The 232,871-nt window shown below is 40.8% G+C and overlaps 2 protein-coding genes and 1 long non-coding RNA gene across 18 annotated transcripts in view; 1 reads left to right on the top strand and 2 right to left on the bottom strand.

Annotated features, from left to right (window-relative positions):
• Positions 1-5,748: 5,748 nt before the first annotated feature.
• On the bottom strand, positions 5,749-110,324 carry HECTD1 (HECT domain E3 ubiquitin protein ligase 1). 7 transcript variants are annotated; one of them, XM_034768704.1, is made up of 42 exons: positions 110,107-110,324; positions 95,586-95,851; positions 71,169-71,403; positions 69,694-69,921; positions 66,817-67,098; positions 66,319-66,607; positions 65,114-65,190; positions 64,908-65,006; positions 64,072-64,186; positions 63,543-63,717; positions 61,260-61,398; positions 60,772-60,942; positions 59,376-59,598; positions 52,774-53,037; positions 52,591-52,667; positions 49,169-49,303; positions 48,846-48,992; positions 48,360-48,454; positions 46,681-46,786; positions 42,174-42,308; positions 41,942-42,081; positions 41,191-41,514; positions 40,004-40,170; positions 39,591-39,767; positions 34,594-35,430; positions 30,091-30,312; positions 27,704-27,837; positions 25,095-25,251; positions 24,034-24,256; positions 22,487-22,541; positions 22,054-22,236; positions 21,477-21,687; positions 21,315-21,400; positions 16,338-16,465; positions 12,848-13,049; positions 12,571-12,708; positions 11,168-11,775; positions 9,837-9,915; positions 9,638-9,731; positions 8,697-8,847; positions 7,315-7,459; positions 5,749-6,440 (listed from the first exon to the last, which is right to left on the bottom strand). In XM_034768704.1, exons 2-42 carry the CDS (start codon positions 95,723-95,725, stop codon positions 6,303-6,305), a joined length of 7,731 nt encoding a protein of 2,576 aa, XP_034624595.1. In that variant the 5' UTR covers positions 95,726-95,851; positions 110,107-110,324; the 3' UTR covers positions 5,749-6,302. The 7 variants fall into 7 exon arrangements, with proteins under 7 accessions (XP_034624595.1, XP_034624593.1, XP_034624596.1 ...); XM_034768702.1 differs by lacking the exon at positions 110,107-110,324 and adding an exon at positions 101,488-101,644; XM_034768705.1 differs by lacking the exon at positions 110,107-110,324 and adding an exon at positions 101,488-101,644 and having other exon boundaries at positions 66,319-66,589.
• A 132-nt stretch (positions 110,325-110,456) lies between these two features.
• Positions 110,457-123,551, top strand: LOC117876475. Of its 2 annotated transcripts, XR_004645497.1 has the most exons (4): positions 110,457-110,594; positions 110,829-110,941; positions 116,396-116,445; positions 122,881-123,551. It is a non-coding gene; the product is annotated as an uncharacterized LOC117876475 (long non-coding RNA). The 2 variants fall into 2 exon arrangements; XR_004645496.1 differs by lacking the exon at positions 110,457-110,594 and having other exon boundaries at positions 110,624-110,941.
• Positions 123,552-131,579: 8,028 nt separating this feature from the next.
• Positions 131,580-232,871, bottom strand: part of HEATR5A (HEAT repeat containing 5A) — a 130,996-nt gene continuing 29,704 nt past the window's right edge. For 6 of the 9 annotated variants that reach the window (XM_034768715.1, XM_034768712.1, XM_034768711.1 and 3 more), the window contains 28 exons: positions 230,771-231,021; positions 219,515-219,626; positions 218,437-218,589; positions 214,601-214,700; positions 213,105-213,214; positions 200,839-201,002; positions 200,565-200,740; positions 197,635-197,740; positions 191,987-192,177; positions 184,071-184,230; positions 182,507-182,696; positions 180,787-180,956; positions 177,369-177,395; positions 175,156-175,294; positions 173,089-173,268; positions 170,769-171,005; positions 169,728-169,909; positions 166,297-166,365; positions 165,348-165,527; positions 159,989-160,223; positions 159,265-159,513; positions 157,296-157,423; positions 153,222-153,369; positions 139,436-139,708; positions 137,013-137,237; positions 135,067-135,221; positions 133,489-133,702; positions 131,580-133,251 (listed from right to left, as the gene is read on the bottom strand). In XM_034768715.1, the coding sequence (XP_034624606.1) occupies positions 132,947-133,251; positions 133,489-133,702; positions 135,067-135,221; positions 137,013-137,237; positions 139,436-139,708; positions 153,222-153,369; positions 157,296-157,423; positions 159,265-159,513; positions 159,989-160,223; positions 165,348-165,527; positions 166,297-166,365; positions 169,728-169,909; positions 170,769-171,005; positions 173,089-173,268; positions 175,156-175,294; positions 177,369-177,395; positions 180,787-180,956; positions 182,507-182,696; positions 184,071-184,230; positions 191,987-192,177; positions 197,635-197,740; positions 200,565-200,740; positions 200,839-201,002; positions 213,105-213,214; positions 214,601-214,700; positions 218,437-218,589; positions 219,515-219,626; positions 230,771-231,021 (4,829 nt within the window). In that variant the 3' untranslated portion in view covers positions 131,580-132,946. The remainder of the gene's footprint in view (positions 133,252-133,488; positions 133,703-135,066; positions 135,222-137,012; positions 137,238-139,435; positions 139,709-153,221; positions 153,370-157,295; positions 157,424-159,264; positions 159,514-159,988; positions 160,224-165,347; positions 165,528-166,296; positions 166,366-169,727; positions 169,910-170,768; positions 171,006-173,088; positions 173,269-175,155; positions 175,295-177,368; positions 177,396-180,786; positions 180,957-182,506; positions 182,697-184,070; positions 184,231-191,986; positions 192,178-197,634; positions 197,741-200,564; positions 200,741-200,838; positions 201,003-213,104; positions 213,215-214,600; positions 214,701-218,436; positions 218,590-219,514; positions 219,627-230,770; positions 231,022-232,871) is intronic. The other 3 variants (XM_034768716.1, XM_034768717.1, XM_034768719.1) reach the window with 3 other exon arrangements.

Raw genomic sequence — 232,871 nt, 5'->3', positions numbered from 1 at the left:
GGGTGAAGTGATCATCCCAGAGAATCGTGTGTGTGTGTGTGTGGGGGGGGGTGGTTTACTTGTGTTTGTGCCGCATGTTAACCGGGAAACCGCAGCCCCCTCCTTTTACATTGAAACCCCATTTTAAATGGACAACCCAATTCATCCTTGATATGGGAAATGCGCTGCTGTTTGCAACCTTTCCCGCATGTTAAGAAGGTTAAAAAAGCCAAAACACTGTGGCCTACGATGGCTGCCTGCAAGCCGAAATATGCGACCTTGTAATGAAAGAGTGTACCCATTGTTCCCTAAAATGTGTCTTTTTTAACCACCTCTCCCTTCTCCTCCACCAGCTGCAAATGTTTCTCCTTCGCAGAGGCTCGTGAACATTAGAAAGAGAAAACGTAAGACGAGGGACGAGATGTTCACGGAGCTGCAGATGTCCTCCCATGCTGATAGAGCACAGCAGAATGCGTGGAGGCAGTCAATGTCGGAGATGAGAAAAGCCCAATATGAACGAGAGGAGAGGTGGCGGGCTGAATCGCGGGAAGAACAGAGCAAGTGGCGGGCTGAAGACGATAGGTGGCGTCAGCTTGCAGACAGACGGCAAGAGGCAATGCTCCGTCTGCTGGAGCATCAAAGTGATATGCTCGAGCGTATGGTTGAGTTGCAGGAAAGGCAGCAGGAGCAGAGACCGCCGCTACAGCCCCTGTGTAACCAACAGCCCTCCTCCCCAAGTTCCATAGCCTCCTCACCAAGACGCCCAAGAACACGGTGGGGGGGCCTCCGTCCACCCAGTCACTCCACCCCAGATGATCGCCAAAGCATCAGAAGGCTGGCCTTCAATAAGAGTTAAAGTTTTAAAATGCAGTGTGTCCTTTTCCATCCCTCCTCCCCCACCCATCCCAGGCTACCTTGGCAATTATCCCCCTACCTCTGTAAGGAACTAATAAAGAATGCATGAATGTGAAAAAACAATGACTTTATTGCCTCTGCAAGCGGGAGGGGAGGGGAGGGTGGGGTGGGGTGGTTGGTTTACAGGGAAGTAGAGTGAACCGGGTTGGGGGGGGGGTTGGAGGGTTCATCAAGGAGAAACAAACAGAAGTTTCACACAGTAGCCTGGCCAGTCACAAAACTCGTTTTCAAAGCTTCTCTGATACGCACCGCGCCCTGCTGTGCTCCTCTAACCGCCCTGGTGTCTGGCTGCGCGTAATCAGCGGCCAGGCGAGTTGCCTCAACCTCCCACCCCGCCATAAAGGTCTCCCCCTTACTCTCACAGATATTGTGGAGCGCACAGCAAGCAGCAATAACAATGGGGATATTCTTTTAGCTGAGGTCTGAACGAGTCAGTAAGCTGCGCCAGCGCGCTTTTAAACGTCCAAATGCACATTCCACCACCATTCGGCACTTGCTCAGCCTGTAGTTGAACAGGTCCTGACTCCTGTCCAGGCTGCCTGTGTACGGCTTCATGAGCCATGGCATTAAGGGGTAGGCTGGGTCCCCAAGGATCACGATAGGCATTTCAACATCCCCAATGGTCACTTTCTGGTCCGGGAAGAAAGTCCCTTCCTCCAGCTTTCGAAACAGAGCAGAGTTCCTGAAGACGCGAGCATCATGTACCTTTCCTGGCCATCCCACGTTGATGTTGGTGAAACGTCCCTTGTGATCCACCAGGGCTTGCAGCAGCATTGAAAAGTACCCCTTGCGGTTTACGTAGTCGGTGGCTTGGTGCTCCGGTGACAAGATAGGGATATGGGTTCCGTCTATGGCCCCGCCACAGTTTGGGAATCCCATTTCAGCAAAACCATCCACTATTGACTGCACGTTGCCCAGAGTCACTACCCTTGCTATCACCAGGTCTTTCATTGCCCTGGCAAATTGGATCACAGCAGCCCCCACAGTAGATTTGCCCACTCCAAATTGATTCCCGACTGACCGGTAGCTGTCTGGCGTTGCAAGCTTCCACAGGGCTATCGCCACTCGCTTCTCAACTGTGAGGGCTGCTCTCATCTTGGTATCCTGGCGTTTCAGGGCAGGGGAAAGCAAGTCACAAAGTTCCATAAAAGTAGCCTTACGCATGCGAAAGTTTCGCAGCCACTGGGAATCGTCCCATACCTGCAGCACGATGCGATCCCACCAGTCTGTGCTTGTTTCCCGGGCCCAGAATCGGCGTTCCACGGTATCAACCTGCCCCAGTGACACCATGATTTCCACATTGCTGGGGCCCGTACCTTGTGTGAGGGCTGTGTCCATGTCAATTTCCTCATCACTCTCGTCGCCGCGCTGCAATCGCCTCCTCGCCTGGTCCGGGTTTCGCCTTGGCATGTTCTGGCTCTGCATATACTCCAGGACAATGCGCGTGGTGTTCATAGTGCTCATAATTGCCGCGGTGATCTGAGCGGGCTCCATGATCCCAGTGCTAGCTATGGCGCCTGGTCAGAAAAAAGGCGCGAAAGTAGTATCTGATGGACCAGGAGAAGGAGGGCGGGAGGGAGGGAGGGAGGGCCGAGTGACGACATGGCGTACAGGTACAGGAACAGGGAGAAACACAAACAACTGTCACACAGAATGGTCCCCCCAAAGATTAAACTGGAAACCCTGGGCTTAGCAGGCCGTTGATTTCACGGAGGAAGGGGAAGCAAATGAACACAGAACAAATCTATTTTTTACATCTTAAGGTGGCAGTCGACACTGCAGCATGAGTGACAGCCATACCAGTATGACGATGACGGGTACCAATCATAATATGCCATCATCTGCCAAAAGGCAAGGGGCTGCTGCTGTGTAGCAATGCAGCCCCACGTCTGCCAGCCCCACGTCCGCCAGCACCCAGCATCGCCCTCGGCCTCTTCTGGGTGCTTAGCAGACAATATTGGGCAATTGGCAGAAAATAGTATATTATGACTGGTAACCGTCATCATCGAAACAGTAGCATGTCTGCCCAGGTGGCCATGATTGACAGCCATACCAGTACGACGACGATGGGTACCAGTCATAATATACCATCGCCTGCAAGGGGCTGGTGCAATGCAGCACTACGGCTGCCAGCCCCACGGCTATCACTCATGCTACACCGTCTACCGCCAAAAGGCAGTTAGCAGCTGCTGCTGTGTAGCAATGCAGTCCCACGTCTGCTGGCACCCAGAGGACATATGGTGACGGTGAGCTCAGCTGAGCTGAGCGGGCTCCATGCTTGCCGTGGTATGTTGTCTGCACAGGTAACCCAGGTAAAAAGGCGCGAATCTATTGTCTGCCGTTGCTGTGACGAGGGGGGAGGGGCCTGACGACATGTACCCAGAACCGCCCGCGACACTGTTTTGCATCATCCGGGCATTGGGATCTCAACCCAGAATTCAAAGAAAAGGCGCGAACCGCTTCTCGGCTCGAGCTGTGGCGCAAACGTAGTATCTGACGGCCTAGGGGAAGGAGGGAGGGGGGCCGAGTGACGACATGGCGTACAGGCACAGGGAATTAAAATAAAGAACGGTGGCTGTGCATCAGGGAGAGACACAAACAACTGTCACAGACTGGTCCCCCCCAAAGATTAAACTGAAAACCCTGGGTTTAGCAGGCCGTTGATTTGACGGAGGGAGGGGGAAGCAAATGAATACAGAGAAAATCTATTTTTTTACATCTTAAGACGACGGTGCAGCGTGACTGATAGCCCTCGGCATCTTTCTGGGTGCTTGGCAGCAAATACGGGGCGGTGTATGACGATGGTCTTCAGGCCTATTGCACGAGCTGCTGCTCAGGGAAGACTCTGCTAACGTGCGATGACCCGACTTGTAATAGGCCGGCTAACAGTCATAATACACCATTTACTGCCAAAAGGCAAGCCCCACGGCTGCCAGCACCCAGATCGCCGATGAAGGCTACCAGTCTACTGCACCGTCTACCGCCAAAAGGCAGTTAGCAGCTGCTGCTGTGTAGCAATGCAGTCCCACGTCTGCCGGCACCAAGAGGACATATGGTGACGGTGAGCTCAGCTGTGCTGAGCGGGCTCCATGTTGTCTGCACAGGTAACCCAGGTAACCCAGGTAAAAAGGCGCAAATCTATTGTCTGCCGTTACTGTGACGGGGGAGGGAGGGGCCTGACGACATGTACCCAGAACCGCCCGCGACACTGTTTTGCATCATCCGGGCATTGGGATCTCAACCCAGAATTCCAAGGGGCGGCGGAGACTGCGGGAACTGTGGGATAGCTGTGGGATAGCTACCCATAGTGCAATGCTCCGGAAGTCGACGCTAGCCTCGTACTGTGGACGCGGTCTGCCGACTAGAGCACCTAGAGCATTTTATTGTGTGGACATACACAATCGGCTGTATACAACCGATTTCAATAAAACCGGCTTCTATAAATTCGAAATAATTTCGTAGTGTAGACATACCCTTGGACTTGACTGCAGAACTGGAATTAATTTGCAAACTGGACACCATCAGATTAGGTCTGAATAAAGACTGGAAGTGGTTGGGTCATTACAAAACCTAAACCTAATTTCCCCAATACTAATTTCCCCCTACTGTTACTCACACCTTCTTGTGAACTGTCTGAAATGGGCCACTCTCATTACCACTTCAAAAGTTATTTTTCCTCCATTGGTATCCTGCTGTTAAATTAATGTCTCATTAGACTGACCTCACACTTGGTAATAAATTTGTTAGTCTCCTCGTTAATTTTGAGGAAGAAGCCCTCTAAACCAATGAGGAAACAGTAAAAACAAAAACAAAAAACCTCTTAAAAATCCTGTGATAGCTCTTCTCCAAAAGGGAGTCCTAGAGTCTGCATGTGTGCTGGTTGGAGGCCTAGAATTCTGAGGGGGGGTTCTTTTTGAAAGGCAATCCCAAGCCCAGGCTCAGAGCACAGATCTGGTCTGTTTGCAGTTGTCCTGGAGATGGGAAACATCCCATGCTGAAGACTGCTACATGGAGGGGACTGAGAAATATGCATTTTTGTTATAAGCTATTGATTGTTTCAAGACATTTCTGGTAAAAGTGTAGTAACATCTTATTTACTTCATCTTTATAAGCAGTCACTGACCACAACAAAAAAATTATAATGCATGGTTCAATCAAGACAGCCATTGCTCCCTCAAAAAAACTTTAATCAATTGCATGTTGTGGGGTGCAGTCATTCACTCTGATACAATATGCAACTTAGTATCGTTCATATCATGTCTGAAAAACAGCTGTAGTGCTGCACAGTGTCTTCGGTATCTGCCAAGCTAGTTCTCAGAAAGCTACACTGCAAAACTCTGAACGCCCTGGCTTAGCCAACAGACAAGCTAATGAACAGGTCACTTATTTGCTCTTATACCCCAATTTCTATTTTTCTTAAACTTAGAAAAATAAGCCAAATTTCTTCAAAAGTTAATGCTTTCAGAACACTTACATTTGACCAATTCAAAATAAAGATATCTAGTCTATGTACTCATATTTGAGGAGTATGAGAGAAATAGTCAGAGGAGACACTTTTGTACGCTGCAAACATTTTAATGATTATTGTTGAGCATACACATTGGAAATTTTTTTAAATTTCAAACTGCAACAAGTTAAATAAATGTTTATAATATACAAGGAAAGTACAACCAAAAGTAAAATTCGCTTTAAGTGTGCCTTGCACCAGGAACCAGTGTTTTGTTTTGTTTTTTAATAGCTTTATTGTTGAGCTGCACTAACACACTTAAGGATTTGATCTTTATAGCAGGGCATTTAAGAAAACAAAATATATTCCCAGTTGAAAGGAAAAAAAAATTGTGCATGATTATATGCAAAAAACAAACACCCCCTCCCCCCCCAAAAAAAGAAAAAGAAAAAACAACACTAGAATACTCCAATAGTGCAGGCACCATTAAAAAGAAAGAAAGAAAAAGCTTGTGATGCCCATTAACTCTAAGATTTAAGGAAGCAAGTTTTTGACCAGTTAGTTTAAAGCCAGCAAAACAGGGATCAGTGATGGCAACTGTAGTGTACAAGGTATTAAATGACAAACTTTACACAAATACACTTAGAAATTGATGTCGGTGAACACTGAAAATCTGCTCTTTGGAACAGTCAAAGAGAACCATCTTAATTTCCAGTCGTGCAAGCCCTTGAAGCATCACACAGTGTTCTGTGCCATTTACTTGCTGGCTGTGTAGTTACAGGGATTTGTTTTGTCATTAGCAGCTAACAAACTTTTTCCACATATTCCTAAAGCCTCACAGGTGGAAAAAAGGTAAGTCTCATCAGAGCACAGCGTGGAGATCATATTTTCTGCACACAAACACAAGAGGCTTCACTAATATCATAGACAGTTTCTCATGTCCCATGTTGCACAGAGCAATTCAATTGAGATGAAAGCCTTTTTCCATAGTAGCAGCTAGCAGGCGCTCCCTCATAATCTCCTCAGAGGAATACTCAGGCAATTTAAGGTAATGCACACAGGTATTCACAGATGGATAACTTGCATCTGTAGCATCAACCTGAGAATAGGGAAGGATGAATATTATTTATGTACTGCTATAGTTTATTGTATTATACATATATGATAAAAATACATAAGTCCTTTCTCCTCTGTTGAATTTACAATCTACTTCATGCTAGAGTTGGCTGGGAATTTTTTCACAGATTTCTGCTGTTTTTGGCAAATTCCAAATTGCCACAATTGAAACTTTTTGCAGAAACGTATCCATTTCAGTGTAACTCTCTTCGGAAAGGTTTCCCGGGTCCAGAAATGTGTAGTCAAACCCAGAGAGAGAGAGGAACCCACCCCAGAATACCAAATAGCCCAATGATTAGAGTACACATCTGGGATGTGGGAAATCCAGGTTCAAGTTTCTACTTTAAATCTGGCAAGATCAAGGACTTGAACCTGAGTGTCCCACATATCGGGTGATTTCCTCACCCACTGGGCTACTGGATGTTCTGGGATGGTGCGCACGCTCGGTCTCTCTCTCAATTCTGATGAAAAATTTCAAAAGGTTTCAGTTTTGCCCCAATGTAAAAAGGGAAAATATTTGAAATCTCTGAAAATTTTCACAAGACGGGAAAACTGCTTCCCACCCAGCTCTACTTCCTACATAAAACAGTGAGATGCCAAAGGATGGGTGTATCAATCAGAAAAAGGTTAGGAGAGATTGAAGTGTAATTAGTTTACATACACATTTCCTTAATTCCTTTTTATGAGAATATATACGAGAGTACAAAGTCAGAGAAGAGCTGGAGTGGAGTTTGGCATTGAAAGGCTAACAGAAAATAGTGAGTGTTGAAGTAAGGTTAACATTTATTTATGTGGCAGATGTAGTTTTTTGGTAAGCAAAAAGCTTAAAGTTGAGAGGTACCCTGAAGAGCCTATACCTTGCGCACAACAGTGAGCCGGGGGTGTAGATTAGCCAGTCCTCCTGGTGGGAGTGTTGAACAGCCAGTAGTGAACTGGAGAAATGCTTTTCTTTCATCCGAAGACATACCACACAAAACTCTCACAAATCGAAGGAATCCAGGACTAAAAAAAAAAAATTAAAAATATATGAACATCAACAACAAAATGTTTGTGATGAAGGAAAGAGAATTTTGTAACTTGAGACATTAAAATCAATGTCTTTACACAAACTTAAAGGGCAACTATTTGTTTAAAATATTCATACTGAATTAAGAAGATAGCATTTATACGAAAGAAAAAGATGAAAATTATATTTTTAAAAATTTCTTTGCCAGATGTTACATGGCAAAACCTACAGAGGGACATATCAATTCCCCATGTTACTACTGGAGATGGAATTAACAGATCTCCATTTATTCCTTGTGTGTGAATTGGTAGCTAGGTAGAGTTCCAAATCTGCTCTTAACAGAATCCACACATACTGGGCCTCGTCTCAGTTACACGAAGGGCCCTTTAAAATCATTTCACACCACCAGAGTGGTGCAAAGGGGCATTTGTGTAACTGAGAATTCAACCTTCAGTGTTCAAACATACCCACTTCCTGTGTTTTCACTTAATTGGTAACTCAAACAACTATTAAAACATAAGCCTCAGCCTAAAATTTCTCCCCCATGCTTTCACTACAGACACCACTGTTTTAAACCCTGGTTCCCTACAAATAAAGAGACACTCACACCTCCTTTATATCAATGATAGAGTTAATTAACTGCACTCTGACAATGCATTAGCAGTGCATCAGCCAGCATATGCTCATACTTGCAAACAGAATGGGTACACAGAAGACCCCTGCTACACAGCATCTTCAGTACTATAACACCAATACACCTAAGAAAAATTAATTTGTATTCTACTGCTCCAAAACCAACTGTGGGAGCTCACAAAACTGCACGGGTTCTTTCTAGCAGCCTTCCTTAATAGAAATAAAAATTTATTCCAGTATAATTCCCAAATGAACTACAATTTAAACATCATGTAAGTAAAAATAAAACCAAATTAATGTTATCTCTAAAAGTTTCTGTGACAAGAAGTTAACATTGGGGTTCTATTAACCTACTCTTTTGAACGTCAATCTCATTTTTCTGTTTTTTCACCACCACCACCTCAAACTCCTCATCCAGAATTAAGACTATCTATTGGAGAAATACAAAGGTTACATCCACTGCCATGTGTTTGTTCCACATGGTCTTCACGCTGATCAGCAGTCCCTCCAATTTAGAATCTTCATGTAAGGAATATATGGATGTTATCATTACACATATTTCTTAAGTGATGTTAAAACCAAGGTTAGACTAATAGGCACCTATCTCGTGTGTAGCCAAGTTTAGGTTCTGTGTAGTTGATGATATCCTCAGCTGCCCAAGACGGTGACTGATTTCCACAAAGAATCATCTGAACTTCCTCATGACTGAAGGAACTCAGCTTCTCCATTGGGAAGACTCGATTGAAACCATCTTAATTTATAAAGATACAAGTAAAAAAAATCTAGTCACAAGAATGCATCCAAAATAATTTCAGCTTTTAAACATTTTAATCATTAAACTAGAACTAATATTTTTAAACTATGGTTCTTTAGCTAAGTCAAATGAAGAAATAGGATTACTATACTTAAAGCAAATGTTAGTAATGGCAGCAGCTTTACTGGTCAACACTATAGTCAGCCTGTCTGCATCAACTGTTTACTATGCCTTAACTCTCATTTTTATTTTTTAAAAATGAGTGTTTGGGTTAAATGGAGCAAATCATCTATTCTTTTAAACTAGTTGGTGCTTGGTTTAGAATTGGGATGTGTGTGTATATAACTATTTGCTAGCAATAGCATGCACCACAATACTAAATGTCAGTGAGTTTAAAATGTGTCGGGGGGAGGGACAACTCAGTTGTTTGAGCATTGGCCTGCTAAACCCAGGGTTGTGAGTTCAATCCTTGAGGGGGGCCACTTAGGGATCTGAGGCAAAAATCAGTACTTGGTCCTGCTAGTGAAGGCAGAGGGCTGGACTCGATGACCCTTCGGGGTCCCTTCCAGCTCTATGAGATAGGTATATCTCCATAATTTATTTTCATTTTCTACACATATTAACGTTAGTGGTGGTGGTTAGGAACCAGAATTATTTTTCTACCATATGCAGTCTGTTTTTAAAACCATGGTTTTGCGTGACATTCTATACCACTGCATTAAATCAGAAGATCCTGAATGCCAACATGTCCAGCTAAATTGTGAACATAATCTGCTATGGTTGTTACCTCTAAATGCATCCATCTGTTTCTGTATGCCAGTCTGCATGCAGAAGTCAAACATTAGCTCCACATACTCCTCTGCATTATCAATAGTTACCATCTATAAAGAAAATATACACGATATAAAAAAGAGTCAATGTTGCATTAAACATGATTGCTGAGATGGCATACTGTTAAAATCCCATAAGGTGGTTTGTTTTCTAACCTCATCTTCACCATTTGGCTTGAGATCCACAGCTGTAAAACCATATACTCTGGATGATGGGCAGAACTGGAAATTCAGACTGCAAAATAAGGACAGGTTTTAATAGATCATTCAAATCAGTGACTGCTTTTGCAGAAAATATTAGAGTTGTTATCTAAAAAAGGATAGCATCTCATCTTACTACTATGAAAACAGCTTGTGGATCATTTTATATAAGAATGTGAACGCTGACACCATATTAGAAAGCAATGCAATAGACTACATAATAAAAAATAGATTTTTTTCCAATGGATTTGTGTATTTACACATATAGTCCACTTCTTCCACTCTGCTTTGACAAGTGTCTAAAGTTTCAAACAGTTAAACATAAAATATCTTTATAATTAAATTTTGAAACCTTTTTTAGTAGGTCATCTTTTAGTTTAAAATCATACAACCAGGAACAAACATTCTCAGTATTTCCAGGGATAATATCAGCGGTAGCATGAAGCCACTGAAGTTACTAGACATTTAGGCCTTGATCCTGCAACAGGCTCAGCATGGATGGACCCCTTTGTACTCATGCAACATCTCTGAAGTCAATGGGAATATGTGACAGTGCAGGGATCTGCATGTGTCACACCTGTGGCAGGACTGGAACCTTAATGGACTGATAATACAAATTCTACAGATCTCCAGACTCTTGTTTGTCACTGTTGTGGACTCTACTTTCACACACAGAGCTGCCATGCTAATTTGTAATCATAGAGAACCAGTGTAAACCCAGTGGAGTCTGGGTTCCAAAAGAAAAAAATAAATATAAACAGCATATACTGGGTTTAAAGTTTTTAAACAACAACAAAACAACAACGGTATTACCAGTTCATGCCATGTAAAGGATGTTTCTAAAATACATCACAAATATGCTTGAGATGAAACAGAATATTTACTGTTTTATTTTCTTAGTAAAGGGCTTCACAAACTGTATCTGAACAAAGTTATGATTTCATCCAATAATGAAATGCAGCCTACTCTGAGAGTCCACATGGCAAACAATGCATGGTGCCCAGCAATCATTTAATATGGGAATGAAAAAACATTTTCAACCTGCCACTATGCAAGAATTTTAAGGATACAGAATGTAATTAACCAACCTGGGTTTTGCCAGAAAACTTGTGATAGCACCACTACTTTTAAATAAATATATCACTGGAGTCTTCAGAAATTAAACTGAAATTTGTATTTTATGAATGTACATATGGATATTAGTAATTCCACTAAGCAGAATTGTATGAATAAATGTATAAATATAAATAAATTGTATGTATAAATATAAAAATGAAATCTCTTACCCTAAATCCTCTATGCTAAGCGAAGGCCCGGAACCTGATGGGTTCTTCAGCATTAATTCCTGTAGTTTTGTGTTCTTTTCATCTTCTGAAAGACCTTTGTTACTTAAAATTTGACGTCTTTTAACTGCAAGGTCTTTAATATCTTTTAAAAATCTGGCTCTATGTGGGTTTACTAATTCAAAGTCCTCCCATGTTAAAATTCCATTAAACCAAGCAGGGGGTTTAGGTTTCGGTGGATCAAGGATAAATTCGGACTTGGAGTCTTCTTCAAAACTTCCTACTGACAGTGAATCATGTCCCTCTTCTGTAGAAGCCTCCGACTGACTTTCAGTGCAGTGCAAGTCTCTATCACCCCGAGACTCATAGATCAATTTACTCATATTACTTTTAATGTCACCCATACACATGAGTTTAAAGAAAGGTTTAGAAATGGGTAAATCCACCAGTCTGTTATCCTGAATGCATTTAGCCAAGAAAATTCCAAGGAAATGAAAGAGTTTGGTTATTCTTTCAAGTTCATCACTATCTTGTGGGAATGGTGCTGTGAAAAGTCCACACGATCTCTGTACATAGTATCCAGGGGGTTTTAATCCACCTCCAATATCAACCTGGATTTAAGGAAAAAAGGGGGAAATGGTAGCTTTGTGCAAGATGAGTTTAAATATAGACACTGTGTTTATATTAGTCTATTATTTACCTTCTCAGAAGAAAAACATTTAATAAACATCCTTCAGTTTAACAAATGTGTAGAAGTGGTCTATTCAAATATAAAACACTTCCAAGTCCAATACAATTGTAGTTTTCATTTCAGTTCAAATGTAGATATAACACTCAATATTGTTGTTGTGGTATTTGTTAATATGCAGTAATCCAAATATATGTAGTAAAAGTAGAAGAGCAACCTGAATCCTACATTCACTCAGCTCAGATCATCAAACACACACACACACCCTACATTAAAAGATAAAGTATGTAAGTCAAACACTCAATAATTAGAAAATGCCAGAATGGAGGGGCTAGAGCTTCTCATCAACAAAGCTGAGAATTTCTTAACATGGACAAAACAAATGTATTTTCCCTTAATCTTGTTCTCTGAAACAGCAGAGCCATTTTAGCTGAAATCTTCCAAAAAAATTTCAAACCAAGGTAGATCCCAGGCATAGAAAATTTCAGCCTATATGGTTAAAGTTTGGCATAGTTATTAGCAACAAAAAAAACCCAAAACAGTACTGTCATCATGTGAAGTGTCAGGCAACCTTGATAATAAGTGGTACTATACCAGGCTTGCCTATAATACATGGATTCAAGACTTTCAACAGCTGGTGAGAGTACCAGTGAGCTACTTTTGTTACCATATAATATTTGTTTTCCTCTGAACAACCACAAGTAAAAATGATCCATACCTGACGTGATTCATCATCTGGAAAATCGTCATCACAAAGCCAAGTTCCCAGTTCTGTCCTCTGGAATTCTGCTGCCACCAGTGCATAGAACTCCAATGTAGGCCCCAGGCCTGTTCCTTCTTCTCCTAAAAATTCCACCTGAAATACACAATGAAAGTTAAGAATGAAAAGAAATATTAGAAAAAGAAAAGACTCAATGTTTGTCAGCTAATTATATCACTCAGCTGCCTTCCATAAAAGTGTTTTAAAACTACTCTGCTAGGGAGACATGTTTTACCTCTAGAACAGACTTTCGGTCCGCATGAATCTGCATGATATTTTCAGCCCATTCCATCAGGGATTCACCTCGTGGAACTTTCACTCTCTCGTGTTTGAGGCGTCCAACTCTGAATTCTCCTGGATCATCCCGTCGCACTGTACTTGTGGTCCTTGTCCGTTCAACAGTGGCCTCACGTCTGTTCTGTAGCCATACGATTGCTCTGGTAACAGAAAGAAATATAGATATTTCTTAAAATTGTGAGTTACTAACATATTTCTTTCATGGGAACCCTGATATAAGTGGATGTGCAAGACATGCTGTTAAGCCCTAAACGCTATGTTCTGTATTGATTTGTTACATTTCTAAATATTTTCAGAGGCACCTAGAATGTTTAGATACACACCTCTTGTTGTTTTATAAATTCAAATATGTAATAATTCATTTTGCATTAATATAATGCATCATCCTCAACTTCTGGTGTTAAATGAACAATATAGCAAAACACAACACTGATATACAATACCTGACCTGAGTGCATAACTCCTACTAACTGCAATGGGAGTGAATAAAAGGAAATAATGCTTTGCACTTACAGTAGTGCTTTATATCTGAAGTTCTCAAAAGGAGACACTTATTAAATTAAAACTCACATTATATCTGTGAAATAGGAATACATTATACTGGTCATAAAGATGAGTATTTTATGTTACATAACCCAATTCTGTAACAAATAGACAAGCCAGAAAATGCACAAGTAAGGTTGAAACACTGTCATTCACACATGTAGTTAAGAGAAGAAAAAGTAAAAACATAACAGTGTAAAGGATAGAAAGAAATCAAGTAATTTTAGCCATAATTTCCTTAAACTGTCAGAATTTCACAGGGAGGGTCTGTCTCCCTGTTGAGTTTTTTAAGCCCTTACCAATTAAACAAGAACACCTGCAATTATTACCACCACCACCTATCCAAAGGCATTGTTTTTAATTCTCTCATCCTCTCTGTCATCATCGTCAACAACAAACTACTCCCTAATCTACACACTTGGCTCCTTTTCAACTGTAGGCAAGTCACTTAATATATTTTTATATAAATCTATATATCCCACAGGGCTACTAAGAGGTTTAATTTGTTAAGTGCTTTGAGAGCCGCTGTAAGTTGAAAGATATACAAAGTATGAAAAATAAATTGCAGGAATATGCTCTGGAGGATGCCTTTTATATGTAAAGAACATAGCAAACCATTTATCTTGTATTATATGCATTATAAACACATGCACATAAATGCGGAGACAACAGCCATGTGATATGTTTCACATGCTGGTGCAGTTTAAGTTTCTCAAACCAGTGCAATTTATCACAAACCTACTTATCCATCTAACAAGGAGTTATTTCAATATATAGCTTTTCTATATAGCAGTGATACAGACCTCAGTGATTCATGAGCCAAATTAGTGATCAGCATTACCCAAAAGAGCTGTGAATTCATTGTTTCATTTACTATTTTTATATTTTATAGATAAATATAGGCATTATTCTCACAGCAAAATGACCAAATATTATTTTATCAACTACAATTGGTTAATAATATAGTAAAAACATCCTGACTGGTTAATAAGTAAATCACAGTATTTTAATATCATGTGCTGCACAGAGCCGCAGGAGAGACATTAAAAAGCCACTTGCGGCTCGCAAGCCTCAGTTTGAGTATCACTGCTATATACCACTCTATAAAAATACCAAGATTTTAAACTCTGAGATTTCATGGCAACGCGGAGCTAGAAAAAAAGGAACTTTTTTCATTAGGCAGAGAAAATGTCAAGTCTCATTGTTCCACACTACTTCTCTGAAGGATTAATGTCAGCATGTTACAGAACAAAAATATTTTGTTAATATATATACAGAAACTGATATAAGGGACCAAAGTCTCGTTTTCCTCTTTCTTGTGCTCAGTACAGGAAATGCTAGGGGAAGAAGAGGGTAATATGCTGGCATGGTATATGGGTATCAATTTTTATTGACGCAACTTTGGCAGAGTTATGCAGATCATCCCAAACTAACGTCAATAAAACCTTTATATCATGCTGCACCATCACGTAATTTGTAGGTGTCACACACGTAACAAAGTTTTAGGAGTATTAAAGTTCTAGAGTATTAAACATGAGTCTCTGCTACCATGGTTCAATGACACTTCCTTCTCCTTTTCATTACATAAAACTAAACTCACAAATGTGTCTTAATTGTCTATACCAGAGGTGGGTAAACTATGGCCCGGGGGCCACATCCGCCCACAGGACCCGCCTGCCCGGCCTCTGAGCTCCTGGCCCCTCCCCTGCTGTTCCCCCTCCCTCTCAGCCTCAGCTTACCATGCCGCCGGCGCAATGCTCTGGGCGGCAGGGCTGCGAGCTCTTGCCAGTCAGCGCTGCTGCAGATCCGTGGCCTGACCCGGTGCTCTGTGCTGCGCAGTGAGGTGGCTGGCTCCAGTTGGGCGGTGCGGCTGCCTGTCCTGGTGCTCTGGGCGGCATGGCTGTAGCGCCGCCAGCCACCCGTGTTCCAGGCAGCGCGGTAAGGGGGTGGGAGGGGTTGATAGAGGGCAGGGGAGTTTGGGGTGGTGGTCGGGGTGTGTGTGGATAGGAGTCAGGGCGGTCAGAAGGCAGTGAACAGGGAGGTTGAATGAGGACAGGGGTCCTGGGGGGGGAGGGGCAGTGGGGACTGACAGGAAGGGGGGAGGGTTTGATGGGGCAGCAGGGGTTCTGGGGGCAGTCAGGGAGAAGGGGTGGTTGGATGGGGCAGGGGTCCCGGGAGGGCAGTCAGGAATGAGAAATGGGGTTGGATGGGATGGCGGGGGGCAGTCAGGGGTGGGTTGGATGGGGCAGGAGTCCGGGGGGGAGGGGGGGGCCATCAGGGGGCGAGAAGGTAGGGGGCAGGAGCCAGGCCATGCCTGGCTGTTTGGGGAGGCACAGCCTCCCCTAACTGGCCCTGGCCCTCCATACAATTTTGGAAACCCGATGTGGCCCTCAGGCCAAAAAGTTTGCCCGCCCCTGGTCTATACTCTCTTACAACTATGCTTACCAATGAGGTCTGTGCTGAAATTAAAACATGTAATAAACTATTTGATCTGAGACCCAACAAAATCATTAGCTGTTATAGCATTACCTGCCAGCTACAGCACACATGCAAATTAAACTGACATGCTGAGGATCTACATGACGTTTCCTATGGAACATCAAACCACAGAAAGGCCATCCACCCCAGAACCCCTTGGCACAGTGCATACATAAATAGCTGTAAGTTATCAAAAAAAAAAAATCTTATTAAAAACATTCACAGATTTCCCCCTTTTCTTAGAAATTAAGTTTATTTTAAAAACTCCTTAAATAGGTAAAGAAAAACACTCCGATTTTTCATGCTAAGGGAAGTCAAAGAAAGGTTTTACAGTGAACTGTAAAACCTAAATAAACAAATGAAGACATCTCAGAATACATTCATTCTGATATGATCACATCTCTTACCTTGATGCTCCAAATGCTGTGCACGTGAAATACAGCTGTCTAGTTTCAAATGGTATTAAGAATGGACACTTGCTAGTTAACTGTTCACACCAATCTGGCAAAGCGCCACTTGCCAGTGCCAATGGTTCCTGTAATTTAACATAGAAATAACTGTTTAAAATACCGGTTCAGGTTACCAAACAACATGATCGACAGATGCATAGAGAACAAGGTTTACTCTGAACTGACTTTTTATGCCTACTGGGGTAAAAATAATTTTTTTAAATCAGTGAATGAAAAGGCTGATGAAGTTTCAAGGACTCTGTCTGAGTGGGATGTAAGGTGCCTGAGGGCAAGCCAGCCACTGAGAAACATAATGAACCACTGGGACAAGAGATGGGAGAGAAGTACCAAGGACCAACGTTTTTCCCCCCTGAGAATACAGTTTTTCCTGATCTGCTCAATAATACTGCAGAAATGATTAAGCAGAGGAAACATAATGTAAGCACCTGGATGTCCTACACAGGACCACGAAAAACTTGAAAGAAAAATCTGAAGACTTCAGGCAACTCATTTATAGAACCTGAGGCCATTATTTAGATATTGGGGGGGGGGGGGGGGGGGATTGAAGAAATTTTGATTGACCTTAAAGGACACACACAAAAAATGAGTGAAGGGACTGAAGAATTTTTAAGAATCAGGAATGTCAGAATTATTAGATATAAAATGTGGTTCCACTTTATAAAATAGCATATCTTCAAGTTTCATTTTTATTGTGCATCAACAACTTCATATCAAATTTGATCAGTTTACATATAAAGATGGATTTCCTAAGTGCTAGTCTTGCAAGCTCAGTCTGATCTAAATATCAAGTTCTTTCTAGCTCTCAATATCATCAGTAATCCAGATACTGAAGGCCAGATTCTTCCCTCAGTTACACCAATGCAATGCTATTGTCTTCAAAGGAGTATTATGCAATGTAGGTATACTATGCAATGGCACTCCATCAAAATGTTACACAAATATAAGCAAAGGAAGAATGTGGTCCTGGAACAGGAGTTAAGTTAATAATGCATAAACCTAAACAAAATTCTGCAGGGGGCTTGGTATCTATAGTCAGCTCCTTGTCAAACTCCAAGTTAGGCCTAAATTACTCCACTGATTGGATCTAGTGGAGCCACAACCTAGTTACTTCACTTCATTGTTCCATATCATTGGCCTCGACAACACCACCTCCATCATCACTCTTAGATAGCAAGGGTCTGTAGTGAACAATGTCAGTGGTCATACTGCATGGCTTTATACCAAGGTGTCTAAAAGCTCTAGAGGGCGATTATTAATCTAATGCAGGTAGGTTAATCATGGACAACCACATGGCTGTTGCCAGTGCATGGCCAGGCAATCTCATCTCCTGACCTCAAGTCCAATCTGCAGGGCTTGATATATAGAGACTTCATCTCTGAGGCAGGCTATATGACTAGAAAATGCTAACTGGTAGTAACCAATGAGGTCTTCAATCCTTTTAAGGCCAGTTTTCAATAATTCATCCCTATTATGGATATAATCAAACCATCTTATGCCCAGCAGTCGCCACTAGCAATGTAAAGTAAAAGCTGTTTTATCCGGCACTTCACCAACCGGAATGCTCTATAAACCGGCATTTCTGATCTTCATTGAAAGTCCAGTTTACAGTCCAGTTGGCACAGGGCCAGCAGGGGGTTGGAGCATGGGAGGGGGTGTGGAGTGTGAGCTCTGACAGAGTTTGGGTGCGGGAGGGGACTTGGGGCACAGGATGGAGTGCAGGGCGCCGGATCTGGGGCTGCTGACCTCGGGTGGCTTCCCGCAAGCGGCTACCTGTCCTCACTGCTCCTAGGTGGAGGCACAGCAGGCGGCCCTGTGTGCTGCCTCCACCCACAGACACTGCCTCCGCAGCTCCCATTGGCTGCTATTCTTGGCTAATGGGAGTTGAGGAGGCCGCACGCAGAGCCGCCTGCTGCACCTCCGCTTAGGAGCAGCTGGGACAGGTAGCTGCTTGCAGGAAGCCGCCCGAGGTGAGTGGCCCCAGATCCGGCACCCCGCACCTCCTCCCACACCCAAACTCCCTCCCAGAGCCCTGTATCCCCTCCCGCACCCCAACCCCACACCCAAACTCCCTCCCTCTTAGTTAACTGGCATTTTTCATTTACCGGCACCCCCCATTCCCCCAACATGCTGGATAAAACAGCTTTTACTATATATGAAATGTTTCCAGTCTCCTAATGCCTTGTTTAAGCAATGTCCATGTTTCAGATCCGTATAAGAAGATTAGATGCACACAGATTTGATAAATCCATACTTTGGTACATAATTTCAACTTCTTCTGGCTCCAGACCCTATGCAGGTCCTTCATGACAGAGGCTGCTAAACCAATTCTCCTTAGAATGTCTGTCTGGCTGTGCCCATTTAACAACAATTTACTGTCTACGCAGATGAAATCATCCACTACTTTCACAGTTTGTCCAGAGCACAGTTGTGTTGTATCACTTTTGTGATGACACTGGATTTTTGTTTTTGCCCAAAAAACCTTTAGACCAAGGGCAGCTTCCATATGCTGGAAGCTGGTCGTCTGCATCCGGGCCAAAGAAAACAACTGCATCTGCATAATCCAGGTCAGTAAAAGGAGTTGAACCGACAGTTCTACCAGTATTGGCGAAGATATGTTCAAGGAGCCAATCCACTGCACTGCAGAATAGGGCTGAGGCCAGGGCACATCCCTGTTTCAATCCAGATCTAGGGTAAAACTTGTCAAACCTATTCGTCCCCCATTGCACCTGTGCCCCTGAGTCATTATGCAGATCTTGAATTAACCTCAAGAAGATGTTGAGAATGCCTCATAAGCCCTTCCACAGGCAGCTCTATGGACAACTGAAGGCTGCCTTTAGATCTACATATGTTGCTGTCAAAGGATGATGGAATTTGTGATGGATCTCAGATAAAAGACAAAGAGCAAGTATAAATGGGGGTTGCCATACCAACCCTAACAAGACTAATCAATTAAGGTGGGCTATTATCAGCAGGAGAAAAAAAAAAACTTTGGTAGTAAGAAGAAGAACAGGAGTACTTGTGGCACCTTAGAGACTAACAACTTTATTAGAGCATAAGCTTTTCGTGCATATGCATCCGAAGAAGTGGGCTGTAGTCCACAAAAGCTTATGTTCTAATAAATTTGTTAGTCTCTAAGGTGCCACAAGTACTCCTGTTCTTCTTTTTGCGGATACGGACTAACACGGCTGCTACTCTGCAACTTTTGTAGTGATAATCAAGAAGGCCCATTTCAAGCAGTTGAGAAGGTGTGAATAACAATAGGGGAAAAATTAGCATAGGGAAACAGATTTTAGTTTGTGTAATCACATCAGCCACACCATTAGGGGCTCGTTCACCTGCACATCTACCAATGTGATATATGCCATCAAGTGCCAGCAATGCCCCTCTGCCATGTACATTGGCCAAACCAGACAGTCTCTACGCAAAAGAATAAATGGACACAAATCAGACGTCAAGAATTATAACATTAGAAAACCAGTTGAAGAACACTTCAACCTCTCTCTGGATACTCAATTACAGACCTAAGAGTCACAATTCTTCAACAAAAAAAACTTCAAAAACAGACTCCAATGAGAAACCGCAGAACTGGAATTAATTTGCAAACTGGACACCATTAAATTAGGCCTAAATAAAGACTGGGAGCAGATGGGTCATTACACAAACTAAAAACTATTTTCCCATGCTAATTTTCCCCCTGCTGTTACTCACACCTTCTTGTCAACTGTTTGAAATGGGCCATCCTGATTATCACTACAAAAGTTTTTTTTTCTCCTGCTGATAATAGCCCACCTTAATTGATTAGTCTTGTTAGAGTTGGTATGACAACCCCCATTTTTTCATGTTGATGTATATATCTTCCTACTGTATTTTCCACTGCATGCATCTGATGAAGTGGGTTTTAGCCCACGAAAGCTTATGCCCAAATAAATGGGTTAGTTTCTAAGTTGCCACAAGTATTCCTTGTTTTTTGTTTTTTTTTTTGATAAATTGACTGTGCCAGCCAGGAGATTTTTCCATTTTAGTAGGCTCAGCTGATTTATTTTTCATGGACTGGAGGGCACAATATTTGTGCAATCTTTATTATGATTAGATTCCTCTTTTTCCATCATATTTTATATCTGGATTGGTTAGACTGTATTGCTTAAAAAAAAAGGATAATGATTTTAAAAATAGGGAAATAAATTTACCTATTTGACAAATAAGGGCAAAAAGCAACAGAGGGTCCCTTTACCACTAACAGAAGTATTGGGAGCATAAGCTTTCGTGGGTAAGAACCTCACTTCTTCAGATGCAAGATACACTTGGTATCTGAAGAAGTGAGGTTCTTACCCACGAAAGCTTATGCTCCCAATACTTCTGTTAGTNACCAGATGAATTCACAAGCAAAAAAATCACTACAAAAATTCTGCAACAGATTGAGGTAAACATAATCTAAATGGTATAATTTTAAGACTGTTTATATTCTTGATTGCTTTGGTTGTATGAAATTTAATAGCTGATTTGGTCATTTAGACTTCTGGATTCTTTTGCCCTTATCAGAGGGGTAGCCATGTTAGTCTGAATCTGTAAAAAGCAACAGAGAGTCCTGTGGCACCTTTAAGACTAACAGAAGTATTGGGAGCATAAGCTTTCGTGGGTAAGAACCTCACTTCTTCAGATACCAAAAGTATCTTGCATCTGAAGAAGTGAGGTTCTTACCCACGAAAGCTTATGCTCCCAATACTTCTGTTAGTCTTAAAGGTGCCACAGGACTCTCTGTTGCTTTTTACAGATTCAGACTAACATGGCTACCCCTCTGATAAGGGCAAAAGAATCCAGAAGTCTAAATGACCAAATCAGCTATTAAATTTCATACAACCAAAGCAATCAAGAATATAAACAGTCTTAAAATTATACCATTTAGATTATGTTTACCTCAATCTGTTGCAGAATTTTTGTAGTGATTTTTTTGCTTGTGAATTCATCTGGTGGAAAATTAAACTGAAGCTGCTCATCTCCTTCTGAAAATATGAAAAGAACTTGTTTATTTTGTTTTTGTTAAAGTGCTGAATAAACCATGTTAGGCTATTTACAAACCTTCTTGAGAAGTTCGTGTTGAATAAGGGTCACTTGCAACTATATACAGAATACGGAGTAACTGTAAAACATCTTCCACACCACAGGAATTCTGCCCACTACCAGCTTTGGCCTGAGGTTGTTCTCTTGCCAAACTAAGAATGTCAGAGTTCTGAAGAGTGGAAATGGCTCCCTGGCTCAATCCAGACTTGGATCCATGCTCACAAAAATCCTGTAAAAAGGGTTATTAGAATGAAAATATAGAGACTAGTATTTTTACAACAGCGTATCAAAGTAAATTAACCACTTTACAAACAAGAATGTGTTTAGCCTTTTAGAGAATTAAAACTTTTAAAAGTACAAACAGTACTATGGTCCAGACTATGATCTGAGTGCTTTTTAATATTAATGCTCTTGACAAAGAGGCATATAAAAGAAATGGAGCCAGCAAAGACTAAACTTGATATTGGCACATGAACCATACAGCAATTTTGTAGTTACACCTCACACCCCTCCTCCTCAAGAATCTTCAAAGCTGCAAAACGAAGCACACAGCCATTCCCAACCAAAAAAAAAATGTTTGGATGCGGACATATACCTTGTATGCAGCTATGAGCTGAGAACAATTTCTGTTTTTCCTAATACTTTTATTAGTGCCGGTTAATTTCCAGTGGCGCAGGAAAGCTGAGTCTGCATTCTTCTGCAGGTAGGTTATCAAGTCATTCTTTGGTAATTCATCAGTGCCAAGGTACTGTTCCACATGCTCTATTGACCAGCAACCCTACAACAGGAACCACCAAATGTTGGTCTTTCCTGATTGTAAAGTCCTAAAGATTTCACATGCATTATACACAATTTCTTTAGGAACATGCATTTACAAAAATTTTCACTCATATCTTCTAAATATTCAAGAACTACGTTAGTGCTTTTTAAAAAAATGTTGCATTTCGCAAACTGCAATGATTTGTTTTGTTATTATTTAAACAGCCACACAATGTAGGGATTAGCAAAAGTACCAAAATTAGTCTTACCATTTTTCCACTCTCTTTCTCTTTATCAGAATCCTTCATTTCTCTGTACATGATTCTAAACATGAAAACATTAGTGTTAATGTTTTTAAATAGCTTTTCAGAAAAGCAGAAGATATTTAAATAATGCTATATTGATTCACTCAGAATCTTTAGTACAGCCTCTACATTCTGCAGTTATACTTTATCGTTTTGTTGGAAGTTGCGAAAGAGCAGTAGCAGCAGTTCTTCCAGGTAGCAAGCGTGAGATGTCCCAACTCAGCAGAATACTTCAACTCATGCTCAGAAACATGTGTTTAAGGCCATCCCTTTTTGGCAAAGCACTTAAGCCCCATTTTCTTAAATGGGGCCTGAGTGATCTTACAAATGCTGGTCTCTAGAATGGTGCTAACAGAATTTATCTAGAGGTAGGGAAAGGATATGGTTACATTAGGATGCCTTCAGTCATGTTTCAGAGTATGTCTACACTACAATCGAGAGGTGTGACAAACGTATGTAGACATATCTGAGCTACCTTTGATGTAGCTAGATCAAAGTGAGCTCAAGTAGCAATAGCAGTGAAGCCCTGGCAGCTGCTCACATCTGTACTAGAGTCCTGCGGGGGGATGGGGTTAGCATGTGCAACCTCTTGTGTTGCCACAGTTTCACTGCTATTGTTACTTGAGCTAGCTTTGATCTAGCTATATCAAAAGGTAGCTCAGATATGTCTACCTATTTTGCAATCACACTTCCTGAATTTAGTTTAGATGTACCCTGAAGCACATGACTGAAGGCTGCTAAAGTAGATCAGGCTAACTAGATCAAAGGTAGCGCAGGTATGTCTACACCTGCTACAAACATATTCCTAATTGCGGCACAGACATACCCTCAGGGAACAATACTGAAAATGGCTTCTTAGAGAAAAACCTGTTAGTTCCTTGGATGCAAGGTAAGGATGAGTGAACATACCCTACTACTGAAAAGATAACTGGGATAGGGACTCAGAAGAAAACCAAAATACATTAATAATGTATCATGTTTCACAGTTCATGGAATGGAAAACCTCCCCCCTGTAATGAACTAATTTCATTATTGAGATCAGAGATACAAAATCAGCCATGCCAAATTCTACAAAGCACTACAAAAACCACAATGAATCTGCAATAAAATAACTTACATAAAAAATTAGAATACAAGCAACCGAATGTAAGAAAGGTTTAGATCTTTTACGTAAAGTCTATATAGCAGGGTATGACCACAGAGTGAGTCACATCCCCAGTAGGCCACCGCAGCCCTGTTTTAATAAGGACACTGATTACTTCCCAGCACCTCCTTCAACACTGCATTTTTAGAAGAGCAGCAGGCAGAAGCAACCCTCTTCAGATCCATTCTACATTGCTGCAAAAATCCCTTGTCTCCCTCATGTTGTTAGTTGCATATGGTATCAGTTTCTTTGATTCTTGTGAGAAAAAAGCAGCCAAATCTTAACATACATTTTTATAGCAATTTCTTAGCCAGTCATCCTCAAATAAAACCATTGTAGATGTATTGATATATTTATAATCTCTTACGTGTATGTTGGCTCCCAAATACGTCTAAGTTTATCAGATTTCACATTGCCATTACAGGAAAGCTGCAGTAATTTCTGTACATAGTAAAAGATTGTAGATCGGAAATTTGTTAGGGGTAACTCTACTTCCCGAGTTGTACCAAGACCTGTAACTTTCAAGATAAGAGCTAAACGAGGTGATGGCATACACTCAACTTCTTCCAGGAGTTCTGAATGGGGTGTACCTGTATTTGTAAAATCATTTAAGAAACAATTAAAAAGAAATTCATGAAACATAAGTACTCTCCACACATACTACTTAACATTAATAATAATATGCCCTTATAAGAACATTTACTGATTTAATATTAAATGTCTATATCCGAAAGGAACTGCCAGGATAAAATTATATTAAAAACAGTATGATATATCTATGTTACCAACAGCTAAAGGAGTTCCTAAAATCTAGATTTACTTATTTGTTTATTTTTTGCATTTATCAGCATTGACAATGAAAGCAGAATAGTTTACTTTATTTCTTTCATTCACTTTCACTATCAGGTTCTCCCATTGTAGCAAAGGATTGCAAGGGACCTGACAACATCCTTCACTTTAAATTACCAGATGCACTTAAATTTCTCCTTCAAGCCTTAATATCGTCCCCTTATACTGGGTCCTTTCAATTTGTTTGTACTAAGGATGGCTATTTATTGTACACCTCTTGCAGGCTGAAGCCACAACTCTCTTCCAGTTATTGGGCACTACAGATAGAAAGGAAAAGACCTACAGTAACTTGCTTTTACAGTATGAACAAGAACTCTCAGGGCAAATTAGACACCAGCAGCTGGCCCATGCCAGCTGAAGGAGACTCACGGGGCTTGGACTGTGGGACTGTTTAATTGGAGAGTAGACTTCAGGCTCAGGCTGCAACCCAAGCTCTGGGATCCTGCGAGGTGGGCAGTTGCCAGAGCTCAGAAGTCTACACTGCAATTAAACAGCCCTGCAGCCCAAGCCAGCTGGAATGGGCTAGCCATGGGTGTCTAATCACAGTGTAGACGTAACCTCAGTGTTCTTCCAACATACCTGGTGGAGGGATTTCTAGATCAGTTGTCTGTTGGACGTTAGTACGGCCAGGTCTTGGGTCAAAAGCAGGAACCAAAGCAGAAAACTGACGTTTCAATACATAGTCATCATCCCATGTTCTTCTGCGTCCCCCTTTAGTTTCATACTCCTCTTCTTCCTGTTTAAGCAAGATTCCACACAGAAACCATTTGATCAACAGTTAAACAAAAAAGACTAGTTACAAAATAAGGCAGAGTTATATAAAAGGTAAAACTAAAAGTGAACTAGAAAGGAGGTACTGGGGTTCTAGTCCCAAGATCTTCAGCAAGATCAAAACCTCCATTTTTTTCAAGTAAAAAATGGGAGTTAACTATACTTACCCATTTTTGTAAAGTGCTTTGAGATCTACATTTTGGAAATACTACTATTAAATACACATTGGGAATACTATTCACAAATTGACTCTGTTTGTAGCTATGAATGCACTCCCTTCCACTCCTAACAATTTTATTCATCAATACAAGACAACAGGGAAAATAATTAAGGCTGAGAGTTTGTCACAGAGGTCACACAAGTCATGGATACCGTGACTTTCCAGGACCACCATGACTTCCACACCTGCAGTGGCCCCAGGGCCAGCCATACCCCAGTGGGTGGCCCCAGAACAGTAGCAGTGTCCTGGGGCCCAAGGAGCAGCTAAGATTAAGTCAAGGACATTTATAGTAAAACTCATGGGTCACGGGCAGTGAATTTTTGTTTATTGCCAATGATTTTTACTAAAAATACCCATGACTAAATTTTAGCCTTAAAAATAATTAACTGGAAAAAATTTAGTGATCTATATTTAGAAATAGTTTCAAAGTTTTCACTGAAAGCACAACCTTACCAGGATCTCTTATTCCCTAACAAAAATTAGGATTTTAAAATACTTCAATTTGCACGTTAAATTAGCCACAAAAAGTTGTACACAATTTCCCATGGAAATAACTGAAATGTTTAAGGAAACCTTGAAAGATAAAATAGTAAGGCCAAAGCTGTCAAACTTGGATTCCTAAAATTAGGTTTCTAAATCTATGTTTAGGCATCTGAGTGGCCAGATTTACAGAAGTGTGAGCATACATGAATCCCAATGAAGTCAAGGTGATTTGTAGGTGTTCAACACATCTGAGAAGATGTGATGAATTACTTCATAGGCAAACTAAGAGGAAATTCAGAACCATTACCACTGAAATGGTGCTGGTCAACCTTGCCAGACTACTGTACCCCTTTCAGGAGTCTGATTTGTCTTGGGTACCCCCAAGTTTCACCTCTCAAAAACTATTTGCTTACAAAATCAGACATAAAAATACACAAGTGTCACAGCACACTATTACTAAATAACTGCTTACTTTCTCATTTTTACCATATAATTATAAATCAATTGGAATATAAATATTGTAGTTACATTTCAGTGTATAATATAAACAAGTCATTGCTGCTATGAAATTTTAGTTTGTACTGACTTCGCTAGTACCTTGTTGTAAAACCAGGCAAATATCTAGATGTACCCCCGGAAGACTTCTGCATATACCCAGGGGTACGCGTATCTCTGGTTGAGAATCACTAGGGGAAGCAAGTAGAAGATTTGGCTAGAATAACACTGGTTCTTGTTATTGAAGTTGTGTTACCATCATCTGTGGATCAGGTTCTCAGTCAGGGAGTCTGATTAGACTCCCAACTGATAACAGGAGAGAAGGTAGCAGCTATGGCAGATTAGCTTTTTTCACTTCCACACAGCCAGAAGGTTGTACCCACTGCTTTTGATGTTGACAGTGAACTGTAAACTTTGGATGCAACTATCATCATTTTTCTTTGTCACCTGGAGATTACATTACTGCAATGCTCTCTACATGGGGCTGTGTCTTAAATCCACCCAGAAACTGCAGCAGGTACTCAGAATTTGGCAGACTATTTGTTACGTTGTGTGTCATTTCATGAGCACATTAAACTGATGGTCTGTGATCTGAACTGGCTGTTCACTGGTTTCTGGTCTGATTCTAAGATGCTGGTTTTGGCCTATAAAGGTCTGAAAAGGCGGTGACCTGCCAGTGTTAGAAATTTCCTTTTCTCCTTACGAGATACTGCCATGGAAGCACCTCAGCTATGGCTCCTTTGGTACAAAAAAAGAAGGGGCTGGTGGAAGGGCACTATCAGGGCCCTGAACCTTTTAACTTTCATCCCCTGATCACGGTCTGTAACAGTCCAAGCTTATTAGCATTCAGGGCACACTGCAAGCCCTATTTTTAATTGCTGGCCAACAGACTGAGGGTCAGATTGTGGCGGTAGTACAGTGGTTTAATTGGTGAGATTTATTAATTTGATATATTTATGTTAATGCTGGCATAGTGCTAGTAGCGAGTAACTGTCAACATCTATTTATGCTGAATTGTTTTAAGAATTTGTCAAGTTGAGTCAGAACATAGGACAGGTACTCTTGTGTATTTATTATAACTCTAAATAAGCTTTAAGGATAGAAAAGCCAGTTCTAGGTCTCCACATTGCCAACATATCTATGGGTTTTTTACATATCCTTTAATATGCATACTTTATTTAATTGGAAAGTATTTTTGTATGATAGGTATATACTATACCATAACTTCCTCATATTCCTGATCTTCTTGATTGTCATCTTCATTTTCATCATCTTCCTCATCTGGCTCAGGCAGATCCTCATCATCCTCTAACTCTGCTAATAGAGTACTTGCCCGGCAGCTATCAAGAAAATCTATATATAAAATAAAAGAGACACAAACCCGTTTTCAAAATAATTGAAACAATTTTGAAAACTAAAAGCAGGAGAAGAATGAAAACAGATCTCATTTAAACAAAATAATTATTAAGGAAGACAGGGCTAAAACCTAGTCCAAGATACTCTGGCAATGTGCGTGGAAAAGAAAAAATGGTAAAGCAGCTAAGATAGCACACTTGGCAAAGAAACAGGAGTCTGTTCAAAGGATACAGTAAAAATGTTTAGAAGTATATGTGTTTCTAACTACTTGTTAGAAGTAACACCTAAAAATCACAGAATGGATAACGATGGGGGGAAAAAAACCTCTCTCTCTCTTCAGTTTACATTATGTATTTCATAGCATTTTATATACAGTCACACAGTCAGTTTCCCCTTCTATGTGGATCTTTCATATTTGTGTAAATATGTGGACTGTAAAACTAGAAAGATGGATAGTGGTACTCGGGGGTGGTTACGACTAATTTCAAATTGATGGTGTCCTTTTTACTAACATTAAGTGTGTGTTCCAAACCATAATACATGACTAAGGCTACGATTTAATCATGGGTATTTTTAATAAAAAGTACAGACAGATCACAGGCAATAAACAAAAATCCACGGCCCGTGATCTGTCCATGACTTGTACTATAAATACCCGACTAAATCTTAGCTGGGGGGCCACTGCAGAAGTCCCGGAATCCGTGACTTCCGCGACCTCCGTGACAGACACGGAGCCTTACAAATGACATAATGTAACAGAATTCTGATAATATATTTGTTAACACCATTTTGAAAGGTAAAATGTATAATAATAAGAATTATTCAACAAAAGCCTTGGTATGGGCATACAGCTCACCCATACTCCCCTAGTGTCTACTAAAGAGGGTTTTTTACTGCATATATATTTTCTGATTCCTTCTTCATATTTCCACACCTCTGCTATGGAGGCTCTACCAGAGAACAACAAATACAATCTCTGCGTCATTCCCAAGACTCTGACAGGAATCCTAAGACAACTACCACATCAGTCTCTCCTGAATACGGTGTACTTTAAGCCCAGCCACTGAGCCAGAACAAAAGTTTTTGTCAACATGTAGATATTTGAGTGACACTGGTTCCATTTAGTATCACAGAAACAAAGAAATTAGAAATAGAAAAGGCATATTCAGACATCTTGACCAATCCTCTCCAAATGGGCCTAATCCGTTGAAGTGAATGGGCATTAGATGAGGGCCCAAGACAGAACTTTTCCCTACATTCTTTAAGTGCTTTGTTCATTTTAGTTTTAAGTGACTCATGTAATGGAGCTCTCAGGACTTCCCTTAGGAGGCTATTCCCCAGTTTAATAAACCTCTATGCTAAGTGTTTCCTGATAACCAGCCTAAATTTCCCTTTAACTCCTCTATGTATCACTCACCTTAGATTACCCTAAATTCCCCCTTTTCTATTTTAGTATTTACACCCTTTAACTGTTTATCCTATCCCATAGTTATCATTTAGCCAAGCCAATGTGTATTGTGCATTTAAGTTTTTGTGTCTTTCCTCATAAATAAGATCATTCCATCCTCTTAATCATTCCCCTCAATTTGTTGACATTCCTCTGGTATTGGGATTCCTGGAACCACACACACTACTCTTCCATAAAATAAAATGTGTTATCTGAGATAAAAGGCAATGGCCTGGATTTTTAAAAGGTATTTAGGCATTGTTGTGCATTGCATTGCAATATCTAATTGGTTTAGGAGCCTAAAACATCTCCAAAAGGGATTCAGACTCTTTTGAAAATGATATTTAGGCTCCCGAATCAGTTAGGAACTGCAATGCTGAGCAGCACAGTAACGCCTAAATACCTTTAAAAATCTGAAGCAATATATCTATACAACACACAAAGAAGAATGTTTAATTTTAAAATACGCCTATTTACTGAATGTTTTAGACATTAAACTCACTGGTCCAATTTAAAAAAAAAATCAAATATAATATTTAAATGCCTACATAAAAAAAAAATCAGTAAGAGTGCGTGAGAGAGATTTAGAGTATAAAAAACCAAAATGTACAGAAACACTGCCATTACATCAAAATTCCTTTGAATGAGTACAGCCTTACATAACTAATGACAGGTGAACAGCTCAACTCTCAAAGACTGTTCAGTAAATAAAATACTAAACAAAAAACGATTAAAAAGGTAAGGAAGAAAAGGAAAATCATTAATGGGAGTTCTGTTTATGTTCATTTAAAAATGAAACTTACCATATAAAGAATATTCTGCCTCCTGACCTGTATCGCTCTCACTAGATGTTGATGTTAGGCTAGTAGTTAGAGTGTTACTAAGTGACTGACCAACAGATAAAACTGTAGTTGCTGTAGCTACATTGCTGCTGCTAGTAACACTGGATGTAGACATGGTCACTGTTGATGTGGTACCAGTTGTAGTCAGATTAGGAAAACTTTGGGCACCCATAAGAGGAGAAGCTATAAAGATATGGTAAGATAAAATAAATGATTCGAAGAGCACAATTTACATGCATGAGTCCTGTGTTTGAAAAAAAAAAAAAAAAAAAAAAAGTGGTTTTTTTTTTTTGGCTTGAAAGTCACCATGGGTAACCTGTCTATGAGAAGAGAGGTCCTAAACACGGAGGTGTACAGCAACTGTTTGGGGATGTTAAATAGACCGCATGTCCAGTTTGGACAACCTGCATGTAAACTAAGCAAAATTTTATTAAATACATCCCACTGTATACAATTCCCTGGAAATCTGCAGTATCTTCTTTAAAACCCAGTTTAATCTGATTTGATCGCTTCTCTAACTGTCAATGCAATTTAATAGATATACAGAGAAAAAACTGATATAATTTTGTAGCTTCTGATTTTTGTGCATTTTATAAATCCTACAGAAACCCTAACCTGACATTCTCTCACATATGTAGTATTTTGTTTAATTCTATGTAGTGTGTTTATTCAGTAATATGGGCAATGCGCTTCAGTCACAAGTGCTATTAAAAATGTAACTTAATTTCCATACTTGTGTTAGAAATCTCAGCCATGACTATCTTAAAATCAATTTCTGAATTTAATACATCTTTACCTTTTTAAAAAACATTAAAGACTAAAAACAAGAAAAAAGTGAACTGTGACTGCATACTCATAAAATACACTACATGCGTTTTATTTTAAATGTATAATAATTAAGGTCCTACTTGAACCGCTGGATGATCTTCAAATAATTGTGTCTGAGTTGCAGCCAAGACATGGAAAATCGCAGAAAAATAATAATGGACCTTTATTAATAGCAGTAATTTGGAAAAGCCAGAGAAGACCTATTTGTTTATATCCTTCCAGCAATTTTTTTTAAAACACTCAAGTATTATGTTATGCCTGCTTTTTTTTTTTCTTTTTAAATAACGAGACATTATGCTGCAACAATAGTACATTCATTACAAAAAAAAAGGTGACCGGTACAATATAAACTTCAGAAGATTATATAAAAGTCTTAAATGCAACTGCTGTAGAAATCAAGTACATTCACTTTAGCCTTTTACATTTTACTGTTAGTGCAGTACTAAATGCATACTCAAAATCTATGCAAATTTGTGGACTGTGCAAGATAAGCTAATTAAAATAAAAATTGTAGTGGTAGCCCCATATTGCAGGATCCACAATCACGAAGGAAGTAGGACCTTAATGATAACTGACATATGTGCCGGTATGTTTACTGTAATTCAATGTGCAGAATTCTGGGTATTTACATGGTGACCATGATTATATGTGCAGCGCTGTACAGTATATCTGTAAGAAATCAAACACTTAAGCCTCAATCCTGCAAATATTTCTGCACATGCTTAACTTTAAGCATGTGAATTTTCCCGTTGACTTCAATGGGATTTCTCACATGCCTGAAGTAAACATTGTGCAGGTTCGCAGCCTATAATAAAAATAAAGCTTGTTGCATGCTCTGTGATTTTCAAATATTATTTCTATAAAACATGTGAAATATAAAGTTTGAAGTTTTAAAAATAAGCTTTAATTAAAAAAGCAATTTTGAAAATTGCTTCTAAAAGGGACACAAGCAATTTAATCACATTAGAAACAGTTTAGAAAAAAATTCAGTTTGTTTACTCCTTGCATTTCACAGAGCTGTGTATAATAAACGTTACTGCTTCTGTTTCATTCTGTAGTCAGTCATTTCACCTTTGCTGATGTGAGTCTTATACAACAGATTAAAAATTAAAACTAAGAAAATGCAAATAGGAAAATCACAAAAATTGGTAGGGCCCAGGCAGGTATAGTACCTGACACTAATTTCACAAACTAGATTTGAATTTTGAGGTTTCCTTTAAGTAGCTAACTTTGCCTCCTAAAGAGACCCCTCATTGTCCCATACCTCCAAAAATAAATAAATAAATAACCCACAAACTTCTGGGTTAAAGACAAGCATGAGAAATTTCAGGCCCAAAGATTTTTTTTTTATTTTTTTTCAAGAGCCTGAAAATGGGGATTATAATAGTGTGAATATCTTCTCATACATAACCATAGTAGCAACAGCAAGTTGCTACTAGAATAAGGAGGAGGTACAGTAGAAGTCAAAGTCAGCACATGCCAGCTGTTATTACACAGTTACCATATAAGCATAAAGAAATTGGTTAGCTCAGATACCACTGCATAGTAACTACTGGTAAATGCTGATATTTTTAAATTGCAACCGTTATAGCTAGATCCCCAGACCCAATCATCTGTAATTTCAGACAGATTGTTTCTGGACAAGCCTATATGCAGAATGTATCTGAATTCCAGGCCTTCCACTTAGCTATGTGTAACCACAGCGCGTCCCGAGCTTCAGAGTCTTCCCAGTTAAATATCCCAGACAAGCCCCCACTTGTAACACCGACAGACCCCGGTCGGCAGCGGATGGGATCGAACCTGGGACCTCTGGAGCTTAGTGCACAAGCCTGAGCTTAAAGCCATATGGCTCTTAACTAAGACTGTAGAACAGACTCATTAACCTCTCTATAAATGGTCTCGATGCCACTAGATGGGACAGAACACCACACCCAGGAGGTGTGTGGGTTACATATACATCACACTAAGTATGGTTCCCTTACTGAATTTAGTCCTTGGTGCCTCTTTAAGGCATCTAGTAGAGATGCAATTTGCTCCGTTTATAAAATTCAAAATAATTCCTAAAAGGAGAGAATTTTTTTTTTTTATTTAATTTTGAAATAAGCAATTGGCAAATTAAGGACTGGGTTTATTTGCACTTTGCATCACTACTGTTTCACAATATATGTCTTAACCTGCTGCCAAATTCTAGGAAGCTAATTAAGTGTGCTATTAAAACACATACTATTGTCTTCAATCAAAGCCTTTCCCCTCAACACAAATTAACTTCAGCATTACTGCTGGCATTACTGGCACTGTTCTCCTGCTCTATGAAACAAAAAGCCAGTAACCTCTTCCTTCCTCTACTCCTTCCTCTATTCCCCTTTATCTTTATGCCTGCCCCAAAGTGTTAAATTATTTTTCCTGATCTCACTTTATGAACATAAGAATGTATAGCAAAACAAACTGAAAAGTTTTCTATACATCATCATTCAAAGAAAAAAGATTAACACACATGCACACACACAAAAGGAGCAAGGAGCAATCCCTTTTACTGTGGCTGGTCATTCACCTATTTGGAGAAAAAAAAATACAAGGAAAAGGACACGAAAGGTATGGAAATTCTAATATGAAACTGAATTGTTGCTTTCTGGTTAGGATGACTTCATTTCTCTGAACTTGGTCAATTTGATAAAAGGCTGCTCATCAATGCCTTCCCCTAATTTGAATACTACAATTGGCCAAATTTACAAAACAAAACATCTACAAGTTCTATGATACACCAAGTGGGAGACAGGGCCATTCTAAAATTCAGAAGAATGACCTAACTCATAACAAATAGCAGGATTTTATATACTTCCCTTATTATACCTTAAATCCAGCAAAGGACTGTAGCACATACCTTGCCTTAAAACACATACAGTACCATTGAAAACAATGGAACTACACACATGCTTAAAGTTAGGCATATGCATAAGATTTGTTGGATCAAAGCCTTAATTATACACCAACTATACACATCATAATGAATTCAGTAAAGTGGATTGCAGTTGGCCTTAATATTAAGTGGGAAATTAAATTCATGGAAATTTTAAAATATCTTTCTACTATACACTATTTTTTCCTTTATTGTGTTCTTTAAGTTCAAGTCTACAGAATCAATTCACAATGTGCAGGAAAATCTCCTAGTAATACTGGTAATTACATATATACTTTTCCCCCTCAGGGCAGATCAGATCTCTGCATGTGTGTAAATTTATGTAATATGGAACAGCTTAAAGAGGCAGTCTCATAAATCAGCTGCTGTTAGTTTTCCAGCATTTCTAACTTTGTTGAAGTTTTCAAAAATGTGTTACAGGAATAAACTTCTTTTTCTGTTTGGAGAATGCTAAAGAGGGAGCAAGGGCAGTTGACAACAAAACAGTTACAAATTAGTGAAGAAACAGCAATACGCCATTTCCCAAATACAATGAACTCTTCATGAGTTATACAAGAACACAGGAAATGGGGGCTGATGTAGTTAAATTCCACATCAAGCTTTCAGAATGGACCACATTTAAAGTCTAAAAGGAAGCCAAGGGCAGACACAACCTTCCACATCCCTCTTACATGAAGCATTTGATCTCATTTTCTGACAAAAATATATATCTTACTTACTTGCAGTGCTCATGACATTCCTTCCCAAAGTATTAGTGTTGTTATCACTGCTACTTCGGCTTAAATTCATGTTGTTAGTGGCATTGGTACGTGCTATGTTTGCCACTCTTCGTACAAAAGACTCCAAGCTAGAAGTTTCACGTGAAGATAAATTAGGAACACTTGCACTGGAGCTCATTGGAGCACCAGCAGCCAACAAAGAACTCACTGAAAGTCTGTTACTTGCTGAAGAGCTAAGGGGTCGTTGGGAAGCTGCTTCTTTATTGGTCAATTCAGATACTGAACTAACATCAGGAGAGCTCACACTAACAATTCCCATGGATATGGCACTAGACTCCCCAGGAGTACGTATGGAATTGTCAGGACCTAACTTCCTTTCTGCATTTTCATTTCCCATGTCCGCTGTTAAGGTGCTGGTGCTTGCACTGGATGATGACCCTACTTCAGCTTGAGGCATGTTAGCAGCAGAAGACAGAACAACAATTGGCTCGTGGACGTCAGTGCCTGAAACTATATTCTGTTCCATTACACTCTCTGATCTCCGCTCCATTTTGGTCGAACCCAAGCTGATGTCGCTGCTACTGGCCACGCTACACACAGAACTGCTGCTTCCTTTTCTACTTGAGGAGCCTGCAGCAGCAGTCGTCTTGTCTGGACAGTTGTTTTTCACCAAGCTGCTCCATGACTGCGTTGTGCCTGAAACAGTGGATGAAACAGGTTTGGGTGATGCCGCTGAATCAGGGTCGTACCCTGGTGCAAGCTTGAGGTCAAACTTTCCTTCTGCGCCCATACGGTAAGAGTTAGAGCCACCAGCATCCCAGGTGACATCAATCCAGCCTGGAAAGGGACAGGAGTTTATGAGACCCAGCAGAAAGCAGACAGGAGCGTGTAAGACAGTAGCTCCACAATATGGGATCAGCTTTGTATCAGGGCTGTCTCTTTGAGTTACTAAAATTAGTAAATAGCCTTCAGTGCCAATTAAAAATGAAAAAAGTTTTGGAATTTAAATAATTTGATAGTTTTACTAAGTTAAGTTGGCATTCACATGCCTTGATTAATCGCTATTTTCAGGGTCTGAGAATCCAGCCAAAAAAAATTTGCTCCAGGCTGGAATTTGGCATACTAGATGCCTGTTAAACAGGCATTTCTCCTTTTTTAAAAAAAATAATCTTTAGTTTAATTAAAGATGGATATGCGTTTCATATAAGTGGGCTTGAAGTATTTGTAAGATAAAATGTTTACTATAACAAAGGATGCTAATAGTTTCCCGTAAATTTAGAAATAACATCCTTAATTTTTAAGGAATGAAAAGTCAGAAAAATCATAATTATATATTAAAATTTCTCATGTCTTCATTTATTTCTGCAAAACTGTATAATTATAACACTTTTATATATGTTGCTTAGTTGAAATTATGTGTGCCAGCATCTTTAAGTTATAGAATGCATATTTAAAAAATGAAATTGATTAAATGGGAACTTTTTTCATTCTTGTATTCCAATTCAAAATAAAAAGTTTTACTGAAACTCAGTTTTTCAGTTCAGTAATTAATGTGGGCCCAATCCTGCATTCCTTACTCACATGAATAGCCTCACTGACTTCCATTGGACTATATAGGTAAGGACTACTTGCTTGAGTAAGGGTGGCAGGTTTGGACTCTATAATTGCAAAAGAATAATAATTTAATAGAACGCTTAACTAGTTGATTACTTGAGATGAAAATAGCTCTAACAAGGGATGCAAGATTTCTATTCTTTTCTTAGAAGATGTTTCTAACACCACTGTGATAAAAGAGTAACGTAAGAAAGTTCAAAAGGTAAAGTTAACATCTAAACCCTTAATTCAGACTACTGTTATTACTGCTCACATCATGTATAAAGGGTAAAATGTTACTCTCATGTTTTAATTTCCTGCTTGTCTAAATGTTTATCACAATCTTAATGTTTCATAAAGGTTTTGTTTTTTTTTAATTTAAGCTTTACTAGACGTTGTTATAATGAAACTTGGTAGCACTGTTTCAACTGATCAGCACTTTCCATTAAACTCATAAAAATTTGGGATTTTTTTTTAGTTATTTTATATGACATCAGGAAGAAATGAGACCTAGAAACTGTCTGGCCCAGATGCACGTTTTATTTTCCTCAAATAAAAAAAAAAAAAACATATGAGCTATTTTTAAGTTAAACATTAAAATGTGCTTTTGGCATCATCAGATCCTTTTTTTGTGTGTGCAAAGTTCTACCCAAAAGGCATAATTTTTTAGAACAAAATACAACTTCAGAGGCAATTCTCAAAATAGGCCAACACACTCTTGCATTTTGAAGAAAAATAGTGTTTTTAAATGGTCACAATCTTCACATGTAAAAAATAGGTATCACCATTAGCAATGTTACAGTTTATGAAGTATTTTTGTTTTTACTATGCACTGATAAACATTTAAGAGATTTTATATGAACTGTTTCAAGCCATCTCAAACTGAAACTTGCCATGCGAAAGGTGAGACACAAAATTTGAATTTTTCCTTTTCTCCATTAAAAACTCAGGATTTCAAATGCTTTTCTTGCCAAACTCTACACACAAGATAGGGAGGTAAGTCCCTTATCATGGTAAACAAATATGAATTTCCTTATGAGGTTCAGGAGAGAATGTTTTGGAAAAGCACAACCAAATATACTTTTCCTAGTATAAAATATATATACTTTTATATGTATATAAAAAATAAGGTCACTTTCTATGCATTAGGAATCTTGCTCCTGCAGGTGCTGGGTACTCTTGCCCCAGTCCAACAAAGCACTTCAATATCTGTTTAAAATTCAGAAATGAGTAGTCCCACTAAAGTCACTGGGATGTTTCTTGCAATATTCCAACAATGCATAGGAAGATTATAGTACAGATAAAGAATTTGCTGGTATGTTTTATGTAATCTGACATAACCACATGAGAAGGCTGAGCAGTAGTTTCATTTATTTTAAATAATAAAATTTTAGCAAAAAGAGATAAACGATTGATTTACTAGGAGATTTGCATGATAAAAATACTATTCACCAATCATACTTAGAAAGGTATTGCTAATAAGAATATGGCAGTGGGTGCAGCTGCATCTGTTAAGAGTAGTGTACTGACCATGGAAAAGTTCCCTACACGCTACACTGAAGTTTAAAAAAAATCCAAACAATATTATGTCTTTAAATAATATTAAAGGGCTAACAACTGCATACAGAAAAAATACAGACCTAAGGAAGGAGTGATCCTATATTCAGGAGGCCTCGGAAATGGGGCTGATATTGCATACTTGAAGGGGAAAACAATAAGGATGCAGACAGTATAATCATCACTGTTCTGGAGCCTCTTTGATAGCACTCTATATCCTCCTGAGCTCTGACTTCCATGGCTTTTGTAGGCTTACATCAGCCCCTTAACATTAAGTTAATTGCTTTTATATTAAGCAAACTGTGACCTGATCCCAGTGAAGCTAGCAAGATAGGAAAGGTATAGAAAATAAAATAAATAAGTAAATAGGCCAAGAAAAATGTTGCAAATGCTAAGCTAGAAGAGATGCAGAAAGGTATCTTGAGATAATGCAGATATGAAGCATAGTTCATCATCTTGTACTAATCAACAATTTTACATGCTGTAAAAAGTTTATCATGTCACACAGATTCTGCAATAACAATTTGGTGTATTTAATTAAGCAAAATGCTAAAGATATATTCATTTCATATTCATCATTTCCAAACCAACTCAATTTCTACTGTACTTGTTATATGTACTGGAACAGACTATTTTCATGCTTTAAAAAGAAAAATGTAGAATTTCACAACTGAACTGCAACAGTGAAAAGACAATCATAACATTTAATCTACCTCCTCTAAAATATTAATCATCTGTGCCCTACAAACATCATAACATTTTCCCATAGACTCTCAGACTTTAAGGCCAAAAAGGACCATTGTGATCATTTAGTCTAACTTCCTGCACATTGCAGGCCTCAGAACCTCACCCACTCACCCTCCTGTAATAGATCTGTAACCTCTGGCTGAGTTACTGAAGTCCTCAAGTCACTGTTTAAAGACTTCATGTTACAGAGAATCCACCATTTACTCTAGCTTAAATCAGCAAGTGACCTGTGCCCCATGCTGCAAAGGAAAGCAAAAAGCCCCTAAGGGTCTGCCAATGAAACCCGGGAGAAAATTCCTTCCAAACCCTAATTATGGTCATCAGTTAGATCCTGGGTATGTTGGTGAGACCCACCAGCCAGATACTACAGTGAATTCTTTCCCTGAGTAACTCAGAAGCCTCCCCATCTAGTGTTCCATTTTCAGACACTGGAGAAATATTTGCTACTAGCAATCCCAGATGGGCCACATGACATTGTAGGCAATATCATACCGTCCCCTCCAACAAACTTTCAAGCTCATTCCTGAAACCAGTTAGGATTTTTGCCCCCACTGCTCCCTTCAGAAGGCTGTTGCAGAACTTTACTCCACTGATGGTTAAAAACCTTTGTCTAATTTCAAGCCTAAACTTGTTGACAGTCATTTATATCCATTTGTTGTGTCAACACCGGCCCTTAACTTAAATAACACCTCTCCCTCCATGGTGTTTATCCCACTGATGTATTAACAGAGAGCAATCTTATCTCCCCATAGCCTTCCTTTGATTAGATTAAATAAACCAAGCCCCTTAGGTTCTCCATTCCTCTGATCATCCTAGTAGCCCTTCTCTACATCTGTTCTAGCTGGAATTCACCTTTCTTAAAATGGGAGACCAGCATGGCACACAGTATCCAGATGAGATCTCACCAGTGCCTTGTATAATGGTAATAACACTTCCCTATCTCTACTGGAAAGAAAGACCTTGCCTGATGCATTCTAGGTTTGCATTAGCCTTTCGAAGTGTAGCAAAGAAAACAAAAATATTATTTCATAATCACAATGCAATAGAACATGAAACTATTAACCTAAAACCCTTTGTAAATTCAATAAGCACTTCCTCACCATTGTGTAATTCTCCTGTAACAGTGCCTTCGCCCTGTGGACTGCCATCCTGATCTCGCCACTTCCAGTCAATTCCTCTGATTACACGAGCACCAGGAACCATGTACTTCAAAACTTGAGAGCGAACTAGTCGCCTCTGCCTCCGCAGATTGGCTTCTGCCTCCTTAGCTGCTTTTCCTACACACCATAATTGAAATGTAGATTAAAGAAAAATCTAGACAAGATTGTAAAAGTATGTTTAAAAGGTAAAGCTAAATTGCATGCACACTTATTTTGAGCTTGTTTTTTTTTTTTTTTAAAGGTCCATGACAAAGTTCAATTTATCCCTTTCCCCATATTCACTTATCTTCATGCCATGCATTCACTATCACTTTGTGGGAAAGCACATTGGATAGATGTATTCTTTTCCTTACCTAATTGATCTTCACACACTCCATTCACAGTACCATAAAGTTCAAAACCAGACAGGGAGAGGTAGTGTGTTTGCCCACTGGCATTCTTTCCCATCTGTTTTATTCGTACATGTCTCCATCCTTGCTTCTCATCCTTTGGTGGATCTACAGGCCAGGTTGCTGTAGAACTTCATATTAATTGGGGGGAAAAGAAGAGACGGTTACTTTTACTAATGCTAATTTACTAATGCATGAAAACTGACAAGAACATGAAAAATATGAAAATAAGAAGCTTTACGGGTTACAAAATTTGGATGAGTGCTGGTGTGAATTCACAAGTGTTACCTGCTTTCTCCAAAAGAAAACCAAAGCCATCTTCTAAACCTGGAGTTCAATTTTTCCATCACGTGAACCACACATTAAGAGTCTCATAGAACACTTCTCCTCCCCACTCTTGACTGCACGGAGCACTTAAGCCTCCCAGTCACAATTACATAATATTCCTGTAGCTACCACAGCAATTGCTTACAGGAAAAAATAATATTAAGTACATTAGTAGCTTGTTTTAGCTGCATTTAATATAATGTAAGGCAAGTCAGAAACAAAGGGGAAGGTCAGCATCAAATGATCAGCCAACTTGCTACAAACCAGCAGCGAGTGCTCAGTGGATCATGGACCACAGTTTGGGGAAAACTACTCTAAACCATCTTATGTTGCTACAATGCATGTTAAGCTTATATGACATCAACTTATTCCGGAATAAAAGGAATGCTATGTTAGACTTCAAATGGAACAGTAAACAAAATTTGCTCTAACATATATCCACTGCCTATGCCAAACATTAGAAACAATTAGGCAACAATCTGATCTTACTACTATATTGAGATCAAACATTTGTTACATTCTACGTTTCATAGTGTAAAGTGATAATGGGCAGACACTTTTTAACAGTGCATCTCTTCATTATTCATATCCATTAACAAGATCAGTATAGATTTTCAATATTTATGAACATTTAAGTCCATAATGCATCAGTGAAAATTAAAAAGCAAAACTAAGTTTGTGAACTAGAAATGCTCTTAAAAAAACCAAAGAAGGGTTTAAAATTAGAGATGCAAAAGCCTACATCTAAAAGCTAGGAAATAGCAAAGCATGTTTTTAATTGACAGGTCAACTTTGTAAAGGCAGCTAGAATATTTTCAACATACCCTGGTTCATTGAGACTACAGTCATCAACATGGGTATACAAAGTAGTCCAGTTCTGTCCATCCTTGGATACCTGGAAAACCCAATTTCTGAGTGCAGATCTTCCATAACCACGAGCATGGCGTAGCGTGTAAGCCGATGGTATTACCCAAAGACCAAGATCTATGGCAAACCAAGCATTCTTATCATCATTAGTATGACAATTCAGAGCTGAACTCTCACGGCTTAAGATGTCTTCTAAACGTCCATAAGGCAGATTTCTTCCTTCTGAAGATGTAACCACTACTAATCCATAGGCTGCTGGATTTACCCACTCATATGCAGTTCTACATTGAAAAGAGAATTGTATTATTCATTTATCATTTACTCTAAAAGAACAGATCAGTAAAGTTTTACAGACTGCTAAGAATAATTTTTAATTAATATTAAATTATAAAATAGTCAGAACCCCAAAGATATTAAATAACTAAGAGACAATCCAAAACTTTCATATTACTATGCGGAGTTGAAAGAGAAAACTATTTGTCTTAGATTAAAGATAGAAATAGAAAATTCCCAAGACAACTTCAAAGATTCATAATGCTCTTTCAGTCTTCAGGTACAATACACACAAATTTAATTCTATCCAGGAGATATAGTTCTTTTTTAAATGATAGTATAGTCCATTTTACTACAATATTTTCTTCAGTTTTGCTCCTGGAGATTATGGCATATCACATTTGATTTAAATAAATTAACTCTGAAGAATCTTACTTCGCATTTGTCCCAATCCAGTAAATAATTCCATTTTCATCAAAGTCATGCTGGTGCCTGAATACAAATGTTTGGCCTTCACGTAGTTTTCGTACAAAAACAAATGAAGCCCTATCAAAGTCATACCACTGCTTTGCTACCTAAAGAATAAAAAAAAAAAAAAAAACTTAAATGATATCAAGAAAGAATGCCTCTACTCTTTGCAAATCCATCTGTGTGGGATGTTGCTCACCATTTTCAGGAGGTATTGTTCTAAGGATTCAACTGTTGCCAAAGGCTCCATTTTCAACATTCTGCCAGTTCGATCTATCAAAGAAGTCTCCCCAGAAGCACGTTCCAAACGAAACCTCAATCTTCTTGTTAATATCTAAACATAAGTGTACCAAAACATTAATCAAGGCCTCTTCTGATCGTACTTTTTGTCAGTTTTATGAAAGTTGACACATTTCACCATAATAAAAAGTTTTACTGATTCAAGCAAAATCATTTACAGTAATGTCTATTAATCAGGAATACAAAACTTGAAAATACTTTATAAATTGGATATGTTTTAAAGTAGTGTTTTTCATAACTTCCCCTAGCTACTTTTAGGTAATTTAAACAGTATTATTATTGCTACTGTTAATAATACTTTGCACTTCATAGTGCCTCCATGATCTCAATAACTACTTTCAAGTCTGAGTTAAGACTCAACACCTGTTTGGCAGAAATGGATAAACAGATGGGGAAATTGCAGCACCCAGATGTTATAATAGGAAGTCGGTAGCAAAAGGAGAAACAGAAGTCATGTCTCACTGGTCTCCCTGATCAGGGTTTAGCCACAAGACCATCTTTCCCCTCACACAGTTTTCCTCAATCCCACAGCTACAGAATATTACAAAAGAAGCCAAAGTTCACAACTTTCACATTCTACTGGTTCTTTAGTTGAAGACTGGATCAGTTTTTGGTAGATATATGTAGTGGACACTGGTTCCACCTGAAACAGTCAAGATATGTATAACTGATTCTATGTAGCTTAAGACATTGCAGTCTGCAAGCTCTCTCAGGCAAGTCATCATTGTACTTGAGAATTTTTTCCTCGTTTTTCTTCTCTGGTTACAAATGCTAAGTTTGTGACATTCTAAATATTCTCATAGAAAGAGATTGGATTCATAATCATAAGAGGATGACTTAACCACAAAATTAAGCTGAAGAGAACCCAGGTTTAGAAAATATTTTTAATAAACAAAAGATGGCAAGAATAGAAATGGCAATTGAGAAAAATTATTGGTAAAGCTGAAAAGCAGTACCACAGGATTAAATACCTACTTTTCAAAAGTTACTGCAAGACAGAGAGCCCCTTCTGTTCCTAAAAATTCTTGCATTCTTATATTAATACCAGGAATTAATTTGCCAGCATCGAATTTATGGAAAGTAGGATGGAGAGTCAGTACAAGAAACCAAACAATTGCCGTGCAGCATGCTGGCCTTAGAAAATTTATCCAAACGTTATACCTTACTAAGGAGCAATAAACTTTGAATTTTTCCCCCCTTTTTACAAATGCTTAAAATAAGCCAGACTTGAACAACGTCAGTTACTTTTAACTTATGGACAAGCAATGGCAACGCTTCTCCACATTGGTCTGATGAGATAATAAACTGGGCATATGAGAAATAAAACCATTTTAAAGTATCATATGTAAGAAAAAAGAACCCTGAAAAGCCACCTTTGCTGCCACTTGCCTCGCCAACTACCAATCCATCCTTTTCATCTCTAAACTGACAATGTGCTGTCTACAATTTCTCTCCCTTCTGTTCCATCCTAGACCCTTTCCAAGCTGGCTTTTGCCACTTGCACTCCACTGAAACCGCTCTCACCAAAGTCTCTAATGACCTCTTTCCTAGTTGAAGTTCAGCCTCATTCAACACAGTCCATCATACCCTTCTTGAAATCTTGTCCTCCTTTGGCTTTCATTTCTGTCCTCTCCAGGTTCTCCTCCTACTTCTCTAATAGCACCATCAAGCATGTTCTTGGAGGATTCTCCTCATCCCCCCTCCAACTTTTTGTAGGGGTTGCACTCTGAGCTTTTACTCCAAACCCGTCTCCTTCTGTCCAAACTAAAATCTCAGCCAGTCTCTCTGACATCTCACAGATGTCTAGCCATCAGCTCTAGCTCGACGTAGCTATAACAGAGCTCTTAATCTTCCCCTAAACTCTCCCTTCTACGTTGATCATTGTGGACAATAACTCTATTTTGCCTGTCACTCAGTCCCATCACCTGGGCATCATCTTCAATTCTGATCTCTCTCCAGGTCCTCACATCCAGGCTATATCTATATCTTAAAGTTGATTTCTGAATAATGTGTCTAAAATACAGTCTCTGCAAACCATCCACACAGCTAAAAGGCTCACTGAGGCTATAATCTCATCTCTCAATTACTGTAACATCCTTTTCTCTGCCCTTGACTCAGGCAATCTTGCCCTGCTTATATTCATTAAGAATGCTGCTGCAAGGATCATTTTCATCACCTATCACTTTAACCAAGTCAGCCTTCTCTTTGAATCTCTCCACTGGCTCCCGTTTCTCTATCACATCAAACTTAACCCACTTGTTCTCACTTTCAAGGCCCTTTACAGCCTATGCCTGGCCTATTCATCATCTCTTATTCAGCCAAATTTTAATTTTCTGTCTGCTACTGATTTTTGTACAAACAAAATTGACTGCATTACAGAAACTGCTGGAGAAATGCTAGAGGTTTTGAGGACAGCAGGGAAGTTTGGGCTTTTGGCACCCCCAAGAGGTTGTGAAATGTGGTTTTAATTTTGATTCTCATGCCCAGCTGAAACTTTTGGTACTGGAGAAGGGATGCATCTCTTCTTTCTACCCCTATTTTGAGAGGTTTTGGAAAGCAAGAGTTTAATTTGAGTTAATTTACATTTCTTGTTCCCACCACAGTAACCCTTCACAGTAGCTGTCTCCAATCAACCAATAATACCTGGCTTCATCACTCACTTGGTAAATTTTTAAACAAGCACCTTGGTGCTTTCTCCCATGCTGCCCTTCTTAAAAAGAGCTCCCTTTAAACATCTACAAAACTCCCCATTATCCTCTTTCATTATCCTCTATCCTCTTTGACGATGCCTACAATAAACTTGACAACAATTAGGCAACCGGTGTGTTGATACCACTGCCTACCATGCTGATCAACACTGTTTCCTCGTACTCCCCCATGTGTGTTCTTCTGTTGTTTCTTGTCTTACTCTTTGGGACAGGTACTATCTTATTGCTCTGTGTTTATGCAGCATCCAGCAACATTACAAATAATAACAGAAATATTACAAATGATCTTATTGTACATTATTGCACAGGTTGGTTGTTTCAGTGCAAGCAAAATATACTCATTCATAAGCCGAATTTTTTTAAGTAACAAAGGGAAGCACCAGAGAAGAAGGTCAGCTTATGCACAGGTATAGAGAGGGAGAGGGGGGACACAACCCCTCCCACCAACAGAGGGAGCAAGGAGAGGCAGCACAGCCAGCAGAGCCAGCAGGGAAGAGGCGGGGCCAGAGTCTCTCCGCTTCTGGCCATGTTGCTCTCCCCCCAGCCTCCGAAGCAGCTGCAGCTCCAGGGCTGGCAGGCTGCGGCCACGCCGCCCGGCCCAACCCCCCAGAGCAGGCTGCGGCCGCACCGCCCGGCCCACCGGAGCAGGCTGCGGCCGCGCCGCCCAGCCTGCCGGAGCAGCTCCGGCCAGGCCAGAGACATCTTCCCCTGGCCCTTCCCAGGTAAGGTGGGAAGGGATGGGATGGGATGGGGTGAGTGGGGAGGTCCCGGGCTAGGGGCGGGGTCCTTTGGGGGGGATGGTCACAGGGGTTACTTCCCTGACCACCAGCTTCTCCCCCGCAAAAAAATTTACCCAGCAGTTGCTGTCCCGGCCCGTCAGGGTAAGCAGCTAGCGCACCGGGACACTTTTTTACTTAGATTTACCTCTGTGCCTGCGGCACTCGAGGTAAACAAACCATCTCGGCCCGCCAACAGCTTATCCTGATGGCCCGGGAGCCAAAGTTTGCTGACCCTTGAATTATAGGGTCGGCTTATGAACGGATCATAAAAATTTTCCATTTTTACGTATCCACGATGGGGGAGGGGAGGTGTCAGCTTATAAACAAGCTGGCTTATGATCATGTACGGTAAGACAGCTCCAGCGCTGAAGATTTTACATTGTCAATAACTATGGTACAGATGACCAACAGCTGAAGTAGTAATCCTTTATTGCAGAGTCCCCCAGCACCAAGAACTTGTAATAATGAAAAAAATGACAGTAGATAAACTAGGATGTTTTCCTATGCTGTTCTTTTCTTAGGGCTTGTCTACAAACCAAAGTATGTACAGTACAACCGGCTAGAGTGGATGCAGTTATATCAAGGTAAAGTGGTCGTACCGGTACAGCTTATTCCCATACAGGATGGGGAATATCACTGGACACAAGGAACAGTTGACAAATCCCCTCTTTTTTCAGTCAGAATTTACCTGTACTCTCACTTCCTATAAGAAAAGTAAATGAAACTGCTGAAAAACCTGACCAGTACAGCAAATAGCAGAACATTAAAGAATGTGGTCAGATGTTTTTTAAGGTTAAAAAAAATTCTCTAATTCTTTACAACCTGACAGGAATACACCTCATGTAGATTGACTGAGATTTTTTTCCTAAAATTAATATGAAACTCAACATTATACATTACTATAGCAATACACTCTTACCTGCAAATTATATGTAGATCCTGGTGTATCATACAAGTAGAGAGGTAGACGTTCAATAGATTCTAACACTGCTATCAATTTCCGAATTAATGCAACTGCTGGACGACTGTGAAGGGAAGCAGTTAGACATTACAAAAATTACTTCACACTGAAAATTCAAGATAATGTTTTTGAATAAATCTCAGGGGATAGAAGTTTTGTTTTAAAGTTTGGAAGAAAGGTGAAATCAGACAGTTTAAGACGATAACTTTACAAATGTATGGCACTCCCATATTTACCAAAATGTTTAATTATTTCAATTAAAAATATCTTTAACAAACATTTAAAGATACAGATCCAATGGTCTTTCTTCCTTTCTTAGGTACCCTATCTTCTATAGCTGAAGGGACGTTTGGCGACCCTTTAACAGTGGAAGTTGCTTTCAGCCTACAACTCAACAGTCTTCCCATGTTTTCCAACTCCTTGTTTTTCTCTGGCCCCCCTACTTCCTCCTTCCTTTAGCTACTCAAAACTGTTAGGCCTTCTTAATTTCCTTAGGGTATATCTACACAGCAAAGAAAAACCCCTGGCTGGCTCATGCTAACTGACTTGGGCTTGCATGGCTGTTTCATTGCTGTGCAGATTTCAGAGCTCAGGCTGGAGCCCTGTAGAATGGGAGAATTCCAGAGCTCAGGCTCCAGCCCGAGCCCAGAAGTCTACACAGCAAGAAAACAGCCCAACAGTCTGAGCCCGAGTCAGCTAGCAAGGACCAGCCATGAGTTTTTCTTTGCTGTGTAGACATACCCTTAACTTGAGGCTTACTTCAGTACAAACTTCCTGATGACACACTGTACCAGGGGACTTAGATATTGATGCAGCACAAGCATCACAGAAAAAATGAAAAATGCAATTATTTTAAGTTATGGGTTTCTTACTTTTGCTGTGGAACCATATCAGAATCAAATATGAACTGATGGCTGCAGGCAAGGTACGTTATCAATTGAATCATGTCAGGTACTCTTTACGCATTTTGACAATTAATGTCCAACCAGACTAAGCACCAGGTGGAAGGGTACTAGGATAATGAAGTACTGGAACTAAAAAGGAAAGGCCATGGAAAAAAGGAGGAATACAGGAAACAGTGGGACAGGAGAATAGCGAAGCTCTGGGCTATAAAACAGATCTGATATGGGGAGAAACCAGATACCATCAAACTGTACCACAGAGCCACAAAAAATGACAAATCAAGAAAATAAATATGAGAAATTAAGAATGTACATATTTTCAAATAACTATGTATAAAAGGCACCACACATTAATGACAACATATTTATTTTGTGAATACCCTCTGGAAATTAATTTCTCTAATGGCTATTTAAGTAAAACAGCACTCCAACATGTTTATGTCAGTCTATAGTCACCAATTCCACAACTGTTAAACAGTCTACTATGCCACTGTACAATGAAAATGCCCACATATGACTGATTAACGTGAAGCTACTTTATGCCCTTATGAATTAGCATAAACAGAGCAAACTCGTCAGTCAATTAGTACTTTAATGGCAGATGCTGTCACTTAAGACTAGTTTTCCATTTCACCACTGGAAGACCAAAACTAAAATGAAAAACCCCAGGGCAAATGTAGGTCTTATTTTGTGTTACTGCTTCACAAAGGAATGAAAATTATTTTGTGTTTTTACCTTTCATCATCTTCATTTTCACTGAATGCTGTTTTGAACACATTTATTCTCTCTACTAGTTGGCTACAATCTTGTTTCACATCTAAATCCACATTCTAACAAAAAAAGAAAAAGAAAAATATTATTAAAATATGTAAAATAGTGCAAAGTAATAAATATATTGCTTCTTTACACTGAAAATGAACTTGTTCACATTTACTAACTGCTACCAGTACAAAAATAAAGAAAAAAAAATTAAGCAAATCTGAAAAACTTGATTTTATCTTTTGGTTACACACAAACTACTGCTTTTATGTTATTTTATATATAATAAAAATATATGTATTTTCTTCAGCTGGTTTAAGTCTGCATACCTCCATTTAAGTCAATGAGAAGCTACACTTATTTACACCTGGGGAGGATCTATCCCTTTATTTTAAAAATTGTTCCATTTTTAAAGTAAATTGTACTCTTTTCTCAACACCTCCAACTTTTCAGTAAACTTACATTATTTAAAACAGTAAGAAGTGCCTGCACTAAGCCACTACTGCACATTTCATATGGTGAGATAGTGTTTTCATCCTTCAACAGCACAATTAAGTTTTCTAAAGCAGTCTTCATTAAATCTCTCCAAGTATTTTCTCCCTCAATGCACTGGAGACAAAGAGAAGCATAAGATGAGACAAGTTAGTATAATTTAACTGAAGAATTATTCCAAGTACTACTACATATGCAGTTTTTGACAAAATATGTAAAAATTGTAAACATGAACATTTTATGTCTAAACTTATTGCAACTTTTCCTTGTTAGATATGAAAGCCTGTACTTACCTGTCTGTTTGTATGAAGTTCCCAAGAAGATTCTAACTGGGTTGCTATGTTCCTCAATGTTACAACTACTCCTCGAGGCATGCTTTCAACAGCTTTAAAATGATCATCATATAAATCTCTTGCCATAGTTCGTACCTGCCAAAAATTATTCTAAGGATCAGGATTAAAATATTCTTTTTATATTTTAGTATGCATACTTAGCCTCCTGAAGTGTATGGATCTCTCATAAGTAACAGCATATGAAACTGAGATAGGACCGTAATTTTGGTCTTGCCTAAACTTCCTTTCTAAAAATTGAAACTGGACTGCTACTGTTAGTCTCCAGTTTAAGTGGCTCTTCTCCATAACTGTTGCTCAGCAATTCATATCTAGCACAATCTTCCCCTCTCTATAGGGCATTTTCTCTTCCCAGTCAAAGCTTCCATACTCTCCAACACAAATGAGATTCCTAGTGATACTCTGGCATAACAATCAAGTAAAGCATACCACCACAACAGATGGCACTGCCAGAATGACAATCTTTGTAGAAAGTGAATTTATAATGCCAGGAGAGGAGCAGGAGCCCCTACTCTCCCCATAAGATACCTTGAAGGCAGGGGGGAGAACAGTGGCAGGCTAGACCAAAAAATCCCTTTTATACATGGCACCATAGGCTGTTCCACAGATGCTCCTCATAGGTGATGTTGCCACCACTGAGGTGCTACACTTCAGTCGGGAGACACTCCATGAGGAGATGAAGACAGAAAAAGGAGTGATGGATAGTGGAGCATACAGAATAGCTACAGAGCAGGTGGCAAGATTTTTCTGAGTTTGGCAAACAAATTATATGGTTCAACATGCACAATAGAATAGATTATCTTGATGTTTACAGAGGGTACAAATATAAAAACAACTGTAGTTTAATATTTTATTATCATCTTTATTCAGAACCAGAGGAGGAGGAGATAACAGGTTTGGGAGCAACTGTGACGACTGTACTATAAATTTTCTTTAGCAAAACACCAGAATATACACATGAGATTACTAGATCTTTCTTCAAGTTTCTAGTTTCTTCAAAATTCTAGCATCTGGGTTTTCTTTGCTAAAGATGTCCATGACAACAGTATTTAGATGAGTGGGAAGTAATATAAACTGATCACACAACCAGAAAACTAGAGTAAGGATAATCACACTGCCTTTGCAAACTGCATATTTATACATTGAAAACCTTAGTGCATGTTGCTAAATCTCAAGCACACGTGCCATGCTTATGAACAAGCTAAATTTGTAACTGCAGGCACCATACACAAAGGTTACAGAACCTATATGAATTGCTTATCTGTGCCTATGTCTAAACTCATATTCTAGACATGTTAATCTCTTCATAATGAAGGTTAAAACTAACTTTCTATTATAAACCCACTTTTTCCTAACACTCCATCCCACTTCACCAATACTAAACCAACTCCCCCAAAAAATTTCCTATCTGATCTTACATGAAGGAAGACGTTTTTCTAAAAAGCCTGAGGCCAATAGGAGAAGGCATTCATTAAGTGAATATTCAGGAAATTAGGTATTTTGCTTTTCTGAGTTTTTCTAATATTTTTTGCCTCATAATAATGACCTGTGTTCTGTGCAGCAATTACTTGGTACAGACTCTGGATTTCTGCAACACTTCCTCCCTTCCTACTCCAAGACCTCTTCCTTTCACTGCTATTCATCCAATCCGAACAATAGAATAGTATTTATGTTTATTTTTATATTAAATTAGGGTTACCATACGTCCGGATTTTCCCGGACATGTCCGGCTTTTTGGGCTTCAAATCCCCGTCCGGGGGGAAATCCCAAAAAGCCGGACATGTCTGGGAAAATCGGGACATGCGAGGCCGGCGGTGCTGGGCCGGGGCAGGGGCCAGGCCGGAGGTGCTGAGCCGGGGGCCGGGCCGGCGGTGCTCGGCCGGGGGCTGGCCCGGGGCCGGCACCCCAGGGCCCGAACCGACCCAGGCTAGAGATGCCGGGGGGGCCAGACTGGGCCTCGCCTCCTCCCCCCCCTTACCTGCTTCAGGCTTCCTGCAAATCAAATGTTCGCAGGAAGCAGGGGAGGGGGCGGAGACTTTGGGGAAGGGGTGGAGTTGGGGCGGGGGCGAGGCTGGGGGCGGGGCCCCGTGGAGTGTCCTCTTTTTGGACACTCAAAATATGGTAACCCTAATTAAATTCAATTTTACATTTCCTCCAGATTTAAATTTTCCATGTGATACATATTTTTGTATTTACAATGTGTAACTGCATTACAAAAATTGTTGTGGAAAAGCTGGAGGCTTTGAGGTTCAGAAGGAAGATTGGACTTTTGGGACCCAGAATGTGGTTTCAGTTTCGGTTTTCATGCCCAGCTGAAGTTTTTGGTACTTGGGAAGGGATGCATGCCTTATTTCTCCTCTCATTTTGAGGAGGGAAAGAAGTGACTTGCCATTTTGGAGCAGGAATTTTAATTGAGTTGATTTATATTTCTTGTTCTCACCACTGCCACCCTTCCCAGTAACTGTCCTAGGGCACCCCATCCCAATATCTGTCACTTCATCTAGCCCTGAGTTACCACCAAATTGAGGTGTAGGTAGACAGAAGACACTTTTCCTCAGGGCTATCGTTGCACGCTATCTATAGACACAGGCAGGTAACACTGCATCACCATAGATACCAAGCATATTTGGTTCATGTTCTGCAAGTTTCAGTCACAACCATATGAGTTAGAGACTTGTTTTAAGAAGGAGAAAGTTTAGTTTCTGGAGCACAATTAAGAATAAAATGTAAATATACAGCCATTTGCACAATCCCATAACTGTATAATATCTGTAAAACAAAGGGCCAAAAATTCAGGTTTGTTTAATTTGCTGACCCTTGCCTAAAACTGGCATTTTGGCAATTTTCAGAGAAGTCAGATGGGAAAAATTAGTTCTTCTCTGACTGAACTTGTTCCCAATCAAATCAATGACAATCCTTCCATTTATTTAAATGGGAGCAGGAACAGGCAGGTTTGAAAAGTAATTTTTGTAGGAAACAAGTACACAGGTCTTATAACTTTCTCCGTTTGTGTCACTTTGCATAGGTGTGAACAGGGAGAGGTGCCATCTTCGTCTACAGCAATTAATGAATGTACACAAAGCAGGGAGTAATATTTTAGAGGATGAGAAGATCAGGCTTGTCAGAAACAGTGGATGAGAGCCATAAAATTACTGTAGATTGAGAGAAAATTACATTTTTTTTAAACCAACATAGCTCAATTTCTCTCAAATCTTAAAAAAAATTGCTCATAGTTCAATAAATACTAATTTGGTTGTTAAAAACCTCAGTTATAGCAATGCATCTCTTCATAACCTAAGAAAAATTAAGACTATAGCAGCCCACAAATTTGATTAGAAGTACAAAAACCAAACACATTCACAAACCTTTTGCTTTGTTTTCTCTAACTTGGATTTCAGTTTTCTACCTCTTTTGCCAGTCCAGCCAGTCACAAACTCTGATCCTGCAAACCAATTTTAAAAATTCTTAAAATTTCACAATACTTAAAACGTAGACACATACACACTTCCCTGCCCATATCTGTTTATTACACATACCTACATACTTACCCAAAGAAGTTTCAGCAGTAAATGAATGTTTAGTTCCTCTATTGGACTCAAAAACAAAGCCTGGTAGATCTTCTTTTAATATTGTAGCTTGCTGACCATCTGAATTGTGGATAGCAATTTCTCCTTCCTTCAAACAGGTGAGTGACCAATTTCCCACAGTAAGTTTAGTGGGCCCAGGTGCTGATAAAATTGGCTGACTTGTGGTGGATGGCTTTACTTGGCTTCGAGCTCTTTGTAACTTCTCTAAGAATTCACTTCTACTTTCTATTAAAAAAAACACACACTATTTTCCAGTGCCTGACTTTAAACATCATATATTTCAAGCACAAGTTGTTGTTTTTTCAGGAAAAAAGTTTGACTTTAAGTATACTCCGTGCAATATAATGTTTGTTAGGAAGTGTAACACAGAGTGAAGTTAAACAAATCCATGTTAAACTTTAATTTAATCTTGTAAAAATCTAATAAGTAATTTACCTCATTACTGTTACTGTGAAGTTCTCTAGGAGCCCAAACAAGAGTAATAAGAGCCCAAATCAACCCTCCAACAGAATAACACACTAAAATGAAAACAGTATTTGCAACTTTGAAGTTCAAAAGGGGGTTGGGAAGGAGACTGCAGTAAGAAGCAACAGTTACTCAATATTAACACAAGGGGGCTGCTGCAGATTCAGGAGACCATGCCAAGGAGATGCCACTACTCCCAATCTGCTGACTACTTTTTAGGTCCTTTGCTCCACATAGAGGGGAACATCTTACTCTGTCAGTTTATTTATGTTATAATATTTTTCTCAACATAGGGAAACTAAACTTGTAACAACTATAGACAGGTTTTTCCATCTTCTAAATGATCATTTCATTTTGACCAATATTAATAGTTTAAACAATACAATGAAAGCAGTCTTATGGCATCATTCAAGGGACTGACAAAATCAATTATGTATATGAGATAATATTTTAATAGAGGAGGAACAGAACAGTATCCAGTATATCTGAGAAGAGTTTAGGGTAGTCTCAACCTAGGCTGCCTAACAATTATCTCATATAGCTGTCATTATATGTTGTTTTCTATGAACGTGTGAAGTTAAGCAATATTAAACCCCTGCGTGAATGCTCTCATTCAGAAGTAGAATGGCCTTAGTTCACAATTAAAGAATTGTCTACATGAACATTTAGTTTGTAGGCAACTTGGATATAAACATACTTCACACTAACCTGCTGCACACAAGTGTTCGTGTGGATCCTGCTGATACACACTAACTGTTCCTTTGTGTGCTTGGATCTACATACATGAGATAGATCAGGGGTCTCAAACACGCGGCCTGCGGGGTTATTTCGTGCGGCCCGCCAAGCTCCCCACACCCATGTGTCCCCCCCCCCATGCCTACCCCGCACCGCTCCCTGAAGCGGCTGGAACTATGTCCCTGCAGCCTGCAGCCCCGGGCAGGAGGGCGGCGGGGGGAGTAGAAGGCTCTGTGCTCTCACTTCTAGGCACTGCCCCCCGCAGCTCCCATTGGCCAGGAACGGGGAACCGTGGCCAATGGGAGCTTTGAGGGAGGTACCTGGAGGGGCAAGAGCAGCACATGGTGCCGTTCCCCCCGCCCCCCCCCCGGGAGTCTGGCTGCTTCCTGGAGTAGAGCAGACCAGAGCAGGGCCAGGGCAGGCGGGGAGCCTGCCCTGGGCACAGTGCATGGTGCTGCCACCCCGAAGCCCCTCTAGGTAAGTGGCGCCGGGCCGGAGCCCCCTGCCATATCCCACACCCTCCTGCACTCCAACTCCCTGCCCTGAGCCCCCTGCCACACCCTGCACCCCAACCCCCTGCTGTACCCCTCACTCCTCCTGCATCCTAATTCCCTGCCCTGAGCCCCCGCCATACCCTGCACACCTCCTGCACCTCAACTCCCTGCCCTGAGCCCCCATCACACCCTGCACCCCAACCCCCTATCTGGAGCCCCCACACGCTCCTGCACCTTAACTCCCTGCCCTGAGCCCCCTGCCACACCCTGGACCCCAACCCCCTGCTGCACTCCTCACCCCTCCTGAACCCCACACCCCAATTCCCTGCCCTGAGCCCCCTGCCGTACCCTGCACACCTCCTGCACCTCAACTCCCTGCCCTGAGCCCCCATCACACCCTGCACCCCCTGGGGGCAGGGAGCGGGCAGAGTTGGGGTGAGGACTTCAGGGAAGGTGTTGGAAAGGGGACAGGGAAGGGGTGGGGCCTCATGGAAGGGCCGGAGTGGGGGAAGGGCCGGGGACAACAAGGGGTGGGTGTCAGTGATGCGGCCCTCGGGCCAATGCACTAGTCCTCATGCGGCCCTCGTGGTCATTTGAGTTTGAGACCCCTGCTTTAGACCAAGTTTCCCATGCCTTCCTGTTTCCCTTTATGAAGAGAAAACTATACTGATATGGGAGCAAAGGGAGAGACGACATGTGAAGTAGATTTGTTTGGGGAGTTCTTTCTAGGTTGCTAGATGCTCTTGCCATCCTTCAGTGTGCTTTCTTCCTCCTGCAGCCCCTTATCTCAATGTGACTAGGGTCATATGGAGTTTAATAAACCTGTTTCTAGGTTATAATTTATATGGAAACCACTTTTAATAATTATTTTTGTTTAACCCATCTATAAAATAGTATAGTGAAATCCACCAATCCTTGCCAAAATGAAAAGATTAAAAGAAATTTTTAACTTCTTAGCTCAACTGGTAATGGTACTTATGAAAATGCCCTAGAAGATAATTAACTTTCTGAAATCCTTATAGCTCCCAGATTCCAGGTCTGATTTGTTTCAAATGTGTTAGGAAAAAAAGGAGGGATTAGCATAGCTACAGCATTGTAGCTGGGCTGCTGTAGTGCCTGTAGTGCAAATTTAGGGCTTCTCTATATGGGGACCCAGAAATATGATATTAAATCAGGGAAATTTCCTGGTTTAAGATCGTTTCAGTGAGATTGTATTTGTTTTGGTGAAGTCGGGGTGAGGGCAGATAAAAATCAGGCTTGTAATATAAGGTTAATTTCAACCTTATCTAGTCAAGCATGTAAAATAGGCCTAGTAATATTTGCAGTCAAATATTTTGGCCTGGTCTACACTTAAAATGTAGGTTGACATAGCTATTGTTCTCAAGGGTGTGAAAAATCCATACCCTCTGTGCACCATAGCTATACCAACCTAAGCCCCAGTGTGCTGCTCTAGCACCTGTGGTGTAGACATGGCTTTAGTTGCAGATGTAGGGCTTCTCTACATGGGGACCCTGAGGAACGTTAAGCTGAATTAACTAAAGATGTGAAGATAAAGCACATTAACCATTAAAAATTGCCATTTTACTGTTGTATAGTACAAAACAAATTTATATGCATAAAATGATTTAAGCATGCAGTCTTTAGAGGTGTAAAAATATTTTCTTTACTGCCTGGCATTATTGGAATCTTTTTTGTCATTTTACCTGCATTATTACAATTAAGTAAATTAAATTAATGAAACATTTCTAAATTTATCTAGTTAAAACCGTAATTAAACATTTACCATATATTGAAGTGAGGTTCTTACCCACGAAAGCTTATGTTCCCAATACTTCTGTTAGTCTCAAAGGTGCCACAGGACCCTCTGTTGCTATTTACCATATAGTACACCATATTGACAAGTGTTGTGATAATATGCACGTAGGTATATATAAGATTGCCCTGACTCGCTTTAAATTTCAAAATTCAAATTTAAATTATTGCTATTTTTGCACTGAAGTTTTATTTGTCTTCTAAAAATTCAAACCAGCTAATATTAAACAAATGTGAAGAGCAGTAAAGAAGGACTTTTCTAAGATGTCCACTGTATACTTATGCACTCTGTATAGAGTTTGTATCTTTGTGTTGTTCACACTACTCAATTCTATTGCTCAACAGCAATCCTTTGTAATTCAACATCTTTTCACCCACTCACAAAATAATATAATAATAAACATAATACATTACATAAGGTGCATCCTGGGGTTAATCAACATTGCATTAGAACTGCACATTGCGTATTGCAATTCTGGATAGAGAATAGAAACCAAGGATGCTATTCTCTTGAACACTTTGGAGAGTTATCTTACTAGATCAACCTCACAGAACCAAATTAGGGCTTTTCTACACAGGAACATCCAGGAAAGTTAAGCCAAATTAACTAAAGGTGTGAAGTTAAAGCATATTAAACCCCTGTATGAATGCTCTCATTCAGAAGTAAAGTGGCCTTGGTTCTCTTTTCCTTAGTCCAAGGACATATCTACATGAATGTTTAGTTTGTGGTAAGCTGGGGTGTAAATCTACCCTACCTACCGTGCCATGCACTAAATGTCCACGTGGATCCTGTTGGTGCACATTAGCATTTCCTTTGTGTGCTTTGTGGAATCTCCATCTCTGGAGATATTTAAGAGCAGGTTAGATAAATGTCTATCAGAGATGGTCTAGACAGTATTTGGTCCAGCCATGCGGGCAGGGGACTGGACTCGATGACCTCTTGAGGTCCCTTCCAGTCCTAGAATCTATGAACCTCAGGGGTCTCAAACTCAAATGACCATGAGGACCACATGAGGACTAGTGCATTGGCCCGAGGGCCGCATCACTGACACCCACCCTTTGCTGCCCCCGGCCCTGCCCCACTCCACCCCTTCCCTGAGGCCCCGCCCCTTCCCACCCCGCCCCTGCCCCCATTCCAACCCCTTCCCCGAAGTCCTCACCCCAACTCTACCCCCTCCCTGCCCCCAGGGGGTGCAGGAGGAGTGCAGAGTGTGATGGGGGCTCAGGGCAGGGAGTTGAGGTGCAGGAGGTGTGCAGGGTACGGCAGGGGGCTCAGGGCAGGGAATTGGGGTGTAACAGGGTGTGGGATGTGGCAGGGGGCTCCTGACAGGGGGTTGGAGTGCAGGAGGGGTGAAGGTTACGGCAGGGGGCTCAGGACAGGGAGTCGGGGTGTGGGGTGCAGGAGCGGGCTCAGGGCAGGGCGTTGGGGTGTGGGAGGAATGAGGGTGCAGGGTGTGACAGGGGGCTCAGGGCAGGGAATTGGGGTGCAGGAGGGTGTGGGATGTGGCAGGGGGCTCCGGACTGGGGGTTGGGGTGCGGGCTCTGGCCTGGCGCCGCTTACCTAGAGCGGCTCCAGGGTGGCAGCACCACGCACCATGGCCAGGGCAGGCTCCCTGCCTGCCTGCCTGCCCTGGCCCCGCTCCGCTCCAGGAAGCAGCCAGAGTCCTGGGGAGGGGGGGGGGGAATGGCACCATGTGCTGCTCTTGCTCCTCCAAGTACCTCTCCCAAAGCTCCCATTGGCCGCAGTTCCCCATTCCTGGCCAATGGGAACTGCAGGGGGCAGTGCCTGGAAGCGAAAGCACGGAGCCCTCTACTCCTCCCTCCCTCCCCCAGGGGCTGCAGGGACATAGTTCCAGCAGCTTCAGGGAGTGGTGCGGGGCTCGCGGCGCCACAGGGTAGGCAGAGGGATGGGGGGGAGGGCGCGCAGGTGTGGGGAACTTGGCGGGCCGCACGAAAGAACCCCGCAGGCCACATGCAGCCCGCAGGCCACGTGTTTGAGACCCCTGGTCTAAAAAGTTACATGATTATAGTGTCTGATTCCATTATCAAAACCATCTTTATTAGATGTCCTTCATCAACATGCCTGTCTCATAAAAGGTGCAGAGTGGACCATCTTTTGGAGAGGAGAAAGCAGAGCTAAATTTGCTTCAGTGATTGAGTTTTTCTATACTTTTATTTTTCAAATATAAACTTAACTTTGACATTCTAGACTAACATGAAGAAATGACAAAGTTTAAGGGTTTCTCCCTTTTAACAATAGATACTATCACAAGTTCAGATTTTTTTCTTGGAATTTCCATTAGCTTTCAACAGTGGAACTCCAACCTTCTCTTCTTTGAAGTTTCAAGCCACTAGGCTGATAAAGCCATTACACCCTGTTTCAATCCTGAACCACAACACCCCGTTACTAAATTTCACAAATTATTGAGTGGTGTAATACCACAATGCAGCTGATGATTTACAAATGTATGAACTGTTGCACTAGTGAAAAGATGAAACAAAGAGGATTGCCTCTGCTTCCCTGATAAAAGCAGCAATCAACACACTTAATTAATAGAAGTTGCACATTCTGTACAGAGTATAGAAAATATGTTGCAGAATACTTATAGCTCCAGGTCTGTCACCTAATCCCCTTAACAACAAGTTAAGAAACTGTGACATGTTAATGAGAAACTTTCCTTTGTCTTCCAACACAGGCAATTTCATTCTGCCAGCTAAAAGCAAACAGTAAATTAACATTTCAACCTGTTTTCCTGGGATGGCCACTACAAAGTGCCTTTAATTACTGGGATGATAAAATTAAGCTTGCATGAAACATCAAAACAAAATGAAGTTAATACACATTTACTGGCGAGATGTTTTCTGAACATAATCACCAAGGAAGTCAATTATAGTCACATGATATTTGACAGAAGCATCACAATTAACTGACCACCTTCTATCTGTTTTAATGCTTTACTATTTAGTACGCCAATTTCTATAAAACAGAATAGATCAAATTAAACAATATAAATAAACCTAGATTTCATTTATTGTGAAATTGAGAAGAAATTATACCTGAACTATCTGATCCTCCTTCAGGACTCCCACTTGAATACATTGTTGCCAGTTTTCCATCCAAAATAAATCTGAACCATCCATTGCTACCATTAGACAGTTCCAGGGCTGCTGCATCACTCCAGATATACAAGCAGTCCCTTCCCCTAATGATGGACCATTCTCTCCAGTGATATGGTTTACCCTGCTGCAGTTCTTTAGCATCCTCTTGCGGTTCATCCTCCTGTCAAGTTAGATAAAACAAAGTAATTCAGGAAAGAGGTAATTTAAATAAACTTGCTGTAAAAATACAAAAAGTGAGACATAGAAACTAAATATTCAAAAATATAACTGTAAGCCGTAAAATACTGATTTTAAAAGTTTTCTTTAAGGAATGTTTAATGAGATAATCTGAATAAGCAGCAGTTCTCTACATAAATTAGCCGTTATAAATGTTATTAAAAACCTACCTGTTGGAGCAGCCATCTTAGTACAACAATGGTAGTGTGTGGGGGCACTGACAAGGAGGAAACTTAACATAAGAGTCTACAAAACAGTTTCCATCCTGCTTTAACAAAATAATGTTTTATTGTCTACTATTTCAACACATGTAATTTTTTAACTTCTAGGTTTTTCTTGTAGTTAAACCTATTTAAGTGTTCCAGATCTGTCGTTCATTTCCTTCAGAGGTCTGTAAGTACAGATCTACTATTGTGCTTTTTCTACCCCCCCCCCCCCCCCAAAAAAAAAAAAAAGGGCAAAAGCTTTCAGTTTAGGCAATGTTGCATTTTTTGCAACTTGTTCTCCAGTGTTATAGCGTTACATCACCTAGAATAGGAGGAAAACCACCAAAGGTGACTTGATGAGTCAAAGTTAAAGTTGAATGGGTGATGGAAATTAGCTGGGATGGTAGCAAGTAGTCAATTACATGGTAGTTGGGAATTGATACATTAAGTACTGTACATTAAATACGCATTCCCAAATTTTCTGTAATTTAAGGGACTATTTTTCTTAGTTATGTTTATTTTAAGACCATTATTGCAAGGTTTAGAAATGTTATTTAGATATGACTATTTTTAAAGTACAGTTGAAAATAGATTCATAAATCCTACTTATCAGTTATATTTCAGTAATTTTTTTCAAAGCACTGTATGAATATCAGCTAATTAATCCCTACAACAATTCAAAGAGGTAAGTATTATCTCTATTTTACAGATGGGAACACTGAGAGAGAGCTTGATTTCCTGTTCAGATGCATATTACATTACCGAACAAAACAGTGGAGTCAATTTAATAGAACATATACATCAAGTACTATTGGATTTATGTATTTTTTCACATTTTCATGAAGTTGCAAAGATGTAGAGACAGAAGATGGCTTCGTGGAACAGACAAAGCTAGATAATGCTGTGCTTACTTTCTCAGGTTTGGACTCCTCTTCATTCTCATCATCAGAAGATGGTCCTGCCAAAGTTGACACTTTACTAATTACACCCAGTCTAGCAAGCTGGTCTAGAAAAAGGTCACCACCTTTATCTACCAAATCCCTTATGATTTGCAAGGCTAGCAAGTGGCCATCATCATCATCCTGCAAGAAATTGGCGTAGGAGGGAAAGAAGAAAGGAGAGAGGTGTTTACTGCAAGCCATTTCAAATTTTAAGAATTGTTAGTCCACCACTTAAGCTGTTCACATCATGACCTGTTGATTTATCAAAATTAAAAAACATCTGGTCAAAGACAAGATGATAAGCTATGGCCTAATATCAAGTAATCACAAAACACTGAACTTTATTTCACAGACAGATTCAATACATTGTAAAAGCAGTACAAAAAGTTAAAAGGGGGAAATTTTTTGTTTCTCAAATGCAATGTTATATCATAAATAATAAAAAAGAATAAGCTCACCTCTTGATCAAGGACAGTAGCAGTGATCTCAACCAATACTGTGGGCAGGTTGTGACCAGCATCAGAATCACAAACCTCTTTTAACAATGCTTCAGAACAAAAATGAATCATTTTTCTAATGAGGGCAAGACTTGCTTTCCTTTAAAAGTTAAAATAAAAAATTATCCCTTGCAAAGCTAAACAATCATACAACAAGTGATAAAAACGGTCTCAAAAAACGAGCTCCAAAGGTTTTTGTATTCTACTTATTATTATTACTATATTATATCTCAAAATTATATCTGATAACTAGGACTGAAATATTGGAATGTCAGCTCTAGTTTTAATTCTTTTAACCTATATGTAAACAGAATCAAGAAGTGCAGAAATCTGAAGTCCTCCTCTTCCTCCACACCTTATCTCCATGCAACCTTACTCAACCACTACCACTCTGAAGATGTCGAATGTCTCTCTCCAGTCCTGGCTAAACCACACTGGATTTGCTTCTCTGTCTCCTTCCTGGATATCCAAATCCCAACAACCTCAATACATCAAAAACTCAACTCCATTTACTATTAGAAAGACAAAGGCTTACGGCAAGAAGGGACCATTAGATCATCTAGCTAGTCTGATCTTCTGTATATAATAGGCCATTCAATTGCACCTGGTTACCCGTGTATGGAACCCAATAACTGAGTTTAACTAAAGCATAATGTGTGTTTGACTAACGTGTATCTTCCAGAAAGCCATCCAGGCTTGATTTGAAGTCATCAAAAGACAGAATCTGCCACATCCCTCAGTAATTTGTTCCAATGGTTAATCACTCTCAGTGTTAAATTGTCTTTTTATTTTAATTTAATTTGTCTGGCTCAACTTCCACTCACTGGTTCTTGTCATGCCTTTCTCCACTAGATTAGAGAGCCCTATAGTACCCGATCCTGGATGTCTACACTGCAATTTTATAGCCCTGCAGCCTGAGCCCTGTGAGTCCAAGTCAGTTGACAGTGTTTTATTGCAGTATAGACATACTGTAAGTCTCTCACTGTATGGCATTTTCTCCAGCCCTCTGATAATTTTTGTGTCTCTTGTCTGCATTCTCTTCAATTTTTTAACATCCCTTTTAAAAAGTGGAGACCACAATTGCACGCAGTATTCTACCTTATACAACACCAAGGATTACATTAGTCCTTTTTGCCAGAGAATTACACTTGAAGTTCAGACAGAGATGCTTGCCTACCATGACCCCTCCATCCTTAATCCCACTATCCTCTCCATTCCAAAGAGCTGCAACCTTGCCGTCCCCTTCAACTCCTCTCTTCCATTATGTTTATCAACAGCATAAATCCTGACACTTATTCTGGAATATGCCCTTTTCTCTTCATGCCCAAAGAGTAAACCTTTGTCCTGATTATTTCCTGCCTTGGCTATGATAACCTCTTCTCAGGCTTTCCAGATTCTCACTGCACTCTTTTCAATCTGTCCAAAATACTGCTCCTGAAATTTTCTCTGCAATTCCAACTACAGCCCTGTTCCTTCTTCAGTATCCTTCACTGGTTACCACTTTCTTTCTGCTTAAAATTAAGCTGTTTCTCCTGGCCTTCAAAGCTCTCTAAACTAGCTCTTCCCTAGCCCCTTTGCTCTTATATATTTTTATTTGCCCAATCCATCTGACTAGACATCACTTCTAGTCCTTCTCCCAGTCTACTATGATTTCTGTATTACTGTAGCAGCAAGGGACACTAACTGAGATCAGGAGCCTATTGTGCTAGGCATTGTGCAAACATAATACTCTGTGACTTCTCCCATGCAGCATCCCAAAGCCAGAGAATTCTCCCTTAGCCTGTCACATCTCACCCTGCTTTCTCCTCCAAGCCCCTTACTAAAATACACTTCTTCCAAGACACCTGTAAATCCTACCTCTCTCTACAGAGGGGGGGGGGAAATTATATTTAAAAGCCCCAAGCAAAAATCATGGAACATATATGCTAAATTTCTGTTCAATCACATTGCTTTTCATTACATTTCACATCAAACTATTGAGGTTACATGTGCTTTATCCTTAGAATAGTAAGGACCAGGATGAGTGCAGCAGCACTTTTCCCCGTCCCAAGTCTCCACATTTAAAATAATAATAAAAAAAAAAGATCATGTCACTTGCAAATATCAAATTTTCAGATGATTTAGCTAATTACTGAAGAAATAGTACCCTATTGACATTTTCTATTGAGTTAAATCACAAATGTTTGTATAACTAATACACATACTACAGATGTATGGATACCGATTGGTATGAATAATTGTTACCTTATGGAAGGTAGCATAGTTTGTTGAAATGTTTGTGCAAATACAGGCAATAGTCTTTTCAAGTATATAGGTGCCATTTCTGGATCTCCTTTGGGTTCATTACATTCTTCTTCATCTTTGTTTGCATCTTTCTTTTTCTTTTCATCTCCTTTGTTAACTGGACACATCCAGTCACCTGCAAAATGTAATTTTTTGGGGACAGACATTTACTGACCCAATCTTTTTCCAACAAATAAAACTGAAATATCAATCTCCAATCACGGCTGGGAACCTGACCACACATGCACATACTTCTAGAAAACAAAAGATTATTTTTGCAACACGGTATGTGGCAAATTAAGGGCCACATACTGAAAGCACTACTAAACTTCAATGGGAAAACTCACAGAAAGAGTTCTATATTAGATGCTTATGCCCAAACAGTTACTATTTTACTCCACTATGCCTCTACCAGGAGAAAATAAAGGGAACAAAAATGCAAGCAATACCACTGGAAGAGAAGAGTCAGGAAATAATAATTCACACTAACCTGGAGACTGAAGAATAGCCACCACTTCACTGTGCCCCCTTTCACGAGCTTTGTCTAAAGGAGTTTTTCCATCTTCATCTCTCAAATCAGGGTTTGCACCATGTCTCAGGAGAGTCTACAGGCAAACAAATTTTGAGAGAGAAAACTAGTAAAATTCCTTTTCTAAGTAACTAACCCTATTATCAACCTGCTCATTCCTGGGCTTCTCATGAACCTACCTACAATAGTAGAACATTGTGTGTATGTGATACTTACAGTTGTCTGTGAAACAAGTTCAAGTGGACTTACACTTGTTTCACTGACCTAGCAGCACCAGAAGCTAGCTTTCCAATACAGTAGAACCTCAGAGTTACGAACACCTCAGGAATGGAGGTTGTTCATAACTCTGAAACATTTATAACTCTGAACAAAACGTTATGGTTGTTCTTTCAAAAGTTTACAACTGAACATTGACTTAATACAGCTTTGAAACTTTACTATGCAGAAGAAAAACACTGCTTTCCTTTCGTTAATAGAAGTTTACGTTTAACACAGTACTGTACTTCTTTTTTTGGGGGGGAGAGAGGGGGTGTCTCTGTTGCTGCCTGATTGCGTACTTCTGGTTCCAAATGAGGTGTGTGGTTGACTGGTCAGTTTGTAACTCTGGTGCTCCTAACTCAGAGGTTCTACTGTACAAACAATGGAGATGGAACATGATGAATTTAACTATTTGAGAACACACTTATGTTAGACACTTTACATCACAAAACTTATCTTATTTTGTAGGAAACTTTAAAAAGTACATGCACAACAGATGATTTCTGCTTCAAAAACAGTACAGAAGTTTGAATTCACACCTTTGCCACTTGAGGCCTTCCAAAACATGCTGCATAATGTAACGACGATGACCTCTGACCTCTGTTAACATCAGCACCCCTCTCACAGAGAAATTCCACCTGTAAAATATAAAGAAACAGATGCTAGTTTCCTTATTTATACATCTCTTTGCACAGAGAATTAAATAATTTGTATTACTTAATTTCAGTTAATACATTTAACTTACCATTTCCTGAGTTCCAAAAGCTGATGCCCAGTTTAAAAGAGTTTGTCCTACATCATCCATAAAATTTACTTCAAAAGCTGAAAGTATTAGGTACAAGATAACTAATTAAAGTCACAGTAAAATACATTTGACACCATTAATTTCCGATAAATAAAGTAACAATGTACTATTCTTTGGTCTTTAAACAAACTTTAAACATTCTCAACAGATTTCTAAAAATATTCTGAAAGTCTTAGTTGTGAATCAAGGATAAAGAACAAGTGGCTAGATTCTCAGCATCACCACACTTTTAGGAGTCCAGAAAAGCACTAGGATTCACAAAGACTGAGTTCCACATCTACTCTCCCTATACAATGAATGGGGAGAAATAGGCACTTCACAAAAGCCAGCACAGCAGGTGGCTGCTCACCTCAGCAAGCCAATGGGAGGAGTCAAGCCCCAGAGTACATGCTAAGCTCCACCGCCTCAGAGACAAGAACCGAAGTCCGGGCTCCAGGAAGGTGCTTCCCTTTGCTTGGATTTCTCAGCTGCAAACCCCTTCTTGGTGCTAGGCGCCTATGCCATTTTTGCAAGAAGCTGCTCCTCCTTCCCCCCATTTTGTGTAAGCTCGTCTCTAGAGGCCCAATTTGGTAGGCAAGCTCTGACTATGCTTACTGGATCAGGACACGCCAGCGAGGTAGGTGGAAGAATGCACAAGTACTCCTCATTCTTTTTGCTGATACAGACTAACACAGCTACCAGTTTAAAAGAGTTAAAATCTTTTTAACTGATACTGAAATCTATCTTTACCCAGTTTGTGAATTATTCTGTGGCTTACACATCCAGACCCCTGGCACGGGGCTGCTGTGTGCATACTCAGAGGCAGCAACATAAGCGCTTAGGGAACTTTTACTGCAAATATTCAGGTATTGAACAAGTTTAGGCACCCACAGGATTCAGGGACAGCTTTGTGAATCCAAGTGGGGTCTGGTTCTGAGATTTAAGCACCCAAGGCAGCAGTTAGGCACTTAACTCCTTTTGTGAATCTAGCCCAAAGTAAGGATTGTTAACAGCAAGAACTAGCCTGTATTAAGCAATGTAAATTAACTCACATTGTTGATAAGAGCTTTAAGATATCAACTATTTACTCTGACATTATTTAATTCACTATAAAAGTTAGACTTTGAATGAATTAAACATGCAATCTTCAAAATATTTTTGCCTACCTCCTGTGTCAATAGCATCTATTAGTGCATCAGTATCTTTACTGCGGATGCAGTCTATTAGCTGCCGATGAGAACGTTCCCCAGAACTATCCAGTCTACGCAATCCTGGGATTCTGCCTGTAGATCCAGCATTAGACTTTGGCAGGGCCTTTCGCCCTTCAAACAGTAGCACCAAAAGAAGATCTACTAAACGCATGGTATCCAGTACACATCTTTCATCACCCTGTAATGCACTTTCTATAGAATCTGGAAGTTCAGATCTTAGGAGATCCTGGAAATAATTAAAAGTCTGAACAATAAAAAAATATATAGGACTTTAGAAAATACATGGTTTTATTTCCATATGAAATGTTTCTTTTTTCCTTTACAAAAAAAAAAAAAAAAAATTTTTTTTTTAATCATGAATAGAGGTTTTTAAAGTATATCAAGAAATAACGTTTACATTTTAAAGAAAAATATTGAAAAAGTGAAGAACTGTAGCATTTAAATGATTCTTACGTGTGTTACTACTGGAGAGCCTCTACAGAGGGTTGACAACAGACTCACAATAGTTGACACCTGATTACTCAATTTAGAGTCTGCAGCTGTAGATGGTGCTCCTGTGCTGCTCCGACCTGGTTTGCAAGCTGAAGATGGTCCTGATGCTAAACCACCAGCTGCTGCCATGCGTGATAACAACTCCTCAGTTAGTCCATGTTTGGCTAATGGGGCTGGATCAACTCCACGACGTGTAAATCTGTCAGCTAATGAAGCAAAACATCTAAGCGCTCCATCTGAAACCTGTGGAAAATGTATATAAGATGCTCAAGATTTGTCACTTAAGGAGAATAGAGGCTCACCGTATAAACATAAAGCAACAGTGCTTTAAAGCAGGGGTTCTCAAACTATGGGTTGGGACCCCGCCTTAATGGGGATGCCAGAGTTGGTGTTAGACTTGCTGGGAGCTGAAGCCCAGGCCCCACTGCCTGGGGACGAAGCCAAAGTCTATGGGCTTCAGCCCAGGGCAGCAGGGCTCAGGTTACATGCCCCCTACCCAGTGCTGAAGACCTTGGGTTTCGGCTTTGGCCACCCCTCCTGAGGCGGTGGGGCTTGGGCTTTGAGCCCCCCCAACCCGGGGTGGCAAGCTCAGGGTTCGATCCCCACTCTTGAGGTCGTGTAGTAATTTTTGTTGTCAGAAGGGGATCGCAGTGCAGTGAAGTTTGAGAACCTCTGCTTTAAAGAAAAGCATCAGCATTATAAGTACAATATTTTAGCTATCCTAAACTATAAAAATAATTTTAGAGTAGTTTTTAATAGTACCTATAACTGTTTTAACATCTCCATAACGGAGATATTGAAACAATGAAAGCTGTGATTTTATCTATACCTCCCACTAGAAAGTGCAGTTTGACAAAGTTACTGAAAAACAAAAACCACAGTTCATCCTTTACCTATATGAAAAAGAGAAAAATTTTGAAGTAGCTGTATGAGTACAGCACTAGTAAAAAAAAATTGGTAGTTTATCAAAGAAACTAAAGGTTTCTCCTTAAATTTTACCTTAAAAGTTGATAGTTTCCCACCTTTTACACATTTGAATACTGAAATGCAATTTGTTCCTTCTGAGGGACCATGGCTATCCTCAGCAGGTCACTGCTCTGGGAGTGACTACCTTTAGAACAGTACACATTAGTTCTGCATTGTGGCCATCCCCTTGGCTGGAATAGCCTATTTCACATATTAGGTTCAGGCTATGGGCATTATTTGTTGTTCTGAATATTTCCAGGAATATATCTAATCTAGATGAGTATCATCTCTCCCATAGACTATTCAGTCATTCATCTAGCCTTCTTACAGTGATCCAGACTGCTAGTGTGCTATGTGAATCACTGAAAGAGAACACAGTTTGGGGCTCAGAAACATGCAAAAAAAAGTGACAGACAGACTACAAGTGGGATTCTAGCACAACATGATCTGAGTCACTGTTGAAAGCATAAGGAGTATGGTAGTGAGATCAGTTTGTGCTCCCTGTCCGTGACTTGAAACTGAAACATGGATGATCAGACCTCATCATCAGCACAGAGCCGGTGATTTAAGAGAACAAATTTAGAATGAACTGTCTCCAAGGCCAAATTATTCTGGTCTTAACTCCTGGCTTGACATGTGTGGGAGAACAACTGTTCCCATGATGTAAGTGACCTGAACCAGAAGTGTATCAACAAGGATAAGGATATAAATTTCCCTAGAAAAGTCCTATGTAAAATATATATATATAAAAACATTACATAGGAAATTTATGAGATACACAGATATTTTTAGGATTCCTCAGGTCTCTTTCAATTCTCAAGCAATTCTCAAGGATATTGAGATTATGGATTCATAGTTGGGAATTAAACTATTATGTGTGCCATTAGGGTATGAGATGCTTCTGAAAGGTAATTCTTACAAAAGGATTAAAAAAAAAAAATAGCCATACAATTTAGACCACAGGTGCATGGGGTTCAGAGCTTCCCAGTCTTGATGTGCTTAAAATGCAACAGTTTGGGGATGATAGAGACTTGAACAAAGGAGGGCTCAAACTCTATAGAAGGTTGGCTGCTTTAAATGCTTAAGGATTTGTTAGGTGACCACCAAATCTGATGCAGAGCAAGGGGTCCTTTAATCTACTGTTAGAAAAGGATACGTTCCCATCTCCTAGAGTTAGCTTAAAAGGACTATTCAAACTTTCACATTAGCTGTTAATAAAACTCCAACTGCTGCTGTCCCCACCCCACACACACACTGCATTCAACAAGTTCATTTATTTCTCACTGGGCAGCACCAATTTAGATTATATAAACTGACGGAAGGAATATTTAATATAATTTTCCACTATTTATGATAGGTTTTTTTCCTTACAGGTTAGACAAGAAAACGTCACATACAATGTCACGACTGAGCTGAAAAAATTTCAGAGTAATTGTTATTTAAGAAAATTCTTTGAAGAGACTCAGGCAAGTTTTCTGAGATCTTGTAAGGGTTTGTTTCCATAAAAGCTTAGGGCTAGATATAGCCAGACAGCATGAAGCAATATTTTTGTTCTCTTGCTTGCAACTGAAAAAATTAGAACTATCACAATGATTCAGAGTCTCAAATTTTTCCTTCCTTATGGAAACTGTACAAAAAATTCCAACTGATGATTTGTTAAGCACAATTAAATTGCTGATTTGTAACAAATTCAACATACCAACAACAATAGCATATGTCTACATGTCATACATTCACTAACCTATGGTGGCAGCTGAAGTAGGATACTGCAAAATTTAATTAACATCTAACCTGTACTTTACTTTAATAGCAAACTAAAAATATATTCATGTAACTCTCGTGCTACATAAACAATCATTAAAAATTGCTTACCTGATGGTCTTCATGTTTTAATAAACTAGACAGGGATTCCACACAGATTTCTAATGAAGAATCCTGAGGTTCCATTTTGCCACAAAGTCTGGATACTACTGCCATAGCAGAATGTAAAGTATCTTTATGAACTAGGTGTCCACTATCACGAATAAATGTCAGCACACAGTTCAACCCACCGGCCTCAAACACAGCTCCTGATTCACGGGTACAGATTAGTTCTAACACCTGTAATACAATGAAACTGAATTGTAATGAAGTACATACTACTAGTTAGCCAATTGTTTGCTCCTCATCTCCTCAGCTGACGAGGGGGCAAACCAAAATAAATTCAGTTCCTCCATCAACAGCATCCAAAGTTTCCAGTAGTTCCAATGCTCCCTCTCTAAGCAAGGGAGTAAATACAGCAGAATTCATATGGGGCACTCCATGTGGACCAGCCAGGAGAAGAGTTGCCTCACATCAGGAAAAGACTCTAGACGAACTAAGGGGCAGCTGCAGGCCTAAGGAGACCTTGTTGAGAAACTGCTGAGAGTTAATAGATCTAGTGGGAAGGGGAGAGAACGTATGCTAGGGTATGAATGGTAACTAAGTGGATGGGGAGATGAACAAGTGACAACTTGGGGCAGTTCAAGAGTGAGTGAATGGTAAAGTGGTTTGAGAACAACCGGAGTGATCAATGTTTGCAGTATTGTAGCCGTGTTGGTCCAAGGATATTAGAGAGAAGGTGGGTGAGATGATCCCTTTTACTAGACCAACTTCTGTTGGTGAAAAAGACAAGCTTTTAAACTACACAGAGCTCTTCTTCAGGTCATGAAAGAGATAGTCCACTGTGGGGAAGGAGTGGGGCATTGAGCGAACATGTGAGTTTGCAACTCCAAGGAAAAGATGTGTATGGCTGGGGTGTGTAGGGACTTCATGTGCAGTTATAGGGGCAGTAGTTATATGATAAGAGTAGTTTAATATATTTGTTTGTGTTGGTCAAATTTCTTGACCATTTTGCAAGGCTGCTTTAAGATCATAGCTAGGGTAACCGGACAAGCAGCAGAAGTCCACACATAATTATACACAAAATATAAAACCAAGAGGTTTCAAATGGAAGCTTAATTTTCTTGTCTTATTCTGATCAGAGGCAACTCCCCTAACCCCTTTTTTTGTGGAGTTTTGAAAATGCTCTACAGTTCTATGAAATTTAAAAATCAACTTTCTATTTATATTTAAAAATATGCACATTAATGCCTCAAGTTTCTCCTGATTTCACATTTTATATTCTTTGATTTTTTTCTGAACAATAATTTCAGAAATGTTGGCATAACAAATTGACAGCAAAGACAATAAAAGTACAAGCAAGCAATTTTATCAGACTGAATAAAATAAGTTATTCCTGTTTTTAAATTCATATTACAAACAGATTTTAAAAAAATATTTAAATATTCTGCTTTCTATGAAAGCAGAAATCTATTAAGAACACTTACCTTTACACACTGCTCAGCCAAGTCTCTGCTGGTTCTGTTGTTAAGTTCAACAACAACTAAACGATTACAAAGTGCTTTGATAGCTCCATCTACTCCCACAATCCTACGGGTGCATTCTGCTGATACATCCAGGTAATAAGTTATGGCACGAGCTGTTACCTCTAACACATTGTCTGGCGCACTTTCATCAAGGAAAATCTTGCAGAGTGCTGGTAAGAAAGTACGAGGAGGGCACCTGTAGAAAGAGGTAATTACATATCAATTACTGTACAAATTCCTCTATGTTACAATATTTCATATAGTTTCAAGTTAACAGGTTCATATTATCACACACGGGTATATCTTCCATATAAGTTTGGCAACAAAACAAACTCGCTTGTCAACTAAGCTTATTGCAGTGGCATCTACTAATAATATACATGGAATACAATGGCTCCATCAGGAACTCTTCTATTACCTGAAAATCAAAAAGGAATCCTACAAAACGTGGGAACATGGACCAATTGCCAAAGAAAAGTACAAAAGAATAGCAGAAGCATGTAGGGACAAAAATCAGAAAGGCTAAGGCACAAAATGAGTTACACATCTAGCAAGGGACATAAAAGGCAATAAAAAGAGGTTCTATAAGTACATTAGGAGCAAGACGAGAAAGATGAAGGAAAAGGTAAGTTCTCTACTTAGTGGGGAAGGAGAGCTAGTAGAGGACATCAAGGCAGCTGAGGTGTTTAATCCCTATTTTCCTTCATCTTCACTAAAAAGGTAAATTGTGGCCAGACACTTAACATAATTCATACTAACAACAAAGGAGAAAGAACACAAACCACAACAGGGAAAGAACAGGTTAAAGAAAAATATTTAGGTAAGTTAGATCTATTAAAGTCAGCAGGGCCTGGTGAAATTCACCCTACAGGACATAAGGAACTAGCTAAAGCAATCTTGGAACCATTAACAATTATCTTTGACAATTCCTGGAGCACCGGTGAAGTCCCAGAGGACTGGAGAAAGGCAAACAAATGACCTATCTTTCAAAGAGGGAACAAAGAGAACCCAGGAAACCAAACACCAGCCAGCCTAACTTCAACACTTGGAAAGATACTGGAACAAATTATTAAACAATCAATTTGTAAACTCCTAGAAAATAAGAGGGTTATAAGTAATAGCGAACATGGAATTAACAAATCATGCCAAACCAATCTGATTTATTTTTTTTTGATAGGGTTACTGGCCTAGTGGATAGGGGGAAGACTGTAGACATGATATATCTTGATTTAGTAAGGCTTTTGACACAGTCATACAATCATAGAATATCAGGGTTGGAAGGGACCTCAGGAGGTCATCTAGTCCAACCCCCCTGCTCAAAGCAGGACCAATCCCCAACTAAATCAATTTTTTTTTTTTTTTTTTGCCCCGATCCCTAAATGGCCACCCTCAAGGATTGAACTCACAACCCTGGGTTTAGCAGGCCAATGCTCAAACCACTGAGCTATCCCTCCCCGACTTCCACATGATGTTCTCATAAGCAAACCAGGGAAATGTGGTCTAGATCAAATTACTATAAGGTGGGACCACAACCAACTGAGTAACTTTTTTCAGAGAGTCGTTATCAATGGTTTGCTGTCAAACTGAGAGGACGTACTTAGTGGAGTACCAAAGGCGGTCTGTATTGGGTCCAGTATTATTCAATATTTTCATTAATGACCTGGATAAGGGAGTGGAGGGTGGTTGGAAGGAGTTGCAAGCACTTTCATAAAATCAGAGAACTGGAAGGGACCTCGAGAGGTCATCTAGTCCTGTTCCCTGCACTTAAGGCAGGACTAAGTATTATCTAGACCATCCCTGATAGGTGTTTGTCCAACCTGCTCTTAAAAATCCCCAATGATGGAGATTCCACAACCTCCCCAGGCAATTTATTCCAGTGCTTAACCACTGACAGGAAGTTTTTCCTAATGTCCAACCTAAACCACCCTTGCTGCAATTTAAGCCCATTGTTTCTTGTCCTATTCTCAGAGGTTAAGAAGAATAATTTTTCCTCCCTCCTCCTTGTACCTTTTATGTACTTGAAAACTGCTATGACCCTTCTCACTCTTCTCTTCTCCAGACTAAACAAAACCAATTTTTTCAATCTTCCCTCATAGGTCATGTTTTCAAAACCTTTAGTCATTTTTGTTGCTCTTTTCTGGACTTTCTCCAATTTGTCCACATCTTTCCTGAAATGTGGCACCCAGAACTGGAGACAATACTCCAGTTGAGGCCTAATCAGCGCGGAGTAGAGCGGAAGAATTGCTTCTCATGTCTTGCTTACAATACTCCTACTAATATATCCCAGGATGATGTTTGCTTTTTTTGCAACAGTGTTACACTGTTGACTCATATTTAGCTTGTGATCCACTATGACCATCAGATCCCTTTCTACAGTACTCCTTCCTAGGTAGTTATTTCCCATTTGTATGTGTGCAACTGATTGTTCCTTCCTAAATGGAGTACTTTGCATTTGTCCTTATTGAATTTCATCCTATGTACTTCAGACCGTTTCTCCAGTTTGTCCAGCTCATTTTGAATTTTAATCCTATCCTCCAAAGCACTTGCAACCCCTACCAGCTTGGTATCATCCTCAAACTTTGTAAGCGTACTCTCTATGCCATTATCTAAATCACTGATGAAGATATTGAACAGAACTGGACCCAGAACCGATCCCTACGGGACCCCACTCATTATGTCCTTCCAGCATGACTGTGAACCACTGATAACTAATCTCTGGGAATGATTTTCCAACCAGTTATGCACCCACCTTATAGTAGCTCCATCTAGGTTGTATTTCCCTAGTTTGTTTATGAGAAGGTCATGCGAGATAGTATCAAAAGTCTTACTAAAGTCAAGATATACCACATCTACTGCTTTCCCCCATCTACAAGGCTTGTTACCCTGTCAAAGAAAGCTATCAGGTTGGTTTGACACGATTTGTTCTTGACAAATCCATGCTGACTGTTATTTATCACCTTATTATCTTCTAGGTGTTTGCAAATTGATTGATTAATTATTTGCTACATTATCTTTCCGGGTACAGAAGTTAAACTGACTGATCTGTAATACCCCGGGTTGTCCTGATTTCACTTTTTATAGATGGGCACTATATTTGCCCTTTTCCAGTCTTCTGGAATATCTCCCGTCTTCTATGACTTTTCAAAGATAATTGCTAGTGGCTCAGATATCTTCTCAGTCAGCTCCTGGAGTATTCTAGGATGCATTTCATCAGGCCCTGGTGATTTGAAGACATCTAACTTGTTTAAGTAATTTTGACCTGTTCTTTCCCGATTTTAGAATCTGGTCCTACCTCATTTTCACTTTGGAGGGCAGGATTAGAATTCAAAATGACCCTGACAAATCAGAGAAATGGTCTGACTCTGAAATCAACAAGAACGAAATTCAGCAAAAGACAAGTGCAAAGTACTACACTTATGAAGGAAAAATCAAATGTATAGCTACAAAATGGGGAATAACTGGCTAGGCAATAGTACCCCTCCAAAGGACCTGGGGGTTAGAGAGGATCACTAATGAGAGTCAACAACGTGATACAATTGCAAAAAAGGTGAATATCATTCTGGGATGTATTAATAGGAGTGTTATATTAAGACACAGGAAATAAATGACCCACTCTACTCAGCTGAAGTACTGTGCCCAGTTTTGGGCGCCACACTTTAGGAATGATGTGGATAAACTGGAGAGAGTTCAGAGGAGAGCAACAAAAATGACAAAACATTTAGAAAACCTGATCTATAAGGAAATATTAAAAAAACTGGGCATGTTTAGTCTTGAGAAAAGAAGACTGAGGGGGGGGATCTAATAACAGTCTTCAAATATATTAATGGCTGTCATAAAGAGGACTGTGATCAATTGTTCTCCATGGCCACTGAAGGTAGGACCAGAAGTAATGCTCTTAATCTGCAACAAAGGATATTTAGGTTAGATATTAGGAAAAACTTTCTAACTATAAGGGTAGTTAAGTACTGGAATAGGCTTCCAAGGGAGATTATGGAATCATCATCATTAGAGTTTTTTTAAGAACAGATTGGACAAGCACCTGTCAAGGATGTGATAGGTATCCTCATCACTGGCAACTTTTAAGAACAGGTGAGCCAAACACCTGTCTAGGACGATCTAGATATACCTGGTACTGACTGAGCACAGTGGGCTGGACTAGATGTCTGCTTAGAGGTCCCTTTCAGCCCTACATTTCTATGATTCTATAGCTACAGACAGTTTTTAGTTTACAAAATTAAAATAAATCAAAAGAGGTAATTGTGGCTAATGTTTTATCATTCCCTTTTTAAAGCAAAATGAAAAAGGTCAAAGTGTTATATTTTTGGTGCTCTTTTCCCCCCGCCACTCTAAATATTACGTGCCAAAATTCTGCAGTGGACTCTCATCCATTTTGATATCAGAAACCAGTGGAGCAGCAGGCAATAACAGAAGGTGGAAGGGCCAGGAAGAAGAGAAGAGCTGCTAGACCTATAAGAAGAGACAAGTTAATGGAGATAGCCAGAGTCTGGAGCACTACGAGTATACAGGATGAGCTCAGAAGATTGCAATTGAGAGAAAAAGACAAAAGGACTTGCAGCCAGAAAGAACAGAAGGGGGAAGCCTGGAGAATGGCACCAACAACCAGGAAGATGCAGGTCTACATGACTGGGGATTCCCCACTAAGAAGGGCAGACAGGCCTGTCACCAGAGCTGATCCAGAGAATAGAATGGTGTTCTGTCTGCTGGGAGCTAAAATATGAGACGTGGACCTGAGGCTGAAGAGGATCCTAATGGGAGTTGGAAAGAATCCACTGATTGTCCTTCACATGGGAACAAATGATACAGCTAGATTCTTACTGGAATGCATCAAGGGAGACTATGCCAGGCTTGGAAAGATGCTTAAAGAAATGAAGGCTCAGGTGATCTTCTGTGGGATTCTACCTGTCCCTAGAGGAGGGGAGCGAAGGCGAGACAAGATTATGATGATCAACAGATGCCTCAGGCAGTGGTGCCATAAGGAGGGCTTTGGAATGTTGGACCATTGGGAGGCATTCACAGACAAAAGACTGTGCTCATGGAATGGACTCCACCTGAGTAGGGCGGAAAATAGACACCTGGGATGGAGGTTAGCATAACCGATTAAAAAAGCTTTAAACTAAAAATCAGAGAAGATGGTTGGGAGACAGACACTCATGTAATCTCCATGCTCGATTCTAACGCTGAACAGGAGGAAAATCAAATAAGAGAGGATACATGGTGGAATAGTAGTCATGATTAGAGTATAAGTATTGAAGGGTATGTGCTCTTCAGGAAAGACAGAAATAAAGGTAAAGGTGGTGGTGAAGCACTGTATATTAATGATGAGGTAGACTGTAAAGAAATTAGAAGTGATGGAATGGCTAAAACAATCTCTTTGGGTAAAAATCTCTTTGGGGAAGAAAACTATCAGAGGCACCCTTGGGACAGTGCTTTGGGTCTGCTACAGGCCCCAATACTCAATTTGGAAATGGCTAGAGACCTCTAATATTTTTAATGAAATAAATACTAGGACTGTCAATTAATGACAGTAAACTCAAGCCATTAACTCAAAACCAATTAACTCGATTAAAAAATTAATTGTGATTAATCGTAGTTTTAATCACACTGTTAAATAATAATAGAATGCCAATTTAAATTTATTCTAAATATTTTTGGATGTTTTTCTATATTTTCAAATATACTGATTTCAATTACAACACAATAGAAAGTGTACAGTGCTCACTTTATATTTTTTTTTATTACAACCATTTGCACTATAAAAAAGATAAACAAAAGAAATAGTATTTTTCAGTTCCTCATACAATTTACGGTAGTGCAATCTCTATCACGAAAGTGCAACTTTCTAAACAATGTAAAACTTTAGAACCTACAAGTCCACTCAGCCCTACTTCTTGTTCAGCCAATCAGTAAGACAAAAAGTTTGTAAATCTCCTGTAAATGTAAACAATGTCACCTGAAAGTGAGAACATGTGTTCGCATGGCACTTTTGTAGCCAGCATGGCAAGGTATATATGTGACCAACATTCATATGCTTCATGCTTTGACCACCATTCCAGAGGACATGCTTCCATCCCAATGACGCTCATTAAAAAAATAATGCGTTAATTAAATTTGTGACTGAACTCCGTTGGTGAGAATTGTATGTCTCCTGGTCCATGGTTTTACCTGCATTCTGCCATAGATTTTATGGAGTCTCGGATGATGACCCAGCATAGCCTGTTCTATTTCAAAACACTTTCATTGCAGATTTAACAAAATGCAAAGAAAGTAGCAATATGAGATTTCTAAAGGTAACTACAGCACTCAACCCAAGGTTTAAGAATCTGAAGTGCCTTCCAAAATCTGAGGGGGACGAGATACAGAACATGCTGTCAGAAATCTTAAAAGAGCAACATTTCAATTCAGAAACTACAGAACCCAAACCATCAAGAAAGAAAATCAACCTTCTGTTGGTGGCATCTGACTAAGATGACGAAAATGAACATGCGTCAGTCCACACTGCTTTGGATCATTATCGAGCAGAACCCGTCATCAGCATGGACGCATGTCCTCTGGAATGGTGGTTGAAGCATGAAAGGGCATACGAATGTTTAGCATATCTGGCACGTAAATACCTTGGTGGCTTTATTTCATAAAAATATTAGAATCCTATTTTTGTGATTTTAATTTAATTTGAATTTCAATCCAAATAGAGCTTGACACAAATCACAAGTAAAAAATAATCTAGTAAATAAGAAATGCATCACATTCACCATATTCTAACAATAAAAAGATGTAAAAATTAAAAACTGAATAAAAAATAAGTAAGTTAAGCTATAGAACTGCTTAAATAAATAGGTATAGATAGAGTATCGTCCAGGTTAGCAAAAAGATACACTAACTTTAGTGTAATGGCTATTGGTAATGGTTAACCTTTCTTTTAGAAAATAAATAAAAAGTACAAATGCAAAACATGATTACAAACAATTTTTAAATCACTTTGATTTAAATCAATCTACCCTGTTTGAAAGTCCTCTAATGCCCTTTCCACAATTTCCTCCACCTGCCTCAATTTTTTAGTTCTCTCTGCTTTCTCTTCCTTGCCTGTGTTTAACACTCATTAGTTGTGTCTTTCAGTTTGGTGAAACAATACTGGCAATCAGATAGCTGGCAAGTGCACTAAGCTAAACAAACTGCTGAACAGCTGAAACACTCCAAACTATTAAAAAGAGAACAGTACAAACTGAAGGAAGAGAGATTAAAACATAATGCATTTAGTAAAACTCAAAGAGCTTCAGGAATCACTCCTCTCCCCACCCATGCAGCATAAAGCACCCACTGTAAATGAAGTGTATAGCCTAAATTGCAAAACTGCACAAAATATGTTTATACTTGTAGCATGAAACATACTGAACAATCTATGCATTCCCTGTTCTAGTACATTTCAATTTGTAAATTGATTATCCACTCATTGTACATGTTTGTTCTATTCTACAAATATCTAGTCCCACTTATTTTTGAGCATCAGCTTTCATTATATATTTTAATGCAGTACCCATAAGTAATTTTAGAAGTTAATTTTTCCATTATCTTTTAAAAAGAGAGATTATCAAAGTTTAGTCTACAATTTTTATATAAACATATACAGAATATATAAAGAGAGAATACACACTCACTATATTCTGTTAAGCGATAGGGCCCAAACTTTAATTGATCAAAATCAGACAGAGAAAGACAAGTCTTAAGAATATAAAAAAATATGTATGGAGACAAAAAAGCCCAATGAAATGTTTGGCTACTTGCACAGAGTCATGTCATGAAGCAGATAAGACATACATGCTACATGCAAAAGAACAACTCTGAAGAAAGCGTCTCTCTCTCACCAACAGAAGTTGGTCCAATAAAAGATATTACCTCACCCACCTTGTCACACACACATACTACATTCAGGTGTGATGCACCCCTGGACAAAGGTAGTACAAGACCAATTCATAGTAGTTAAAGTGATTCAAAAATCCCCCTAAAGTTCTAAATCACTAAGTTTGAGTTGATATAAGTAGATTAAAACATTTTCAATTAACTGTGAACTTTTAACTTGAAAGCTAACGAATACTTTTTCTTCAAACTTAGCATATTTTGTAGATAAGACACAGAGAGACTGCTAAGCTTCCATTAACTCTCTTAGAAGCATGCTATTTTTATTTGTAAATATTTTCTGTTTCTATTACATTTGCTTATCATCACTTAAATCTCTGATCGTAATAAACTTATTCTTGGTTTCACTATAAGTTCTTCCAGTGCAATATGTTAGAGCAGAGGTCGGCAATGTTTGGCATGCGGCTCGTCAGAGTAAGATACCCTGGCGAGCTGCGTGCCAAACGTTGCCGACCCCTGTGTTAGAGTGTGAATCCTCAGCTGAGCCAACGGGTTGCTGTGTATACTGTCTCTTTGGAGACAACTGATTTGGTAATTTCTGAGAGTGTCCAGTGACAGGGGCTGAATACTGGAGAGAAACACTATTCCAGGGTAGGCACCTCCTTCTTCTGACCCTTTCCCTACAACTAGCAACTCAGGGCTAGTTTAAACAAAAGCTTTGCCAGCAGAGTTTGTGACAGATATGACAAGGTTCTGCAATATCCTGGACAAACCTTACCGAATTAAGTTAAACCTTATTGAATTAAGTGTATGTACTTTAGGATTCCTTTGTATTAAGACTGCAAATGTTTATGTATTATTGTGGAATACTGTGTAACTTGAAGGAGGAGACATGGCTAATATAAACCCGGGGATGTTTTATGAGCATCAAAGGACTCTTTGAAACAGCATGCTAGACAAACAAACTTAAGTGCGATTCCTAGGGTACACTTGGAAGGAGGGGAATACAAATTCCCCTCCTTTAGATCCACCCTTTCAAAGCTGCGCCTTGCTGAGAAACCCTTTGCCTGGCTTATTACCTATTCAATCGCTTCAAATCCTAAACTGGATAAAGGAGAGACTCTCATTCATGAGTGTGCTTGTACTGAGCTAACAGTTTTTATGAACATGTGACTACAGAAAAACTCCTGGGTGGGGTTTGAAGGACTGTTCACCAACCAGTGTCCTTGACAGAGTTGAGGTAATCTCTGGTAAGCTTATTAGTATACTTGTAGGTTCTTTAATTATTTTAATAGGTTTTATCTTAATGCTTTTACCTTAAGAATAAATGTGCTTGCTTTGAAAGAACTGTGTGGTGACTTAACTGTGGCAATTACATTGTTTACCAGCTTAGAGGAGACAAGTAAAGAAGGCCTGTTTAGGCAGTCTGACTATCCGGGGGAATTCACAGTGTAGGCAGAGTGCTGTGCAGTCTGAAAATACCCTAGTCAAGACAGAGAGAGACACAAATCTCCACTCAAGAAAGGTGAATGGCTGAGAAGCCGGGAGCCTAGAGAGGATGTCCTTGCTGACCAAGGGGAAATACAGATGCAGCTGCCCTGAACTGTAACAAAGCTATACTGGCAAAGCCCCCTAGTGAAGATGAAGCTTTTACAGGCCAGAGGAGTTTCTCCTTTAAAGTGACCCAATAACTTCATTTCGGGCTTTCTGGTCTCAGTACTACCCATCCTTCCGGCTGTTTTATTACCACAACATGGTCCAAATAGTCCATAACAGAAGTCCCAAACAGTCCATTTCTCACCCCAGTCCAGTGCAGTCATTAAAACTCAAGACATCTCGTCCATCATTGCCCCACATACCGCACACGGTGCCTTTGACTACTCCCGGACTCTATCAATCCTCTCCTGTCATTGTACCAGGACAGCCACCCCAGCTCTTCCAAATGGAATGCAACCCAACTCCGACCAGTGGGAACTCGACAGCCTCTCTGCTAGGAGCATCTTTGCCAAGGGAGCCCTCACTCCTCTTGGACCCCTCAAAGTTCCTCTGGGTCCTGCTTTCTGGCACTGGAGACATCAGTGGATAACGCTCCTCCACTGTTCGCTTGCCGTCAGCCCGCTCCAGCCCTTGGCTTCAGCTTAGAGATAGCAGACAATTCCCTCTGCTACTGCTCCTCCTGCCTTCAAGCTCTCTCCAGTCCTGGCTCAGAGATGCCAGCCAGCAAACCCCTCTTGGTGATCTCCAGCCTTCTACCAGGAACCACATTCTGCTTCCTTTCAGGACTCCTCCAATTTCCTGGTCTCTGGTAGCTCTCATTTGCCCTTCCTGACTGAATCAGTGTGCTCTGACTCACTAGAACTCCACCTCACCAGGTCGTTCCCTGATCCTTTATACCCCCAAATGCTGCCCCGTTCTCTTATTGGCCAAATGGGAGTACCTGCTCTGGCACAGGGGAGCTGGACCTACTTCACATAATGGGAAAAGCAGAAAAGCAGTTTTCATTGACAAGTGGTAAAGGGAACAGGTTCCTAAGAGTTCTCAAAGCAGGGGCACACAACCCTGCTATTAAGAATCTAGAAAGGAGGCGGACTCTCAAACTAGGGAAAAACATGCACAAGACCCTTCAGGAACGTTAATACTGTGGGTTGGGAAAATACAGCATGACTCTGAATATCAGTGATTTGCAGATATTGTTGCGGATGGACTCTAACCAAGTTGATGGAAAGACTGCTCTAGCAAATAGTCCAGTGCTGATAATACTGATGCTCTCAGGAGAGAAAGTTGATACTAAAGGTGCCCAAATAGAAAACTTCTTCTATTTAGCTCCGCAAGTCAATATGGTTGAGGATTTTCATGATCTACAGTAGAATATTCTCAACCCCAGCTGAACAGCTTCTTTCAGTGGATATCATCCTGCCAGCATCCAGGCTATCAGATGTAAAAAACGCTGGGTTCACGTGTAGGATATGACTGATATTCTGGGAGAAAATGTCAGGCAGAATGGGTAAAGTAATCAGCAGCTATGTTGTTAAGCTCACCAGCACCCAACACTTTAACTGCCTGAGGCCTATGCTGGGGCCACCATGATCATTTGCCCTGCACCTTGTCTCAGTTTCCTCATGAACTTCAGAATCTTAGGGATCAGCACAAACACATACATCAATCTCACAGTCCAAGGAATGAAGAAAGCATCTGTCACAGAGCCTGGGCTTGTGCCTCCCTCACTCCCCATCTGCAGCACAAGGTTTGGCATTTCTTGTTCTGGTTGGTGGCAAACAGGTCCACTTTTGAGAATCCCCATTTGCAAAAGATGCTCTGTGTGAATGTCTTTAAGAGACCCCTCAAGGTTTTCAAAAAAGTCCCTAACAAGATGGTCTGCCAATGTATTCTGAAGACTGGAAAAGAATATACCACTCTCAAAGACACATGGCCTGACAGAGTGAGGATGATCTTGCACTCCCATCTGTTGAAACAGTGCTGTCTAAACTGACATTCTGAGGGTTCACAGTGGTATTGTTGGTCAACACTTGAATTGTTGATCGCCATAGAAGAGGCAGGAAAATCTTGCATGCCGAGTTCCAAAATGTTTATGTGCAAGCAGATTTCCTGAGAGACCACAGTAACTAAGTTTCCAGTTGATTCAAATGAGCCCCCATCCCTGAATGGAGGTCTGTGTTACCAACGTCTTCGTAGCTAGGAGCATGGAGAAGAAAAAACTCTGTTGCATACCTAAAGTTGTTCTGTCCACCAGTTCAATGAGGCAAGGATTTCTTGTGTTGCTGTGGCCATCATGTTCATTCAGTGCCTGCTGGGCAGGTACAATAATCTCAACCATCCTTGCATGAATGGAAGGTGAAGTCTAGCATGCTGTGTGACATCAGTGCACACAGCCACGTATCCATGAAGTCTGAGACATGTCCTCAGTAGTATTCTTGGATATGCATGAAGTTGATAGATGAGGTCTAATATAGTCTGAAATCTTTGCTGTGAAAGGTAGGCCTTCACTGATGTGGAGTCTAAAAGAGCTCTATGAATTATGCTCTGAGTGGAGTCAGTGTATATTTCTCTGATTACTTTGATACCTGGGGAAGAAGAGAGTTTCAGGATTGTTTGTACAAAGTTGATCACCTATTGTGGTGATCTTCCTTCAGTTACCCAGTTGTCTAGGTATGGATATACCTGGATTCCTCGTCTCCTTAGATGAGCTGCCACTACCAACAGACAACTGGTGAAAAGTCTTGGACCTGCAGAAAGGCCAAAAGGTAGGATTCTGTGCTGGCAGTGACATTTTCCTACCAGGAATCCATGTGCCAGTGGTATGAAGATATAAAAATAGTTGTTTTGTAGGCCAAGAGCTGCAAACCAGACCATGGGATCTAATGAAGGCATTATAGAAGCTAGGGTCACTATTTTGTATCTGAAACAGCAGCTGAAGGTGTTGAGAAGTAAAAATAGAGTATGGGTCTCCAAACCCCTTTCTTCTTTGGGATTAAGTAGTGGGAATAAAAACATCTGCCTCTGAACTCCAAGGACACCTCCTCCATTGCTCCTAATTGCAAAAGGGAATCTATCTCCTACTTTAACAGTCTCTCAGAAGAAGGGTCCCTGAAAAGGGACAAGGAAAAAACAGAGGGGATTGGAATTGAATGGAATGCCACTTGCTCATGATCCCCCGATAATCCCATACCAAGAATGCTGAAAATAAAACCGACCGTTGCCAAAGGACGGAGTAAAACAAAAGAGATCCTGTGGTAGTCCAAGTAGGCACCCTACATTGGCATCAAACTGGCTCACTATTTGAAGCCCCAAATTGTGAGGCTGTCAAGGAATCAACAGAGGGTTGACCCTGGTGAAATTTCTGCTTCTTCCACACTGGCATACAAGATCTTGTTGGTTGACCATAGTACTGTGTAAAGGCTGCTTCCTTTTAGGAGTTGCGACAGAACCCCAAGGAATCAAGGGTTACCCTATAATAAAGTCTGGGGGGCTTTGTCAGTCTCATTGGTGAAGAGGGATGGGAGATCTCAAATGGGAGATCCTTGATTGTTGCCTGGACCCCTCTAGAGATGCCAGATGACTGGAATCATCATTACCTCTGATGTGATAACTGGGCACACAAACGTACCTTAATTGTGAGCTCAACTGTAAAAAGTAATGTGAACATTCCTAAGGTGTCACAATAACCTACAACAAATGTTGTTGAGAAAAGGTATAAAAAAAGGAGCTAAAGACTGAATTAGTCTAAACAAAAGAGCCTACCAGTATGGGTCAAGAACCATGTTAAAATCATCCTTGGTAAAAAAAAAAAAAAAAAAAAAAAAAAACGAGGATGTGAAATTGGAAACTAATGAACCAAAACTGGCGTTTCGAACACTAAACCCAATTGATGGACAAAATAATGAGGGGATGGGTTATTACACTCGTCACTCCCCCTTTGGGTCATTAAAGAAAGAGATTTTGGGGGGAAAATAGAGAAGAACAGATGGAGGCTACTGGAGTGAACTTCATTACCACGGTTGCCCCTGAGAGGAAGCAGCCTGGGAGCTCAGAGGGGAGTCATGGATCACCAGGGTAAAGTCCTGTGCAGATACAAAAATGTGGGTCTGCATCCGCAAGGATCAACCCACGATCTGATCCGCTAGCCATCTTTTACCTGTGTCTGCATCTGCACATGCAGCAGCAAGCTGTCTCACAGGGGCTAGCACCAGGGGGTGGGAGGGAGAACGAGTGGGGGGGGGGGCAGAGTCTTGCAGAAAAGAGGCAGTGCATGGGCGGGGACTGGTGTGAGGGGCAGCACAGGGGCGGGATCTAGAGGAGAAGGGGCAGCGCAGAGGGAGGAAGGGGCAACGCATTACATGCTGCTCCTGGGGGCTTGTGAGCGACAGCACACGGCAGCAGCAGTGAGTATTGCATCATAGTGGGGCGCTGGGGCCCCGCCTACACCAATCCCTGTGGCCAGGGGTGGGCCCTGCTGCCCAAGACCCAGTAGGCCAGGCCCAGGACTAGAAGCATGGCCACTGCTGCCAGGCTGGGCCATGGTGGGGACACTGGCACTGCCCGAAGGGCCCGAGCTGCTGGACAGGACGTGGCATGGTGAGCGGGTGCTGGACAGCCCAGACTCCAGCCTGCTGCCCAGTCCCAGCTACTGGCTGCCGGCCCCGAGCGCATTGCGCCTCCCGGGCCACCCAAGCCCGATGCCATGGGCCAGGCACCGCTGGTGAGTAGAACTCTGTGTGGTTGGTAACTGCATCTGATCCTCTCTCTCTTCAACGCATAGCCAGACAGTTGCCATAGCGACTGTTCACAGTTTGGTCTGTTTCTGCACAACCACAAAGGCTTGACGACCTGAGAGTTCAACATCAGAGCAGACTTGGTGAACCCACGTAATAGGGGTTCTTCCTCTAGGCTGCCTCCACCCCTCGGTTGGTGGAGTTTTATCCTGGATGTTACAAGCCACCCAGAGAATGACGGTTGCTGGAACGTCTTGTGGCATCCTTACGACATTTCCAAAAAGTGTAAGGTGCCGCCTGAGAACAATGGCCCCAGTAATCTGTAGACCCGAGCAACCATAAACATCTGCATTACAGGTGAAGTCATTCCAGTTCATGCCCAATACACGACATTGACAGTTTGTGTGGAAAGCCTCCAGCTTTGTCCAGTCTGAGTGGCGTGGTGTCCATGTTTCACAGCCGTACAACAGTATGGGAAGGATACAGCTTGAATAAATCCTGAAGTTGGTTGTCATACTAAGATTATGTTGATTCCATATCCGCTGTAAACAACCCATGGCAGATGCTGCGATGCCAATTCGATGGAGAACTTCCATGTGAGATTTGGAGGAGCAGGTAAGTATAGAACCCAGATAGCAAAAGCTGAAAACTGATTTGACAGTTTTGTTGTTCAAAGAGATTGGAGTCGTGGGTGGACCTGGCCCTAGATTTTGCAGTTTTATCTTTGACCGTGAAACATGAAGACCAGTCTTAGCTGACTCCTCCTCCATATGCTGGAGTGAAACCTGTCGGGACTCTGTACAAAAAGATTCGATCCACTATTCTCAAAAATGGTCCGCAGATATGAAGCGGATATCTGTGGATTTACAGGGCTCTAAAAGGGTGCTGACAGAAATGGAGAGCCACAGGCTGAGGCTTCTCCAAATATCTTCTGAGTTTGAGGAGGTCTGCATCAACTTCTCAAGCAGGAAAAGTTTCAGCCTCCTCCCTTGCTCTCTCGGTGTGCTTAGAGAAAGACATATTCTGCGTGATTCTCAGACAGATCAGATACCATGAGAGTCCATCACTAATGGATATGACAGCATCACACGGAAAACAAGTCTTAAATCCTGCTAACTGCCTCTCCCATGATCCTAGTACCCCTGTATTAGGGTGGCGGGGAAGTTGTTTCTAGACTACTGACTAAGCTATGCTAATTTTTTTTCTATATAGACTAATGGGCAAAAGGAAACTTAACTACTCTATACTAATAGTAACAACACTAAAGAGCTAAGCTAGGGTCATGTGGAGGTGATCACAGGGGTTACTCTCCTGACTCTCAGCTTCTCCCCCCCAAAAATATTTCCCCACCAGTTGCTGTCCCGGCCCGTCAGGGTAGCAGCTGGCGTGCTGGGACACTTTGTTTACTTAGGTTTACCTCAGTGCCTGCGGATGCTCAAGGTAAACAAACCATCTCAGCCCGCCAGAGGCTTATCCTGATGGCCCGGGAGCCAAAGTTTGCTGACCCCTGAATTATAGGGTCGGCTTATGAATGGGTTATAAAAAGTTTCCATTTTTACTTATGCATCTTGGGGGGAGGAGGGTCGGCTTATAAAGTTCAGGTAAACACAGGTCAAACAATGATTTATACTTCAAAATGATTTTTTTAAAATGTCAAGAAAATGCTTATTAAAATTTAATCAAAATATTTCCTTCTGGATTTTAGTTTTTAATACCTGAAATTATTTATTATAACAACTTAATAAATTTAAGTACACCGGTCAGGCAATTCTTAAAAGTGTCTTGAGAGAGTCCTAAAAAAATAAAAAAAAAACCCCAAGGAGATAGCTTTAGGGTGTTGAGTAGACAACAGGTTAGTGCTGCAGTTATTACTACACCTCTACCCCAATATAACGCTACCCGATATAACACGAATTCTGATATAACGCAGTAAAGCAGTGCTCGGGGGGGGGGGGAGGCTGCACACTCTGGTGGATCAAAGCAAGTTCGATATAATGCAGTTTCACCTATAACGCAGTAAGATTTTTTGGCTCCCGAGGACAGCATTATATTGAGGTAGAGGCGTATTTACTGTACATCTCTCATTGTGGGTGTCCACACATGACTCACTGTTTCTATAGTGGGATCAGCACTTTTGCTGCAAACTGTCTTGTGATTCTTCTGTTATCACATCCCAAAGACTTTATTGGAGCACTGGTTTATGATTAATACATTATAAGAGTCTCTGAGATCAAATTTATTCTAAATCAATATTTGTCCTTAATGCCTACTTCAATCTGTAATTGGTATTAATAGGGAAATCTTGTCTCCCTATTTAGTAGGACAGTCTCTGTCCCCTATATTAGATAAATTGATTTTAAATCTGTCTATAATTACAATATCTATAATGTATTCTAATACTGCTATTATTTATGTCTGAGACTATCTCAGATGCCCTCATTAATAATATGAATTTATTAGAAAATAAAGATCATTGCCCACAAACTCCATATAATATCAATTCTCTCTGTGGGAAGTTAAAGCAACCTGAAAAACATTTTCTGAAAATTAAAAATGTTGGGTCACTAAAAAAAAAAAAAAATTATTTCCCCTCTGTTGATACTCACACCTTCTTGTCAACTGCTGGGAATGGGCCACATCCACATTGATTGAATTGGCCTTGTTAGCACTGACCCCTTCCACTTGGTAAGGCAACTCCCATCTTTTCATGGGCAGTACATTTATACCTGCTTCATGTATTTTCTACTCCATGCATCTGATGAAGTGGGTTATATCCCACAAAAGCTTAGGCCCAGATAAATTGGTTAGTCTCAAAGTTTGCCAGAAGGACTCCTCGTTGTTTTTCTATTATATATTATCATCCCTCTCAACAGCAAGCTCTTTTTAAATTTTCTTTTAGATGTGGTGTAATTGCAGAAGGGTATGTCAAAGAAGTGGGTTTTGCATTTTGCTCTGAAGACATTGTTGCTCAGGGAGTCATCCTGATCTCTGAGGAGCTAAGACCCCAGGAATGAAAATCCTGCACAGATGGCACCTTTAGAGAGTTTGAAATATAAATTCTTGGAAATAACATTTAACATGAACAGCTCATTAAGATGATAAAACTATCACTGAAATAAAGGATTGAGAGACTCTATACATTGTAAGAAGTGTGCACTGTCCAATATACCATTTATATTGCTGATAATCTCATTCTGTGGCAGTTTTCTTTGCTGTTTTGACATATAAGGACAATCAAATTAATTTTACCTAAATCTGTAATGACATCTGACTCTATGTATCCAGATACATACTACTTTTAAGTAAGAATGACGAAACAGCTTTCTTGTTTAGAGAGTCCAAAATACAGTCAGCCCTCTAATCATTATCTACATATTCTGCAAGGGTGTTCTATAATTCTGGCATTTTTTTAAATCAAACAACATTGCAAAGAAAACATATTATTATACATTTGTGGTAGTCCAAAGAAGGGGATAGGCGTTACAATACCTAACAAAACAACAAAGGAACAGCATCAGGCTAAATGTGGGTGTACCACCTTGTATCTCAACATAAATCAACAAAATTCAGTCTTTTAGGATATTCTGGACAATGAACAAACTGAAAAGTCAATTTATCAATCAACATAGTCAAATTTTGAGATTAAATGATTAATCTGTAACAGATTACTCTATTTCAGCGTTTTAAATTAATTGCATTGTCATGGAGCAGAAACTTTAAACCTGCCCTCACAAATCCTGTTCCACCCCAGGTAGGAGGATCCCACCCTGTAACTACCAGTTGGAATCATAACTGAATAAGAGCCTCAAATTCCACCTGTTCTCAGCACTCTGTCCAATTATCTGCCATATAGGAAACAACACATCCTGCAGCTATTCCAGCAGGTGCTCTCCCAGCACTCTAAAAAACCCACCTCCACAGGGGGCGTGGCTCCCAGCATCGGTGCACTGTCTACACTGGCGCTTTACAGTGCTGAAACTTGCTGCGCTCAGGGGTGTGTTTTTTCACACCCCTGAGTGAGAAAATTACAGAGCAGTAAATTGACAAGCCCTAAGACTAAAACTAAAGTGAACACAGTCACTCATTAGCATAGAAACAGTCTAGCACCACCTGATTAAATTCATGTTTGCAATGTTATTTTCACAACCATAACAGCCCAAACAAGTCACTTAACTTCTTTGTCCAATTCCCCATCTATAAAATGGGGATATTATTTCTAATCTTCTTCAGTGTTATGCACATTAATTAGCTTTGCATAGTGCTCTGGAAATTGTACTAATCTATGAATATTAGTGTTTAAAGCCAGAAGACATCATTTAATCATCAAATCTGACCTCCTGTACATCACAGACCATCAAATTTCACTCAGTTATTCCTGTATTGAGCCCAATCATTTGTGTTTAACCAAGCATGTCTTCCATAAAGACATCCAATTATTGATTTGAAGACATCAGGAAATGGAGACTCCACCATTTCCCTCAATAATTTGTTCCAGTGATTAATCATCCTCACTGTTAAACATTTGTGCCTAATTTCTACTTTGAATTTGTCGGTTTTATCTTCCAGTCATAGTTATGCCTTTTAATACCAGACATTTTCTCCCCACGAAGGTATATATGCACTGTAATCTGGTAGCCTCTCAATCTTCTTTTTGATACTGAATGGACTCTCTAAGCCTCTCACGGTAAGGCATTCTCTCCAACATGTAAGGCATTACATCATTCTGTGGCTCTTTTCTGCACAGTCTCCAATTTTTCAAAATCCCTTTTTTTTTTTTTTTTAATTTGGACACCATACCTGGATGCAGAATTCCAGTATCTATCTTACCAATGCCATATACAGAGGCTAAAATCACCTCCTTACTCCTACTCTCCTGTTCATACATCCCAACAATCACAGTAGCCTGTATACCACAGCATCATACTGCAAGTTCACGTTCAGTTGCTTGTCCACTATGAACCCTAAATCAGTGGTAGGCGGCCTGTGGGCCGCATGTGGCCCATCAGGGTAATCCGATTGTGGGCTGCGAGACATTTTGCTGATGTTGACCGAACACTGCCCTAAATGCTTTTCAAAATCATTGTTTTGCAAAGTACAGTCTTTCCATCCTTTAGGTATGGCCTGCATTTCTTGTTCCTAAGTATATAACTTTGCATTTGGTTGTAGTAAAATGTATTTTATTTGAATGGCTCTGTATGACTGCTCTGTCCTCATCATTATTCACCACTATACCAATCTCTGTGTTGTCCACAATTTAATTAGCAGTGTTCTCAAAGTGTTTTTTATAGTAAAGTTTGAGGGCTTTGCCAATTGACATATTTACCAATTCTCTGAGAGGTGGAGTACTTACACCAACAGGAGAAGCTCTCCTGTCAGTGTAGGTAGCATCTTCACTATGCACCTACAGTGGCACTGTACGTCTAGACAAGCCCTTAGTAGTTAAAGCACAGAAAAGGTTTGCTTAGTGACAGTTAAGGTCACAACACACATCCAACTCAAAACCTTAAAAGCAGGGAAATAAAAGTTCTGCATTTATTGCCATTCTCACGTTACCTACCACACTGCTGATAACCCAATCCAATAATCTGTAAGGATTTCACTTACAGCTACAACAGATATCAAAAAGCAATACCTATACCTACCCCTACTTAATCAAATTTGCACGCTAGCATAAAATCTTAATAGTGACCTGAGACTATCATGAAATGAGTATATTTGGCGGTCACATAATCTATATGTTCAGAAAGATATTTTACCTTAACACTGCTGAAGTTACTGTAAATGATGGTATAAAGCACCAAAAATTATACTAGTTCTTACATTACAAATCTGTTATGGTATGTAGTCTCATTGTGTGAATTAAAATGTTTTAAAAAGCAAATTTACAAAAAAAAAAACTGTCACAAGCAACTACAACAGCCCCTCTCATGAGTAAACAGGAGGCTCCCAGCTCAGAGCCCTACCTCTGGAGCTACAGGAGTAACTGCTAGCCTATGTTTAGCTCAGCCAACAGAGAAGGACTAGACATGTTTTCCTTGGTGGTTACACAATTTTTTGCTAGACAACAGCAGCACATTGGAAATCCCAGGTTATATCCCTGATTCTGGGACCTCGTCTTTCCTAGGGGGAAAAAGATTTGTTCTCATGTCATATGTTAGCTAACATATAATAACTAACATGAGGTAAAATCCTAGTTAAAACTACAAACTCTTGTTTTGACAGGTCAGGGTAAACCCGAGGCTCCCCCACAGTCTTTACTTCAACCTGTGTAACTTGTGTCAAGACTACAAACTGTCTTAACTGCACTCGGATCTTACTATATTACCATGTGTCAGCTAACATGAGGTAAGAACATTCTTTTCCCTCCAGTGAAGATGCATCCAGGGAAACAGTGTGTGGTTCTGTGGTTACAGATAGGATAACCAAAGAATATTTACGTTTGGAAGGATTAGATTTTTATCAATAAATTTTGATTATATGTACACACACAAACTGACAAAAAATACTTGTCATAATAATCTAAATTTACGGATACACAAAGTAAGAAAAATGCTACTTGAAAATTTATTAGAGTTTGGTTTAAGGATATTTACTTTGTATATTTTGACATGTGATGTTGACCGACCATAATTTCATGTAACTGTGAAAACTGAAATTGATAAAAAATAAAAAAAGCTTTACAATAAATATTGCTATTATATATTGAAATTATAAAAAAAAAAAAAAAAAAAAAAAAAAATCACATTTTCCCATGCCTTAACATAATAAATCTGAAAGACAATGTAGTTGATTAGAGCTGACTGGAGCTGCCATGTTAGAAATTTAGCTTCTATTCCTGCAGTGCCTTTCTGTAAACTCTCTTTAAAAAAAAAAAAAAAAAAACTCATTTGTAAAATGGAGTGGCAACCTATACCTAACTACCTTATAGGATTGGGATTTGAAGCCTTTGTCAATAATAAGGATGGTGCGATGCATGGAAATATAAACACAATCATAAGAGGTTACATTTCAACTCTTGGTCTTCTCTTTCCCAGCTCAGGGAATGTTCCCTTCGGCTACAGAGGTATTTGACTAGCTTTAACAATTATATTCCTCAAATTCAGCTGTCTGAAACTGAACTATGTTTCTACTCCATCAAGTTTTAGCAACTTGAGCTACTGGTGTTTTTGTTCCTGGTTGAAATTCTAGCCATTGTAGTTGCTGAGTGACTAACAATCAGTCTCTCTCTGAATCATTGTCACTAGAAGATGAATGAAATAGTGACTCATTAACATTAGTGTTACTAACCACTGAAGAAAATTTCATTATCTGTAAAATGCCAATATCTTGGGTTACACAGCCATTAAAACTTTAACTACTTGGCACCATAATTTGTCATTAGTTTTACACCCTGGAATCTGCTCCAATAAAGCTCAGATTCCACCTATATCATGATACTGAGCAAGCATTTTTGTATGCTTGTTCCCCATTTTTCTGACTTGGTCATAACTTTCTCTAAATTCAGAGACTGATTTCACTGTCGTGCTCAAAGGCGTGCTCAGCATCAGCAATTCACACTGTTAATCTCCCACTAATTTTAGTACACACGTTGTATCCCGAAAATATACAAGATTTGATCTCATTCAACTCTCAATTTAGTGAAGGAAGAATTTTTCAAAGCAATCCTTTCCAATCAAAGCCACTCTTTACTGGTTCCTGAAATAAACTATCACATTTCTTCACAGATCAAAGGTCGTAAAGCATAACATCTGCTTTGGCATCTCACAGATTTGCCATACCACAAACAACCATGCTTTTAAGTTTGCAGAGACATTTTTCTGGAGGTCAGAGAGCTGTCTACATTACAAATTGGGCCATGCCCTGAAACTATTTTCAAGATTAATTACTGAAAATTATGTTTTGTAACACACGTGCCACACAGTGATCCCCTATTTAGACAAGGCATCATTTCTTTTAAAATATTATTGAAAAGCAACTCAATAAGTATTTTCAAGAACTATTAGTTATGCTATCAACATGTGTGGACAGGCTGGCCAGCACTGACCTATAAATTGCAACCAATTTCAAGACACAATCCATTTTGTAAACAGAGGCTCATAAAGGAACAAAATCAACTTGAAATCTAGTCTATTAAAAAATACTAATAATTAAAGTAGTTTAATTGACACTTCAGTCTCTCTCCCTCTCCTGAAACTCAAGTATCTCAGTTTAGGAACGATAAATCATAACGGTTTAAAAAGAAAAAATCACACAACATTATAACAGCAGCACAATATTCATCAGATATGCTTTTACACAGAGGAACACAAAATATACAGGAACCAAAAGCTTTGTATTAGAAGTTGAATTATTTAATTAAAGAAAAAATCTGCTATAAATAAAATAAGTAACACCCCACAAGCTTTACGTTTCACAAGTTTATATTTCAGACCTATTTTTGAATAAATACAGAAATGAACATCTTTCTATAAAAGCTTGTGATTACATTTCAACTTTTGTTCAATGCAGTATGAATTTAAGTGGACAACCCAACTAAAACATACTCTAGAACAGTTATTTTTCAACTGTTTGCTCAAACCTATGTCAATGAAGCCAAGTTAAGAAGCCAGTAAATTAGTGTTTTTCAGCCTGAGGTGGCAGGACCCATGCCCAAGTAGGGATTGACAGTCAGAGGAAAGGAGCAGTAAATGCACATCTTGGTGACAAATATCCATGCTTAATTATATCTATAGATTGTAAACTCTTCAGGCCACAGACTCATTTTTAATCACTAAAGTATTCTGTAAAAACACAGTAATGAATAAATTTTTATATCAATTTCTGATTTTCAAGTCACCATGGACTATAGAGACTCCTTAAAAGCCATACAACCCTCCATGACTGCTCCTACTACAGGAGCTGTTCACACATATACGGCTGCAAAATCCAGAAGGTCCCTGCCATGCATACAAAAATGTTCCCTCGGCACTCAGTTCAGACACAACTGCATATACTTCTACCCAAGAGATCCACTAGGGCAAAGGTTCTCAACTTTTGTCTTTCTGACACACACACAAAAGTCCATGGCCCATCTGTGCCACAACAACTGGTTTTCTACTTATAAAAGCCAGGGCTGGCATTAGGGGGTAGCAAGCAGGGCAACTGCCTGGGACCCCACACCACAGGGGCTCCTGCAAAACTAAATTGCTCAGGCTTTGGCTTTAACCCCGGATGGCAGGGCTCAGGGCCCCAGACTTTAGTCCCATGCAGTGAGGCTTTGGCTGGCTGTCCTGAGCCTCAGGAAGTCTGACGCTGGCCCTACTTGGAGGACCCCCGAAACCTGCTTGCGGCCCCCCGACCCTTGGTTGAGAACCACTGCACTAGGGAACCCTCTAGCAACCCCAAGGTCTTCTTCTAGTGATTAGACTGAAAAGAGGAGGAAGAAAATGGGGGGGCTGTAGGGGGAGCAGAGGTGGAGGAGCAGAAAAGAAAATCAGAAATTGTACTAATATATGACAGAGAGACAAGGAAACCCGAGGAGCAATGACAGACAAGAGGATGGACTATCCACCAAAACACTGCAAAGAGGGCTCCAACAAAAAGGAGAATGGAAACCACTGCATTAGGTACTAAAAAGTTTTAAAGGATCAAATTCTGTTCATGCCTTTGTATCGAAATCCATCCTTTCTAGACCCACTATTTAGCAATTACAGAAACTAATATATTTGATGTACATTACTATGGATCATCAACGCTCAAATATTAAGTGCCAGCATTAGTTAAGTTAATGATTTTTTTTAGCTTGCAGAGTTGAAAATAAGAGCTACTGTATATCACATGAAGAAAACTTAAAAATCTCTGAGTGGGCATTTTAATATAAAACAGAATAGTTCAAATTTTAGTGTAAAAAGGCTATTTTCTATTATTTAAAAAAACAGATAATGTAATGCTCTCTAATAGGGGTAAACAAGAATATAGTTTTTCAACACCAAACAAGCTTTAAAAAACAAACAAAAAAACTGTGTGCAAATTAGTATTTCCTGTCCACTGCACAGTTGCCATACTTTTCATTCACTGCAAAATGAGCAGGTACTCAAAATACTCTGGAAGTGAGCGTGGGCACAGCAATAGACATTTTTTTCTGTAATAACATTTTCAAGACTGCAGAAGCTTCTAGTTCTGCATGTCAAACTTTATATATACCTACTTAGTAAGGAAAAGTTGTTAAATAACACTGCCACAGCCTGAAAATGGAGGACAGAAAGCCCCTGCAAATGAAGAACAGAAATGTACTTACGTTTCAAAACAACGATCCACATTGTCTGACATCAAAAGCAGCATGCATAACTGTTCCAAAGCTATTAGTTGCATATCCCTTTCATCCCCCTGCCCCATCTGTAGCCATTCAAGCAACGTGTCTGGGTCTACATCTGCCATGGTTTTAAAAAGCCGCCTTGGCTTGAATTAAAAAGTACCAAAAAATCCTTAAAGTGTTCAAGCCAGGATAGCCTGAGTACAGTGGAACTTTCCCTCCAGTCAGACTCGGATATTTGCAGTCTTCACCTAGAAAGAAGAAACAACTCATCAGGATCTGTCTTATTAACCTTTTCCATTTGTTCCTCCTGTAACATGTTTTCAGCCATCTATTGGATCTTTAATTTCTATATCATTTAAGATCTCACAACAGATTATGACAAGGTGTTTGGTTTTTTTAAACCTACCTGAATGTAATCTAATTAGGTTGCTCTACTTAACTTAAAACAAGAGCCTTCTTTCCCAGGCACAGACAAGCAAGCTTTAGATTCTACTATTATTTTTAGTAAAAACTCACAGCTAAAAGCTTGGAGGGGAACAATTTTTCAGACCTTAACTTACATTTTCTTATAAGCTTATTTTTCAGATACATATTTTCTGAAGAATAACTCAGCTGATGTCACCTTTCAAAAAACAGATACAACTTCCCCAATGCTAAAGCATCTCTTTGCTCAAATAATTTTTATAAGAAATTTCAAGAGATTTTACAGGTATGTACCCATTCAGACAGGCATTAAATGAAATTTACTGAGACAGATCTGCAACTTAAGACTCAGAAGGAAACCTTTATAGAGTTTTTATGAATATGAAGACTGCCAGGGATCAGAGCGCATGGAAAATATGAGGATAATGTACAAAAGCCTGAGGGAGAGAACATAAGAGATGAACATCAGGAAGAGACAGGTAGGTCTATGTAACTGGGGCCTCCATACAAAGAAGAATTGATAGGCCAGATACAGAGAACAGAAGTGTGTGCCGTCTGCCTGGACACAAAAACTGTCTGCCATTTGCATCCCAAATACCTGGGGAAAAACTTGTACAGAAAGGCTCCAGAACCAAATGAATGAATAATCACCTCAAGAAGATTATCAGGAGTAAACAGAAAGCCTATAGGGAACGGAAAAATGACTGATCAGCAAAGAAAGCTACATCTTGGAAGTTAGAAAATGTAGGAATAACACGAGAATTGCTAAAAGTCAAGATGAATTTGCTCCTGCCAAGGAAATTTAAAAAGTATATATATAAAGAAAATAAGGAAGGATGAGGTTGGGCCACTATGCAGTGTGGATGGGAAAAAGATTAATGATAATCTAGGAACGGCCCAAAAACTAAACGAATACTTTGCCTCAGTTTTCAATAAGGATGATAATTTGGAACATGAGCATGAAGGCAGAATGGCTGACTGAAATGGAAATCGCCACAAATGAGGTGGAAGAAAAACTTCAAGAACTTAATATGCTCAGATCAGGGAGACCCGATACCATGTATCCCAGAATACTGAAAGAACTAGCACATGAGATTACTAGTCCAGTATCAACAATTTTTAATAAAAATCTATTCTTTGTGGTACCGTACGACTGGAGAATAGCTAACATCTGACCTATATTTAAGAAAGGGGAAAAAAGCGATCAAGATAACTATATACCCATTAGTCTGACCTCAGGGAAGATGGGGATTAGTACTAGAATTGTAAAGTGGTTAAGAAACTGGTTAAAGGGGAGAAGGCAAAAGGTTCTGCTAAAAGGTGAACTATCAGACCAGAGGGAGGCTGCTAGTGGAGTTCCTCAAGTTCTTTGGACCAATGTTATGTAATATTTTTTATTAATAACCTTGGTACAAAAAGTATGTATGCGCTACTAAAATATGCTGATGATACAAAGTTGGGAGTGATACACAGGAGGACTGGAATATTATATGAAGATCTAGATGACCTTGAAGACTGGACTAACAGAAATGGGATGAAATTCAATAGTACAATGTGCAAGATCATGCACTTAGGGTCTAATAAAAATTTCTGCTATAAGATGGGGGGGGCCTCATCAGTTGGAAATGTCAAAGAAGAGAGACGGAACTACTGGTTGATCACAGGATAACTGTGAACCACCAATGTGATGCAACTACAAAAAAGGCAAATGTGATCATAGGACACATCAGGCAAGGCATTTCCAGTACAGATAGAGAAGTATTATTGCCACCGTACAATGATAAAACCACATTTGAAATACCTTGTACAATTTTGGTCAAACATGTTCAAGAAAGAGTAATTTAAACTGAAACAGGTGCAGAGAAGAGCTATTAGGAAGATGAAGGGAATGGAGGGCCTACTTTATAAGAGAAGGCTGGAAGAGTGTGGCTTGTGATGGATGATAGGAAATATGATTGCTCTGTATAAATACTTCAGAACGGTAAATACTAGAGAGTGGAGAGTTATTTATGCTAAAGGACAATGAAGAGACAAGAACAAAGGAGTATAAACTAGCTATGAAAAAATTCAGGCTGGCGATTAGGTTTCTAAACATCACAGGAGTGAGGCTTTGGAAGAGCCTCCCAAATAGGATTTCTGGGGGCAAACAACTTAATTGGTTTTAAGAGAGAGCCGGACAAATTTATGAGTGCAGTTGTGCAGCGGGTTTACTTGTGAGGGAGTGGGGGCCCAGGTCAGCAGTCCTGGGGTCCCTTCGTTTTATGCCTTGTGTTCCTGCAACCTCATGCTGCAGGAGTCAAGAAGGGATTCCCCACCTGACAGCATATTCTGCGCTTTTTTTTTTTTTTGGTTGTCTCCTTTCTCTGAAGCATCAGAGATGGCCACAACTGGAGATGGGACACTGGACAGAGTGGGCTGGTGCTAAGAGGTAGCACCAAACAATCTCTCAGGTGTTTAGCAGGTTGGTTATTGCTCACAAGCTCAGGGTCTAACTCATCGCCATATGTGGGGGTCGGAAAGGAACTTCCCCCCAGGTCTGACTGGCAGCAAACTTGTAGAGGTTTTGCCTTCCTTTGCAGTATGGGGTTTACATAATTTGCTGGGGATCATCTAGAAATCTCTCACTTAGTGGCAGGGACCTCAGGCACTGGTGCACCTGAGTCCCTCCTATTCTCTGCCTGTGGCATGTAATAGTCTAGTCCAGGGGTTCTCAAGCTTCATTGTACTGAGACCAACTTCTGACAACAAAAATTACTACACAACCCCAGAAGGGGGGACCGAAGCCTGAGCCCCACCATCCCAGGCAAAGGGGCCAAACTAGCCCTGGTGACCCCATTAAAATGGGGTTGCGACCCACTCTGGGGTCCCAACCCACAGTTTGAGAACCACTGGTCTAGTCATATTTTGGTCTTATTTCAGTTATTGGGTTTAGTGTGAGAGTGTTGGATGGTGTTGGTGGCCTCTGATATACTGCAGGTCAGACTAAATCAGTGACTCTCAACCTTTCCAAACTACTGTATCCGTTTCAGGAGGCCTATCTGTCTTGCATACCCCCAAGTTTCACCTCACTGATAAACTACTTGCTTACAAAATCAGACATAAATATACAAATGTCCACAGCACACTATTATTGAAAAATTGCTTACTTTCTCACGTTTACCATATTATTATAAAATAAATCAATTTGTATACAACTACACCTCTACCTCGATATAACGCTGTCCTCAGGAGCCAAAAAATCTTACCGCGTTATAGGTGAAACTGCGTTGAACTTGCTTTGATCCACCGGAGTGCGCAGCCCCGCCCCCCCCCCAGAGCACTGCTTTACCGCATTATATCGGGTCATGTTATATCGGGGCAGAGGTGTATTGTACTTACATTTCAGTGTATAGTATCTACAGCAGTATAAACAAATTGTCTGCAAGAAATTTTAGTTTGTACTGACTTCGCTAGTGCTTTTTATGTAGCCCGTTGTAAAAGGAGGCAAATATCTAGATGAGCTGATGTACCCCTTATGATCTCTGCATACCCCCCAGGGTACACGTACCCCTGGTTGAGAATCACTGGACTAGATGATCTAGTGATCCCTTCTGGGCTTAAGCTCTATTTGATTATAGATAATTAAAATTTCTAACATAATGGATAAGAAGTAGAATATGATTGTAAATGAAGAGAATGGGAAAAGAGAAAATAATATTTCTAAAGTATTTGCATTTCAAATGTTTTGGAGTTTTTTTCAAGTGAATTATTCAACCTTTACAAATGTACATTAAAAAATTCAGAGTTTCAGATGTACATATATGGTAAATGGCATTATTTGTTGGTCTAGTAAGACACAGCACATGAAAGCTCAGGATCAAGAAGGCCCTTTTATCAGTATCTTAAGAGATGTTTTTGACCTACAGTATATGCTTATGTACCACCTTGCACTAGATCAACAAGAAGTCACATCTACTTTATACACTTTGTCCTTGAAGATCAACACAACTATAAATATCATTTGCATACCTAAGCTGCAACAAAGGCTTTGAACCAACCTACCCATATGAAACTTGCCATAAAACCTAAAACATAGCTATTAAAATCCCTATTTTGCAAAAATGAAATTACATTATTAAACTTGGTGGCAAAGGTGAAATGCTGAAAAAGTGTACCCCTGTACATTCTCTAGAATCTGGGGGGTGGGGAGGGGAGCCACAAATAAGGGTTTAAACTTCCACAGGACAAGGTCTGATTTCTTGGTTTACTCATGATCAGTTAGTGGTTAAACGATAACCTCATCGAGGGCATGGAACAGGGAACTCACAAAAGGAATTCAAAAAGAACATACTGTCTCCCAGTACAGAGACAGATGTACACTGAATCAGCAATACTACTTCCTGCAGGCTTAAAACCCAAAGATGTAACAAAAGCTTGAGACAAAAACAGTCTTTGTAATTTAGGATTCTGATGAAAGAACAAATGTTAAATAATCAAAATGACTGCTCATTAAATTAGTTTTACTTCTATTACCTCAGTCTCTTTAGACTGGATACTTCTGTAATGAAAGTCATTAAAATATTATTAAAAGTAAAGAAAAAAAGATTAACAAAATATTTGTGATCCCCAGAAGGATCATATGTTTGGCATCCTCTTTTCCAGGACTAAATAAAGTAATGCCAGTCAGAACAAGTAGGGTCACGCTGCGGACACTATTGGTCCAAACTCCAAAACATTTAAAATGCAAAATAATTAACTCCAACTGGAAAAGGAAAGGGGAAAAAAGCAATAGAATCGGCAGACAACGAGGGAGCTGACCCCTAACCTGAAGATCCTGTAAAAAACAGTGTCACACTCGGCGTCATTGGGACGTGCCCAATAGAGGCACCTGCTGCTCCTTTGCCCCAGACAGCTTTAAACACCCCCAAATAAACAGACAAACATACAGCAGAGCGACACACACAGGCTCCCCCAGCCCAGACGCAGAACAGGGAAGGGGCCAGGCCACAGCTAAACTCATGTCCCAACCGCCTAGCGGTCTCTGGGGCCCGGAGCCTCACACACGTCCTCGGGGGAAGGGAAATCTCCAATCTGAAGCCAACCGGCCTCGCATCCCCCCACCACCACGACGCCGGCGGCGAGGGGCTCTTTGGGACCTGCCGCTCCCTCCTCCCCAGCCAGGAGACGGCCTGTCTGGGACTTGCCGCCCCTCGCACTCTCCGGGGGTCCCTGACGCACCGCATCGCCTCCCCGCAGGCTGCTGTCCCGGCCGCCCCGCGGTCCGACGCGGGGCGAAGCTCTTTGCTAGGTTGCCCGGGCCCTGGCGGCACCGACCCCGCCAGGCCAGACAGCGGCACTCGAGTTCCCAGGAAGCCGGAGGCCTCGCAGGGTGACCCGGCCTGGCGACTCAGGAAAGGCCCCTCGGAGCTCCGTCTCCTCGGGGCTGGCAGAGGAAGCGCCGCTCCCCCGCTCAGACACTTACCCCAGCGCCCCGGACGCTCCTCGCGGGAGCCGCCCCCTCCCTCCTTAGTCCCGCGGGAAGGCAGCGAGACGGTGGCGACCCGAGCCCGGGAGCAGGAGGCAGCGAGCGGCATCCATCGTGATCCGCCCGGCACGGGACTGAGGGGGAGGGGAAACCACCCGCGCCACAGACACAGGAGGAGGAGCCCGGGCCAGTCAGCCTCGGAGTCACGCTCAGCCCTGGAGCAGGGCAGGCCGCGCACGGAGGGGGCGCTGCGGCGAAGCTCGGAGGGGGCGGCTGTCCCGTCTGGTCCGCACCGCAGCAATACAGCCCCCTCCTCCTCTGCGGGCGGGCGGGCTCCCGCCGGCCACCAGATTCCTCTTCGCCCAGTCCCTGTTCCCCTAATCCCTGCCTCTCACACCTGCCTGCCCTCCCTCATCGCCCTCGTAAGAACAGCCGATGTGTCCTCTAGCCTGTCTACCAACAGTGGCTGGTGCCAGGTGCTTCAGAGGGAATGAACAAAACAGGGCAATTATCAAGTGATCCATCCCTATGGGCCACTCAAAACTTCTGGCAGTCAGAGGCTTAGAGACACCCAGAGTATGGGGTTGCATCTATGACCATCTTGGCTAATAGCCATTGTTGGCCCTATCCTCCGTGAACTTATATACATCTTTTTTTAACTCTTCCGTTCTCCCTTCGTGCTCTTACCAACCCTTCAAAATTCATGAGATTGACTTAAAAATCGTGAGATATTTTTAAAGGAATGTCATTTGGGCTTTCTTCATTCACCTGCTGGTTACAGAGCCTTTAGCTTACACTGGCTTCAGCTTTTCTCCACAGACCTGAGAGATAAAAACTTGTTTTTCTTTTAATGAAAGCTGAGATTCTCAGTCACCTGACTCCAAGAGCTGGGTCTTTAAAGAAAATACTTCTGCCCCAGTTACACTCTTCTATTGTATAATTTTAAACAGTACAGATACACTTCTTATTGGGACTCTCATTCTTCTCAGATATAGAGATGCTTATCTCACTACTGCAGGTGCAAAAAGATGAAAGTCCTATGTCCCTCCCTTTCTATGTCCTATCAGTAGACATCCCCATACAGAAGCAAGAGAGAGAAGAGTTGCACAGAGTTTAACTATATCCTCTCCATAACAGGCTTTTAGGTAGGGTTGTCACCTGTCCAGTTTTTCCCAGGATTATCCTTTTTTTGAGCTAGCTGTCCCAGGAAATCTGTAAGAGACCACAGTACACATTGCCAGCTGTCTAGTTTTATGGGTTCAGGATCATCCCAGATGGGGTTGTTGTTTTTTGTTTCATTGTTTCTTTTGTCACTCAGAAGTGGGAAGAGGAAGGAGGACTGTAAGCTCTTTGGGGGCAGTGACTGTCATTTATTATTAGGGCTGGTCAAAACATTTTGAGCAAAACATTTTCTGTAATTGAAAGCAAAATGTTCAAAGGAAAAGATTGATTTTGGCATTATTTTCCATTGGGAAAAATCAACACAAAAATGTTTAGGGGACAACCCAAATTAAAATGTTTCCTGTCAATTAGCTGACATGAAATATCATTTCAGGTTATGTTAATACTAATCTTGGCATCTACCTGACCTGCTACTGTCCCTCATGGGAGTTGTAGTTCCAGGTTCCTACTGCCCCCATTCTCCCTTATGGGCTATGGGTCTTGGTGAGACTACATCTCCCATGATGCACCATGGCAACTCACCCATAGAGAAAGACAAAACATTAAGACATGCTGAATTGAAAGGTTTTGTTTTAGTTTGGCACTCCAAACCAAAACATTCCATTTTGACATTAATCGCTGAATCAATGGTTCCAAACACCTCATTCCTCTATTCTCTGCTATGCTCTGGATCACATCATTTCAACTTTTTGTCCTGACTCAGGATGAAAACAAATATCAAAATATTGGAATTTTCCATGGGATGGAAAGTCCAGTTTTAAATTAGTTCTGCTTATTATATATTACCTGATGGTGGCCTTTAGGTATCACCGCAATATAAATGTTTACTATTAATAATATGTTGGCTAAACTAGTTTATGCTATTTATATTTTTTGAAAAATTGGAGAGTATTCAGAGAACAGGCACAAGAATTATTAAAGAACTGGAAAACGCTTCACACTGAAAAACAACTATTTAGCTTCTCAAAGCAAAGGTTGAGGGTGACTTGATCACAATCTGAAAGTACCTATATGGTGAACAGAAATCTGGCTAATAGAGGGCTCTTCAATCTAGCAGACAAAGGCATAACAAGATCCAATGGCTGGAAGTTGAAGCTAGACATATTCAAATTAAAAAGAAGGTGCAAAATTTTAAAAGTGAGGGTAATTAACCATTAGAACATCTTGCTTAGGGTTGTGGTAGATTTTCCATCACTGAAAATGTTTAAATCAAGACTGGATGTTTTTTTAAAAAATATGTCCTTGTTCAAACAGAAACTATCTAATTGAAGTCCAATGGCCTGTATTATGTAGAAGATCAGATTAGATGATCACAATGGTCTCCTCTGGTTTTTTAATCTAGGAATCTATACCCAGTTCATGCTAACTTCATTTAAACAGTATTTATCTAGCCAGCACGATCAGGGCATAACCATTTGAAAATGACAACAATGGTTTTTTTTAAGTACTCTAGCCTAGATATAAGGTAGATACCTAGTTAAGGTATCTTAACTCAATTTAATAAAATAATCATGTTTAGTGCTTCTATAGCTGTCATAAATGAAGTGGGGGAGGGTAGCTCCCTTTTATGGACACCCACCCAGCCAGCCAGTTAGCTATAAAATTCCTAAAGCTGTTCTTTACTGGCTTTACCTGTAAAGGGTTAACAAGCCCACAGGTAAAAGGAAAGGAGTGGGCACCTGACCAAGAGAGCCAATTGGAGGGCTAGAACTTTTAAAAATTGGGAAAAAAACTTCCCTTTGTGTGTGTGTTATTGTTCTCTGGGAAAGAGGGAAACAGGAAGCAGTTATGCTGTGAAAAGCTGAAGGCCAGAATGAAAATCATCAGGTCATATCTAGAACTACTTATTTAACAACCCAGATATGTAAGTAGATCAGAAATGTTTAGAAAGATGCAATTCGATTTACTTCTGTTCATTTCTTATTGTCTTGTGGACTCCTCTGTGCTAACCCCAAATGCTTTTGTTTTGCTTGTAACCTTTAAGCTGGACCTCAAGAAAGTTATTCTTGATATTTAAATTTTGTAAGTGGGTTTTTTAAATCTAGCAAAAGCCTAAGTTCCAGATGTATTTTCTTTCTTTTTGTTTTTAATAAAATTTACCTTTTTTAAGAACAGTATTGGATTTTTGGTTTCCTAAGAGGTTTGTGCCCATGTTGTTTAATTAGCTCGAGGCAACAGCTAATTTCCTTTGTTTTCTTTCTCACTCTTCCCCGGGGGAGGGGGAGTGTTGAAAGGGCTTGAGGGTACCCCACAAGAAGGAATTCCCAAGTGAGCCTTCCTGGCTCCCAAGGGGTTTTTTTTGCACTTGGGTGGTGGCAGCATCTACCCACCCAAGGTCAGAGGGAAACTGTGACCTTGGGAGATTAATACCAGTATTAATTTTTAGAATCCTTGCGGGCCCCTACCTTCTGCACTCAAAGTGCCAGAGTGGGGAATCAGCCTTGACAATAGCCCTTTTCTTTTTTTCAAAGTGCTGTGCAAACATTAACTAAATAACCTTCACAACATCAGTCTGAGGAATTATTCTTTATATAGGGTACAATAACATGCTAGGCAGAAAGACACAATGCTGCCCCAAAACCTTCACTCTAAGACAGATTTTACCATTAATCATGAATAGTTCCATTTAAGAGGTAGCAGAATCAGGCACTACATGGCTGATAAGCGGACAAAAATGGGAGAATGAAAAGAATGAAAAACAAGATTCTCCCTCCCCCCCATTTCCTTTTCCTTTTCATGAGAGTGTCTTTTTTTTGTTTTGTTTTAGTTCTTGCCCATTTTGTTTTGTTAGCCATTCTTGCCAAACTTTTGGTTTGTTAGCCATTGTATACTTGCCTTAAGTTTAACTCATGTGCATTTGACCTTTTTTTTATATTTAATCAGCTGGGGGGGGGCAGTCCTGCAAATCATTAAACCACGATCAGCATCATATCAGCTAACCTGATTCTTCACAGCTGTGTTCAAACACAGTAACATTTTGTAATGTAGACAAGCCCTTTGTGGCAGAAGTAACTTCACACTGTACAATCATTAATTCACTCACAAAGTATAAACTTTGCATTTTTTGGTTATGAAAATTGTCATAGGAGGGTAGTGTCCCTCTATAAACTCTTTAGTGCACACTGTAAATAGTTATTCAATTATCCCATTTAATTCTAAAAACAAAGGAAGCAAAATGCTATGCATTTAGAGTTAAAGACCAAACATCTCTATATTCATGTACAATCAACCTTCACAATAGTTTTCTTCTTTGTGGGATCGCATGGAGGTTTGGTAAGGAAATTAGTCACATAAGGCTCAATAATATAAATATTGTAAAACAAGACTATAGCAGGTTTGAGTATCACTGCTGCTTATATTAAAGACATTTCCTGTAATTAGAAGAATGGGTGTATACAGAGGGCAAAAAAGCAATGGGAGTCACACCATGTCACGCAATTAGAACCTGTCACATGCCGATGTCTCTGCATCATTCATTAAGAAACACCATCTGTAGAATGATTCCTGTTTATCCAGACTGTCTCGCTGAAAGCATCTTTGTAAGAGAAAAAGAAAAACAGCTTTCTATCTTTGTTTTTGGATAGCAAAGATCACTGAGACATCATATTGGTAGCCTACTGCCTTACCTTAATCTTTTCTGTCACTGGACCCAGTCCTATGCACATTCTTAACTTTATGAATTAGTGTATCCCATTGAGGTCAGCAGGACTACTCACACACTTAAATACATGTGTAAGTCTTTAGAGGATTGGGGCCATGGGCCCTGATCCTCAGAGATTATTAGATACCTAATTCCCACCAAAGTTAATGGAAGTTAGGCACCAAAATACCTGTGAAGATCTGGACCTTAGTCTTTAAAATTAAGGAACCTAAGTCTCCTTTCATTGGTACTGAATTGTTATGAGTGAGAGAAGAATGAGGCCCAAAGTGAGGAGAACTGCACCAGGAAAGCGACCTCATTCAGATCTAATGGTGCTAGAACAATTTCCTTTGACTTATATTTAAGCTTGAAAGGTTTAGACTTCATAAATGTGGATAGTTGTGAATTTCTCCTGAAAAATCAAAGAACAATGAAAAAAAAAGTCAAACATATGCTGTACTTGTTGACAACTAGTGCATTTTTTTGCTGACCGATATATCTGATAATCAATAAGAGCTGAAGGTTGTCAAATTATGATTTTGTCTCTGAATCTGTTATAAATCTCGATTTGTAAAACATGTTAGAATAAAAAATAGCATATTTTAAAATTTATTTATTTAAGCATATAAACACAAAATATGCTTTAAAAGGTTGGAAGTAAACTTCAGTGTTATATATCTGTGGGCTAGATCCACAAAAGGATTTAGACACCCAACTGCCACATGAGGCTCCCAAATCTAATATTTTGATCTTCAAAATCCTGTTCAGTTGCTGCCATACTCTGTTGACTTCTACAGACCATATATTCAGTGGTTCTCAAACTGTGGGTTGGGATCTCAAAGTGGGTTGCAACCCCATTTTAATGGGGTTGCCAGGTCTGACTTAGGTTTGCTGGGGCCCTGGGCCAAAGCCTGAGCCCCACCACCTGGGCTGAAGCTCTAGCCCCATCGTCCAGGGGAAAAGCCAAAGGACTTCAGCCCTGTGCAGTGGGGCTTAGGTTACAGGCCCCTTGCCTGGGGCTTCGGCTTTGGCTCCCACCCGGGGCAGTGGGCTTCGGGCAGGCTAAGGCTTCTGTCCCCTCTCCTGGGGTTGTGTAGTAATTTTTGTTGTCAGAAGGGGGTCACGGTGCAATGAAGTTTGAGAACCCCTGAAAGTTTCCACTCGTAAAGTCCCTGTGGCACCTACATTTCTGCTGGGCATGTGTAAAGCCACTAAGTCCTGACACCACCAAGCTGCTCATGGTCTGGTAGGATTCTCAAACAAGGGGTACCCTTACCTATTTTGTCCACAGAGCCCAAATCAGTAGATTCAAGGACTGGGACCTGGGTCTCTCAGGAAAGTGCACTAACCACTAGGCTATAGAGTAATTCTCTCTCTCTCTCTCTGGCCCAATGAATATTTAAGCATTTCATATAGGCCCAAATTAAAGAATGTTTGGGCCCTGTGCACTATGGAAATGGGCGAGGGCATCTTCCTTAAACTAGACAGAGTATACACAAGACAATCACCACCCTAGGCAAAACTTCAGTATGTTGGCCCTAGGGTGGTGATTGTCTTGTGTATCACATACTTTGTATCAGGCAAAAAGGGCATTTGAACCAGGGTCTCCTATACCCCAGTTGAGTGCTCTAACCATGGGGTTATTCGATACAGGGGCAGCAATGGCACCACCACAATTTTTCTCAAAAAGGGCTGACCTGTCTTAGGTATCGGACTCCTAGAGAGGGTTCATGGCTGTGAATCACAAGCAATGAACCCAGAGGTGCCTCCCTCTGGTCTGAAGTTAGGAGCCTAAGATCCTTTGATGGGCAGGGCTTAGACTCCACCACTCTCCTCTGCATTTCCTATTGTCTAGTTTAGGCAGCTCCTCTCTCAGGTTCCTGACTTGTGTGAGTCCCACTCTTAGGTGCCTAACTCTCCCCATGCTTTGTATAGGTGCCCAAATCTAGATGAGGATTCCACTGGACAGCAGGGCACCAAAAGTTTGACATTGCAATGATGAGCCTTAATCCACTTTGTGGATCTAGCCCTGTACTCCTAAAATGCTGAAAACAAAGCCATACACTCCTAATTCTGTTCATTATCTCATCTGATGTATCTCATGTTGATTTGCTTTTATTTATCTTTAATGTATTAAAGTACAGTGCCAAGACACTTAGTACTACTTCAGACATCAACCAAAGTTTTTCCTTCTCAAGGCTTTAATAACATAATATTTCAGAGAATATTCTATTTTTGTTTTGTTTCTCTGAACATGTGACTCTCATTCCCCAGAATGGAATTGGAAAAATAGGAGGTGGTACTTATGCATGTTTCACCCACTTGAACCCCCCATAGTCTATCCTTCTTTCAGTATATCCTGCATATCTTCATGATAAGATTGTCACCCTTTTTCATGTATGCCTTGGTCAGCAATGGACAATTTAAAAAGTCTCATTAGTCTTCAGAGTAAACACTCAATTGAAATGTGGCAGTTGACATCACTCTCAGCTATTGTTTCAAGCTGTCTCCAGCCATTACCAAAACATTAAATATGAATTCATCTTCAAAACTGACTGCTTTTTTAATATATGAAATGAGAGAAAATTGGCTAGAGGGCAGAACTAGTGCTAGGTAATTAGTAAAAATAGTTTATTTGCTTCAGCCATATTTGCATACTTATTTATTTTAAGTGAACTTTCATGTGCATACAATTCTGTTCATATGAATATTCATTCAGTAAATTTCAAGTCCTTTATTTCATCATTAAACTAAAGTAGTTTCAGGCAGAATTATAAAGTTTTGTTTATCCAGTCAGGGATCAGAAATAATATAATGTGACTGGGGTGACAAGTCACATAGATTGAATATCAAAATGCTTGTGGGAACCATCACAGTGAACTGTGTGTGAATGTTTGAATCCAGAGGCTGAAATTTGCTTGCAAAAAGTAGCCAAACAATTATGAAACTTGAGCAAGCTTGTAGAAGTCCCATCTTGTTCATGAACAGAAGATAAAGGGGGTACATTCACTGAATAAATGTTCATTGCAAATTGTTCACCCAGCTCTAGTTAGAAAAAGGACTGGGAACTAGACCTAAATTCTAATCCCAGCTCTGATACATACATCCTTTGTGACCTTGGGCAAGTGACTTAACCCCTGTGTGCCTCAGTTTCCTCATCTATGATTTAATAGTGGAATAGTAATAACCACCTCAGATTGCTGTTAGGAGGCTAAATATTTGTGAAACACCATGCATTGCTCAGACAGAAGGTACTCCATAAATGCTAAATATTATTCTATTTGAAAATAAACCATGTTTTGCTAGAACTGGGCAAAAACCATGGGAGGTCATAGAAACAAGTATTTTTCCTTATAGAACTGAAAGACAATTTAACAAATATATTTTTGCTTTTGTATTATCAGACCCATTTTCTATACAAAGTTTCAGCTTGATGACATTTTAAACTAAAGATAGAATTCCTTTATTGTAGGAAGTTACCTTGTCAAAAGAATATATATATATATATAGAGAGAGAGAGAGAGAGAGACAAGGATGACAAAATCTAGATAGAAATTATTAGCATTCTGTGACATGACATTAAGATACATTTAGTCATGAGCCCTTTTAGCAAAAACAAAAACAACCCTCCTGTTTATATTTTAAATTGACCTAGAAACATAAAAAATGTGTGTTTTCATTAGCCTCATTGCCCAGCTCTGTACACGTGGGAAGGTGATGTTTCTAAAAATATCAAGCTATTTGCATTAAATAGATCAGAGCAAGAAAAGGGGCTGTCAAGGTCAGGTACTTACTTGTTTTGCCAGCTGACAGAGTTTTGTTGTAAAAATACTGGTTACCTTATACTTCTTGCCTTTGAAGCATTTTTTTAACATATTTTCATCCTGAAAGAAATGTATTCTTTTTTCCATAAATAAAACCCTGTCTGGTGGAAGCTCTGTATTTAGATCCTTCCCACCCACTTCTCTGTTGCACAACAGTAGGGAACACAAACGCAATGTGAACCTCTGGGCTTTGCAGAAGTAAGTGTCAATGTTTGCAACCTTGGTTTCTGGCAATCACAGAGCAACTATACGTCAGATATAAAACATTGTGTGTTTACCATATGCTGTCTTGTGCAATATGTTGTAACAAGCACTGTGTGAAAGGTTGCATGTTACGTGGCTCAACTACTATGATTACTCATGTTGACATGATGGGTGTATGAGTGATATACTATAGCTGGTGTTATGAAAGTGCACGGCTGTTTTTGTTTTCTGAAGTAGGACTGTTCTTCCAGGAGGTAGCATTTCAGAGAAATCTGGCAGGGGAGGGTGTTGGGGTCAGCATGTAGAACATCATATGTGGTTATAATATTCCTGCAAAGTAGGGGCAGCTGGAGAGTAGGGTAGGGGGAGTGGAAAACATAATGGAGCATATAGACCTAAGAAAAATCTCGGGGGGGGAGAGGCAAACCAAGGTGTGGGGGGGAATGCCCCCCTTAACCCATAGCAAATGATGCCCCTGTGTTTCTCAGAAAACCATTTATACTGAGTGGAAGACTCCTATCCCCAGAGCTGCGTGGTGGAGGTATTGGAGAATGATGCAACTTCCAGAAAACTTCAAGTAGTCCCAGCTAAACTTTTCTTGGTAAGTGAGATGCATTTAGACAATTCTAAAATAAGTCAGCTCCTGGAAACTATACAATATTTTTTTCCAAGCTGGAAGCTTAATAAAGGCAATGCTATTTTACTTGGTATAGCTTCTTTTAAACAAAGTATCATAGAATCCTTTAAAAGACAGTTAACTAATATATATACACTCTTTAAAATGTTTATTATTATTATAGATTTTTTGTCAAGACTAAATACATTTCTGACTGACCTCCACCTTGGAACATGGCTAAAAATGAGTTTGTAATCTCAATTTACTTGGCCAGGCACCCACAATAAATTAAACAATCATTCATAGGATTTTATAGTAGTCAACAAAAAGGGGTGGGGGAAGGAATGGAGAATAGTAAAGAGAAGCATTGTACAGAGTTCTTTGCTAGATTATAAAGGATTATTTTTTTAACCTTTTTGATTCCGTTTACTGTGTTGGTAACATTAGTTTTAACCGAGTAGTTTCCCACAATAGCTAAAGTGTGGTTCCGTCCCAAAACATAAATTGCAGCAAATCATGTTTATACCATGTTTTCGAAACCTCCTACAGTCTGATGTTTTACAGGGCAGTATCTTGCTTCCTGAATACAATTAAAGCATGACTAAGTCCTGTCTGTGTTACAAGACCAAGTTGTGTTAGGAGACTGTTGTTGCGGCAACTTTGACACTGTAGACAGAACCTTTGTTTTCTTTGTTAAAAACCTTCTAGGGTTCTTTGTTTATGTTAAAACACATTTAACTCAAACTTTTGACAAACACTTTGGAGAGAAGTTCTTCCGTGAAAGTCTCTTGCTCTTTGACAATGGTGGCTGACTCTCCCAACAGACACAAGGCGTAGCTTGCATGGCCAGATGTGGGTGCCACCCAGGCCATGGCCCAACCACTTTTTCAGGGGTGTTGTGTTGCCAGAGCATCACTCTGACAACTGAAAGTTAGGATGGAGTGATGCTCTGGGACCTTAGCATTTCCACAGCCCCTCACCCAATGACTCCCTCTGAGGTTTGCACTCCTCCCCAAAGCCTCTGTTGCTTGGTTGCCCTGGGAGATGCTGTGGGTGGGAGGAGTCCATGGGGCATATATGGCGGGTAGCTAGGGCTAGTGGGAATTCAGACTTCCCAACTCTGAGCCACACTGTTGCCTGCACAAGGTCTAATTTCATTTACTTTGGGGGGAAGATACAAAAGTCTAAAATGGACATGGGAAAACTACCAATGTTTTTGAGGTCATGAAATGTATTAGAATGTTTATTAAAAACTTTTAATCATGAGAAAATGAAAATTGGTCAGAATGCAACAACATTCCTGTTTTTTTGGTTTAAGGAACCAACTTAATTAAATTATTTTAGGGCTGGTTTGGTGGCTAGTAGTAAGATAAAATGCCATGCAAAGATTCATTATTGAAATCCCTATTTTGTGGGGTTGGGTTTGGGGGATTTTTGTGGGGGGTTGATTGTGTTTGGCTCTCAAGCTACCAGAGGGAGGAACCATCTGAGAGATCACATAATACCTCAGAATTGAAAATAAGAGCGTCGTGTGTCTACTTTGGCAACCTCTATTGGTAAATTTTGTTGGGAAGCAGCATTCTGAAGGTCATGTCTTCGGCCTTCAACTAAAGGATGCTGCATGTGGTAGTCTCTGATGCAGGAAAGGGATGGTGATGCTGAGTGTTATGTCCGGTCATCCAAGAGAGTTCCTTTATGGGAGAAGATAAAGGTCTAAAAAGGGGGGAAAATCAGGCATGTCAGTGTCTGTCAGCCTCTCTCTTACTCTCCCCTTTAACCTTCCCCTCTTCCCTTATTGCCAAGTAACTCCCTTGGAATTTGATTCTTTGGAAAGTGTTGGATTGCACTGTGGAGGAGCAAACCAGCTAACTAATTTGTTGGAGCAGAGAGCTAACATAATCACTGAAGGTCCCACTGTAATACAAGAGTGGACAAGAGTTAAATTTATAAGAGGCTTTGCATTGATATCTTTTAAACTTATTAATTCAAATATTCCGGTACATATCCTGCCCAAGTTGATAGTGAAAACAGTCATTACCATCTGGAGGGTGTTTAAAGTTGGTAATTGGGGTTTTGTTTTTATTGGACAGATGTTCACAAAAATTGCATCACAATTGGCTAATGTATTGGTGGTATTCTCAGCAGACACACCTATGGGCAAAATGGCACTGTCATTGCCCCTGTCAGCTTCATGTACTGCTAACCTAGTGCCTTTATGAACATTATGCTCACTTAAGAAAATCTGTTAAATTATTCTTTAAAGTGCACTGGAATGGATGCTGCAAGAGCTGTGAGAAATGAATGGGAAGGACTGATTCACTGTCGTCTCTATAACTCCACCTACACTTCTCATTTTGATACATCCTTAGAGTTATTTTACAACCATGATCAGTAGTCATATTTTTATTATGCCATAACAAATACAGATAAAAGTCTATTTGTAGGTCTTTTACATTATTACGTTCAATGTCTACTATGTTAAAATAACAATATTAAGAAATTGATCCTGCCAAGAGCTCTGCTTGGGCAGTGGAGCTCTGCATAGGTTTAGGAGTCAGCCTGTACAAATCAGCTTGAGGATCAGGGTCTAAGGCATAAAATCAAGCACTCAAAAGTTAGGAAATGCCACAATTAAGGTTATGCATGCAACCTTACTTCTGTGCCCTTTCTGATACAGTCTTTACCCATTTGATCACATACTATTTTTTCCACAGGACCCCTGCCCCATTCAGTGCACAGAATGTACATATGTAATAATCAGGCAAGACCAAAATGTGTTCTAATATAGTTGGGGTAGGGTGACCAGACATCCTGTTTTTAAAGGGACAGTCCTGTATTTAAGCCCTCCTACAAGTATCCTGACTTTTTCTTAAAAATCGGCAAATTGTCCCATACTTTGTCTCCTCCCCATCCCATCAGTGCTGGTGGGTCCTGCTGCTGTCTGGATCCTTGCTCGCCAGACGCCCGCCCACCAGTGGTGAGTGGGATGGTCCAGTGGCCAATGATAGGGCTGGGTGTGCAAGGCTGGTGGTGGAGCGAAGATGCAGCACGCAGAGCTGACCACTCCCCCTGCTGGTTCATCAGAACAGCCCCCGCTGCATGCTGGTTCTCAGCCAGCAGCGCCCCAACCCCCGTTTCTGGCCAGCGCTGGCTGCACACTGCGAGCTGCAGCAGCCAGTGACAGCAGGCAGGTGCTAGGCAGTGGCCGGTTACGTGTCGCATCTACTGCCCACCCATCAGCCCTTTATGTGCTCCCCCTCTCCCTGTCCTCTCCCTACTTTGCCCCTTCATCCCCAGCCCATCTCTTCCATATACCCCCGGCGGGGCACGTCCTGCTCCCAGCACTGTGTGGAGAACCAGCCCCTGGTCGGAGTGCTCAGTTCACCTAGCAGCCTTGCCGGCAGGCTCCTTCCTTCCCCGTCTCTGGCTTGATCGGCGCCCTGGGAAAGCCCAAGAGCCTCCAGCTTGGGGCACTGGCCAGGAGGAGCCAAGCCCTGTGTGTGCTGAAGCTCCGCACAGTTCTAGCACAGGTAGCATCTCCACCCCTCAGCTAAGCTCTGGAGTGGCGGTGGGAGGAAGTGATTTCCAGCCTATTCGCACCCCAACTCTGCAGGCTCTACAGCAGCCCCCTAGGCAGGGGCTTAGCACCCTCTTCACCTGCCTCCCCTGCCCTGGGTCCTGCCCCCAGCAAGCACGAGGCTGCTCTGTCCCCTAGGCTGCTAAGCCACCTCTCTGGCTGGGTTTGCAGAAGTCAGGTTCCCTGGGCCCTGGTGCACAATGTATCCTTAGGGCTTAATCCCTTCCTACCCGTGCTGTAGCCAGGGTGAAGGGGGAAAAGACAGGAGGTGGGTGATGTCATGTCGGTGGCTAGCAGCAGCCTGGAGGAGGTGTTAGCTGCCTTTCGACACTGTGCAGGCAGGAAGGGACAGGAACTGCTTCCAGACACGGGAGGCGGGAGGAAAGAGATGAGCTCTACAAAGACACAGGCCAGATCATCCTTTCCCCTCCCACTCCTCTCCTGTGGCTGGAAGCAGCTCCTGTCCCTTCGCTCCCACACAGTGCCAAAAGGCTGCTGCTGTTAGGGTGACCAGGTGTCTGGTTTTGTACCAGAACACCCAGTCAAAAAGGGATCCTGGCAGCTTCAGTCAGCCTCATTGACCAGGCCATTGACTGTCTGGTTGGCAGCACCGCACAGTGGGAAAACAAAACAATGAATATTTAAAAAAATTTCAAAATCAATTAAAAACTAGAACATTTTGGAAAAAAGGAAATACAAATTTTCAGTTTTGAAGAAAGTTCATTTGCCATTAAAAACAGGCTTAGAATAAAAAAATTCAACTGGTTCTAATCTCAGTATGTTTCCCTCAACGTGGACTGGTTGTAAAAAGATCCATCTCAGTGGGGATGCAGTGGGAAAGGTGCAAAAGAGCAACCTATGTATGTATGTCAACAATAGATTTCAAATTGCAAGATATAGTACTGCAAGGAAATACATCAGAGGGTCCTGTGGCACTTTTAAGACTAACAGAAGTATTGGGAGCATAAGCTTTCGTGGGTAAGAACCTCACTTCTTCAGATGCAAGTGCCACAGGACCTTCTGTTGCTTTTTACAGATTCAGACTAATACGGCTACCCCTCTGATACAAGGAAATACATGTGTACTGTGTGTTTTAAAACCCTATATACAAATTCATTCATTCATAAGTGGTCACATTATAAAAATATTTATGCCCTGTCCACATTGGGGCCAGACTATTTGTCAAAGAGATTTAAAATGCTGTTTAAAAAGCACTTCAGTCTAATATAGTTTAAACATGTTTAAGATGGCTAGTGTGATTTATAACCCTGACTAAGACATAGTAGGGCATGTTTATTAACATATTTTTGACCATGCTGAACCATTTCAGCAAATATATTTTGACGCCCAAGGGTGAGTTTCAGACCCAAATGCCAATTGAGTGGCACAAAATGTGGGTGGCACTATTATGCTTGTAACACCCTACATTATGCTTTTTCTGGAAGTAACTGATTAGTGCCTACAAACTTGTGGTTTCGTGGATACATTGGGTGTGTCACACACTGCATAGCTGGCCCCTTGCAAATTTGACAATTTGAATTTCAGTTCTTCTAAGGTAAGGACCAATGCAAAACATCTTGAATATAATCAACAAATGAAAAAATGAGGTTGGCTTCAGAGAAGTTAAAAATAAAACCTACCTCCTAACCCCAAATTGCTGTGGCTAGGCTTTTAATCTGTGTCCAATTTTTATGGAGTCATTGGATAGTTATGATGATACAGTAGTATTATTTTGTTATTCAGACATTTCATACATGCTTTTATAGTGTAGTGTATATACAGTGCAAGCTTTACAGTACATTGTAGATTCAGTTAATCATCCATGTTGGTGAACATAATCTCATCTGAGTTTTTTTTTTCAGATGCACTTTTGTGAAAACATTGCTCAATATCGTGCTCGGAGTGTACACAGGTAACTTATTAACATGACTAAGAATTGTGTGTCTATGTCCACATTGCTGCTCCAATGAAGTAAAAGAGAACCTACCAATTTACACCAGCAGGGAATTTGTCCCAGTGCATACAACCCGCTGTTAAGATTTGGACCAAACTGAGTCTCAAAAAACATCACTTTGCAAAGTTTTAGAAATAAATTTTTCTTAATGGGTTTTAGCTTTTTAATGTCAAACCTAGATCCAAACTATTCTGAAGTTCATCAGTGCTTGGATCTGGCATTTTGTTTCTGGTCTATCTCCAGTAAATGTTTGTCTATTAGCGGTTGTGGCATATGTTCCCCTTTTATGCAGGAATACAGTTCCTTTCCAGAGACCTGAGTATAACATGTCTAGCTAGAATCCTCATTTGTTCACATTTGGAGCTGTGGGAAAACACAGAACTAACAGTGTGATTATATGTTTTTAATTTGCTTATTGGTGAAAAAAGCAATGTCCCCTTGTAGCAAAGTAATAGTGTTTGTTACAGATGCATTATAGCTATTTTGATGGAGAAGTTCTACATGTTAACCACATGTTCAAAAAGGACTATATTGCATTTGTGAATTCAGCAATGCTTGACATTTGGAATATTTGTAAAAACTTATTTTGTTGTGTTAGAATTATTCCTCAGAGAATTTCACCTTCAAGAAATGCTTTTGTATAGGACAGCTGCCTGATTCTGAAGGTCATGGCCCTGCATGTGTGAGAAAACCCTGAAGGCTGCTGCATCTTATGCCACTGGGCTATGGCCCCTAAAGGATCATACACCATGGAGAATTGTCAGAGAATTACTATTATGCATTATTTATATTATAGTAGCACCAAGAGACCCAACTAAGATCAGTGCTCCATTGCACTAGTCACTGTACAAAGCCATCATGAGAGACAGTCGTTGCCCCAGAAAGCTTACAATCTAAATAGACAAGCAAGGCAAAGGGTGGGAGAAGATAAACAAAGGCAACCAGAGGTGGGTTCCACTCCACCCTCAATAGTCCCTCTCTGTTAGTTCTCAGGTAGTAAATTACATCCAGAATCCAGCCCAATATTATATACATATATATAAAATGGGGGCTACTAATGCCACCTATTATTAACATTGCCCAACATTACCTATTATTATTACTTCCTGCTGCCTGCAAAGCTCCTGAGAAAGTAGTCATGAGAGGGCTTCTAGAGCTAAATTGTTCCCTCAGTTACACCAGTGTAATCTCATTGACCTGTGCAATTCCAGTAATTAAATCAGCAGGGTTTCAGTTTGTGTGTATCTGTTGGCCCGTATAGAGAATTAGAAGGTTTTAGACTTCCTCCCAAGGCACCAGAAAGATGAGACTTCTGTGTACAGGGTCAGCCACCTTATGTATACTTTAACAAGAACTATGCAGTAGGAGCGGGATATCCTGTTTTAAATAATAAAGACAATGAGAGACAAAGACTGTAGCTCTATCTGCTTTTCCTCTTGATTAACAGAGTAGGAAACAGGATCCTGAGACTTATACCCACTCCAGTGTCACAGAACAAGAGAATCTGAAAATGGCTGCACACATGTACCACTGTGCCACACTTACTATTTTGCATGCTCCTTACTCTTGATTAGAAATATATAATATGATGTCCACAGCACACTTATCTTAATAAAATTAGATATTGTAAGATGGTATACTTCTGTATATTGGGCATGTGACTGAATCCAATATACAGCAGTGTTGAACCCCAATGCTAATTTTTTTTCTTATTTCTGTACCAAATTTAAGCAGCTTTCTGTAGATAGCAGCAGCCAGCAAAGTGGTTCAATGTACTAATACTTCCTGCTTTAGTTTAGTGATGCTTTACTCTCTGTTGCAGTGAGCTTGAATCACAGATGGGGATTAAAAACAAAGATTTGTATTAAATGCACTCCTGTTGGCATGAGCTATCATTTATAATCACAAAAGATAGCAGATAGTTTAATGGGTTGAAAATTTCAGATAGGTGAAATATACATTATATATTGAATTAGTGCCTTTGAAGTGTGCAGCTGACTCAGAGAAGGGTCCTGAGTGTCACTGAATTCACGGAGAACAATTGATTACAGTCTTCTTTATAACAGCCCTTACCATATTTGAAGACTTATCAGGTCCACCCTCAGGCTTCTTTTCTCAAGACTAAACATGCCCTGTTTATTTAATCTTTCCTCATTGGTCATGTTTTCTAAACCTTTTATCATTTTTGTTGTTCTCTTCTGGACTGTCTGAAATTCATCCACATCTTTGCTAAAGTATGGTGCCCACAGATGGACAGTACTCTAGCTGAGGCCTCACCAGTGCCAAGTACAGTGGGACAATTACCTCCCATGATTTACATACGCCACTGTTGATAACACACCCAAGAATATTAGCCCTTTTCACAACTGCATCACATTGTTGACTCATATTCAATTTGTGATCCACTATAACCCTCTCCCAGATTCTTTTCTGCAGTACTAATGCCTAGCCAGTTACTCCCCATTTTGTAATTGTGCATTTGATTTTTCCTTCCTGAATGAAGTACTTTGCACTTGGTTTTTATTGAATTTTATCTTGTTGATTTCACTAGTCTCCAATTTGTTAAGGTCATTTTAAATTCTAATTTTGTTAGACAAAGTGCTTGCTATGCCTTCCAACTTAGTGTCATACACAGATTTTGTAAGCATACCCTCCACTCCATTATCCAATTATTAATTGACATATTGAATAGTATTGGACCCAAAACAGACCCTTGCTGGTCCCCACTAAATACGTCCTCTCAGTTTGACAGTGAACATTGATAAATATTCGTTTAATATAGTCTTTTAACCACTTGTACACCCACAATATAGTAATTTTGTCAAAACCACATTTCCATAGTTTGCTTATGAAAATATCACATGGGACTGTGTCAAAAGCCTTATTAAAATAAAGATATATGACGTATACTGCTTCCCCCACTATCCTCTAGGCCTCAGTTATGTTGTCAAAGACAAAATTAAGTTTGTTTGGCATGATTTGTTCTTGACAAATCCGTATTGACTGTTACTTAATTCTTTATTACCTGTAGGTGCTCACAAATTGATTGTTTAATAATTTGTTCTAGTATTTTTCCAGGTATCAAAGTTAGTTTGACTGGTCTATGATTCCCTGGGTCTTTGTTCCCCTATTTAGAGTACTATGTTTGCCTTTCTCCAGCCTCTGGGACCTCACCCATCTTCCATAAGTTCATCAAAGATAATCTCTAATGGTTCCATACTTCCTAGATTGCTTCAGCTAGTTCCTTAAATATCCTAGGATGAATTTAGTCAGGCCCTGCCAGCTTTAATACATCTAACTTATCTAAATATTCTTTAACCTCTTCTTTTCCTATTCTGTCTGGTCTTCCTTTCCCCTTGCTGTTAATATTAGGGCTTTTTTACACTGGCACTTTACAGCACTGCAACTTTCTCGTTCAGGGGTGTGAAAAAACACCCCCCTGAGCACAGGAAGTTTCAGTGCTGTAACGTGCCAGTGTAGACAGTGCACCAGCACTGGGAGCTATGCCCCTAATGGAGGTAGTTTTTTTAGAGTGCTGGGAGAACTCTCTCCCAACACTGTGTCGCGACTACACAAGGCACGTTCAAGTGCTGTCGCGGCAGTTGCGTATCTGGTCACTATTAATGTTTTTTAATGAAGACTGAAATAAAAGAGGCATTTAACACATTAACCTTCTTGATGTCATCAGTTGTTAGCTTTCCTTCCCTGCTCAGTGGAGAACCTATACTTTCCTTCATCTTTCTTCTGCTCCTAATGTATTTATGAAACCTCTTATTGCCTAGTATGTCCTTGCTAGGTGTAACTCATTTTGTGCCTTAGCCTTTCTGATTTTGTCCCTGCATATTTGTGCTACCCATCCTTAGCAATTTGTCCATGTTTCCACTTTTTGTAGGATTCCTTTTTGCTTTTCAGGTCATAAAGAGTTCCTGATGGAGCAATATTGGCTTCTCACTATTCTTCCTATCTTTCCTTCACATGAGGATAGTTTGCTGTTGTGCATTTAATATTGTTTCTTTAAGAAACTGCCAGCTCTCCTGAACTCCTTTTTCCCTTAGATTTTCTTCCCAGGGGACTTTACCTACCTGTTCCCTGAGTTTGTTAACATTTGCTTTTTTGAAGTCCATTGTCCTTATTCCGCTGCTCTCACTTCTTCCCTTCATTAGAATCATGAAAATGGTCATTTCATGATCACTTTCACCTAAACTCCCTTTTTTTTCCTGCCTGCCCTTCCTGAACTATACCCTCTATACCAATATTCCAGTCATTTATCCCAACAACTCTTAGTGATGCCAATTAAGTCATAATTTAGCTTTGATGCTAAGACTTCCAGTTCTTCCTGTTCATTCATCATACTCCTCACATTTGTGTATAGACAGCTAAGATGTTGAACAGATTCCCCCACTATTTTCCCTCTTGGTTCTTCTATGGCCCTATTATAAGTTTCCATTTCCCCTTCAACTTCTAGCCCTCTTTTACGGTCATCTTTTTTATACTTACCTGTGGGCTTTCATCACCTCCCCTTTTTGGACTTAGTTTGAAGCCCTCCTCACTGGGTTGGCAAGTATGTGTCTGAAGATGCTCCTCCCCTTGTTGGTCAGGTGGACCCCATCTCTTCCCAGCAGTTCTCCTGCCTGTAACTGCATCCCATGGTCAAGGAAGCCGAAGGCTTCCTGTTGACACCATCTGCACAGCCATGTATTCATCTCCGGGATCCATGCATCCCTGCCCGCGCTCTTATCATCCATCGGGAGGATAAACCCCACCTGCACATCCAACTCCTAAACTACATATAAAATATTTAAACTAAATTAATTTGTCAACAAATTCAAACAACCCATTTCCTGGTACATTAGCCTTGATTGTTTTGTATTGTTTACTTACTTGCTAATTTGGTGATCAACAATTGGTCTGCCCATCCTTACAATGATGAGACAAGTTAATGGCATTACTGTAGAGAGAGATAATGCAATATTATTGGCATATCACACCTTGAGTCTACCTCTGTTGACAGAAGATTCTAAGTGGTTAATATTTAAGTCGATCACATTGTGTCTAGTCTTTAAGGGAGGCTACAGAATGGTCATCACAACGAAGGAAATTCAAGAGGAGTGTGGTAAGTAGTTCCTGTGAATCAGAAGAGGAAAACATCACCAAAGGCATGAATAGATTGAGATCAAGTTAAAATTCTTTAAGTATTCCCATTTGCAGTGCCAGGCACCTAATTTGTTTTTCTAGGCTTCCTATGTGATAGAAGCAGAGAACCCTGGCTGAGTAGCTGCTCCAAGAATAGGAAGAGAAGCCAGATAGGTAGCTTAAAAGTAGTCGCTGCCCATTTTGCTCCCTAGCTTCAGCCCTCTTCAGCTAGGGAACACTTCTGTAGTGCAGATGTGAATGACAATTTTTCTATTCATACTACTCCTCTCTTCCTATGTCCGCTGGGTTAGTGATACATCCTCTCTCCTCCCCGGTGTCTTGGTGGAAAATCAAGATAGAAGGCAGGAAACCCTTTGGGCTCAGAGCCTCACTTTGTTTTTCATCATCTAAGTTAGGCTGGCTGGCACCAGAGAACATGGTGCATTTCTAAGCAACTCTTCAAATGAGGCTGCTGCAACCATTGCCTTAGGAACAGCAACATACTCCTAGATTGGCTGGCCTCAGAATAGGAGTGAATGGAAAATGTGACAGGAAACAAGCTCTCTTTCCCTCCTCCCCTAGACCATACTAATACAGTTGGATTCCCCGGGAAACTGAACATTTACTGTAAACTCACTACCACAGCAAGTCACACCCAGGTCTCCCCCATGGCAATACAGATGACTGCTAAGCTAAGCTAATAAGTCTGTTCCAAAATCCTCCATTTTGTGTTGCCAGAGTAGGTGAACACACATGCCACAGGATACCACTGTTCAATCAACAGGGTTTCAGATAGAATGATTTGAAAAATTTGGACAAAAGCAGAAAAATGTTATTTATAGTTTGGGCAATGTGACCATTTCAATCACAGCTGCTCACTTGCTAAAGCGATATGGTGAAATACAGTGAAACATGAGTGAGTTTTTCTGCACACAGTTGTACAGTATCTGACTCCAAACAGAAATTTTAGATAAACAATTCAAATACTGCCACCAAGGTTATCCCTTAAATCCTCATTTAGTCAAGTTTTATAGAAAATATGGATGTGTCAGTGACTATCTTGTTCTCCTGATGTTTTATCATATATTTCATGTGGGATGGAATGAGAGTTAAAGGCTGTATTGTATTTTCAAATTATATAGCATTCACATTTTTACTTGTAAACCAGGATAAGTGTTTCAGGATCCAGAATCTTTGGGGTATACTTCCAACAGTAATGCTTCAAATCCTCTTAGACAAATATCTATTGTTCTTTTTCAGAACTGAGAGGCTGAATGTAGAAAATGCACCGAATAGTCCTACAATCAAACACTTCCTCAGATGTCATAATAAATAGTAACAATACTCTGTACTGGTATCAGCTAAGACTCTCAGAAAGCAAAGTATCCCTATCCAAAGCACACTGTAATGTCAGTGATATGATTAACGAGCTCTGTGTAAGCTCCAAAGTTTTTCTCTGTCACCAACATAAGTTGGTCCAATAAAATATATTACCTTACCCACCTTGTCTCTCTCATATCCTGGTATCAACATGGTTACAACAACATTGCATATAAGAAGTGGAAGAGATTTAGTCTCAGTTTGAAAACAGATTTAAAAATCCTACTCATCTTTTATAGGTAGATACTGTGATTGAGGATATAATATGTAGTACCTTAAAATCAAGACGGATTGAATCATTTTTTACCTCACTAACGATAATAGATTCAGCTTCTTACCAACAAAATCCTTCAGACACAGATTCTCTTCATCCTCAAATTCCCCAACATATATAAATAGATATAATAGGCTTTTCTGTGTATTATCAGGACACATTGGCACATGTAAGTAATTTGCATGTTGTGATAGTGCTTTGCTGTGTCTGGTACTCATGTCAATCTGTTTTCTTCCGTCAGTGCTGGCATTAAGGGAATCTGTGTCCGAAGGATTTTGTTGGCAAGAAGCTGAATCTATTATCATTAGTGAGGTAAAAAAATGTTTCAATCCATCTTGATTTTAAACTGAGACTAAATCTCTTCCACTTCTTATATGCAGTGTTGTTGTAGCCATGTTGCTACCAGGATATGAGAGAACAGAGGGGCGTAAGACTAAATTCCACATTCTTGGTCCTGTGGGGTGCCACAACTTCCCTTGTGTGTATGAAACTTGAAAGTGTTCAACACTTCATGTGACTGGGGCTATGAGGCTTTATCACTGATTTCAATGGGAGCGAAGTTGTATGTGGGTTGCATCTGAAAAAGTGGGTTTTTTACCCACGAAAGCTTATGCCAAATAAATCTGTTTGTCTTTAAGGTGCCACCTGTTTTTGTGGATACCGACTAACACGGCCACCCCTCTGATACTTTAGAAGAAACATGAACCCTATTTTTAGATACCATTTTCCCATATGCTTTTATATGTAATAGGTTACACTGACTTCCTAGGATCTGGTGCAGAATATTGAAGTAGAAAATACTAACAAACTATACATCAAACAGAGGGAGAAAAATCTATATAACATTGTGCAAAGGGTCTAAGCCTAACATTGGCATCCTTACAGTCTTTGGGACTTGCAAACTAGAAGATAAATTAAATACAGTAGAACCTCAGAGTTAGGAACACCAGAGTTATGAACTGACCGGTCAACCACACATCTCATTTGGAACCAGAAATATGCAATCAGGCAGCAGAGAGACAGAGAGAGGAAAAAAAGCAAATACTGTACAGTACTGCGTTAAATGTAAACTACTAAAACTATAAAGGGAAAGTTTAAAAAAAAGATTTGACAAAGTAAGGAAATGGTTTCTGGGCTTGTTCCATTCAAATTAAGATGGTTAAAAGCAGCATTTTTCTTCTGCATAGTAAAGTTTCAAAGCTGTATTAAGTCAATGTTCAGTTATAAACTTTTGAAAGAACAACCATAGTGCTTTGTTCAGTTACAAACATTTCAGAGTTATGAACAACCTCCTTTCCCGAGGTGTTCGTAACTCTGAGGTTCTATTGGACATCAAATCTTTCTTTACTCGCTATTACGTAACTATATAGTTGAATTTTGAAGTTACATGCTTACGTTTTATCTGGTTTCTTGCATATTTATCATACATCATGGCAAATGCCTTTTCCACTTTTATAGATGTACCTGTAGCTATATCCCATTATTAAATAGCTTGGGTTGAACCTGTACGTAGGACTCACATGTGTTATAATTAAGGCTCAGATTTTGTCACAGATATTTTTGGTAACAAAAAAATCACAGACAGGTCACGTGCAATAAACAAAAATTCACAGAAGCCCGAGACCTGTCTGTAATTTTTTTACTAAAAATATCCCTGACAAAATGGGGAGGGAGGAGGGTCCAGCACACACAGCGAGGTTCTCCCTGCTTCCCACAGGGCTTGGAGTTCTGGGGTCCCTCTGTAGCCCACAGCGTCTGGGCGCTCCGGGGACCCCCACCGCCCAGCAGCTAGGGGAAAAAATGGTAGAAAATTCCAAGTTCGTCTGTGGAAGTCATGGATTCTGTGACATAATCAAAGCCTTTGTTATAATTAGTCTCCAGATAACTGAACTGCAATCCTGTGTTTTAGTAAATTTCTATGGCAATAGATTAGGAGAAGAACAGGAGTACTTGTGGCACCTTAGAGACTAACAAATTTATTAGAGCATAAGCTTTCGTGACTACAGCCCACTTCTTCGGATGCATAAGCTTTCGTGACTACAGCCCACTTCTTCGGATGCATCCGAAGAAGTGGGCTGTAGTCACGAAAGCTTATGCTCTAATAAATTTGTTAGTCTCTAAGGTGCCACAAGTACTCCTGTTCTTCTTTTAGCGGATACAGACTAACACTGCTGCTACTCTGAAATAGATTAGGAGGTTACTGAGGAGAGGGGAATAGATGCATTAAAAGTTAGCTTTTAAGCACAGGATTGTATAAAATACAGAGCAAGGGCAGTTTAAATTTGATTTTACTGTGTATATTTCTACCCAGAGACTTTCGAACTGGATTTCTCAGTGCATCCGGTTGTGCTATCAGATGAAGAAAGTTACACCTCCAGACGGCATCAGAACACACTCCACTAGATCTATGGCTGCCTCTGTAGCATTCTTACGCAAAGTTCCCCTGGCTGATATCTGTAAAGCAGCTACCTGGTCCTCTGAGCACACTTTTGTTAAACACTATGCCCTTACTCAAGGCCCTCTATCTGATATACGTTTGGGCAGGGCTGTACTATCAACGGCGTTCCTATCAGATCCGAAGCCCCTACCTCCTTAAGATACATGGCTTTTAAGTCACCTAGAGTGGAGCACCCACAGGGACATCTCTCTCGAAGAAGAGGAGGTTACTCACCCTGTGCAGTAACTGATGTTCTTCGAGATGAGTGTGCTCCACTATCCACCCTCCTTCCCTCTACTTCGGAGTTGGGGTAGCCTCTGTTGTAGAGAAGGAACTGAGGAGATTGGCCACGCATGCGCACTATTATCCTAGACTCACTGCGGGGGGCAGCCTCTGCGCATGTGTGGCCAGTACGAGTACTGCTACGAAAAATCTCCGAGTGAAGGCGCAGGGACACACCAACACCTAGAGTGGAGCACCCACAGGGACATCTCTCGAAGAAGAATGAGGAGTACTTGTGGCACCTTAGAGACTAACACATTTATTTGAGCATAAGCTTTCGTGGGCTAAAACCCACTTCATCAGATGCATGCAGTGGAAAATACAGTAGGAAGATATATATACACAGAAGACATGAAAAAATGGGTTCTGCCATACTAACTATAATGAGAGTAAATCACTTAAGGTGGGATATAATCAGCAGGAGAAAAAAAACTATTGTAGTGATAATCAGGATGGCCCATTTCCAACAGTTGACAAGAAGGTGTGAGTAACAGTAGGGGGAAAAATTAGCATGGGGAAATAGGTTTTACTTTGTATAATGACCCATCCACTCCCAGTCTTTATTCAAGCCTAATCTAATGGTGTCCAGTTTGCAAATTAATTCCAATTCTGCAGTTTCTCGTTGGTCTGTTTTTGAAGTTTTTTTTGTTGGAGTATTGCGGCTTTGAGGTCTATAATCGAGTGACCAGGGAGGTTGAAGTGTTCTCCGACTGGTTTTTAAATGTTATAATTCTTGATGTCTGATGTGTGTCCATTTATTCTTTTGCATAGAGACTGTCCGGTTTGGCCAATGTACATGGCAGAGGGGCATTGCTGGCACATGATGGCATATATCACATTGGTAGATGTGAACGAGCAGGTGAACGAGCCTCTGATAGTGTGGCTGATGTGATTAGGTCCTATGATGGTGTGGCTGATGTGATTAGGTCCTATGATGGTGTACCCTGAGTAGATATGTGGACAGAGTTGGCAACGGTGTTTGTTGCAAGGATAGGTTCCTGGGTTGGTGTTTTTGTTGTGCGGTGTGTGGTTGCTGGTGAGTATTTGCTTTAGGTTGGGGGGCTGTCTGTAAGCGAGGACTGGCCTGTCTCCCAAGATCTGAGAGAGTGAGGGATCGTCCTTCAGGATTGGTTGCAGATCCTTGATGATGCACTGGAGACGTTTTAGTTGGGGGCTGAAGGTGACGGCTAGTGGCATTCTGTTACTTTCTTTGTTGGGCCTATCCTGTTGTTGGTGACTTCTGGGTACTCTTCTGGCTCTGTCAATCTGTTTCTTCACTTCAGCAGGTGGGTATTGTAGTTGTAAGAATGCTTGATAGAGATCTTGTAGGTGTTTGTCTGAGGGGTTGGAGCAAATGCGGTTGTATCTTAGAGCTTGGCTGTGGACAGTGGATCGTGTGATGTGGTCTGGATGAAAGCTGGAGGCATGTAGGTAAGTATAGCGGTCAGTAGGTTTCCAGTATAGAGTGGTGTTTATGTGACCATCGCTTATTAGCAGTCCAGGAAGTGGATCTCTTGTGTGGACTGGTCCAGGCTGAGGTTGATGGTGGGATGGAAATTGTTGAAATCATGGTGGAATTCCTCAAGGGCTTCTTTTCCATGGGTCCAGATGATGAAGATGTCATCAATGTAGCACAAGTACAGTAGGGGCATTAGAACGCTTCCTCAGCTCTCGTCCCCTAAGTCAGCCATAAAAATGTTGGCATACTGTGGGGCCATACAGGTACCCATTGCAGTGCCGCTGACTTGAAGGTATACATTATCCCCAAATGTGAAATAGGTGTGGGTGAGGACAAACTCACAAAGTTCAGTCACCAGGTTTGCCATGACATTATCGGGGATACTGTTCCTGATGGCTTGTAGTCCATCTTTGTGTGGAACATTGGTGTAGAGGGCTTCTACATCCATAGTGGCCAGGATGGTATTTTCTGGAAGATCACCAATGGATTGCAGTTTCCTCAGGAAGTCAGTGGTGTCTCGAAGAGAGCTAGGAGTGCTGGTAGCGTAGGCCCTGAGGAGAGAGTCTACATAGCCAGACAATCCTGCTGTCAGGGTGCCAATGCCGGAGATGATGGGGCATCCTGGATAGATAGATAGCAGATAGAATACCCCTGGTCGGAGTTCTAGGGGTGTGTCTGTGCAGATTTGGAAGAGAAGCAGGAGTGGGTGGAGGAGGAGGAGAAGTCTGTCACTGACCGAGAGGAAGAAGACCAAGAAGAGACAGAGACAAGAGTGAGATGAGACTTGACCTAAAGAACATCTAAGAACTATTACCAGAAGTTGTCAGCAACCTTTGGAAGACTGATCAGCTGAAGCAGGGAGCAGCCACTTAAGATGATCTTAACTGTATGTTGTTGCAGTTTGGGTGCTTTTAGCTTGTGTGTAGGGATTTGTGTTTGCACCAAGAAAGGATGCTTTGTTTTGGAAAATATATTACTTGTCAATCACTTATTGGAGAGCTGTATCTGTATCCTCCAAGATATTCCTTAGCCCCCTTGCAGACACACACCTGATGAGAATAGATTGGTTATAACAGGTGGACTGTTTTGCAGGAAAACCCTTGGGGGATATTTGAATTCTGTTTTTGGGGTATCAAATGAAAGGATAATAAGGATAATATACATCTTGAGAACATTGAACACTTTGAATAAACATTGAACACTACTCGTTTTCTAGGGGTCTTCTGCATAATTTTTTCCAATTTTCTCATCTCACTAAGGTTCCATGTCCCAGCCACCAACTTTTCACCAGAGGAAAAGTTCAGACTGTTTGTTAGAACATTTTAAAACTGTTTAAGAAAGTGCATTGACTGGTTTAGGTTCAGCTGGATCTAAACCAGCAACTCACACTGCACATTTGTTGTATAAAAGTCTTTTATTAGAAAGCCCATAATGTGATCTGCTACAAGACTAAAGCTATATTTCAAGAAGCAGAAGGCATCATTGCCAAACAAGTTTTGCCTCGCATTCTAAATTAGAGTACACAGACTGGCTTAGTGAGCTTTCTACTACTGCAGTAAGTGGAAAAAAATGACTGTCTAAATAGAAACGTTTGGAAAAATATGAGAATGTCTGGTCACACATGAAACTATTGCATACTTTTGTAGTTTAGTATATATTATTCCCTGATACTCATAGGTTATATTCTCATTTATTTATCCATTTAGTCACTTTAATACGTTGTACCCTGCCTGACCTCTACAGGTTCAGGTTTGTTTTTACTTTTTGTTTAATAATGAATGTTGAATTGTTTTATGTTAATTCCATTTTATGCATGCATTTATATATGTTTTGTTTCATTATGTATTTCTATTTTATATATAAACAATTAAAATAAAGTTTAAAAAATATATTAGGAATGGAGTTTTAGATGGGACTGCAGACAGTTTAAGCCAGTTGTTCATGCATCTCTAAAAGGGATCACTGCCACACACACCCAGATTCTGCTGAATATCTGCCTGATCACTGGCGACTACTGTCATGTATTACACTGATAAGAACAGATATAACTTAGAGAATTTTTCACTTGACCAGAGCTCAAAGAGCCGGGAAGCGGCTATGACTACAAAATAGTTGACAAGATGACTCCGATTCTACAGTTCATTCAGTTCTCCCTATTCCCAGTGACCCACATCAGCACTCATGTGGCCCTGTTTGGGAAGAGATCCCCACAAAAATTCCAATAATTAGTGCACCCATCCAATAGGACTGCTACCCCTCCTCTACATGAAATCATCTTTTGTGAGGGATATTGCATCAGAGGAAATTTTTGTGAGGGATATTGCATCAGTCTAAATGAGTCTGAGCTTTACTGACCTTCACAGCTTAAAATATTTCTGGCATCTCAGTTTGTAGCCAAGTGCATGCTGAAGCATACCAAATTAGAGTCAGATTATTAATTACTCTAGACATGCAAATAGTGAAGACTATTAGGACGACTACAGAGTTCTTCATGCTTTGCTTAAATTTAATGACAACTTTCAAAAAATTGCAGGATACTCCTAAATGACTATGACAAATGACTTTAAACAAATAAAACTGCAGCGTGTCAATATTATGGCAAATTATTTTGCCTTTGGCATAGTATTTAAAATATCATATTCCAAACTCTCTCTTTCTATATCTATATACTTAGAATATTTATTCATGCATTTTAATTTAACATTGGATACATTTTTTTAATACAAAAAAGGTATATATTTTGATTTCCCTACATGAAAAGGTTGGCATCAGGGTGAAATGAATACGAGTACAAAAAACTTTTAGCAGGTTTGCTTGCTGCTAATGTAATATGTGAAACTGTTTTTAAGAAAATTATGTCAGTGATGTAAAATTTCATAACCTCATTACTATGAAAAACGTTAGTGTTAATGCACAGGCAGAATTTTTTTCTCCAAACAAGAAATTGGCCCAAGGTATTTAAGAGAGCACCCTCTCTACCCACCTCATTGTCCAAAACAATAATCTTCCTAGGCAACTACTTTCCTCAGGAAATATAAAACTGTCAACTTCAAAGATGAAATTTATGAGATCAGGAGATGGTCAGTACTGAAAAAGCTCTAAGTCTAGAGAAATCCCCTCCGACATTGGTAAGAATAACCGCAGATTTCACCATTTTCCAAGGAAAACAAAATTCTTCAAAAAAACAATACATGGAAAGATGGTAGAGATAAGAGAGGAGGACAAAAATCATCCCTTGTTCCCTCAGAGGAAGATGGGAGGGAACTAAACAATTGGTTGGTCTTTATATTATGATGATAATTTTGCTAGGAATTCATATACTACACCAGTAAGTGCAGTAAAAATTCTTAGACACGTGAAATAATCATGCTTGACTCTACATTTAGCTTTCTTTGCATTGTTCACCATTTTTCTTTACTGACAGAACAGGCTAGAGGGAAAAAGAACCATTACATGTCTCTCAAACCCCCAATAGGGGTAGCCAAATATATTCCTTATTTACCAGCATGTCTTGTCCCTAACTACAACTACTATCATGGCTGCCCTACAAACTACATTTCCCAAACTGCTCTGTTCTCCTCGTTCAAAAAAGAGAGACTGACTGACACGACCAAATGCCAGTCTGATAGATCATCACAGAGGGGATGGGGCGGAGAGTGTTCCAATCCACAGTGCTCATGAAACTCCTGTTGTAGGACCAGATTTTCAAAGGTATTTAGGAGCTTAAAGATGCAGAGAGGTTTCTAAGGAAGTTAGGCACCTAGATGCTTTTGAAAATCCCATTGGGTGCCAAAATATCTTTGACAGCCTGACCCCTAAAGTTTGGGTCAATCTGCATCCCCCAAGGTCACTTCCTCCCCAGGAACAGGTTGGTGCTGCTCTAGGAGTGTTTCGATCATAAGCTTGAGAAGGCTTGTTCACCCTATTATAGGGAGTTTTTATTAAACTCTCATTGGCCGTTGTTAATTCTGAGTTATTCTATTTGCATTTTTACATCTTATGGTAAATATGTCTATAGAGGTTCTGATAGGGACACTGTATGGATTGGGAATATTAATGAATTAAAATCCAGATTTTTAAAGTAACTCTAATGCAAGTCCTTCTATCAGGTAAAATGAAAAACAAACTTCACTGAAGAAAATTAGGTTTATTTATGTGAATTAGAAAAATGAATTGTTAGAATTTTGGTCAAATGGTTAATTCTGTACAATTTACAATAGTATTTATATACAAATCTTATAATAAAATACAGTACATCACGCTCTTCCTGAGTCACAGTGTGTTTCTCAGCTCCGTAGATGCTTTTCTTTCTTGACTAATTTTTAACAAGGAAATAGTATACTCATTTTGACAGTATTTCGTTTACTGAGCTAATACTGGCACAAAAGAAAAAAAGGCAATACATTAGAAAATACACTATAACCATTGCATTTTTAGTAGTCAAGATTTTTTTACTATATTAAAATATGTTCCTTGATAAAAATTACGGTATATTTTGTACTTTTTCTTTAAGTTTGTTGTATTTTGACACAAGACTTCAAACACTTCCACCCCTCCTTGAAAAGATATGTAGATTAGTGAGAGTCATGTACCTGATCATTTAAAAATCATGAAACAGATGCAGCCAGGTAGATGTCTGAATCAGAGCCACAGTGCATCAAAACTGCTGTCCTTTTCAGGATATGCAAGTTTCAACTGTCTGGCTAACGTAATATAAAGTTAAATCAAAAAGTATACCCTGAAAAGTGAGGCTTTATATCAAGCAATAAGGCACCAGTTGTGCAAACACTTACACATGTGCCTTAACTGTAAGCACATTAGTCCCACACTGCAAGTTCCTGCAGAACTGGGGCCTAAGTGAAAAGGCATTGTGAAACTGTGATATAACAGCAAGGGTTATATTGCTATATCTTAGACAGCTCAAGAGTTTATTAGCATTTAATTAAAGCAGTCAATATTACCTTAAATGTAGTTGGATATTAGAGCTCAACAATAATTTATCTTAAGGATTACAAGGACATTTAATATATGCAGTATGTTAAATTAGGACTTAGGAAAGACTATGAACAGCAAGTAAATTTATGCCCCAGTTAAATCAAAAATCAATAATCACAGTAACTTTTGTTTTAAAGAAGTATTGCCAAAATAATTCAGTTTATTTAATGAATAAGAATGGCTGGCTCCTGAATATATCTAAGTCTTATTTCTTGTCTGTATTGATATCAGAAATGCACAGTTCTCACAGATTTGTTATTTTATTAATGCAAATATATAGTTTATATTACTTTTGATAAGTTTTACTCCGAGTGCTCAGACAAATGTAAAAAGTCAATTATATTTATTAGAAAGCAAATCTCTAAGGAATGTTGTTTTTAAAAAATCATCTGGATTTCAAGTCAAAACTGAGCTAAAACTGAAACCAACTCTTCCTGACTACTGTAATTAGAAATGTAAAGGGACTTTTTTGCACTGTTATCAAAGTGCTTACGATACTTCAGAAAAAGTTGGTTTTTAACTGAATGCTTGAACTTTTCCCAGGATTCTTTGCATGTTTAGGTGTTGTCTTGACTTTAATGCTTTCCTGATTGCCTTTTACAGCTGATTCAAGCCTGGCTTTCATAGTTGGAGAGGAAGCCATTACTTTTTTAAAAACTGATGAATACTGTGGACCAATCTGCATCACGTTTTGCAAAGCAAACTCATGTAGATTTCTTGCTGAGTTTGTGGCTGACCCCAAAGAATTCTCATCCAAAAGAAAGGAAATAAGGAGGGGCAGGAGGCAGGCCACCAAATAAGCACCTATCAAAATTAAAAACAATACTTAGATATCAAATATTTTTTTTTAAGTTTTCAAATCCTAATGAGTACTACTAAGCTTACATAAAGAGAGTCAACATTTTTCTAAGACATACTGTTAAATAGTGTAACTAATTAAATTTTGTTCAAAATTATAATTATGGGGGAATACATTTTGTTTTAGTTGATTCCCCACAGCCACTTAAGATATTAAAAAGGCATTGGAATTGAGGGACTTACGATGCTCTTCCTCAGCAATGGCTATGAGAGCTGTTACCGCCTTTATTCCTTCCTGAATGACTTGCAGTTCAGCAGAATTTTCAGGCTTTGTTTTTTCTGTTTCCTGCAATTTCCCCACTATAGATGGTGCCAAAGAATGAATGTAAGGATATGAGACAGCTCTGTTGGGATATTGAAAGATGGAAAGCAGCAGCTGATAGCACTTAAGCTGTACCTAGAGGGGAAAAGTTACAGTTACAATACTGAATGTAAACAAAGTTACGCTTAAAACTACATGTCAGAATGCCTTGGCCCAATTTTAAAGATTAAGCTTTCATAAGAAAAAAAAAGTGTACAAAAGCTTGAAAATTCACATGGCAAGAGAAACTTTTCATCATTAGCTAACTGTAAAACATACTTTGAAAAGTTAAATGATGTCAGGAAAGTATCTCAGAATTATTTTAACAAATAACGAAGAAACCATAAAATACATCTTGCACTCATAACTAAAAATGTCTAAATAGAGTTTTAGGCTCACAAGCCCACTAGGTTTCCTAACCATGTTAAAATGAAATTTCTGGAGAAAGTTACACTTGACTAAAAGCAGGGGCTTAGAATACAAATGTCACCTCACTATTAAACTATGGATAAAATTTGCAAAAATGCTTAATGCCTTAGGAGTCAAAGTGTCTATGGGACTTTTGAAAGGCTGAGGCGCCTAAGTTACTTAGATGCTTTTGAAAATTTCGCCCTATGTCACTATTTTTTTTTTTTTTTGTAATTACACCTGGCTTTCTGAAATTCTTATTAGTGAAAGCCATCCTGCTAAAAATTGAGATTTCTAAAATTGGACATATAGCAATAGACTTAAAGTAAATATTTCCATCTTGTTCTAGCAGCTGAGTCATCAACTTTGATAATTAAAATTAAATAAAGCTGACTTTCTAATTGATAAATAAGTATAGGAGGAGGAGGAAAAAAAAACTGGTTTACGATGGACTCTTACACTGGTCAACATAAAGCCCACATTTGGGGAACTACTATTTAATTAACAAAAGCCCAAGGGAGTATCATCTTTAGAGCTGCACTTTCAGTGTGATAAAGGGTGAACTGCTGTGATAGTGGTATACTTCCCACCATGTAAGAAACAAGAAAAAAATCCTCCTAATGTGCTGTTTCTGTCAAGAGTACAGATAAAGAATCAAAACAGATGACCTGGCAGCGTATTGCCTTAAGATCTAAAATAAGTGCACAGAGAAAATTAAGGAAATGTCTGCAAAACTAGATAACTTTCTTACCCATTTAGCAAAGTATGGAGTTCTTATTTCCCAGATGGTGAAACAATAATATAGAAAATACTTAATTTGTATGCAGAATATTTTAATGAATAACAGTTAAAAGCAAGGGAAAGCACAGACCCACTAGCTCTGGCCAACTAGTTTAAAATTGTACTTTAAAATACAACGGATCTAAACTGGACAGAATAAAAAAAAATTCTTTCAAATCAACACCTTTAGTTCGGCCCAGTGAAACAGCTCAACAGAAAATGTGCTAGAATGCTTCTAATTGAAATACTCCTCTAGCTAGAAAAGTACTTACTACAGGGTCTTTTGAATCAAGTGCTATTTTAAACTTCTCAATACAATGCTTTTGAAGGCACTCTATGGTAGTAACTTCTGGACTTGTAGACAAAATAAATACTGTAATGGCAGTAAGCAGGCTGACTTCATCAAGTTCTTGTTGAGCTCCATCTACTAAAGATAAAACAGTCTCAAATTCACATTCTAAAAGTAATATTGCAAATCTAAAGTGATGTAAAGAGTGCTTATGAAGCATTTTTTTTGGCATGGCATTTTCTATATTATGTCTAAATGGAATTTTACAGTGGTGCAAGCACATTAATTTTGTGTTAAGAAAATATTTTTTCTTTTGTATTTATTGATACAACTGTTTTCAGAAGAATCTAAAACCAATGTCACGCATCTGACGAAGTGGGCATTCACCCACGAAAGCTTATGCTCCAAAACGTCTGTTAGTCTATAAGGTGCCACAGGACTCTTTGTCGTATTTTATTTATAGAGAACCAGTGGCCTCTGGGGACATTACAGAATATCTCACAAAAGGGAAACATGCCCCATGTATGTAAATATGAGAGAATATGATAATTAAATACAAGAAAGAGTGTGTTTGATGCATGACACACATCTTGCAATAAGTGTTCAGTGAGGTAAAGAATAAAGCTGCATGGTTTCAGCCATGTGAAATGTTTGTGGACTAAATACAGCAACACTCTAGAGTATTGGTTGCAGACACACATCAATCACCAAAATGATTTATGAAAATTATATTGTAATTTCAAAAATAAATTCAGGATTATGAAGTTTTATAATTAATATAATCATACATATACACACAATTGTATTTTTGCATAATTAAGTTAAACTCAAGGAACAAGATTTGCTGACTCTGGCACTGAGTTGCATTTGCCTGCACAAGCAAAGCCCCTTGCTTGTCAGAGGGGATTCGCCCAAAGGAAAGCAGGTAGGTCCACTGATGGTGAAAGTGTTGTTTTAATTCTGACCAGTGGCCCTGGTGCAGAGGATAAGCATGTAGCCTTCCACGCCACATTAGAGCTCGGTGGGGGAGCACCACTGCAGTGGATACACCCTTTGGCCACATTGTTCCAACACAGGCTGAGGCAGAGGATAGCAATGGGCTGAGGCTGGGTGTAAGCCACAGGAGGAACGATGCAATCTGCCTCCACACTACACCCCAAAAGAAGCACGGAGAGACTGTGGTGGCTACTCCAAACTATAGACTACAGCAGGGGTTGGGGAAGGGGATAGCTCAGTTGTTTGAGCATTGGCCTGCTAAACCCAGGGTTGAGATTTCAATCCTTGAAGGGGCTAATTAGGGATCTGGGGCAAAAATCTGTCTGGGGATTGGTCCTGCTTTGAGCAGGGGGTTGGACTAGATGACCTCCTAAGGTCCCTTCCAGCTCTGATATTCTATGATTCTATCCTTCAGCACCCAGCCCGTCAGGGTAAAGCTGCTGGTGGGCCAGGCCGGTTTGTTTATCAGGAGTGTCCGCAGGCACAGAGTCCCGCAGCTTTCACTGGCCACGGTTCGCCATTCACGGCCAATGAAAGCTGTGGGAAGCGGTGCGGGCCAAGGGACGTGCTAGCCACCACTTCCCATAGCTCCCATTGGCCAGGAACGGTGAACCGCAGCCAGTGAGCTGTGGGGCTCCGTGCCTTTGGACACTCCAGATAAACAAACCAGCCCGGCCCGCCAACGGCTTTACCCTGACGGGCCAGGTGCCAAAGGTTGCCGACCCCTGGACTACAGTAGCAGAAATGGGAGTGGGCTGTACTTAAGAACATCAATGTTGGACTATGTGGGTTAAGTAAGTTTCACCCTTAGACATAAAGTTATCTTAACAAAGGGTAGTTCAGGTCTTCCACCACTGTCTGAATCTTCTAGAGTTATTTGAATTTTATCTACGCCAAGCATCTTTTCATCATCCCCCTCTCACTTTTGGTTACCTGGATCCCAGCAGTCAAGAACTGTGACTAAAGCACTACGAAGAAGTTCAGTCCAAGCAGTTCGGCTCTTCTCTGCTCGAGCCATAGGAGAAGACAATATCCCCTTAAGAGCTTGTAAAGACGCAGCAACTGTCAAAGGTAGCTGGCCATCTGGCAATTTGACAGCAGTTTCTCTGAGGACTCCAATGATTAGGTACAGGATAGTAGGGAGTACGGAAACACTTCCTATGAGACAAAACAAATGCTTGGTATGTCACTGTAAAAAGTGAAAGACTTCCAGAATTTGTTATTTTATAAATCACTTTTCTTCAATTCCCTTTTTATACATAATGTCTAAACAGTTTTCATTTCTAAAAGTTGCCTACTGATTGTAAGTCTTGGTTCCAGAAAAAAGTATTTAAACAGCATGTGATTTTTAATGTCAAACAGAGGCAGACTGGCTACTTAAAGAGATGCTGGACTCTCTCCTTTTAAGTCAGAAAGTCATTAACTTCACTGGGACTACTCACATACCTAAAGTTTATCATGTAAAAGTCAGAATTAGTGGGGGTTCAGAGAAGGGCAATGATAATGATGTGGAAAAATGCATATGAAGAAAGAATGAAAAGATTTGGATTGTTTGCTGCAGAAATGAGACAAATAAGAAGGGACATAATAAAACACACAAAATAAAGATGGTAGTTCAGGAGCTTCTGTTGTGTCTGTTTCAGAACACTAGAACAGGGATGACATTCAATGAAATTAACAGGTGGCAAATTCAAAACTGATAAAAAGAAATACTTTCCCCACAATACATAATTAGACTGTGAAACTCTTTGCTGAAGGAAGTCAGTGAGCCAAGAATTTAGCAAGATTAAAAAAGAGATCAGACACTGAACATGCATAATAATATCTAGCGTTATAATAGTTATAGCTAGCAAAGATTTAGGAAAGCATCACACCTAATGTGTAGGGCAGGTTATCCCACATCTGCCTACGGTGTGGTTCTTACATCTCCCTCTGAAACATCTGGCGCTAGCCTCGGTTGGAAACAGAATACTGAACTAGACAGAACTTGAGTCTGACCCAAGTTGGCAGTGCCTATGTTCCAACATGCTTAAATGTTTAGACTGGGCTCTGCTAGTGCAGACACCTGAATCCCAATGAAGTCAATGGAGTAGAGTCCACACATACATTTTGTGCACTATTTTAGGTCCTAATTAAGCAATGCACACACTTAAAGTCAAAGTGCACACTTAACTTCAATGTGCTTAAGTCCATTGCTATTCAGCAAAACAGATTGAATGGAGATGGACTAAAGCATGTACTTAAATGCCTTACTGAACTGGTGCCTTGGGTTCTTGTTCTGTTTCCTTAAAAGAAAAAAAAAATCTCTGAAGCTTAACTGCAGGAACTTGGGAGGAACAGCTACTGAAGATCAGCACAACCAGTCCATTTATTATGATTATATTATACATAAGCACTACCATATAGGAGACCTGGGTTCAATTCCATGTCCTGATCTCTTGACTTAATCTGATCCTGCAAGCAAATTGCTTGTAAAACTCCCTGAACTGTTAAAGGCAAAGAATGCAGAAGGGAGCAAATTCAACCCAAGGAGCAAACTAATTTTCCTCACAAATAGTGCCTCTCAGAGCCAAACCATGCCATGTCCAAGCTCTTTTCTCGTCATTCTGAAAGATGACAATCACTGGATTGAATGTAACAAAAGGCCATCACCACCCAACATTAATCCTTATGATTGAACAGGAGAGCCAGTGACTGTTTCCAAAAGAAGATCATCATCCCTTTGGGCTGGCAGGATGGTGACCATGACACAAGGACTCAATAGAAGAGAGCAAGTAAGTGGGAAAAGGGGTTGGTAGCTGCAAAGGATAGGAATTGCTGGATTTATAGTTTGTACAGTATGATAGGTATGAATAGTATTTTACATAAATACAGTGACAGGACTCTGTTTCAAGGAAATTATGATCTAAATTAGACCTAACTCAGCAACATATGAAAAAAGCTGGGTTATGGGAGCATGAAAATAACAACAGTGAAAGGTAACAAGATAAGATAGATACATATTTTATGTAATTATATTATTTTAAAAAGAATCTAACAAGGTTTGGTGACTGTGAAAAATGAAGTCTGGGGTGATGGTCAGATGCTACGAGAGATAAACACTACCTTCCTATTTTGTGTTTCTGTAGTTTACAAGATGACTTTTGGACAAAGATGATATGGCACATTTCCCTTTGGAGCACATTTTTACAGCTGAATTATAAATTCCAACATTGAGGCTCTAGACCTTGCCCCAACATTTATCCAACAGAGAAAGTTATGTAGTAAGTACATGTTACTCTATGATGATCATCATCATCTTTTCATTTAATCTTCCCTTGTAACGAAATCACATATTGGTATCGACCACATCCTACCTTCAGGAGAGCAGACTGACGGAATGTCAGAGAGGATAACTAATGCTGCTGATACCAATCTACTTCCACTCTCTGACAACAACTGAGGTTTTCCAGCTTTAACTGCAGGGCTACCAGTTACTTTAGGATTAAGCTGGGGGAGCTGCCTCACTAGAATGCAAACACACAACTCCAGAGTCGCAAAGACTAATGACTTTCCAGGCACCAGTCCTCCTGTGTCTTTGCCTTCTCCAAACTCTGGCAAGGTCTCCTTTTCTGCAGCACCATCATCAACTATAACGAAAAGAAGAAATAAGAACATTAAGCATGTAGTGTTTTGTTGACAAAAGTTTACTTCTTGAAGCTTTGTCATATCGGCAGGGGATAATTTACAGTTCTAAATTCTAATGCAGCACAGTGTTAAAAGTTCTGATAGAGAACAACTGTAGTTTGAAATAAATTTATAAGGATGCACTCACCTCAACTGAATGTGGTGGGTCTTTGTCGGCAGGAGAAAGGGATGTTGCTCCATTAAGGGTCCTTTGGGTTACGAGGGAGGAGAAAGAGGGATGGACTTACCTAAGTAAAGCCAAGGGGGCAACAGGAAGAGGCCAGACCAGCTGGGGGCACTGACCACCATGTACACAGGGGAGAGGGGTATTTATTCCTCTATGCATTCCAGAAGGAACTCTCTCTTTCTCTCTTATCAGTCACTCCAGGAGCTAAATTGTCTGAAGATTTCTTCCTCACTGAGCATGCTCCAATCCGTCACAGCTCCCACATAGGAACAAACTGTGCATTCATCCCCCAGAGAATGACTGAACATGCTCCAGCCTAAGGCTACAGAAGCAAAGCTGGGCTTCCAATAGAATTGCTGGTCCTGGCTGCTGCGGGCTGTGGTGGGGCTGAGAACAGGGAGCTTCTCTCCTCTGTGCTTTCAATTATCCCCCTGCTGGCATTCAGGCAGCATAGAGATGTAAGCCACCTGACTCAAGTGCAGCGGGGACAAGAGCTGAATCAGAGGGAAGGAATGGAGTAGATTGGGACAAAGTGTCTAGTGAGAGTTGGACTGGAAGGGAGGGGAAGAAAAACAAACTATCATGAAGAGCTGGGGAAGGGGAAGGGGAAGTGGGAGAGACTGGGCATGGAGACTGGGCATGGAGACTGGGAGCCACTGCGGGAAGGGAGGCTGTGATTAGCTGGGCAAGGAGACAGGGTGTTAGAGAGGGATACATTTTTTTGTGTGTGTGAGGGGGGGAAAGGTGCAGGTTGGGAAATGAAAGAGATTTTACAAGGAACTGTGGGGAGACCAATGGGATTGGTTGGGCAAGGAGACTAGGACAAGGAGCCAGGAAGGGGGGAGGGGGGAATTGGGCCAAGAGCCGGGGAAGGATAGGGACTGAGATGGATGAGGAGCCCAAGGATGGAGACTGGGATTGGTAGCCAGTGGAGGAGACAGGATGGGAGGGAGAGAGATTAGATGAAGAGATAGGAGAGGGGAAATGAGACTGGCACTGGACCCCAGATGACAAGACTAGGACTTGCTGGGCAAGATGACTAGGAGAATGGGACTAGAACGAGGAGCCAAAGTAGGGAAGAAACAAGACTAGGACAGAGGCAAGTCTGTGAGGAGAAGGACCAACAGGTGGTAGGCTCTGAAACCATGAGAGAACCCTTCTCCAGAGTGTGGAATGAAACCCAAGATTCCTGAGTCCCTCTGCTGTCAGATATTGCAAATATCTGTGAAACCCACTGGTAAACTGCACCTCGTCCCCTTCTAGAGTAGTCCACAGAGAGGATGCCAACCAACTACTGCTAACAGTTACTCTGTTAACTCAAGTGGCAGAGATCTCCAAGGTGGATCTCAAGATTCAACCTTGCTGATGAACCAGCTGGAGAACAGTACAATGCCACGTGATGGAATTGCTGATTTTTCAGATGGCTTTTTTAAAAAAACCTAAGAAATTCTACACAAAAACCTCCTAAAATCATCAAAGTAGCAAAATCAAGCACCTCAGCAGGTCTTTTCATAACATCGAGTGGTCTATCCATCCAGATGTAAGAAACAATATCTTCCAATGGTGGGGAGTTACTTACATCGGCTGTTGGTTGCAATTCTTGTCAATTTCATGGCTCCCCATGCTGGAACTAGCTCCAGCAAGAGCAGGGGTCTCAAACTCAAATGACCAGGAGAGCCACATGAGGACTAGTGCATTGGCCTGAGGGCCGCATTTATTGACACCTCCCCCCTGCTGCCCTTGGCTCCGTCCCCAATCCACCCCTTCCATGAGGCCCCGCCCCTACCCCACCTCTTCCCACCCTTTCCCTGCCCCCATTCCAACCCCTTCCCCAAGGTTCCATTGCTCCAGATTTTGAGGAGGACCTTGTGACTCAGCGGTATGGGAGGGAACGCACAGAACAGGCAGTCCTTCCATGGAAGGAAAAACGCATCTGCCAACGAATTCGGGCTGTTGTTTAGGAAGGAGCAGAATTGTAGGCACTTCCTGTTGGCCCTTGTGGTGAACAGATCCATCTGGTGAACTCCCCACTGCTGGAAGATATTATTTATTACATCCTGGCAGACAGACCATTCATGGTTGTGAAAAGACCTGCTGAGGTGGTCTGCTAGTTCGTTCTGCAACCCGGAAGATAGGACGCTGCCAGTACAGAGTGTCCTATGCAGAACTCCCAGAGCTTGAGGGCTTCCTGACATAGGGGAGAGGAGCATGCTCCCCTCATCTGTTGATATAAAACATTACTGTTGTATTGTCTGTCAGGACTGATATGTACTTTCCCTCCAGGAGAGGCCGAAAGGTTTAACATGCCAGCCGGACTGCCCTGAGCTCCCTTAAATTGATGTGAAGCATCAGTTCCTCCTGAGACCAGAGGCCCTGAGTTCTGTACTTCCCAAAGTGTGCCCCTCACCCCATGGCCGAGGCGTTGGTGGTCAGACTAGGGATGGACGGGGTTTGGAAAATGCGACCCCTGTGCACACCAAGTCGAGCCACCAGTGAAGAGACTTGAGAACATCCGGTGGAAGGTAACCACCATGTCTAGACTGTGCCTGCTTGGTCGATACACCGATGCCAGCCAAGCTTGGAGAGGTCTGAGTCGGAGACTCGCATGTTGCACTACATACGTGCAAGATCCCATGTGACCTAGGAGTTTTAAGCAACTCCTTACTGTGGTTATAGGGAATTGTTTGAGGTCCTGTATGATGTTGTGAATGGCCTGGAAGTGGGACTGGGGCAGGAACGCTCTGACCTGTGCTGAGTCTAGCACTGCCCTTATGAACTCTATTCTCTGAGTAGGGGTGAGCGTTGACTTTTGAGTGTTTAGGAGGAGGCCCAATGCCTTGAAGGTGGATCTTATGAGGGAGACATGTTGTCATAACTATAAAGGGAAGGGTAACAGCTGTCCTGTGTACAGTACTATAAAATCCCTCCTGGCCAGAGACTCCAAAATCCTTTTCCCTGTTAAGAGAAGGGTTCAATGGGCAAACAAAGGTAAAGGGAATTTACAAGCTGAATTGTTTTTTTTTTTCTTTTTACATCCTAGGGAGTAGCTAGTTAGAAAGTCTCTGTTAACTCAGCAGCAGCCAGAGCTGAGAGCTTCCCAGTTTCAGTCAACTGCAGAGGGGGTGACCCAGCACAAGAAAACAGGAAAATGACTACAAAAGAAGAAAAAGCCAAAGAGGAGGCCCACAAGAGAGCTATGGAGCTGAAAGAAAAAGAAAGGAAGCATGAACTGGAAGTAGCAAAGGCTAAGCAGGATGCACCAGGCAATCCTAACAACCCCCCTCCAGGTACCACTTCCCATCCCAGAAAATTCCCCACCTACAAGGCAGGCGATGATACTGAGGCCTTCTTAGAAAATTTTGAAAGGGCCTGCCTTGGATACAGCATCGCTGCAGACCAGTACATGGTAGAGCTGAGGCCGCAGCTCAATGGACCCTTAGCAGAGGTGGCGGCTGAAATGCCTAAGGAACACATGAACAGTTATGAACTTTTTAAAAACAAGGCCAGACTCAGAATGGGGCTAACACCCGAGCATGCCCGTCGGCGGTTCAGAGCCCTAAAGTGGAAACCCGATGTGTCATTTACCCGTCATGCCTACCACATTGACAAAAATTGTGATGCCTGGGTGTCAGGAGCAAATGTTAAATCTCTGGAAAATCTGCTTTCCCTAGTAAAAATGGAGCAGTTTTTAGAGGGTGTTCCTGAGGAAATAGAAAGGTACATCCTAGATAGGAAGCCCAAAACTGTAACTGAGGCGGGGGAGATTGGAGCCAAATGGGTGGAGGTGGCAGAAAAGAAAAAAACTAGTAGCAGTTGGAGCGAATATCAGAAGGGGCAAGCCAAAACAAAACCTTACCACCAGGGACCACCCAAGGCCCTACCCACACCCCAAGGGAAACCCCAGACGCCTTCTCACCCCACCACACCAGTCTCCACCAACCAACATCGTCCCGGTGATACCTTAGCAGGGCGATGTTTTAAATGTAATGAACTGGGACATATAAAGGCTCACTGCCCCAAGAACCCCAACCGATTACAGTTCATTACACCCCAATCACACCAAAGATCCCCAAACCCAGATGCCTCTCTCATACCCTCGGAGCGAAGGGAAACCTTGAGAGTGGGCGGAAAGAAGGTTACCGCTTGGAGGGACACTGGGGCTCAAGTGTCAACTATCCACCAATCCCTAGTGGACCCCAAACTCATCAACCCGGAGGCTACAATGACAATTCAACCTTCATGTCACAGTCTGTAACCTTGCCTACAGCCACGTTGCATGTCCAGTACAAGGGCTGGTCAGGAATGTGGACTTTTGCAGTATATGACAATTATCCCATTCCCATGCTGCTGGGGGAAGATTTGGCCAACCATGTGAAGCTAGCCAAGAGGGTAGGAATAGTCACCCGCAGCCAGGCTAAGCAAGCTTTCACCCCCATCCCTGTTCCTGAGCCGTCCACCAGGGCCCCGTCTGTGTTCCCAGAGACCCAGCCAAAGCCAGTCCCAGAACTGGAACTGGCAACGCAACCAGCACCAGAACCATTGCCAGCACTGAGTCCAGCGCTTGCAAACCCGTCTACAACTCAATGCCAGAGGGCACCAGCAAGCCTGACTTGGCGGAAGCAGCAGATAACCCTACCCAAGAGGCTCAGCCAGAGCCTGAGATACCACATAATGCACCAGCGGACAGTGGATCGCAGTCAGTGGAAACAGCCCCAGCACCTGCATCGCTTCCAGAGGGACCAAGCCCCAGTCCACAGTCCAAGGAGGAACTGATGTCTCCAGCATCAAGGGAACAGTTCCAGGCCGAGCAGGAAGCAGATGACAGCCTTCAGAAAGCTTGGGCGGCGGCGCGGAGCACCCCACCGCCTCTCAGCTCTTCGAACCGATCCCGGTTTGTTGTAGAACAAGGACTTTTATACAAGGAGACTCTTTCTGGTGGGCACCAGGAAGATTGGCATCCTCAAAGACAGTTGGTAGTTCCCACTAAGTATCGGGTAAAGCTCTTGAGCTTAGCCCATGATCATCCCAGTGGCCATTCTGGGGTGAACAGAACCAAAGACCGGTTGGGGAAGTCCTTCCACTGGGAGAGAATGGGCAAGGACGTTGCTAAATATGTCCGGTCTTGTGAGGTGTGCCAACGAGTGGGAAAGCCCCAAGACCAGGTTAAAGCCCCTCTCCAGCCACTACCCATAATTGAGGTCCCATTTCAGCGCGTAGCTGTGGATATTCTGGGTCCTTTCCCAAAGAAGACACCCAGAGGAAAGCAGTACGTACTGACTTTCATGGATTTTGCTACCCGATGGCCGGAAGCAGTACCCTTAAGCAACACCATGGCTAAAAGTGTGTGCCAGGCATTAACAGACATTTTTGCCAGGGTAGGTTGGCCCTCCGACATCCTTACAGATTCGGGAACTGTGCATAACTGGCTGGATAACCGTACTCAGAGAGTTGTTATTAATGGTTCCCAATCCTGCTGGAAAGGCGTAACGAGTGGGGTACCGCAGGGGTCTGTTTTGGGACCGGCTCTGTTCAATATCTTCATCAACGACTTAGATATTGGCATAGAAAGTACGCTTATTAAGTTTGCGGATGATACCAAACTGGGAGGGATTGCAACTACTTTGGAGGACAGGGTCATAATTCAAAATGATCTGGACAAATTGGAGAAATGGTCTGAGTTAAACAGGATGAAGTTTAACAAAGACAAATGCGAAGTGCTCCACTTAGGAAGGAAAAATCAATTTCACACATACAGAATGGGAAAAGACTGTCTAGGAAGGAGTACGGCAGAAAGGGATCTAGGGGTTATAGTGGACCACAAGCTAAATATGAGTCAACAGTGTGATGCTGTTGCAAAAAAAGCAAACATGATTCTGGGATGTATTAACAGGTGTGTTGTGAGCAAGATACGAGAAGTCATTCTTCCGCTCTACTCTGCTCTGGTTAGGCCTCAGCTGGAGTATTGTGTCCAGTTCTGGGCGCCGCATTTTAAAAAAGATGTGGAGAAATTGGAAAGGGTCCAGAGAAGAGCAACAAGAATTATTAAAGGTCTTGGGAACATGAAGGAAGGCTGAAAGAATTGGGTTTGTTTAGTTTGGAAAAGAGAAGACTGAGAGGGGACATGATAGCAGTTTTCAGGTATCTAAAAGGGTGTCATGAGGAGGGAGAGAACTTGTTCACCTTAGCCTCTAAGGATAGAACCAGAAACAATGGGTTTAAACTGCAGCAAGGGAGGTCTAGGTTGGACATTAGGAAAAAGTTCCTAACTGTCAGGGTGGTTAAACACTGGAACAAATTGCCTAGGGAGGTTGTGGAATCTCCGTCTCTGGAGATATTTAAGAGTAGGTTAGATAAATGTCTATCAGGGATGGTCTAGACAGTATTTGGTCCTGCCATGCGGGCAGGGGACTGGACTCGATGACCTCTCGAGGTCCCTTCCAGTCCTATAATCTATGAATCTATGAAAACTAATTTCCTGGCAGGGACCATGGAAAACCTGTGGGAAGCTCATGGGGTGAATCACTTGGTTGCCACCCCTTACCACCATGAAACCAATGGCCTGGTGGAGAGGTTTAATGGAACTTTGGGGGCCATGATACGTAAATTTGTAAATGAACACTCCAATGATTGGGACCTAGTGCTGCAGCAGTTGCTTTCTGCCTACAGGGCTGTACCACATCCCAGTTTAGGGTTTTCACCATTTGAACTTGTGTATGGCCGCGAGGTTAAGGGTCCATTACAGTTGGTGAAGCAGCAATGGGAGGGGTTTACGCCTTCTCCAGGAACTAACATTCTAGACTTTGTAAGCAACCTACAAAGCACCCTCCGACACTCTTTAGCCCTTGCTAAAGAAAACCTAAAGAATGCTCAGGAAGAGCAAAAGGCCTGGTATGATAAACATTCCAGAGAACGGTCCTTCAAAGTAGGAGACCAAGTCATGGTCTTAAAGGCGCTCCAGGCCCATAAAATGGAAGCATCGTGGGAAGGACCATTCACGGTCCAGGAGCGCCTAGGAGCTGTTAACTATCTCATAGCCTCCCCCACCTCCAACATAAAGCCTAAGGTATACCATGTTAATTCTCTTAAGCCCTTTTATTCCAGAGAATTAAACGTTTGCCAGTTTACAGCCCAGGAAACAGATGACGCGGAGTGGCCTGAAGGTGTCTACTACGAAGGAAAAAAGGATGGTGGCGTGGAAGAGGTGAACCTCTCCACGACCCTTGGACGTCTGCAGCGACAGCAGATCAAGGAGCTGTGCACAAGCTTTGCACCAATTTTCTCAGCCACTCCAGGATGGACCGAACGGGCATACCACTCCATTGACACAGGTAATGCTCACCCTATTAGAACCCCACCCTACCGGGAGTCACCTCATGCCAAAACCGCTATACAAAGGGAGATCCAGGACATGCTACAGATGGGTATAATCCGCCCCTCTAAGAGTGAATGGGCATCTCCAGTGTTCCCAAACCAGATGGGGAAATACGCTTTTGCGTGGACTACCGTAAGCTAAATGCTGTAACTCGTCCTGACAACTATCCAATGCCACGCACAGATGAGCTATTGGAGAAATTGGGACATGCCCAATTCATCTCTACTTTGGACTTAACCAAGGGGTACTGGCAAGTACCACTGGATGAACCCGCTAAGGAAAGGTCAGCCTTCGTCACCCAGGCAGGGGTGTATGAATTCAACGTACTCCCTTTTGGGTTGCGAAATGCACCCGCCACCTTCCAAAGACTTGTAGATGGTCTCCTAGCAGGGCTGGGAGAATCTGCAGTTGCCTACCTCGATGATGTGGCCATTTTTTCTGATTCATGGGCAGAGCACCTGGAGCACCTGGAAAAAGTTTTCGAGCGCATCCAGCAGGCAGGACTAACTGTTAAGGCTAAAAAGTGTCAAATAGGCCAAAACAGAGTGACTTACCTGGGGCACCAGGTGGGTCAAGGAACTATAAATCCCCTACAGGCCAAAGTGGATGCTATCCAAAAGTGGCCGGTTCCAAAGTCTAAGAAACAGGTCCAATCCTTCTTAGGCTTGGCTGGATATTATAGGCGATTTGTACCCCACTACAGCCAAATCGCCGCCCCGCTGACAGACCTAACCAGAAAGAAACAGCCAAATACAGTTCAGTGGACTGATGAGTGTCAAAAGGCCTTTAACCAGCTTAAGGCAACACTCATGTCTGACCCTGTGCTAAGGGCCCCAGACTTTGACAAACCGTTCCTAGTAACCACAGATGCGTCCGAGCGAGGCATGGGAGCAGTTTTAATGCAGGAAGGACCGGATCAAGAATTCCATCCTGTCGTGTTTCTCAGTAAGAAACTGTCTGAGAGGGAAAGCCATTGGTCAATCAGCGAAAAGAAATGCTATGCCATTGTGTACACGCTAGAAAAGCTACGCCCATATGTTTAGGGACGGCGTTTCCAACTACAAACAGACCAGGCTGTGCTACAGTGGCTTCATACCGCCAAGGGAAATAACAAAAAACTTCTTCGGTGGAGTTTAGCTCTCCAAGATTTTGATTTTGAAATACAACACATTTCGGGAGCTTCTAACAAAGTGGCTGATGCACTCTCCTGGGAAAGTTTCCCAGTTAACTGGTTAACAATTGTTCGTGGAATGAAACATATTGTTAGTTTTTATATAATCAGTAGTATGTCTAAAGGTACAGGTGTCTTATTAACTCTGTTTTCTCCTAGAACTCCAGGAAGAAATCACAGCCAGTGTGGAACCGAACGTCCAACACTATCTGTGATTTGGGGGGCGTGTCATAACTATAAAGGGAAGGGTAACAGCTGTCCTGTGTACAGTACTATAAAATCCCTCCTGGCCAGAGACTCCAAAATCCTTTTCCCTGTAAAGGGTTAAGAAGCTCAGGTAACCTGGCTGGCATCTGACCTAACGGACCAATAAGGGGACAAGATACTTTCAAATCTTGGGGCGGGGGAGGCTTTTGTTTGTGTTCTTTGTTTGGGAGTGTGTTCGTTCTCGGGACTGAGAGGGACCAGACATCAATCCAGGTTCTCCACATCTTTCTAAACAAGTCTCTCCTATTTCAAACTTGTACGTAAATAGCCAGGCAAGGCGTGTTAGTTTTCCTTTGTTTTCTCAACTTGTAAATGTACCTTTTACTAGAGTGTTTATCTTTGTTTGCTGTACTTTGAACCTGAGACTAGAGGGGAGTCCTCTGAGCTCTTTAAGTTTGATTACCCTGTAAGGTTAATTTCCATACTGATTTTACAGAGATGATTTTTACCTTTTTCTTTAATTAAAAGCTTTCTTTTTAGAACCTGATTGATTTTTCCTTGTTTTAAGATCCAAGGGGTTTGGATCTTGATTCACCAGGAGTTGGTGGGAGGAAGGAGGGGGGATGGTTAATTTCTCCTTCTTTTAAAATCCAAGGGGTTTGGATCTGTATTCACCAGGGAATTGGTGAAGGTTTTTCAAGACTTCCCAGGGAGGGAAAAATTGAAATGGTGGCAGCGGAACCAGAGCTAAGCTGGTAGTTAAGCTTAGAAGTTTTCATGCAGGCCCCTACATTTGTACCCTAAAGTTCAAAGTAGGGATCCAGCCTTGACACATGTTGATCCACTTGTGTTCTAGACCGATCCTTGACTAGTCAGTCGTCTAGGAAATACCTGAAATTGCCTTTTCCACAGAAAAGTGGCCATGACCGACACACATTTGGTAAACACCCGAGGTGCCGATGATAAGGTATTACAGTATTACCGTTCGGCCTAAGAAATGCTTGTGGGGCGGAATTATGGAAATGTGAAGTATGTGTCCTTCAAATTGAGGACGGCATGTCAATCTCCTGGATCCAGGGACGGGATGATAGTGGCCAAAGAGACCATTCAAAACTTTAGTTTCTTCACGAACCTGTTGAAATTGCGCAGATTCAAGATGGGCCTGAGGCCCCCTTTTACTTTCGGTATTAGGAAATACCAGGAGTAAAACCCCTTTCCTTTAAACTCTGGCGGAACCTCCTCGACAGCCCCCACTGATAGGAGGGTTTGTACCTCCTAGACGAGAAGTTGCTTGTGTGAGGGGTCCCTGAAGAGGGATGGGTAAGGGGTGTTGCGGGGGGGATAAGGAAAATTGGAGAGAATATCCCATCTCTACCAAGTGCAGGACCCAATGGTCTGAGGTGATTTGGGACCACGCTCAGTAGAAATGGGATAGATATTCTGAAAACGGGAGAGAAGGATCCAGTTGAGAGGTTGGTATAATGCCCTGGGGTGCATCCTCAAAAGGTCTGCGTAGGGCCTGGTGGCTGCCCATATGACCCAGACTCCCTGTTATTCGGAGGTTGGGGTTGGTGATGACAGTTCTGGTTTCTGGGATGCCTATGGTTCTGATCCTGCCTAAACTGCCCGACATGTTCGTGTCGTGGGTTGAGGCCTAAATTGTCTACTCTGGGTGGCAGGGGTGTGCAGACTCAGTGATCTTAGAGTGGCTCGGGAGTCTTTCAGACTGTGGAGTCTCAAGTCCGTTTTCTCAGAAAATAATGTGGCCCCCCTCAAACAGTAGGTCCTGAATTTTCTGTTGGGACTCCCCAGGGAGACCTGAGGCCTGCAGCCATGAGCAATGGTGCATTGCAATGCCTGAAGACATCGTCTGCGTTGCAGAGTGGGCCAAGTCTAATGCCGCTTGCAGTGACATCCTGGAGACCGTGTTGCTCTCATCCACAAGAGCCGAGAATTCCGGCTTAGAATCTGGTGGGAAAAGGTCCAAGAATTTGGACACTGCATCCCATGACGAAGTTATAACGGCTAAGGAGCGCGTCCTGGTTTGCAATACGAAGCTGGAGCCCTCTGGTGGAATATATCTTCATCCCAAAGAGGTCTAGCTTCGTTGCGTCCTTAGCTTGGGAGGTAGGCCCTTGCTGCCCTTGCCTTTCCCTCGCATTAACAGCCGCTACCACCAATGAGTCTGTCAGGGGGTGGGTAAACAAGTATTCATTGACCGTGGAGGGCACAAAGTACTATCTCTCAACTTCGTCAGCGGTAGGAGCCAGAAAGGATGGTGTTTGCCACAGGATTCATGTGTTCTCCAGAAAAGTCTTTATCAGGGGAAGGGGCATCCTGGTGGGTCCTGCCAGGGATAAAATGTCCACCATTGGGTCTGACACCTTGGTGATCTCCTCCATCTGTACCCTGAGGTTCTGAGCAACCCGCCTCAGAAGTTCAAGGTGGGCTCTGCTGTCAGGAAGGGGAGGCTCTGAGGATGTTCCTGCCACTTCCTCATCTGGAGACGAAGAGGAGGAGCCCAGAACATGGGAGGGCCCCTCCTGCCCATCTGGCTCCTCAAAATGCTGAGGCTCCACCCCCAAGTTGTAGTCCATTTTGGTGCGGGCCCTGGTACCATCCGTGATACTGAGTGTAGCCACGGTGCCGAGTCTGTTGCCGGTGCTGGGTGCAGTACCAATTGTGGCGGTAGCGGTGGCTGATGCCCAGGAAAAATCCCTGGCCCTAGACACAGTCCTTCTCTCAGACGTGACTGAAAAGGAGCATACTGAAGTGGACTCCTGGGACTGGTGGTAAGCCCACGGGGTCCAAAAGGGCTACTGGGTCGGCATCTGAGCTGGTACCCCCCACTGTTGTGGCCACGGTACCGGGGAGAAAGTTTGGGTCATCCCCGCTGACAGGGAGAGCCAGCGGCTACAGTGTTGGCTTCTCTGGGACATGTATGAGTCAGTGCCCGCCACTGCTGGGAATCGGTGCCAGGGCGATGTAGATCATTGCCAAGTCATAGCTGTCTTGCCCTTGGCCTCTGAGTCGTTTGGGGCCTTGGACTGGTGCTGTGACACTGTGATCTGGGGAGTGTGGACCTGTCAATGTTATTAGATCCCACACTGCCTCATAAGTCTTGGGTGTGGAAGGGAGGTTCACATCCTCCACCTGGGTCTCCTCTGGTGGCACCAGACTCAACGGTCCCTCTCATGGGCCTGGAGTCGACGGTGCCAGCTGTTGAGCTGGAGGGGAGGTATGGTCTTGCACCAGTTTCCCTCCCTTGGGTTCATGTTCCCATGCTCGGGAAGTGGAGCGCCCTCTATCAGTCTTCCTGTGCTTCTTCTTCGGGACGGGAAACTGTGAGCAGTGCCAAGATTGATCCCATGCCGTGCTTGGCGCCGGGGAGTGCCGGTGCCGAGGGTCTCTGACCCCAGAGTCCTTTCTCAGCACCTCCTGGACCGAAGCCAGCACGCTGTGCACCGACACTGAGGAGCCCAGTGCCATACCCATGGGGCTTGACTCAGACTGAGGGCGGAGAGCTGCTTCCATTAGCAGCAACTTTAGTCTGTGATCCCTCTCCTTCTTCATGCAGGGGTGAAAGCTCTGACAGATCTTGCACCTGTCTGCTTCATGAGACTCCCCCAAGCACTTTAGACAAGCTGAGTGTGGGTCACTCTTGGGCACAGGCTTCTGGCAAACCACGCACGGCTTAAACCCCTGGGTCTCAGGCATGCCCTGGGCTCAGGAGAGGGATGTGGAAGCAGGGGAGGGAAACACCCCCCAGTGCCCCAAGTCCAGATGTCTAACTAACTAAAACAAATTTTTAAACTATCTTTAACTATTTACAGAAAATACACTAGAGGATCGCTCACTGAAGTCGAGAAGAAACGCCCCTTTCACTATCACGGACTGTAAGAAGGACATGGAGACGGTGGGTTGGCAGGGCCCTATATGCAGCGCCATGAAGGTGTGACTCCAGGGGGCTCCAGAGCCAACCCAGTGGGTGCTGCTAGGGGAAAAACCTTCCAGTGAACTGTGCACGTGGCATGCACACACCTAATTGAAATCGATATGAGCAAGCACTCGAAGAAAAAATGTTTTGGTACAAAATTCTGTGCATATGTACTAATTATATAGGAAATAAAATTTGGTTTCATTCCACATCTAAACAGAAGAAAAACCTGTAATTTAATTATAATGAATGTTAAAGGGTATATCTAATCCAGGAGAAAATGCTTAATTCAACGGCTGTACTCAATGCTGTTAGGAGCTGGATGAGTAACTTGATCACAGTTGCTTTATTTAAAAACTTATATTGCCACATGAGGAAAAAGCTGATGCTTCCTGTGTTGCAAATTCACAACTGGCCTATTGAGTCTTGCGTGGCCTGATTTTCTAAAGTACCGAATATCTTTAGCTCCCAATTGAAGTCAACGAGATTAGTGACTTCTTAGCACCTTTGACAAATAAAGCCACTAATCTACAGATTATAGATGGAATAAGTTTGGTCATGAAAAGTTTATACAGTATATTGTAGAACAGTATGTTACATACCTTCTGCACTTCTCCGTTTTTCTCTCACATGTTCTTGAGCTGCAAAAAGAATCTGTCGGACTACTTCAAGAGTAGCAAGCTGAATATCAGGCGATTCTCTGGTTAGTATCAGTCGATGCAGAACATTCAACAACTCCACACCAAGCTCCTGTAGCAAGAGAAATGTTCAAAGTCTTGATATTCACATTCATTTACTTATTACCCACAAGCATCAGAGGTTCAGTATTCTAACGTAAATTTATACAATGCTTTGAAAATGTAACATACTACATAAACTGAACATAAACAACAGCTTGGACTGCACAATACTCTATGGTGAACTTCTATTCACCTCAGAGTGAGACGGGAGATACAAAATGAAGCTTCAAAGTAGTAGTAAGCTATTACTGTATTTGCTTTCTAGCTCCAAGTTTTCCTTTCTATGTCTTTACATAATGTCTTCAAAATACCTATGTGGACTGTGTCTAGACTGCCCATTCCACAGAGTCATTGCTTAAGATGCGAGTACAAAGTCATCCGTGATAAACAGATTGAGGACGACTGTGTAAATATAAAACTGTAATAAGATGGTATACATTTTTGTCAGAGTCTTGTGAACTATATTCTCATTGCATTTATTTGCTCATTTCTAATTAGGAGCAGCTGAAAATCATTGCTTTTTTTTTCTTTTTATCTATCTAATGTTTTTGCCAAAGCACAGATGCTCCCCTACATATTAATTGTCTAACCTCAAGTACTTGATGTCTGAAATGTTACTGTTTCAATGCATAAAATTAAAACAGAAGGAATTAATGCAATTTTTTTTTAACTCCACAGAGTCATTTTATTGAAAGCCTCCCTCTACCTTCACCTAAACCGACAAGCTAAATTCTGTTCCTAATTACTTCTGTGCACATGCAACCCCACTGCCTTCACACAGAAGATCAGAAGTTGAAGCTAAAAAAACCAACCCACCAATCTACACTTGTAAATTTTGGAGCATATGGTGAGAAGGACCTTTCCCCCTCAATGTTCCCAAAAATCTTAAAGGAAGGAGAGGCCTCATTGCTTACACCAAACATACATTAGTTTCCAACCTGTCAAGCGCCAAACAGGATCAGAAAGAAAAAAAAAGTAGGAAAATTAAAACAATGATTCATGAAACTAAAGATTTAAGCAGTATTATTTAAGCTACAGAAGTTATTGAATGTTCTGTATGATACGAATTCCCAACAGTAAAAGGGGAAGACAAGGTTTTCATAAGGAGGAGGTAAATTGGGGGTCTAAAAAGCAGACCGTTTTCCTTGCTTTAAGAGGCAACTGAAATGTAGAATTCCAATTAAAACAGTATGAGGAGTTCAGTTGTGCCAGCAAAACTCTTGGTTCTGGTCACAAATGTACCAGCTTTTGTGCCTTCTTCAAACAAATACTTTTTGTCATGGTTTGTGCTAGGTAAACATTTTGCATGCATTCAATTCTTTGTTAAAAAAAATCACAAGTATTACTTCACACAAATGAAGGGAGACTGCTATATCTGCTTTGCTTCCTAAGGATATATTTTTCATTTAAACTGTGCTGTACATAAACAGAGATTACAATGAGGCCAGGCTGGGATACTCTGAGTAGTTTGTGCATTTGTCATATGGCAACTAAACATGATATGTCCCTTTAATTAAACAAGGTTGGGTTTTTTGGAGGAGTATTAGTCATAATCAGAAGTAATGTGATACATATTTACTTCCAAAAGGGTAAATCATATCTATTTACAGTACTTTGAAAGATACAGTACAGCACAGTTTGCTCTTGAAATGGAAGAGGCCTTATTTTATAATGTGGTTTTGGAAACAATGGCCCAGAACAGTCAGCACTTGCCCAGGTAACGTGTTCAGGCAGGCCTCTAAAGATGTCATTTTTAAAGTTTCATTCAGAACAACAAAATAATGACTGACTGGTTAATACGTACACAATGCCAGATGGATAAAAGAGCAACACTTTTTTGATGGGTGGGTAGAATTTGTACTTTAAAGGATACAATAAAAATTAATACTTACAGAAAATATTATCCCCCTAGATTGTAGATATCAGAACTAGGATGTCAAGTATCAGAGGGGTAGCCGTGTTAGTCTGAATCTGTAAAAAGCAACAGAGGGTCCCTGTGGCACCTTTAAGACTAACAGAAGTATTGGGAGCATAAGCTTTCGTGGGTAAGAACCTCACTTCTTGTCTTGCATCTGAAGAAGTGAGGTTCTTACCCACGAAAGCTTATTTCTGTTAGTCTTAAAGGTGCCACAGGACCCTCTGTTGCTTTTTACAGAACTAGGATGAAGTGTTAATTTTTGTAAAAAGAAAAACTAAATGTGGTCCTGTAATAACCCAACATTTTTCATATTTGTACTTTAAAAAAAAAAAAAAAAAAAGAGAGACTACACAGGGCATGTCTTCAATGCAAAATTAGCCGGGCTATAGCTTGGGCCAGGGGTCGGCAACAGGCGGCATGCGGGCTGATTTTGGGTGGCACGCTGCTGCCAGCCAGGATCCCGGCCTCTGGCCCCGCTCAGCCCACTGCCAGCCTGGATGGACGGAACCTGGGCCAGCAGCGGGCTGAGTGGGGCCAGCGGCCGGGACCCCAGACCGGCAGCGGGATGAGCCACTCAGCCTGCTGCAGGTCTGGGGTCCTGGCTGCTGGCCCCTTGCCAGCCGGCCCCTTGCCAGCCGGGGTCCCAACCGCTGGCCCCGTTCAGCCCACTGTTGGCCTGGATGGATGGAACCCGGACCGGTAGCAGGCTGAGTGGGGCTGGCGGCCGGGATCCTGGATGGCAGGGACTGGCAGACAGAGTCCGCTGCTGGTCTGCGGTTCCGTCTGCCGCCCACGCTGCCAGTCGGGCACGCGAAACCTTTTATTGGCACACAAAACCTTAAATTAATGAAGACTTGGCACACCACTTCTCAAAGGTTGCCGACCCCGGCTTAGGCATTGCCCCTAACCCCAGATCCATCTAGACAGAAAAACATCTAACCCAGGCTCGATGTTGGTTTAAACTCATTGTTAGCAGGCATGACTGAGGGTGAAGGTTTGGGCTCAGGGGTTTTGCTCACTGCCTACCTTGCAGTGAGAATACAGGCTAATCAAGTCTGGGTGCTGTTAATCCTCCAATCTCACAATTTTACCCTGGCTATACTTTCTCATCTAATTTCTCCCTTCTTCTGCACTGTTTAAAATATTTCTACTGCTTTTCCACACCATTTGAACAGAGATACCATCCAAGAAGTCCTCTCCCATGCTACCAGTTGGCCAGAAGCTGACACTAGCCTTCTGGTAAAGCGTCGGTATGATATCAGTAAGAACCACAAGAGCACTCCCATGAATTCATAGAGGGGCTCAGTTTAATATACCACTAAGACCCATGGAATATTTTGCTAGAAGTAGAATCCAGCAAATAGGTTAGTATAGCCCCATTGTGGACACATTCACATAGGTCTGGCATGAATAGGGCTGTGTAGTGGGGATGCCCACCCATGCTAGCCTAGGCCAGGCTAACTCTGTAGTGAAGACATATCCTCTGAAAGGATGGTTTATCTGATTAGTTTTCCCAGTTTCATTAACTTATACCCTGGGAGCTTCCTTCCTTCCAGAGACTGACATGCTGTTTCCTGACTGGAGTCAGAGAAATGACAACCTGCCATGCTACACATCTAAGTCATCTTTCAACAAACTATAACTAAGTTGCAGTCTAGCAATGATTTCTATAGTAGTCACATAGCTGGGTTTCTTTTTAATTAACTTTTAGTTTATTATTTCTTTCCAGTTCTATAAAATTTTCAATAAAACAACGTTTGGAATGCAAAATCTGAACTTTTAGGTGAGGTCAATGTACCAACACATTCAAAGAGAGCCAAAAAGTCTCAGGATCTACGAGAGAGAGAAATAACTAACTGCTACATTTTTTACCAGACAACAGAGTTTACAATCAGTGCCACAGAACAGTAAATGAAAAATCATTGTAGATTCAAGGACAGCTTAGAGATCTAAGTGATACCAGACACTGTCACAAAACCCTGGAATTTCAACTCATACTTTCTAAATTAGCATGTTACCTGATCACCACCTATTTTAGACCGAGGCCAAGGAACATCAAGAAATGCTTGCAGAGCATGTAGGCAAGCAGTAATGTTTTCCATTGCTGAATCTGATCGAGGTGAGCAGAGAAATTCCACACTTATTCCTGTAAATGGCAGGAGAAAAAACAAAAACAGGCTTTACTGAAAACCTATTTAAGATAATTTTGTAAATCAAGACAAGTACGCTGTCAATGTGCTGAAAAGCCATGGAAATAGCATATGCATCTTTTATATTCCTGTATGCCTAAGCAAATTAATCTTCAGTTGTAAACATTTTGGGCAGGGACTTGTAACAATTGGGCCTATAACTTCTTGCCTGCTTGGGAATTAACCATGAAAAGTAGGTCAAGTTATTTTTAACAAAGAATTTATAATAGGTGCAAGAAAACCAGACCAAACCCGCCCCTCCGCCCCGGGAGTAGTCCAAAAAAAAAGGCCCTCTGATATAACTCAAGGACCACATTGAGATCATACATGGTAAACAAGAAAATGTGGGTCCGGAAATTAACGAACCAAAATTAGTGTGTCAGAAACTAGGCCTAACTGATGGGCAAAATAAGAAAATCGGTTATCCCACCCATCACTCCCTTTTGGGTCATTAAAGAAAGACTTTGGGGGAAGTATGGAAGAAAAGACGGAGGCCACTGGAGTGAGCTTCATCAACATGACTGCCACCCCCACCATCTCCTGGGACAACAGGCCTTTTTAACATTGTTTAATGATGGACAGTGACTGTGTTATGGTAACATCTTTGGGACCCTATATTCCATCTAAATTAACATTATAGACCTTGTCTTCCTTTATGTATATACAGAATCTAAGGGTATGTCTACACTACCCGCTGGATCGGTGGGCAGCAATCGATCCAGCAGGGGTCGATTTATCACGTCTACCCCCGAGCGCTCTCCTGTCGACTCCTGTACTCCACTGCCACGAAAGGCGCAGGCAGAGTCGACAGGGGAGCAGCAGCAGTCGACTCACCGCAGTGAAGACACCGCGGTGAGTAGGTCTAAGTATGTTGACTTCAGCATAATGTAGCTGAAGTTGCATAACTTAGATCGATCCCCGCCCCGAGTGTAGACCAAGCCTAAGATAATGATGAACAGACAAACTTCTGGGCAATAGAACAGAAATAAATAATAATCAGCTTCAAAAATCACAGAGATAGAAGATGAAAATGTTGAGATCTGGGTCCACTAATTAGGAGGAAAATTCTTATAGGCACCCCACAGAATTTTTGCCTTAGTACGAAATTGAGAACCTGGAATGTAGTATGTGAACTCTTGACATACGGATTTACATGACAGGATGAGTTTACAGAGAAACTGTAATAATAGCTTAGAAACTTAAAGGCTATCTGAGACTTAGTATTTTTATTTCACAAAAAGGCTGAAGTTTTTAGTTAATCATGTATTTACCAAACCCACCTCACTAGCTAAATGTGGTAAAGAAGTCTATATGAACCCTGGGCCTGCTAACCGTAGACCTGAAGGAAATAACGAAACTTTTCTCTTGGGCCTCGGATGCCGAGTCTATGTTTTGCCAGGTTAAACAAAAACTTATTTAAAACTGTGGGCCATATTCCAGAGTAACTCCAATCAAGTCAGTAGCGTCACCTTGTAATTACACCATTGAATTACAAAATTGAATCTGTTCCTAAGCTCAAAGCAGAAGCACTGGTAGGTTTATGAGCATAGTAGTAAATTGGCATGTGTTCTGTTTACCTTGCATTGGATATTTTTTCCCAGCATAATCAGAAAGACAGGAAGCAATTCTGTCCCCAACACAGAAAGCAATTCTTGCCATAGGTACTTCCAACATATCAATTCTTCACCAACACAATTAAGAGCAGACAACCAAAGCATTACAGAGTGTCAACAGTATTATTTATACTAAAATGACTGTTTATAATTTAAAATCCAGACAGATTACACGATCAACCAACCCAAGATAAGATGAAATATGTCAGTATTCACATCCTCAGGAGATTTCACTGCAGCCCTGGAGGAGGAATCCTGACACATTGTAGTTGGGGTGACAGGTCTAGAGAGATTAGTTACTCCTTCATCTGGATCAACCACAAGGAAACCTGTGCTGGTGAGCCATAATGCTGTAGCGTAAAGAATTAGAGCCCAGGAGTTGTGATAGTGTGGTCTTGCATTTTCAATTGTCTCCGCAGTATAGAATGCACCACCTACAAAAAAAGAACAGTCAGAGTTTTAAATGATGTGACTATTTTCCATAGTAAATAATTTCTCTTACAGGTTTGGGATTCTTTTCTATTGTTATAATGGTATTTGTGTTTTATAACATTTCATTGTATTTCTTAATTGTTTAACAGCCAGAGCTGACCTGGTGGGTTGTGGTTAATAAATAAAATTATCAATAACAAAGCAAGTAGAATCAAGTACATTTCTTTAAGTCTTTTTTCTTCCTGTCATCTTAAAAATCCACTACTACTCCATCCCAGAGAAAACTCTATCCTAAACTTAGTCATTGATTTTGTAGTAAATAGCTGCAAAATTATAGTGTGCTGGTTCTGTATCAACTACATCTTCTTTTCTGAAAAAGTTATATACTGTGAGTAGGCACAATTCATCTGAGATGTTATTAAGCACACACACACAATTATATCGAACATGAATAAAAGTACACAGGTGCCTTCATACCTTCAACCGGAAGTTGAGAGGCATATTCTGAAGGCAAAGTTAAGAGAGCAAAATCCTGAAGTGCAGCAAGCCAGAGTTTGCTTAGGGTCCCAAGGTCTGCCTGGACTAGGTCCAGAAGTCCATCGGCTGACGAAGTAAAATCTCTGTAGCTTTCATCTGTAGAGTTTGTGATGGTCAAAGTTTGCTTGTGTGCATCACTTTGTTTTTTTTCTCTTTCAACTGCAACTATGTAAACCTGTTCAAAGATTGAGAGACAGAGCAACAGTTATAGATTTTAAAGCCAGAAGGGACTACTGTGATCACCTAGTCCAACCTCCTGCACGACACAGGCCATAGAGCTTCCTTGAATTAATTCCTGCTTCAAGTCTAATAGCCATGGTTGAACTAGGACATATCTTCCAGCAAAATACCCAGTCTTGATTTAAAGATTATCAGTGATGGAGAATCCACCACAATCCTTGGTAAGTGGTTCCAGCTGTTAGTGACTCTCACTATTAAAAATTTGCACTTTATTTCTATTCTGAATTCATCTAGCTTCAACTTCCAACCATTGGAGCTTGTTATTGATTGAAGAGCCCTCTAATATCAAATTTCTGTCCTCCTGTAGGCACTTCTACATTGTGATCAAGTTACCCCTCACCTTCTCTTTGAGAACCTAAATCAATTGAGTGCTTGAGTCTTTCACTGTAAGCAAAAGCCCTGTGTAAATCAAGATTTCACAGACTGCACAGAAATAATGAAATTAGCTCACTACTGTGATTTTTCCAAGGGGCGGGGGGAGCAGAGATGCCTGATTCCGCCTCCTTTCTGTTGAAAAAAAAATCATGGTTTGGGGCTAATTTGGCTGGTTGTGGGAGGTTAGCTTCCTGCCCAGCTGACTGGCAGGGAGGAAGATGACCATAATGTGTGGTAATTAGGAGCCTTGGCTGACCCACCCCTGCTGCCAGGCAGGCCAGGGGGAGGCATTGCAGCATCAGCTGTCAAAGAGCAGTGACCAGGATCTGGTGTACAAACAAGTGTGTGAGGCATCCATGCCCTGGCAGGGAGATTGAGGCATGAGGAGGATGGATCCTGGTCTCATCCCAATTCCCTCATGCTAGGACAGGCCTCCCTCCACCGACACCATTTCAGGGCAGGACGCTGCCCCCCCACACCCTCCACCCCACACACACTTGCTCATGTTCCAAGTGGTGATCCTGGGCTCAGCTTTCTGGACTCAGCTACTTGCCGACTGGTGCTGCAGTGTCTTCCCCCAGTCCTGTTGGTGAGGGGATGGGTCTGGGGTTCCTAATAGCTACGCGTTGCAAGTACTGCCCCACTCTCCCTACTGGCCAGACAAACGGGAAATAGCAGTGGTGGACTTAGTGTGGAGTGAGCTGGGCTAGACGGCACCACATGGTGAGACATCGACCCCTCCCGGCTCACCACCCTCCTCCAGGATGGCACCAGCCTGCTAATTCTCCATAAGCAGCTGCAGCCTTGGCAAGGAGGCAGAAGCTGGAATGGCCCGCTTCTGTCTCCCCACTGTTGGAAAAATTGCAGCAGTTGGAGAGGGAAGGGCGGGGAGAACAGAACTTAGAGTCAGTGCATGAAATTCAAAATTACTTTCCTGTGATGTTGCAGTGAACAAACATTGACACAGGACCTTAACTATAAGGCACGTCTTCCAACCCTTTAATCATTCTTGTGGCTCTTCCCTGTTCCCACTCCAATTTATCATCATCCATCTTGAATTATGGACACCAGAACCACACACAGTATTCCAGCAGCAGTCATACCAGTGACAAACACAGAGGTAATGTAACCTCTGTGCTCCTACTTGATTTACCCTTGTTAATACATTCATGCTTTTGGTTATATTTTTATAGTGGCCCATAATGTAATTAAATTTGACATCCTTGTAGTGGAGAAAATACCAAAGAAACCCACCACAGTATCATGTAACTTCAAAAAGGAGAAATACACAAAAATGAGGAAGCTAGTTAAATGAAAATTAAAAGGAACATGCACATGAGTGAAATGCCTGCAATCTGCTTGGAAACTATTTAAAACCACCATAATAGAGGCACAAACTATATGTGTACTCCAAATTAAAAAAAATAAAACACACACATTAAGAGGACCAAAAAAACCCACCACCATTGCTAAACAACAGAGTAAAAGAGATGGGTACAAACAAAAAGACATCCTTTAAAAATTGGAAGCCAAATCCTACTGAGGAAAATATGAAGAAGCATACGTCCTGGCAAGTCAAGTGTAAAAGTATAATTAGGCAGGCCAAAAAAGAATTTGAAGAGCAACTAGCAAAAGACACAAAAACTAAAAACAATTTTTTTTAAGTACATTAGAAAGCATGAAGCCTGCCAAATAATCAACAGGGCCACTGAACTATCAAGGTACTGAAGGAGACAAGTTTGTTGCAGAGAAGCTACATGGGAGACAAGGTTGTTGCAGAGGGAGTCAAGGGAGACAAGGTTGTTGCAGAGAAGCTACATGAATTCTTGGCATTGGTCTTCACTGCAGAGGATGTGAGGGAGATTCCCATACCTCTTTAGGAGAGAAATCTGAGGAACTGTCCCAGATTGAGGTATCAATAGAGGAAGTTTTGGGATAAATTAAACAGTAATAAGTCACCAGGACCAGATGGAATTCACCCATGAGTTCTGAAGGAACTCAAATATGAAACTGCAGAACTATTAACAGTGGCATGTAACCTATCACTTAAATCAGCCTCTGTACCAGATGACTGAAGGATTGCTAATGCAAAGCTGATTTTTAAAACAGGCTCCAGAGGTGATCCTGGAAAATACTAACTTCAGTACCAGGCAAACTGGTAAAAACTATAGTAAAGAAAGAAGAGAATTATAAGACACACAGATAAACGTGATATTTGGGAAGAGTTAATATGGCATTTGTAAAGGGAAATCATGCCTCACCAATCTATTAAAATTCTTGGAGGGTGTCAACAAACATGTGGACAAGGGTGATATAGTGGATATAATGTACTTGGACTTTGAGAAAGCCTTTGACAAGGCCCCTTACCAAAGGTTCTTAAGCAAACTAAGCCATCGTGGGATAAGAAGGAAGATCCTCTCATGGATCAGTAAAAGATCCATGGTTAAAAGACAGGAAACAACAGATAGCAATATACGGTCAGTTCGCACAGTGGAAATAGGTAAGTAGCACAGTCCCCCAGGGATCTGTGCTGGATCCTGTGCTTTTCAACAAATTCATAAATGATCTGGAAAAATTAGTCAACAGTGAGGTGGCAAAGTTTGCAGATGATACAAAACTACTCAAGATAGTTAAGTCCAAAGTGGGCTGCGAAGAATTACAAAGGGATCTCACAAAACTGAGTGACTGGGCAACAAAATGGCAGATGAAATTCAATGTTGATAAATGCAAAGTAATGCACATTGGAAAACATAATCCCAACTACACATACAAACTGATGGTCTAAATTAGCAGTTACCACTCAAGAATGATCTTGGAGTCATCGTGAAGAGTTCTCTGAAAACATCTGCTTAATGTGCAGCAGCAGTGAAAAAAAGCCAACATAATGCTAGAAACCATTAGGAAAGGAATAGACAATAAGACAGAAAATATCATAATGTCACTATATAAATCCATGGTACTCCCACACCTTGAATACTGCATGTAGTTCTGGTCACCCCATCTCAAAAAAAGAGATATTGGAATTGTAAAACATACAGAGAAGGACAAGAATGATTAGGGGCATGGAACAGCTTTCAAATGAAGAGAGATTAAAAAGAGTGGAACTTTTCATCTTGAAAAAGAGATGACTGAGGGGGACTATGATAGAGGTCTATAAAGTCATGAATGGTGTGGAGAAAGCGAATAGGAAGTGTTATATACCCCTTCACATTACACAAGAATCAGAGGTTACCCAATGAAATTAATAGGCAGTAGGTTTAAAACAAACCAAAAGAAGTACTCCTTCGCATAACACAGTTAACCTATGGAACTCATTGCCAATAGATGTTGTGAAGGCCAGAAGCATAACTGGGTTCAAAAAAGAATTAAATAAGTTCATGGGAGGATAAATCTATCAATGGTTATTAGTTAAGATGATCAGGGATGCAACCCATGCTCTGGGTGTCCCTAAACGTCTGACTGCTAGCAGCTGGGACTGGATGATAGTGGATGGATCACTCAGTAAATTGCTCTTTCCTGTTCACTCCCTTTGAAGCATCTGGCACTGGCCACTGTTGAAAGACAGGATGGACCATTGGTCTGACCCAGTATGGCCCTTCTTACCTCTAGTTTCAGCTTCTAACCACTGGATTTTATTAATCCTTTTTCCTGATAGATTTAAGAGCTGTGTATTATCAACTCTCTTCCCCATGTAGTTTCTTGTAGACCAGTATCAAGCCACCTCTTACTCTACTCTTGGATAAATTAAACAGACTGACCTGCTTGGGTCTCTCACTATAAGACATGTTTTCCAGACCTGTAGTCATTCATGTAGCTGTTTTTGAATCCTTTCCAGTTTACTGACATCTTTTTTCAAGTGTGGACACCAGAACTGGAGACTGCATTCCAGTAATGGTCTCAATAATCCCGTGTTCGGAGGTTATACCATCCCCTTGCTTCTACTCAACATTCCCCTGCTTCTACATCCAATTATTGTATTTATCCTCTGAGCTACAACGTTGTTCTGAGAGCCCATGTTCAACTGGTTATCCACTATTACCCCTAAATTATTTTCAGTATCACAGCACTGCAGGACATAGTCCCCCACCTTGTAAGAATGATCTATATTTCTTCATTCCCAGCTGTATGTCCTCGCTTTTGGCTGTATTAAAATGTATGTTGTTCAAATGAGCCCACCTTACCAACTCACTGAGATCACATGCATAAGTCCATACTGCCTAACTGAACTTGCAGGCAGTCACACAATGAGAAATGTGTATATTTTGCCTGAGACATGTTTGCCTACAGGGACGCCCTGTGACAAATTAAATGCCAATTAAATTTACAATTTCACAGGTGAATGATGTATATCCAACGTAGATAACTACAGTGGACAACCACAAGTATCCAAGCCATCTCAATATAAAATTGACATTGAATCACTATGGAATATTAAAAAGTTTACTACTTTATAAGGTTTAAAATGCACCTTTGTGACTACATTTAATTTTTATTTTAAAGCATGTTTTGCTATCACAAACTGAGTGTATAGATGTTCATGCATTTGATTGTGTGTAAATTCAGTAGAGAATAGCAAACTTATCATTGTAATTTGTATAAAATTATTTCATTATGCTTGAAAGGACAGCTCAATACTCTCATCACACAGTTACCAAGAGTCTTGTTATAAATCTAATTTACTAACCTCTGCCCAAGCTTTGAGCACAGCCAATATCTCCATAGTTGAGGCACTTTCATTGTACAACTGACTTTGTGCTTCTTTTCCAGCTTGTACTTTGGTCAAGGATGATATGAGCAACTGATGAACCCTTCGAAGGTCATTAAGGTCACTGACTACACCACTTGCTATCCAGGCACTGCAAACCTAGTGATGTACAATAGAAAGTGTGATCACATGAAAAAATGTAATTTAGATAGTCCAATTTTATCTGTAAAGTTACTAAACAAGCTTTTTTCCCCAGTCAGGTACAGTATTTTTAATTTGGGACTAACGATAATGGAATAACTGGAATTAATGTTGAATACACTCTGGTTACTGTATCCAACTCGGGGCAGTGGAAACCAGCCAGAGCATGCTGGCTAGTTTCCTCCACTTCTGCACCTCCCTCCTGTGACCTCAACATTTCCAACACACCCACAGTTCCTTCTCCCTCCTATTCCCTAATTTTGCCTGTGCATCAGCAGAGTTACCCCATCTTGCCCTCCCTGCTGAATGGATCCAAAGTAAGTGATAGTTTTGGAAAATAATTTGTTAGAATAATGGTAACTTTTTGACATTATTCTTCATAAACGACAATCTTCTTCAGCACAGGCTGATGAATAATATTTTGACACAGAGAATTCAAAAAAGAATTGCTCTTCTCAAAATGGCTGCCATCTTCCATTCTTTTCACAGGGAGTGAGGTTAAAGGCTCACTTGGCAAAAGGTGATACATAATTTGCTCAGAAGAACTTTTAAGACAATGCATAAAGTTATTGGACTCAAAACAGGGGTAACTGGAGGAAATCCTCTTGCTTGTGATGTACAGGATCAGACTAGTCTTCTGGCTTTAAAAATCTATGTATGTATCTTTTAGAGGAGATTATTTTTTAAGAGAGGGTCTCACTTGAAAGTTTTAGCTTTAAACACTTGCCTGACATGCTTTTGCTGTGACATCAGGCGGCGTTTCTGGAGCAAAGGCAGGTCGAAGTGCAGCTCCAACCTAAAGAGAAATCATTCAACACTTAACAAAATAATGGTCTGTTTCAATTTTTCTTATTCATTATACAGTTCCCTTCTATTTACACCATGATTTGATTGGGAAAATGATTAGAAGTTAGTTATGTTCCTGTTGGAGAACTGTATTGTTCTCTCTAGTAGCTAGCTGCCAGGTATTACTTGGAATCCCAAGATGTTGCTGTCTTACAGATACAGCCTGGTTCTGTGGCCAGATACCTCAGTGATGGGCATGAAGAGGCTTTGTTTGGAGGTGGGTAGAAAAAGGGAAGACTGAGGAGCAATCTGACAGAACAGTTATGCTTTTTCCATAAAAGAGATGGTTTCCTCTTTAAGACAGTGAGATTGAGGCTTGTTTCTCCTGTTTGCTAGGGTCTTAAAACCAGAACAAAGAAAACTTCTTCCTCCCTGAACTCTTGCCCTGATAAAAAGTTTCCCAAACCTAACAAAACATTACTCCAAACCTTGAGAGGCCTAAAGACACTTAATAAGAAGGGGAAGTTGGGTTTAAGGAAAAGAAAGCAGCACAATATTAATAATTACCACAAACAGATTTTAACTTGTGTACCTGTGTGAGTAAAAGAGACAGAACACAAACCCCACTCATTTCACAAAGAACAAGGTATGGAATGACACTGATCAAGGCACCTGGATTTCACCAATCCTTAGTGCTGAGGGCTACTTTCACTGAAGGCAACTGAAGAGAAATTTTCCCGGATGATTAAAGAGGTTCTTGTAAAGGAACTTAAGATACATTGCACTTAAGTTTGTGTACAAAAACTTAAAATTGAGATGCATTGCTCTTTGGGGCAGGGAATGTATATATGAACTTGTACAGAGCCTAGCACAATGGGGCGAGGCTCACTGAGGCCTCTGGGCACTACTATAAGAAAATTATTAAACAACAGATAAAACCTGATCTAAGCACTGGTCTCTATAGTTAGGAAATTCTTCTTCAAATTTCTCCCTTACACTGGATCCTTTGAAAGCTGGTATTTTGACGCTAAAGGTGCTCATCTTAACTCCCTCCCACCCCCCAAAGGAACTGAAACATTCATTAAATTGTGCAATTTTTTCAAAATTCCCTTTTTAAAAATCACTTATTTTATAGACCAAATTCCTATTGAAAAAGTATCCTGCTAGTTGCTTAAACCATTCATTCTATAGACCCAGATATTGAAATGCTTCTTGCAGCCTAAGATCAAATTTCACTATAAATTTTGCCACGCAGATCTCATGCTGAATGACTGATTGTGTCAAAGATTTTTTTTGAAGTCTTAAGTAATGCTGTGCAGGATACAAATGAGCATTCATTTGTTTCCAGGGTATCTGTAAAGTTTCTATCTTCAAATTTGTTGTGGACAGATAATCCAGATGGAGTTTCTGCTAGTTTAATTTTCTGTGGTAGCAGAAATATGGGGAGTATTTCAGACCGGAGCCTGTGTGTTTCACACCTACGCCCATCTTGGCTGGTGCAGTCCAATAGAGAGGAGCTGGATTTATAACAAGTGGAAATGGGTAACTCCTTCCTGAATGGGAGCAAGCTGCTGGCTTCCTTTAAGAAATTCTGTGTGGGCTTTCCTCAAGAAGCCATTGTTTGATGTTGAAAATCTTGCCAAATGGTTGTCCTATATCTTCTTTTCTTTCTGCTTAAATATTATTGAACAGGTTGTGGTGACACAACTCTAAGGGTATCTACCTGTTTCAGATCTCCTGGACGCCTATCATTTTATGAGGAGACCTGAGTATAGCAAAAAGCTAAAGCTGGTTACATCATTAGATGAAATCCTCAGCGTATTAAATGAAGACCAGGTGCCCATACCAATATTATCAGATCTATCAGTGATCATTGATACCATTGATCATAAAAGTATTGTTGATTTGTCTTACGTGGCAGGAACAGATAGCCAATTTCTTTTCTTGCTGGGTGTTGCTGGACATGTCAATGTGAGATTCTACGGGGTCTCTCACCACTCATCCAGAGGACTATCAGGGCAAGCTAAGAAGGAGAAATGGGCTACAAAGCCTTAAGTTTTCTGGTAACACAAAGTTGTGTGTGTTCATTTCTATCAGTCCAGATGATGTATTAAGTGCCCTATGTAATGTCTGCTAGAGACTTGAGTATGGAAGTTGGCCAAGGATCAACCCAGATAAAATTAAAGTGATGCTGGTGGATTGGGATACAAACTGAAAAATATGGCAAAAGTTATATCTGTGCCTTAAGATAGGATACATGTCTGTTATTTCTGATGCGGGTGTGCAGTGTAGCGTGAGAGTTTGATTAGATTAGTTGGCCAGAGAAATGACCGTGACAGTGTTTTTTATCAACGACAGGCAGAAGGTTTCAACTTTCTCTTTCATAAACGAACCTTGTTATTGCAGCCCACACTTTTGTCACCTCGAGAGTAGATGACTGCAAGGACCGCTATGTGAAACTAAATCATAAAATATTTTAGGAAACCAAAACTCAAGCAAGAATACAGCAACCTATTTATTAAGTGGAATATCTCATTATGACTAGATAACAAAGCACTAGTGTAAATGTAGAGTGTCTGTCTTATTGATTACCAAGTGGAGCTTAAAGGGGTTGGTTATAGCTTACATAGCCCTAAATGGCTTCCTATCTGCCTCCCCCTCCATGCAACACTAACTCAACAGAGGTCCTTTGGTTGGAGCTCCCTCAGTTTAAAGGAGAAGAGAGGCTTCTGGGAGGAGAGTGTCTTTGGAACTTACTCTCACACCCTCGGTCTGAAGTAGCCCGAATCTGTTGATCTTCAGGTCACTGTGAAGCCCGTCTATTTTCACAGGCTTTTGGAGAAATGAGGATTGTGAGGGTTAGCACTGATAGGGAGGGTTGAATATTTGTTTGCTTGTGTTATGGTTGGATAATAAGGATTTAAGGGACACTGCAAGACTTCTTATTTATGTAGATCAGAGCTATCCAGTGACTTTTCCTCACTGAGGACTATGTTCATTAAGTTTGAAGTTGTAAAAATATGGGAACCTGAATTACTTGAGCACAGTTTTTTGGTTTTTACCATTTCCTTAGATTTAAAATGCACCTCTCTCTTGTATTCTGGGCAGACCTATAAATGTTATTTTAAAAAATTACAACGTAACGTCTCCACTTTTTCATTTGCCACGTTCAAAAACAAAACAGATTTGCTTTCAAACCCAAAATCTTTGGTCTAAGCAAGCACAGAAAATTTCAACCCTAAAGTGAAAATAAATACAACAGTTTCAGTGACAAATTGAACCCTGATTACAGAACTAGCTACTGAAAATTTTCTCTTCATTATCAAGGTGTCCATTTTTTATATAAAATTTTTATAATCAACGGGTGCTTACATTGGCTTGATATTGCTCCAGAATTACATGACCAGGAAACTCTGGTTCTGGAACAGATGCAAACCTCCGAACAACAACTAACAATGTCTGAAGCCCTGAAAGACGGAGCTGGTCACTGTGATCTGTGGCAGCCATAAAAGCCATGCGGATCAAGTCAGCTAAATGCAATACCAAAAAGTCACCTGGGGACAAAAGAAAAAATCATTTAATAAAAACAACCTTGTTCTAAAGTCTAATTTATATTAAAGATGATGCAATTGTTTCTATTTTTACATAGTTGGGCCCCAAAGCATTCAAACATTTTCTACTTTACCATATGCTAAGGGAGCTTGCATTTCCTTTAAGGAGTTGTTTATACCCAGTAGCATATCACTTGTGAGTACTACCATATAGTGGATCTTAAACAGGAGCCTTTACTCCCCAGAGAATCTACAGTGAGGAGTTCCCTTGCCTTTCAAACGATCACCTTTTGTCTATTCCCCAATCATGCAATGGTATCAGCCAATATTTTTCCATTTTAAGGTAAAATTTTGAAGGAAATAAAAACCTCTATATTTGAAGCAAATTTCCATAGAAATTCTGAGGCATCAACATCTTCAGATCAGCATGGGGAAGCACAGAAAATTAATGGTGTGTTCATCGGTAATTATGCAGATTATGGAATAAACAGAGCAGTGACACTAGTTTTCTTGGATATTCCTAGATTACAAAATTGTGTTGCAGTACAGAGGCACCAGTTATCGCTTCTAGTTGCCAATGTTTTCTGTAGGAACAATGACACCCTATTTGCATGTCATGCTACAACAGCTGGGTAAGTGAGTGTCAACACTGCAATTATATGCTAATATTATGACTAATTTACCATTGCTCTGTACCTGAATGAATACAGGCTTCTAATCATTTTAATTAAAGGCTGCAATAGAGGTTATGAAGGAATCTATAATGAATTTCACTTAAGTCACCAAATGTTAAAACATAAATGTTAAGTATTCTTTGCATTCTATAAAATTCTCTCGGTATCTCAGTTAGTGTAACACATACCTCTTGAATCCCTTTGTTTCCTTTCCTGAGCCAGCGCTATGTCAAAATGTGCCCTGCCTGCATTTTCACAATGGCTGATAATTTTACAAACACACTCTGCAGCAAAAACTCTAGTGGACCATTTTGGATTAGTGAAAGGGTGGGATCTCTCATCACTTTCAAAGGTTAACACATCATCATCTTCTTTAGTTCCCTCCTCTTCTTGGGTAGTATCCACTGAAGCTACTGAGGTGAAATCTATATTTTTAAAAACACCGAAAAGGGAAGAAACACAACTGATTACTGAAGGAATTCAAACACATTACTGACCTGTAAGTGCTAGCCTTTAACAGCTTAATGGAAAACTGTAGAAAGTATGTGGTGGCTTTTAAGATTCCTGCAGCACCTAATCTCACTAGCCCTCGAAGATGACCAGGCTGCTCCTTCCATGGATTACTTATTTCAGTTAGTACCATAAGGTGGACAATAATTTTGTCTCAAGATATTCTGCAGTCATGGCTTGGTCATGTTACTAGACTCAAGGTAGATTACATGTTACTGAGCTTTAGGGTTAAAGTAGTCCTGATTATATTAGTACGTGTTGGTATCTGCACCAAAAGCTGTTTTATAGGACATGTCTCTATGAAGAAACTAAATATTCCTTATTACTATTACGATTATTCACTTGAAAAGTTACAGCTGACTTTGCAAGATGAACTTTTTAACAAGTTCATCTCTCTCCTCAGAGTCACCACTTCCCACTTCTGTTGGAGAACCTAGAGCTAGAATAAAAAGGCAAATGGACCAAAACTATCTTCTGTTTCTTACATAATCTTTTTGGGACGGCCGAGGTCAAACCCAAGTGTCATTGAGTTATGAATGAAACAAAACAAATCCCAGGAAAGAGTTCAGACACAACAGAAACTATCAGTGTCCCAAATTGCAAGTTGTTCTCTTCATGCACAACTACCCAGAATAAAATAAATCAAAATAAAAGTCAAAATAGTTTAAACCAAAACTGATTCTTTCGAGGGCATAACTTTTACCTGAACCCAATATTTCCCAAGAGCCTCTCTTTGTAGTTCCTCCTCCTCATTTGTTCTCCATTCTTAGAATTCAGTCCTTTCAGAATATTCAGAAGGGCAGCTAGTTCAACCTACTCTGAATGATTCATTTAGAAGCATAGCTCTGCATCATTTCCTCCATTAATAGCAGAGAGCCAATAGCTTAAGGGAATTTTCTTCTGGTTCCCCAAAAGGCCTCACATCCCCGATGTTTACTGCATTTTAATTTCTGCTATGAGAATAAATAAAATCTAGGACCAGAGGTAAACCCCAAATTTCTGAACATTAACTATTCCAAACCTCCATGTTGCCAAAAACTCATATCTTGTCCTATATCCAAAATTCAATACTGAAAACGAAAATCTATTATGAAACCTTGATTTCATAAATTTATTATCAGCCAAGACCTTTATAAAAACAAGGATTGACTTGCTATTGAATTATGGTTGAACATGATTTTTATTGAATGTTCTGAATACCAGAATGCCATTAAAGCATAACAGAAATGTAAAAAAAGATAGCAGATAATTTTTGTATGACTACATTTCAGCAGAACATTTCAAAGACTGCAGGTTTTCAAGATTTTAGTTGCTCTTATTTATTTACTGAGAACAGCCACTAATTAACAAGAAATTGACAACACAGCAGAATCAAGTCCGAAGCAAAAGGGCTTGTCAAGATTAATTTTATATCACACATTTCAGGAAGGAGTCTTGCTATTGACATATCATTTTCTCTGTCTATTTAGAACTAACCCAGACTCTACTAACTATATGGGTGTGGACAATAAATTTCATTATGTACAAGCACAGCTGCATAACATGCACATGACCAATACCACAAGATCCTCAGCATATGTTGCTTTATAGCAACTAAAGATTCATTGAAAAGGAATCCACACACTATACACTAGTATTAATGACTAGTCTGAACCATTATCTCAGATGTTACGATATGTTCCACTCCAAAGTTTGTGGAAATTTGAACTTTGTGGCTCATGCCTTTCATCAAGTAGGATATGACTAGTCATGGAAAGAGTTGCTGTTCACCAGGCCTTTTCAGAATGCAAAAGGCAGTCAGGAAAGATCAAGTAATTTCCCATTCTAGGGGAAAAAGTTCAAGAATCAAACAATTTAAAATAAATAGCAGTAATATACTTTTTCACAATCTGTACACTTCTAAGAGATGAGACTGATTATTTCTCTCCTGTAAAGCAGAGATCATATATGTAGGCCTTGTTTTTATTACATTCCCAGCTAGAATATGTTAGCACTTACCAGCTGAGGCAGCAAGAACATCTTTACAAAGCTTCAACCAGAACGAGAGCTTTTCCACTGCTACTGATGTAAGCATATGGCTTAGGGTCTCTTTGATATCTTGGCATAGTCTTTGATCCAATTCTTTGTCCAGCAAGCTCAGCAATGCTCCCTCCAGGCCAACTTCTCTGATGTTAATGTCTGTTAAGAACACAGTCTATCACCTGCGTGGTATGCATCACAAAGTTGCCATAACACATGAGTGCAGAAATTCAGTTACAGTACTTAATAATTACACAAGTCATATATTGCAAACAGAAAATATCTGGTCTTGAAACACTTAAAATGATTGCTTAAAGTTCTAATGCCATGCCATTTGGGTACAAAACCAACTTTAAGATCACCACATTATTCAATATTGCCCCAAATGAACTGCACCCCAGTAATTTTTCTAGCTTTTCCCAGGGTCTTGAAATGGCTGTCCAATGTGAATATGGCTTTGTGTTATATTAAGCTGATTTACTAGAATCAGTGGTGATGTTAATGTTTAGCTTGGTTAAAATCCCTATTCCCATGTTAATGTTTTACTTTCTGAAGAATTCTTCATTGTCTGCTAACCCTTGTTATTAGCTTTTGAATATGTAGCAGGTTATTAAGGTTTTTTTTTAAATGTAATTAGTCATTCAATAGTTTGCTTAGAATTTATTGTAATGATTACAAAAGTACAAGATTGAAAATGGCCTTAGACATCAATAACATTCAGTGAGAGAGTTATGGTGAGGATCTGTAGGCAGAAACTCATGCCACCAATACAGCCAGGATGGGGAGGAGCAAAGAGAAGTAGCAGTGATTTCAAGTTGAGGCATTTTTAATTAACTGTAAATTGAGTCCCCAACCAACAGGAAATGCTTCTTCTGACAGCATTCTATTCTACACTGGTTCTCATACTGTGCCCATCCCCTCTTTGATATCTGAACACCTAAAAAAAATGTTAACTTTGAAGTTGCTGACCTAAGACCCTGTTTCAACTTTGAATTTGTCTTGGTAGAGATCATAGGGTATCAAGTTCACAATTTATATTTTAACACTGCTAATGCTAACAGGTTTATATTGATTAGTAGAGTGAAATGTGCTGAACACAAGTAGGGGAATTTAAATAATAAGAGAATTAGGATTTGCTATCCTAAAAAGGCAACATTTATTTTAGTGTGAGGCCCAATGTGGCAGGCCTGATTTTTAGTCAAAATAGGTCCAGAGACTTAACCCAAGGTCAGATAATTGTGTCCTCTCATGCTGTGTGACAGACAAGCATAAAAAGATGAGTACACCGCATACAGTAGTTGCATAAATAAGCTTAAAATGGAGTGGAGGGAAAGAGGATTTTTGCAACTATGTAACTATAGAGATAATCACTTTATTTATTAAGAAATTAATTGATGTGAATAGCTTGTCAGTAGTTGAAAGCCTAAGTATTGTCACCCAGAACACCACACACAGACAAAAGGGAAGGCCTAAGTTTCTTATGGTAACAGAAAGGGGCAAATATGGCCAAGATCCTTGTGGGTTATATAATCCAAAGGCTTCCCCCCACCCTCCCCCAAAAAAACCCCAAACACTGGATACTTTCCTATACTCTGAGTACATCAGGTTTCTGAAACACTGTCAGTTGAATCAGGACCTGTTCTCTGATATGCTCCACTTACTGATTCTATCTTCGTTTTCCCATATCTTAGGAGTATGTAAGTTATTTAAATGAAAATTGAGATTTCGCTCTTTTGGATGGCTCCAGGAGTTGGGGCTTTAAGAAAAACACCAAGTATTATGATACTCATGACAAAATTGTGAGGCTTGGCAACATTGCTGTTAGCATTGTTTTATCACTAGGAGATGCCTAAAAAGCTTCAACAAATATAACCATATAAATATCATGTTTTAGTAGAAATAAATATTTTGAGTTAAAGGTTTTTAAAAATGCTACAAAACAAATAATCTGCCATCTCAGTTTAATTTAGAAGGGAGGATGCTTAACAAACCAAGTTCAGCATGAGTCCAGCACTGCATTCTCAAGGCTTAATGGACGTACATTACCTGGAGTGAAGTCTTCTCTGCAGTCTTTAACAAAGGCAACAGCATGTTCTGATACCTCAGCTGCTTCTCTTTGCACTAGCTGACGCAAACAAGCTAGTACTGCTCGTCTCAACAACAAGTAGCAGCTACAGAGATTCACCTGAAATATGCAAACAAAGAGAGTAAGATGGCTCACAACCTCTGTAGTAGCTATCCAATACGGCAGTAGTCCAGCGCTTTGATTGATTACTGTTATGAAATAGACTGTGAAGTCCATCACCAAATAACTGTCCTATTTTGCGTACCTTTGTAGATCTAAAATTAAAAGTTTACAATATTGTAAATTCTTTGGTAACCACAGTAATTTTAAAGTTCTCTCAGTGAAATTATCCAACAGAGCCAGTCATATCCATCTTTCACTGAAGTCAGTGAAAAAACTTCCACTGACTTCAATGGAAGTTGAATCATGATCTAACTGAATGCCTATTTTACTCTTATCCAGAGTACAAAATTACAGTGTGGTATGAAAACTCAGTCCAAATGAACTCCACTCATATCACCATCATAGAGAGCTAGGAGTGATGAAAGAAAATTACGATACAACTAGGGACGGGAAACCAAGCTCAAATAATTCCAAGGTCTGTGCATGAAAGTGAGATTGTAAGAGAGAGGGCAAAGAGAATAATAAATGGATGCTGAACAAGGTTTCTTTTGAAAATATAATCCAACTAAATTAGGTTGTCGTTGTTTGTTTTAGGGAAGGTCAGGGTTAGGTATGGGCATGTCGTGTGGAGACAAGTCAGCTCTCCTGAACCATTCTCCAGCAGGGCTGTTTAGAGCATCATTACTTCAACATCACAAGATCAGTTTCTGCTTTTTGTATTGAAAACCAATGCCAACCTAAACATTGTTCCTGGAGCAAGGAAACAACTTTAAAAAAAATCAAGTCTTGCACCTGAGGTTCTCCCCCCCAAATTTTAAGACTATCCTGAAAGTAATCCACAGATACACTACGCTTGTCAAGTGGCTGGGCAGGGTAACTAGACCAATGTTTATAGAATTTACTGTATAATCCACGTTTAGATTATAACGAGTAAACAACCAAAATGAGCATGTGTCTAAGTATATGGAAGGTAAAGAGGTTATCCTTTACAATTAAGTAACCTTCTACCCTTATGTGTCACCTAAAGGCAGTGGTTTTCAACCTTTTTTTCATTTGCGGACCCCTAAAAAATTTTGAATGGAGGTGCAGACCCCTTGGAAATCTTAGACATAGTCTGTGGAATTCCAAGGGTCTGCAGACCACAGGTTGAAAACCACTGTTCTGTTGTAACGACAACTTTTTGTGGACCGCTTAGACATAGTCTGCGGACCCACAGGGGTCCACGGGTTACAGATTGAAAACCACTGCTCTAAGGTAACTAAAAAAGGACAGAGCTGAGAGTCTGCTGCAGAGAGCCTTTGCTGAGGGGTCATGCTCCTCATTTGTCATTGATAAGCTAACAGTCACTCAAAATGAGATTAAAAATAAAAAAATTAAGGACACAAAGAATAAGTGATATGGAATCTCAGTTTCATTATATTTAAAACTAATTTGTCTCTCCTGCTTTCGTATGCTTATGCATACGAATCTGCAAAACTCATTATGAATTATACATTTAATAGATACAAAGATTTGCTCTTCATAACAATTCTTTTGTAAAAGAAATGAGTCAATTAGTATCTCTGCAAGATACTTTAACTGAAATTTTAAAGGGTACAATTGAATCTTTAATGCAACACTTATTCAAGCAGGCCACATCTCCTGGAAATCTGGCATGCTTAAAATTGCAGCTCACCAGATAATTTTTATAGGTAAGGACAGAGCACTCAAGTCAGGCTACTGGGAAATTCAAGAGACACATTCTTCATCTCTCTCATTCTCCCACATTTTAAGTAGGGAAAAAGGGAACACACACAATGCAAGCAACACAGAAAAATTAACTTAAACCATTTCTGCATTGGACATGTTAAAGTCAAACAGATGCAAAATTAAGTGCACAAAATGAAACACATGTGCCAGCTGCCAAAGGTTAGAAGGGATTTGGTTAGGGTGATACCAGATGAACATCATTTGACATGCTAAAGATATTTGACTTTACATTAATGGTTAAACAGAGAGAGAGACAGGAGGAAATAAAAAACGCCACTGCAAACTGCTGAAATTTTAGGATTAACAAGGCACAGGGACCTACCAACACAGAATTATCCAACAAGATCTCCTGCACAAAAACAAATGACAAACCAGTCATGACAAAATCAAAATACAGATACCACAATGATACTCACTACAGCAAGGAAACCATAAAATGTAAATTCAGAATATTAAATTCAGAGTCTTATCTCAAACATTCCACAAAAACCTCGTTTGTTTAGTTCAGATACCTCATCATATAATGTTGAACATCTTTAAAATGTACACCAACAGCCCATAAAACTCGTTGGTTAAAATAAATGTAAAAACAGCTCTTGAAAGTGGTCATTGAAACTATTATATATATTTGTATTTGAACAGGTTTTCTTTTGGGTCCTATAGCTGAAAACCTGAGCATCCACCCCGTGCAACCATCCTATGTATATGAGATATATAAAAAAGAACGTAGTGTGTATCCGTAAAGTTAGCTGTAAAATGAATATTAGTCATCACTAGATACAAAAGGTTATTTCCACAACCAAGTATTTACTTGACAGAACTTGACAGAGAATGTTAAGTACCATGCAGTTAGATGCAAAGCCCTGGGTAAGAAAATCCTCTTTCTAAAGGAAGAAAATTCTAAGATGCTGGTTTTTTTGTTTTGTATTGGGGTAGGAGTGGGGACTAGGGGAGAAGGGGGAAATGAAGATGAAGGTGGGATGCTGATGCTGATGATGTTTTTATATAACTTTTTGTATAAGAAGTCATTCTCTTTTAATTATTAACTATTTTAAGAACATTCTAAAATAAAGTTTGAACTCATAAGTTTTCAATATATTGGCAACAGCCTTGGAAAAATAGGAAAAAAACCCTTCAAATAACTATTGGTAATTACAATTGGTAATTAACATAACCACTCTCAGCAATAGTGTTTTCACTCTCTCCTCACTAGTGTGTCTCAACGGACATCAGTAATACAGTGTTTCTCTGACAAGAGCCTCTTTACCTTCCTCCCTGTCTGTTACAAATAACTCCTCAGCACAGAATGGTGGTATTAAAACTAAAATATAATACCACCTAGCTCTTACTTAGCATTTTTCATCTTTAGAGCTTAAAGTGCTTTACAGAAGGTCAGTATCGTCCTTCTTTTACAGATGGGGAAACTAAGGCACAGGGAGAGATACTTGCCCAAACTCACCCAGCAAGCCAGTGGCAGAACTAGGAATTGTACTTATGTCTCCCATGTCCCAAAACAGTGTCTATGCCTCCTATTAAGACAACAAGGCTAATTTTTCAGGCAGACCACATGCCCTACAAAGTTCTACTGAGTTCACTGAGGCTTCAGCACAGATGCAGGGTCCACCTGCATGGTGATCTCTGCAGGAATGTGGTCTAAATAAGAAAAGTATAAATCAAACCGCACTTATTCATAGTTATGACTGAGAGACCTATTGCCAATTACTAAACTGTATATATTAGTGTGGAGGGCTTTGATTCTGCAATGAGCTCCTCACAGACAGAAATCTACAACTGCATGGAGTCCCAGATTTCACTGGGACTCTGTGTGGGCACAAGAATCTACCCATGTAAACCTCCTTGTAGGGTTGGGGCCTAAATGAACATGAACACACACACACACACACACACACAAATATACTTTGCTTTTTAATTGACAAGTGTAGGTAAGTTTTAACTTATGAAGTATTCCATAATTTACTGTAACAATTTCACAAGAATACTGAAGTATTTTTCTGTAAAAACAATTAAGTCTTTGTAATACAAAACCTCACTACAAACACACTATTATTAAATCTTTGCTGAGAAATCTTTGCTGAGAGACCAATTTTTTGTGCAGTTTAGAGAGGTACTACTGTAAACAGCGGTGGACAAGACATTTATTCCATAAATTTGCAAATAGATGGAAATGCTAATGAGTTGACTGATCAAAGGATAGCAACTCCCCAGTCTGGAGTGCTTTCATAAAAGATGAGTGGAAATGCTTTTTACTTCAACAAACCTTAACTAGTGAAGGGAAGATCAAGGATAAAATACAGTGGAAGGGGGAGAAGAAAGAAGAATCCCTAAAGGATACAATTCTCCCAAAATAAACAAGCTCATGCTCAAACCCAATAGTAATGTGGGGCTCTCTCTGAATCTTGCAGATACATTTCTACGAAAACCTCAAACATATATGGAAGAAATGTGAACTCCATAAGAAATCAGAACGTATGTCTACTAATGATATGCAACAGCTGCTCAGACAAAAGAACACTTAAAAACTCTAAGACAGACAAGGTAGAGATGCAAGAAAAATCCAGAAAATTTACTCTTTTTTTGACTTCTGAGAAAAACTTTTACAGGGAAACCAGATAATTCATGTATACATAATGAGGGTAGATTAAATCTTTTTAAAACCTTCTCTTGCTACAGTATGTTCTTATGGAAGCAGGCATTTTATTGTGTGGGAAACAGCTTGAGATAGAAGAAGAATAGGCAAAGTAGAATAAATTGATTAGGAAGGTTGTGGAATCTCCATCATTGGGGATTTTTAAGAGCAGGTTAGACAAACACCCGTCAGGGATGGTCTATAATACTTAGTCCTGCTATGAGTGCAAGGAACTGGACTAGACGATCTCTTGAGGTCCCTTCCAGTCCTATGATTCTAGTACAGGATTAAAGAAAAAAATAGAACTAGGACACCCAATACTTGTGCAAGTAGAGTTTGCATTTGGTGCTGTGGACATGACCTTAGTGGAAAACGCGCACTGTTTTGCTTACGAAGAACTGACCAGCCATGTTAGCATTAGGTTGCTTTCTTGGATTTAACTAATTCTGGGGACATGGCAGCTACCATGGCAATTAAAAGGTAATATATAATATTTTACAAATGAGATGACAGACCTGAAAAGTGACATGTTCCCTATCACTCATGCCTGGAAACTGAAGTCAGAGGGGGCAGCTGTCTTGAGTACCAGAACCACAACAACTGCTCACTAGCAGTACAGAACTGACAGGGAAAGTAAACTAATCTAGATTTCTTTAAATTATAATTATATTACTTATACTGAATATTGAGAAGTAATCAGTTACTTCAACAAACCTTAACCTCGCATAAACGAGAAGAAATACTGGCCAGAATTAAGAGGTGGGCAAAACCCAAAACTCATACATTTTGACAACAAAAGTTTGGCTTGTGCAAGAATGGCAGCACGTATTCTCAGTAATGGGTATGCTCTTGGGAGAGATACAGAAGGAAGGAAAATGGATAAATAGAAAGGGGAGAAGAGAGAATGACCTATGAAAGACACAAAACCTCACCCTATTAAAAAATGACTGATTACTAAAACACAGTATTAAATTTATTTTAACAACTGATAACTGGCTGGTTTAAGGAAAATTTATTTAAATGTTTTATGTTTCAAGGCAAAGGTTGAAAAATTTAAAAACGGGGAAAAATACATTTTCATAGCTGTACTTACACATAGGCAGCTAACAAGGCTCGACAAGTTGACATGTCGTGGAGCAAACATATGAAGCTGCTGTAAGCAAGAGATGGCTTGAGCCTGAACAAGGCAGTCAGGGTTATCCTGCATCATCGCACAGCCCAGAAGGCAAGAAGTTCTTAAGGCTGAAACTGCAGTATTACTGCCTACAGTTAGAAAAATAGCGTTTTAATACTTCCGACATATTAATTTTCCTTTATTATTTAAAAAATAGGTACAAATATGAGTAATTATACAAAGCATTCACTCTTAATAAAATGATTCACAAAGGAGTTTCTGCAAGCGATTGAGTCAAATAGAATAATAATCACCATACTTAGCAGTTCTACTGCACCTTTAAACAGACAGTCACAGACAACTTAGTCCTGCCTCAGTGCAGGGGACTGGGCTAGAAGGAAAGGTTCCTTCCTACCTTTCTATGATTCTAACTTTACAAACAAGCAAGAAGGCCTCAAAATACCACTGAGAGGTAGGCAGGCATTATAACCAGTTAACAGAGGGGGGACAATAAGGCATAGGGAGGTCAAACAGTGAGTCACTGGTAAACTTAGAAGACCAGACAATTCTTTTCTCTGGCCTCTAGATCCCACTCCCCACTTTTTGGACTACTGGCACACTTATTCAAAAGGTGTGTTTTCTTTTTTAAGATAATATTTCGGGGATGGGGGGGGGAAAGGATTAAGTGATTAATAAAGCCTGGGATTGGCAGGCAGGTAAATGTATCAAGGTAGTACATGCACATCATATGAAGGGCTGGGTGAATTTATCATCAATGACAGAGTACACAAATAATAAATAAAAGGAATACACTTGCAGGTGAGTCAATGGGATGGAAGTGGACTTTGGCACTGAAACAGCTACAGATGCAGGAAACTAAGGCTCTGATCCTATAAGCTGTCATACACAAACCTGCATCCACACAAAGCCCCATGAAAATCAATGAGGTCTGTACACATGAAGCAGTTTGCAGGACCCGGGCCTCAACAGAAGAAATTGATGGTGCCTGATCTGACATTCCCTATTAACCCCCCAGGGGAAGGCCAGATATAATGTCTTCCCTGAAGTCTTTTAGTTGCTTTTCCTGTCAAGTCACTGTACGTGCCTTGTTTCCCCAGGCTCCATAGATCTCTGGTGTCGTTGCCCTTTCAAATAATGCTGGAGGTTTGTGTACATGCTATTAGTGTGGCTTTCATATTGCACGTTATCTGATGGGCATCAAAAAGCACTGGATTAACCCCCTTCTGTAGACAAGTCCTAGAATACCTGTTTTGAGCTCTGAACTCAATGGGTACTGTGAGTGCAGAGCTCCATTGAAAAAATCAGACCATTTTTATTTAAGTGCCTAAATCTGGATTTTGTTCTCAATTTTTCAGATAAAATTCTCTGTGTCTTGACACTAAGCATAAGAACTTTCAACCCAATGAGAAGCTTTTAGGACTATGTTCTGGCAAGGGTATTTAAAAAAAAAAAAAAAAAAAAAAAAAAGCTCACTGGAAGAGTAATTACTACCATGTCTTGGCCCCATAAAGGCATAGCCTATGAAAAACTACTTCACAGTTCATTTACAAGAAAAACTGTCTGAATGATTCCTGAAAGTTCCTAGAACACATTCACTGTTTGTCTGTAATGTTTCAACTTATGTTTAAGTGTTCTAATTACCAAATCAAACAAACATGACAATATTGTTTATGCATACCTTGCAACTCTGGCCCCAACGTAGTGATAAGTGCATTTAAACAGCGACCAAGGCTCTGGTGAACTTCAGCATAAGCAGGAGGCACAGTCAACAACAACATGACAACAAGAGATAGAGTAGGTTCCACATGCACATGATACAGAGGGCCAGCTGAATCTATTATCAGTGACAGAGAGTGCAGTGCCCAAGTCTGTAAAATGAAAGATGTAGGCACGTCACACCTATATGTAATAAAATAAACCTAAGAGCTGTTTTGTGAAGTCTGTGATTAAAATAAAAATTAATACATGGGTACAACTAGTGCTCTGAAGTGGGAAGGGAGTGGATGGATGAAGATGCTACAAACAATTTGTTCTTTGTAACAAAATATCTGGAAACTGTGGCTCTTCTTTGATAAATATTGTAAGGAAAATTCTACATTTTGGAGTGGCACAACTGGTTAACACTGTCATGATTATAACCCAAAAACCTCAATGACAACTGATTTCTTAGATGAAGTGTAATGTTAGTCCCCCACTAAGTACTCTAACTTGCAGATATAAATTTTTTTTCTTCATTGTTTCATGAGCGAGGATGATGGAATTACAGCAAGTATGAAGGCAGAACTGCTGAAGAGTATTTTAATTACATAAGGGCTTGTCTACACTTACCGGGGAACTGACGCATGGTGATCGATGCATCAGCGGTCGATTTAGCGGGTCTAGTGAAGACCCGCTAAATCAACCGCAGATCGATCTTCCGTTGACTCCTGTACTCCACCAGATCGAGAAGTGTAAGGGAAGTGGACGGGAGAGCATCTCCCACTGACATCGCATACTGCGGGGTCCACACTAAGTAGACCTAAGCTATGTCGATTTCAGCTACGCAATTCACGTAACTCCAATTGCGTAGCTTAGATCGACTTTTCCCTTTAGTGTAGACAAGGCCTTAATCTCAGTCACTTTGCCCTACATTCAAACCCATTACATGTTAATTTTGTAGTGATCCTCTATGTATGGAAGATAGTAGATAGAGGTGATAAATTTAAGCCTACTATTCAGTCTATTTAAAAGGGCATGTAGGGGGTTTTATCACCCCTTACTTAAACTTTAAGGAGTTTTGATGTATACCCCTTTTTATTTCAACGTGTGATTAAAATATCCTTCCCAGATATGGGAAGTGTTATCTCAGGAAGAACCATGTGACTTCATCTTCACAATGATTTGACTCATGCAAACAAGCTTTCTACTGACCAAGCTGGTCTTTGTAGCTAGTGCAGCACATTAGCTACAAGCTATTTACTACATCATCTTTATAAAAGAAAAGTGCTAGGAAACAGACAGATTTGCAGACACAAAAAATGATATACAGATGAAAAGAAAAAGCAGGCACTATCTAATTAAGTAAGATTCAGGTGAATGTACATCAAATTCAAAACAATAGTATGAATTCAGGAATTCTGCTGAAGGAATTGTTGTCTAATCTCCTCTTACATGTAAGAAGAACTTTTACTCCCAAAAAACAATTGGTTCTGTTTTAATATCTATAGAGAGGGCAAATATTTTGAATTATGTGACAAAAGTACCTGTACATCAGGAGAAGTACTGTCCTGAGATAAGGTATAAAGGATTCCAACACATGCATTCAGGTGCTGAGTAGAGCCTATTCCTCCTAAATATCTATACAGTGATCCCAGAGCCAAAGAATGTCCTGTTCTTGACACCACATCCCTAGCAGATTTCAGCCTGTTAATTTCAAGGAGAAAAAAAGTTGTTAGAAAATATGTCTACAATAGCTGATACTGCCAGGTAATCTTTATACATAGTAGATTTCAGTGCTTTGGTTGCAGAATGCAATCAGCAAAAGATTTTGTTAATCATTATGTTGCCTGAATATGTAAAGACACTTTAGTACTACTTATCTCCTACACCAGAGTCGCACCAAAATAACAAAGGGGCATTTCTCAATTTAAACAGAGGGTTGTGAAAAACTGGTACTAGCTAGGATATGCTGACAATCTTAATTCTGCCTGTTGAGCCTAGAAACAGTAACATACAAGACAGTTTTCTGTGGGAGAAAAACTCACTAAAGAAAAAAAAAAACTACAAAAGATTTATTAAATTTAGGACAAAACACACTATCTGATTTACTTCATAATCATGTTATTTCTTCAAACATGACAAAAGCAGAAACATTGTCCAAACTAAGAAGATTACAAATGTCTAAGCTTAAAAAAAAAAAAAAAAGAGTACAATAGCAAGACCTCATTCTACTCCCTAGACAGGATTACCACTCTTTTGTACGTGCAGTTAGGCCGTGACACCCTTTTACCAACTTAATGCTTTTCAACATTTAGCCTATTACAAAGTTTCAACCAAACCAATCCAATCCAATCTTCTTGACACACACTCAGCTGATATTGAACTGGCTGGGCAGGATTTTGATGCAACTGTGATGCAATCTCTTCTGTAAATACAGGACAGATCAAATTAATCTGGATCTTAAATTTTACATTCTAAAAGAGAAGGAACAAATTCAGGATTATGTTTCAGTCTCTTTTTCCTGCTCTGAATTCAGCTTGAAAACTAATGATACTCAGACCTCAGTTTTTCAGGAGCCAAATTAGTGATCAACATTACTCAAAAGAGCCACAGTAGTGCGATCTATGAACATAAGAATGGCCATACTGGGTCAAACCAAAGGTCCATCAAGCCCAGTATCCTGTCCTCGGACAGTGGCCAATGGCTGGTGCCCCAAAGGAATGAGCAGACAGGTTATCATGAAGTGATCCATGCCTTGTCACCCAATCCCAGCATCTGGTAAACAGAGGCTAGGAACACCATTCCTACCCATCCTGACAAATAGCCATTGATGGACCTATCTTCCATGAATCTATCTAGCTCCCTTTGGAACCCTGTTATAGTATTGGCCTTCACAACACCCTCTGGCAAGGAGTTCCATAGGTTGACAGTGTGTTGCGTGAAAAAATACCTTCTTGTGTTTGTTTTAAACCTGCTATCTATTAATTTCATTTGGTGGCCACTTGCTCTTGTATTATGAGAAGCAGTAAATAACACTTCCTTATTTACTTTCTCCACACCAGTCATGATTTTATAGACCTCTATCATATCCTCTCTTAGTCGCCTCTTTTCCAAGCTGAAATGTCCCAGTCTTATTAATCTCTCCTCATATGGAAGCCGTTCTATACCCTACAATAAAGCATCCTGATTGGTTAATTAAATTACAGTGTTTTAATATCATTGCCTGTTGGGTTCACTCCCTCTGGGGCACCTGGCATTGGCCACTGTCGGTAGACAGGATGCTGGGCTAGATGGACCTTTAGTCTGACCCAGTACGGCCATTCTTATGTTCTTAATATCATATGCTGAAAAGAGCCACAGTCTGAGTATCCATGCTGCAAACTCTGTACTTGGAATCAGTGATGTTAGCTAAGTTTCATAGCTTCTCTGAATCACTTTTTTCAATTATTGCCCTTATGTGGTTCCATTTGATTGTTGTTAATTATCTAGCCAGATTTCCAGTTTGAGACTGTGTCAATGGTATCATCAGACTGTAGTCTGCTGAGTCACTAAAAAGTTCCTTCAAGTGTTTTCCAGCCAACCAACTTCCCAAATGTGCTTTAACACTTTGTTAGGCATTACTTTTTAAACCAGAAAATTTTAAATAGTACGCTGAATGCCCGCCCATACATTAGAAGTTTAGGATGACTGCATCTGAAAAGTTATCTTCTACATATTTGTTGTTTGAACAAATGGAAGAGACTTAATTTGTCATATTTTTCTTTATACATTAGATGGCACCTTCAACAGCCGGCTACCACATTCTGTGGTTTTCTTTTTGGACAAAGAACCAATGTGCCTTGTGTGGGCGCTTGAAGCTATTATCAAGTCATTTTTCATATATGACTGACAAACCTCTATTTTTATTTCTTCAAATGCAGTATCTAGCAGTGCATGCAGAAGTTCAAAATCTTTCAGGAAATTATATGCAGGGTGAAATGCTTCCATTGTTCCTTTAAATTCTCATTTTGCGCTACACTGTAAGTGATACCAGTAGCACAAAACAGTATTAAAACAAGTGCAATTTTTTGGCATGATCACACCTTGATTTTTGCCATTTTTAGATGTACACAGATTGCTCCTGAATTACACTGTTGAAGAGCTGCTGGAAGGCCTGGAATAGGGACTAAAATAGTCATCACTGCTGCATTTTAACAATAAAAGTCGCATAAAATTGTTTCACTTGCCAAACTCAACGTTTTGCTCTTATTACTCTAATAAAATTTAATTTGATGTCCAAATAAACACAGAAACCTGTTTTCAGCATTTTGAAATGAGAAAAAATTCTTTCCATCTTGCTCCTCAACAAATTGGTTTACATGTTAGCGTAGAAGAATTATCTGCTTTCATAACTTCACTCCTTTCAATTGTTGTTTCCTTCTATTTGAGGCATATTGTCTCCAATAAATTCACACATTATTGGTAACTACTGGCTGTGACAGAATATAGCCATGTTCACACCCTACACACTGTTGTAATAATTTTGTACAAGGCATGTCTTGTGAGGTATCATTTAAAAACTCGTTATTTGCTCATCTATAATAGCATGGCAAAATGCAAGTAGCAGGATTATATGTGAAGTTATAAACATAAGCGGAAATCATGACTAAAAGTAGGTTTTCCAGATAAGACTAGGGAGAGGCTAAACCAGTTCCTCAGAAACAATGGTCAAATGGACTCCTCAGCCAGCTGTAAACAAGGCTGATGGACCATTGCCTGTAAGCGGCCATTCTTTGGCAGGAAAGGGGACAAGAGTATCTTAACAAAGAAACAGCATGGAGTTTCCTTCCCCCACATGCTACTACTTGTCGCCTTGCTCCAAGCTGGAAATGCTTCTCAAAGGGGGGACAGAATTATAAAAAGAAGAGGCAGACACCCCAAGAGACCCCTCTTTTTCTCCCTGCCCATCACATTCACATTCACTGCACCAGAAGAAAGCAGATGTTGGACTCTGGGGGAGGGGTTGTGACCTGAGAGTTTGGTTGGTAATCTGCAGAAACATGTGGTGAGAAAACTTTGCTTTAAATCTAACATCGTTTGTTAAGTTACGCACCAATAAATGTTTTATCTTTATTTTTCTTGTAACCACTTTTGACTTGTATGCCTCCTTACTTGTACTCGCTTAAAAATCTCTCTTTGTAGTTCATAAATCTGTTTTATTGTTTTCTCAAATCTGTTGTGTTCTAGCTGAAGTGTCTGGGGAACACCATTTGGGGTACCAAGTTGTGCGTGTATTATTCCCTTAAATGAATAATGGACTCAATATAGTTGTATTGACCAGAAGAGGGCTGGGCAGTACAAGACATATGTTTCTGAGAGAAAGACTGGGAGAGTAGTGGGGTCACCCTGCGGTAATCTTTAAGGCTGGAGAGAGCCAAGGTGTGGCTGGCTGCCTGCAGCACACACAGACATAGCTGTGAGTGACTTACAAGCTGGAGGCTGTTTGTGAGCATTCCAAGTAGGAGGCTACAGCAGCAAGGGATTGTAAAGGGTACCCCAGGTTACAGGGCAGGGATGACACAGCTACTCATTGGTATGGATTGTACCCTGGTATGTCACACCAGTTTTAGATTAGCTACTGTTAAAATGGGATACAATCAATACTGTGAAATTGCAGGGAACCACATTAAATGCACCTTCTAGAAGTTTCCAGAGTTTAACAAACTAAGACTCTTAATCAGTTCCAACCCATGCCCATCTTCAGCATCAATGACAGTTTGTTCCACCCCATTAGCCACATCTTTCTCTCCAACCACCAATGATGTCATCTATTGCCCTGGCCTTCTAGGTTTCTAGTCAGTTTTGGAGCTCTCTTACTATTTCCTAATACAGTGGTCACCAACCTGTCGATCACGATCAACTTGTCGATTCTGGGGACTCTCCCAGTCGATCATGATCTCTGGCTGCGGGCGTGCAGTGGGGCTGCCCGCTGCTGCTAAAGCAGGCTCCCTGCCTGCCATGGCCCCACATTGTTCCCAGAAGCAGCCCTGTAGGCTGGGGGAAGAGAAATGGACCGGGCTCTCCGAACGCTGCTACTGCCTGCAAGCACTGCCCCCACAGCTCCCATTGGCCAGGAACCGGAAGCTGTGGCCAATGGGAGCTGCGGGGGTAGTGCCTGCAGAGAGGGGCAGCACGCGGTGCCACATGCCCCCCCCCAGGGGCCACAGGGATGTGTTGGCGCCTTCCAGGAGCGGCATGGCCACATGTGCACTACCGATTGGCAGGGTGGGGAGTGGCCCTGTTCAGGAAAATTTTGGCAAACCAGTAATGTGCCTAAACCACTATTGTGTATTGCTAACAGTAGTCAAGTTAACAGGCCATACTGAACCATTCTTGCTTATTGCTAACAAAAATAGCTAAGTCACCAGGTCATAAATTGGTCATGCAGCGGCCTCAGTGTAACCAGACAGAAGGGGCGGGGATTTCGGGTACCACAGACAGAACAGCTTGACCTGCATCCTTTCTGCTAAAAGTGCTAAAATTGCTAATGCACGTATTGTAAATATCTCTGGTTAATTGGCAATCATAAGATGTCTGACCTTTTAACGCTGCTTGCTTAGCAAGTTTTCTTTAAGAAATATGTCATTGTATTACTAATGTATAAATAAGGGGGAAAAGTTTGAGGTAATTGGACTTCTAAGGAGGGGCTCTTCAGGGATGCTCCCTCTGGACGCATCTTCGGGTCCCCACAGGCAGACGGAAGCCTGGCCAGCTGAAGCCTGTCACGGTGCCACTGAAAAGCCACGCTCAGCTTCGGTAATTATCGAGGGTTGGGGATGTTTCACTAACCTGCTGCGGATGTCTGTAAGTGCTCAAGACTAAGTAAAGTTTAGCTTTAAGTAAAAGCACTCTTGTGTTGTCCTGTTTGTGCCAGCCATCTATCGGTCGGACGGCCGTGTCTCCCTTGATTTATTTCCTAATACCATCTCGCACAGAGTAAAAGTTACCAAAAGCTTTGCGTTAAAACAACCCCAGGTAACAGCCCGGCTTGTGATGGGGAGGAGGTGGTGCCAATGTGCCTGAGTGGGGCCGGGGCAAGCAGTGGGTCTGCCTTAGTCCCGTTGCACTGCCAACTGGGAGCGCCCAAGGTAAGTGCCCCCCAGTGGGAGCCTGCACCCCAGCCCTGAGCCCCCTCCCGGAGCCAGCACCCCATGCCCCCTCCTGCACCCCAAATCTGCTCCTGCACCCCAAATCCCTGCCCCAGCCCTGAGCCCCCTCCCAGAGCCAGCACCCCATACCCCCCCTGCACTCCAAGCCCCTGCTCCAGCCTGGAGTCCCCTTCTGCACACATACTCCCTCCCAGAGCCCACACCCTACACCCCCTCCTGCACCACAACACTGCTCCAGCCCAGAGCCCTGCACCCAAATCCCCTCCCAGAGCTTGCACCCTTCACTCCCTCATGCACCCCAACCCCCTGCCCCAGGCTCAGCCTTGAGCCTCCTCCAACACTGCAAGGCCCCTCGGCCCCAGCCCAGAGTCCACACCTCTCCCAAACCCTAACCCCCTGCCCCAGCAATGAATATGAGTGAGGGTGGGGGAGAGTGAGCGATTGGGGAGGAGGGAGGAAATGGATGAGCGGGCAGGGTCTTGGGGAAGGGGCAGGGTAGCTCCTGGGTTGCCTTTAAATTCAAAACGTGATCTTGGGCGTAGAAAGGTTAGAGACCACTGTCCTAATAGGTATAACAAGAACCTAGATAGTCTCATAATCAGTATGGTCTTATTTATTTGTGGTAGCATTCGTTATGTGCTAGGCACTCTCTAGACACATTAGGACAGTCCCTACACTTAGAGGATTCAAAATCAAGCATTTCCTTTTAACTTTACAATACTTAAAATTTCCAATTACAGATTGAAATCAGAGCCTAAATGTTTCCATTATCATAGCAAAAAAAAAAAAAAAACCACCAACACTTAAAAATGTTGATATGTCCAAGTAAATACTTTCAAGTAACATAGAAATTTAAAATGAAAAAGTCCGAGAAAAAAAAACCCTGGGTTTTTAAAATTATATATTCTTCTCTGCTATACCCAACCATGCCATACAACAAAACACATTATATAAATGAAGTATTTCAAGCCTCGTTGAAGTGCAGCTATCATGAAACAAGTTAAAAACAATTTGCCAGAAAGTTTCAGCTTCAACCCTGAATTTCCTTATTTTTGTCAGAAATATCTCACAAATATTAAAACCATTTCTGTATATAAATTACCTTCAAATCAGGCTGACTTTTTGTATTTTTTTAAAGACTTGCTAAATCTAATTTATACCATTTAATAAAAATATAATGTTGACAGAAAATGGTGTGTCTATTTTGTCCTTACAAATTTAACTTTTTACAAGTTTACCCTAGCGCAGATAACCTGTATAAAGTCCTCTGCAGCACCTAAGTGGAGCTGGTGGAGCTGTTGATAGAATGAACACCCATGTAGGCCTCCACACATCTTCCATGTTGTTTCCTTGCCACTACTGCATAAGCCAACACAGAAAGCTTTTTCCTTCATAGATCAGAGTACCAGTATAGCAGAAGCTGCACTGAGCTGAATGCTGTGGCCCTGGGTTTAAGGATGGATTTCACCTATCTAGTCTCCCTCAAATCCCAGTACTTGACCTGCATAACAACCAAGTGCTCATGGTTTATGTGAGTGAAGTGATTTTTACCCATGTGAATGTGGCATACACACACACAGTTACCATGCTATTACAGTGATATGTTATAATGCTATACAGTAGAACCTCAGAGTTACAAAAACCAGAGTTACAAACTGACCAGTCAACCACACACCTCATTTGGAAGTGAAAATAGGCAAATAAGCAGCAGCAGAGACCAAAAAAAAAAAAAAAAAAAAAGAGGCAAATATACAGTATAATACTATATTAAACGCAAACTACTAAAAAAAAATTTAATGAAGTCAGGAAACTGTTTTTGTGCTTATTTCATTTAAATTAAGATGGTTAAAAGCTGCATTTTTCCTTTGCATAGTGAAGTTTAAAGCTGTATTAAGTCAATGTTCAGTTGTAAACTTTTGAAAGAACAACCATAATGTTTTGTTTAGAGTTACAAACTCTATTCCCAAAGTGTTCGTAACTCTTGAGGTTCTACTGTGTTAAAAATGGTGAGGCAGCCAATTTTCAAGTATTTAGATTTAGATTGAACGTACTCAACTTCCATGGATGCCTGCATAATTTCTTTCTTTAACAGGTCTTTTTATAGTAACAGAAGCACAAACTGTGTGCATAAATTTGGCCATACTTTTCCCATACATTTAAAGGTATCCAAGATTCAACCACAGATAAGTTATTTTATAGGAATTAATTTCCTTTAAAATATTACGAATATTGAAGCCATGTTGAGTTTGCAAGTATTTGTATAAACTTGAGTAAATGACAGCTTAATATGAACATTTTTTAAAATGACTTACTTGTCAAAACTAACTTGGGCCAATCCAGCAGTGAAGGCACTGTCAGCAACCACTTGTGCCAGTCTGGCCAAAGATTCTGCAGCAGCACATCTTAAAAGTGGGTTATTGCTTTCCAAGGCACCCATTACTAGAGTCAGTGCAGGTCTTCTAACTTCTTCTGGACCTAAATTTCCCTTGCAGCTAGCCAAGTGCTAAAAATAAATTATTTAATAATTGAATTGGTAAGACTGCATAATAAAGATAATTTCCCCTTTTAAATATTATGATTCAGCAATAAAAACAAACATACATAAATATTTAATTTGGTTTTCTCAGTGAGCACACTCTATTTAATATCAGGCAACTATATTTGTACCCCTTCTTCTTTGCGACTAACAGGTATGGCCTCCAGAGAAGTACAGTATACACTGATAAGCAACGTAATATACTCAAGGCATAACACTTCCACCATTTCAAAAATAATCCTGATAAAAGAATTAATGAATGGGCTTTTCTCCTGCAGTAGTCTACAATAAGTAAATGCTTGTAGCAGAAAACCTGGGAAAGAATATTAGGATGAAAAACACTTAAGGAAAATAAAATAATATAGATTTTAAAAGTTCTAATGAGAGCACATGCATGTGATTGAGACTGATGGAGAGCATCTAATAAAAACACTAGAATTTATTCAATCAGTGTTCAATTAAAATAGGAATTGTCAAACTTCTTGTGGTCTGGGACCTGGCTATTTTAGAAGCCAGCTAAGTCTCTGCAACTCTCCTAACAGATTTGTATTCCAGTGATAATGCAGACAGATAGATCCAGGCATAGATTACCTGCTACTCTATTTAAAGTGTTCCATGGAACTATGTAATGTCTTTGCCAGGAGATCATACTAAGCCCAAACCTGATAACATTCAGCTTGAAAACCACAACATACCTTTAAAATAAAGAAATGATGTTCATTAAAAAAAAAAATCAGGCCTAGTCTACACTAGGAAATTAAGTCGCATAACTACGTCAAAACTAGGGGTTTGAAAAATCCCATGAGCGACATAGTTAAACTGACCTAACTCCTGGTCTAGGCAGTGCCAGGTCAATGTCAAAATTCTTCTGTCGACCTAGCTACCGACTCTTTTGGAGGTAGATCAGCTAGGCTGATGGGAGATATCCTCCCATCAGCATAGGTAGCATCTTCACTGCACCACTGCAGTACTTTTAAGTGTAGACAAGCCCTCATTATGAACAGACAACCTCCTCTGAAATTTAGCAAAGCCAGAAAATCATGTCCACACAGAATTTTAAGGACATCTCCAACTATTGCTGTAGCATCTGAGTTTTACCATCACACTGTTCAAATGTGACTGTGCCGATTCTGGCAAATACCAGTGGAACTGCACAGGTGTGAGAGCAATGCTGGGAGATGTCCCTAAAACCCTCAAGGTAGATGCAGCCAGAGAGGAAAGCATAATTTTCACCTTCTATAATTTTCCATAATTCTGTTTGCCACTTAACATAGTTCAGGTGCTTATCATCACAGTATCCAAGGGCAGACTAGATAACACTAATGCAGAAAATATAACAGGTGCCTTTATGACGACAACTGCTGATCTTACCTAATATCAGCACATCTAGAGACAGAAAACATTCCACAATGTATTTACAGATAGAAGGAAACCGGAAAGTTACACAAGAGCTAGGCATAAAGCATCGAACAGCCAAAAGGTCTGTTAGAAAAGCAAAGTGGCAATCAACTCCAGAGAGTTCTATCTAAAGTATGACAATGTTACAAAGAATTATCGATTCACTATTTTGTATTTTTTTATTTTGTATTTGTAATGGATAAACTGTTAATCTTGGTAGACCTGGGGTAATAGCACTCTTGGTTCCTCCCTAAATCTGGAGGAACACCATTACAGAAATACAACATACCCTTAAGAAACATATCAATTATTTGGTTCTGCTTAATTGCTTTTAAGAGCTAAGTTTGCTCAACTCTAAACATCAAGAGGGAAAGAGAGAACAACCCTTCTTGAAGCTCAGACAATAACAAACAAAGCCATCAAACAATAAGACATTAAAATATAGAATTCCAGGAAACTGGGTGTTGTGAAACAAATATATATATATATATATATATATAATTTTATACCAAACATAAAAGGCAGGCAATGAACTCAGTCCATAATATTTTGTTAAACTACTCTGAAACATCAAACAGAGGAAGGAAAAAGAGAATGATGAATTGACCAAAGGGAAACATTTTTATCAAAATATAATGCACTTTCAGGAAACATCAGTGAGATTTTAATGGGAAAAAGTAAAAATGACCCTTTGTACGTCCACATATTTGGAAACGTGTTTTGACAAGCAGTCATTTCCAAATGAACAATATGCTATACAGCTACAATGACCACTACTCATGCTGCAAGAGGAGAGACAGGTTTCAGTTAGCCTCTGAAATGTACATAAAAGTATACTCGCCCTATTTTTCTTCTCACTTTCACCAGTATAACTCCACTGAAGTTACTCCACTTTTACACCAAAATCAGGTACTGCGTTTCTAGACTTTTTGTTTGTTTGTTTTTTTAAGAGAGAGTTTTACCAGATATTTTACCATACTGGTGGTTTTTCTCTGAATGAGACAACCACTTGCACTGGCAATATTAGTTGACCGGGGCCTCCGACTCCTCTGTTCTGTGCTGGCATACTGCCTCCTGCTCCACCATTTCCATCATCCTTCCTCATGGAGCACCTTCCTTCCTTAGTGCTGCTATCTTCACTTTCTGACATCCAAGATTACCATGCCTATTTCCATAGTTTCCAGCTGTGAACAGGGTGTTCCTAGAGCACTGCTACTGAAGAATCTGTTTTAATGGATAGGAGCACTACAAGACTGGTTTTCATCATCTCCATTCTTTTCTCCACAGGGCACTCCAGATAGGACAGTGAGTGGAAATCGTCCCCCACTGGCAGCATGCCTCAGAGTTGCTCCAGGTGCCAAAGAAAGAGAGCAAGATCCCTGCATTCATACCAATAGAGCCCAAACTAGCACTTCATGCAGTTTGGTGAGTGTAAGGAAAGCCTATGGCTGGAGATGGGACAGTAGATGGGGAGAGTTCCAAGTTACTACAGAATTTTTTTCCTCACGGTGTCTGGCTGGGATTTGCTCATGGTCTAATTGGTTGCCATATTAGGAGTTGATAAGGAATTATTCCCCAAGTCACAGTGGCAAAATCAAACTGGGGTTTGTTTGGTTGGGGTTTTTTTTGCCTCTCTGCACTTGCTGGTTTGACCTAGACTAAATGGTGGATTCTTTGTAACTTTAAAGTTACACTTTAAACTTTGAGTCCTTAAATCAAGATTTGATGACTTCAGTAACTCAGCCAGAGGTTATGAGCCTATTAAGGAGTGGGCAGGTAGGCCTGCAATGTGCAGAAGGTCAGACTAGATGATCATGATGGTCCCTTCTGGCCTTAAAGTTTATGGGATAAAGGGGTCCCCCCCTGCATCGATTTTCCCTCTGGCATAGTAGAGCCCTACTAACTCCTTTTCAAAGTGAAGTATAAACCCTGCCACGCCCTTACTAACTGGGCATTAGAAGAGTTTGCAAAGGATTCCTCCCTCTTTCATTGCAGGAGGAAAAAATGGTCACTGAGACCTCCCCTTCACTGGCGGGGAAAATGCCATACACATTTTCAGAGAGAAAGGAGTGGGAGGATCAATATGCAGAACCCCAGTTCCACAAAAAAGATAATCTTCTGATGGGAGAGACAGAAAAAGAATGCTACAGACTCAGTAGTAAGGACGTAGGAGATAGAAAATAATGAGAGGAAAAAAACAAAGACGGAGAGATCGATGGCAGGGATGAAAGCTACAAGGAAAACATGGGAAAAGAACAAGATGCTGAAAGGACAACCTTAATGAGAAAATTCAGTGGGGCAAAAAGGCGAGAGGATATTTCTCCCCAAAGATAAAATCAGAGTCGTAGTCAGAAGGGTCCAATATGATCGTCTAGTCTGACCTCCTGCACAATGCAGGCCACAGAATCTCACCCATCCACTCCCGCAACAAACCCCTAACCTATGTCTGAGCCACTGAAGTCCTCAAATCATGGTTTAAATCAAGGTGCAGAGAATCCTCCAGCAAGTGACCCGTGCCCCACGCTGCAGAGAAAGGCGAAAAACGTCTGCCAATCTGCCCTGGAGGAAAATTCCTTCCCGACCCCAAATATGGCGATCAGCTAAACCCTGAGCATGTGGGCAAGACTCACCAGCCAGACACCCAGGAAAGAATTCTCTGTAGTAACTCAGATCCCACCCCATCTAACATCCCATCACAGGCCATTGGGCATATTTACCGCTAATAGTCAAAGATCAATTAATTGCCAAAATTAGGCTATCCTATCATACCATCCCCTCCATAAACTTATCAAGCTTAGTCTTGAAGCCAGATATGTCTTTTGCCCCCACTGCTCCCCTTGGAACACTGTTCCAGAACTTCACTCCTCTGATGGTTAGAAACCTTCATCTAATTTCAAGTCTAAACTTCGTGATGGCCAGTTTATATCCAGTTGTTCTTGTGTCTACACTGGTTCGGAGTTTAAATAATTCCCCTCCCTCCCTGGTATTTATCCCACTGATATATTTATAGAAAGCAATTATATCTCCACTCAGCCTTCTTTTGGTTAGGTTAAACAAGCCGAGCTCTTTGAGTCTCCTTTCATAAGACAGGTTTTCCATTCTTCGGCTCATCCTCATAGCCCTTAACTGTACCTGTTCCAGTTTGAATTCATCCTTCTTAAACATGGGAGACTAGAACTGTACACAGTATTCCAGATGAGGTCTCACCAGTGCCTTGTATAACAGTACTAACACCTCCTTATCTCTATGGAAATACCTCGCCTAATGCATCCCAAGACCGCATTAGCTTTTTTCAAGGCCATATCATATTGGCGGCTCATAGTCATCCTGTGATCAACCAATACTCCGAGGTCCTTCTCCTCTTCTGTTACTTCTAACCGATGAGTCCCTAAACGTATGGCTTTGCACTTTTCACTATTAAATTTCATCCTATTACTATTACTCCAGTTTACAAGGTCATCCAGATCTTCAAGAAAATTCAGAGTCAAGAAAATTAAAGGAGAGAAATCTCTAGACAGCAAGGAGAAAATAAATACACCTGGTCTAGACTAAGATTTTAGACAAACATTTTCTATGCTACTTGAAAGAAAGCCAAAGAAGGGAAGAATGAAAGTGAGAGATGGACAGAGACAAGGACATGTGAATAAAAAATGAAGGAAGGCAGAATAAACAAAACAGTCATATAGCTACTAGGCTACTTTATTTTACTTCCAGTGTAGTATTTTATTTCTCTGCTAGAGGAGGGGAGATAAGAAATAAGGAAAGGTCCAACCTTGATCCCCAGGGGTTTAGGAAGGTGGGAATCTTCAAGCAGATATTCAGTCTGAGAGGCTGTTAGGGATGTGGACTCCACCAATACTTTATTTTTAATATTTGAAGGCTGATTCTCAGATTGGTTGATAAATTAAAGCTGGTTACTGGAAAGGATTACAGAAATGTTCCCATGGTAGGGCAAGATATGCACTTAAACTGAATGACATCAAGTTTTAGCATTAAAACGAGTATTTAGAAAAAGAGCAGATTTACCTTCAGAAAACTAGAAAATGCTGATACAATATTTGCTTGTACTGTCTGCTGTCGTGCTCCTTTTGTTTGTTTTATGGAAGCCAACAGTTTTTCTAACACTTGGAGCCTTAAACCAAAACAAGAAAAAAAACATTGGTCAAGCCTTTTTTAAAAAAAAACATCAAACAAAATCTTCAGATTATGGAAGCATTTGAGTAGCAAATGCAACGCTCTAAAGCCTCAAGTGACTTCTCATATCCTACCATCACCATACAGTGGTGGCTTCTCATCAACTAATTTACATGCCAATTGTTTGAGGTCAGCAGAGAAGCATTTTAATTCACATTCCTGACATTTGTTTTGTAGATAAAAAGAATATTATCCACTCTATAAACTCTGTCTGGTATTGTACATACTTCAGGGCAAAGACTGCTATATTTGGGCAACACATGTTTAGCTTTTTACATACATAAAACAACAAAATGCTGAAGATGGGTTCAAGGAAGTGACAAAGCTCTAGAAGGGAGCTTTAGAGAACTACATCACCACCAAAACAAGTTAAGATAGAACTGTCTTTCTAAGCTCCTTTTCTTAAGTAATATTCTCCAGATTTTCTCTTATTCCTTTCCCATCCTACTCTTTTTTCTTATCATTTACTTTGCTAATCCTCCTGCATGCACACACAGAGATCCCTTTCTTGCCTCTGCTTGATATCTCTGCCTACAACAAGATTTTTTGTAGTCCATATCGGCACATGTACTTCCACTATCCTTATGTACTTTTTTTGTCCTTGCTTCTATAACAGGATATTTATTTATAGATCATCTTTCATTATCTCATTACCAATGAGTGGTTCCTATTAAAGAGGACTGTGTGTCTGGGAATGGTATAGTTTGGGATGCCTTATGGGCACAAAATTATAAGCACCACCAATGAGAAACAGATAAAGGAAAAAACAAGACAAAAATAGCAAGGGCAGAGAGAGAGAGAAAAGAAAGACCAGAGACGCAGAAAAAAGCGAAATATAGAAGAATAAAGTTAGTGAAGTGAGAACAAGGAGAGAGATGGTGGTAACTGCACAGGAATGTATTTTGCAAAGTAATGGTGCGAGGAAAGATATGTGAATGTAAGTAATTGGGGATGGTGTCGGCAGGAAAGAATAATGAGATATCAGATGGGTCATTGGAATGGAGGGAGATCGAGTGGCACTTTCTTTCTTTTTCTTTCGTTCAACACAAAATACTGTGTTAACTGGATGATTCTTGCTGAAGCCCAGAGAATCAGCCAATTCCTATCTTATACCATCTCATTTGAAAGACCATATCACACATTACCATCTTTTTTCTGATTTAATAATCCTGGATAAGATTTCCTTCAGATCCTTCAATGCTTCCTGCAGCATTCCCAATTTATGCTGGCCAAGACAGTGAGATTCAGGACCCCTAAAATGAGCTCTCTCCCTTACATAGAATTACAGAACATAATCACTAGCAATCATGCTCATTTCAGGATTAATTGTACAGTACTTTGAAAATGCAAAACAACATAAGTGATACCATTTATCCTGAATCAAATCTTATATATTCTAAGTAAATATTTTATTGTTATATTTTTGTATTTAAAAAAATGGAGAATGACCAACAGCACAAAAAAGTGTTGATGTTTTTCATCATTCAACAATCAATACTATCATAAAGCTAAATCAAAACAACTTTTTAAAAAACAGAACAAAGCTTTGTTGCTTCCGTTATGTTCTCTTGTGGTTGCAAATTACAGTTTTAGGATATGTATTCTTGTTTCTTTTAAGACTTTTCAAATTACTTTGTTTTCCTTATTACTTTTCTAATTCCGGTCTTAAAAATATTTTTAGCCTGTCATTGTCAAGTATAGAGGATTATATTTTACTGTGATTTTCCCACCCTTTTCCCCCTGATGTTCAAGAGTCCTTATAACAATTAGTATGCAATAAAATCCTCTCAAGACAAATTTTATATTTATCTGGAAAAAGAACTGTTACTGTACAACGTTCAGTATTAACAGACTACAACACCGCTACCTCAATATAACGCGACCCGATATAACACGAATTCAGATATAACGCGGTAAAGCAGTGCTCCGGGGGGAGGGGGGGCTGCGCACTCCGGTGGATCAAAGCAAGTTCAATATAACGCGGTTTCACCTATAACGCGGTAAGGTTTTTTTGGCTCCTGAGGACAGCGTTATATCGAGGCAGAGGTGGAAAGAAAACAGGGATTAAGAATTGTCCTCTTAAGACATTTTATAATACTTTCTCCGTCAATTAAACATGGATGGAAAACTTATTAACATTATATCTCATTCACGTGCTATGTAACAGTGACATTGAGAACCTTTCCCAGACCCGAAGAACTTGAAAACTTGTCTCTTTCACCAACATAAGCTGGTCCAATAAAAGATATTACATTGCCCATCTTGTCTATGCAATATAATGGTCCATTTTACTGGTTCTTTCTTTTCATCAATATCAGTAACTGCAGACTGAGAGCTGACATTTTCAGACTATACATTAACTTCCAGCCATAAATCTATCTTTCTAGCTCATGAAAATTCCCTTCATAATTCATACCTTCTATATTCACATACCTTTAGTCTACATTGTAATAATATTTTAAACATAGGTTTCAGAGTAACAGCCGTGTTAGTCTGTATCCACAAAAAGAAGAACAGGAGTACTTGTGGCACCTTAGAGACTAACAAATTTATTAGAGCATAAGCTTTCGTGGACTACAGCCCACTTCTTCGGATGCATAACGATATGCATCCGAAGAAGTGGGCTGTAGTCCACGAAAGCTTATGCTCTAATAAATTTGTTAGTCTCTAAGGTGCCACAAGTACTCCTGTTCTTCATTTTAAACATACTAACTCTCTTTAGGCTCTGTTTAACTAATGGTGAATTTAAGTAAATACTTTACCTTTGAGATTCTGCTACATGGGAAAATATAACTCCAAAGAGACGGACTGCAGCACTGATAACAGATAGTGCGGGAGGTAGAGGTTTAGGCACTGAATCACCTTCTGCAGCTTTCTCATAAATTGAGTAAGGGTCATACTCCAGGCTTCCTCCAGCTATATTGCTACCTAAGAGGAGCTGCAAAGGCAAAAATATGACAGTAACATTTCCTGACTAAGTCACAAATCACTGCTAACCCTACTGTTAACTAATTGTCATACTAGTACTGCAAATACCTGCTCTTCAATAAATCTGTGGTCAGTCTCTTGCAAGAAAGGACCAAGTAAAAGAAGATCATCCTGGTGACAGAGAGGTGGAAGCAAGAACGTAGAGGCAGCCATTTGGTTATCAGTGGCAGTGAAGTCAGCCACTAGCTCCTTGAGAATAGCACAGAATTTTCCTGCAAATTATAGGGACAAAGAAAATAACTTTTATTCAAAATAGTGATTAATTACTTGACCACTTGCAGTTTTGTGAACAAGGCATTTATACAGAAAAGCTGATTTACAATCTAAAATATTTCCTAAGACCCCCAATGCTGCAACTTCTTGTGTGTGACAGACTACTGCATTCACATGGAGAACCACTGACTTCACTGGAGCTCGATGTGGGCAAACCAATCCATCCGCACACAAGAAGTTGTGAGATTGAGGGTCTTAGTTTTTATATAAGGCTAAATAGAATAAAATGCATCCTTTTCAAGTGACTCCAAACCATTATTCTTCAATACAAGTTACTTGGTGGGCAACAGAGCAGTGAGCCAGGCTTGTGTAGATAGACAAATGCAAGTCCATGAAGAGAGATCCATTTCTCCTATCAATTTTCTAGAAGTTAGTGCCAAGTTAGCGTGGGATACATTACATGTCCAAATATAAATTAAAATATCTGGGAATTAGATGTTACTTAAAATACTTACCCTGTATTGACTGGGAGAAGAAAATGAAGAGACACAATAGAAGCAATGGAGAAAGGAAGAGCAGTGAGGAGGAGAATGGACATTAAGAGGAAAAACAGTGCCAATACCAATGAAGCTAACAGTTAGGTAGGTGATACTGGCAGTAACACAGTAGTCCCCAAACTTTCTACCTCGCACTCACCCCTTATCCCTGTTCACCGCCCCCCCCACCCCCGGGCCAGGAGTGGGGCTCTGGGAGGGGGGGATGTGGATAGGGATAAAGGGGATGTGGATAGGGATAAGGGGGCTGAGGCTGGGGCCACAGCAGAGGGCAGGCATGGAGCCTCAGCCAGGGGCCAGGACCAATGGCTGGGGCCAGGACCCCAGGTGCGGGGCTGGCAGCTGGGGCCAGGGCCATGGCCATGAGCAGAGCTGGGTAGTGCCCCCTCCATGCCCCCGGTGGGAGCTGGCACAGGCCCCAGCCATGCCACCCTGAATGTTCCTCTGTGCCCACTTAGGGGACCTCTGCAGTAGAATGACTGTGTGTGACAGAGACAATGTGTGTGTTTGACACAGAGAGTGAGTGTGAGTGAGTGAGTGAGAGAGACAGACAGACACACATACACACAGTGAGTGTGCTGGCTGCTGGGAAAGTTTCTGAGAGACGCTCTGCACTGTCTCTTTAAGACACTCACTGAAAGCTCTCCTGGTCTGTCCTGAGCCCTGTTGTCTCCCCTCTCCCGCTCAGCGGAGATGGGGAACATGGGCAATGGGAGGGGGAGAGAGAAACAAACAGACAGAGACTGTGTGAGTTGGCTGATGGGGAAATCTCAGAAACACTGCACTGTCTCTCAGAAAGGCACTCAGCCACTCACCCTTCCCCGCAGCAGCTTGAGTCCTGAGTCAGGCTGTGTCCCCTCTGCCCTACTCTGCAGAGATGGGGTACATGGGGGGGGGAGGAAGACCCTAACATCAGATCCTCCTCCCCTCCGCGCCCCGCACAGCCAGCAGGATGGTCCCAGGAGCAGCTGCAGGATGGCGCAACGTGGGGGGAGGGGAACCTGAACACATGCTGCCGGCTGTGCACGCTCTCCTAATCAGCGGGGCAGCACTTAAATCTCTTCTGCGTGGCCGCTCAAGTGCACAGCTTACAGGGAACACAGATCATGACTGAAATACAGGTATTGAAGGATATGTGCTGTTCAGGAAAAACAGAAATAAAGGTAAAGGTGGTGGAGGAACATTGTATATTAATTATGAGGTAGATTGTAAAGATATCAGAAGGGATGGAATGGATAAAACAGAGTTTGTTTGGGTCAAAATCACTTTGGGGAAGAAAGCTACCAGTGGCTCTCCTCGGATAGTACTTGGGATATGCTACAGACCCCCAGGATCTGATTTGGATATCAATAGAGACCTCTTTAATGTTTTTAATGAAATAAATAGTACTGGGAATTGTGTGATTATGTGAGATTAACTTCCCAGATATAGATTGGAGGACAAGTGCTACCAAAAATAATAAGGCCTAGATTTTCCTGGATATGATAGCTAACAGATTTCTTCACCAAACTGTCACCAAACCTAAAAGAGGTGATGCCATTTTAGGTTTGGTATTGGTGAGTGGCGGAGTACTGCACTCTAGTATGGACTCGCTTGTCTCACACAAGGATTATCAATGTACAACTTAATTTCACCATGCGTATTATTTCAGACAAACTTAAATCTACTCCTCTACCATGCTTACCAGTTCTCTGCAATTTTGCTCCACCCAGTTCGGAGAGAGGAAAGCGTAGCAAAGATTGTGATGAAATTGCATGATATGTCACATCTACCACTAACTAAAGAGTTGTTTAATTCACCACATGGTCATCTGCTCTCATGATGCCCATTGTGGGTAAGTTTACTGGGTGAGGGATTTATGATAGAGCTTTACTAATCCACAGAGAAAGTGACAAATAATCATCTTATCTGGGCCCCTACTCCACATCAACCTGGGTTTTATTTACCAGGAAGGCAATGGAGCCTTCTCAATTGGTTTTGTATCGGAGATGGAATCTGTGCTGCAGCAGAATTTTGGCGGTGTTTTAGAGACAGTCCACTATGTCACTGTGTGCAGCCACAAACCATGACCCACACTGTTGAGGACTGCAAAATGACTCAATTTCCTGGAGATCGTCATGCCTAGAAAATTGTTAATAAGAATGCCGTGGCTTGTCTTGACCAGATTGAATACACCAAAAAAAACCCAAAAAAACAAAAAAACAAAAAACAAACAAAAAAACCATCCGTGAGTAGTGAGGACCTCATAGAAGAGCTGGTTGTAGGGGACTACCTTGGTTCAAGTGATCATGAGCTAATTCAGCTCAAGCTAACTGGAAGGATGAACAAAAATGTATCTGCAACTAGGGTCCTTGATTTCAAAAGAGTGTTGGGAGCGGTGCATTACGGACAGCTATCCCAGCCTGCAACTGACTGCAACATGCTTTTCAAATGGGGGTGGGGTGGAGTGTGACAGGGATTATGTTGTGTGTATGTGGGGGGAGAGAGAGTGGGTTTTTGGGGGGCTGAGAGTGTGTCAGCATGCGGTATTGTAAGTTCAGACCCCCCTCTCTCCCACCCCACCTCTCTCTCATTCACTCAAAGCAAACAGTAAATGTTTGCTTTTTCTCAGAGCTGATAAGCAGCCAGCTTCTCCCAAACGGAGCTTTGAAAGGGCATTTCCGCATTCCTGCAGCCGATTTCACAACAAAGACAAGAGTGGCCACTTCACTTAAGGGGATTATGGGACGTTTCCGGAGGCTGATCACAGCGCAGTAACGCAACACCTTGTTCACACTAGCGCTGCGGCGCTCCAGCAGGGGGGCAGCAAATGTGATTCTACTTGCCGAGGTGAAGTACCAGCAGCGGTGTAGCTGCAGAGTCAGAACGCTCTACGTGCCTTGCCAGTGTGGACAGGCAGTGAGCTAGGGCGCCCGGGGCTGCTTTATTGCGCTGTAACTCGCAAGTGTAGCCAAGGCCTAAGAGAAAGCAGAAAGCCTACAAGGAATGAAAGATGGGAAGAACTGGAAAGGAAAGCTACCTCTCAGAGGTCAGAAAATGTAGGGAAAAAGTGAGAACTGCCAAAACTCTGCAAAAGAAATTAAAATCAATAGTAAATGTTTCTATAGCGATATAAATACCAAAAAACAAAACAACAACAACAAAACCAAGGAAAGAAAAAGTGGGACTGCTAAGCAGTGAGGCTGGGGTGGACGTTAAAAATAATTTAGGTCAGTGATTCTCAAACTTCATTGCACTGCGATCCCCTTCTGACAACAAAAATTACTATACAACCCCAGGAAGGCGGACTGAAGCCTGAGCCCCATCGCCCCACGTGGGGGGGGGGTGTCAGGATTGGCCAAAAGTCCAAGCCCTACCATCCCAGGCGGGGGACAGGGGAGAGGAGGAGGCGCCCAAGCTCAAGGGCTTCAGCCCTGTACGGCAAGCCTGTAACCTGAGCTGTAATCCCCAGGGCTGAAGTCTTTGTGCTTCGGCCCCGGGGATGCAGCTTGGGCTTTGGCTTCGGCTCCACACCCCAGCAAGTCTAAACACCAGCCCGGGCGACCCCATTAAAACGGGGTTCGACCCACTTTGGGGTTCTGACCCACAGTTTGAGAACCGCTGATCTAGGTCTAACACCTAAATGAATACTTTGCCTCAGTTATTAATAAGGGTCATGAGCTTAGGGGTACTGTCACGGTGGCCAATGGAAATGAAGATATGGAAGTCGAAATTACCACATCTGATGTGAAAGTCAAACTCAAACAGCTTAATGGGACCAAATTGGAAGGCCAGATAATCTCCATCCAAGACTATTAAAGGAACTGGCACATGAAATTGAAAGCCCAGTATCACAGATTTTTAATGAATCCATAAACTTGGGGGTTATACCCTATGACAGGTATTAGCAATTCTCCAGTTTTTAAGAAAAGGGGGGAAAATGATCTGGGAAACTAAAAGCCTGTTAGTTTGACCTCAATTGCATGTAAGATCGTGAAACCAATTTTGAAAAAGAAAGTAGTTAAGGACACAGCGGTAAACAGTAATTGGGATAAAATACAACACGGTTTTACGAAAGATAGATCATGCCAGACCAACCTGATCTCTTTCTTTGAGAAGATAACTAACTTTTTAGACAAAAGAAACGCAATAGATCTAATCTACCTTGATTTCAGAAAAGCATTTGATACAATTCCACATGGGAAATTATTAGTAAATTGGAAAAGATGAGGGGTAATATGAGAATTGAAAGGTGAATAACGAACTAGTTAAAGGGGAGGCTACAATGGGTCATACTGAAAGGTGAACTATCAGGCTGGAAGGAGATTACTAGCACAGTTCCTCAGGGATAGGTCTTGGGACCAATTTTATTTAACATTTTCATGCATGCCTTTGGCACAAAAAGTGGGTGTGCTCTAATAAAATCTGTGAATAATACAAAGTTGGGAGGTTTTGCCCATACAAAGGAGGACTGGAATATCACACTAGAAGAACTGAAGAACCTTGAAAACTGAAGTAATGGAAATGGAACGAAATTTAATAGTGCAAAGCGCAAGGTCATGCACTTAGGGACTAACAACAAGAATTTTTGCTATAAATTAGTGATATATCAGCTGGAAGCGACCGAGGAGAAAAGCCTGGGTGTACTGGTTGATCCTATGAGCCGCCAATGTGACACTAATGAAATCCTAGGATCATCAGGTGAGGTATTTCCAGTAGAAATAGGGAAGTGTTAATACAATTATACAAGGCACTGGTGAGACCTCATCTGGAATACTGTGTGCAATTCTGGTGTCTCATATTTAAGAAAGATTAATTCAAACTGGAACAGGTGCAGAGAAGGGATATTAAGATGATCAGAAGAGTGGAAAACCTGCCTTATGAGAAGAGACTCAAAGAGCGTGGCTTGTTTAGCCTAACCCAGGGGTGGCCAACCTGTGGCTCCGGAGCCACATGCGGCTCTTCAGAAGTTTAATATGTGGCTCCTTGTATAGGCACTGACTCCGGGGTTGAAGCTACAGGCACCAACTTTCCAATGTACTGGGGGATGCTCACTGCTCAACCCCTGGCTCTGCCATAGGCCCTGCTCCACTCCACCCCTTCCTGCCCCCTCCCCTGAGCCTACTGTGCCCTTGCTCCTCCCCCTTCCCCCTCAGAGCCTCCTGCACGCCACAGAACAGCTGATCATGAGGAGCGAGCAGGGAGGAGGAGGCGCTGATTGGCGGGGCTGCCAGTGGGTGGGAGGCTCTGGGAGTGGGGTGTGTGTATACTGATGGGGGCTGCTGAAGTATTACTGTGGCTCTTTGGAAATGTACATTGGGAAATTCTGGCTCCTTCTCAGGCTCAGGTTGGCCACCCCTGGCCTAACCAAATGAAGGCTGAGGGGAGATGTGATTGCTCTCTATAAATACACAGATGGATAAATAGCAGGGAGGGAGAGGAGTTATTTAAGTTAAGTGCCAGTGCAGACACAAGAACAAATGGATATAAACTGGCCATCAACATTTAGGCTTGAAATTAGGTGAAGGTTTCTAACTACATCGCTACCTCAATGTAACGCCACCCAATATAACACGAATGCGGATATAACACGGTAAAGCAGTGCTCCGGGGGGGCGGGGCTGCGCACTCCGGTGGATCAAAGCAAGTTCAATATAACACGGTTTCACCTATAACGCAGTAAGATTTTTTGGCTCCCGAGGACAGCGTTATATCGAGGTAGAGGTGTATTAGAGGAGTGAAGTTCTAGAACAGTCTTCCAAGGAGAGCAGTGGGGGCAAAAAAACTTAACTGATTTCAAGACTGAGCATGATAAGTTTATCGAGGGGATGGTATGATGAGATTGCCTACAATAACATGTAGACAAATATTCCCATGGCCAGTGATGGGACACTAGATGGGGAGGGCTCTGAGTTAACTACAAACAATTATTTCCCAGCCAGGTGTCTGGCTATTGGACTTTAAGTATGTGGGCAAGACCCAACTGACCTAGGTCAGACTGGCAGAGACCCTGAGGTATTTTTACCTTCCTCTGCAAAATGGGACATGTGTCACCTTCAGGTTTAAATTACTGTAAATGGTGAATTCGCTATGACTTGAAGTCTTTAAATCATGATTTGAGGACTTCACTAACTCAGCCAGAGGTTATGGGTCTATTACAGGAGTGGGCGGGTGAGGTTCTGTGGCCTACAATGTGCATGAAGTCAGACTAGATGTTTATGATGGTCCCTTCAGGCCTTAAAGTCTATGAGTGTGGTGATCAACTGTCTGTCCTCCAGCAATATAGATAGCCAAGTAGTATAGTATATAGCAGGGGTCGGCAACATTTGGCACGCGGCTCGCCAGGGTAAGCACCCTCGTGGGCCGGGACAGTTTATTTACCTGCTGAGGCGGCAGGTTCGGCCGATCGCGGCCCCCACTGGCCGCGGTTCGCCGTCCCGGGCCAATGGGGGCGGCAGGAAGCCGCGGCCAGCACATCGCTCGCCCGCACCGCTTATCGCCGCCCCCATTCCCAGGGCAGCAAACCTGGGGGCTGCGATCGGCCGAACCTGCCACTTCAGCAGGTAAATAAACTAGCCCGGCCTGCCAGGGTGCTTACCCTGGCGAGCCGCATGCCAAACGTTGCCGACCCCTGGTATATACCCTCATGTTTCAGGAGTTTGCGCTCATCAAGCAGAGCATGAATAGACTACAGCAGCAAGTAGTATAATGATATTTTGATCAGTAATTTAACCTTTAGGGTATTAAATTAATTTTCTTCATTTTATCAGATTAACCTTTAGACAGGTCTTTGCCTCACTGTACATAAAGCACAATGGCATGAAGTATTTAGAGTCAGCATATTTTAAGCTATCCAAGTGTCACCACTATAAGAGTATGATTTGGGATAAATTTTCTGGTGTAAAGCCAGAATTATGTCCACTACAGCTACTGTGTTGACAAACACTATCCCACACACACCTTATACAGATTACTCCTGAGGGAATTCTGTGCCAAAAAAATAAAAATTGTGCACCAAAAATATTAAAATTCTGCAGAAATCTGCATATTTTGTCAATAAATAAATGTGGAAGCTCCAGCATGTGTGGCAAAGTACCTTCTTCTCCTCAGCAGACTCAGTCCTTTTTAGCCTTGGAGACACAGGCTTGGGCAAAGCAAATCCTTGTAGGTAGCACAGGGTCTGGCTATTCCTTCCCTCAGTCAGTCCCTTGTGCTTGTTTAGCTTCTCTTCTGGGGACAGAGTGCGGCCTTCCTTGCAGGAAGGGTTCAGAGCCTTGCTGCTCCTAGCTTACTAGCAGCTTCCCTGGTTCTCTCACTCTCTCCCCCCACCCCCTTCCACGCCAGGGAGGGTTTAAAAAGGTTCCAAGCAGTTGGAGCCAGCTGAACCTAATTAGTTCCCTGGTAACCCCTTGCCCAGCTGAACCATATTTCTCTCTCCTCAGTGGCTTGGGAGAGGCCTTTTTAACCTCCTGGGACTGATTACTACCCCCTCCCCCCCTTTCTAGCTGTTTGTCCTGGGTTTGCCACACATGGTAGTGAGGAGCACGGGCCACGGGCTGCACAGAGGTGGGAAAATCACCCTGTAGGCCCCTCCCGCCCCCCAGGACATGGGCTCAGTGAGGCTTCACCCGACTGTGACAAATGCAAGGGCTGGGCCTACCCCAGAAACACCCCAGGGCCCTGCCCATCCATGCCAGATGCACCAAGGTAGCAAGTGAGAAGGACAGTCTCGCATGCACACTCAGCCCTGAACCCTGAACCAGGTGTGCGGAGACAGGCTCAGCCCGGCAGGATCCAAGTGGGGAGGGGATCCAGGTGTGGGGTGAGAGGGTTCTGTGTGGGGCAATCTGGGTGCAGGTGGCTTGGTAGGGGGTCTGAATGTGGGGGATCTGGATGCACAGGGTTCCAGGTTGAGGGGTTCCAGATGCAGCGGGAATAGGACTCTGCAGAGGGGTCCAGGTGAAGGTGGTTGGGGCTCACTAGGGGTGGTTTGGGTGTGTGTGGGGGATGAGGTTCAATGGGGGGCTTAGTAGGAGTATCCAGGTGCTGGGAGAGTGAGGCTTAGTGGGGTGGGGGTCTGAGAGTGGGGGGCTGGTCTGGGTGCAGGGGTGGGGGTCCAGAGGGGGAATCTGGATGCGGGATGGGTCTCCAGATGCAGGGGGTGAGGCTGTCTGGGTATGGCTCGGTCGAGATGCACGGGGGTTGGTCAGACAGGAGAGCAGCTACCTGTACATGGACCCCTCCCCCCACAGCTGAGGAGCGATGGGGGAAGGAAATGTGTGGGAGGGGGTGGAGCTTCCTGAAGCTGTGGAAGGTTTCTAGGAGTGGGTCTGATCCAGCCCCCACTGCTCCTTGCATGGGAAGAGGAAATCCCATCCTTCCCAGCCCAGCAGGGACTAGCAGCTGAGCCCAGTGCAGGGTAGGAGCCCCAGCCCCACCCCCACGGTGATTTACCTCTCAGCCAGCTGTTCCAGGCACCCAAAACAATGTGCCTGCACTGCTGGGGAGGGGTGTGTGTGATGGCTCTTGCGGCATCTCTTTGCTTCCCTGTCAGAAGTCATTTTTTTTGCGTGGAAGCAAAGAAATCTGCATGAATTCTGTATGCATGCAGTGGCACAGAATTCCCCCAGGAGTAACAGATATTACTTACAGCCCTCCCCCAATTTAAGAGAACATTAGAGTTGCAAAGTCAAACATGCAAAAATTAGGAAATATGTTTTCCTGTGCAACTGTAATGATACAATCTTTAATTAAATGATCACTACAGTTATTACTCATTCAGTGGCATTGAACTTTAAGTTTTTAAAAAAGCAAACTGAGAAAAACTCCATCATGTGGAACTATATTGATGCCTACATAGTTCATTAGTATGATTGGGACCTTTAGCGTAACTGGCAGCAGCAGTAGACTGTTATCCTCTATGTGGACCAGCCACAATGGGACGGCACATACATTTGACTTTTTGATCCTGTTCCCCACTTGTCCCTACCACCTAGGCCTTTATTAATTCACCCCTGCTTCTACATATATAAACTTCAGTGACTAATTAACATTCTGGATAAATGCCATATTTGTTAACAAAGAATGAAAACCTCCCCACTTTCAATTAAGGCTTACACTCACAATATACAGATTCTGAGAGACACAGAAGATCTTCAATATAACCAGGGAAGTTCAGATATAAAAAGCAAAAACAAAAAATAAAAAACCAGCACCATAAGTCAGTGTTTCTCAAACTGGGGTGTGCCGTACTGGACGCCGCTTCCAGCAGCTTCCATTGGTCTGCAGCGGCGAACCGCGGCCAGTGGGAGCCGCGATTGGCCGGACCTGCGGACGGGACAAGTAAACAAACTGGCCCGGCCTGCCAGGGGCTTTCCCTACACAAGCGGCAACCCCAGTTTGAGAAACACTGCCATAAGCCCAATTCTTTAATAATTTTTTTCAAATCACCTTTCAAAGGGCTACCTTGCATTTTCTAGCCCCAACCACCTGTCCAGGTATTGTCTTTTAAACAATATTATACCAATGCAGAACAACTGAAAATTGAAAGAGAGGCGATAAGGTTGATCTATTTCTAAGTGTTCATCTTTGTCTCGTTAAGAAAAAACAGAACTGAATGAATGCCTCCCATTTCACAACTGGTTTAGACAGCACTACATAGGAAGCATAAAAAGGAGGACAAGAAGTGCCATTATGGGCTGCTTGACAAAAAGTATTGTTTTCAGACCATACAAAATATACAGAAATATAAAAAAACAAAAAGGAAACTATGAATTGCTACAAGTTTCATCCTTCGTGCTTGCCTGACCCACGAAAAAAGCAACACAATGCAAAACTAAAGTAAAATATCACCCAGGACTTTCCAACATATAAAACTGGTTTATCCAGAAAACATTATACATTACACAATCACATTGTTTTCAAATCTATTTAATTAAAAAAAAAAAACCCTCTAACATTTCTATCAGGAAATATTAAACAAGCAGCATTTGCAGAGAGGTATTATAGATTTTTCTCTATCAGAAAGAAAAGTGTCTCTGTAGTTAGCTTCTCCGTAAAACATATTGTGCTTCATTAGATAAAAATATAGTTAACTGTATTAAAAACCAAAGGACTTTGAAAATAAACTACTCCATATCCTAACCTTTATATTCCCATATTATTGTGTTCCAAGTGGATGAACAGCTTTAGGACAACAACTGTCAGGAAGAATTACTTTTATATATTTCTTCTGCATGAGCTCAAGACATAATAGGTTTCAGGCTGTTTGCAGTGTCTTTAGCAATGTGACTATTGATTTGAATATGTCTTTTGATGCGTTGTGTTTGTTAGTTCTAGATCGCTGCAACATCAACGTGGGGTGGGCACTGCGCTTGCATCACTCTGTTCAGACCTAAACATGCCAGATGCTATTACATTGCCTATTTTTCAGTTGCATTAAATAATCCCCAAATATTACAAAGAAAAATAAAATTTTAATTCTATAAAACTTTGCTCCTTCAGTAAAAATAATGAAAAGGGAAATAAGTAGCTCATCTTTTGTCTTTTTAACTCCATTCACAATTGTGTATTATACTATGTCTCCAGTATAATAACGAGATGATGATGATTTATCCTTCTAAAAGTTTGGTTAGCTGGTACCGCTCGATGGAGCAGATGATATTAAGGTGAGAAATCCCTTCAGGATTTTGAGGTCACAGCAAAATGCAGATGGCCAGGAGGTGAATGCTCTCCTCTGCCCTGGAGAAATGTCCCACTCTCCAGCTCTCAGTTGCCAAACACTCCAGCTCTACCTTCCAGGTCACTAAACGACTGTTTCAATGAATGTGTGTACTTTCCACACTTAATTCTGTTGCAAACTAACTTAATGGTAGCATTAAAAAAAAAAAAAAACCCACAACAACCCTACACACAACAGAAATAATTCAAAGACAGAAGTTTCAACTGAATTTATTAAAATGAGCAATCTAGTACTAAGCTATTCAAGCTATTATTGACCTTTATCAGGTTAAAATGCTGCTAATTATGACTTGCTATGGAAGAGTCAGTCTGTTTTAAGACTTTGCTATTACACATTTGAGGTAAAATTTAGCTCCAGCAATCTACAAGGCCCAGATTAATATATTTGTAATGTAATGGTCTAGTCAGAGTAATTCAAAGTAAATTAAACCTATTGTAATAGATGTGCAATTTGTTTATACTGCAATTATTCCTCCTGGATTTACTAATTTTACTTTTCAGTGATTCCTATCAGAGTGAGTAAACTCGAATGTTAAATTAAAATGATAAAGGTTGCCTATCTTCAATTTTCTAGAAATTCAGGACAAAATTCTGGCTTTCTAATAGAAGGAAAGGGTGATCATAAACATTTAAGTGTGTTGCAAACAGGAAACTGAAAACAGAGTGGCTTCAATGCAATCCCGTGAAATGTGAACTTGGATGGTCATTTCAGAAAAAAAGATGAAAACAAATCTTGCTAGCTGTAAATTTGTTATTAAAGTGAAAACTCACAAATGAACCCTTAGTATTTTTCACTTAAAAGTGTATTTCTTGGTAAGAAAATACATACCTTCATAAGTCTTTGGGGGCAATAAAGCCAATAATTCATAAAGTCTGTGCCTGTAAATCATTGATGGTGTTTTTAAAGCATTTCCATACATTTTATGTATTGAAGGGAGCCTTGAAAAAATACAGAAAACACATAACATATGTTAAAGAGAGATAAAGGGTTATGTAACAATTTTCCATTACAGATTTGCTTTAATTTGTACTGAAATTCATATTCACTACCCTTGAGGCTACATACATTAAAGATGCTGCCTAATTTGCAATGCCAGCATACCAACAAGCAGCTTACATTTCTATTAACTCATAAAACCCTGGTTTCCTATTCCCAAGCTGCATTTTCATGCACTATTATAGACATATATAAGCTTTTATATTGTATTGTACTTTACATGTCTTTCTTGCAGTTAACATTTTTGTAGTTTTGTCCCACCATGGTCTAGCTGACATCCAAAAGATTAATGTTTTAGAGTGACAGAATAGTTAAAATACTGAACAAAAAGGAGGGGAAAAGAACAACTTCGATGTTGAAAAATAGCATAAATACAAAAAGTGTCCGTTTATAAACCATTTCTGTCTCTAGATTAATTTTACACTGTGTATATATTTGTTTTACAAAATGGAACAGATGCACACATAAATACTATCCCGCTATGTGTACAATGAGCATACAAAAATGTTATCGAGGTATGTGCATAAACAGGAAAATGTCACTATTAGTGTTGTACTTGATTGGAAAAACAATAAAAATACTGCAGACAAACATGGTGTCTAATAAAAATTAACAAAAAAAAAAGTTATTTCATGTTCTGTTTCTTAGCATGACATGCAACACACAAGACACAGGGCTTGTCTTTAGAGCCCCATGCAGATACAAAATTTGTATCTGCATCCGCTCTGCAAAAATGATCTGTAGATATCTGCAAATTTGTAGGGCTCTACTTGTCCTCATTACAACAGTTATCTTGAGTAACTGGAGCTAGCCTAGCTTGAGTGAGACCATGAGTGACCACAGTGAGAAACACTCAAGCTACACAGAGTGATTTGATTAGCATCTGAGTAATTGGATTAGCCACTGAAGAGTAATTGTAACTTGAGTTGCTGCATTACCACTGCATTATTAGCTCCAGCATCAGCTGTATTGGAACTTCAACTTCTAACCCTACAGCCCTAACCCTCACCCACAATGGGCCAACTAGCTTGATCTTAAAACACCAAATAACATGAGCTAGAAATTTGTGTGTGTACATGAGTCAATTTAGGCGCACAACTTGAATTATAGCTTGAGCTACCAGTGCAGTGAAGGCAAGCCCATAGTACTGTACCAGTTTACTTACATCACTGCTGTAGCTTTTGTACTCTGTAAGATACTACTTTAAAAGTCTATTGATCTGTCTAAACAATCCATTATATCAGGAAGATACCAGAGGAATATTCTATAGCACTTTCTAACAAAAAATTACAGCTTAGTTTTATTTAAAAACTTAATGATGCATTTACCGTGTCAATAAATCAACAGCACATGGGAGGGGAGGAAGTAGTCTCTGAATAACTTCATCAGTAAGAAGACCACCACAATAGGAAACAAAGGTTTTGATAGCTAAAAAAAAGAAATGGATAGTAACTTAGTAGAATTTATTTAACTGAAAATTACACCCAATTATCTCATGGCTCATTTCAAAATGAAGCAAATAGAGAAAATACTTATAGCACTATTGATCTAGGATTTTAAAGACAAATAGGAAAAAAAAATGATTAAAATGGAAACTGCACATTTTTAGCACCTCTAACAGTCAGGCCACTTATTTTGGCAGCATAAGCTGCATCTCCACTGGGGGTGGTGATAACTGGAAATCCCTTTCTAGAATAGACAAGGCCTTTCTAACTGACCAAGTCACTTTCAAAAATTCTTTTTTACACCTGCATCAAGTTTGACTAGAGAGAGAAAAATGTCCAATATATTAGAATTTTAAATACTAAAGTAAATAGCTTCTTCCCCAGTCAATGTGTATTACCAAAGATTCTCATTCACTATTTAGCTATATCATTTTGCAATATTAATTTTTTTAATTAATTTTATTTGAAGCAAAGCAGCTAATTAAGTAGGCTTACAAACAAATAATATTTTGTTCTGGGAAAACATTTTTAAAGGACATGAATAAAATCCAATCAAGAACACACATCTCCCAGGCCATATCTGTATCTTATAGCTTCATCTTGCACAACATTTCCAAGATCTAACCTCTTCTCTGTGCCCATACCACTAAAAATCTTGTCCAAATCTGATAATTTCATGTGTTGCCTTCTGTTATCTCCGCCTCTATGTCCTTGATGCTTGCAACCTTGTCCCCCTTCAAGTTCATTCAAAATGCAGCCACTAAGATAATCTTCCTGGCTTGCCATTTGGACTACATCAGCATTCCCTGTAAGTCCTTCCCTCCACTGCCTCCTTTTCCCACGGCATCAAACACAAACTTCTTGCTGTCACTTTCTCAACATAGTCCTAACTAGTGTTAAAGTAGTCTGAAATAAGGGGGCTTTCGCCATCCCCACATCTGCCCATCCCCTGTCTAGCAATTAATTCTGATCCTCCAGCTCCCCCATCAGTTTTCCTCTCTGCAGTCCCCCATCTGTTCTATCTCCACACCTGTTTTGCCCTCTCCAGACCCTATCTGTTCTGCTCCCCAGTCTCACCTTGGGGTTTTTCATCTCCCAGACTCACCTTTGGGAAGTGGGGAGGGTTGGGGTGGGGGTGGGAAAGAGAGCTCCACCTGCTTCTTGTTCCCACGAGGTGGGTAAGAGGGAAAAGCAAACAGATGGTATTAAAAATGTGCACGCCATAGCAATACAGGCTCACCTCTTAGAATTTTTATACCCTGGGCCTGCAGGTTATTTTGACCTGCTGCACTTTTAAAGCACTGGTCCAAATCTACCGATTCAACTTATCACTCATTATTTATCATTCCTCGCCTTTGCTCTGCTGCCAATGATAGCCTCAATCACCCGACTTCTCCACTTCTCTGACAAGAACTTGCATTGTTTCTCCCATGACTTTCAAGTAGAAGAAACTCCCAGACAAAATCTGTATAGCCACCACCAAATTCTTCTTCAAAATGTCTCTCTTTAATAAGGCTGTCGATTAATCGCAGTTAATGCACATGATTAACTCAAAAAAAATTAATCGCAATTAATCATAGTTTTAATCGCACTGTTAAACAATAGAATACCAACTGAAATGTATTAAATATTTTGGGTGTTTTTCTATATTTTCATATATATTGTATTGTGTGTTGTAATTTAAATCAAAGTGTATATTTTTTTATTACAAATATTTGCACTGTAAAAATGATAAAAGAAATAGTATTTCAATTCACCTCATACAAGTACTGTAGCCCAATCTCTTTGTTGTGAAAGTGCAGCTTACAAACGTAGATTTTTTTGTTACATAACTGCACTCAAAAAGGAAACAATGTAAAACTTCGGGGCAAGAAGTCCACTCAGTCCTACTTCTTGTTCAGCCAATTGCTCAGGCGAACAAGTTTGTTTACATTTAGAGGAGATAATGCTGTCCTCTTCTTATCTACAATGTCACCAGAAAGTGAGAACAGGTATTTGCATGGCACTTTTGTAGTCAGCATTGCAAGGTATTTACGTGCCAGATATGCGAAACATTTGTATGTCCCTTCATGCTTCGGCCACCATTCCAGAGGACATGCTTCCATGCTGATGACACTCCTTAAAAAAATAATGCGTTAATTAAATTTGTGACTGAATTCCTTGGGGGAGAATTGTATGTCCCCTGCTTTGTTTTACTCACATTCTGTCATATATTTCATGTTACTGCAGTCTTGGATGATGACCCAGAACATGTTGTTCATTTTAAGAACACTTTCCCTGCAGATTTCACAAAACGCAAAGAAGGTACCAATATGAGATTTCTAAAGATAGCTACAGTACTTGCCCCAAGGTTTAAGAATCTGAAGTGCCTTCCAAAATCTCAGAGGTCTGAGGTGTGGAGCAAGCTTTCAGAAGTCGTAAAAGAGCAACACTCCAACGCGGAAACTACAGAACTCGAACCACCAAAAAAGAAAATCAACCTTCTGCTGGTGGCATCTGACTCAGATAATGAAAAAGAACATGCATCGGTTCGCACTGCTTTGGATTGTTATCGAGCAGAACCCGTCATCAGCATGGACACACGTCCCCTAGAATGGTGGCTGAAGCATGAAGGGACATATGAATTTTTAGCGCCTCTGGCACATAAATATCTTGCAATGCCGGCTACAACAGTGCCATGCGAACGCCTGTTCTCACTTTCAGGTGACATTGTAAACAAAAAGCGGGCAGCATTATCTCCTGTAAATGTAAACAAACTTGTTTGTCTGAGCGATTGGCTCAACAAGACGTAGAACTGAGTGGACTTGCAGGCTCTAAAATTTTACATTGTTTTATTTTTGAATGCAGTTATTTTTTGTACATAAGTCTACATCTGTAAGTTCAACTTTCACGATAAAGAGATTGCACTACAGTACTTATATTAGGTGAACTGAAAATACTATTTCTTTTGTTTTTTTACAGTGCAAATACTTGTAATCAAAAATAAATATAAAGTGAGCACTGTACACTTTGTATTCTGTGTTGTAATTGAAATCAATATATTTGAAAATGTAAAAAACATCCAAAAATATTTAAATAAATGGTATTCTATTATTAACAGTGTGATTACTTGCATGATTAATCACGATTATTTTAATCATGTGATTAATCGTGATTAATTTTTTTAATTGCTTGACAGCCCTAATCTTTAATAATGTGTGTAGAAAACTGTAACCTGATAAAAGGTAGGCAGGTGGTGAGTTGTGAACCCTGCTACTCCCTGGCTAAGAAGTGCAACCGCCCCATTATATTTGTTACCCCATCCTCCCCACCCCAACCTAGCCCACGTTTATTTCATCCACCTATTATACCTTGTCTTGTAGAGTATAAGCTATTTGGGGAAGAGACTATCATTTATCAGATATTCGTAAAGTACCTGGGATAACAGGGTCCAACCTGATTGAGACCATTAGGCGTTATTGCAACATAAATACAAAATAATAAAAAGATTAGCAACAGTTATTAAATAGGTTGTTGTTTTGGAAATATAACACATAAGGATGAGAAAAAAAAAACCACCACCACAAGTGTTACCGATATAATCGTACAGACATACACACACGCAAGCAGAATCTGTTATGGAGGTAATTAAAAACAAGCATAAATTCTGCATTGATGTTTTTCTTTGTCGTCTGAAGGACAAATAATCAAAGAAAGAGAATATGCTAAACTTTGCTTACCACAGAGAGCACCAGCACGGCCTTCTAATGTCACTTGCCATGTAAATGAATCTCCCCGACTCCTCTCTGTTTCTAGATCTTTAGGAGATAGTGGAAAGACACACTTCCATAGTAATAGCATTCTTGGGAGATAGTGCTGGACAACAGCAGGACCTGTAAGTTTTAACAACAGTCAATTACAAATCTGAGAAACCATAAAGGTAAAATATTAAATCAGCTCACCTATGTTCAAAAAGGTCTGTACTGTTTCCTTCGCCCATCCTTGCATTATTCCTTAACCTACTGCCTCTGTCCCCCATTTTGTACAGAACATGCCCACTGCTACTGTTAAGGTTGTCTCCCCCAAATTCATTATAAACCTGTTATTTAGCTTTAGCCAAGTTTTATCATATAGGGACTCAGCTGAGGAACAACATAAAAGAAAAAAAAATTCATTTGGTGGAGATGTTCAGAAATGCAAAATTTCTGGGCACCTCTTGGTATATAGAAATCTCTCTCTTATCAAAGGGAAATAGAGAATTGGTGGACAGAAGTAACAGGTTCAAATGCTGAAAGGAGAATAGGAACATGCAAAGAGACACAAAAAGACTTAGTGAAGGCTCGAATAATGATTTAAATATCAGGGTCAATACTCTGACAATATTAAGCATGATTAGAGTTCAATAACATTTCATGTGCCTGACAGATTCAGGGAGGATCTTGATATTCCCTCCATCTTGTATGCATCTTGATATCCTCCTCATCTTGTGCTGACACATATGATACCAATCAATTCTGAACATTTACTGGACTAATCTTGCAAATTATCTTTAATATTTAAGTAGTACTGGTCCAATCCTGACATTGTTCTGAAGGCAGAGCTCCCACTGAGTTAATAGTAAGTGTTAAGGTAACAAACAATGCTTTTATGCATCTTCTTTTTAATCAGAGATTTAAATTTATGTTAATAATTTTTGAATTTTTTTACTAAGAAATATTACAGGCAAATGAAGGACCACAAGTATTAAAGCTAGTCATATGGATTTATCAAAACACATACTTTAATTTAGTCTTATATGTACTTTTAGAAACCTATTACCTAATGTCATTAGAGAAGCTACCAACAGCCATCCAGCCTGCGTTCGTTGTATTGAAATGCGACTATTTTGAGAAGCAGAACACAATAAATCCTCTGCTACTGTCATGATTACCTATTCAAAATTTGAAAAACAAAGAGCATCACTACCTTTGTAATTGTACACAGAAATCAAACACAACTTAAAGAAAAAATGCAAATGATTATTTCTAACAAAAAAATTGATTTTGCCCACAGTGAAGTTATGTGCAAATTTCCCCACTTATTTCAATGGGAGCATGTTCATGTCAACACATTAATAACAAAGCCTTATGAGAAACATAAGCCCCAAAACAGAGGCTACAGGACTGAACTATTCAGGGGACAGGTTGGCGTGGCGTGTAAGCAGATCAAGAGAAATTTTCAACCTGTCCCCCGGTACAGCAGGTTCACTAGGGCCCCGGTACAATGCCCTCCCTCCCACCCCCACTGTGTGCAAGGACAAAAACGAAGTACTGCCCTCATCCCTATTCCCAGGGAGTCTCTTCCCCACGTCTTGGGTTGAGATCATTACTGAATAAGGGACTGCAAATGAGGGGAACAGTCCTTTTAACCCTCCTCCCCCTGCCTCACAATTATACTCAATCACCAATGAAAAGAAATAAAAATTAACAGTGCCTAGCACAATGGGGTCCTGGTCCACAACTAGGGATCTTAGGTGCTACTGTAATACAAATAACAAATAAATATAAAGCCATGGGACCAGTCTTCTCCTTGGTTGAGCTCAATTTGAGAGCTATAATTCCCTCCACCCCTCTATCAAGACATATTTCTAGCATTACTATTTAGCCCACTATATGCTGGGTATTCTCCAAAACCTAAAGAAAGGCAGTCCCTTCTCTGAGGAACTCACACTCTAAGAACGGGCAAGTAGACAGAGGTCATGGAAAAGGGAATAACAACAGGCAATTTATATACAATGTATATACATATAAATTAGCTTAACTCACTACAGGCAGCATAACAAAAATAGGGTCTTTAAAAGGGAATTAAATGTGGTCATGACAGGGACCTTGCAGATGAGCTGAGAGAGGTCATACCACGCAGAGGGGGGTTGCATTAAGAAGGCGCACAGAGGATGTGTGAGATTCTGACAAACAGGTGGACAAGGCCCATCCCCATAACAGTTTCTTGTCACAGGAAGGGAGTCATTCTGACCCCAGCAGCAAGAGGTGAATGAAGACAGGACTTTGGTAGTGCTGAGTGTTAGTCCAGACAGAGAACAGTAGTACTGCTCTCATGGCTATCTCAGGCCTGGTCTACACTAGGCGTTTATATTGAAGTTAGCGCCGTTACATCGAATTAACCCTGCACCCGTCCACACCACGAAGCTATTTAGTTCGACATAGAGGTCTCTTAAATTCGACTTCTGTACTCCTCCCGAACGAGGGGAGTAGCGCTAAATTCAACATGGCCATGTCGAATTAGGCTAGGTGTGGATGGAAATCGACGGTAATAGCTCCGGGAGCTATCCCACAGTGCACCACTCTGTCGACGCTCTGGACAGCAGTCCGAGCTCGGATGCTCTGACCAGCCACACAGGAAAAGCCCCAGGAAAATTTGAATTCCTTTTCCTGTCTGGGCAGTTTGAATCTCATTTCCTGTTTGGACATCGTGGCGAGCTCAGCAGCACTGGCAACAATGCAGAGCTCTCCAGCAGAGATGGCCGTGCAATCTCAGAATAGAAAGAGGGCCCCAGCATGGACTGATCGGGAAGTCTTGGATCTGATCGCTGTGTGGGGCGATGAGTCCGTGCTTTCCGAGCTGCGATCGAAAAGATGGAATGCAAAGATCTACGAGAAGATCTCTAAAGCCATGGCAGAGAGAGGATACAGCCGGGATGCAACGCAGTGGCGCGTGAAAATCAAGGAGCTGAGACAAGGCTACCAGAAGACCAAAGAGGCAAACGGACGCTCCGGATCCCAGCCCCAGATATCCCGTTTCTACGAGTCACTGCATTCCATCCTAGGTGCGGCCGCCACCACTACCCCACCACTGACCATGGACTCTGAGGATGGGATATTGTCCACGGCCGGTTCCTTCGACATGTTAGCGGACGGGGAAGATGAGGAAGGAGATGAGGAGGACGAGGCAGTCGACAGCGCTTACAACGCTGATTTCCCCGACAGCCAGGATCTCTTCATCACCCTTACAGAGATCCCCTACCAACCGTCCCCAGCCATTAACCCGGACACAGAATCTGGGGAAGGATCAGCCAGTAAGTGTTTTAAACATCTAAACATTTATTTTTAACAGAACAGAAATATTAAGAACAACAACAATGGGTTTCTCATGATTAGTTTGCCCTAGGCGCTTAACGTTTCAGTCCTGGGCAGTGCAACTATTGAAAAAAAATCTAACAATGTCCGGTTTAGCATGATTGTTCTGCCCAAGCCGCTCTACTGTTTAGTCCCTGCCAGTGCAGCTACAGTAAAATGTGGTCTATATGTCCGGGGATAGAGCAGAAATCCTCCTGGGACATCTCGAGCAAGCTCTCCTGGAGGTAATTGGAAAGCCTTTGCATCAGGTTCCTGGGGAGAGCGGCCTTATTGGGTCCTCCGTGGTATGAAACGTTTCCGCGCCAGGAGACAATCAAGTACTCCGGGATCATTGCCCTGCAGAGCATGGCGGCATACGGCCCTGGACTTTGCAGGCTTTCCCGAAGCATTCTTTCTTTATCAGTGTCTGAGATCCTCATCAGGGTGATGTCGCTCATGGTGACCTGCTTTGAATTAGGTAGGGGAATGTTAGTATTGGGACTGCTTGCCCGTTCCTTTACAGAACTGTAACCGCCGGTTTGCAGCCACGCGGTGGAGGCGGGAGAGGGGCAGCATACAGGGATCTTTCCCTGGGACAGCCACGAGGGGGTGGGACAGGGGCAGAGTTCCTGCTTGCCGGATTGCTGGCAGCAGGGACTGGCATTGCTTTCAATGTGAAAGGAGGCCAGTGCTACTATTAAAGTTTTAAGCAGCCACAAGTCTACGGCTTACCATGTCTGCCCGCTACACAAATTCCGGTGTCCTGCCCCGCTTCTCAGATCTGCAGTGCAAGACCCCAGGCACTGAATGCGAAGGCCGAGAATTCGACCTTGTCCTGAGTGCGCATGTGATAGGTGCTGTGCATGGTCTTGTTCACAGAGAAAGACTATGTTCTTTGTTCACAACTACATTTATCTTTCTGAGGAATTCACTCCCTTTTTCCCATTCCCACAGCCACAGCTGCGACTGTCTCACAACCTAGCCTGGCATCACAGTCCCAGAGGCTAGCGCAGATTAGGCGTAGGAAGAAGAGGACACGGGAGGACATGTTCTCGGAACTTATGGGCTGCTCCGGAGCCCAGGCAGCACAGCAGACCCAGTGGAGGGAGAACTTGTCCCAAATGCACCGATCACACATGGAACGGGAGGAGAGGTGGCGGCAGGAAGACCAGCAGGCGACTCAAACGCTGCTTGGACTTATGAGGGAGCAAACGGACACGCTCCGGCGCCTTGTGGATGTTCTGCAGGAACGGAGGCAGGAGGACAGAGCCCCGCTGCAGTCTGTAACCACCCTCCCCCGCCACCAAGTCCCATACCCCACTCACCCAAAGTCCAAAGAAGGAGGGGCGGCAGAGTGCGTGCAAACTCTCACTCCACCCCTGCAGACTGCTCTAGTAGTAGAAGGCTCTCATTCCCCAAAATTTGACAAGTCCTCTCCTTCCCGCCTCACACAAGCCCCCGTCCAAGTTTCACCCCCCAGTTTCATGTGTAGTTGTTAATAAAAAATACGTTTCTGTTAATTACTGTTTCCATCATGTTCTTTTGGAGGAGAGTCTGTCTGAAGGGGGGGAAGGGGGTTGGTAATTGGACAGGACAGTCACCTTTAGCAGGGTACATAGGCGGGGGCAGGTCCAGCAGCAGGGCACATACACAGTGCAGTCACTAGTTACCCTGGTCAGTCTGGGAGGTGGTTTTCATGTTCTGTGGTGGGGGGTGGGTTGCTCTGTGACTTTGTGGCGGGGGAGGGCAGTTACAGATCTTATGCAGCGGTCCTTATCCTGGATCACAGAGCCACGCAGCAGGGGATCTGTAACCGTCCTCCCCCTGCCACAAAGTCACATAGCCCCCACATACACACAGTCCCGATCAGGAGGGGTGGCAGGCTCCGTTGAAACAACCAGTCCACCACTGCGGATCCTGTCATTCCTGGAGTTTAGAAGCGTCATTTGCATCACTACACTACACCCGCTCCCCACCACAGTCTGCGTCCCAGGTTTAAAACATTCCTGCGAAAACAGTAATAAAGAAAACGGTGTTCATTAACAAAGTAGAAGTGATTTTATTTTTAAACATGTGTTGGAAGGGGGTGAAGGGGGTATGTAACTGGAGAGGATAGTCAACATTAACTGGGTAAAGAAACGGGGGCAGGTTAAGCTTCTCTGTACACAAACTTAAAAGTCACAGGTTACCCTGCTCACTCAGGAACCTAGCTTTCAAAGCCTCCCGGATGCACAGCGCGTCCCACTGGGCTCTTCTAATCACCCGACTGTCTGGCTGGGCGTAATCAGAAGCCAGGCTATTTGCCTCAACCTCCCACCCCGCCATAAAGGTCTCCCCCTTGCTCTCACAGAGATTGTGGAGCACACAGCAAGCTGCTATAACAATGGGGATATTGGTTTCGCTGAGATCACAGCGAGTCAGTAAGCTTCTCCATCTCCCCTTGAGACGGCCAAAAGCACACTCCACCACCATTCTGCACTTGCTCAGACACTAGTTGAAGAGTTCTTTTTCACTGTCCAGGGCGCCAGTATAGGGCTTCATGAGCCAGGGCATTAGCGGGTAGGCTGGGTCCCCGAGGATCACTATAGGCATCTCCACATCCCCAACAGTTATTTTCTGGTTCGGGAAGTAAATACCTTCCTGCAGCCATCTAAACAGACCAGAGTTCCTGAAAACACGAGCGTCATGAACCTTGCCCGGCCATCCGACGTAGATGTTGGTAAAACGTCCCTTGTGGTCCACCAGTGCTTGCAGCACCATGGAAAAGTAGCCCTTTCGATTAATGTACTGGCTGGCCTGGTGGTCCGGTCCCAGGATAGGGATGTGAGTTTCATCTATGGCCCCACCGCAGTTTGGGAATCCCATCGCTGCGAAGCCATCTATGATCACCTCCACATTTCCCAGGGTCACTACCTTTGACAGCAGTACATCAACGATTGCCTTGGCAATCCCACGGTAGATTTGCCCACGCCAAAGTGGTTCGCGACTGACCGGTAGCTGTCTGGCGTTGCAAGCTTCCAGAGGGCTATGGCCACTCGCTTCTGGACAGTCAGGGCTGCTCGCATCCGGGTGTCATTGCGCTTCAGGGCAGGGGACAGCAACTCACAAAGTTCAAGGAAAGTCCCCTTCCGCATGCGAAAGTTTCGCAGCCACTGGGATTCATCCCAGACCTGCAGCACTATGCGGTTCCACCAGTCCGTGCTTGTTTCCCGGGCCCAGAATCACCGTTCCACAACATCCACATGACCCATTGCCACCGTGATGTCCTTGGTGCTGGGTCCCGTGCTTTCTGACAGGTCTGTGCTACTCGCAGACTTCAGGCCCTCACCGCGGTGCCGTAGCCTCCTCGCCTGATTTATCTGCATCTGCCTCTGGGAAAGGTGGATGATAAGCTGCGAGGCGTTGACAACAGCCACAACTGCAGCGATGGTCGCAGCGGGCTCCATGCTCGCAGTGCTGTGGCGTCCGCGCTGTCACTGACTAGAAAAGTGCGCAAAATGATTTCCCGCCGGCGCTTTCAGGGAGGGAGGGCGGGAGTGATGGACGGATGACGACAGTTACCCAAAAGCACCCTCGACATTTTTTTACCCAGAAGGCATTGGCGGCTCGACCCAGAATTCCAATGGGCAGCGAGGACTGCGGGAACTGTGGGATAGCTGCCCACAGTGCACCGCTTCCAATGTCGACGCTTTCCCCGTTAGTGTGGACTCACAAAGTCGAATTACTGTCCTTAGTGTGGACACACACGTTCGACTTTGCAATATCGATTCCAAAAATTCGATTTAAGTAAAATCGAACTACTCTCGTAGTGTAGACATACCCTCAGTCTTCACAGGAAGAGTTCAGTGGAGATAGATGCTGCTATTAAATAATTTTTTCAACACAATTTCTAGAAATACCTAACTCTAGTTCTATGTTCCTGAGTAGGGTGCCATTTTGCTGCTACACTCCAGCAGGATATCCAATCTCATGAGGTAGAAAAGACTGCTCAGTGGTTAGGGCACTAGCCTAGGACTTGAGAAATTTGAGTTCAGGTCCCTGCTCTGCTACATACTTTCCGTGGGACCCTGGGCATTTGACTTAGATTTTCTGTGCCTCAGCCCCCAAATATACAATGGGAAACACACCACTTCCTTATCTCACAGGGGTGTTGTTTAATTAAATACATGAAAATCTGTGAGGTACAACCTATGGTAATGGGGGTGTTTGTGTCATGTAAGTACCTTAGACACATAAATAGGTAATTTGACACGTAGGAAGTAAAGTTCAGTAAACGGGAAGGATGGGAAAGGCAGGAGATTTTTTGAGATTTGCTGTAAGGTAAATGTTGTTATTTAAGTATATCACTTAATTTATTTATAGCTTAATATACCTAATATTGTATATTTTTAAGCAACCAAATAGAACATATCTTTCCACAAGCCTTTTCAAATCATCTGTGTCATTCATGCTTTCCATATATTGAATTGCATTTACTGTATTTCACATTATGTCAGAGGCTGTCAAGACAAGACTTCCAAGTACAGTTACAATTAATCAGCATCAAGGTAATCATCATAAAAGCTTTATAATGTACTACAGTTTTCCTTTAATTTGCACATTTAAAAAAAATCCATGATATAATGGAACGAAAACATTAATTTCTCAATTCCATAATACTAATCTAAAGCTATACATCAAGTAACATAATCTGAAAGAGTGTACATTTAAAACAAAACAAAAGAACAACCTTCTAAAAATGACACTATAAAAAAAAAAAAAACCCTCTCACCCCTCACAAACCTCTGCTGAAGTTATCAGATGAATGATATGGGTCATACAACTGGTTTCATTTAATTGCGTCTTGATTTCTGACAGTATTTCCCTTCAGACACCAATAGCTGAGACTTATTTTTGAAGTATTTTTACATGAAATATAAGCAATAGTTTGGAATGTTACATATATGCTAATATGCTACCTGTTTTGCTTCATCTGATCCTGCAATTTTAACTTCTCTTTCTCACAAGAGGAAAATACACTAATACACTATAGCTGCTATCCAGAATACTAAATATTTGATACTCCCTTTTCCCAACTGCTCTATTTAGACTGGTCTCTCTGAAATTTGGCAGCTTTCCTGAAACAGAATGGAAAACAGCTACTATAACTCTTCTATAACTGGTACATAATTTTTTTTTGTTCTGTTCTCCCCCCACCTCACCTAGGCTAGGCCATCTTACTTTATTTCTTAAAAGAAATCTTTGTTAAAGTGTTTTATTTTCCAGATAAATTGCAGTCTCTCTTTTATTCTACTTGGGTATACAGTATTTTAAAATGGCGCTCTTAACTATTAAGTTATTAAGCTATTCAGGCTATACTTAGTTTGTTCTCTCTTTTCCCCAACCTCAAGCGCTTTGAGTAATCAGCAAATGAAGTTTTTAACATTTAAGAATGTTCTCCTCCCCAGTCCCAAAAACAATCCCTCCATCACCTGGACTTAGGCTCCTAAGTGCCGAAGTCACCTTTGAAAATGGGACCTAGATTCCTAAGTCACTTAGGAACTTTTGAAAATTTAACCCATTAATACTGTATGCATTACAATACAGCTGTATAGTTAGTGGTCAGTAATACTTAAGAGATATCTAAGATTAATTTCAGGTGAAGAGGACTATTGCCAATGTAGATAGAACACATCACTGGACACCAGCAATACCAGGAGGGATGAGCTGGCGTGCAGTCAGGAAAGTAACAAATATTTTCCTCATGGATTGTATTTTCTAAATGGACAACCAACCTAATTCTCAATTACTGAGGGACAATCTCCACCCATTGATATATTTTGCTTTCCACAACCAAATCTCTGTACAACTTTGCATCATGAGTAATGTACCCAAGTATTCAGATTCTAATACCTAAACTGTATTGTTAAATCTATTCACCTAAATTTGGGTTATTTATGATTATGTACTCTATGTATCATATTACTTTTAAAAACAAACTTTGTATTTGTGGATAATCTAAGCACTATGCCCAGATGTACAGACACTTTTCTCAACCTATGTATTGTATAACTTTTTTAACATTAGCTTTAATAAAAATTTTAAATCTGTTATCAAAATGTACCCTTGACCTTACTGTAGTATAATATTAAGTAAAGCAACATCTCTGCATCTTTATAGGCATGCTCCCTCTCCCTGAGCTTCGAAACAGAGGGCTGAAGAGGGGGGAAAATGAGAAAAATTACTCTCTCAGACGTGAGAAAGAGAAAGCTGACATTGGTGCTGTACCATATTTTTCCATCTGTAGTTCACTCAGAGGACAAAGCCTTTCTTACTGATGCAAAACAGTCTCCATCACAAGATCTTTATTGCCTCCGGGTTAGATCACTGCAATATGTTCTTCTTGGGTCTTCTCATGAAGGCCACTCAGAAACTTCAGCTAATAGAAAACAGTATATCCTACCTCCTTAGTGGAGTAGACTGGTGTGAACATGTTACAGGTATGTTGATATGAGAAATTAATTATAGTTTTGTGAAATTCTATCAAATGGCCTGAACAGATGTAACTGGTGTTGGAATTAGTTAAGGGTTTTAACCATCTTATATAATTTCTACCTTGGACTAGTGGAAGTTTTGGCAGAATGGATATATGGATAAATAAAATTTTATTTTGTACAGTGGTTAGTCACCTAAAGGCATAGGAAGGTGTTAACTCAATTTAGTCTGTGGTAAGTGAATGTCCATCCAGGAAAATTATAAAACAGTGAGCAAGGCAACAGATCTGTGGATGTACTTCCAATTAGTTTTATAAAAGAAGATCATTTTCTTTGGCAAAACCTAATGAGCTTCAGTTGTATTGTGGACTAACACAGCCTTTTCTTACTCAACAATACAGTTGTGATGTTCATGGGAAAGGGGCAAGTAATGGTAGCCTGCCAATTTAAGATACTTGCAAGTCTGGCCAGGGTTACAGAAGCTTTAATCTTCAGAGAAAGTTTCACTGGCTTCAAACAGAACTGACTGATTTACAATTCTGAAAACATAACTGGTCTCAAGAAGTTTACTCTCAAATTACAGTCTCCCTCCTCTTTCCAATTTCTCTAAGTCAAAGCTCTTTAGAATCAACCTTCATTCCCAGAAGCAATAGTGATATGTGGTGGGGAGACCTCAATCTTAATGCAAAAATATTCATACAATTATTATAACTTACATTAGTATTAGGTTGTTAAAAAGTTGTCTGCATCATTATTGAATGAATATCTATAAATACAAGTATGTTATAGCCAGGATGCTTGAAAATCTAACAATATCTGTTAATTTAGTTACTTATATTCAGGCTGGTTAAAGAAATTCGAGGTGGTGTCTGTTTCTGTCTCCCACGGGTAAGCAAACATCCAGAAGATAGCCCCTCCTTAGCCATAAAACCGTACTGATTAGCTCTAAGAGTGTTATTCAAACTCAGGAAAGCTGCATTTTAAACTTTACCTTGCTTTAACTTTTATACTATTTTCCTTTGTATTATATATTGGTTATTGAAATTTGTGCTTTGTACAAAATATTTAATAGTAGTCTAATTGCTGTAACAAATTGTAACTGTAAGTAGCTTAGGTCAAGAAACAGACCTTAAGAGTGTCATATCTAAACCATGACACCAACTAAAATAAAAAAACCTGACTAGTGTAAAGTCATTTGTTTTTTTTCATCCTCACAGAAAAACGTCTAAGTAAACCCATACAAAGAATTCTAGAAGTATTCTTGCTTAAATGAATTTTATAATCTCTATAAACTTCATTCAGAAAAGCCTTGAGGAAAAACATTGTAGTTGGAAATATTTTATTTTTTTGGTTAGTTCCTAAATGTTCAAGTGCCAAACACTTGAAATGCATACTTGCAAATCTGATTGCTAAATGAAAAGCTCTTAATATCATTGCTATTTAAATGGTAAAATGTGTTATGCACTAACCTAAAATTTAAATGACCTTGCTAAACTGATTGCTAATGAAAGAAGCCATTTGAGTATAGAGTATTTATATTAATGGGAATTTAATTAATTAATTACTGGCAGTGCTCAAGCAGCTCACTCACCCAACTCAGGAAGATGAAGAATCATCTCTAGAAAAACTGTAAGAAAGAATCGGCCATTTCTTTTACAGCTATTTAAGCTAAAGACTTTTTATAAAGTTATTTAATTTTAAAAGACTGGTTTGAGAACAAAAAACTTTATATAAAAGGAATGTTTGTAAATTTTGAAAATAGAATTTCATTTCCTGTTGAACTCTAATACAACTGATGGAATATCTCAGAAAATGAGTTGAATAAAAAGAGAAAAGTTAAACACTAACTTTTAAGTTATCTGATGCTTTCCCAAACAAAGGAAGTTAGAAATCTTGCATATTCATTAAACAGACTGCATACCTCAGGAGCTGAAGGCGTCACCTAAGCAAATCCCAGATGCATGGAGCCAACAAGTGACTGCAACCAAGTTTCAGGCTTGTTTAGACTCAAAGAGGTGTGTTTTCTTATAATTTAATGGAAATAGGAAGGAGAAGAGTATAAAAAAAGGGGAGTACCTCTCACATACACACACTGCTAACCTGCTTAAACAGCAACTTACCCTGTCCATCTCTACTCTGTAATTAGCAAAAGTTAACAGACTGAATATTTACTATTGTTACAATGCCATGGATCTTCTTTGAAAAATCTGCGATTCAGAAATGTTACACTACCTGATCAGTGATTTAAATGATTAAATTTATGGAGAAAAAAAATAGCATTATTATGTGTGTTCTTAGGGATCCTTTTCTTCCTAATAAAAGAAACTACTACATCAATATTTTGAGAAAAAAAATATTACTGTTCTAATCATGAGATTTAAAAAAAAAAATCAGCGTTGTAATATCACAACTAAATAAGAAATACATTTGAGACATTTCGGGAAGGAGCACAACAGAACTGCTTACAAGTAAATTAGTAGGATCATTACCTTCCCTTTTCCATGTGGAATTCCTAATGGGCAGTGTTTTACTGCTCCCAACAAAGCAGCAACAGCAAAACTATATCCAGTCACTGCTTCAGGGGAGGACTTAAGGGCACTAAGCCGCTCGATGCAGCGATCCAAAAGTGGAGACACATAGGATGGCAATGCTACAGCAATGCAGCGTAGACACCAAGCTGCTGCTAGTCGAACTGAAATACTGGGATGAAGAATAACTGAAATTACTGCATCCAGAACCCCTGAAAGAAAAAATAAATACACTTAAGACATGGACAAAGCAGTCTGGCTGATGAGCAAGGTAACTGTCTAAAGGCATGTATGTGTATTCACTGAGGGATAGTGAAGGTCACTTTTCAAGCATTTGCTAATCTTTAAACAATGAGAAGCGCAAATAAGAGAGATTTCACATTAAATGTCGTCAATCTAAAATATTTTATTATTTTAAAAAAGTTAACCCAGCTGAGGAGCAGTTGGATGAAACTGAATTCTGGAAAGATTGAAGTGGTGCTGTTGGAGAGAGGAAAAAACTTTCAAAAAACCTTGACCCCTTTGGAACACCACCCTGGTGTCATTAAGACAACCTGCAGCCATGGTGTATATCTAGACTGTACACTGCTTATGGATACCATAACAGCCAAAGCTGCAAAAGATTGCCCATTTCCATCTACAGACAGCAAGAATATTACACCGCCTTTTATAAGATTCAGACTTGGCTGCAGTGATCCAAGCACTTGTGACCTTCAAGAATGATCATATTAAGTATGAAGCAGCTGACTTCAAAAGCTATAGCTACAATTGTTTCAAAACATAGTCCTTCTGTTCAACAACTAAAACCACAACAATCCAGCTGTCTGTTCTCTTCCCTGGCTCTCTGTAAAGGACTGGATTAAACACAATGTTTAAATCCTCTTTGAGACTTTCCCCAGGTACCAGACAGACTGCTTCACCTTGCTTCATCCTGAACTTCCATGACAGCTACATTCCATGGAACTATCAACCCAAAAAGCGTTTGAGAAAGAGAAAGAATTTGCTGAGCAATTGGCTCCAAAATTTGGAACACATTCCCAAGAGAGGAGAAGGACCCCCAACCTCAGCTTTGAGAGTTAAAAGCAAAAACTCACTTTTGATTTAGCTTTTCCACATAACACCACAAAAAAAATAAAGTATAAGAAAATAAAAACCACCAGAGACCAGTTGCTCCTGCTGCCTGGAAGGGGACGGGGGCGCGGAGGGAAGTGAGAAAGGAGGGAAAGGGGAGAAAGAGAAACATGCCTTATGTATACACTTTAAATGTGTACCTTGAGCGACAGTAATGGGCACTATATAAGAACCTAGACAGATAAACCTACCTAGATTATATTTTCTTGAATACAAACAAATTCAGTGAAAACATAGATAAGTGCTTCACTACACTAGATCATAATTGCATATACTTCAATTAGTTCAATGCCTATTCCTTACTGAGAAATAAAGTTGATTGAAACATGAAACGTTATTCCTCCTTAGTGTGGTTTCTGTTTAACACATCCCCTCCACGTCATACTGGTCTATAGCGACAATGATATAAAATCCTGATAGCTTCTCTATGGCCTATCTAGTCCAGTGTTACATTTACAAATACACAATTACTTCTTTGGACAAAAGCACTAAATATACTATGCTTCTGTATGTGTAATTTTTCCAGGAGCACTGAGATAACACTAAATTATCAACCCAGACTGCAATATCAAACTCAACATTTCTTATCAATGTCATCCTATTTGTACCATTGTTCTAATACATTAAGTAGGGTTACCATACATCCGGTTTTTCCCGGACATGTCCGGCTTTTCGGCAATCAAACCCCCGTCGGGGGAAATTGCCAAAAAGCCGAACATGTCCGGGAAAAATACCGGCCGGGCACTTCCTCTCCCGCAGCTGCTCTGCTCCTCCCCTGACTCAGACTTCGGCTCTGTTTAAGAGCCAAGCTGCCCGAGCCAGCGCTACCGGCTTCGGGCAGCCCCCGTGCCTCCGGACCCCAAGCCACCGGCCGGGCACTTCTCTTCCCAGGCTCCAGCTGCTCTGCTCCGGCGGCTGGGGTCCGGAGGCA

The sequence above is a fragment of the Trachemys scripta genome, chromosome 4, assembly GCF_013100865.1.
Source record: "Trachemys scripta elegans isolate TJP31775 chromosome 4, CAS_Tse_1.0, whole genome shotgun sequence".
Taxonomy (NCBI): Eukaryota; Metazoa; Chordata; order Testudines; family Emydidae; genus Trachemys; species Trachemys scripta.
The sequence above is the reverse complement of the archived record's forward strand: the minus strand, read 5'-3'. Positions and strand labels throughout refer to the sequence as shown.

What these genes read in the sequence shown, in the direction of transcription:
- HECTD1 (XM_034768704.1), bottom strand. Translation starts at nt 95,725, where the DNA reads ATGGCAGATGTAGACCCAGACACGTTGCTTGAATGGCTACAGATGGGG. An exon ending in CTTAGCATAGAGGATTTAGG is followed by an intron (nt 9,916 to 11,167) that starts GTAAGAGATTTC and finishes CTTATTTTGCAG; the next exon opens with TCTGAATTTCCAGTTCTGCC. An exon ending in GGCTCACTGTTGTGCGCAAG is followed by an intron (nt 6,441 to 7,314) that starts GTATAGGCTCTT and finishes CCCTATTCTCAG; the next exon opens with GTTGATGCTACAGATGCAAG.